The sequence below is a fragment of the Oncorhynchus nerka genome, linkage group LG6 (genome assembly GCF_034236695.1).
Source record: "Oncorhynchus nerka isolate Pitt River linkage group LG6, Oner_Uvic_2.0, whole genome shotgun sequence".
Lineage (NCBI taxonomy): Eukaryota > Metazoa > Chordata > Actinopteri > Salmoniformes > Salmonidae > Oncorhynchus > Oncorhynchus nerka.
In genome coordinates, this window is record NC_088401.1 from 2,118,831 (window position 1) to 2,378,370 (window position 259,540).

General features: G+C 45.9%; 3 protein-coding genes across 5 annotated transcripts; 2 read left to right on the forward strand and 1 right to left on the reverse strand.

Annotated features, from left to right (window-relative positions):
• The first annotated feature begins 34,007 nt into the window (after nt 1-34,007).
• Nucleotides 34,008-143,292, forward strand: LOC115128002 (SH2/SH3 adapter protein Nck1-like). 3 transcript variants are annotated; one of them, XM_065019218.1, is made up of 4 exons: nt 34,008-34,202; nt 79,680-79,920; nt 118,661-119,424; nt 142,792-143,292. In XM_065019218.1, the coding sequence occupies exons 2-4, from the start codon at nt 79,695-79,697 to the stop codon at nt 142,990-142,992; spliced, it is 1,191 nt and encodes a 396-aa protein (XP_064875290.1). In that variant the 5' UTR covers nt 34,008-34,202; nt 79,680-79,694; the 3' UTR covers nt 142,993-143,292. The 3 variants fall into 3 exon arrangements, with proteins under 3 accessions (XP_064875290.1, XP_064875291.1, XP_064875292.1); XM_065019219.1 differs by lacking the exon at nt 34,008-34,202 and adding an exon at nt 55,502-55,571; XM_065019220.1 differs by lacking the exons at nt 34,008-34,202; nt 79,680-79,920 and adding an exon at nt 88,301-88,362.
• A 773-nt stretch (nt 143,293-144,065) lies between these two features.
• Nucleotides 144,066-145,235, forward strand: LOC135572150 (calphotin-like). The gene is made up of 4 exons (XM_065019182.1): nt 144,066-144,200; nt 144,327-144,527; nt 144,615-144,776; nt 144,903-145,235. The coding sequence occupies exons 1-4, from the start codon at nt 144,066-144,068 to the stop codon at nt 145,233-145,235; spliced, it is 831 nt and encodes a 276-aa protein (XP_064875254.1).
• Nucleotides 145,236-208,674: 63,439 nt separating this feature from the next.
• On the reverse strand, nt 208,675-232,005 carry LOC115126489 (glycogenin-1-like). The gene is made up of 7 exons (XM_065019221.1): nt 231,864-232,005; nt 227,785-227,920; nt 226,827-227,001; nt 226,535-226,697; nt 209,890-210,016; nt 209,439-209,667; nt 208,675-209,139 (listed from the first exon to the last, which is right to left on the reverse strand). The coding sequence occupies exons 1-7, from the start codon at nt 231,871-231,873 to the stop codon at nt 209,041-209,043; spliced, it is 939 nt and encodes a 312-aa protein (XP_064875293.1). The 5' UTR covers nt 231,874-232,005; the 3' UTR covers nt 208,675-209,040.
• Nucleotides 232,006-259,540: the final 27,535 nt, after the last annotated feature.

Here is a 259,540-nt window from a genome sequence, read left to right on the forward strand (position 1 = left end):
GTGTCAGTACTGTAGATTAGAGGTTAGAATGGGAGTGGACAGTGTCAGTACTGTAGATTAGAGGTTAGTAGGGGGCTGGTGGACAGTGTCAGTGCTGTAGATTAGAGGTTAGTAGGGGAGTGGACAGTGTCAGTACTGTAGATTAGAGGTTAGAAGGGGGGACAGTGGACAGTGTCAGTGCTGTAGATTAGAGGTTAGTAGGGGAGTGGACAGTGTCAGTACTGTAGATTAGAGGTTAGAAGGGGAGTGGACAGTGTCAGTGCTGTAGATTAGAGGTTAGTAGGGGAGTGGACAGTGTCAGTACTGTAGATTAGAGGTTAGAAGGGGAGTGGACAGTGTCAGTGCTGTAGATTAGAGGTTAGTAGGGGAGTGGACAGTGTCAGTGTTGTAGATTAGAGGTTAGTAGGGGCTGGTGGACAGTGTCAGTGATGTAGATTAGAGGTTAGTAGGGGCTGGTGGACAGTGTCAGTGATGTAGATTAGAGGTTAGAAGGGGAGTGGACCGTGTCAGAGATGTAGATTAGAGGTTAGAAGGGGAGTGGTCAGTGTCAGTGATGTAGATTAGAGGTTAGTAGGGGGCTGGTGGACAGTGTCAGTGCTGTAGATTAGAGGTTAGAAGGGGAGTGGACAGTGTCAGTGCTGTAGATTAGAGGTTAGTAGGGGAGTAGACAGTGTCAGTGCTGTAGATTAGAGGTTAGAAGGTGAGTGGACAGTGTCAGAGATGTAGATTAGAGGTTAGTAGGGGGCTGGTGGACAGTGTCAGTGCTGTAGATTAGAGGTTAGTAGGGGGCTGGTGGACAGTGTCAGTGTTGTAGATTAGAGGTTAGTAGGGGGCTGGTGGACAGTGTCAGTGCTGTAGATTAGAGGTTAGTAGGGGAGTGGACAGTGTCAGTACTGTAGATTAGAGGTTAGTAGGGGGCTGGTGGACAGTGTCAGTGCTGTAGATTAGAGGTTAGTAGGGGAGTAGACAGTGTCAGTGTTGTAGATTAGAGGTTAGAAGGGGAGTGGTCAGTGTCAGAGATGTAGATTAGAGGTTAGTAGGGGGCTGGTGGACAGTGTCAGTGCTGTAGATTAGAGGTTAGTAGGGGGCTGGTGGACAGTGTCAGTGTTGTAGATTAGAGGTTAGTAGGGGGCTGGTGGACAGTGTCAGTGCTGTAGATTAGAGGTTAGAAGGGGAGTGGACAGTGTCAGTACTGTAGATTAGAGGTTAGAAGGGGAGTGGACAGTGTCAGTGCTGTAGATTAGAGGTTAGAAGGGGAGTGGACAGTGTCAGTACTGTAGATTAGAGGTTAGTAGGGGAGTGGACAGTGTCAGTGCTGTAGATTAGAGGTTAGAAGGGGTTTGGACAGTGTCAGTACTGTAGATTAGAGGTTAGTAGGGGGCTGGTGGACAGTGTCAGTGCTGTAGATTAGAGGTTAGTAGGGGAGTGGACAGTGTCAGTACTGTAGATTAGAGGTTAGTAGGGGAGTGGACAGTGTCAGTGCTGTAGATTAGAGGTTAGTAGGGGGCTGGTGGACAGTGTCAGTGCTGTAGATTAGAGGTTAGTAGGGGAGTGGACAGTGTCAGTACTGTAGATTAGAGGTTAGAAGGGGAGTGGACAGTGTCAGTACTGTAGATTAGAGGTTAGAAGGGAGTGGACAGTGTCAGTACTGTAGATTAGAGGTTAGAAGGGGAGTGGACAGTGTCAGTACTGTAGATTAGAGGTTAGTATGGGGCTGGTGGACAGTGTCAGTGCTGTAGATTAGAGGTTAGTAGGGGAGTGGACAGTGTCAGTACTGTAGATTAGAGGTTAGTAGGGGGCTGGTGGACAGTGTCAGTGCTGTAGATTAGAGGTTAGTAGGGGAGTGGACAGTGTCAGTACTGTAGATTAGAGGTTAGTAGGGGAGTGGACAGTGTCAGTGCTGTAGATTAGAGGTTAGTAGGGGAGTGGACAGTGGACAGTGTCAGTACTGTAGATTAGAGGTTAGAAGGGGAGTGGACAGTGTCAGTACTGTAGATTAGAGGTTAGTAGGGGGCTGGTGGACAGTGTCAGTGCTGTAGATTAGAGGTTAGTAGGGGAGTGGAAGTGTCAGTGCTGTAGATTAGAGGTTAGTAGGGGAGTGGACAGTGTCAGTACTGTAGATTAGAGGTTAGAAGGGGAGTGGACAGTGTCAGTACTGTAGATTAGAGGTTAGTAGGGGGCTGGTGGACAGTGTCAGTGCTGTAGATTAGAGGTTAGTAGGGGAGTGGACAGTGTCAGTACTGTAGATTAGAGGTTAGTAGGGACAGTGGACAGTGTCAGTACTGTAGATTAGAGGTTAGTAGGGGAGTGGACAGTGTCAGTACTGTAGATTAGAGGTTAGAAGGGGAGTGGACAGTGTCAGTGCTGTAGATTAGAGGTTAGAAGGTGAGTGGACAGTGTCAGTGATGTAGATTAGAGGTTAGAAGGGGAGTGGACCGTGTCAGAGATGTAGATTAGAGGTTAGAAGGGGAGTGGTCAGTGTCAGTGATGTAGATTAGAGGTTAGTAGGGGGCTGGTGGACAGTGTCAGTGCTGTAGATTAGAGGTTAGAAGGGGAGTGGACAGTGTCAGTGCTGTAGATTATAGGTTAGTAGGGGAGTAGACAGTGTCAGTGCTGTAGATTAGAGGTTAGAAGGTGAGTGGACAGTGTCAGTACTGTAGATTAGAGGTTAGAAGGGGAGTGGACAGTGTCAGTACTGTAGATTAGAGGTTAGAAGGGGAGTGGACAGTGTCAGTGCTGTAGATTAGAGGTTAGTAGGGGAGTGGACAGTGTCAGTACTGTAGATTAGAGGTTAGTAGGGAGTGGACAGTGTCAGAGATGTAGATTAGAGGTTAGTAGGGGCTGGTGGACAGTGTCAGTGCTGTAGATTAGAGGTTAGTAGGGGGCTGGTGGACAGTGTCAGTGTTGTAGATTAGAGGTTAGTAGGGGAGTGGACAGTGTCAGTGCTGTAGATTAGAGGTTAGTAGGGGAGTGGACAGTGTCAGTACTGTAGATTAGAGGTTAGTAGGGGAGAGGACAGTGTCAGTGCTGTAGATTAGAGGTTAGTAGGGGAGTAGACAGTGTCAGTGTTGTAGATTAGAGGTTAGAAGGGGAGTGGTCAGTGTCAGAGATGTAGATTAGAGGTTAGTAGGGGGCTGGTGGACAGTGTCAGTGCTGTAGATTAGAGGTTAGTAGGGGGCTGGTGGACAGTGTCAGTGCTGTAGATTAGAGGTTAGTAGGGGAGTGGACAGTGTCAGTGCTGTAGATTAGAGGTTAGAAGGGGAGTGGACAGTGTCAGTACTGTAGATTAGAGGTTAGAAGGGGAGTGGACAGTGTCAGTGCTGTAGATTAGAGGTTAGAAGGGGAGTGGACAGTGTCAGTACTGTAGATTAGAGGTTAGTAGGGGAGTGGACAGTGTCAGTGCTGTAGATTAGAGGTTAGAAGGGGTTTGGACAGTGTCAGTACTGTAGATTAGAGGTTAGTAGGGGGCTGGTGGACAATGTCAGTGCTGTAGATTAGAGGTTAGTAGGGGAGTGGACAGTGTCAGTACTGTAGATTAGAGGTTAGTAGGGGAGTGGACAGTGTCAGTGCTGTAGATTAGAGGTTAGAAGGGGAGTGGACAGTGTCAGTACTGTAGATTAGAGGTTAGAAGGGAGTGGACAGTGTCAGTACTGTAGATTAGAGGTTAGAAGGGGAGTGGACAGTGTCAGTACTGTAGATTAGAGGTTAGTAGGGGGCTGGTGGACAGTGTCAGTGCTGTAGATTAGAGGTTAGTAGGGGAGTGGACAGTGTCAGTACTGTAGATTAGAGGTTAGTAGGGGGCTGGTGGACAGTGTCAGTGCTGTAGATTAGAGGTTAGTAGGGGAGTGGACAGTGTCAGTACTGTAGATTAGAGGTTAGTAGGGGAGTGGACAGTGTCAGTGCTGTAGATTAGAGGTTAGTAGGGGAGTGGACAGTGGACAGTGTCAGTACTGTAGATTAGAGGTTAGTAGGGGAGTGGACAGTGTCAGTACTGTAGATTAGAGGTTAGAAGGGGAGTGGACAGTGTCAGTACTGTAGATTAGAGGTTAGTAGGGGGCTGGTGGACAGTGTCAGTGCTGTAGATTAGAGGTTAGTAGGGGAGTGGACAGTGTCAGTGCTGTAGATTAGAGGTTAGAAGGGGTGTGGACAGTGTCAGTACTGTAGATTAGAGGTTAGAAGGGGAGTGGACAGTGTCAGTACTGTAGATTAGAGGTTAGTAGGGGGCTGGTGGACAGTGTCAGTACTGTAGATTAGAGGTTAGTAGGGGGCTGGTGGACAGTGTCAGTACTGTAGATTAGAGGTTAGAAGGGGAGTGGACAGTGTCAGTACTGTAGATTAGAGGTTAGTAGGGGGCTGGTGGACAGTGTCAGTGCTGTAGATTAGAGGTTAGTAGGGGAGTGGACAGTGTCAGTACTGTAGATTAGAGGATAGAAGGGGAGTGGACAGTGGACAGTGTCAGTACTGTAGATTAGAGGTTAGTAGGGGAGTGGACAGTGTCAGTACTGTAGATTAGAGGTTAGAAGGGGAGTGGACAGTGTCAGTGCTGTAGATTAGAGGTTAGAAGGTGAGTGGACAGTGTCAGTGATGTAGATTAGAGGTTAGAAGGGGAGTGGACCGTGTCAGAGATGTAGATTAGAGGTTAGAAGGGGAGTGGTCAGTGTCAGTGATGTAGATTAGAGGTTAGTAGGGGGCTGGTGGACAGTGTCAGTGCTGTAGATTAGAGGTTAGAAGGGGGGTGGACAGTGTCAGTGCTGTAGATTAGAGGTTAGTAGGGGAGTAGACAGTGTCAGTGCTGTAGATTAGAGGTTAGAAGGTGAGTGGACAGTGTCAGTACTGTAGATTAGAGTTTAGAAGGGGAGTGGACAGTGTCAGTACTGTAGATTAGAGGTTAGAAGGGGAGTGGACAGTGTCAGTGCTGTAGATTAGAGGTTAGTAGGGGAGTGGACAGTGTCAGTACTGTAGATTAGAAGTTAGTAGGGGAGTGGACAGTGTCAGAGATGTAGATTAGAGGTTAGTAGGGGGCTGGTGGACAGTGTCAGTGCTGTAGATTAGAGGTTAGTAGGGGGCTGGTGGACAGTGTCAGTGTTGTAGATTAGAGGTTAGTAGGGGGCTGGTGGACAGTGTCAGTGCTGTAGATTAGAGGTTAGTAGGGGAGTGGACAGTGTCAGTACTGTAGATTAGAGGTTAGTAGGGGAGAGGACAGTGTCAGTGCTGTAGATTAGAGGTTAGTAGGGGAGTAGACAGTGTCAGTGTTGTAGATTAGAGGTTAGAAGGGGAGTGGTCAGTGTGAGAGATGTAGATTAGAGGTTAGTAGGGGGCTGGTGGACAGTGTCAGTGCTGTAGATTAGAGGTTAGTAGGGGGCTGGTGGACAGTGTCAGTGTTGTAGATTAGAGGTTAGTAGGGGCTGGTGGACAGTGTCAGTGCTGTAGATTAGAGGTTAGTAGGGGAGTGGACAGTGTCAGTACTGTAGATTAGAGGTTAGTAGGGGAGAGGACAGTGTCAGTGCTGTAGATTAGAGGTTAGTAGGGGAGTAGACAGTGTCAGTGCTGTAGATTAGAGGTTAGTAGGGGAGTGGACAGTGTCAGTGATGTAGATTAGAGGTTAGTAGGGGAGTGGACAGTGGACAGTGTCAGTACTGTAGATTAGAGGTTAGTAGGGGGCTGGTGGACAGTGTCAGTGCTGTAGACTAGAGGTTAGTAGGGGAGTGGACAGTGTCAGTACTGTAGATTAGAGGTTAGTAGGGGAGTGGACAGTGTCAGTGTTGTAGATTAGAGGTTAGTAGGGGAGTGGACAGTGGACAGTGTCAGTACTGTAGATTAGAGGTTAGAAGGGGAGTGGACAGTGTCAGTACTGTAGATTAGAGGTTAGTAGGGGGCTGGTGGACAGTGTCAGTGCTGTAGATTAGAGGTTAGTAGGGGAGTGGACAGTGTCAGTGTTGTAGATTAGAGGTTAGTAGGGGAGTGGACAGTGTCAGTGTTGTAGATTAGACGTTAGTAGGGGAGTGGACAGTGTCAGTGTTGTAGATTAGAGGTTAGTAGGGGAGTGGACAGTGTCAGTACTGTAGATTAGAGGTTAGAAGGGGAGTGGACAGTGTCAGTACTGTAGATTAGAGGTTAGTAGGGGGCTGGTGGACAGTGTCAGTGCTGTAGATTAGAGGTTAGTAGGGGAGTGGACAGTGTCAGAGATGTAGATTAGAGGTTAGTAGGGGGCTGGTGGACAGTGTCAGTGCTGTAGATTAGAGGTTAGTAGGGGGCTGGTGGACAGTGTCAGTGTTGTAGATTAGAGGTTAGTAGGGGGCTGGTGGACAGTGTCAGTGCTGGAGATTAGAGGTTAGTAGGGGGCTGGTGGACAGTGTCAGTGTTGTAGATTAGAGGTTAGTAGGGGCTGGTGGACAGTGTCAGTGCTGTAGATTAGAGGTTAGTAGGGGAGTGGACAGTGTCAGTACTGTAGATTAGAGGTTAGTAGGGGAGAGGACAGTGTCAGTGCTGTAGATTAGAGGTTAGTAGGGGAGTAGACAGTGTCAGTGTTGTAGATAAGAGGTTAGTAGGGGAGTAGACAGTGTCAGTGCTGTAGATTAGAGGTTAGTAGGAGAGTGGACAGTGTCAGTGCTGTAGATTAGAGGTTAGTAGGGGGCTGGTGGACAGTGTCAGTGCTGTAGATTAGAGGTTAGTAGGGGAGTGGACAGTGTCAGTGATGTAGATTAGAGGTTAGTAGGGGCTGGTGGACAGTGTCAGTGTTGTAGATTAGAGGTTAGTAGGGGAGTGGACAGTGTCAGTGTTGTAGATTAGAGGTTAGTAGGGGCTGGTGGACAGTGTCAGTGTTGTAGATTAGAGGTTAGTAGGGGCTGGTGGACAGTGTCAGTGTTGTAGATTAGAGGTTAGTAGGGGCTGGTGGACAGTGTCAGTGTTGTAGATTAGAGGTTAGTAGGGGCTGGTGGACAGTGTCAGTGTTGTAGATTAGAGGTTAGTAGGGGCTGGTGGACAGTGTCAGTGTTGTAGATTAGAGGTTAGTAGGGGCTGGTGGACAGTGTCAGTGCTGTAGATTAGAGGTTAGTAGGGGAGTGGACAGTGTCAGTGCTGTAGATTAGAGGTTAGTAGGGAGAGGACAGTGTCAGTGCTGTAGATTAGAGGTTAGTAGGGGAGTGGACAGTGTCAGTGTTGTAGATTAGAGGTTAGAAGGGGAGTGGTCAGTGTGAGAGATGTAGATTAGAGGTTAGTAGGGGGCTGGTGGACAGTGTCAGTGCTGTAGATTAGAGGTTAGTAGGGGCTGGTGGACAGTGTCAGTGTTGTAGATTAGAGGTTAGTAGGGGCTGGTGGACAGTGTCAGTGCTGTAGATTAGAGGTTAGTAGGGGAGTGGACAGTGTCAGTACTGTAGATTAGAGGTTAGTAGGGGAGAGGACAGTGTCAGTGCTGTAGATTAGAGGTTAGTAGGGGAGTAGACAGTGTCAGTGCTGTAGATTAGAGGTTAGTAGGGGAGTGGACAGTGTCAGTGATGTAGATTAGAGGTTAGTAGGGAGTGGACAGTGGACAGTGTCAGTACTGTAGATTAGAGGTTAGTAGGGGCTGGTGGACAGTGTCAGTGCTGTAGATTAGAGGTTAGTAGGGGAGTGGACAGTGTCAGTACTGTAGATTAGAGGTTAGTAGGGAGTGGACAGTGTCAGTGTTGTAGATTAGAGGTTAGTAGGGGAGTGGACAGTGGACAGTGTCAGTACTGTAGATTAGAGGTTAGAAGGGGAGTGGACAGTGTCAGTACTGTAGATTAGAGGTTAGTAGGGGGCTGGTGGACAGTGTCAGTGCTGTAGATTAGAGGTTAGTAGGGGAGTGGACAGTGTCAGTGTTGTAGATTAGAGGTTAGTAGGGGAGTGGACAGTGTCAGTGTTGTAGATTAGACGTTAGTAGGGGAGTGGACAGTGTCAGTGTTGTAGATTAGAGGTTAGTAGGGGAGTGGACAGTGTCAGTACTGTAGATTAGAGGTTAGAAGGGGAGTGGACAGTGTCAGTACTGTAGATTAGAGGTTAGTAGGGGGCTGGTGGACAGTGTCAGTGCTGTAGATTAGAGGTTAGTAGGGGAGTGGACAGTGTCAGAGATGTAGATTAGAGGTTAGTAGGGGGCTGGTGGACAGTGTCAGTGCTGTAGATTAGAGGTTAGTAGGGGGCTGGTGGACAGTGTCAGTGTTGTAGATTAGAGGTTAGTAGGGGGCTGGTGGACAGTGTCAGTGCTGGAGATTAGAGGTTAGTAGGGGCTGGTGGACAGTGTCAGTGTTGTAGATTAGAGGTTAGTAGGGGCTGGTGGACAGTGTCAGTGCTGTAGATTAGAGGTTAGTAGGGGAGTGGACAGTGTCAGTACTGTAGATTAGAGGTTAGTAGGGGGGCTGGTGGACAGTGTCAGTGCTGTAGATTAGAGGTTAGTAGGGGAGTGGACAGTGTCAGTGTTGTAGATTAGAGGTTAGTAGGGGAGTAGACAGTGTCAGTGCTGTAGATTAGAGGTTAGTAGGAGAGTGGACAGTGTCAGTGCTGTAGATTAGAGGTTAGTAGGGGCTGGTGGACAGTGTCAGTGCTGTAGATTAGAGGTTAGTAGGGGAGTGGACAGTGTCAGAGATGTAGATTAGAGGTTAGTAGGGGGCTGGTGGACAGTGTCAGTGTTGTAGATTAGAGGTTAGTAGGGGAGTGGACAGTGTCAGTGTTGTAGATTAGAGGTTAGTAGGGGGCTGGTGGACAGTGTCAGTGTTGTAGATTAGAGGTTAGTAGGGGAGTGGACAGTGTCAGTGTTGTAGATTAGAGGTTAGTAGGGGCTGGTGGACAGTGTCAGTGTTGTAGATTAGAGGTTAGTAGGGGCTGGTGGACAGTGTCAGTGTTGTAGATTAGAGGTTAGTAGGGGCTGGTGGACAGTGTCAGTACTGTAGATTAGAGGTTAGTAGGGGCTGGTGGACAGTGTCAGTGCTGTAGATTAGAGGTTAGTAGGGGAGTGGACAGTGTCAGTACTGTAGATTAGAGGTTAGTAGGGGAGTGGACAGTGTCAGTGCTGTAGATTAGAGGTTAGTAGGGGAGTGGACAGTGTCAGTGTTGTAGATTAGAGGTTAGAAGGGGAGTGGACAGTGTCAGTGATGTAGATTAGAGGTTAGTAGGGGGCTGGTGGACAGTGTCAGTGCTGTAGATTAGAGGTTAGTAGGGGAGTGGACAGTGTCAGTGTTGTAGATTAGAGGTTAGTAGGGGGCTGGTGGACAGTGTCAGTGCTGTAGATTAGAGGTTAGTAGGGGAGTGGACAGTGTCAGTACTGTAGATTAGAGGTTAGTAGGGGAGTGGACAGTGTCAGTGCTGTAGATTAGAGGTTAGTAGGGGAGTGGACAGTGTCAGTGCTGTAGATTAGAGGTTAGTAGGGGAGTGGACAGTGTCAGTGATGTAGATTAGAGGTTAGTAGGGGAGTGGACAGTGGACAGTGTCAGTACTGTAGATTAGAGGTTAGTAGGGGGCTGGTGGACAGTGTCAGTGCTGTAGACTAGAGGTTAGTAGGGGAGTGGACAGTGTCAGTACTGTAGATTAGAGGTTAGTAGGGGAGTGGACAGTGTCAGTGCTGTAGATTAGAGGTTAGTAGGGAGTGGACAGTGGACAGTGTCAGTACTGTAGATTAGAGGTTAGAAGGGGAGTGGACAGTGTCAGTACTGTAGATTAGAGGTTAGTAGGGGCTGGTGGACAGTGTCAGTGCTGTAGATTAGAGGTTAGTAGGGGAGTGGACAGTGTCAGTGTTGTAGATTAGAGGTTAGTAGGGGAGTGGACAGTGTCAGTGTTGTAGATTAGACGTTAGTAGGGAGTGGACAGTGTCAGTGTTGTAGATTAGAGGTTAGTAGGGGAGTGGACAGTGTCAGTACTGTAGATTAGAGGTTAGAAGGGGAGTGGACAGTGTCAGTACTGTAGATTAGAGGTTAGTAGGGGGCTGGTGGACAGTGTCAGTGCTGTAGATTAGAGGTTAGTAGGGGAGTGGACAGTGTCAGAGATGTAGATTAGAGGTTAGTAGGGGCTGGTGGACAGTGTCAGTGCTGTAGATTAGAGGTTAGTAGGGGCTGGTGGACAGTGTCAGTGTTGTAGATTAGAGGTTAGTAGGGGGCTGGTGGACAGTGTCAGTGCTGAGATTAGAGGTTAGTAGGGGCTGGTGGACAGTGTCAGTGTTGTAGATTAGAGGTTAGTAGGGGGCTGGTGGACAGTGTCAGTGCTGTAGATTAGAGGTTAGTAGGGGAGTGGACAGTGTCAGTACTGTAGATTAGAGGTTAGTAGGGGAGGTGGACAGTGTCAGTGCTGTAGATTAGAGGTTAGTAGGGGAGTAGACAGTGTCAGTGTTGTAGATTAAGAGGTTAGTAGGGGAGTGGACAGTGTCAGTGCTGTAGATTAGAGGTTAGTAGGAGAGTGGACAGTGTCAGTGCTGTAGATTAGAGGTTAGTAGGGGCTGGTGGACAGTGTCAGTGCTGTAGATTAGAGGTTAGTAGGGGAGTAGACAGTGTCAGAGATGTAGATTAGAGGTTAGTAGGGGCTGGTGGACAGTGTCAGTGTTGTAGATTAGAGGTTAGTAGGGGAGTGGACAGTGTCAGTGTTGTAGATTAGAGGTTAGTAGGGGCTGGTGGACAGTGTCAGTGTTGTAGATTAGAGGTTAGTAGGGGCTGGTGGACAGTGTCAGTGTTGTAGATTAGAGGTTAGTAGGGGCTGGTGGACAGTGTCAGTGTTGTAGATTAGAGGTTAGTAGGGGCTGGTGGACAGTGTCAGTGTTGTAGATTAGAGGTTAGTAGGGGCTGGTGGACAGTGTCAGTGTTGTAGATTAGAGGTTAGTAGGGGGGGTGGACAGTGTCAGTGTTGTAGATTAGAGGTTAGTAGGGGAGTGGACAGTGTCAGTGTTGTAGATTAGAGGTTAGTGGGGGAGTGGACAGTGTCAGTACTGTAGATTAGAGGTTAGAAGGGGAGTGGACAGTGTCAGTGTTGTAGATTAGAGGTTAGAAGGGGAGTGGACAGTGTCAGTACTGTAGATTAGAGGTTAGTAGGGGGCTGGTGGACAGTGTCAGTGCTGTAGATTAGAGGTTAGTAGGGGAGTGGACAGTGTCAGTGTTGTAGATTAGAGGTTAGTAGGGGGCTGGTGGACAGTGTCAGTGCTGTAGATTAGAGGTTAGTAGGGGGCTGGTGGACAGTGTCAGTGTTGTAGATTAGAGGTTAGTAGGGGGCTGGTGGACAGTGTCAGTGCTGTAGATTAGAGGTTAGTAGGGGAGTGGACAGTGTCAGTACTGTAGATTAGAGGTTAGTAGGGGAGTGGACAGTGTCAGTGCTGTAGATTAGAGGTTAGTAGGGGAGTGGACAGTGTCAGTACTGTAGATTAGAGGTTAGAAGGGGAGTGGACAGTGTCAGTGCTGTAGATTAGAGGTTAGTAGGGGAGTGGACAGTGTCAGTGCTGTAGATTAGAGGTTAGTAGGGGCTGGTGGACAGTGTCAGTGCTGTAGATTAGAGGTTAGTAGGGGAGTGGACAGTGTCAGAGATGTAGATTAGAGGTTAGTAGGGGGCTGGTGGACAGTGTCAGTGTTGTAGATTAGAGGTTAGTAGGGGGCTGGTGGACAGTGTCAGTGTTGTAGATTAGAGGTTAGTAGGGGGCTGGTGGACAGTGTCAGTGTTGTAGATTAGAGGTTAGTAGGGGGCTGGTGGACAGTGTCAGTGTTGTAGATTAGAGGTTAGTAGGGGGCTGGTGGACAGTGTCAGTGTTGTAGATTAGAGGTTAGTAGGGGAGTGGACAGTGTCAGTGTTGTAGATTAGAGGTTAGTAGGGGAGTGGACAGTGTCAGTACTGTAGATTAGAGGTTAGAAGGGGAGTGGACAGTGTCAGTGTTGTAGATTAGAGGTTAGAAGGGGAGTGGACAGTGTCAGTACTGTAGATTAGAGGTTAGTAGGGGGCTGGTGGACAGTGTCAGTGCTGTAGATTAGAGGTTAGTAGGGGAGTGGACAGTGTCAGAGATGTAGATTAGAGGTTAGTAGGGGGCTGGTGGACAGTGTCAGTGCTGTAGATTAGAGGTTAGTAGGGGGCTGGTGGACAGTGTCAGTGTTGTAGATTAGAGGTTAGTAGGGGCTGGTGGACAGTGTCAGTGCTGTAGATTAGAGGTTAGTAGGGGCTGGTGGACAGTGTCAGTGTTGTAGATTAGAGGTTAGTAGGGGCTGGTGGACAGTGTCAGTGCTGTAGATTAGAGGTTAGTAGGGGAGTGGACAGTGTCAGTACTGTAGATTAGAGGTTAGTAGGGGGAGTGGACAGTGTCAGTGCTGTAGATTAGAGGTTAGTAGGGGAGTAGACAGTGTCAGTGTTGTAGATTAGAGGTTAGTAGGGGGAGTAGACAGTGTCAGTGCTGTAGATTAGAGGTTAGTAGGGGAGTGGACAGTGTCAGTGCTGTAGATTAGAGGTTAGTAGGGGCTGGTGGACAGTGTCAGTGCTGTAGATTAGAGGTTAGTAGGGAGTAGACAGTGTCAGAGATGTAGATTAGAGGTTAGTAGGGGAGTGGACAGTGTCAGTGCTGTAGATTAGAGGTTAGTAGGGGGAGTGGACAGTGTCAGTGTTGTAGATTAGAGGTTAGTAGGGGAGTGGACAGTGTCAGTGCTGTAGATTAGAGGTTAGTAGGAGAGTGGACAGTGTCAGTGCTGTAGATTAGAGGTTAGTAGGGGGCTGGTGGACAGTGTCAGTGCTGTAGATTAGAGGTTAGTAGGGGGGAGTGGACAGTGTCAGAGATGTAGATTAGAGGTTAGTAGGGGGCTGGTGGACAGTGTCAGTGTTGTAGATTAGAGGTTAGTAGGGGAGTGGACAGTGTCAGTGTTGTAGATTAGAGGTTAGTAGGGGCTGGTGGACAGTGTCAGTGCTGTAGATTAGAGGTTAGTAGGGGCTGGTGGACAGTGTCAGTGTTGTAGATTAGAGGTTAGTAGGGAGTGGACAGTGTCAGTGTTGTAGATTAGAGGTTAGTAGGGGAGTGGACAGTGTCAGTACTGTAGATTAGAGGTTAGTAGGGGAGTGGACAGTGTCAGTGTTGTAGATTAGAGGTTAGAGGGGAGTGGACAGTGTCAGTACTGTAGATTAGAGGTTAGTAGGGGCTGGTGGACAGTGTCAGTGCTGTAGATTAGAGGTTAGTAGGGAGTGGACAGTGTCAGAGATGTAGATTAGAGGTTAGTAGGGGCTGGTGGACAGTGTCAGTGCTGTAGATTAGAGGTTAGTAGGGGCTGGTGGACAGTGTCAGTGTTGTAGATTAGAGGTTAGTAGGGGCTGGTGGACAGTGTCAGTGCTGTAGATTAGAGGTTAGTAGGGGGCTGGTGGACAGTGTCAGTGTTGTAGATTAGAGGTTAGTAGGGGGCTGGTGGACAGTGTCAGTGCTGTAGATTAGAGGTTAGTAGGGGAGTGGACAGTGTCAGTACTGTAGATTAGAGGTTAGTAGGGGAGAGGACAGTGTCAGTGCTGTAGATTAGAGGTTAGTAGGGGAGTAGACAGTGTCAGTGTTGTAGATTAGAGGTTAGTAGGGGAGTAGACAGTGTCAGTGCTGTAGATTAGAGGTTAGTAGGGGAGTGGACAGTGTCAGTGCTGTAGATTAGAGGTTAGTAGGGGGCTGGTGGACAGTGTCAGTGCTGTAGATTAGAGGTTAGTAGGGGAGTAGACAGTGTCAGAGATGTAGATTAGAGGTTAGTAGGGGGCTGGTGGACAGTGTCAGTGCTGTAGATTAGAGGTTAGTAGGGGAGTAGACAGTGTCAGTGTTGTAGATTAGAGGTTAGTAGGGGAGTAGACAGTGTCAGTGCTGTAGATTAGAGGTTAGTAGGAGAGTGGACAGTGTCAGTGCTGTAGATTAGAGGTTAGTAGGGGGCTGGTGGACAGTGTCAGTGCTGTAGATTAGAGGTTAGTAGGGAGTAGACAGTGTCAGTGATGTAGATTAGAGGTTAGTAGGGGCTGGTGGACAGTGTCAGTGTTGTAGATTAGAGGTTAGTAGGGGAGTGGACAGTGTCAGTGTTGTAGATTAGAGGTTAGTAGGGGGCTGGTGGACAGTGTCAGTGTTGTAGATTAGAGGTTAGTAGGGGGCTGGTGGACAGTGTCAGTGTTGTAGATTAGAGGTTAGTAGGGGAGTGGACAGTGTCAGTGTTGTAGATTAGAGGTTAGTAGGGGAGTGGACAGTGTCAGTACTGTAGATTAGAGGTTAGAAGGGGAGTGGACAGTGTCAGTGTTGTAGATTAGAGGTTAGAAGGGGGGAGTGGACAGTGTCAGTACTGTAGATTAGAGGTTAGTAGGGGCTGGTGGACAGTGTCAGTGCTGTAGATTAGAGGTTAGTAGGGGAGTGGACAGTGTCAGAGATGTAGATTAGAGGTTAGTAGGGGGCTGGTGGACAGTGTCAGTGCTGTAGATTAGAGGTTAGTAGGGGGCTGGTGGACAGTGTCAGTGTTGTAGATTAGAGGTTAGTAGGGGGCTGGTGGACAGTGTCAGTGCTGTAGATTAGAGGTTAGTAGGGGGCTGGTGGACAGTGTCAGTGTTGTAGATTAGAGGTTAGTAGGGGCTGGTGGACAGTGTCAGTGCTGTAGATTAGAGGTTAGTAGGGGAGTGGACAGTGTCAGTACTGTAGATTAGAGGTTAGTAGGGGAGAGGACAGTGTCAGTGCTGTAGATTAGAGGTTAGTAGGGGAGTAGACAGTGTCAGTGTTGTAGATTAGAGGTTAGTAGGGGAGTAGACAGTGTCAGTGCTGTAGATTAGAGGTTAGTAGGGGAGTGGACAGTGTCAGTGCTGTAGATTAGAGGTTAGTAGGGGGCTGGTGGACAGTGTCAGTGCTGTAGATTAGAGGTTAGTAGGGGAGTGGACAGTGTCAGAGACTGTAGATTAGAGGTTAGTAGGGGGCTGGTGGACAGTGTCAGTGTTGTAGATTAGAGGTTAGTAGGGGAGTGGACAGTGTCAGTGTTGTAGATTAGAGGTTAGTAGGGGCTGGTGGACAGTGTCAGTGTTGTAGATTAGAGGTTAGTAGGGGCTGGTGGACAGTGTCAGTGTTGTAGATTAGAGGTTAGTAGGGGCTGGTGGACAGTGTCAGTGTTGTAGATTAGAGGTTAGTAGGGGCTGGTGGACAGTGTCAGTGTTGTAGATTAGAGGTTAGTAGGGGCTGGTGGACAGTGTCAGTACTGTAGATTAGAGGTTAGTAGGGGAGTGGACAGTGTCAGTACTGTAGATTAGAGGTTAGTAGGGGCTGGTGGACAGTGTCAGTGTTGTAGATTAGAGGTTAGTAGGGGCTGGTGGACAGTGTCAGTGTTGTAGATTAGAGGTTAGTAGGGGCTGGTGGACAGTGTCAGTGTTGTAGATTAGAGGTTAGTAGGGGCTGGTGGACAGTGTCAGTGTTGTAGATTAGAGGTTAGTAGGGGAGTGGACAGTGTCAGTACTGTAGATTAGAGGTTAGTAGGGGAGTGGACAGTGTCAGTACTGTAGATTAGAGGTTAGTAGGGGCTGGTGGACAGTGTCAGTGTTGTAGATTAGAGGTTAGTAGGGGCTGGTGGACAGTGTCAGTGTTGTAGATTAGAGGTTAGTAGGGGGCTGGTGGACAGTGTCAGTGTTGTAGATTAGAGGTTAGTAGGGGCTGGTGGACAGTGTCAGTGTTGTAGATTAGAGGTTAGTAGGGGCTGGTGGACAGTGTCAGTACTGTAGATTAGAGGTTAGTAGGGGAGTGGACAGTGTCAGTACTGTAGATTAGAGGTTAGTAGGGAGAGGACAGTGTCAGTGCTGTAGATTAGAGGTTAGTAGGGGAGTAGACAGTGTCAGTGTTGTAGATTAGAGGTTAGTAGGGGAGTAGACAGTGTCAGTGCTGTAGATTAGAGGTTAGTAGGGGAGTGGACAGTGTCAGTGCTGTAGATTAGAGGTTAGTAGGGGCTGGTGGACAGTGTCAGTGCTGTAGATTAGAGGTTAGTAGGGAGTAGACAGTGTCAGAGATGTAGATTAGAGGTTAGTAGGGGCTGGTGGACAGTGTCAGTGTTGTAGATTAGAGGTTAGTAGGGGAGTGGACAGTGTCAGTGTTGTAGATTAGAGGTTAGTAGGGGGCTGGTGGACAGTGTCAGTGTTGTAGATTAGAGGTTAGTAGGGGGCTGGTGGACAGTGTCAGTGTTGTAGATTAGAGGTTAGTAGGGGGCTGGTGGACAGTGTCAGTGTTGTAGATTAGAGGTTAGTAGGGGCTGGTGGACAGTGTCAGTGTTGTAGATTAGAGGTTAGTAGGGGCTGGTGGACAGTGTCAGTGTTGTAGATTAGAGGTTAGTAGGGGGCTGGTGGACAGTGTCAGTGTTGTAGATTAGAGGTTAGTAGGGGAGTGGACAGTGTCAGTACTGTAGATTAGAGGTTAGAAGGGGAGTGGACAGTGTCAGTGTTGTAGATTAGAGGTTAGAAGGGGAGTGGACAGTGTCAGTACTGTAGATTAGAGGTTAGTATGGGGCTGGTGGACAGTGTCAGTGCTGTAGATTAGAGGTTAGTAGGGGAGTGGACAGTGTCAGAGATGTAGATTAGAGGTTAGTAGGGGCTGGTGGACAGTGTCAGTGTTGTAGATTAGAGGTTAGTAGGGGGAGTGGACAGTGTCAGTGTTGTAGATTAGAGGTTAGTAGGGGCTGGTGGACAGTGTCAGTGTTGTAGATTAGAGGTTAGTAGGGGCTGGTGGACAGTGTCAGTGCTGTAGATTAGAGGTTAGTAGGGGCTGGTGGACAGTGTCAGTGTTGTAGATTAGAGGTTAGTAGGGGAGTGGACAGTGTCAGTGTTGTAGATTAGAGGTTAGTAGGGGGCTGGTGGACAGTGTCAGTACTGTAGATTAGAGGTTAGTAGGGGAGTAGACAGTGTCAGAGATGTAGATTAGAGGTTAGTAGGGGCTGGTGGACAGTGTCAGTGTTGTAGATTAGAGGTTAGTAGGGGGCTGGTGGACAGTGTCAGTGTTGTAGATTAGAGGTTAGTAGGGGCTGGTGGACAGTGTCAGTGTTGTAGATTAGAGGTTAGTAGGGGGCTGGTGGACAGTGTCAGTGTTGTAGATTAGAGGTTAGTAGGGGGCTGGTGGACAGTGTCAGTGTTGTAGATTAGAGGTTAGTAGGGGAGTGGACAGTGTCAGTACTGTAGATTAGAGGTTAGTAGGGGAGTGGACAGTGTCAGTACTGTAGATTAGAGGTTAGTAGGGGCTGGTGGACAGTGTCAGTGTTGTAGATTAGAGGTTAGTAGGGGCTGGTGGACAGTGTCAGTGTTGTAGATTAGAGGTTAGTAGGGGGCTGGTGGACAGTGTCAGTGTTGTAGATTAGAGGTTAGTAGGGGGCTGGTGGACAGTGTCAGTGTTGTAGATTAGAGGTTAGTAGGGGGCTGGTGGACAGTGTCAGTGTTGTAGATTAGAGGTTAGTAGGGGAGTGGACAGTGTCAGTACTGTAGATTAGAGGTTAGTAGGGGAGTGGACAGTGTCAGTACTGTAGATTAGAGGTTAGTAGGGGGCTGGTGGACAGTGTCAGTGTTGTAGATTAGAGGTTAGTAGGGGGCTGGTGGACAGTGTCAGTGTTGTAGATTAGAGGTTAGTAGGGGCTGGTGGACAGTGTCAGTGTTGTAGATTAGAGGTTAGTAGGGGGCTGGTGGACAGTGTCAGTGTTGTAGATTAGAGGTTAGTAGGGGAGTGGACAGTGTCAGTACTGTAGATTAGAGGTTAGTAGGGGAGTGGACAGTGTCAGTACTGTAGATTAGAGGTTAGTAGGGGGCTGGTGGACAGTGTCAGTGCTGTAGATTAGAGGTTAGTAGGGGGCTGGTGGACAGTGTCAGTGTTGTAGATTAGAGGTTAGTAGGGGGCTGGTGAACAGTGTCAGTGTTGTAGATTAGAGGTTAGTAGGGGGCTGGTGGACAGTGTCAGTGCTGTAGATTAGAGGTTAGTAGGGGAGTGGACAGTGTCAGTACTGTAGATTAGAGGTTAGTAGGGGGCTGGTGGACAGTGTCAGTGCTGTAGATTAGAGGTTAGTAGGGGGCTGGTGGACAGTGTCAGTGTTGTAGATTAGAGGTTAGTAGGGGGCTGGTGGACAGTGTCAGTGCTGTAGATTAGAGGTTAGTAGGGGAGTGGACAGTGTCAGTACTGTAGATTAGAGGTTAGTAGGGGCTGGTGGACAGTGTCAGTGCTGTAGATTAGAGGTTAGTAGGGGCTGGTGGACAGTGTCAGTGTTGTAGATTAGAGGTTAGTAGGGGGCTGGTGGACAGTGTCAGTGCTGTAGATTAGAGGTTAGTAGGGGGCTGGTGGACAGTGTCAGTGTTGTAGATTAGAGGTTAGTAGGGGGCTGGTGGACAGTGTCAGTGCTGTAGATTAGAGGTTAGTAGGGGAGTGGACAGTGTCAGTACTGTAGATTAGAGGTTAGTAGGGGAGAGGACAGTGTCAGTGCTGTAGATTAGAGGTTAGTAGGGGAGTAGACAGTGTCAGTGTTGTAGATTAGAGGTTAGTAGGGGAGTAGACAGTGTCAGTGCTGTAGATTAGAGGTTAGTAGGGGAGTGGACAGTGTCAGTGCTGTAGATTAGAGGTTAGTAGGGGGCTGGTGGACAGTGTCAGTGCTGTAGATTAGAGGTTAGTAGGGGAGTAGACAGTGTCAGAGATGTAGATTAGAGGTTAGTAGGGGGCTGGTGGACAGTGTCAGTGTTGTAGATTAGAGGTTAGTAGGGGAGTGGACAGTGTCAGTGTTGTAGATTAGAGGTTAGTAGGGGGCTGGTGGACAGTGTCAGTGTTGTAGATTAGAGGTTAGTAGGGGGCTGGTGGACAGTGTCAGTGTTGTAGATTAGAGGTTAGTAGGGGGCTGGTGGACAGTGTCAGTGTTGTAGATTAGAGGTTAGTAGGGGCTGGTGGACAGTGTCAGTGTTGTAGATTAGAGGTTAGTAGGGGCTGGTGGACAGTGTCAGTGTTGTAGATTAGAGGTTAGTAGGGGGAGTGGACAGTGTCAGTACTGTAGATTAGAGGTTAGTAGGGAGTGGACAGTGTCAGTACTGTAGATTAGAGGTTAGTAGGGGGCTGGTGGACAGTGTCAGTGTTGTAGATTAGAGGTTAGTAGGGGCTGGTGGACAGTGTCAGTGTTGTAGATTAGAGGTTAGTAGGGGCTGGTGGACAGTGTCAGTACTGTAGATTAGAGGTTAGTAGGGGGCTGGACAGTGTCAGTACTGTAGATTAGAGGTTAGTAGGGGGCTGGTGGACAGTGTCAGTGTTGTAGATTAGAGGTTAGTAGGGGGCTGGTGGACAGTGTCAGTGTTGTAGATTAGAGGTTAGTAGGGGGCTGGTGGACAGTGTCAGTACTGTAGATTAGAGGTTAGTAGGGGGCTGGACAGTGTCAGTGTTGTAGATTAGAGGTTAGTAGGGGAGTGGACAGTGTCAGTACTGTAGATTAGAGGTTAGTAGGGGGAGTGGACAGTGTCAGTACTGTAGATTAGAGGTTAGTAGGGGCTGGTGGACAGTGTCAGTGTTGTAGATTAGAGGTTAGTAGGGGCTGGTGGACAGTGTCAGTGTTGTAGATTAGAGGTTAGTAGGGGGCTGGTGGACAGTGTCAGTGTTGTAGATTAGAGGTTAGTAGGGGAGTGGACAGTGTCAGTACTGTAGATTAGAGGTTAGTAGGGGAGTGGACAGTGTCAGTACTGTAGATTAGAGGTTAGTAGGGGGCTGGTGGACAGTGTCAGTGTTGTAGATTAGAGGTTAGTAGGGGGCTGGTGGACAGTGTCAGTGTTGTAGATTAGAGGTTAGTAGGGGGCTGGTGGACAGTGTCAGTGTTGTAGATTAGAGGTTAGTAGGGGCTGGTGGACAGTGTCAGTGCTGTAGATTAGAGGTTAGTAGGGGAGTGGACAGTGTCAGTACTGTAGATTAGAGGTTAGTAGGGGAGAGGACAGTGTCAGTGCTGTAGATTAGAGGTTAGTAGGGGAGTAGACAGTGTCAGTGTTGTAGATTAGAGGTTAGTAGGGAGTAGACAGTGTCAGTGCTGTAGATTAGAGGTTAGTAGGGGAGTGGACAGTGTCAGTGCTGTAGATTAGAGGTTAGTAGGGGCTGGTGGACAGTGTCAGTGCTGTAGATTAGAGGTTAGTAGGGGAGTAGACAGTGTCAGAGATGTAGATTAGAGGTTAGTAGGGGCTGGTGGACAGTGTCAGTGTTGTAGATTAGAGGTTAGTAGGGGCTGGTGGACAGTGTCAGTGTTGTAGATTAGAGGTTAGTAGGGGCTGGTGGACAGTGTCAGTGTTGTAGATTAGAGGTTAGTAGGGGCTGGTGGACAGTGTCAGTGTTGTAGATTAGAGGTTAGTAGGGGAGTGGACAGTGTCAGTACTGTAGATTAGAGGTTAGTATGGGGCTGGTGGACAGTGTCAGTGCTGTAGATTAGAGGTTAGTAGGGGAGTAGACAGTGTCAGAGATGTAGATTAGAGGTTAGTAGGGGGCTGGTGGACAGTGTCAGTGTTGTAGATTAGAGGTTAGTAGGGGAGTGGACAGTGTCAGTGTTGTAGATTAGAGGTTAGTAGGGGGCTGGTGGACAGTGTCAGTGTTGTAGATTAGAGGTTAGTATGGGGCTGGTGGACAGTGTCAGTGCTGTAGATTAGAGGTTAGTAGGGGGCTGGTGGACAGTGTCAGTGTTGTAGATTAGAGGTTAGTAGGGGAGTGGACAGTGTCAGTGTTGTAGATTAGAGGTTAGTAGGGGCTGGTGGACAGTGTCAGTGCTGTAGATTAGAGGTTAGTAGGGAGTGGACAGTGTCAGTGCTGTAGATTAGAGGTTAGTAGGGGGCTGGTGGACAGTGTCAGTGCTGTAGATTAGAGGTTAGTAGGGGGTAGACAGTGTCAGAGATGTAGATTAGAGGTTAGTAGGGGCTGGTGGACAGTGTCAGTGTTGTAGATTAGAGGTTAGTAGGGGAGTGGACAGTGTCAGTGTTGTAGATTAGAGGTTAGTAGGGGGCTGGTGGACAGTGTCAGTGTTGTAGATTAGAGGTTAGTAGGGGCTGGTGGACAGTGTCAGTGTTGTAGATTAGAGGTTAGTAGGGGCTGGTGGACAGTGTCAGTGTTGTAGATTAGAGGTTAGTAGGGGCTGGTGGACAGTGTCAGTGTTGTAGATTAGAGGTTAGTAGGGGAGTGGACAGTGTCAGTACTGTAGATTAGAGGTTAGTAGGGGAGTGGACAGTGTCAGTACTGTAGATTAGAGGTTAGTAGGGGGCTGGTGGACAGTGTCAGTGTTGTAGATTAGAGGTTAGTAGGGGGCTGGTGGACAGTGTCAGTGTTGTAGATTAGAGGTTAGTAGGGGGCTGGTGGACAGTGTCAGTGTTGTAGATTAGAGGTTAGTAGGGGCTGGTGGACAGTGTCAGTGTTGTAGATTAGAGGTTAGTAGGGGAGTGGACAGTGTCAGTACTGTAGATTAGAGGTTAGTAGGGGAGTGGACAGTGTCAGTACTGTAGATTAGAGGTTAGTAGGGGCTGGTGGACAGTGTCAGTGCTGTAGATTAGAGGTTAGTAGGGGTGGTGGACAGTGTCAGTGTTGTAGATTAGAGGTTAGTAGGGGCTGGTGGACAGTGTCAGTGTTGTAGATTAGAGGTTAGTAGGGGGCTGGTGGACAGTGTCAGTGTTGTAGATTAGAGGTTAGTAGGGGAGTGGACAGTGTCAGTACTGTAGATTAGAGGTTAGTAGGGGGCTGGTGGACAGTGTCAGTGTTGTAGATTAGAGGTTAGTAGGGGGCTGGTGGACAGTGTCAGTGTTGTAGATTAGAGGTTAGTAGGGGCTGGTGGACAGTGTCAGTGCTGTAGATTAGAGGTTAGTAGGGGAGTGGACAGTGTCAGTACTGTAGATTAGAGGTTAGTAGGGGCTGGTGGACAGTGTCAGTGCTGTAGATTAGAGGTTAGTAGGGGGCTGGTGGACAGTGTCAGTGTTGTAGATTAGAGGTTAGTAGGGGCTGGTGGACAGTGTCAGTGCTGTAGATTAGAGGTTAGTAGGGGGCTGGTGGACAGTGTCAGTGTTGTAGATTAGAGGTTAGTAGGGGCTGGTGGACAGTGTCAGTGCTGTAGATTAGAGGTTAGTAGGGAGTGGACAGTGTCAGTACTGCAGATTAGAGGTTAGTAGGGGAGAGGACAGTGTCAGTGCTGTAGATTAGAGGTTAGTAGGGGAGTAGACAGTGTCAGTGTTGTAGATTAGAGGTTAGTAGGGGAGTAGACAGTGTCAGTGCTGTAGATTAGAGGTTAGTAGGGAGTGGACAGTGTCAGTGCTGTAGATTAGAGGTTAGTAGGGGCTGGTGGACAGTGTCAGTGCTGTAGATTAGAGGTTAGTAGGGGAGTGGACAGTGTCAGTGCTGTAGATTAGAGGTTAGTAGGGGCTGGTGGACAGTGTCAGTGTTGTAGATTAGAGGTTAGTAGGGGAGTAGACAGTGTCAGAGTTGTAGATTAGAGGTTAGTAGGGGGCTGGTGGACAGTGTCAGTGTTGTAGATTAGAGGTTAGTAGGGGAGTGGACAGTGTCAGTGTTGTAGATTAGAGGTTAGTAGGGGCTGGTGGACAGTGTCAGTGTTGTAGATTAGAGGTTAGTAGGGGCTGGTGGACAGTGTCAGTGTTGTAGATTAGAGGTTAGTAGGGGGCTGGTGGACAGTGTCAGTGTTGTAGATTAGAGGTTAGTAGGGGCTGGTGGACAGTGTCAGTGTTGTAGATTAGAGGTTAGTAGGGGCTGGTGGACAGTGTCAGTGTTGTAGATTAGAGGTTAGTAGGGGAGTGGACAGTGTCAGTACTGTAGATTAGAGGTTAGTAGGGGAGTGGACAGTGTCAGTACTGTAGATTAGAGGTTAGTAGGGGGCAGTGGACAGTGTCAGTACTGTAGATTAGAGGTTAGTAGGGGCTGGTGGACAGTGTCAGTGTTGTAGATTAGAGGTTAGTAGGGGCTGGTGGACAGTGTCAGTGTTGTAGATTAGAGGTTAGTAGGGGCTGGTGGACAGTGTCAGTGTTGTAGATTAGAGGTTAGTAGGGGCTGGTGGACAGTGTCAGTGCTGTAGATTAGAGGTTAGTAGGGGAGTGGACAGTGTCAGTACTGTAGATTAGAGGTTAGTAGGGGAGAGGACAGTGTCAGTGCTGTAGATTAGAGGTTAGTAGGGAGTAGACAGTGTCAGTGTTGTAGATTAGAGGTTAGTAGGGGAGTAGACAGTGTCAGTGCTGTAGATTAGAGGTTAGTAGGGAGTGGACAGTGTCAGTGCTGTAGATTAGAGGTTAGTAGGGGCTGGTGGACAGTGTCAGTGTTGTAGATTAGAGGTTAGTAGGGGGTGGACAGTGTCAGTGTTGTAGATTAGAGGTTAGTAGGGGGCTGGTGGACAGTGTCAGTGTTGTAGATTAGAGGTTAGTAGGGGGCTGGTGGACAGTGTCAGTGTTGTAGATTAGAGGTTAGTAGGGGGCTGGTGGACAGTGTCAGTGTTGTAGATTAGAGGTTAGTAGGGGCTGGTGGACAGTGTCAGTGTTGTAGATTAGAGGTTAGTAGGGGCTGGTGAACAGTGTCAGTGTTGTAGATTAGAGGTTAGTAGGGGGCTGGTGGACAGTGTCAGTGTTGTAGATTAGAGGTTAGTAGGGGAGTGGACAGTGTCAGTACTGTAGATTAGAGGTTAGAAGGGGAGTGGACAGTGTCAGTGTTGTAGATTAGAGGTTAGAAGGGGAGTGGACAGTGTCAGTACTGTAGATTAGAGGTTAGTATGGGGCAGGTGGACAGTGTCAGTGCTGTAGATTAGAGGTTAGTAGGGGAGTAGACAGTGTCAGAGATGTAGATTAGAGGTTAGTAGGGGGCTGGTGGACAGTGTCAGTGTTGTAGATTAGAGGTTAGTAGGGGAGTGGACAGTGTCAGTGTTGTAGATTAGAGGTTAGTAGGGGGCTGGTGGACAGTGTCAGTGTTGTAGATTAGAGGTTAGTATGGGGCTGGTGGACAGTGTCAGTGCTGTAGATTAGAGGTTAGTAGGGGCTGGTGGACAGTGTCAGTGTTGTAGATTAGAGGTTAGTAGGGGAGTGGACAGTGTCAGTGTTGTAGATTAGAGGTTAGTAGGGGCTGGTGGACAGTGTCAGTGTTGTAGATTAGAGGTTAGTAGGGAGTGGACAGTGTCAGTGCTGTAGATTAGAGGTTAGTAGGGGCTGGTGGACAGTGTCAGTGTTGTAGATTAGAGGTTAGTAGGGGCTGGTGGACAGTGTCAGTGTTGTAGATTAGAGGTTAGTAGGGGCTGGTGGACAGTGTCAGTGTTGTAGATTAGAGGTTAGTAGGGGGCTGGTGGACAGTGTCAGTGTTGTAGATTAGAGGTTAGTAGGGGGCTGGTGGACAGTGTCAGTGTTGTAGATTAGAGGTTAGTAGGGGGCTGGTGGACAGTGTCAGTGTTGTAGATTAGAGGTTAGTAGGGGAGTGGACAGTGTCAGTACTGTAGATTAGAGGTTAGTAGGAGAGTGGACAGTGTCAGTACTGTAGATTAGAGGTTAGTAGGGGCTGGTGGACAGTGTCAGTGTTGTAGATTAGAGGTTAGTAGGGGGCTGGTGGACAGTGTCAGTGTTGTAGATTAGAGGTTAGTAGGGGCTGGTGGACAGTGTCAGTGTTGTAGATTAGAGGTTAGTAGGGGCTGGTGGACAGTGTCAGTGTTGTAGATTAGAGGTTAGTAGGGGCTGGTGGACAGTGTCAGTGTTGTAGATTAGAGGTTAGTAGGGGCTGGTGGACAGTGTCAGTGTTGTAGATTAGAGGTTAGTAGGGAGTGGACAGTGTCAGTACTGTAGATTAGAGGTTAGAAGGGGAGTGGACAGTGTCAGTGTTGTAGATTAGAGGTTAGAAGGGGAGTGGACAGTGTCAGTACTGTAGATTAGAGGTTAGTATGGGGCTGGTGGACAGTGTCAGTGTTGTAGATTAGAGGTTAGTAGGGGGCTGGTGGACAGTGTCAGTGCTGTAGATTAGAGGTTAGTAGGGAGTGGACAGTGTCAGTACTGTAGATTAGAGGTTAGTAGGGGCTGGTGGACAGTGTCAGTGCTGTAGATTAGAGGTTAGTAGGGGGCTGGTGGACAGTGTCAGTGTTGTAGATTAGAGGTTAGTAGGGGGCTGGTGGACAGTGTCAGTGCTGTAGATTAGAGGTTAGTAGGGGGCTGGTGGACAGTGTCAGTGTTGTAGATTAGAGGTTAGTAGGGGCTGGTGGACAGTGTCAGTGTTGTAGATTAGAGGTTAGTAGGGGGCTGGTGGACAGTGTCAGTGCTGTAGATTAGAGGTTAGTAGGGGGCTGGTGGACAGTGTCAGTGTTGTAGATTAGAGGTTAGTAGGGGAGTGGACAGTGTCAGTACTGTAGATTAGAGGTTAGTAGGGGAGAGGACAGTGTCAGTGTTGTAGATTAGAGGTTAGTAGGGGAGTGGACAGTGTCAGTACTGTAGATTAGAGGTTAGTAGGGGAGTGGACAGTGTCAGAGATGTAGATTAGAGGTTAGTAGGGGAGTGGACAGTGTCAGTACTGTAGATTAGAGGTTAGAAGGGGAGTGGACAGTGTCAGTGCTGTAGATTAGAGGTTAGTAGGGGGCTGGTGGACAGTGTCAGTACTGTAGATTAGAGGTTAGTAGGGGGCTGGTGGACAGTGTCAGTACTGTAGATTAGAGGTTAGTAGGGGGCTGGTGGACAGTGTCAGTGCTGTAGATTAGAGGTTAGTAGGGGGCTGGTGGACAGTGTCAGTGCTGTAGATTAGAGGTTAGTAGGGGAGAGGACAGTGTCAGTACTGTAGATTAGAGGTTAGTAGGGGGCTGGTGGACAGTGTCAGTGCTGTAGATTAGAGGTTAGTAGGGGGCTGGTGGACAGTGTCAGTGTTGTAGATTAGAGGTTAGTAGGGGGCTGGTGGACAGTGGTTTAGCAGATGGTTTACCATAAAGCAAACTGATTAAAAAATGATAAAAAAAAAAAAAGTTTTTAAGGTTTTAATCTTTAATCTTTAATCTTTAACACAGATGGAATCATGTAGAAACCAAAAAAGTGTTAAACAAATCTAAAAAAAATAATATTCAAAGTAGCCATGCTTTCGCTTGATGACAGCTTTGCACACTATTGGCATTCTCTCAACCAGCTTCATGAGGTAGTCACCTGGAATGTGTTTCAATTAACAGGTGTGCCTTGTTGAAAGTGAATTTAAAAGTGAATTTAATGAGTTTAAGCCAATCAGTTGTGTTGTGACAAGGTAGGGGTGGTAAACAGAAGATAGCCCTATTTGGTAAAAGACCAAGTCCATATTATGCAAGAACTGCTCAAATAAGCAAAGAGAAACTACAATCCATCATTACTTTAAGACGTGAAGGTCAGTCAATCCAGAACTTTGAGTGTTTCTTCAAGTACAGTCGCAAAAACCATCAAGCACTATGATGAATCTGGCTCTCACCACAGGAAATGAAGACTCAGAGTAACCTCTGATGCAGAGGATAAGTTCATTAGAGTTACAAGCCTCTGATTGTAGCCCAAGTAACAGACACTTCAAATATCCCTGACACAGCCTGGAGGTGTGTTGGGTCATTGTCCTGTTGAAAAACAAATGATAGTCCCACTAAGTGCAAACCAGATGGGATGGAGTATCGCTGCAGAATGCTGTTGGTTAAGTGTGACTTGAATTCTATATATATATATAGAATTCACACATACATACATACGCACGCACGCACGCACGCACGCACGCACGCACGCACGCACGCACGCACACACACACACACACACGCACGCACGCACACACACACACACACACACACACACACACATACACACACACACACACACACACACACACATACATACATACACACACACATACATACATACATACACACATACATACATACACACACACACATACACACATACACACACACATACATACATACACACACATACACACACACACACACACATACATACATACACACACATACACACATACACACACACACATACATACACACATACATACATACATACATACATACATACATACACAACAAATATGGGGGATTATAAATGATGCAGACAGTTACATTGATGGAGGCTACAATCTATGTGCAGTATATTAAATCTGATCCACCTCATGTATGAATCTATGGGATAATAGCAGTAAGGCCAAATTCAGTATGTCATCAAAAAACCTGTTCATATTTGTTTTACATACCTACAGGGTTCCTAAAATTCACAATCAAATGGCTGAATAAACTTAGGTGTGATGAAGGGAAATCAACATCAACATATTTTTATGGGGTTTAAAAAATACAAATATAATAATAATGATTCATTGTTTTCAGACCGGGAAGGACACATTTGGCAGAGTGTTGTTCCAATCCTCAACATAAAATGTCAAAAAACCCGGAGAAAAAACACACTGTTTTGCATGTACGACACTAATGTAATAAATTATCAAATTACGTCTTTACTATAAAACCCGTCTTTACTATAAAACCCATAAAACAAGTGGATGGGTGGTGGTGGTGGGGGGGGGGGGGGGGGGCTCAGACTGGCCTCTGCCTGGGTCCTCCAAATAACTAAGTCCGCCCCTGGTTGTGTGAGAGAAACCATTTTGTAACCCTAAGGTTTTGATGAAGTGTTTGGGGTGTGGCTAGATGGTATACAGCCTGGGTTGAACAGATGTAAAAATGTATTACCTTTCATGCTCAAATTGAGTCAGTCAGAAGTTTAGCTAACCTTAACCTACTTCTCCTAACCTTAACCTACTTCTCCTAACCTTAACCTACTTCTCCTAACCTTAACCTACTTCTCCTAACCTTAACCTACTTCTCCTACTTCTCCTAACCTTAACCTACTTCTCCTAACCTTAACCTACTTCTCCTAACCTTAACCTACTTCTCCTAACCTTAACCTAAACTTAACCTACTTCTCCTAACCTTAACCTACTTCTCCTAACCTTAAACTACTTCTCCTAACCTTAACCTACTTCTCCTAACCTTAACCTACTTCTCCTAACCTTAACCTACTTCTCCTAACCTTAACCTAACCTTAACCTACTTCTCCTAACCTTAACCTACTTCTCCTAACCTTACCCTACTTCTCCTAACCTTAACCTACTTCTCCTAACCTTAACCTACTTTTCCTAACCTTAACCTACTTCTCCTAACCTTAACCTACTTCTCCTAACCTTAACCTAACCTTAACCTACTTCTCCTAACCTTAACCTACTTCTCCTAACCTTAACCTACTTCTCCTAACCTTAACCTACTCCTCTCCTAAACCTTAACCTACTTCTCCTAACCTTAACCTACTTCTCTCCTAACCTTAACCTACTTCTCCTAAGTTTAACCTACTTCTCCTAACCTTAACCTACTTCTCCTAACCTTAACTCCTACCTGAAGTAAACACCCACTATTAAGTACTGATCCTAACCTTAACCTACTTCTCCTAACCTTAAACTACTTCTCCTAACCTTAACCTACTTCTCCTAACCTTAACCTACTTCTCCTAACCTTAAACTACTTCTCCTAACCTTAACCCAATTATCCTAACCTTAACCTACTTCTCCTAACCTTAACCTACTTCTCCTAACCGGCTATGAAAAGTAAATTCTGTCCGTAGCAGTTTACCATCTAGTCTGTTTGTTCCTGTATGTTTATTTGATTGACAATATTCATAATGTTGTATTATTTTATTAAGTTATGCAATAATGTATTTAGTTTTCAGTTAGTTGTGTTTGGAGTAAAGTATTTACTATGTGCGTATCACTGTCAGACATGCAGTACCTTGATGGGTGAAGTAAACACCCACTATTAAGTACTGATACATGGCTTAGTGAGTTAGCCACTGGGCCCTATAGGCTATGCTAAAGAATGTGTAAGCAGGAAATACTGTTTCTACTTAGAAGAGAATTGGCTGGGTTCTCTGCCTGAGAGAGAATATTAGAGATTGGCCCAGTCAATGGGAGGGGAGGGGGGGGGGGGGGGTGTGGCAGCACACTGCAGGATGCAATCTGTTTCCTGCTAAAACAGATGGACACACTGTACCCAAAGGCGGACATAATGATTTGGAAGCCCCTAGGCAGAAGCCAGTCTGAGGGTTTTATAGTAAAGATATAATTATATTATAGAAATGTTTTTACCTTGTTATTAATGTGCTACGAACACAGCCAGTCATGATGTTTTCATCTGATTGTCAAAACAAATCACTTCAAAAAGTAGCTTACCTTCACACATTCATCCAGAATAATTCCAGCATTCGAACAGTGAACTGTGCACCCGCCAACTTTCCTACAATTCGAGGTGGCTGAAACGATGTCTCCAGAGAAAGCATCCGAGCGAAACAGCGCCCCCTCTGTGTTACTATATAAAGCCCATGTATCTGATGACGTCTGGCCAAAAAGAGTAATGACACGTCAGCATCAGGCTACACATTACATTTACATTTACATTTAAGTCATTTAGCAGACGCTCTTATCCAGAGCGACTTACAAATTGGTGCTTTCACCTTATGACATCCAGTGGAACAGCCACTTTACAATAGTGCATCTAGGAAGGATTACTTTATCCTATCTATTTTTTCTACTGTGTTATTGACTTGTTAATTGCTTACTCCATGTGTAACTCTGTGTTGTCTGTTCACACTGCTATGCTTTATCTTGGCCAGGTCGCAGTTGCAAATGAGAACTTGTTCTCAACTGGTTAAATAAAGCCTACCTGGTAAATAAATAAAGCCTACCTGGTTAAATAAAGGTGTTCTTAAAAAAAAATCCTGGTTAAATAAAGGTATTCCTTAAAGAGGTGGGGTTTCAGGTGTCTCCGGAAGGTGGTGATTGACTCCGCTGTCCTGGCGTCGTGAGGGAGTTTGTTCCACCATTGGGGGGCCAGAGCAGCGAACAGTTTTGACTGGGCTGAGCGGGAACTGTACTTCCTCAGTGGTAGGGAGGCGAGCAGGCCAGAGGTGGATGAACGCAGTGCCCTTGTTTGGGTGTAGGGCCTGATCAGAGCCTGGAGGTACTGAGGTGCCGTTCCCCTCACAGCTCCGTAGGCAAGCACCATGGTCTTGTAGCGGATACACATACATGTCCTCTGCCTCAACGATGATGATGATGATGGTGACAGTAGAATCAGCAGCGCCTGTCTTTTTTTTTTTACTAAAGAAAAGGATATTGGATCCCCCTACGGTCTAAGGGCACTGGGTTTCAACCAAGCTAGCCTTGTGGAGAACCAGGCTTCTCTCCTAAGGATAAGCCTGGGGAGGTTCATGACAGAAAACCGCTAAATGGGGAGGTGACTCTGTAAATCACCTCGCTACATGTCAAACCAATCAAATGCCTTGGCTGAGCTCCATTAGTGCTCACTAGATTAGTGTCGCAGGTGCAACAGAGCATGAGAATGATTTTTTACAGTCTGTGGTGAGGATGGCCCAGGAAACCACTGATTTAAAACCCCATCAAAATGTTGACGTTGATTTTGGATATTGAGCACACTGACAACACAATTACATTTTTCCTCCAGGTTTTTTTTTCTTTCATTTTCTGCAATGATGCAAACATTGGAACAATTCTCTCCAAGATACGTCCTTCCAGGTCTACAATCAGTGACAAACAAAACATGTAGGTTTAGATCTTGAGGTAGTCACCTCATGGCCCTCGCTTCATACTCGTCGCCAAACCTACTGGCTCCTGGTCATCTACAAGACCCTGCTAGGTAAAGTCCCGCCTTATCTCTGCTCGCTGGTCACCAGAGCTGCACCCACCCGTAGTACGCGTTCCTGCAGGTATATCTCACTTGTCACCCCAAAGCCAATTCATCCTTTGGCCGTATCTCCTTCCAGTTCTCTGCTGCCAATGATTGGAACGAACTATAAAAATCTCTGAAACTGGAAACACTTATCTCCCTCACTAGCTTTAAGCACCAGCTGTCAGAGCAGCTCACAGATCACTGCACCTGTACAAAGCCCATCTATAAATAGGCCAAACAACTACCTCTTCCCCTCCAGTATTTATTTATTTCTTACCATTAGGCCATCAGATTTGCCACCAATGCTCCTTATAGGACACATCACTGCAGAGGAGTATAGAGTGGTCATCTCTGTATATCTGTCACAAGACCCACTGGTTGATGCTTATTTATAAAACCCTCTTAGACCTCACTCCCCCCTATCTGAGATATCTACTGCAGCCCTCATCCTCCACATACAACACCCGTTCTACCAGTCATATTCTGTTAAAGGTCCCCAAAGCACACACATCCCTGGGTCCCTCCTCTTTTCAGTTCACTGCAGCTAGCGACTGGAACGAGCTGCAACAAACACTCCAACTGGACAGTTTTAATTCAATCTCTATATTCAGACTCAATCATGGACACTCTTACTGACAGTTGTGGCTGCTTTGTGTGATGTATTGTTGCCTCTACCTTCTTGCCCTTTGTGTTGTTGTCTGTGCCCAATCATGTTCGTACCATGTTTTGTGCTGCTACCATGCTGTGTTCGTCATGCGTTGCTGCCTTGCTATGTTGTTGTCTTAGGTCTCTCTTTATGTAGTGTTGTGTTTTTTTGTCCTATATCTATATATTTTCTTTTTAATCCCAGGCCCCGCAGGAGGCATTTTGGTAGGCCGTCATTGTAAATAAGAATGTGTCCTTAACTGACTTGCCTAGTTAATTTTTATTTATTTAAGTAGCACCAACGAGTGTGGGGGAGGGTTCTTGAAATGTAATATCCAAATCGTGTTGCTGGGAGCCCGCCTCCAAGAGAGGCGTGACAGTGACGTGATAGAAGATGTATGGCAACGGGAGACTAGTAAATTTACATATGGAATTGTTTAAAAATGGAAACTAAGGATAACAACAAGGATAATTTAACTGTTTGATTTTGGAATTGTAGGTATTATTATTTAATCCCAAAAAGTTTGATGAATGTGTCCTGAGTTATCTCTGTTTTCTTTATTGTTTTGGTCAGGTCAGGGTGTGACGAGGGTGGGTATGCTTGTTTTGTATTGTCTAGGGTTTTATGTAAGTCTAGGTATATGTATGTCTATGGTGGCCTGAATTGGTTCCCAATCAGAGGCAGCTGTTTAATGTTGTCTCTGATTGGGGACCATATTTAGATGGATATTTAGGTAGCCATTTTCCCTTGGGTATTTGGTGGGTTCTTGTCTGTGTAGTTGCCTGTTAGCACGTATGTGTAGAGCGTCACGTTTCATTCGGTTATTTTGTTAGTTTGTTTCAGTGTTCATTCATTTAATAAATTAAGAATGTACGCTTACCACGCTGCGTCTTTGTCTCCTCCTTACAACGGAAGTGACAGAATGAATGAATGAGTCCTTACTGCTATTAGCCCATAGAAACACATTGAATAACAGATAGTCCTTACTGCTATTAGCCCATAGAACCACATTGAATAACAGATTCATACATAGATGTTATTTTTTATCCTGAAAACTCCAGTCCTTAACAATTACAAGCATACCCATAACATGATACAGCCACCACTATGCTTGAAAATAGAGAGTGGTACTCAGTAATGTGCTCTACTGGATTTGCCCCAAACAACACTTTGTATTCAGGACAAAAAGTTAATTGCTTTGCCACGTATTTTGTAGCATTCCTTAAGTGACTTGTTGCAAACAGGAAGCATGTTTTGGAATATTTTGTATTTCTATGTATTTATATGGGCATAGGGTTTAGGACGGAGGGCTGTCTACTTTGATTTGAAACTCAGGCTAAGCAGAGGCAGAGACATTGAGGGTATATATACTTTCTACAGGTTCCCCATTAATAAATGTCCCACAAGAAACACTGACCAAAACGTTGATTCCTAACTTGTCACACTTTGCGGTGTCACCACGGCCTCATCAATAGGCACACACTGTCACACAACCTACATAAATAGATCTTAAATAAACATGTAAATATTGATTTGGAAATGTGTTTCTAAATGCCTCAGGAGGTAAAGGGAAGTGCACCAATGCGTTTCCAAATTTCACAGACAAACTTCTCAATCAAATGTGTAGAATAAAAAAAAACATTGCAGTAGATTACCATACTAGTATTGTCTGGGCAAGACAAAACCACAATAGAATGCCATGGTGGTAAATGAATGCCCTCTTCTACAGCACTAACCCACTATCAGACTTCTAGGTGGACAACCTGCCAATTATAGTGATTGATACATTAATCATGTATTAATTTATTTCAGAGAAATAATGCTGCTGATATAAAATACTAGGCTTATATATGCTGGTGATACACTTAGCCTTACCTTACCGTGGTGGGAAAAGTACCCAATTGTCGTACCTAAGTCAAAATAAAGATCTCTTATTAGAAAATGACTCAAGTAAGTGTGAAAGTCACCCAGTAAAATACCACTTGAGTAAAAGTATGTTAATTACTTGATTTTAAATAAACGTAAGTATCAAAAGTAAATGTAATTACTCAAATAAACTTACGTATCAAAATAGAATTATAAATAATTGTAATTCTTATATTAAGCAAACCAGATGGCACGATTTATTTTATTTATGGATAGTCAGGGGCACACTCCAACACAGACAAACTAAGCATTTGTGTTTGGCAAGTCGGCCAGATCAGAGGTAGTAGGCATGACCAGGGATGTTCTCTTAATAAGTGCATGAATTAGACAATTTTTCTGTCCCGATAAGCATTAAACATGTAATGAGTACTTTTGAGTGTCAGGGAAATGTATGGAGTAAAAAGTACTGTAATGAAACAGGCAGGGAGCAGGCCTCGAACCCTCGACCTTCTAGCCCGATGTCCAGCGCGCTAAAAGCATGCGGTACATTATTATAACATTATAAGTTACAGTACATTATTTTCTTTAGGAATGTAGTGCAGTAAAACATAAATAAATAGTAAATACAGATACTTAAAATGTATTTACTTAATTGTACTTCATACCACTTTCTACATGAGAGCACATATGGAAATAGAAAATGTGTCTGATGGAAAAAATAAACATTTCATATCAGTGGGATTGTTGCGGCGGCACCGGTTTGATTGACACTGACATCGTCCAATAACAATACGATGTTTCCCCTGTGACAACCAATAGGAGTGGTGCATCGTGAACATCTCCAAAGAGCTGGCGTCGTGCTGGAAACCAGGAGGCTAGCTAGCTCTTTCCAAAAAGGCATATGATAAACAGCCAGCTAGCTAGCTAGGTTTTGGTCCTATCTAGTCACCATCCATCTATACCGGCGTTTCAAATCCCCTTTTTCAGTATAATATGGTGATTTCATCAAGCAAAAACGGACAGGTACGGCCTATCAGCTAAATTCACAGGTAAGAAGACCAGCGGGGTCTGTGATGTTCATTATGCGTTTTAATTAGCTTCGCCAACTAGCCTGTTTTCGGCTAACACTAGCTAGCTAGGTTGGCTACACTTCTCTGACCTAAAATCTGGAATAGGGGTGGGGGGCACGGCTTGACAATAAAATACAGTCCTATTTTTTTTAACGTTGTAGCTAAATGTTTGATACATAGTATATTGACTAGTTTCACATCAACGCTTACTTCACAAGGCAACTCACTGGCTAACGTTAGATGATCAATGTTAGTGTTAGCCACCTGGCTAGCAGGCTAGCCAGAGTGACAACTAACTTGGCTGGCTTTGATTGTTCTGTCTCATATGGATTCAGTTTTATGCGATACCCGTCAATTAGAAGACATCTAAATTATTATTATTATTATTATTGGTCAGAAACCCGGTCATAATTGGGGCTGTTGTCTTACATTTTGTCAAGGCATTTTAAACTTGGAATGCTTATTAGTTAACTTAGTTAACCAGCCAATTTACTGCATAACTAGTTGGCTAACTAGCCAGGCTACCTTTTTTGGTGTTGTAAGATTTCCATAGCCATTTGCCACTCAGTAACGGTTCACGGGTTCCCCTACCAAGAGCTAGCTGACTGATCTTTAGTGTCCCTTTCAAGAGCTAGCTGACTGATCTTTAGCACCCCTTTCAAGAGCTAGCTGACTGATCTTTAGTGTCCCTTTCAAGAGCTAGCTGACTTATCTTTAGCACCCCTATCAAAGAGCTAGCTGACTGATCTTTAGCACCCCTTTCAAGAGCTAGCTGACTGATCTTTAGCACCCCTCCTAGCTGACTGATCTTCCACTCACGACTGTGGAAAACCATTGATTGTCATCTGGACCTTGCCATATTTTCCTAATGACATAGCTAGTTAACCCAACCAAGTTGGGTTAGCCTTACAGCCTGGCACGTTACCTGTGTTTTAGCTGTTTAAACTCTAGCCAACCATGTTATCAAACTTATCTTTTTGACAGAACGGGTTGGATCAAAGACATGTTTTTTTTATATTTTTTTTAATGCAGAAGTCCTCATTAAAATAGTTCCTCTTTAATCAAAACAACTGACAGAATGAGATGCAGTCTGTTAATTAACATGACTGCCCATCACTGACATACATGGGTTATATGTAGCATGTTTGTCTTGAACTCCTGGACTAAAACATAATGTATTACATGCTCATAGTGAATATGCAGGGTGCCAATGCCAAGCAACTTTTGTCCTTGCCACCGCAAGACAAAATCGGAGCATCTGCGCATGCAATTGAACGTCACCAGCCGAAACCGCTGTCATTTGAGGGGGCTTGATTGATTTCCGCCCAGACCCCTGTATATGCGGGTTTTGTTTCGGTTGAAAGTTGATTGCATTCGATTTGGAAGTGGGCTGCCTTCCGGGACGTGAATTAAGTTCCCCGTTCAAAGCCCACGGCGAAGTCTTGCTCAAAACAAAAGTTTTGTAATTAATCACGTGTAGTAATTAGTAGCATTCGGTGTTCTCTCATGCAAAAAGGAATTGCTTAAAAAAAAAAAAAATGCTTTATCAGAAAATTCAAACAATTTTTATTTGATCGAAAACAGATGATATATGTGTCTGGACGATGCACCATGCTACCTTGTTGACAACATGACCAAACGGCACACATCAGTGTTCTATTTGAGAAGGGCTCGTCTCCTCCGCTTTCGCCCTTTTCAAGTGACGGGCCTATGCCCGGCGACCCACGGTTCAGCATAATCGAATCCGCCCATTGTCCAGTCATGCCACAGCACTGTGAACCGCGGCACATTTAAGCATATGATTGGTCTAGTTATGGAAAGGGCCAAGGAGATTTGATGCGCGTTTTAAAGAAACGCCCCTCAAGATTAGAGTGGAGCTGAATGGAGAGGGAACGTTCTCCGCTGAGTTTATACTGGAACTGTAAAGACTAGACAATATTGTCTACACCATTAGGTTGCTGTAACACTCGTTCCTATTGCAGAATGCAGCATTTTGACAGCATAACGTTAATTTAATTCACACATGTATTAGTCCCCTTGTTTGGTGGTTTGTCATCAGTCTTTGACAATGAAAAGGGGGCAGGCGGACCTGTAGTATGTTTTAGCAGGGAAGTTTTGGTAAGGTGGCCTGATTTTTTTTTTTAATTTATTTTTTAACTATGAAAATAACTTGGTCAAACATTGGGGATCCAGAAGTGGCAATTTTGACATTTTAGTTTTGTGGAGATGGTAGGGGGACTCACAACTCACAAATATATCATTTTTTAAATCTGTAAAGTAAATTGGTGGCAGATACTAATAGGCATAAATGACCCGAGTAATGATATTCATTAGATTTTTCTTTAAAGTTGGGTGATTTTGAGAAATGACTTGTTATAAACAAGAACATTTTTCAGCACTTGGGAAACAGATGAGGGGAGGCCAACCCTCCTGGAGAGCCTGCAGGACTTTCTGTTTTAAAGAGTTCACCCAAAATGCTAAATGTTTGTGACCTTACCTTGAAAGCAATCTAGTTTTGATGATTTGGTTCCTCACAACCATTAATATAAACTTTTCCTGTGCAGAGCCTTGGTGTAGTGGTAACATTTCACAGCACGTGTCTCAGAGAACTTTCCACCTGAGAACCGGGATCAATCCCTGCTTCCGACCTTCCCACTGTTTCCCCCCATTTGCCTATCTCACCGTATAATGTCATTACTGTCTGAATATAATGTCATTACTGTCTGAATAAGGTGTCAAACTACCTAAATAAAGAAACAAAAAGTATTGGCGTACTTAAAATATAATCTGCCAACAATCTCAACAAAGTCATTATCATCTGCTCTTCATAGCTGACTAACCTGGGAAACCAGCTCTGCTCTTCATAGCTGACTAACCTGGGAAACCAGCTCTGCTCTTCATAGTTGACTAACCTGGGAAACCAGCTCTGCTCTTCATAGCTGACTAACCTGGGAAACCAGCTCTGCTCTTCATAGCTGACTAACCTGGGAAACCAGCTCTGATCTTCATAGCTGACTAACCTGAGAAACCAGCTCTGCTGACTAACCTGAGAAACCAGCTCTGCTGACTAACCTGAGAAACCAGCTCTGCTGACTAACCTGGGAAACCAGCTCTGCTCTTCATAGCTGACTAACCTGAGAAACCAGCTCTGCTGACTAACCTGGGAAACCAGCTCTGCTGACTAACCTGGGAAACCAGCTCTGCTGACTAACCTGGGAAACCAGCTCTGCTGACTAACCTGGGAAACCAGCTCTGCTGACTAACCTGGGAAACCAGCTCTGCTGACTAACCTGGGAAACCAGCTCTGCTGACTAACCTGGGAAAAGCCAGCTCTTCATAGCTGACTAACCTGGGAAACCAGCTCTGCTGACTAACCTGGGAAACCAGCTCTGCTGACTAACCTGGGAAACCAGCTCTGCTGACTAACCTGGGAAACCAGCTCTGCTGACTAACCTGGGAAACCAGCTCTGCTCTTCATAGCTGACTAACCTGGGAAACCAGCTCTGCTCTTCATAGCTGACTAACCTGAGAAACCAGCTCTGATCTTCATAGCTGACTAACCTGAGAAACCAGCTCTGCTGACTAACCTGGGAAACCAGCTCTGCTCTTCATAGCTGACTAACCTGGGAAACCAGCTCTGCTGACTAACCTGGGAAACCAGCTCTGCTCTTCATAGCTGACTAACCTGGGAAACCAGCTCTGCTGACTAACCTGGGAAACCAGCTCTGCTGACTAACCTGGGAAACCAGCTCTGCTGACTAACCTGGGAAACCAGCTCTGCTGACTAACCTGGGAAACCAGCTCTGCTGACTAACCTGGGAAACCAGCTCTGCTGACTAACCTGGGAAACCAGCTCTGCTGACTAACCTGAGAAACCAGCTCTGCTGACTAACCTGGGAAACCAGCTCTGCTGACTAATCTGGGAAACCAGCTCTGCTCTTCATAGCTGACTATCCTGAGAAACCAGCTCTGCTCTTCATAGCTGACTAACCTGGGAAACCAGCTCTGCTCTTCATAGCTGACTAACTTGAGAAACCAGCTCTGATCTTCATAGCTGACTAACCTGAGAAACCAGCTCTGCTGACTAACCTGGGAAACCAGCTCTGCTCTTCATAGCTGACTAACCTGAGAAACCAGCTCTGATCTTCATAGCTGACTAACCCGAGAAACCAGCTCTGCTGACTAACCTGGGAAACCAGCTCTGCTCTTCATAGCTGACTAACCTGGGAAACCAGCTCTGCTCTTCATAGCTGACTAACCCGAGAAACCAGCTCTGCTGACTAACCTGGGAAACCAGCTCTGCTGACTAACCCGGGAAACCAGCTCTGCTGACTAACCCGAGAAACCAGCTCTGCTGACTAACCTGGGAAACCAGCTCTGCTGACTAACCTGGGAAACCAGCTCTGCTCTTCATAGCTGACTAACCTGGGAAACCAGCTCTGCTCTTCATAGCTGACTTTGAAAAGGCTTTTGATGAGTGACGCAACATGACATGTTTGGCCAGTACCGATATCCAATATATTTTCCTTGCTATAAAAAAACAATACTGATAAATACTGAACATTTTTAGCGGCCTTTTTAAGAATTCTTGTACAGTTAAATAGTTAAAACACACACATGGACGCGATCTAAGGCACTGCACCTCAGTGAAAGAGGTTGTCACTACAGTCCCTGGTTCGAATCCAGGCTGTATCACATCCGACTGTGATTGGGAGTCCAATAGGGCGGCGCACAATTGGCCCAGCGTCGTCTGGATTTGGCCGGGGTAGGCTGTCATTGTAAATAAGAATGTGTTCTTAACTGACTTGCCTAGTTAAATAAAGGTTACACACACACACCACACTGACCAAAAAGTTATTTTGTTGGCATTTACATATGTCCCCATTAACAGTAAAACATAATCAAAACCTATTTCTTTCACTTACTTGCTGTGCTGTTTCGTTGTTCAGTCGTTTCATTCTCAACCAGGATTTCTATGGAACGCCATTTGGGTCTTCGTGTCAAATAAACTTGTTGACCAATCAGGACCTGAATATGACTGCACGTCCACATAAAATAATGAATACTTAAAAATGATTTTATGTAGTTATTACACATCGATTACACAATCACTTGTCTTTCATATATCACAGCGATTCATTGATTACACTATCACTCGTCTTTCATATATCACAGCGATTCATTGATTACACTATCACTCGTCTTTCATATATCACAGCGATTCATTGATTACACTATCACTCGTCTTTCATATATCACAGCGATTCATTGATTACTATATCACAGCGATTCATTGATTACACTATCACTCGTCTTTCATATATCACAGCGATTCATTGATTACTATATCACAGCGATTCATTGATTACGTATGCTATGATGCTGGTAAAGTTGTCTCACGCACCTACTGTGCTGGTCATAAAAAAAGCTAGCTAGCTGAAGTAAAAACAAAAAAACAAAATAAATAAATAAATAAAAACAAATATGGATGAAGTCCAAAAAAAAACAAAAAAACAAAATAAATAAATAAATAAAAACAAATATGGATGCAAACAATGTTCTTCTCCAAAAACAGCAAAACGACAATCTGTTTCAGTAGCTATCGTTAGCCGGCTAACATCTGTTTCAGTAGCTATCGTTAGCCGGCTAACATCTGTTTCAGTAGCTATCGTTAGCCGGCTAACATCTGTTTCAGTAGCTATCGTTAGCCGGCTAACACCTGTTTCAGTAGCTATCGTTAGCCGGCTAACATCTGTTTCAGTAGCTATCGTTAGCCGGCTAACATCTGTTTCAGTAGCTATCGTTAGCCGGCTAACATCTGTTTCAGTAGCTATCGTTAGCCGGCTAACATCTGTTTCAGTAGCTATCTGTTTCAGTAGCGGCTAACATCTGTTTCAGTAACATCGGCTAACATCTGTTTCAGTAGCAGTAGCTAACATCTGTTTCAGTAGCTATCCGGCTAACATCTGTTTCAGTAGCTATCGTTCGGCTAACATCTGTTTCAGTAGCTATCGTTAGCCGGCTAACATCTGTTTCAGTAGCTATCGTTAGCCGGCTAACATCTGTTTCAGTAGCTATCGTTAGCCGGCTAACATCTGTTTCAGTAGCTATCGTTAGCCGGCTAACATCTGTTTCAGTAGCTATCGTTAACAGCCGGCTAACATCTGTTTCAGTAGCTATCGTTAGCCGGCTAACATCTGTTTTTCAGTAACATCTGTTTCAGTATCGTTAGCCGGCTAACATCTGTTTTCAGTAGCTATCTGTTTCAGTAGCTATCGCTAACATCTGTTTCAGTAGCTATCGTTAGCCGGCTAACATCTGTTTCAGTAGCTGTAGGTAGCCAGGTAACATCTGTTTCAGTAGCTGCAGTTAGCCAGGTAACATCTGTTTCAGTAGAGCTGCAGTTAGCCAGGTAACATCTGTTTCAGTAGAGCTGCAGCTAGCCGGCTAACACCTGTTTCAGTAGCTGCAGTTAGCCGGCTAACACCTGTTTCAGTAGAGCTGCAGCTAGCCGGCTAACACCTGTTTCAGTAGAGCTGCAGTTAGCCGGCTAACACCTGTTTCAGTAGCTGTAGTTAGCCAGGTAACATCTGTTTCAGTAGCTGTAGGTAGCCAGGTAACATCTGTTTCAGTACGCCAGGTAACATCTGTTTCCAGTAGAGCTGCAGCTAGCCGCTAGGTAACACCTGTTTCAGTAACGCCTGTTTCAGTAGAGCAGCTAGCCGGCTAACGCCTGTTTCAGTAGAGCTGCAGCTAGCCGGCTAACGCCTGTTTCAGTAGAGCTGCAGCTAGCCGGCTAACGCCTGTTTCAGTAGAGCTGCAGCTAGCCGGCTAACGCCTGTTTCAGTAGAGCTGCAGCTAGCCGGCTAACGCCTGTTTCAGTAGAGCTGCAGCTAGCCGGCTAACGCCTGAGCTGCAGCTAGCGGCTAACGCCTGTTTCAGTAGAGCTAGCCGGCTAACGCCTGTTTCAGTAGAGCTGCAGCTAGCCGGCTAACGCCTGTTTCAGTAGAGCTGCAGCTAGCCGGCTAACGCCTGTTTCAGTAGAGCTGCAGCTAGCCGGCTAACGCCTGTTTCAGTAGAGCTGCAGCTAGCCGGCTAACGCCTGTTTCAGTAGAGCTGCAGCTAGCCGGCTAACGCCTGTTTCAGTAGAGCTGCAGCTAAGCCAGTAGAGCTGGTTAACGCCTGTTTCAGTAGAGCTGCAGCTAGAGCTTCAGCTAGCCGGGTTAACGCCTGTTTCAGTAGAGCTTCAGCTAGCCGGGCTAACGCCTGTTTCAGTAGAGCTGCAGTTAGCCGGCTAACGCCTGTTTCAGTAGCTGCAGTTAGCCGGCTAACGCCTGTTTCAGTAGAGCTGCAGCTAGCCGGCTACCGCCTGTTTAAGTAGCGCTGCAGCTAGCTGGCTACCGCCTGTTTAAGTAGCGCTGCAGCTAGCTAAAATAACCCTAATTTATAAGACCGTTCTTATTTGATTAATGGTGGTCGGACCCATCTATGTGAAGCTAGCAACAATAAGGATTAGCCACAATAGTGGACTTCGCAGTTAGCCTTCAAAATAAAATTATTTTATTGACAGTGATGCTAATTAATTCATAGTAGAATTATGCCTTAATTGAATAGATCAGGCTAAACGAGGTTGGAATGTTATTTAAAATCAACAAAAGACAATTGTTTATTTGACAAATCTGTTGAAATCACACTGGATGTATTAGACTTTAGAATTGCATTTGGGACATCCTTATTTCACTGTACAGCCTTACCTATGGGTTGTGGATCAATGACATGGGGCATCAGTCTACTCAACCCAATGTCTCCAGTCTGCTCTACTGGCAACCCAATGTCTGCTCTACTGGCAACCCAATGTCTGCTCTACTGGCAACCCAATGTCTGCTCTACTGGCAACCCAATGTCTGCTCTACTGGCAACCCAATGTCTGCTCTACTGGCAACCCAATGTCTGCTCTACTGGCAACCCAATGTCTGCTCTACTGGCAACCCAATGTCTGCTCTACTGGCAACCCAATGTCTGCTCTACTGGCAACCCAATGTCTGCTCTACTGGCAACCCAATGTCTGCTCTACTGGCAACCCAATGTCTCCAGTCTGCTCTACTCAGCATGATATTCTCTTGATTTCAATATTTCCCTTTCTGTCTTCACTGGAAAACATATATGTGAGTGTGTGGGGCAGGGGGCCTGTTGCAGCTGGTGAATATTGTACTTTCCCTCTTCAGTCTGAAATGAAGGTTCCGTGGATTGGAAGAGGGAGACTGTATCCCAGTGTGGGGGGGAGCTATAGCTATAGCTCGCTAGGGGGAGCTATAGCTCGCTAGGGGGGGAGCTATAGCTCGCTAGGGGGGAGGAGCTAGGGGGGAGCTCGCTAGGGGGAGCTATAGCTCGCTAGGGGGGCTATAGCTATAGCTCGCTAGGGGGGGGCTATAGCTCGCTAGGGGGGAGCTATAGCTCGCTAGGGGGAGCTATAGCTCGCTAGGGGGGGAAGCTATAGCTGGGGGGAGCTATAGCTCGCTAGGGGAGGGAGTTGAGTCAAGCTAGGCTATTTATAAAGGGCCGTTTCCTTTAAGGCTAAAAGTCACCCCCAGTCCATTGAGTGAGAGATTTACTGGACTGGCAATAACTGGCCACTGGGAGCCTCTAGCCCTGTGGGGAAGTCCTTTCCCCCTCCCGCTATGTGTCGCTCTCTCCCAGGCCTCATCCCCTCTCCCAGGCCTCATCCCCTTTCCCAGGCCTCATCCCCTTTCCCAGGCCTCATCCCCTTTCCCAGGCCTCAGCCCCTTTCCCAGGCCTCAGCCCCTTTCCCAGGCCTCAGCCCCTTTCCCAGGCCTCAGCCACTTTCCCAGGCCCTTGCCTGCTCCCTGAGGCCTACAGTGTGCAGCAACAGTTATCAAGGGGACCCCTGCTCCACTTCCCCCTCCCGCTATGTGTCGCTCTCTCCCAGGCCTCAGCCCCTTGCCCAGGCCCTTGCCTGCTCCCTGAGGCCTACAGTGTGCAGCAACAGTTATCAAGGGGACCCCTGCTCCACTTCCCCCTCCCGCTATGTGTCGCTCTCTCCCAGGCCTCAGCCCCTTGCCCAGGCCTCAGCCCCTTGCCCAGACCTCAGCCCCAGGCCTCAGCCCCTTGCCCAGGCCTCAGCCCCTTGCCCAGGCCTCAGCCCTTGCCCAGGCCTCAGGCCCTTGCCCAGGCCTCAGCCCCTTCCCCAGCCCCTTGCCCAGGCCTCAGCCCCTTGCCCAGGCCCCAGCCCCTTGCCCAGCCCCTTGCCCAGCCCCTTGCCCAGCCCCTTGCCCAGCCCCTTGCCCAGCCCCTTGCCCAGCCCCCTTGCCCAGGCCTCAGCCCCTTGCCCAGCCCCTTGCCCAGGCCTCAGCCCCTTGCCCAGCCCCTTGCCCAGGCCTCAGCCCCTTGCCCAGCCCCTTGCCCAGGCCTCAGCCCCTTGCCCAGGCCTCAGCCCCTTGCCCAGGCCCTTGCCTGCTCCCTGAGGCCTACAGTGTGCAGCAACAGTTATCAAGGGGACCCCTGCTCCACTTCCCCCTCCCGCTATGTGTCGCTCTCTCCCAGGCCTCAGCCCCTTGCCCAGGCCTCAGCCCCTTGCCCAGACCTCAGCCCCAGGCCTCAGCCCCTTGCCCAGGCCTCAGCCCCTTGCCCAGGCCTCAGCCCCTTGCCCAGGCCTCAGGCCCTTGCCCAGGCCTCAGCCCCTTCCCCAGCCCCTTGCCCAGGCCTCAGCCCCTTGCCCAGGCCTCAGCCCCTTGCCCAGCCCCTTGCCCAGCCCCTTGCCCAGGCCTCAGCCCCTTGCCCAGCCCCTTGCCCAGCCCCTTGCCCAGGCCTCAGCCCCTTGCCCAGCCCCTTGCCCAGGCCTCAGCCCCTTGCCCAGGCCTCAGCCCCTTGCCCAGGCCTCAGCCCCTTGCCCAGGCCCTTGCCCAGGCCTCAGCCCCTTGCCCAGGCCTCAGCCCCTTTCCCAGGCCCTTGCCCAGGCCTCAGCCCCTTGCCCAGGCCCTTGCCCAGGCCTCAGCCCCTTGCCCAGGCCTCAGCCCCTTGCCCAGGCCTCAGCCCCAGGCCTCAGCCCCTTGCCCAGGCCTCAGCCCCTTGCCCAGCCCCTTGCCCAGGCCTCAGCCCCTTGCCCAGGCCTCAGCCCCTTGCCCAGCCCCTTGCCCAGGCCTCAGCCCCTTGCCCAGGCCTCAGCCCCTTGCCCAGCCCCTTGCCCAGGCCCTTGCCCAGGCCCTTGCCCAGGCCCTTGCCCAGGCCTCAGCCCCTTGCCCAGGCCCTTGCCCAGGCCCTTGCCCAGCCCCTTGCCCAGGCCCTTGCCCAGGCCCTTGCCCAGGCCCTTGCCCAGGCCCTTGCCCAGGCCCTTGCCTGCTCCCTGAGGCCTACAGTGTGCAGCAACAGTTATCAACTCATTCACAAGCCCTGCCTGGTGCTGCTCTGCCTAGAGGGCTAGGCCAGCTAGCATTACCCACATTGTACAGACTAGTTTTGAACTGAAACAGTATCAAAAACACACCCTACAAAGTGGTGACTAGCCTAATAGCTGGCAGGTCAAATCAAATGTTATTTGTCACATACACATGGTTAGCAGATGTTAATGCGAGTGTAGCGAAATGCTTGTGCTTCTATTTCCGACAATGCAGTAATAACCAACGAGTAATCTAACCTAACAATTCCAAAACTACTGTCTTATGCACACAAGTGTAAAGGGATAAAGATTATGTACATAAAGATATATGAATGAGTGATGGTACAGAGCAGCATAGGCAAGATGCAGTAGATGGTATCGAGTACAGTATATACGTATACATATGAGATGAATAATGTAGGGTATGTAAACATTATATTAAGTAGCATTGTTTAAAGTGGCTAGTGATATATTTTGCATCAATTCCCATTATTAAAGTGGCTGGAGTTGGGTCAGTGTCAATGACAGTGTGTTGGCAGCAGCCACTCAATGTTAGTGATTGCTGTTTAACAGTCTGATGGCCTTGAGATAGAAGCTGTTTTTCAGTCTCTCGGTCCCAGCTTTGATGCACCTGTACTGACCTCACCTTCTGGATGATAGCGGGGTGAACAGGCAGTGGCTCGGGTGGTTGTTGTCCTTGATGATCTTTATGGCCTTCCTGTGACATCGGGTGGTGTAGGTGTCCTGGAGGGCAGGTAGTTTGCCCCCGGTGATGCGTTGTGCAGACCTCACTACCCTCTGGAGAGCCTTACGGTTGTGGGCGGAGCAGTTGCCGTACCAGGCGGTGATACAGCCTGACAGGATGCTCTCGATTGTGCATCTGTAGAAGTTTGAGTGCTTTTGGTGACAAGCCAAATTTCTTCAGCCTCCTGAGGTTGAAGAGGCGCTGCTGCGCCTTCTTCACTATGCTGTCTGTGTGGGTGGACCAATTCAGTTTGTCCGTGATGTGTACGCCGAGGAACTTAACTTGCTACCCTCTCCACTACTGTTCCATCGATGTGGATAGGGGGGTGTTCCCTCTGCTGTTTCCTGAAGTCCACTGATTTTATAGTTGCGCCATGGTAGTTTCAGAACTCTGTAGATGGTGTTCAAACGATGACGTCATATCTGAATTCCGCCATCTTTATGCACCTTCGTGCTCCTGGGGGCGCTGGACAATGATGCCCCTGGCCTTGACCCCACTGCCTGAGTGTGTTCTTTATGCACCTTCGTGCTCCTGGGGGCGCTGGACAATGATGCCCCTGGCCTTGACCCCACTGCCTGAGTGTGTTCTTTATGCACCTTCGTGCTCCTGGGGGCGCTGGACAATGACGCGTGTGTCTCGGGGAGATGGGATAAACAAGAAACAGATGTGATAATATACCTAATATAAGCCAAATAATAATAATTATTAGTTTGTTAGAGAATAACCGGAAAATATTAAGACCCTTAGATTTTATTTCCACGTTTCGTTACGTTACAGCTACGTTACATTATTCTAAAATGGATCACATTGTTTTTTCCCCTCATCAAATCTACACACAATACCCCAAAACATGTTTTGGGGGCTTTAGTCATGTTTTAGAAATGTTTGTAAATGTATCAAAAATAAAAACTGAAATATCACATTTACATGAAGTATTCAGTCAGCACTTTGTTGAAGGACCTTTGGCAGTGATTACAGCCTCGAGTCTTCTTGGGTATGACGCTACATGCTTGGCACACCTGTATTTGGGGAGTTTCTCCCATTCTTCTTTGCAGATCCTCTCAAGCTCTGTCACGTTGGATGGGAAGCGGAAGCTGTACAGCTATTTTCAGGTCTCTCCAGAGATGTTCGATCAGGTTCAAGTCCGAGCTCTGGCTGGTCTACTCAAGGACTTTCAGAGACTTGTCCTGAAGCCACTCCTGCGTGTTTTGGCTGTGTGCTTAGGGTTGTTTTCCTCAGTCTCCCAGTCCCTTCCCCTGAAAAACATCCCCACAACATGATGCTGCCACCACCATGCTTCAGCGTAGGGATAGTGCCAGGTTTCCTCCAGAGGGGACGCTTTGCTTTCAGACCAAGGAGTTCAATCTTGGTTTTATCAGACCAGCGAATCTTGTTTCTCATGGTTTCAGTTATTTAGGTGCCTTTTGGCAAACTCAAGGCGGGCTGTCATGTAACCTTTTACTGAGCAGTGCCTTCCATCTGGATACTCAGTGCTGCAGAGATGGTTGTCCTTCTGGAAGGTTCTCCCATCTCCACAGAGAAGCTCTGGAGCTCTGTCAGTGACCATTGGGTTCTTGGTCACCTCCCTGACCAAGGCCCTTGGACGGCCAGCTCTAAGAAGACTCTCTAGGTGGTTCCAAACCTCTTCCATTTAAGGATGATGGAGGCCAATGTTCTTAGGGACCTTCAATGCTGCAGACATGTTTGTGCCTCAACACAATCCTGTCTCGGAGCCACATTGGAGAATTCCTTTGACATGGCATGGTTTTTGCTCTGACATTCACTGTCAACTGTGGGACCTTATATAGACAGGTGTGTGCCTTTCCAAATCATGTCCAATCAATTGAATTTGCCACCACAGGTGGATTCCAATCAAGTTGTAGAAACATCTCAAGGATGATCAATGGAAACAGGATGTATCTGAGCTCAGTTTCGAGTCTCATAGCGAAGGGTCTGAATTCTGATGGAAATAAAACTTTAGTTTTTAGATTAGAAAGTTTTTCAAACGTATTGAAGTCCTTTTTTCTCTTTGTCATTATTTGGTATTGTGTGTAGATCATACTACCCAAGATGGCGTAGCAGTCGGACGTGTGTTTTGTCTTGTCCCGTCCTGTATAGTGTAAATATAGTTTTTCCTCGTTTTTTTGTTCTGTATATATTTCGTACATATTTTAATCTCACTTTCCAACTACAGGCTGAATATACTCTCCTGCAACCCGCATCACCCAATGTGGTACGGATCTGCTTTTTCTATACTTTAGAATCGGAACCCTCATCTGAAGCTAGCCGCTAACTAGCTACTAGCTAGCCACTGCTAGCGGTCTTCAACGCTAACTAGGACACCAGCGCGACATCTACCCAAAGCATATCAGACTGCTTTTTCTCTACCACATCTCCGGATTCCTACCGCAAGCTCTGAACCTTTATACCGGATCATCGTAAATAGCTAGCTGCAATCCGAGTGGCTACTCCTGGCTAACGTCTCTGTCCCAGAGCAAGCACCAGTTAGCCTGGAGCTAGCCTCGAGCTAAGCCCATCTCCCGACTAGCCGAAGAGGTCCAAAAATACCTAATTTGCCAATTGGCCTGGACCCTCTACTGACCCTCTACTGCCGACACGGAGCCCCGCCGATCCATCACGACTGGTCCGCCGACATAATCGTCCGAGGGGTTTCAACAGGCTTTTCCGCTGCGACATCGCCAAAGATCCATCTGCTGGCCAAGGCCCGCGAGCTTTCTGAATCGCTGTATCTCCAGCTCACCGCATGAAGAGGAATAAACAGACTCACCCCATCGCGACGTCCCCCAAAGGTTAACTCTCTAGCCCTCGCTATCTCCTGCTTGCTAATTCGGCCTGCTAATGGCTAGCTTGTCAAGCTCCGGTCCGCTAACTGCTACCTTGTCTAGCTCGGGGCCTACGAACTGTTAGCTTGTTAGCACAGGCCTGCTAACCGTCTGAACCACCGCGTCCCAATCACTCTCTGACCCCATTTACTTTCTATCTCTTTTTGATTTTTAATTTGTTTATACCTTCCGGAAACCTGCCTCACCCAATGTGATACGGAATCGCTATTACTTTTACTCTTATTTTTATTTTTATGACACACTCAAGAACCTCCAGACGCTAACCAGCTAACTAGCTACAATCTAGTTAGTCATTGTTAGTTTAAAAAAAAAAACCTGGATAACACTCGCCAGCCCAGCCCCCCTGCTCATCCACCGCTGCCCCCTGGACACTGATCTCTTGGCTACATAGCTGACGCACGCTGGACTGTCCATTATCACGGTACTCCTTTCTGCTTGTTTGTCTTACCTGTCGGCCCCGTTGCCTAGTCAACGCCATTTTACCTGCTGTTTGTTGTGCTAGCGGATTAGCCTCACCTACTGTTTTTAGCTAGCTTTCCAAATTCAACACCTGTGATTACTGTATGCCTCACTGTATGTCTCTCTCAGATGTCAATATGCCTTGTATACTGTTGTTCAGGTTAGTTATAATTGTTTTAGTTCACAATGGAGCCCCTAGACCCACTCTGCATACCCCTGTTACCTCCTTTGTCCCACCTCCCACACATGCGGTGACCTCACCCATTACAACCAGCATGTCCAGAGATACAACCTGTCTCATCATCACCCAGTGCCTGGGCTTACCTCCGCTGTACCCGCACCCCACCATACCCCTGTCTGCGCATTATGCCCTGAATATATTCTACCATGCCCAGAAACCTGCTCCTCTTATCCTCTGCCCCCAACGCTCTAGGCGACCAGTTTTGATAGCCTTTAGCCGCACCCTCATACTACTCCTTCTCTGTTCCGCGGGTGATGTGGAGGTAAACCCAGGCCCTGCATGTCCCCAGGTACCCTCATTTGTTGACTTCTGTGATCGAAAAAGCCTTGGTTTTATGCATGTCAACATCAGAAGCCTCCTCCCTAAGTTTGTTTTACTCACTGCTTTAGCACACTCTGCTAACCCTGATGTCCTTGCCGTGTCTGAATCCTGGCTCAGGAAGGCCACCAAAAATTGCAGTCTACTGCAGAGATAGCCTGCAAAGTAATATCATACTTTCCAGGTCCATACCCAAACAGTTCGAACTACTAATTTTGAAAATTACCCTCTCCAGAAATAAGTCTCTCACTGTTGCCGCCTGCTACCGGCCACCCTCAGCTCCCAGCTGTGCCCTGGACACCATTTGTGAATTGATCGCCCCCCATCTAGCTTCAGAGTTTGTTCTGTTAGGTGACCTAAACTGGGATATGCTTAACACCCCGGCAGTCCTACAATGTATAAGCTAGATGCCCTCAATCTCACTCAAATCATCAAGGAACCCACCAGGTACAACCCTAACTCTGTAAGCAAGGGCACCTCATAGACGTCATCCTGACCAACTGGCCCTCCAAATACACCTCCGCTGTCTTCAACCAGGATCTCAGCGATCACTGCCTCATTGCCTGTATCCGCCACGGAGCCGCAGTCAAACGACCACCCCTCATCACTGTCAAACGCTCCCTAAAACACTTCTGTGAGCAGGCCTTTCTAATCGACCTGGCCGGGTATCCTGGAAGGACATTGACCTCACCCCGTCAGTTGAGGATGCCTGGTCATTCTTTAAAAGTAACTTCCTCACCATTTTAGATAAGCATGCTCCGTTCAAAAATGCAGAACCAAGAACAGATACAGCCCTTGGTTCACTCCAGACCTGACTGCCCTCGACCAGCACAAAAAACATCCTGTGGCGGGCTGCAATAGCATCGAATAGCCCCGTGATATGCAACTGTTCAGGGAAGTCAGGAACCAATACACGCAGTCAGTCAGGAAAGCTAAGGCCAGCTTCTTCAGGCAGAAGTTTGCATCCTGTAGCTCCAACTCCAAAAAGTTCTGGGACACTGTGAAGTCCATGGAGAACAAGAGCACCTCCTCCCACCTGCCCACTGCACTGAGGCTAGGTAACACGGTCTCCACCGATAAATCCACGATTATTGAAAGCTTCAATAAGCACTTCTCAACTGCTGGCCATGCCTTCCGCCTGGCTACTCCAACTCGGCCAACAGCTCCGCCCCGCAGCTCCTCGCCCAAGCCTCTCCAGGTTCTCCTTTACCCAAATCCAGATAGCAGATGTTCTGAAAGAGCTGCAAAACCTAGACCCGTACAAATCAGCTGGGCTTGACAATCTGGACCCTTTATTTCTGAAACTATCTGCCGCCATTGTCGCAACCCCTATTACCAGCCTGTTCAACCTCTCTTTCATATCGTCTGAGATCCCCAAGGATTGGAAAGCTGCCGCAGTCATCCCCTCTTCAAAGGGGGAGACACCCTGGACCCAAACTGCTATAGACCTATATCCATCCTGCCCTGCCTATCTAAGGTCTTCGAAAGCCAAGTCAACAAACAGGTCACTGACCATCTCGAATCCCACCGCACCTTCTCCGCTGTGCAATCTGGTTTCCGAGCCGGTCACAGGTGCACCTCAGCCACGCTCAAGGTACTAAACGATATCATAACCGCCATCGATAAAAGACAGTACTGTGCAGCCGTCTTCATCGACCTCGCTAAGGCTTTCGACTCTGTCAATCACCATATTCTTATCGGCAGACTCAATAGCCTCGGTTTCTCGGATGACTGCCTTGCCTGGTTCACCAATTACTTTGCAGACAGAGTTCAGTGTGTCAAATCGGAGGGCATGCTGTCCGGTCCTCTGGCAGTCTCTATGGGGGTGCCAGGGTTCAGTTTCGGGCCGACTCTTTTCTCTGTATATATCAATGATGTTGCTCTTGCTGCGGGCGATTCCCTGATCCACCTCTACGCAGACGACACCATTCTATATACTTTCGGCCCGTCATTGGACACTGTGCTATCTAACCTCCAAACGAGCTTCAATGCCATACAGCACTCCTTCCGTGGCCTCCAACTGCTCTTAAACGCGAGTAAAACCAAATGCATGCTTTTCAACCGATCGCTGCCTGCACCCGCATGCCAGACTAGCATCACCACCCTGGATGGTTCCGACCTTGAATATGTGGACATCTATAAGTACCTAGGTGTCTGGCTAGACTGCAAACTCTCCTTCCAGACTCACATCAAACATCTCTAATCGAAAATCAAATCAAGAGTCGGCTTTCTATTCCTGCAACAAAGCCTCCTTCACTCACGCCGCCAAGCTTACCCTAGTAAAACTGACTATCCTACCGATCCTCGATTTCGGCGATGTCATCTACAAAATGGCTTCCAACACTCTACTCAGCAAACTGGATGCAGTCTATCATAGTGCCATCCGTTTGTCACCAAAGCACCTTATACCACCCACCACTGCGACTTGTGCTCTAGTCGGCTGGCCCTCGCTACATATTCGTCGCCAGACCCACTGACTCCAGGTCATCTACAAGTCCATGCTAGGTAAAGCTCCGCCTTATCTCAGTTCACTGGTCACGATGGCAACACCCATCCGTAGCACACGCTCCAGCAGGTGTATCTCACTGATCATCCCTAAAGCCAACACCTCATTTGGCCGCCTTTCGTTCCAGTACTCTGCTGCCTGTGACTGGAACGAACTGCAAAAATCGCTGAAGTTGGAGACTTTTATCTCCCTCACCAACTTCAAACATCAGCTATCCGAGCAGCTAACCGATCGCTGCAGCTGTACATAGTCTATTGGTAAATAGCCCACCCATTTTCACCTACCTCATCCCCATACTGTTTTTATACTGTTTTAAAAATTTTTTTTTAAATATTTTTTATTTACTTTTCTGCTCTTTTGCACACCAATATCTCTACCTGTACATGACCATCTGATCATTTATCACTCCAGTGTTAATCTGCAAAATTGTATTATTCGCCTACCTCATGCCTTTTGCACACATTGTATATAGACTGCCCATTTTTTTTTTCTACTGTGTTATCGACTTGTTTATTGTTTACTCCATGTGTAACTCTGTGTTGTCTGTTCACACTGCTATGCTTTATCTTGGCCAGGTCGCAGTTGCAAATGAGAACTTGTTCTCAACTAGCCTACCTGGTTAAATAAAGGTGTTCTCAACGAGCCTACCTGGTTAAATAAAGGTGTTCTCAACTAGCCTACCTGGTTAAATAAAGGTGTTCTCAACTAGCCTACCTGGTTAAATAAAGGTGTTCTCAACTAGCCTACCTGGTTAAATAAAGGTGTTCTCAACTAGCCTACCTGGTTAAATAAAGGTGTTCTCAACTAGCCTACCTGGTTAAATAAAGGTGTTCTCAACTAGCCTACCTGGTTAAATAAAGGTGTTCTCAACTAGCCTACCTGGTTAAATAAAGGTGTTCTCAACTAGCCTAACCTGGTTAAATAAAGGTGTTCTCAACTAGCCTACCTGGTTAAATAAAGGTGTTCTCAACTAGCCTACCTGGTTAAATAAAGGTGTTCTCAACTGGCCTACCTGGTTAAATAAAGGTGTTCTCAACTGGCCTACCTGGTTAAATAAAGGTGTTCTCAACTAGCCTACCTGGTTAAATAAAGGTGTTCTCAACTAGCCTACCTGGTTAAATAAAGGTGTTCTCAACTAGCCTACCTGGTTAAATAAAGGTGTTCTCAACTAGCCTACCTGGTTAAATAAAGGTGTTCTCAACTAGCCTACCTGGTTAAATAAAGGTGTTCTCAACTAGCCTACCTGGTTAAATAAAGGTGTTCTCAACTAGCCTACCTGGTTAAATAAAGGTGTTCTCAACTGGCCTACCTGGTTAAATAAAGGTGTTCTCAACTGGCCTACCTGGTTAAATAAAGGTGTTCTCAACTGGCCTACCTGGTTAAATAAAGGTGTTCTCAACTGGCCTACCTGGTTAAATAAAGGTGTTCTCAACTGGCCTACCTGGTTAAATAAAGGTGAAATAAGAAAAAAAAAGATTGAAAATAAATAATTATAAAATCTTTATTTTTTTGTCTGATTCGGTTGACCCCCACCCCGAATTCAGTTTCCTCTGATTTGGTTTTCCCTTTTTCAGGTTTTCCCTGAAAAATAAAATAGAATGTCCAATTTTGTAGTTTTTCTAATTCCTCAACAATATTTAAACCACATCAGGAGACTACCTTTTTGAGGTCTGGGGAAAAATGTGTAGTTACCCTTTTTTTAAATCCAACTGTGCACCAACCAGAGACCTCTGTTCGGATAGGGATGCTTCTGTAGCGCTCGTGTGATGGCAGATTTCGCAAAACAAAATGGCTACTGGATCGACGCAAATAATCCTGATCTCCTTTCTGCTAGGTAGACAGGCTAATTTGTCGTCTTTTCATCTCTATAAGAAGAAGGTTATCATTGGCATCATCGCCAACGGCTAAACCATGTATACAGGAGGGTGGGAAAATGCCAATTACTGATGCATGTGGTTCATGTCTTATGATTTAACAGGTGTGTGCCTTTCCAAACGGCTAAACCATGTATACAGGAGGGTGGGAAAATGCCAATTACTGATGCATGTGGTTCATGTCTTATGATTTAACTTGGGCAAATCAATTCATTTTTCTAATAAGTTCGATACATTTAATTGATTTCCTAGTTAAGTTCAACATTTTTTAAATATTGTTGAATTCCGTTTTAATGTCTGGATTTCGTCATTGTTCTCCAACACAGAATTTATATATTTAAAAAAAAAATGTATTTATTTTTGTTTCAATCTATTAGTAATTCGTTAGTCTAATTTGTTTCTTCTTTCGCTCCTCATCCTGTAAACTCCTTGTACTCGTCTGTCTAAAGCTCTGGTTAGCTAATGGGCTCCAGTTTCCACAACAACCGACATTAGAGAGAACTGTTCTCTGTCTGCTAATAAGTGTCTGAAAACCCCCTCTAGTCAAATGACAACTCTGCTGTATTAGACAGTTCACATTTTAGGACTAAATTGAGCAATGGAGGAAAAAGAATCTCGCCCACCATCTTACTTCACTTCTCTAATGCGCTCGCCAGTCTCAATATTGCATAAGCTGATCTCCATTTCACTTCCTCATTTCTGGTTCATGATCTCTCTCTCTCTCTGGCTGACTGGTTTTACTATGGCTGCTCATGCATGTGGACACATGTCTGAACGCTCATTAATAACCAGGGGTTGGAACGTTCTGAACAGAGTCCCCAATTTTTTTTATTTTAATTTTCATGCAACTTGTTCGGAGCAGCAAAATAAAGTTCTGAACTGGTTCGAAACCCCCAAAAAAGTACCGCTTTATAGTGTTCCTTTTTTTAAACCTTTTGAAATCCACGTTTTTCACATTTAAGTCATTAAATTACTTCACCAATCAGTGCGGATAGAGCAAGCAAGCTAGTTTAAATGTGTGATGGACAGTGTAGCCTATGGCTCAAGATTTGTCGACTTTTTGCGGGTGGGGAGAGAGCGAGAGAGGGTTGAGGAGGAGGCTTGAAGCTCTGGGGCATCTTGTTATGAAATGAAGTACACAGAATTATATCTAGGTGGAGCGGCTTCTATGGGAAAACTTTGAGCTAGCTAGCTAACAAGCTCGTGTTTCCGGAGAGGCACCAGAATTAAAAACGCATCGTGCCCTTTTTGTAGTTAAGAAATCCAACATCAGACGTTATAACTAGGCCTATAGTAACCTTAATAACAAGCATTGAACAAGTCAACCCGTTCTTCTCAAGAGATTTTTAAAAATGAGCTATCTTCTGAATCAAACTTGTAGCGTCAGTACAGTAGCCTATGATCTGGAGGGGCAGGTAGCCTAAACCCATTCCCCCCAAAAATTCAGCTTGCAAGAAGACACTGGAATACGTTTGAGTGCGGGCTTTGCGTTTTTGTTGTTTTACTAGACGAAGAAAAAGCCTGTAACGTTAAACATTTTATTAACCGGTTCCGCATTTTCTGTTACGGATCATTTTCATTCAGTTTCAGTTTCTTGAAAATGTTCGTTATTTTCTGTTTTCTGAACCGGTTCCAACTCCTGTTAATAACAGAGAGGTACGAGGCCTCGTCAAGGAGAGGTACGAGGCCTCGTCAAGGAGAGGTACGAGGCCTCGTCAAGGAGAGGTACGAGGCCTCGTCAAGGAGAGGTACGAGGCCTCGTCAAGGAGAGGTACGAGGCCTCGTCAAGGAGAGTGCGAGGCCTCGTCAAGGGAGGTACGAGGCCCCGTCAAGGAGAGTACGAGGCCCCGTCAGGAGAGGCGAGGCCCCGTCAGGAGAGGTACGAGGCCCCGTCAAGGAGAGGTACGAGGCCCCGTCAAGGAGAGGTACGAGGCCCCGTCAAGGAGAGGTACGAGGCCCCATCAAGTCAAGGAGGGGTACATGTAGGGAGCTGCGTCTGAAACGGCACCCTGTGGGCTCTGGTCTAAAGCAGGGCACTACCCGTAAAGCTCTGGTCAAAAGCAGGGCACTATATACTGTGTAGGGTGCCATTTCAGACAGCGCCTCTGTGTGCAGCGGAATGTTCTCAACTGTTCGTCTTGACTTATCATGCAGAAGACTGAAACGGCAGCGGTTTAAGTTCCTCTTTCTGTGTGGGGAAGTTGTTGTCCACAGTGTCAATGTTTGGGTTTCATCTGTCTATCTTCCGTGGTTTTGGTCGATTTTTAATGAAGTTCCTCTAAGTAGTGAGAAAGATTGTGGCCTCCGTTCATGACAGTCTTTCTATGAAGAGATTTTTATATTGCCACCGAAATAACTTGTCATATTTCATCGTGTGGTTCTGTAGAGATTGAGGCAGTTTTTGATTTGCTGCAAAGATAACAAGTGATACAACAGAAAGAGATGTTAAACGGTGTGGTTAAGTGATACAACAGAAACAGATGTTAAACGGTGTGGTTAAGTGATACAACAAAACAACTGTTAAACGGTGTGGTTAAGTGATACAACAGAAACAGATGTTAAACGGTGTGGTTAAGTGATACAACAGAAAGATGTTAGACGGTGTGGTTAAGTGATACAACAGAAACAGATGTTAAACGGTGTGGTTAAGTGATACAACAACAGAGATGTTAAACGGTGTGGTTAAGTGATACAACAGAAACAGATGTTAAACGGTGTGGTTAAGTGATACAACAACAGAGATGTTAGACGGTGTGGTTAAGTGATACAACAGAAACCGATGTTAAACGGTGTGGTTAAGTGATACAACAACAGAGATGTTAGACGGTGTGGTTAAGTGATACAACAACAGAGATGTTAGACGGTGTGGTTAAGTGATACAACAACAGAGATGTTAGACGGTGTGGTTAAGTGATACAACAGAAAGAGATGTTAAACGGTGTGGTTGAAAGCCTAAGGGGCTTGTAGAAAAACCACACCACAAAAATAAAGGTGTATTAAAATAACTAATGGAGCCTACTAATTCTAAATGTAATTGATCAGTTATCCCAACATTCGGTTAAAGATCTGGCTACTGACTGTTAGAGAACAAACATTTCCATTGTTTAGTGAAGGCCGAGGTCTTCTAGGTGGTAACGGTTTGAAGGGGGAAGACGAGGCTTCGCCATATGAGGGAGGTGGTTGAACATAACGAGAGTACACTTCGACTGGTTTCACTATTACGCAGTGAAAACGAACCTCAACGGCACACGGCAGGAGATAGGAGTGCTCCCAGAACAGGAAAACATAGGCCTACAGTGTGTGTGTGTGTGTGCACACCTCAACCTGATTTCTGTATGAAAGGAATATTGCCAGGTGTGGTTCTGTGTGAAATTTAAATGTCTGTTTCCTTCTCTCTTTCACCCAGTCTTTCAAACATTTCCCTTGTTTTATTTAACTAGCCTACATCTGGACCATCCCATTTATCACCGTACTCCTTAGTGTCATGGGAAGGAAACAGAACAGGAAGTGGATTTAACCACCGTAGTGTTGGAAACAGACATCATTATGACGTTATCCATCGTCACGCGTGTTTATTTCCCAAGCTACAGCACAATATTTAACACACAGCAGGTCTTTGAAGGGACCAAAGAGATACGTGTTTTCAATGTGATACTGCTTTCGTCCCGGCCAAACATCTGTATGGCATCGTGTTCCAGAATGCCTCCCTCTGCTTCAGAGAGTCGTCCGTCTCAAGTGACTTGTTTAGTCCTGTAGTGACAGCCAGACGGCTTCCCCCCGGGGGCTTGTTTAGTCCTGTAGTGACAGCCAGACGGCTTCCCCCCTGGGGGCTTGTTTAGTCCTGTAGTGACAGCCAGACGGCTTCCCCCCTGGGGGCTTGTTTAGTCCTGTAGTGACAGCCAGACGGCTTCCCCCTGGGGGCTTGTTTAGTCCTGTAGTGACAGCCAGACGGCTTCCCCCTGGGGGCTTGTTTAGTCCTATAGTGACAGCCAGACGGCTTCCCCCTGGGGGCTTGTTTAGTCCTGTAGTGACAGCCAGACGGCTTGTTTAGTCCTGTAGTGACAGCCAGACGGCTTGTTTAGTCCTGTAGTGACAGCCAGACGGCTTGTTTAGTCCTGTAGTGACAGCCAGACGGCTTCCCCCCTGGGGGCTTGTTTAGTCCTGTAGTGACAGCCAGACGGCTTCCCCCCTGGGGGCTTGTTTAGTCCTGTAGTGACAGCCAGACGGCTTCCCCCTGGGGGCTTGTTTAGTCCTGTAGTGACAGCCAGACGGCTTCCCCCCTGGGGGCTTGTTTAGTCCTGTAGTGACAGCCAGACAGCTTCCCCCTGGGGGCTTGTTTAGTCCTGTAGTGACAGCCAGATGGCTTGTTTAGTCCTGTAGTGACAGCCAGACTGCTTGTTTAGTCCTGTAGTGACAGCCAGACAGCTTGTTTAGTTCTGTAGTGAAAGCCAGACGGCTTCCCCCCCGGGGGCTTGTTTAGTCCTGTAGTGACAGCCAGACGGCTTGTTTAGTCCTGTAGTGACAGCCAGACGGCTTGTTTAGTCCTGTAGTGACAGCCAGACGGCTTGTTTAGTCCTGTAGTGACAGCCAGACAGCTTCCCCCCCCGGGGGCTTGTTTAGTCCTGTAGTGACAGCCAGACGGCTTCCCCCCGGGGGCTTGTTTAGTCCTGTAGTGACAGCCAGACGGCTTGTTTAGTCCTGTAGTGACAGCCAGACGGCTTGTTTAGTCCTGTAGTGACAGCCAGACAGCTTGTTTAGTCCTGTAGTGACAGCCAGACGGCTTCCCCCCTGGGGGCTTGTTTAGTCCTGTAGTGACAGCCAGACGGCTTGTTTAGTCCTGTAGTGACAGCCAGACGGCTTGTTTAGTCCTGTAGTGACAGCCAGACAGCTTCCCCCCCGGGGGCTTGTTTAGTCCTGTAGTGACAGCCAGACGGCTTCCCCCCTGGGGGCTTGTTTAGTCCTGTAGTGACAGCCAGACGGCTTGTTTAGTCCTGTAGTGACAGCCAGACAGCTTCCCCCCTGGGGGCTTGTTTAGTCCTGTAGTGACAGCCAGACGGCTTCCCCCCGGGGGCTTGTTTAGTCCTGTAGTGACAGCCAGACGGCTTGTTTAGTCCTGTAGTGACAGCCAGACGGCTTGTTTAGTCCTGTAGTGACAGCCAGACGGCTTGTTTAGTCCTGTAGTGACAGCCAGACAGCTTGTTTAGTCCTGTAGTGACAGCCAGACAGCTTCCCCCCCGGGGGCTTGTTTAGTCCTGTAGTGACAGCCAGACGGCTTCCCCCCCGGGGGCTTGTTTAATAGACAACAGGTGGAAATTATAGGCAATTAGCAAGACACCCCCAATAAAGGAGTGTTTCTGCAGGTGGTGACCACAGACCACTTCTCAGTTCCTATGCTTCCTGGCTGATGTTTGGGTCACTTTTGAATGCTGGCGGTGCTTTCACTCTAGTGGTAGCATGAGACGGAGTCTACAACCCCCACAAGTGGCTCAGGTAGTGCAGCTCATCCAGGATGACACATCAATGCGAGCTGTGGCAAGAAGGTTTGCTGTGCATGTCAGCGGTGTCCAGAGCATGGAGGCATTACCAGGAGACAGGCCAGTACATCAGGAGACGTGGAGGAGGCCGTAAGAGGGCAACAACCCAGCAGCAGGACCGCTACCTCTGCCTTTGTGCAAGGAGGAGCAGGAGGAGCACTGCCAGATTCCTGCAAAATGACCTCCAGCAGGCCACAAATGTGCATGTGTCTGATCAAACGGTCAGAAACCGACTCCATGAGGGTGGTATGAGGGCCCGACGTCCACAAGTGGGGGTTGTGCTTACAGCCCAACACCGTGCAGGACGTTTTGCATTTGCCAGAGAACACCAAGATTGGCAAATTCGCCACTCGCGCCTTGTGCTCTTCACAGATGAAAGCAGGTTCACACTGAGCACATGTGACAGTCTGGAGACGCCGTGGAGAACGTTTTGCTGCCTGCAACATCCTCCAGCATGACCGGTTTGGCGGTGGGTCAGTCATGGTGTGGGGTGGCATTTCTTTGGGGGGCCGCACAGCCCTCCCATGTGCTCGCCAGAGGTAGCCTGACTGCCATTAGGTACCGAGATGAGATCCTCAGACCCCTTGTGAGACCATATGCTGGTGCGGTTGGCCCTGGGTTCCTCCTAATGCAAGACAACGCTAGACCTCATGTGGCTGGAGTGTCAGCAGTTCCTGCAAGAGGAAGGCATTGATGCTATGGATTGGCCCGCCCGTTCCCCAGACCTGAATCCAATTGAGCACATCTGGGACATCATGTCTCGCTCCATTGACCAACGCCACATTGCACCACAGACTGTCCAGGAGTTGGCAGATGCTTTAGTCTAGGTCTGGGAGGAGATCCCTCAGGAGACCATCCGCCACCTCTTCAGGCGCATGCCCAGGCGTTGTAGGGAGGTCATACAGGCATGTGGAGGCCACACACACTACTGAGCCTCATTTTGACTTGTTTTAAGGACATTACATCAAAGTTGGATCAGCCTGTAGTGTGTTTTTCCACTTTAATTTTGAGTGTGACTCCAAATCCAGACCTCCATGGGTTGATAAATTTGATTTCCATTGATAATTGTTGCGTGATTTTTGTTGTCAGCACATTAACTATGTAAAGAAAAAATGATTTAATAAGAAAATGTAATTCATTCAGATCTAGGTGTTATTTTAGTGTTCCCTTTATTTGTTTGAGCAGTGTGTATGTATATATGTATGTGTGTGTATATATATATATATATATATATAGTCTACGTGAGAAGAAGGTGATAGAGTGGGTAAGAGGTGACTTCAGAGATATATTGTGGTATATCAGTGTGTTCAGACCCATTGCCTTCCACATTTTGTTACGCTAAAGCCTTATTCTAAGATGGATAAAAAATAAATAAATACAATTTCTCAGCAATCTACACACAATATCCCATAATGCCAAATATAACAGGTTTTTAGAATATGTGTGTTAGAGCAAAAACCATGACGTCGAAAGGAATTGTCCGTAGAACTCCGAGACAAGATTGTGTCGAGGCACAGATCTGGGGGAAGGCTACAAAAACATTTATGCAGCATTGAAGGTCCCCAAGAACACAGTGGCCTCCATCATGTTTAAATGGATGAAGTTTGGAACCACCAAGACTCTTCCTAGAGCTGGCCGCCCAGCCAAACTGAGCAATCGGGGCAGAAGGGCCCAGTGGTCACTCTGACAGAGCTCCAGAGTTCCTCTGTGGAGATGGGAGAACCTTCCAGAAGGACAACCATCCCTACAGCACTCCACCAATCAGGCCTTTATGGTAGAGTGGCCAGATCAAAGCCACTCCTCAGTAAAAGGCACATGACCGCCTGCTTGCAGTTGGTCAAAAGGCACCTAAAGACTCTCAGACCATGAGAAACAAGATTCTCTGGTCTGATGAAACCAAGATTAAACTCTTTGGCCTGAATGCCAATTGCAGTGCTGGATGAAACCTGGCACCATCCCTACGGTGAAGCATGGTGGTGGCAGCATCATGCTGTGGGGATGTTTTTCAGCTGCAGGGACTGGGAGACTAGTCAGGATCGAGGGAAAGATGAACAGAGCAAAGTACAGAGAGATCCTTGATGAAAACCTACTCCAGAGCGCTCGGGACCTCCGACTGGGGCGGAGGTTCACCTTCCAACAGGACAACAACCCTAAGCACACAGCCAAGACAATGCAGGAGTGGCTTCGGGACAAGTCTCTGAATGTCCTTGAATGGCCCAGCCAGAGCCTGGACTTGAACCCGATCAAACATCTCTGGAGAGACCTGAAAATAGCTGTGCAGCGACGCTCCCAATCCAACCTGACAGAGCTTGAGAGGATCTGCAGAGAAGATTGAGAGAGAACACAGGTGTGCCAGGCTTGTAGCGTCACACCCAAGAAGACTCGAGTCTGTAAACGCTGCCAAGGTGCATCAACAAAGTACTGAGTAAAGGGTCTGAATACTTATGTAAATGTGATAATTCAGTTTTATTAAACCTGTTTTTGCCTGGTCATAATGGGGTATTTTGTGTAGATTGAAAATAAAATATTTTAGAATAAGGATGTAACGTAACCAAATGTGGAAAAAGTAAACTGGTCTGAATTCTTTCCGTATGCAGCCTTTGTCTTCTGAGGTGGAACCTAATCGTGCATTTCCTCTCTAAGACAGGAAATTACGTCGAAATAGTGGGGACAACTTCGTGTGTGTGGGGGGGGTCCTTTTAAACATTTAAACATTTATGAAGGTTTGGGGCGGCAGGGTAGCCTAGTGGTTAGAGCGTTGGACTAGTAACCGCAAGGTTGCAAGTTCAAACCCCCGAGCTGTCGTTCTGCCCCTGAACAGGCAGTTAACCCACTGTTCCTAGGCCGTCATTGAAAATAAGAATTTGTTCTTAACTGACTTGCCTAGTTAAATAAAGGTCAAATTAAAAATGAAATGTTTTTAATTTTCATGACGGGTTTCATGCATAACCGTTGATTACGTGGTTATACGATAATTGTGAAAGCCTAACAGTGAGAGTCAGTGGACCTCTGTCTATTCTGTTGGTCTAATACAGATGTTGTGTCTATTTCTGGCATTCCCAACTCTGCAAATGGTTATCCCAGGTAACCAACTGATTTCACAGTGTTAGCCATGTTTTCTCTCTGTTTTCTCTCTGTTTTCTCTCTACTCCCTCTGTTCTGTCTGTTTTCTCTCTACTCCCTCTGTTCTGTCTGTTTTCTCTCTACTCCCTCTGTTCTGTCTGTTTTCTCTCTACTCCCTCTGTTCTGTCTGTTTTCTCTCTCCTCTCTGTTTTCTCTCTACTCCCTCTGTTCTGTCTGTTTTCTCTCTACTCTCTGTTTTCTCTCTACTCTCTGTTTTCTCTCTACTCCCTCTGTTCTGTCTGTTTTCTCTCTACTCTCTGTTTTCTCTCTACTCCCTCTGTTCTGTCTGTTTTCTCTCTACTCCCTCTGTTCTGTCTGTTTTCTCTCTACTCTCTGTTTTCTCTCTACTCCCTCTGTTCTGTCTGTTTTCTCTCCTCTCTGTTTTCTCTCTACTCTCTGTTTTCTCTCTACTCCCTCTGTTCTGTCTGTTTTCTCTCTACTCTCTGTTTTCTCTCTCCTCTCTGTTTTCTCTCTACTCCCTCTGTTCTGTCTGTTTTCTCTCTACTCCCTCTGTTCTGTCTGTTTTCTCTCTACTCCCTCTGTTCTGTCTGTTTTCTCTCTACTCTCTGTTTTCTCTCTACTCCCTCTGTTCTGTCTGTTTTCTCTCTACTCCCTCTGTTCTGTCTGTTTTCTCTCTACTCTCTGTTTTCTCTCTACTCCCTCTGTTCTGTCTGTTTTCTCTCTACTCCCTCTGTTCTGTCTGTTTTCTCTCTACTCCCTCTGTTCTGTCTGTTTTCTCTACTCCCTCTGTTCTGTCTGTTTCTCTCTACTCTCTGTTTTCTCTCTCCTCTCTGTTTTCTCTCTACTCCTCTGTTCTGTCTGTTTTCTCTCTACTCTCTGTTTTCTCTTTCTCCCTCTGTTCTGTCTGTTTTCTCTCTCTGTTTTCTCTCTACTCCCTCTGTTCTGTCTGTTTTCTCTCTACTCTCTGTTTTCTCTCTACTCCCTCTGTTCTGTTTTCTCTCTACTCCCTCTGTTCTGTCTGTTTTTTTTCTCTTCTCCCTCTGTTCTGTCTGTTTTCTCTCTACTCCCTCTGTTCTGTCTGTTTTCTTTTCTCTCTACTCCCTCTGTTCTGTCTGTTTTCTCTCTACTCCTCTGTTCTGTCTGTTTTCTCTCTACTCCCTCTGTTCTGTCTGTTTTCTCTACTCCCTCTGTTCTGTCTGTTTTCTCTCTACTCCCTCTGTTCTGTCTTTTTCTCTCTACTCTCTGTTTTCTCTCTACTCCCTCTGTTCTGTCTGTTTTTTCTCTCTACTCCCTCTGTTCTGTCACTCCTGTTTCTGTTCTTCTGTTTTCTCTCTACTCTCTGTTTTCTCTCTCTCTCTGTTTTCTCTCTACTCCCTCTGTTCTGTCTGTTTCTCTCTCTCTCCTCTGTTCTGTCTGTTTTCTCTCTACTCTCTGTTTTCTCTCTACTCTCTGTTTTCTCTCTACTCTCTGTTTTCTCTCTACTCTCTGTTTTCTCCTCTGTTCTGTCTGTTTTCTCTGTTTTCTCTACTCTCTGTTTTCTCTCTACTCTGTTTTCTCTCTACTCCCTCTGTTCTGTCTGTTTTCTCTCTATTCTGTCTGTTTCTCTCTTTTCTCTCTACTCCCTCTGTTTTCTCTCTCCTCTGTTCTCTGTTTTCTCTCTACTCTCTGTTTTCTCTCTACTCTCTGTTTCTCTCTACTCTGTTCTGTCTGTTTTTTTCTCCCTCTGTTCTGTCTGTTTTCTCTCTACTCTCTGTTTTTCTCTCTACTCCCTCTGTTCTGTCTGTTTTCTCTCTACTCCCTCTGTTTTCTCTCTACTCTCTGTTTTCTCTCTACTCTCTGTTTTCTCTCTACTCTGTTCTGTCTGTTTCTCTCTACTCTCTGTTTTCTTCTCTCTGTTTTCTCTCTACTCTCTGTTTTCTCTCCTCTGTTCTGTCTGTTTTCTCTCTACTCTCTGTTTTCTCTCTACTCTCTGTTTTTCTCTACTCCCTCTGTTCTCTGTTCTGTCTGTTTCTCTCTACTCTCTCTGTTTTCTCTCTACTCTCTGTTTTCTCTCTCTCCCTCTGTTCTGTCTGTTTTTCTCTACTCTCTGTTTTCTCTCTACTCTCTGTTTTCTCTCTTCTCTTCTGTCTGTTTTTCTCTCTACTCCCTCTGTTTTCTGTTTTCTCTCTCTCCTCTGTTCTGTCTGTTTTCTCTCTACTCTCTGTTTTCTCTCTCTCTCTGTTTTCTCTCTACTCTGTTCTGTTCTGTTTTCTCTCTACTCTCTTTTTTCTCTCTTCTCTCTGTTTTCTCTCTACTCTCTGTTTTCTCTCTACTTCTGTTTCTCTCTACTCCCTCTGTTCTGTCTGTTTTCTCTCTACTCTGTTTCTCTCTGTCTCTGTTTTCTCTCTACTCCCTCTGTTCTGTCTGTTTTCTCTCTCCCTCTCTGTTTTCTCTACTCTCTGTTTCTCTCTATTTCTCTGTTTTCTCTCTACTCCCTCTGTTCTGTCTGTTTTCTCTACTCCCTCTGTTCTGTCTGTTTTTTCTCTCTACTCTCTGTTTTCTCTCTACTCTCTGTTTTCTCTCTACTCCCTCTGTTCTGTCTGTTTTCTCTCTACTCTCCCTCTGTTCTGTCTGTTTTTCTCTCTACTCTCTGTTTTCTCTCTACTCCCTCTGTTCTGTCTGTTTCTCTCTACTCCCTCTGTTCTGTCTGTTTTCTCTCTACTCCCTCTGTTTTCTGTTTTCTCTCTACTCTCTGTTTTCTCTCTACTCCCTCTGTTCTGTCTGTTTTCTCTCTACTCCCTCTGTTCTGTCTGTTTTCTCTCTACTCCTCTCTCTGTTTTCTCTCTACTCCCTCTGTTCTGTCTGTTTCTCTCTACTCTGTTTTCCTCTGTTCTGTCTGTTTTCTCTCTACTCCCTCTGTTCTGTCTGTTTTCTCTCTACTCTCTGTTTTTCTCTCTCTCTCTGTTTTCTCTCTACTCCCTCTGTTCTGTCTGTTTTCTCTCTACTCCCTCTGTTCTGTCTGTTTCTCTCTACTCTCTGTTTTCTCTCTACTCCCTCTGTTCTGTCTGTTTTCTCTCTACTCCCTCTGTTCTGTCTGTTTTTCTCTCTACTCTCTGTTTTCTCTTCTCTCTGTTTTCTCTCTACTCCCTCTGTTCTGTCTGTTTTCTCTCTACTCCCTCTGTTCTCTGTTTTCTCTCTACTCTCTGTTTTCTCTCTACTCTCTGTTTTCTCTCTACTCCCTCCCTCTGTTCTGTCTGTTTTCTCTCTACTCTGTTCTGTCTTTCTCTCTACTCCTCTGTTCTGTCTGTTTTCTCTCTACTCCCTCTGTTCTGTCTGTTTTCTCTCTCTACTGTTTTCCTCTGTTCTGTCTCTGTTTTCTCTCTACTCCCTCTGTTCTGTCTGTTTTCTCTTTTCTCTCTACTCCCCTCTGTTCTGTCTGTTTTCTCTCTACTCTCTGTTCTTCTCTGTTTCTCTCTACTCCTCTGTTCTGTCTGTTTCTCTCTACTCCCTCTGTTCTGTCTGTTTTCTCTCTACTCTCTGTTTTCTGTTTCTCTACTCCCTCTGTTCTCTCCTCCCTCTGTTCTGTCTGTTTTCTCTCTACTCCCTCTGTTCTGTCTGTTTTTTTCTCTCTACTCCCTCTGTTCTGTCTGTTTTCTCTCTACTCCCTCTGTTCTGTCTGTTTTCTCTCTACTCCTCTGTTCTGTCTGTTTTCTCTCTCCCTCTGTTCTGTCTGTTTTCTCTCTACTCCTCTGTTCTGTCTGTTTTCTCTCTACTCCCTCTGTTCTGTCTGTTTTCTCTCTACTCTCTGTTTTCTCTCTCTCCCTCTGTTCTGTCTGTTTTCTCTCTCTCCCTCTGTTCTGTCTGTTTTCTCTCTACTCCCTCTGTTCTGTCTGTTTTCTCTCTACTCCCTGTTTTCTGTTCTGTCTGTTTTTCTCTCTCCCTCTCTTCTCTCTGTTTTCTCTCTACTGTTCTGTCTTTTCTCTCTACTCCTCTGTTCTGTCTGTTTTCTCTCTACCCTCTGTTTTCTCTCTCTCTCTGTTTTCTCTGTTCTCTCTGTTTTCTCTCTACTCCCTCTGTTCTGTCTGTTTTCTCTCTACTCCCTCTGTTCTGTCTGTTTTCTCTCTACTCTCTGTTTCTCTCTACTCCCTCTGTTCTGTCTGTTTTCTCTCTACTCCCTCTGTTCTGTCTTTTCTCTCCCTCTGTTCTGTCTGTTTTCTCTCTACTCCCTCTGTTCTGTCTGTTTCTCTCTACTCTCTGTTCTTCTGTTTACTCTCTCTGTTTTCTCTCTGTTTTCTCTCTACTCCCTCTGTTCTGTCTGTTTTCTCTCTACTCCTCTGTTCTGTCTCTCTCTCTCTGTTTTCTCTCTACTCCTCTGTTCTGTCTGTTTTCTCTCTACTCCCTCTGTTCTGTCTGTTTTCTCTCTACTCCCTCTGTTCTGTCTGTTTTCTCTCTACTCTCTGTTTTCTCTCTACTCCCTCTGTTCTGTCTGTTTTCTCTCTACTCTACCTCTGTTTTCTGTTTTCTCTCTACTCTCTGTTTCTCTCTACTCTCTGTTTTCTCTCTACTCCCTCTGTTCTGTCTGTTTTCTCTCTACTCCCTCTGTTCTGTCTGTTTTTCTCTCTACTCCCTCTGTTCTGTCTGTTTCTCTCTACTCCCTCTGTTCTGTTTTCTCTCTACTCTCTGTTTTCTCTCTACTCCCTCTGTTCTGTCTGTTTTCTCTCTACTCTCCTCTCTTCTGTCTGTTTTCTCTCTACTCCCTCTGTTCTGTCTGTTTTCTCTCTACTCCTGTTCTGTCTGTTTTCTCTCTACTCCCTCTGTTCTCTGTTTTCTCTCTCTGTTTTCTCTCTACTCCCCTCTGTTCTGTCTGTTTTCTCTCTACTCCCTCTGTTCTGTTCTGTCTGTTTTCTCTCTACTCTCTGTTTTCTCTCTACTCCCTCTGTTCTGTCTGTTTTTCTCTCTACTCTCTGTTCTGTCTGTTTTCTCTCTACTTTGTTTTCTCTCTACTCCCTCTGTTCTGTCTGTTTTCTCTACTCCCTCTGTTCTTTGTTTCTCTCTCTCTCTGTTTTCTCTCTACTCCCTCTGTTCTCTCTGTTTCTCTCTACTCCCTCTGTTCTGTCTGTTTTTCTCTCTCTCCCTCTGTTCTGTCTGTTTCTCTCTACTCTCTGTTTGTCTCTCTACTCCTCTGTTCTGTCTGTTTCTCTCTACTCTCTGTTTCTCTCTCTCCCTTCTTTTCTCTCTACTCCCTCTGTTCTGTCTGTTTTCTCTCTACTCTCTGTTTTCTCTCTACTCTCTGTTTTCTCTCTACTCCCTCTGTTCTGTCTGTTTTCTCTCTACTCCTCTGTTCTGTCTGTTTTCTCTCTCTGTTCTGTCTGTTTTCTCTCTACTCTCTGTTTTCTCTCTACTCCCTCTGTTCTGTCTGTTTTCTCTCTACTCCCTCTGTTCTGTCTGTTTCTCTCTACTCTCTGTTTTCTCTCCTCTCTGTTTTCTCTCTACTCCCTCTGTTCTTCTGTTTCTCTCTGCTCTCTGTTTTCTCTCTACTCCCTCTGTTCTGTCTGTTTTCTCTCTACTCCCTCTGTTCTGTCTGTTTTCTCTCTACTCCCTCTGTTCTGTCTGTTTCTCTCTACTCTCTCTGTTTTCTCTCTCCCTCTCTCTGTTTTCTCTCTACTCCCTCTGTTTTCTCTCTCTGTTCTGTTTTCTCTCTACTCCCTCTGTTCTGTCTGTTTTCTCTCTACTCCCTCTGTTCTGTCTGTTTTCTCTCTACTCTCTGTTTTCTCTCTACTCCCTCTGTTCTGTCTGTTTTCTCTCTACTCTCTTTTCTCTCTACTCCCTCTGTTCTGTCTGTTTTCTCTCTACTCCCTCTGTTCTGTCTGTTTTTCTCTCTACTCCCTCTGTTCTGTTTTCTCTCTACTCCTCTGTTCTGTCTGTTTTCTCTCTACTCTCTGTTTTCTCTCTACTCTCTGTTTTCTCTGTTTCTGTCTGTTTTCTCTCTACTCCCTCTGTTTCTGTCTGTTTTCTCTCTACTCCCTCTGTTCTGTCTGTTTTCTCTCTACTCTCTGTTTTTTCTCTTTTCTGTTTCTCTCTACTCCTCTGTCTGTTTTCTCTGTCTCTTTTCTCTCTACTCTCTTTTTCTCTCTCCTCTGTTCTGTCTGTTTTCTCTCTACTCCTCTGTTCTGTCTGTTTCTCTCTCTGTTCTGTACTCTCTGTTTTTCTCTCTACTCCCTCTGTTCTGTCTGTTTCTCTCTACTCCCTCTGTTCTGTCAGTTTTCTCTTCTCTCTGTTTTCTCTCTCCTCTCTGTTTTCTCTCTACTCCCTCTGTTCTGTCTGTTTTCTCTCTACTCCCTCTCTGTTCTACTCTCTGTTTCTCTCTACTCCTCTGTTCTGTCTGTTTTCTCTCTACTCCTCTCTTCTCTGTTTTCTCTCTCTCCCTCTGTTCTGTCTGTTTTCTCTCTACTCTCTGTTCTGTCTGTTTTCTCTCTACTCCCTCTGTTCTGTCTGTTTTCTCTCTACTCTCTGTTTTCTCTCTCTGTTTTCTCTCTACTCCTCTGTTCTGTCTGTTTTCTCTCTACTCCCTCTGTTCTGTCTGTTTTCTCTCTACTCTCTGTTTTCTCTCTCCTCTCTGTTCTTCTCTCTACTCCCTCTGTTCTCTGTTTTCTTCTCCCCTCTCTGTTTTCTCTCTACTCCTCTGTTTTCTCTCTACTCCCTCTGTTCTGTCTGTTTTCTCTCTACTCTCTGTCTCTGTTTTCTCCCTCTCTCTACTCTCTGTTTTCTCTCTCCCTCTGTTCTGTCTGTTTTTCTCTACTCCCTCTGTTCTGTCTGTTTTCTCTCTACTCTCTGTTTTCTGTTTTCTCTCTCCTCTCTGTTTTCTCTCTCTCCCTCTGTTTTCTCTCTACTCCCTCTGTTCTGTCTGTTTTCTCTCTACTCCCTCTGTTCTGTCTGTTTTTCTCTCTTCTCTCTCTACTCCCTCTCTTTTTCTCTCTGTTCTGTCTGTTTTCTCTCTACTCTCTGTTTTCTCTCTACTCCCTCTGTTCTGTCTGTTTTCTCTCTACTCCCTCTGTTCTGTCTGTTTTCTCTCCTCTCTGTTTTCTCTCTCTGTCTGTTTTCTCTCTACTCCCTCTGTTCTGTCTGTTTTCTCTCTACTCTCTGTTTCTCTCTCTCCCTCTGTTCTGTCTGTTTTCTCTTCCCTCTGTTCTGTCTGTTTTCTCTCTACTCCCTCTGTTCTGTTGTTTTCTCTCTACTCCCTCTGTCTCTTTCTCTCTCTCTTTCTTTTCTCTCTGTTTTCTCTCTACTCCCTCTGTTCTGTCTGTTTTCTCTCTACTCCCTCTGTTCTGTCTGTTTTCTCTCTGTTTTCTCTCTACTCTCTGTTCTGTCTGTTTTCTCTCTGTTCTGTCTGTTTCTCTCTGTTTTCTCTCTACTCTGTCTGTTTCTGTTACTCCCTCTGTTCTGTCTGTTTTCTCTCTACTCTCTGTTTTCTCTCTCCCTCTGTTCTGTCTGTTTTCTCTCTACTCCCTCTGTTCTTCTGTTTCTCTCTACTCCCTCTGTTCTGTCTTTTCTCTACTCTCTGTTTCTCTCTACTCCCTCTGTTCTGTCTGTTTTCTCTCTACTCCTCTGTTCTGTCTGTTTTCTCTCTACTCTCTGTTTTCTCTCTACTCTCTGTTTTCTCTCTGTTTTCTCCTCCCTCTGTTCTGTCTGTTTTCTCTCTACTCTCTGTTTTCTCTCTACTCCCTCTGTTTTCTCTCTACTCCCTCTGTTCTGTCTGTTTTCTCTCTACTCCCTCTGTTCTGTCTGTTTCTCTCTACTCCCTCTTTCTCTCTGTTTTCTCTCTACTCCCTCTGTTCTGTCTGTTTTCTCTCTACTCTCTGTTTTCTCTCTACTCCCTCTGTTCTGTCTGTTTTCTCTCTACTCCCTCTGTTCTGTCTGTTTTCTCTCTACTCTCTGTTTCTCTCTACTCTCTGTTTTCTCTACTCCCTCTGTTCTGTCTTTTCTCTCTACTCCCTCTGTTTTCTCTCTACTCTCTGTTTCTCTCTACTCCCTCTGTTCTGTCTGTTTCTCTCTACTCCTGTTCTCTGTTTTCTCTCTACTCCCTCTGTTCTGTTTTTCTCTCTACTCCCTCTGTTCTTCTGTCTGTTCTGTCTGTTTTCTTTGTTTTCTCTCTACTCCCTCTGTTCTGTCTGTTTCTCTCTTCCTCTGTTCTGTCTGTTTTCTCTCTACTCCTCTGTTCTGTCTGTTTTTCTGCTCTCTGTTTTCTCTCTACTCCCTCTGTTCTGTCTGTTTTTCTCTCTACTCCCTCTGTTCTGTCTGTTTCTCTCTACTCCTCTGTTTTCTGTTTCTCTCTACTCTCTGTTTTCTCTCTACTCCCTCTGTTCTGTCTGTTTTCTCTCTACTCTCTGTTTTCTCTCTACTGTCTGTTTCTCTCTACTCCCTCTGTTCTGTCTGTTTTCTCTCTACTTCTGTCTGTTTTCTCTCTACTCCCTCTGTTCTGTCTGTTTTCTCTCTACTCCCTCTGTTCTGTCTGTTTCTGTTCTCTGTTTACTCTCTTTTCTGTTTTCTCTCTACTCCCTCTGTTCTGTCTGTTTCTCTCTCTCTCTCCTCTGTTCTGTCTGTTTTCTCTCTACTCTGTTCTGTCTTTTCTCTCTACTCCCTCTGTTCTTTTCTGTCTGTTTTCTCTCTACTCTGTTTTCTCTCTCTGTTTTCTCTCTCTCTGTTTTCTGTTTCTCTCTACTCCCTCTGTTCTGTCTGTTTTCTCTCTACTCCCTCTGTTCTGTCTGTTTTTTCTCTCTCCCTCTGTTCTGTCTGTTTTCTCTCCTCTCTGTTTCTGTTTTCTCTCTCTCTCTGTTTTCTCTCTACTCTCTGTTTTCTCTCTACTCCCTCTGTTTTTCTGTCTGTTTTCTCTCTACTCCCTCTGTTCTGTCTGTTTTCTCTCTACTCCTCTGTTTTCTCTTACTCTCTGTTTTCTCTCTACTCTGTTTTCTCTGTTCTGTCTGTTTTTCTCTCTACTCTCTGTTTTCTCTCTCTACTCTCTGTTTTCTCTCTACTCTCTGTTTCTCTCTACTCCTCTGTTCTGTCTGTTTTCTCTCTACTACCTCTGTTCTCTGTTCTGTCTGTTCTGTCTTTTTTCTTCTCTCTGTTTTCTCTCTCTCCCTCTGTTCTCTGTTTTCTCTCTACTCCCTCTGTTTTCTCTCTACTCTCTGTTTCTGTCTGTTTTCTCTCTGTTCTCTGTTTCTCTCTACTCCCTCTGTTCTGTCTGTTTTCTCTCCTCTCTGTTTTCTCTCTACTCCCTCTGTTCTGTCTGTTTTCTCTCTACTCTGTTTTCTCTCTACTCCCTCTGTTCTGTCTGTTTTTTCTCTCTCTATCTCTCTTCTCTCTCTGTTCTGTCTGTTTTCTCTCTACTCTCTGTTTTCTCCTCCCTCTGTTCTGTCTGTTTTCTCTCTACTCCCTCTGTTCTGTCTGTTTCTCTCTACTCTCTGTTTCTCTCTCCTCTGTTTTCTCTCTGTTTCTCTACTCCCTCTGTTCTGTCTGTTTTCTCTCTACTCCCTCTGTTCTGTCTGTTTTTCTCTCTACTCCCTCTGTTCTGTTTTCTCTCTATTCTCTCTCTCATTAATGATATGCATGTCTCTGAACTCTGACCTCTTGATCTCATGGTTCTCTAGTTCTCTGTCAGAGGGTGTTGTGTCACTCTTCCATCCCCATTCTCTACGGTGTCCCCACTTCCTGTCTCACAGCAGACCCGGTCGCCAAGTCTCCCACGACTACTTGCTGTTTCAATGCCGTTTTGTTTTGAGAGGATTTGGGAGGAGATGCAGAGCTGAAGAAATACTGGCTTTGGTGTCATATGTTCTCTTGGGTTAGGTGGGGCGGCAGGGTAGCCTAGTGGTTAGAGCGTTGGACTAGTAACCGAAAGGTTGCAAGTTCGAATCCCGAGCTGACAAGGTACAAATCTGTCCTTCTGCCCCCTGAACAGGCAGTTAACCCACTCTTCCTAGGCCGTCATTGAAAATAAGAATTTGTTCTTAACTGACTTGCCTAGTAAAAATAAAGGTTGGGATTGGGAGACCCATAGGACGGCCCAGCATTGTCTGGGTTAGGCTGTCCATTGTAAATAAGAATTTGTTCATAACTGACCTGCCTAGTTAAATTAAAAACATATCAAATCAGGTTTAATAGCCTACAACATGTTGAAGCTTCTTAGAATATCCTACTTCAAAACCAAATGGTACATAGTCACTAAAAAACAACTGAACACTGAACAAAAATATAAACGCAACATGTAAAGTTCATGAGCTGAAATAAAAGATCCCAGAAATTTCTCTCAATTGCAGATTTTTTTGTTGTTGTTGTTTACATATCTGTTAGTCAACATTTCTCTTTTTCTCCTCGGTCTGCTGATCGAAAACCCGAGTTCGGGGTTTTGTATTCGGAAGGGCCGAGAGAGGGCTGTTCCCCTGTTCAGGGGCGGTCCTCTGATTTAGTTCAAATCAAAAGGAATTGTATTTTTCTTCATTAAACAGTCCAAAATCATATTATACAAACGGTATCATACTCACTCATTTATCTTATACAACAATTAGATGTAAACCTCATATCTGAGGCTATTATATAAACAGCGTTATGGTAATGTGGCCACACCGTCTCCCATGAGCTTCCCCAAGTTGTGACAAACGGACCAGTTCGTAGCTGGATTCTTCACCCATCTTTTATACTTTTCTCCCGGAACTTGAAATTTGTTCGTACCTCAAGTTCTGTGAGGTGGAAGTTCTCCATGAAAATCTACTCTCTCTACAATGTGTGTCCATGAGGAGATTCTCAGCAGTTTACCACGTCTCTTTGACCACAGCGGAAGGCAGAGAGAGGGGGATGGGCTTTCTGTACCCAAAGAGGCCAACGTCATGACAGTGTGCTTTGGGGACCTTTAACAGAATGTGACTGGCAGAATGGGTGTTGTATGTGGAGAATGAGGGCTGCAGTAGATATCTCAGATAGGGGGGAGTGAGGCCTAAGAGGGTTTTATAAATAAGCATCAACCAGTGGGTCTTGTGACGGGTATACAGAGATGACCAGTTTACAGAGTTTATGTGCAGTGATGTGTCCTATAAGGAGCACTGGTGCCAAATCTAATGGCCGAATGGTAAAGAACATCTAGCCGCTCGAGAGCACCCTTACCTGCCGATCTATAAATTATGTCTCCGTAATCTAGCATGTGTAGGATGGTCATCTGAATCAGGGTCAGTTTGGTGGCTGGTATACGGCCGCTGGGTTATGGGTAGGATGGTCATCTGAATCAGGGTCAGTTTGGTAGCTGGTATACGGCGGCTGGGTTAGCATGGGTAGGATGGTCATCTGAATCAGGGTCAGTTTGGTAGCTGGTATACGGCCGCTGGGTTAGCATGGGTAGGATGGTCATCTGAATCAGGGTCAGTTTGGTAGCTGGTATACGGCCGCTGGGTTAGCATGGGTAGGATGGTCATCTGATTCAGGGTCAGTTTGGGAGGTGGTATACGGCCGCTGGGTTAAACGTTCTCTATTCTATTGATGATCAGATATCTCGGTTGGTTCTGTTCACATTTTACAGTTGATAGACAACTGTAGCACTGTTACAAACTTAGACAAATTTACCGGGTGTCCACCCATGGTGCTCAGAGTGACAGAAATCACATTTTAGATAATGGTAAATCATATTTTAAAAAACATGCAAGTCGAGAATGCAACGATGTGTGGTCTTTTTTTTTTTTTACCGAATTCACTTTGATCCCTCCAAGATCGCTATCTCGTACCCTCCAAGATCTCTATCTCGTACCCTCCAAGATCTCTATCTCGTACCCTCCAAGATCGCTATCTCGTACCCTCCAAGATCGCTATCTCGTACCCTCCAAGATCTCTATCTCGTACCCTCCAAGATCTCTATCTCGTACCCTCCAAGATCTCTATCTCGTACCCTCCAAGATCTCTATCTCGTACCCTCCAAGATCTCTATCTCGTACCCTCCAAGATCTCTATCTCGTACCCTCCAAGATCTCTATCTCGTACCCTCCATCAAGATCGCTATCTCGTACCCTCCATCAAGATCGCTAGCTCGTACCCTCCAAGATCTCCTATCTTACTGACTTTATTTTCCCTATGGGGAAATTTTGTTGCTATTTAAAAAAAAAAAATTATTGAACCTTTATTTAACTAGGCAAGTCAGTTAAGAACAAATTCTTATTTACAATGACAGCCTACCGGGGAACAGTGAGAACTGCCTTGTTTATGGGCAGAACGACAGATTTTTACCGTGTCAGCTTGTGGATTCGATCTTTCGGTTACTAGTCCAATGCTCTAAACAGTAAGCTACCTGCTGGTTGCTAGTCCAATGCTCTAACCACTAGGCTACCTGCTGGTTACTAGTCCAACGCTCTTACCTCTAGGCTACCTGCTCTAACCACTAGGCTACCTGCTGGTTACTAGTCCAACGCTCTAACCACTAGGCTACCTGCCGCCTCTACACTCTAACCACTAGGCTACCTGCCGCCTCTACACTCTAACCACTAGGCTACCTGCCGCTCTACACTCTAACCACTAGGCTGCCGCCTCTACACTCTAACCACCAGGCTACCTGCCGCCTCTACACTCTAACCACCAGGCTACCTGCCGCCTCACACTCTAACCACTAGGCTACCTGCCGCTCTACACTCTAACCACTAGGCTACCTGCCGCCTCTACACTCTAACCACTAGGCTACCTGCCGCCTACACTCTAACCACTAGGCTACCTGTCGCCTCTACACTCTAACCACTAGGCTACCTGCCGCCTCTACACTCTAACCACTAACCAGGCTACCTGCCGCCTCTACACTCTAACCACTAGGCTACCTGCCGCCTCTACACTCTAACCACTAGGCTACCTGCCGCCTCTACACTCTAACCACTAGGCTACCTGCCGCCTCCTACACTCTAACCACTAGGCTACCTGCCGCCTACACTCTAACCACTAGGCTACCTGTGTTTATGGTTGAGTGGGGACACAACACATCCCTGAGGAGAGACTGTGTTGGTGGTGGAGTGGAGACACAACACATCCCTGAGGAGAGACTGTGTTGGTGGTGGAGTGGAGACAACACATCCCTGAGGAGAGACTGTGTTGGTGGTGGGTGGGGACACAACACATCCCTGAGGAGAGACTGTGTTGGTATTGCATATGTTCGACACTTGGGGACCTATTATGACTCGCTGTGAGCGTTGTCTCAGGATGTCCAACAGCCACAAAACAAGCCCCCATCTAAGGAGAAGTCTGAATGAGTCTCTGTGCCAGAATGTTGGGCTGGATTGTGTTGACGGCTGAAGAAAAATCAATAAACAGAACCCTAACATGGGATTTGGAACCCTCTAGATGTCTATAGACAATGTTAATACCCCCTCGAGATGTCTATAGGCTGATAGGCAAACTGAAATGGGTTGAGGAGCTTCTGGGTGACACTGAGAATATGACTTTTCACAAGTTTCTCAAGGCATTTCATTACCAAGGATGTCAAGGCAACAGGGCGGTAGTCATTGGGGCGGCAGGGTAGCCTAGTGGTTAGAGCGTTGGACTAGTAACCGGAAGGTTGCAAGTTCAAACCCCGAGCTGACAAGGTACAAATCTGTCGTTCTGCCCCTGAACAGGCAGTTAACCCACTGTTCCCAGGTCGTCATTGAAAATAAGAATTTGTTCTTAACTGACTTGCCTGGTTAAATAAAGTAAATTTTTTTTATTTTTTATTTTTCATTAAATGCTTTAGAAATGGGTATAATTATTGAGTTCTTCCACAATACTGGCACGTGTTGCTGGTTGAGTGAGGATTGGAAAATGTAACAAACACCAGCCAGTTGTTCAGCACAGTGCTTTAACACGTTCTCTTATATTGCCTGGGCTTTTTGTATGTGTTACATCCCCTGAACAACTTTTAACACATCAGACTGTTGAACAACAACTAGTATTGTTCCTGTTCCCAAGAAAGCTAAGGTAACTGAGCTAAACGACTACCGCCCCGTAGCACTCACTTCCGTCATCATAAAGTGCTTTGAGAGACTAGTCAAGGACCATATCACCTCCACCCTACCTGACACCCTAGACCCACTCCAATTTGCTTACCGCCCAAATAGGTCCACAGACGACGCAATCGCAACCACACTGCACACTGCCCTAACCCATCTGGACAAGAGGAATACCTATGTGAGAATGCTGTTCATTGACTACAGCTCAGCATTTAACACCATAGTACCCTCCAAACTCATCATCAAGCTCCAGACCCTGGGTCTCGACCCCGCCCTGTGCAACTGGGTACTGGACTTCCTGACGGGCCGCCCACAGGTGGTGAGGGTAGGCAACAACATCTCCTCCCGCTGATCCTCAACACGGGGGGCCCCACAGGGTGCGTTCTGAGCCTCTCCTGTACTCCCTGTTCCCACGACTGCGTGGCCACGCACGCCTCCAACTCAATCATCAAGTTTGCGGACGACACAACAGTGGTAGGCTTGATTACCAACAACGACTTAGACGGCCTACAGGGGAGGAGGTGAGGGCCTCGGAGTGTGGTGTCAGGAAAATAACCTCACACTCAACGTCAACAAAACTAAGGAGATGATTGTGGACTTCAGGAAACAGCAGAGGAACACCCCCTATCACATCGATGGATCAGTAGTGGAGAGGGTAGCAAGTTTTAAGTTCCTCGGCATACCGGGGCACATCACAGACAAACTGAATTGGTCCACTCACACTGACAGCGTCGTGAAGAAGGCGCAGCAGCGCTTTATCCCTCTTCAACCTCAGGAGGCTGAAGAAATCCGCTGTCGGCTTGTCACCAAAAAGCACTCACAAACTTCTACAGATGCACAATCGAGAGCATCCTGGCGGGCTGTATCACCGCCTGGTACGGCAACTGCTCCGCCTCAACCGTAAGGGCTCTCCAGAGGGTAGTGAGGTCTGCACAACGCATCACCGGGGCAAAACTACCTGCCCTCCAGGACACCTACACCACCCGATGTTACAGGAAGGCCATAAAGATCATCAAGGACATCAACCACCCGAACCACTGCCTGTTCACCCCGCTATCATCCAGAAGGCGAGGTCAGTACAGGTGCATCAAAGCTGGGACCGAGAGACTGAAACAGCTTCTATCTCAAGGCCATCAGACTGTTAAACAGCAATCACTAACATTGAGTGGCTGCTGCCAACACACTGTCATTGACACTGACCCAACTCCAGCCACTTTAATAATGGGAATTGATGGGAAATGATGTAAATATATCACTAGCCACTTTAAACAATGCTACCTTATATAATGTTACTTACCCTACATTATTCATCTCATATGCATATGTATATACTGTACTCTAGATCATCTACTGCATTCTTTATGTCACTAGCCACTTTAACTATGCCACTTTGTTTACATACTCATCTCATATGTATATACTGTACTCTATATCATCTACTGTATCTTGCCTATGCTGCTCTGTACCATCACTCATTCATATATCTTTATGTACATATTCCTTATCCCCTTACACTGTGTATAAGACAGTAGTTTTGGAATTGTTAGTTAGATTACTTGTTGGTTATCACTGCATTGTCGGAACTAGAAGCACAAGCATTTCGCTACACTCGCATTAACATCTGCTAACCATGTGTATGTGACAAATAACATTTGATTTGATTTGATTTAGTATCCTCCACAGCTTTTCAAGAAATAGCCTATTCCTGAACAGACTCTGTGACAGTTGTGGGACAATTGATCCCAAATTAATACAAACATTAGGCCTAGGCTACTTAAAAAGACCAACGTTAAGTCTGATGCAACAGATCAGAATTTGAGCTTAAATTGTTGATTATTTGACCACTGAAGTACAGCAGTGAACACGAGGCTAGTAGGCTACGGCTACGTGCAGATGTTCCTTCCGTAGTACAATTAGCGGAAAACACGGTTGACAAAAGCGCACTGCATGTGACAGAGATGAAAACATCCGTTAGACATTTAGGAAGAGGGGGAGATCTGAAGATGCAATAACTAGCACGGCTTGCTAATATGACTAGGATTATCATCAACTAGCATGGGATGCTAATATGACTAGGATTATCAACAACTAGCATGGGATGCTAATATGACTAGGATTATCAACAATTTGCATGGGATGCTAATATGACTAGGATTATCAACAACTAGCATGGGATGCTAATATGACTAGGATTATCAACAATTAGCATGGGATGCTAATATGACTAGGATTATCAACAATTAGCATGGGATGCTAATATGACTAGGATTATCAACAACTAGCATGGGATGCTAATATGACTAGGATTATCAACAATTAGCATGGGATGCTAATATGACTAGGATTATCAACAACTAGCATGGGATGCTAATATGACTAGGATTATCAACAATTAGCATGGGATGCTAATATGACTAGGATTATCAACAACTAGCATGGGATGCTAATATGACTAGGATTGTCAACAACTAGCATGGGATGCTAATATGACTACGTTAGTGCCTTTGGCAACTGGACAATGAAAGAAAGTATATTCTAAAATAATTGCCTCCACGGATATGGTCTGATTTTTGGCTAGGCTATTTGGAAGCAAGGTAAGGCGTGCCTCGTAGTAAAACCTTCATGTTTCCAACTATTTAAGAATATGTTTTCAAAATGCATACTGCCTCCAGCTCATTGCAGAGTGGTGTGTGAGGCGCTGGGGAAGCCTGCCTTCCGTTGACAATTAATGTCATGTCTGAGATGCTGTAGCACCAGCTCTTGTGCTTTTGTGACAGCTCGTCCACTCAGACTGTATATATCTGTATGCTGGATGCATGTGATAGGATGCATAATGAATATACTGTTCACACCCAATTTAATTCCACTAAATGTTGCTAATAAACCCATTAACCATCCATCAATGAGGTTCGAAAACATTTTCTCAATGGGATTTTTTCTTCTCCCTGACAATTGGCCACAAATACATTTCTTGATCTGCTTTTCAAATGTGTTTTATTGGGCCAAAGGCTGGCTGTCACTGTCTAACAGACACCCTGTGTCCTTTATGACATGACCCAAATACAATTACCAAAACCAATGGTGAACCTGAACAGTCTTAAATACAACTACCAAAACCAATGATGAACCTGAACAATCCTAAACAAATCTGAACGATTTGAAAACCCTACTCAGTAGTTGGGTAAAACACCATTTTATACCGCGGGTTTAGTAACAATGACCAACTACGTTAGTTGTCACTCCACTAATAAAGCCTATGATTTAACATTGCGAAAGCCATTTTTAGAAGCATCTGAATGCTGAAGGAGCTGTGCAGATATAGCTTATTAGAACAGGGATAGGCCTACCTCTCGTTGGTGCACTGTCCCAAACTGTCCACACGGTTATCTGCCAGTCACACAGGTCCCCAGGTCCAAGATGACAAAACTAAACCGTATATCTCCTCTCTCTCCCCAGGTCCAGAGGTCCAAGATGACTGAAGAGGTGATTGTCATCGCCAAGTTTGACTACCTGGCTCAGCAAGACCAGGAGTTGGACATTAAGAAGAACGAGCGGCTGTGGCTGCTGGACGACAGTAAGTCCTGGTGGAGGGTCCGCAACGCCACCAACAAGACCGGCTTCGTACCCTCCAACTACGTAGAGAGGAAGAACAGCGCCAGGAAGGCATCCATCGTCAAGAACCTCAAAGACACACTAGGTCAGAACTGTCCTAACCTTAACCTCAGACACACTAGGTCAGAAACTGTCCTAACCTTAACCTCAGACACACTAGGTCAGAAACTGTCCTAACCTTAACCTCAGACACACTAGGTCAGAAACTGTCCTAACCTTAACCTCAGACACACTAGGTCAGAAACTGTCCTAACCTTAACCTCAGACACACTAGGTCAGAAACTGTCCTAACCTTAACCTCAGACACACTAGGTCAGAAACTGTCCTAACCTTAACCTCAGACACACTAGGTCAGAAACTGTCCTAACCTTAACCTCAGACACACTAGGTCAGAAACTGTCCTAACCTTAACCTCAGACACACTAGGTCAGAAACTGTCCTAACCTTAACCTCAGTCACACTAGGTCAGAAACTGTCCTAACCTTAACCTCGGTCAGAAACTGTCCTGACCTTAACCTCGGTCAGAAACTGTCCTGACCTTAACCTCGGTCAGAAACTGTCCTGACCTTAACCTCGGTCAGAAACTGTCCTGACCTTAACCTCGGTCAGAAACTGTCCTGACCTTAACCTCAGTTACACTAGGTCAGAAACTGTCCTGACCTTAACCTCGGTCAGAAACTGTCCTGTGTGACAGTTATTATCACATGTAAACCCCTTAAACAGCGTTATAAAAAAGTGTTATTCGATGTGCAATGAAAGCACATGTTTACTCCAGTACCAGCTTTTTGAGGAGCTGCTCTCTGACAGGTGATGGGCCATTCTGCTCATCAAACTGGGTTATGTGTGGTTGTGATGAAGACTAGACAAAAAAATAGACACTTGTTAATTTCATTCCACAAAATTATGCAAAATAACCTATAGGCCGATAAGCTTCATTGGTGAAAATGTTCTGTGACTAACCAGTTCACCATTAACATCCCTAGTGGAACTCAAAACACTTGGCTCGATTGTTATCTCTAAATATAATATTGTTGCTATAATAGCCATGTAGGCTAATTTATCTGCCAGGGAAATCTGACCATACCTATATTCTCCGGATTCCTGCTTACAAGCAAAAACTACTCATTGGCGGCAGCTCTGGCTTTTAGCTCAGTGCAGATGTTGCCTGTAATACATGGCTTCTGGTTGGGAAATGTACGTACGGTCCCTGTGGGGACGACGTCGTCGATGCTCTTGTTGATGAAGCCGATGACTGATGTGGTATACTCCTCAATGCCATTGGATGAATCCCAGAACATATTCCAGTCTGTGTTAGCAAATCAGTAGCATCCGTGTCATCTGACCACTACCATATTGAGCAAGTTACTGGTACTTCCTGCTTTAGTTTTTGCTTGTAAGCAGGAATCAGGAGGATATAATTCTGGTCAGATTTGCCAAATGGAAGGTGGGGGAGATGTTTGTCTTTGTGTGTGGAGTAAAGGTGGTCTTGATTATTATTATTTTTTTCTCCAGTTGCACATGCGTTTGTGTTGGGGGGGGTGTGTAATTATGTTGTGTGTGTGTGTTGTGTGTGGGGGGTGTAATTATATTGTGTTGTGTGTGGGGGGTGTAATTATATTGTGTTGTGTGGGGGGGTGTAATTATATTGTGTATCGGGGGTGTAATTATATTGTGTGTCGGGGGTGTAATTATATTGTGTGTCGGGGTGTGATTATATTGTGTGTTGGGGGGGGTGTAATTATATTGTGTGTCGGGGGGGTGTAATTATATTGTGTCGGGGGTGTAATTATATTGTGTGGGGGGTGTGATTATATTGTGTGTCGGGGGGTGTGATTATATTGTGTCGGGGGGGGTGTAATTATATTGTGTGGGGGGTGTAATTATATTGTGTCGGGGGGTGTAATTATATTGTGTCGGGGGGTGTAAGTATATTGTGTTATATTGTGTCGGGGGGGTGTAATTATATTGTGTCGGGGGTGGGGGTGTAATTATGTTGTGTGTCGGGGGGTGTAATTATATTGTGTCGGGGGGGTGTAATTATATTGTGTCGGGGGTGTAATTATATTGTGTGTCGGGGTGTAATTATATTGTGTCGGGGGGTGTGTGATTATATTGTGTGTCGGGGGGTGTGATTATATTGTGTGTCACTGACTTCCGGCGCCGACTGATATGGCCGCCTCGCTTCGCGTTCCTAGGAAGCTATGCAGTTTTTTGTTTTTTTACGTGTTATTTCTTACATTAGTACCCCAGGTCATCTTAGGTTTCATTACATACAGTCGAGAAGAACTACTGAATATAAGATCAGCGCCAACTCACCATCAGTACGACCAAGAATATGTTTTCCGCGACGCGGATCCGGTGTTCTGCCTTACAAACAGGACAACGGAATGGATCGCATGCAGCGACCCAAGGAAACGACTCCGAAAAAGAGGGAAACGAGGCGGTGTTCTGGTCAGACTCCGAAAAAGGGCACATCGCGCACCACTCCCCAGCATTCTTCTTGCCAATGTCCAGTCTCTTGACAACAAGGTTGACGAAATCCGAGCAAGGGTAGCATTCCAGAGGGACATCAGAGACTGCAACGTTCTCTGCTTCACAGAAACATGGCTTACTGGGAAGACGCTATCCGAGGCGGTGCAGCCAACGGGTTTCTCCACGCATCGCGCCGACAGAAACAAACATCTTTCTGGTAAGAAGAGTGGCGGGGGCGTATGCCTCATGACTAACGAGACATGGTGTGATGAAGGAAACATACAGGAACTCAAATCCTTCTGTTCACCTGATTTAGAATTCCTCACAATCAAATGTAGACCGCATTATCTTCCAAGAGAATTCTCCTCGATTATAATCACGGCCGTATATATCCCCCCCCAAGCAGACACATCGATGGCTCTGCCTACGGAGCTGTGAGGGGAACGGCACCTCACTACCTCCAGGCTCTGATCAGGCCCTACACCCAAACAAGGGCACTGCGTTCATCCACCTCTGGCCTGCTCGCCTCCCTACCACTGAGGAAGTACAGTTCCCGCTCAGCCCAGTCAAAACTGTTCGCTGCTCTGGCCCCCCAATGGTGGAACAAACTCCCTCACGACGCCAGGACAGCGGAGTCAATCACCACCTTCCGGAGACACCTGAAACCCCACCTCTTTAAGGAATACCTAGGATAGGATAAAGTAATCCTTCTCCCCCCCCCCTTAAAAGACCTAGATGCACTATTGTAAAGTGGCTGTTCCACTGGATGTCATAAGGTGAAAGCACCAATTTGTAAGTCGCTCTGGATAAGAGCGTCTGCTAAATGACTTAAATGTAATGTAAATGTTTGCAAACTGGAAACCATTTATCCGGAGGCTGCATTCATTGTAGCTGGGGATTTTAACAAAGCTAATCTGAAAACAAGACTCCCTAAATTTTACCAGCATATCGATTGCGCAACCAGGGGTGGTAAAACCTTGGATCATTGTTACTCTAACTTCCGCGACGCATATAAGGCCCTGCCCCGCCCCCCTTTCGGAAAAGCTGACCACGACTCCATTTTGCTGATCCCTGCCTACAGGCAGAAACTAAAACAAGAGGCTCCCACGCTGAGGTCTGTCCAACGCTGGTCAGACCAAGCTGACTCCACACTCCAAGACTGCTTCCATCACGTGGACTGGGACATGTTTCGTATTGCGTCAGATGGAAATATTGACGAATACGCTGATTCGGTGTGCGAGTTCATTAGAACGTGCGTCGAAGATGTCGTTCCCATAGCAACGATAAAAACATTCCCAAACCAGAAACCGTGGATTGATGGCAGCATTCGCGTGAAACTGAAAGCCAGAACCACTGCTTTTAATCAGGGCAAGGTGTCTGGTAATATGTCCGAATATAAACAATGCAGCTATTCCCTCCGCAAGGCTATTAAACAAGCTAAGCGTCAGTACAGAGACAAAGTGGAATCTCAATTCAATGGCTCAGACACAAGAGGCATGTGGCAGGGTCTACAGTCAATCACGGACTACAAGAAGAAACCCAGCCCAGTCACGGACCAGGATGTCTTGCTCCCAGGCAGACTAAATCACTTTTTTGCCCGCTTTGAGGACAATACAGTGCCACTGACACGGCCTGCAACGAAAACATGCGGTCTCTCCTTCACTGCAGCCGAGGTGAGTAAGACATTTAAACGTGTTAACCCTCGCAAGGCTGCAGGCCCAGACGGCATCCCCAGCCGCGCCCTCAGAGCATGCGCAGACCAGCTGGCCGGTGTGTTTACGGACATATTCAATCAATCCCTATACCAGTCTGCTGTTCCCACATGCTTCAAGAGGGCCACCATTGTTCCTGTTCCCAAGAAAGCTAAGGTAACTGAGCTAAACGACTACCGCCCCGTAGCACTCATTTCCGTCATCATGAAGTGCTTTGAGAGACTAGTCAAGGACCATATCACCTCCACCCTACCTGACACCCTAGACCCACTCCAATTTGCTTACCGCCCAAATAGGTCCACAGACGATGCAATCTCAACCACACTGCACACTGCCCTAACCCACCTGGACAAGAGGAATACCTATGTGAGAATGCTGTTCATCGACTACAGCTCGGCATTCAATACCATAGTACCCTCCAAGCTCGTCATCAAGCTCGAGACCCTGGGTCTCGACCCCGCCCTGTGCAACTGGGTACTGGACTTCCTGACGGGCCGCCCACAGGTGGTGAGGGTAAGCAACAACATCTCCTCCCCGCTGATCCTCAACACGGGGGCCCCACAAGGGTGCGTTCTGAGCCCTCTCCTGTACTCCCTGTTCACCCACGACTGCGTGGCCATGCACGCCTCCAACTCAATCATCAAGTTTGCGGACGACACAACAGTGGTAGGCTTGATTACCAACAACGACGAGACGGCCTACAGGGAGGAGGTGAGGGCCCTCGGAGTGTGGTGTCAGGAAAATAACCTCACACTCAACGTCAACAAAACTAAGGAGATGATTGTGGACTTCAGGAAACAGCAGAGGGAACACCCCCTATCCACATCGATGGATCAGTAGTGGAGAGGGTAGCAAGTTTTAAGTTCCTCGGCATACACATCACAGACAAACTGAATTGGTCCACTCACACTGACAGCGTCGTGAAGAAGGCGCAGCAGCGCCTCTTCAACCTCAGGAGGCTGAAGAAATTCGGCTTGTCACCAAAAGCACTCACAAACTTCTACAGATGCACAATCGAGAGCATCCTGGCGGGCTGTATCACCGCCTGGTACGGCAACTGCTCCGCCCTCAACCGTAAGGCTCTCCAGAGGGTAGTGAGGTCTGCACAACGCATCACCGGGGGCAAACTACCTGCCCTCCAGGACACCTACACCACCCGATGTTACAGGAAGGCCATAAAGATCATCAAGGACATCAACCACCCGAACCACTGCCTGTTCACCCCGCTATCATCCAGAAGGCGAGGTCAGTACAGGTGCATCAAAGCTGGGACCGAGAGACTGAAAAACAGCTTCTATCTCAAGGCCATCAGACTGTTAAACAGCAATCACTAACATTGAGTGGCTGCTGCCAACACACTGTCATTGACACTGACCCAACTCCAGCCACTTTAATAATGGGAATTGATGGGAAATTATGTAAATATATCACTAGCCACTTTAAACAATGCTACCTTATATAATGTTACTTACCCTACATTATTCATCTCATATGCATATGTATATACTGTACTCTAGATCATCGACTGCATTCTTATGTCACTAGCCACTTTAACTATGCCACTTTGTTTACTTTGTCTACATACTCATCTCATATGTATATACTGTACTCGATACCATCTACTGTATGCTGCTCTGTACCATCACTCATTCATATATCCTTATGTACATATTCCTTATCCCCTTACACTGTGTATAAGACAGTATTTTTGGAATTGTTAGTTAGATTACTTGTTGGTTATCACTGCATTGTCGGAACTAGAAGCACAAGCATTTCGCTACACTCGCATTAACATCTGCTAACCATGTGTATGTGACAAATAAAATTTGATTTGATTTGATTTGGCGGGTGGTGTAATTATATTGTGTGTCGGGGGGTGTAATTATATTGTGTGTCGGGGGGTGTGATTATATTGTGTGTCGGGGGGTGTGATTATATTGTGTCGGGGGGTGTGATTATATTGTGTCGGGGGGTGTGATTATATTGTGTCGGGGGGGTGTGATTATATTGTGTGTCGGGGGTGTGATTATATTGTGTGTCGGGGGTGTAATTATATTGTGTGTCGGGGGTGTGATTATATTGTGTGTCGGGGTGTGATTATATTGTGTGTCGGGGGGTGTGATTATATTGTGTGTCGGGGGGGGTGTGATTATATTGTGTGTCGGGGGGTGTGATTATATTGTGTGTCGGGGTGTGATTATATTGTGTGTCGGGGGGGTGTAATTATATTGTGTGTCGGGGGGTGTAATTATATTGTGTGTCGGGGGGTGTAATTATATGGTGCGTGGGATGTAATTATATTGGGTGCGGGGGGGTGTAATTATATGGTGCGGGGGAGGGGTGTAATTATATGGTGTGCGGGGGGGGTTGTAATTATATGGTGCGGGGGTGTAATTATATGGTGTGCGGGGGGTGTAATTATATGGTGTGCGGGGGTGTAATTATATGGTGCGGGGGTGTAATTATATGGTGCGGGGGGTGTAATTATATGGTGCGGGGGGTGTAATTATATGGTGTGCGGGGGTGTAATTATATGGTGCGGGGGATGTAATTATATGGTGCGGGGGTGTAATTATATGGTGCGGGGGTGTGATTATATGGTGTGCGGGGTGTGTGATTATATGGTGCGGCGGGGTGTAATTATATGGTGCGGGGTGTAATTATATGGTGCGGGGGGTGTAATTATATGGTACGAGGGGGAGGGTGTAAATATATTGTGTGCGGGGGGTGTAATTATATGGTGCGGGGGGTGTAATTATATGGTGCGGGGGGTGTAATTATATTGTGTGCGGGGGGGTGTAATTATATTGTGTGTCGGGGGGTGTAATTATATTGTGTGTCGGGGGGTGTAATTATATTGTGTGCGGGGGTGTAATTATATGGTGCGGGGGAGGGTGTAATTATATGGTGCGGGGGGGGGGTGTAATTATATGGTGCGGGGTGTAATTATATGGTGCGGGGGGGTGTAATTGTGTTTTGTGTGTGTGTGTGGGAGGGGAGGTAATTGTGTTGTGTGTGTGTGTGGGGGGGTGTAATTGTTTTGTTGTGTCGGGGGGTGTAATTGTTTTGTTGTGTCGGGGGGTGTTGATTTTTGTGTGTTTTTCTTCCTATGCCACCGGGAACAGAGGTCTTACCTGGACTTGAAGAACGCACTGCCACCTTTACAGGTTACAACTATAGCCTAGAGATTCAACCATGTTGTCCCACCCAGAGTCTCTCCACCACATTACAACTATAGCCTAGAGATTCAACCATGTTGTCCCCTCTCTCTCCCCCTCTCTCCCCCTCTCTCCCTCCCCCTCTCTCCCCCCCTCTCCCTCCCCCTCTCTCCCCCTCTCTCTCTCCCCCTCTCTCCCCCCTCTCTCTCTCCCCCTCTCTCTCTCCCCCTCTCTCTCCCCCCTCTCCCCCCCTCTCTCCCCCTCTCTCCCCCCTCTCTCCCCCTCTCTCCCCCTCTCTCTCCCCCTCTCTCTCCCCCTCCCCCTCTCTCTCCCCTCTCTCTCTCCCCTCCCCTCTCTCTCTCCCCTCTCTCTCCCCCTCTCTCTCTCCCCCTCTCTCCCCCTCTCTCCCCCTCTCTCCCCCTCTCTCCCCCCTCTCTCCCCCTCTCTCTCTCCCCCTCTCTCCCCCCTCTCTCTCCCCCTCTCTCCCCCCCCCTCCTCTCTCTCCCCCTCTCTCTCTCCCCCTCTCTCTCCCCCTCTCTCTCTCCCCCTCTCTCTCTCCCCCTCTCTCTCCCCCTCTCTCTCTCCCCCTCTCTCTCTCCCCCTCTCTCTCTCCCCCTCTCTCTCTCCCCCTCTCTCTCCCCCCTCTCTCTCCCCCTCTCTCCCCCCCTCTCTCTCCCCCTCTCTCCCCCCCTCTCTCTCTCCCCCTCTCTCTCCCCTCTCTCTCTCCCCCTCTCTCTCTCTCTCCCTCTCTCTCTCTCTCCCCTCTCTCTCTCTCTCCCTCTCTCTCTCTCTCCCCTCTCTCTCTCTCTCCCTCTCTCTCTCTCTCTCTCTCTCTCTCCCCCTCTCTCTCTCCCCCTCTCTCTCTCCCCCTCTCTCCCTCTCTCTCTCTCCTCCTCCTCTCTCGCTCCCCTCTCTCTCTCGCTCTGTGTGTCCTCCTTCTGAGAAGGCTGTACTGGGCTCAGCAGGCAGTTAGCTGAAGCCTCTCTCCTTGCTCTCTATTGGCTGTGTCATGTCACATGTCCATGGAGTGGGCTGCCTGCCCTGTTCCTGTCTCTGGTTGTTCACATAGAATAAGCTGCAGCTGTAGTGGGAAGTGGAGAGAGAGAGGCCGGAGAGAGGGCGGGGAGAGAGAGAGAAAGGGAGCGCCCAAAATGAACATGGCTAACCTCTTCAAGCACTTTTTCCGTGAGTTTTACCATTTCTGGTCTTACCCAGATTCTCTGGCTTTCTGGAAAAATGTTTCTGGTGCGATTTTACTTAGAAAAAGCTTTTTTTTGAGAGAGTTTTCAAAGTTCAGTCTTTGTTTTCCCTCCCAGAGTTTGGAGGGTTTCTCAAGTTATTTCCTTCTTCCTCTCTCTGATTTCTGTCTGCTTTCGGGAGTTTTACACAGTGTAAGAACATCGGTGTTGTGTGTTAGTTAGTTGGTGCTGTCTGTGTGTTTTTAAACCCAGCTGGTGAAATGGATGTGATGCTGAAGCCCGATGCTAAAGCCCGATGCTGAAGCCCGATGCTGAAGCCCGATGCTGAAGCCCGATGCTGAAGCCCGATGCTGAAGCCCGATGCTAAAGCCCGATGCTGAAGCCCGATGCTAAAGCCCGATGCTGAAGCCCGATGCTGAAGCCCGATGCTGAAGCCCGATGCTGAAGCCCGATGCCCGATGCTGAAGCCCGATGCTAAAGCCCGATGCTGAAGCCCGATGCTAAAGCCCGATGCTGAAGCCCGATGCTGAAGCCCGATGCTGAAGCCCGATGCTAAAGCCCGATGCTGAAGCCCGATGCTGAAGCCCGGGATTCCTGCCTAACACTAACTGTGGTCTATAGTGGGCTGTGGGCTGTAGTCTATAGTGGGCTGTAGTCTTGTGGTCAATAGTGGGCTGTGGTCTATAGTGGGCTGTAGTCTATAGTGGGCTGTGGTCTATAGTGGGCTGTGGTCTATAGTGGGCTGTAGTCTATAGTGGGCTGTAGTCTATAGTGGGCTGTGGTCTATAGTGGGCTGTGGTCTATAGTGGGCTGTAGTCTATAGTGGGCTGTAGTCTATAGTGGGCTGTAGTCTATAGTGGGCTGTGGTCTATAGTGGGCTGTGGTCTATAGTGGGCTGTGGTCTATAGTGGGCTGTGGTCTATAGTGGGCTGTGGTCTATAGTGGGCTGTGGTCTATAGTGGGCTGGTCTATAGTGGGCTGGTCTATAGTGGGCTGTGGTCTATAGTGGGCTGTAGTCTATAGTGGGCTGTAGTCTATCTATAGTGGGCTGTAGTCTATAGTGGGCTGTGGTCTATAGTGGGCTGTAGTCTATAGTGGGCTGTGATCTATAGTGGGCTGTGATCTATAGTGGGCTGTGGTCTATAGTGGGCTGTAGTCTATAGTGGGCTGTAGTCTATAGTGGGCTGTGGTCTATAGTGGGCTGTAGTCTATAGTGGGCTGTAGTCTATAGTGGGCTGTAGTCTATAGTGGGCTGTAGTCTTGTGGTCAATAGTGGGCTGTGGTCTATAGTGGGCTGTAGTCTATAGTGGGCTGTGGTCTATAGTGGGCTGTAGTCTATAGTGGGCTGTGGTCTATAGTGGGCTGTAGTCTATAGTGGGCTGTGGTCTATAGTGGGCTGTGGTCTATAGTGGGCTGTAGTCTATAGTGGGCTGTAGTCTATAGTGGGCTGTAGTCTATAGTGGGCTGTGGTCTATAGTGGGCTGTGGTCTATAGTGGGCTGTGGTCTATAGTGGGCTGTGGTCTATAGTGGGCTGTAGTCTATAGTGGGCTGTAGTCTATAGTGGGCTGTAGTCTATAGTGGGCTGTGGTCTATAGTGGGCTGTAGTCTATAGTGGGCTGTGGTCTATAGTGGGCTGTGGTCTATAGTGGGCTGTAGTCTATAGTGGGCTGTAGTCTATAGTGGGCTGTAGTCTATAGTGGGCTGTGGTCTATAGTGGGCTGTAGTCTATAGTGGGCTGTGATCTATAGTGGGCTGTAGTCTATAGTGGGCTGTAGTCTTGTGATCTATAGTGGGCTGTAGTCTATAGTGGGCTGTAGTCTTGTGATCTATAGTGGGCTGTAGTCTATAGTGGGCTGTAGTCTTGTGATCTATAGTGGGCTGTAGTCTATAGTGGGCTGTAGTCTTGTGATCTATAGTGGGCTGTAGTCTATAGTGGGCTCTATTTTTGTGATCTATAGTGGGCTGTGGTCTATAGTGGGCTGTAGTCTTGTGGTCTATAGTGGGCTGTGGTCTTGTGGTCTATAGTGGGCTGTAGTCTTGTGGGCTGTGGTCTATAGTGGGCTGTAGTCTTGTGGTCTATAGTGGGCTGTAGTCTTGCGCTCTATAGTGGGCTGTAGTCTTGTGGGCTGTAGTCTTGTGGTCTATAGTGGGCTGTGATCTATAGTGGGCTGTGGTCTATAGTGGGCTGTAGTCTTGTGGTCTATAGTGGGCTGTGGTCTATAGTGGGCTGTGGTCTATAGTGGGCTGTGGTCTATAGTGGGCTGTAGTCTTGTGATCTATAGTGGGCTGTAGTCTTGTGGTCTATAGTGGGCTGTGGTCTATAGTGGGCTGTGGTCTATAGTGGGCTGTGGTCTATAGTGGGCTGTAGTCTATAGTGGGCTGTAGTCTATAGTGGGCTGTGGGCTGTAGTCTTGTGGTCTATAGTGGGCTGTAGTCTTGTGATCTATAGTGGGCTGTAGTCTATAGTGGGCTGTAGTCTATAGTGGTCTGTAGTCTATAGTGGGCTGTAGTCTATAGTGGGCTGTAGTCTATAGTGGGCTGTAGTCTTGTGATCTATAGTGGGCTGTAGTCTATAGTGGGCTGTAGTTTGTAGTCTATAGCGGGCTGTAGTCTATAGTGGGCCGTAGTTTGTAGTCTATAGTGGGCTCTATTCTTGTGATCTATAGTGGTATTGTAGTCTTTGGGCTGTATTCGTGTGGTCTATAGTGGGCTGTGGTCTATAGTGGGCTGTAGTCTTGTGGTCTATAGTGGGCTGTGGTCTTGTGGTCTATAGTGGGCTGTAGTCTTGCGCTCTATAGTGGGCTGTAGTCTTGCGCTCTATAGTGGGCTGTAGTCTTGCGCTCTATAGTGGGCTGTAGTCTTGTGGGCTGTAGTCTTGTGGTCTATAGTGGGCTGTGATCTATAGTGGGCTGTGGTCTATAGTGGGCTGTAGTCTTGTGGTCTATAGTGGGCTGTGGTCTATAGTGGGCTGTGGTCTATAGTTGGCTGTGGTCTATAGTGGGCTGTGGTCTATAGTGGGCTGTGGTCTTGTGATCTATAGTAGGCTGTGGTCTATAGTGGGCTGTGGTCTTGTGGTCTATAGTGGGCTGTGGTCTATAGTGGGCTGTAGTCTTGTGGTCTATAGTGGGCTGTGGTCTATAGTGGGCTGTGGTCTTGTGATCTATAGTGGGCTGTGATCTATAGTGGGCTGTGGTCTATAGTGGGCTGTAGTATTGTGATCTATAGTGGGCTGTGGTCTATAGTGGGCTGTAGTCTTGTGGTCTATAGTGGGCTGTGGTCTATAGTGGGCTGTGGTCTATAGTGGGCTGTGGTCTATAGTGGGCTGTGGGCTGTAGTCTTGTGGGCTGTAGTCTTGTGGGCTGTAGTCTTGTGGTCTATAGTGGGCTGTAGTCTTGTGATCTATAGTGGGCTGTGGTCTATAGTGGGCTGTGGTCTATAGTGGGCTGTGGTCTATAGTGGGCTGTGGTCTATAGTGGGCTGTGGTCTATAGTGGGCTGTGGTCTATAGTGGGCTGTAGTCTATAGTGGGCTGTTGTCTTGTGGATCTGTAGTCTTGTGGTCTATAGTGGATCTGTAGTCTTGTGGTCTATAGTGGATCTGTAGTCTTGTGGTCTATAGTGGATCTGTAGTCTTGTGGTCTATAGTGGATCTGTAGTCTTGTGGTCTATAGTGGATCTGTAGTCTTGTGGTCTATAGTGGATCTGTAGTCTTGTGGTCTATAGTGGATCTGTAGTCTTGTGGTCTATAGTGGATCTGTAGTCTTGTGGTCTATAGTGCTGCAGTTTTACTGGATAATAATCCATTCTAGGTTCTTATCCATGTTTTGGAACTGAAGAGTATTTGGAAAGATGACTAAGCAGTAAACAAGTCTAGCTGGTTTCAGTCTGTAGAGGACATGTCATTTAAGGGGGGCTAGTCGTCTGACTCCCCTGTAGCCCAGGGAGGGTCCCTGCTTGGAGGGGCTCTGGTTAGTGGGTCAGCCCTCCCGCTGTGTCGATTGATGATTCAAGGGCATCTCCTCCTCAGCCAGTTATCAGGAACAAGAAGGTGATTACAGAGATACTTCTTTACCCTCCTCTCTTTACCCCTCCTCTCTTTACCCTCCCTCTCTTTACCCTCTCCTCTCTTTACCCTCCCCTCTCTTTACCCTCCCCCCCTCTCTTTACCCTCCCCTCTCTTTACCCTCCCCTCTTTACCCTCTCCTCTCTTTACCCTCCCCTCCTCCCCCCCTCCCTCTCTTTACCCTCTCCTCTCTTTACCCTCCCCTCTCCTCCCCTCTCTTTACCCTCCCTCTTTACCCTCCCTCTCTTTACCCTCCCTCTCCCTCCTCTCTTTACCCTCTCCTCTCTTTACCCTCCCTCTCTTTACCCTCTCCTCTCTTTACCCTCTCTCTCTTTCTCTTTACCCTCCCCTCTCTTTACCCTCCCCTCTCTTTACCCTCCCTCTCTTTACCCTCCCCTCTCTTTACCCTCCCCTCTCTTTACCCTCCCCTCTCTTTACCCTCTCCTCTCTTTACCCTCCCTCTCTTTACCCTCCCTCTCCTCCCCTCTCTTTACCCTCCCCTCTCTTTACCCTCCCTCTCTTTACCCTCCCTCTCTTTACCCCCTCTCTTTACCCTCCCTCTCTTTACCCTCCCTCTCTTCTTTACCCTCCTCCTCTCTTTACCCTCTCCTCTCTTTACCCTCCCTCTCTTTACCCTCCCCTCTCTTTACCCTCCCTCTCTTTACCCTCCCCTTTCCCCTCCCCTCTCTTTCTCCTCTCCTCTCTCTCCCCCCTCTCTTTACCCTCTCCCCTCCCTCTCTCTTTACCCTCCCCTCTTTACCCTCTCCCTCTTTACCCTTCCTACCCTCCCCTCTCTTTACCCTCCCCTCTCTTTACCCTCCCTCTCTTTACCCTCCCCTCTCCCCTCTCTTTACCCTCTCCTCTACCCTTCCTCTCTTTACCCTCTCCTCTCTTTACCCTCCCCCTCTACCCTCCTCTCTTTACCCTCCCCTCTCTTTACCCTCTCCTCTCTTTCCTCTCCTCTCTTTACCCCTCCCCTCCTCCTCCTCTCTTTACCCTCCCTCTCCCCCTCTCTTTACCCTCCCCTCTTTACCCTCCCTCTCTTTACCCTCCCCTCTCTTTACCCTCCCTCTCTTTACCCTCTCCTCTCTTTACCCTCCTCCTCCTCTCTTTACCCTCTCCTCTCTTTACCCTCCCTCTCTTTACCCTCCCTCTCTTTACCCTCCCCTCTTCCCCCTCTACCCCCTCTCTTTACCCTCTCCTCTCTTTACCCTCCCTCTCTTTACCCTCCCCTCTCTTTACCCTCCCCTCTCTTTACCCTCCCCTCTCTTTACCCTCCCTCTCTTTACCCTCTCCCTCTCTTTACCCTCCCTCTCTTTACCCTCCCCTCTCTTTACCCTCCTCCTTTACCCTCTCCCTCTCTTTACCCTCTCCTCCCTCTTTACCCTCTCCTCTCTTTACCCTCCCCTCTCTCTCCTCTCTCTTTACCCTCCCTCTCTTTACCCTCCCCTCTCTTTACCCTCTCCTCTCTTTACCCTCTCCTCTCTTTACCCTCTCCTCTCTTTACCCTCTCCTCTCTTTACCCTCCCCTCCTCACTGCTACGATTCTTCTTCAAAAGGCTTGGCGGTTTAGTATTCACACACTTTACTGTAGAGTAATGCCTGCTCTGCCTCCTCTCTCTGTGGTGTGAGAGAGAGGTGGTTACTAGTTGTGGTAAAGATGCTCTTTAGGAGCCTTCTCTACTTTACCCTCCCCTAACTAAACTATCTCCCCCTCCCCTCTTGGTTAACCCTCTCCCTTACAATCATTAGGAGCCTGGTACTCTCTCTCTATTTTCCTCTCCTCCACCCTTTCTCCCTTTCTGTTTCCTGTACTCACCCCCTTTCTCCCTTTCTGTTTCCTGTACTCACCCCTTTTCCCTTTCTGTTTCCTTACTCACCCCCTTTCCCTTTCTGTTTCCTGTACTCTTCTCCCTTTACCCTGTTTCCTACCCTCCCCCTCTTTACCCTCTCCCTCTCCTCCTCCCTTTCTCCTTCTCTTTACCCTGCACTCACCCCTTTCTCTCCTTTCTGTTTCCTGCACTCCTACCCCTTTCCCCTCTCCCTTTCTGTTTCCCACTCCCCCTTTCTCCCTTTCTGTTTCCTCACTCACCCCCTTTCTCCCTTTCTGTTTCCTTACTCACCCCTTTCTCCCTTTCCCCTTTCTGTTTCCTGTACTCACCCCCTTTCTCCCTTTCTGTTTCCTGTACTCACCCCCTTTCTCCCTTTCTGTTTCCTGCACTCACCCCCTTTCTCCCTTTCTGTTTCCTGCACTCCCCTCCTTTCTCCTTTCTGTTTCCCCTCACCCCCTTTCTCCCTTTCTGTTTCCTCTCCTTGTCCCTGTCTGTTTCCTTACTCACCCCCTTTCTTTACCCTCTCCCTCTCCTTGTCCCTTTCTCTTTACCCTTTTCCCTCTCACTGCTACGATTCTTGTTTCTTTCTGAAAAGAACATTGGCTGCAGTTTAGGTAATGTTGATTCTTTACTGTAGAGTATTACTTCATTGGCAAAGTGGTCTAAACTCTCTGTGGTCTGGACAGAGTGAGGTGGTTGGGCCTAGTTGTGGTAAAGATGCAGATGTTGATGAAGATGGGCAGTGTTAAAACCTTACATACCTGCTAACTAAACTATCTGAAGGTGGGTCTGGACGTGGTTAAACTTTACAATCATTAGGAGTCTGGACTCTGATGTAGTTTTCCTCTCCTCCAGGTGGGTCTCCCTGATCTAGTTTGGGGTGTACTCAGGTGGGTCTCAGAGTGATGTAGTTTCCTGTACTCACCCCTTTCTGGACCCTTTCTGTGGGGTGTAACCCCTTTCTCCCTGATCTAGTTGATCCTGTGGGTCTGGACAGGGTGATCTAGTTGATGGGGTGTAACCCCCTTTCTCCCTTTCTGTTGATGGGGGTGTAACACCCCCTGGGTCTCAGGGTGATGTTTGATGGGGTGTAACCCTGGTGGGTCTGGACAGGGTGATGTAGTTGATGGGGTGTAACAGGTGGGTCTGGACCCTGATCTGTTTGAAGATGGGGGTGTCACAGGTGGGTTCTCAGGGTGATGTAGTTGATGGGGTGTAACAGGTGGGTCTTCTCAGGGTGATGTAGTTCCTGGGGGTGTCAGGTGGGTCTCAGAGTGATGTTTGATGGGGTGTAACCCCTTTCTCCCTTGATGTTTGATGTACTCACCCCCTTTCTCCCTTTCTGTTTCTGCACTCACCCCCTTTCTCCCTTTCTGTAGTTCCTGCACTGACCCCCTTTCTCCTTTCTGTTAAGTCCTGCAGGCTCAGTTTTATCTTATCTTGATTATGCACTCGGTCGTAAGTTTCTCCTAGTGAAGCTTCAGTTGGCCCTGCACTCACCCCCTTTCTCCCGTTCTGTTTCTTTGTAATCAGAGGGCTTTCTTAACACTGCTGCCAGTCTCTCTTGGCTCAGAGTTGTTGACCCGGTCTTTTCAGAGGGCCTCTCCTGCTGTTCTCTCTTTCAGAGTTGAGGGTCTGATCAGAGGAACATTCAGACGCTGCAGTCTCTTGGTCCAGATGTTGATTCTTCGGACTATTGAATATGAATGATTACTTCATGCTGCCAGTCTCTTGGCTCAAGTTGAGAGAGACTGACTGTAATCAGAGGGCTGGGTCTGCCAGTCTCTCTTGGCTCAGAGTTGATGTAGTTGATGAAGATGCTGGAGTCTCTCTTGTAACAGGTGGACTGTCTGGACAGAGTGATGTAGTTGATGGTAATCAGAGGGGACTGTGTAACAGGTGGGTCTGGACTCTTGGCTGATGAGGAGAGACTGACTGTAATCAGAGGGGGGGTGTCTCAGGTGGGTCAGAGTTGAGGAGAGACTGACTGTAATCAGAGGGCTGGTGTGAGCAGCTGGGTCTTGGCTCAGAGTTGATGAGAGACTGACTGTAATCAGGGGCTGTGTAACAGCTGGTCTCTCTTGGCTCAGAGTTGATGGAGAGATGGGTGTAATCAGGTGGGTCTGCCAGTCTCTCTTGGTAGTTGAGGGGACTGACTGTAACAGTGGGCTGCCCAGTCTCTCTTGGCTCAGAGTTGATGGGGGACTGTAATCAGGGGGTGCCCAGGTCTTGGCTCAGGGTGATGGAGTTGATGGGACTGTAATCAGAGGCTGCCCAGGTCTGGCTCAGAGCTGAGAGACTGACTGTTGATCAGAGGGCTAACAGGTGGGTCTTGGCTCAGAGCTGAGTGATGTAGTTGATGGACTGTAATCAGAGGGCTGGACAGGGTCTCTTGGCTCAGTTGATGGGCTGGTGTAACACTGCTGCCAGTGGGTCTTGGCTCAGAGTTGAGTGATGAGACTGACTGTAATCAGGGGCTGATATTAACACTGGTGGGTCTTGGACAGGGTGATGTAGTTGATGGGGAGAGCAGGTGGGTCTGTAATTCAGAGGGCTCCTTAACAGGCTCTAGTTTTATCTTATCTTGGCTCAGAGTTGAGGAGAGACTGACTGTAATCAGAGGGCTGATATTAACACTGCTGCCAGTCTCTCTTGGCTCAGAGTTGAGGAGAGACTGACTGTAATCAGAGGGCTGCCCAGTCTCTCTTGGCTCAGAGTTGAGGAGAGACTGACTGTAATCAGAGGGCTGATATTAACACTGCTGCCAGTCTCTCTTGGCTCAGAGTTGAGGAGAGACTGACTGTAATCAGAGGGCTGATATTAACACTGCTGCCAGTCTCTCTTGGCTCAGAGTTGAGGAGAGACTGACTGTAATCAGAGGGCTGATATTAACACTGCTGCCAGTCTCTCTTGGCTCAGAGTTGAGGAGAGACTGACTGTAATCAGGGGGCTGCCCAGTCTCTCTTGGCTGAGAGTTGAGGAGAGACTGACTGTAATCAGAGGGCTGCCCAGTCTCTCTTGGCTCAGAGTTGAGGAGAGACTGACTGTAATCAGAGGGCTGATATTAACACTGCTGCCAGTCTCTCTTGGCTCAGAGTTGAGGAGAGACTGACTGTAATCAGAGGGCTGATATTAACACTGCTGCCAGTCTCTCTTGGCTCAGAGTTGAGGAGAGACTGACTGTAATCAGAGGGCTGATATTAACACTGCTGCCAGTCTCTCTTGGCTCAGAGTTGAGGAGAGACTGACTGTAATCAGAGGGCTGCCAGTCTCTCTTGGCTCAGAGTTGAGGAGAGACTGACTGTAATCAGAGGGCTGCCCAGTCTCTCTTGGCTCAGAGTTGAGGAGAGACTGACTGTAATCAGAGGGCTGCCCAGTCTCTCTTGGCTCAGAGTTGAGGAGAGACTGACTGTAATCAGAGGGCTGCCCAGTCTCTCTTGGCTCAGAGCTGAGGAGAGACTGACTGTAATCAGAGGGCTGCCCAGTCTCTCTTGGCTCAGAGCTGAGGAGAGACTGACTGTAATCAGAGGGCTGCCCAGTCTCTCTTGGCTCAGAGTTGAGGAGAGACTGACTGTAATCAGAGGGCTGATATTAACACTGCTGCCAGTCTCTCTTGGCTCAGAGTTGAGGAGAGACTGACTGTAATCAGAGGGCTGATATTAACACTGCTGCCAGTCTCTCTTGGCTCAGAGTTGAGGAGAGACTGACTGTAATCAGAGGGCTGATATTAACACTGCTGCCAGTCTCTCTTGGCTCAGAGTTGAGGAGAGACTGACTGTAATCAGAGGGCTGATATTAACACTGCTGCCAGTCTCTCTTGGCTCAGAGTTGAGGAGAGACTGACTGTAATCAGAGGGCTGCCCAGTCTCTCTTGGCTCAGAGTTGAGGAGAGACTGACTGTAATCAGAGGGCTGCCAGTCTCTCTTGGCTCAGAGTTGAGGAGAGACTGACTGTAATCAGAGGGCTGCCCAGTCTCTCTTGGCTCAGAGTTGAGGAGAGACTGACTGTAATCAGAGGGCTGCCCAGTCTCTCTTGGCTCAGAGTTGAGGAGAGACTGACTGTAATCAGAGGGCTGCCCAGTCTCTCTTGGCTCAGAGCTGAGGAGAGACTGACTGTAATCAGAGGGCTGATATTAACACTGCTGCCAGTCTCTCTTGGCTCAGAGTTGAGGAGAGACTGACTGTAATCAGAGGGCTGATATTAACACTGCTGCCAGTCTCTCTTGGCTCAGAGTTGAGGAGAGACTGACTGTAATCAGAGGGCTGCCCAGTCTCTCTTGGCTCAGAGTTGAGGAGAGACTGACTGTAATCAGAGGGCTGATATTAACACTGCTGCCAGTCTCTCTTGGCTCAGAGTTGAGGAGAGACTGACTGTAATCAGAGGGCACAGTCTCTCTTGGCTCAGAGTTGAGGAGAGACTGACTGTAATCAGAGGGCTGATATTAACACTGCTGCCAGTCTCTCTTGGCTCAGAGTTGAGGAGAGACTGACTGTAATCAGAGTGCTGCCCAGTCTCTCTTGGCTCAGAGTTGAGGAGAGACTGACTGTAATCAGAGGGCTGCCAGTCTCTCTTGGCTCAGAGTTGAGGAGAGACTGACTGTAATCAGAGGGCTGCCCAGTCTCTCTTGGCTCAGAGTTGAGGAGAGACTGACTGTAATCAGAGGGCTGCCAGTCTCTCTTGGCAAAGAGCTGAGGAGAGACTGACTGTAATCAGAGGGCTGCCAGTCTCTCTTGGCTCAGAGTTGAGGAGAGACTGACTGTAATCAGAGGGCTGCCAGTCTCTCTTGGCAAAGAGCTGAGGAGAGACTGACTGTAATCAGAGGGCTGCCAGTCTCTCTTGGCAAAGAGCTGAGGAGAGACTGACTGTAATCAGAGGGCTGCCAGTCTCTCTTGGCAAAGAGCTGAGGAGAGACTGACTGTAATCAGAGGGCTGCCAGTCTCTCTTGGCTCAGAGTTGAGGAGAGACTGACTGTAATCAGAGGGCTGCCCAGTCTCTCTTGGCTCAGAGTTGAGGAGAGACTGACTGTAATCAGAGGGCTGCCCAGTCTCTCTTGGCTCAGAGTTGAGGAGAGACTGACTGTAATCAGAGGGCTGCCCAGTCTCTCTTGGCTCAGAGTTGAGGAGAGACTGACTGTAATCAGAGGGCTGCCCAGTCTCTCTTGGCTCAGAGTTGAGGAGAGACTGACTGTAATCAGAGGGCTGCCCAGTCTCTCTTGGCTCAGAGTTGAGGAGAGACTGACTGTAATCAGAGGGCTGCCCAGTCTCTCTTGGCTCAGAGTTGAGGAGAGACTGACTGTAATCAGAGGGCTGCCAGTCTCTCTTGGCTCAGAGCTGAGGAGAGACTGACTGTAATCAGAGGGCTGATATTAACACTGCTGCCAGTCTCTCTTGGCTCAGAGCTGAGGAGAGACTGACTGTAATCAGAGGGCTGATATTAACACTGCTGCCAGTCTCTCTTGGCTCAGAGTTGAGGAGAGACTGACTGTAATCAGAGGGCTGATATAAATACTATGCTGCCAGTCTCTCTTGGCTCAGAGCTGAGGAGAGACTGACTGTAATCAGAGGGCTGCCAGTCTCTCTTGGCTCAGAGTTGAGGAGAGACTGACTGTAATCAGAGGGCTGATATTAACACTGCTGCCAGTCTCTCTTGGCTCAGAGCTGAGGAGAGACTGACTGTAATCAGAGGGCTGATATTAACACTGCTGCCAGTCTCTCTTGGCTCAGAGCTGAGGAGAGACTGACTGTAATCAGAGGGCTGATATTAACACTGCTGCCAGTCTCTCTTGGCTCAGAGCTGAGGAGAGACTGACTGTAATCAGAGGGCTGATATTAACACTGCTGCCAGTCTCTCTTGGCTCAGAGCTGAGGAGAGACTGACTGTAATCAGAGGGCTGATATTAACACTGCTGCCAGTCTCTCTTGGCTCAGAGTTGAGGAGAGACTGACTGTAATCAGAGGGCTGATATTAACACTGCTGCCAGTCTCTCTTGGCTCAGAGCTGAGGAGAGACTGACTGTAATCACTTATTCTTTTTATAAGAAACATTGTTCACATAGTCAATTTACACACATCTCTGACACACACACTTACCCCACCAGACATCTCTGACACACACACTTACCCCACCAGACATCTCTGACACACACACTTACCCCACCAGATATCTCTGACACACACACTTACCCCACCAGACATCTCTGACACACACACTTACCCCACCAGACATCTCTGACACACACACTTACCCCACCAGACAGCTCTGACACACACACTTACCCCACCAGACATCTCTGACACACACACTTACCCCAGCAGACAGCTCTGACACACACACTTACCCCAGCAGACAGCTCTGACACACACACTTACCCCACCAGACAGGTCTGACACACACACTTACCCCACCAGACAGCTCTGACACACACACTTACCCCACCAGACAGCTCTGACACACACACTTACCCCACCAGACAGCTCTGACACACACACTTACCCCACCAGACAGCTCTGACACACACACTTACCCCAACAGACATGCCCCCAGGGGTCTTTTCACAGTCCCCAAACCCAGAACAAATTCCAGAAAGAGTACAGTATTATATAGAGCCCTTATTGCATGGAACTTCCTTCCATCACATATCGCTCAAATAAACAGCATCTCACAGCACAATGACTCTCCTCTATTTGACCCAGATAGTGTGTGTGTATGTAGTGATGTGTAGGCTATTTGACCCAGATAGTGTGTGTGTATGTATTGATGTGTAGGCTATTTGACCCAGATAGTGTGTGTATGTATTGATGTGTAGGCTATTTGACCCAGATAGTGTGTGTGTATGTAGGCTATTTGACCCAGATAGTGTGTGTGTATGTAGTGATATGTAGGCTATTTGACCCAGATAGTGTGTATGTATTGATGTGTAGGCTATTTTACCCAGATAGTGTGTGTGGGTATGTAGGCTATTTGACCCAGATAGTGTGTGTATGTATTGATGTGTAGGCTATTTGACCCAGATAGTGTGTGTATGTAGTGATGTGTAGGCTATTTGACCCAGATAGTGTGTGTGTATGTATTGATGTGTAGGCTATTTGACCCAGATAGTGTGTGTGTATGTATTGATGTGTAGGCTATTTGACCCAGATAGTATGTGTATGTAGTGATGTGTAGGCTATTTGACCCAGATAGTGTGTGTGTGTGTGTGTGTATGTATTGATGTGTAGGCTATTTGACCCAGATAGTGTATGTATTGATGTGTAGGCTATTTGACCCAGATAGTGTATGTAGTGATGTGTAGGCTATTTGACCCAGATAGTGTGTGTGTATGTATTGATGTGTAGGCTATTTGACCCAGATAGTGTGTGTGTATGTATTGATGTGTAGGCTATTTGACCCAGATAGTGTGTGTATGTATTGATGTGTAGGCTATTTGACCCAGATAGTGTGTGTGTATGTAGTGATGTGTAGGCTATTTGACCCAGATAGTGTGTGTGTATGTAGTGATGTGTAGGCTATTTGACCCAGATAGTGTGTGTGTATGTATTGATGTGTAGGCTATTTGACCCAGATAGTGTGTGTGTGTATGTATAGATGTGTAGGCTATTTGACCCAGATAGTGTGTGTATGTATTGATGTGTAGGCTATTTGACCCAGATAGTGTGTGTGTATGTAGTGATGTGTAGGCTATTTGACCCAGATAGTGTGTGTGTATGTAGTGATGTGTAGGCTATTTGACCCAGATAGTGTGTGTGTATGTAGTGATGTGTAGGCTATTTGACCCAGATAGTGTGTGTGTATGTATTGATGTGTAGGCTATTTGACCCAGATAGTGTGTGTGTGTATGTATTGATGTGTAGGCTATTTGACCCAGATAGTGTGTGTGTGTGTATTGATGTGTAGGCTATTTGACCCAGATAGTGTGTGTGTGTATGTATTGATGTGTAGGCTATTTGACCCAGATAGTGTGTGTGTGTATGTATTGATGTGTAGGCTATTTGACCCAGATAGTGTGTGTGTGTATGTATTGATGTGTAGGCTATTTGACCCAGATAGTGTGTGTGTATGTATTGATGTGTAGGCTATTTGACCCAGATAGTGTGTGTATTGATGCGTAGGCTATTTGACCCAGATAGTGTGTGTGTGTATGTATTGATGTGTAGACTATTTGACCCAGATAGTGTGTGTATGTATTGATGTGTAGGCTATTTGACCCAGATAGTGTGTGTGTGTGTAGTGATGTGTAGACTATTTGACCCAGATAGTGTGTGTGTATGTATTGATGTGTAGGCTATTTGACCCAGATAGTGTGTGTGTGTAGTGATGTGTAGACTATTTGACCCAGATAGTGTGTGTGTGTGTATTGATGTGTAGACTATTTGACCCAGATAGTGTGTGTGTGTGTATTGATGTGTAGGCTATTTGACCCAGATAGTGTGTGTGTATGTATTGATGTGTAGGCTATTTGACCCAGATAGTGTGTGTGTATGTAGGCTATTTGACCCAGATAGTGTGTGTATGTGTATGTATTGATGTGTAGGCTATTTGACCCAGATAGTGTGTATGTAATGATGTGTAGGATATGTGCCTTTAATTGTTTTTGTTTAGTTCTGTCCTTGAGCTGTTCTGTGTGGACCCCAGGAAGAGTAGCTTCTGCTTTTTGCAACAGCTAATGGGATCCTAGTAAAATACCAAATAACCCTCCCTCATTCCCTCCCCTCATTCCCTCCCTCCCTCCCCTCATTCCCTCCCTCCCTCCCCTCATTCCCTCCCCTCATTCCCTCCCCTCATTCCCTCCCCTCATTCCCTCCCCTCATTCCCTCCCCTCATTCCCTCCCCTCATTCCCTCCCTCCCTTTCTGTTTCCTGCCTTGGCCTCCTCAGCGAGGGAGCGGAAGCTCTAATTTGAGACACATTTCTCCCGAGGAGCAGCAACAGGAAGTGAGGGGGAGGCAGATGGCTGGGTCTGTTGAAGAACAGCTAGCTCCGTAAACCTGATAGACAGACAGAGGAAATATCCACACCACCATTTGGGGCGGCAGGTAGCCTAGTGGTTAGGGCGTTGGGCCAGTAACCAGCAGGTAGCCCAGTGGTTAGAGGCGTTGGGCCAGTAACCAGCAGGTGGCCTAGTGGTTAGAGGCGTTGGGCCAGTAACCAGCAGGTGGCCTAGTGGTTAGAGGCGTTGGGCCAGTAACCAGCAGGTAGCCTAGTGGTTAGAGGCGTTGGGCCAGTAACCAGCAGGTAGCCTAGTGGTTAGAGCGTTGGGCCAGTAACCAGCAGGTAGCCTAGTGGTTAGAGACAGGTAGCCTAGTGGTTAGAGCAGGTAGCCTAGTGGTTAGAGGCGTTTGGCCAGTAACCTGCATGTAGCCTAGTGGTTAGAGGCGTTGGGACAGTAACCAGCAGGTATCCTAGTAGTTAGGGCGTTGGGACAGTAACCAGCAGGTAGCCTAGTGGTTAGAGGCGTTGGGCCAGTAACCAGCAGGTAGCCTAGTGGTTAGAGGCGTTGGGCCAGTAACCAGCAGGTAGCCTAGTGGTTAGAGGCGTTGGGCCAGTAACCAGCAGGTAGCCCAGTGGTTAGAGGCGTTGGGACAGTAACCAGCAGGTATCCTAGTAGTTAGGGCGTTGGGACAGTAACCAGCAGGTAGCCTAGTGGTTAGAGGCGTTGGGCCAGTAACCAGCAGGTAGCCTAGTGGTTAGAGGCGTTGGGCCAGTAACCAGCAGGTATCCTAGTAGTTAGGGCGTTGGGCCAGTAACCAGCAGGTAGCCTAGTGGTTAGAGGCGTTGGGCCAGTAACCAGCAGGTAGCCTAGTGGTTAGAGTGTTGGGACAGTTCCCGAAAGGTTGCTGGATTGAATCCCTGAGCTGACAAGGTACAAATCTGTCGTTCTGCCCCTGAACAAGGCAGTTAACACACTGTTCCCTGGTAGGCCATCATTGTAAATAAGAATTTGTTCTTAACTGACTTTCCTAGTTAAATAAAAAATATATATAAAAATGGTCTGCTGGATAGATCACAACTACTGCATTAGTCTATAACCCTAGGAGAAGTCTCTCTGGGCTAACCCATAGACAAGTTGATATAACCCTAGGAGAAGTCTCTCTGGGATCACCCTTAGACAAGTTGATATAACCCTAGGAGAAGTCTCTCTGGGATCACCCTTAGACAAGTTGATATAACCCTAGGAGAAGTCTCCTATAGGATAACCCTTAGACAAGTTGATATAACCCTAGGAGAAGTCTCTCTGGGATAACCCTTAGACAAGTTGATATAACCCTAGGAGAAGTCTCTCTGGGATAACCCTAGGAGAAGTCTCTCTATAGGATAACCCTTAGACAAGTTGATATAACCCTAGGAGAAGTCTCTCTCTGGGATCACCCTTAGACAAGTTGATATAACCCTAGGAGAAGTCTCTCTCTGGGATCACCCTTAGACAAGTTGATATAACCCTAGGAGAAGTCTCTCTCTGGGATCACCCTTAGACAAGTTGATATAACCCTAGGAGAAGTCTCCTATAGGATAACCCTTAGACAAGTTGATATAACCCTAGGAGAAGTCTCTCTGGGATAACCCTTAGACAAGTTGATATAACCCTAGGAGAAGTCTCTCTCTGGGATCACCCTTAGACAAGTTGATATAACCCTAGGAGAAGTCTCTCTCTGGGATCACCCTTAGACAAGTTGATATAACCCTAGGAGAAGTCTCCTATAGGATAACCCTTAGACAAGTTGATATAACCCTAGGAGAAGTCTCTCTCTGGGATCACCCTTAGACAAGTTGATATAACCCTAGGAGAAGTCTCTCTCTGGGATCACCCTTAGACAAGTTGATATAACCCTAGGAGAAGTCTCCTATAGGATAACCCTTAGACAAGTTGATATAACCCTAGGAGAAGTCTCTCTGGGATAACCCTTAGACAAGTTGATATAACCCTAGGAGAAGTCTCTCTGGGATAACCCTTAGACAAGTTGATATAACCCTAGGAGAAGTCTCCTATAGGATAACCCTTAGACAAGTTGATATAACCCTAGGAGAAGTCTCTCTGGGCTAACCCATAGACAAGTTGATATATTCAAAAATGGATTACATTCAAATCAAATCAAATCAAATTTATTTATATAGCCCTTCGTACATCAGCTGATATCTCAAAGTGCTGTACAGAAACCCAGCCTAAAACCCCAAACAGCAAACAATGCAGGTGTAAAAACAATGTAAAAACATTAATTTGTTTCCTCGTCAATCTACTCACAATACCCCAATGACAAAGCGAAAAAAAGGTTTTTAGAAATGTTTGCTAATTTCTTGTTTGTCATGGTCTGAGAGTCCTTTAGATGCCTTTTGGCAAACTCCAAGAAGGCTGTCATGTGCCTTTTACTGAGGAGTGGCTTCCGTCTGGTCACTCTACCATAAAGGCCTGATTGGTGGAGTGCTGCAGGGATGGTTGTCCTTCTGGAAGGTTCTCCCATCTCCACAGAGGAACTCTAGAGCTCTGTCAGACTGACCATCGGGTTCTTGGTCACCTCCCTGACCAAGGCCCTTCTCCCTCGATTGGTCAGTTTGGCGGCCAGCTATAGGAGGAGTCCTGGTGGTTCCAAACATTTTCATTTTAAACATGATGGAGGCCACTGTGTTCTTGGGGGACCTTCAATGCTGCAGAATGATGGAGGCCACTGTGTTCTTGGGGGACCTTCAATGCTGCAGAAATGTTTTGGTGCCGTTCCCCAGATCTGTGCCTCGACACAATCCTGTCTCAGAGCTCTACGAACAATTCCTTCGACCTCACGGTTTGGTTTTTGCTCTGACATGCAATGGGAACTGTGGGACCTTTTATATAGACAGGTGTGTACCTTTCCAAATCATGTCCAATCAATTGAATTTTCCACAGGTGGATTCCAATCAAGTTGTAGAAACATCTCAAGGATGATCAATGGAAACAGGATGCACCTGAGCTCAATTTCAAGTCTCATAGCGAAGGGTCTGAATACTTATGTAAACAAAGATATTTTTATAAGTTTGTAAATAATAATTCTGAACCTGTTTTCTCTTTATGGGGTATTGTGTGTAGATTGAGGATTTTTTTTATTTTTTTTTTTTTTTAAATGTAATCCATTTTATAATACGGCTCTAACATAACAAAATGTGGAAAAAGTCAAGAGGTATAAATATTTTACGAATGCACTGTATGTACAGCAATAGTTGAATAGGATAGCCTTGACTAGAATACACTATATACGTATGAAGTGGGTAAAACTATGTATGTAAACATGATTAAAGTGACCAGTGTTCGATGTCTATGTACATAGGTCAACAGTAACTAAGGTTCAGGGTAGAGTACCGGGTAGCAGGGTAGTAACAGTAACTAAGGTTCAGGGTAGACTACCGGGTAGTAACAGTAACTAAGGTTCAGGGTAGACTACCGGGTAGTAACAGTAACTAAGGTTCAGGGTAGACTACCGGGTAGTAACAGTAACTACGGTTCAGGGTAGACTACCGGGTAGTAACAGTAACTAAGGTTCAGGGTAGACTACCGGGTAGCAGGGTAGTAACAGTAACTAAGGTTCAGGGTAGACTACCGGGTAGCAGGGTAGTAACAGTAACTAAGGTTTAGGGTAGACTACCGGGTAGCAGGGTAGTAACAGTAACTAAGGTTCAGGGTAGACTACCGGGTAGACTACCGGGTAGTAACAGTAACTAAGGTTCAGGGTAGACTACCGGGTAGTAACAGTAACTAAGGTTCAGGGTAGACTACCGGGTAGTAACAGTAACTAAGGTTCAGGGTAGACTACCGGGTAGCAGGGTAGTAACAGTAACTAAGGTTCAGGGTAGACTACCGGGTAGCAGGGTAGTAACAGTAACTAAGGTTCAGGGTAGACTACCGGGTAGTAACAGTAACTAAGGTTCAGGGTAGACTACCGGGTAGCAGGGTAGTAACAGTGACTAAGGTTCGGGGTAGACTACCGGGTAGCAGGGTAGTAACAGTAACTAAGGTTCAGGGTAGACTACCGGGTAGTAACAGTAACTAAGTTTCAGGGTAGAGTACTGGGTGGAGGCTGGCTAGTGGGACTATTTAATGTCGGATTACCTTGAGACAGAATGTGTTTTTTAGTCTCTCTGTCCCACCTTTGATGCACCTGTACTGACTTGGCCTTCTGAATGGTAGTGGGGTGAACAGGACACGGCTTGGGTGTCTGAGGTCCTTGATGATCTTCTTCCTGTGACATCGGGTGCTGTAGGTGTCCTGGAGGGCAGGTAGTTTGGCCCCGGTGATGTGTTGTGCAGACCTCACTACCCTCTGGAGAGTCCTGTGGTTGTGGACGGTGCAGTTGCCCTACCAGGCGGTGATACAGCCCAACAGGAAGCTCTCAATGGTGCGTCTGTAAAAGTTTGAGGAACTTAGGGGCCAAGCCGAATTTCTAAAGCCTCCTGAGGTTGAAAAGGCACTGATGCGCGTTCCCCACACTTTCTGTGTGGGTGGACCATTTTAGATTGTCAGTGACGTGTACGATGAGGAACTTGAAGCAGGCCTACCACTGTTGTCGTCTGTAAACTTGATGATTGAGTTGGAGACGTTCGTGGCCACGCAGTCATGGGTGAATAGGGAGTCCAGGAGGGGGCTGAGCACCCTTGTGGGGCCCCGGTGTTCAGGATCAGTGAAGTAGAGGTGGTGTTACCTACCCTCACCACCTGGGGGCAGCCCGTCAGGAAGTCCAGGACCCAGTTGCATAGGGAGGGGTTCAGACCCAGGGCCCCAAGCTTAATGATGAGCTTGGAGAATACTATGCTGTTGAAGGCTTAACTGTTGGGATATTAAGTATCATTTTTTATTTAGTTGTATTCATATATAGTTTTGTATTTTTCCTCGCCCTGATCTCGTCGACTTTATTGTCCATGGACTGAACAGAAGCAAGTAATATACTTGGACGCGGTGGATGTCATGCCTCCTGAGTCGCAGCCGAGGAGCAGTCTGGGATAAGTGGAAATGTTTTCTGAGGTACAAACAAAGGATCCAATTGAGGAAAGTCATATTTCTGGGTATCGATTGGTAGATGGGTAAAATATGTATTTTTAAAAAGCTGACACTGAATATACCTTTTTGAGGATGGTGACGTTTTTAATTAGGCTTTGGATGGTGTGTCAATACACCCAGAAACTAAGAAGATACAGGAATCCTTCCTAACTCAGTTGCCAGAGAGGAAGGAAACTGCTCAGGGATTTCACCATGAAACTAATGGTGATTTTAATACCGTTTTAATGGCTGTGATAGGAGAGAACCGAGAATGTATCAACAACGCTGTAGCTACTCCGTAATACTAACCTAAATTAGAGTGGTGCAAATCTAACACATCACTGAGTACGGCTTTCCATATTTTCAAGCATTGTGGTGGCTGTATCATGTCATAGGTATACTTGTCTTCAGCAAGGCATGGTGAGTTTTTCAGGATAAAAGGAAACAAGTAGAGCTAAGCACAGGCAATATCTGAGAGGAAAACCTGGTTGTCTGCTTTCCAACAGACACTGGGAGACAAATTCACTTTTCAGCAGAACATTGACCTACAACACAAGGCCAAATATATACTGGAGTATCTTACCAAGAAAACCGTGAATGTTCCTGAGTGGCAGAGTTACAGTATTAACTGAAATCTGGTTAAATCTATTGCAAATGGCTTTCTAGAAAATATAAACAACAAACCAGACAGAGCAAGAATAATGAGCAAATGTTTCACAATCCACGTGTGGAAATCTCTTGGAGATGTTCCCAAAAAGACTCACAGCTGTAATCTCTGTCAAATGTATTTCTAGCACTTATTGACCATTAGAGGAAGGGGAAGAGGAGGGACAAGAGGAGGAGGGGGGACAGGCGGAGGAGGAGGAGTGGGGACAGGCGGAGGGACACGAGAAGGTTGGGCGACAGGAGGAAGAGGCATTGGCTTCCTTCCTCAATGACCACCGCTCAGTGTTTCCTCTCTCCTCACTTTTCTTAGACAATAAGGCTGTTTCCTCATCTCCTCCCTCTGCTGCTGCCTCGGCCACATTGTTCTCAACACCAATATGCTGGTTACTTATGCTATTATGCACATAGCAACACGGTCTAGGAAAAGACGCCAATTCAACAGCGCACTGATGTTTCAGAACTGTGGACAGGGATATCCAACGTCGGAGAAAACACATTTTATATATTATTACAGTTGAAGTCTGAAGTTTACATACACCTTAGCCAAATACATTTAAACTTTGTTTTTCACAATTCCTGACATTTAATCCTAGTAAATATTCCCTGTTTTAGGTCAGTTAGGATCACCACTTTATTTTAAGAATGTGAAATGTCAGAATAATAGTAGTGATTTATTTCTGCTTTTATTTCTTTCATCACATTCCAAGTCGGTCAGAAGTTTACATACACTCAATTAGTATTTGGTAGCATTGCCTTTAAATTGTTTAACTTGGGTCAAACGTTTCACGTAGCCTTCCACAAGCCTCCCACAATAAGTTGGGTGAATTTTGGCCCATTCCTCCTGACAGAGCTGGTGTAACTGAGTCAGGTTTTGTAGGCCTCCTGGCTCGCAAACGCTTTTTCAGTTCTGCCCACAAATGTTCTATGTTATTGAGGTCAGGGCTTTGTGATGGCCATTCCAATACCTTGACTTTGTTGTCCTTAAGCCATTTAGCCACAACTTTGGAAGTATGCTTGGAGTCATTGTCCATTTGGAAGACCCATTTGCGACCAAGGTTTAACTTCCTGACTGATGTCTTGCTTCAATATATCAAATCAAATCAAATCAAATTTATTTATATAGCCCTTCATACATCAGCTGATATCTCAAAGTGCTGTACAGAAACCCAGCCTAAAACCCCAAACAGCAAACAATGCAGGTGTAAAAGCACGGTGGCTAGGAAAAACTCCCTAGAAAGGCCAAAACCTAGGAAGAAACCTAGAGAGGAACCAGGCTATGTGGGGTGGCCAGTCCTCTTCTGGCTGTGCCGGGTAGAGATTATAACAGAACATGACCAAGATGTTCAAATGTTCATAAATGACCAGCATGGTCGAATAATAATAAGGCAGAACAGTTGAAACTGGAGCAGCAGCACAGTCAGGTGGACTGGGGACAGCAAGGAGTCATCATGTCAGGTAGTCCTGGGGCACGGTCCTAGGGCTCAGGTCCTCCGAGAGAGAGAAAGAAAGAGAGAATTAGAGAGAGCATATGTGGGGTGGCCAGTCCTCTTCTGGCTGTGCCGGGTGGAGATTATAACAGAACGTGGCCAAGATGTTCAAATGTTCAAGATGTTCAAATGTTCATAAATGACCAGCATGGTTGAATAATAGTAAGGCAGAACAGTTGAAACTGGAGCAGCAGCACAGCAGCCAGGAGCAGCAGCACAGTCAGGTGGAAGTTGAAACTGGAACAGCAGCATGGCCAGGTGGACTGGGGACAGCAAGGAGTCATCATGTCAGGTAGTCCTGGGACATGGTCCTAGGGCCCAGGCCAGTTGAAACTGGAGCAGCAGCATGGCCAGGTGGACTGGGGACAGCAAGGAGTCATCATGTCAGGTAGTCCTGGGGCATGGTCCTAGGGCTCAGGTCCTCCGAGAGAGAGAAAGAAAGAGAGAAGGAGAGAATTAGAGAACGCACACTTAGATTCACACAGGACACCGAATAGGACAGGAGAAGTACTCCAGATATAACAAACTGACCCTAGCCCCCCGACACATAAACTAATGCAGCATAAATACTGGAGGCTGAGACAGGAGGGGTCAGGAGACACTGTGGCCCCATCCGAGGACACCCCCGGACAGGGCCAAACAGGAAGGATATAACCCCACCCACTTTGCCAAAGCACAGCCCCCACACCACTAGAGGGATATCTTCAACCACCAACTTACCATCCTGAGACAAGGCCGAGTATAGCCCACAAAGATCTCCGCCACGGCACAACCCAAGGGGGGGGCGCCAACCCAGACAGGCCGACCACAACAGTGAATCACCCCACCCAGGTGACGCACCCCCCCCCCAGGGACGGCATGAGAGAGCCCCAGTAAGCCAGTGACTCAGCCCCCGTAACAGGGTAGAGGCAGAGAATCCCAGTGGAAAGAGGGGAATCGGCCAGGCAGAGTCAGCAAGGGCGGTTCGTTGCTCCAGAGCCTTTCCGTTCACCTTCCCACTCCTGGGCCAGACTACACTCAATCATATGACCCACTGAAGAGATGAGTCTTCAGTAAAGACTTAAAGGTTGAGACCGAGTTTGCGTCTCTGACATGGGTAGGCAGACCGTTCCATAAAAATGGAGCTCTATAGGAGAAAGCCCTGCCTCCAGCTGTTTGCTTAGAAATTCTAGGGACAATTAGGAGGCCTGCGTCTTGTGACCGTAGCGTACGTGTAGGTATGTACGGCAGGACCAAATCAGAGAGATAGGTAGGAGCAAGCCCATGTAATGCTTTGTAGGTTAGCAGTAAAACCTTGAAATCAGCCCTTGCTTTGACAGGAAGCCAGTGTAGAGAGGCTAGCACTGGAGTAATATGATCAAATTTGTTGGTTCTAGTCAGGATTCTAGCAGCCGTATTTAGCACTAACTGAAGTTTATTTAGTGCTTTATCCGGGTAGCCGGAAAATAGAGCATTGCAGTAGTCTAACCTAGAAGTGACAAAAGCATGGATTAATTTTTCTGCATCATTTTTGGACAGAAAGTTTCTGATTTTTGCAATGTTACGTAGATGGAAAAAAGCTGTCCTCGAAATGGTCTTGATATGTTCTTCAAAAGAGAGATCAGGGTCCAGAGTAACGCCGAGGTCCTTCACAGTTTTATTTGAGACGACTGTACAACCATTAAGATTAATTGTCAGATTCAACAGAAGATCTCTTTGTTTCTTGGGACCTAGAACAAGCATCTCTGTTTTGTCCGAGTTTAATAGTAGAAAGTTTGCAGCCATCCACTTCCTTATGTCTGAAACACATGCTTCTAGCGAGGGCAATTTTGGGGCTTCACCATGTTTCATTGAAATGTACAGCTGTGTGTCATCCGCATAGCAGTGAAAGTTTACATTATGTTTTCGAATAACATCCCCAAGAGGTAAAATATATAGTGAAAACAATAGTGGTCCTAAAACAGAACCTTGAGGAACACCGAAATTTACAGTTGATTTGTCAGAGGACAAACCATTCACAGAGACAAACTGATATCTTTCCGACAGATAAGATCTAAACCAGGCCAGAACATGTCCGTGTAGACCAATTTGGGTTTCCAATCTCTCCAAAAGAATGTGGTGATCGATGGTATCAAAAGCAGCACTAAGGTCTAGGAGCACGAGGACAGATGCAGAGCCTCGGTCCGTTGCCATTAAAATGTAATTTACCACCTTCACAAGTGCCGTCTCAGTGCTATGATGGGGTCTAAAACCAGACTGAAGCATTTCGTATACATTGTTTGTCTTCAGGAAGGCAGTATATCCACCTATTTCCCTCCCTCATGATGCCATCTATTTTGTGAAGTGCACCAGTCCCTCCTGCAGCAAAGCACCCCCACAACATGATGCTGCCACCCCCGTGCTTCACGGTTGGGATGGTGTTCTCCGGCTTGCAAACCTCCCCCTTTATCCTCCAGACAATAACGCTGGTCATTATGGCCAAACATCTATTTTTGGTTCATCAGACCAGAGGACATTTTATGACGGTTGGGTGGTCCCATGGTGTTTATACTTCGTACTGTTGTTTGTACAGTTGAATGTGGTACCTTCAGGCATTTGGAAATTGCTCCCAAGGATGAACCAGACTTGTCGGTCTACAATTATTTTTTCTGAGGTCTTGGCTGATTTCTTTTGATTTTCCCATGATGTCAAGCAAAGAGGCACTGAGTTTGAAGGTAGGCCTTGAAATACATCCACAGGTACACCTCCAATTGACTCAAATGATGTCAATTAGCCTATCAGAAGCCATGACATCATTTTCTGGAATTTTCCAAGCGGTTTAAAGGCACAGTCAACTTCTGACCCACTGGAATTGTGATACAGTGAAATAATCTGTAAACAATTGTTGGAAAAATGACTTGTTGTCATGCACAAAGTAGATGTCCTAACCGACTTGCCAAAACTATAGTTTGTCAACAAGAAATTTGTGGAGTGGTTGAAAAACGAGTTTTAATGACTCCAACCTAAGTGGATGTAAACTAGTTTTAATGACTCCAACCTAAGTGGATGTAAACTAGTTTTAATGACTCCAACCTAAGTGGATGTAAACTAGTTTTAATGACTCCAACCTAAGTGGATGTAAACTTCTGTCTTCAACTCTATCTATCTATATTCTGTAGATCTGATCTATAGCTTCAACTGTATGTTTTAGTGCTGCACCATTGTTCTTACATAGTACAACTAATTACAGTAGGACATGTCTTAGTGATGACCATCCCCACGGCCTTCACAATAGACAGGCGCCAATCAGACCGGTGTCTTGTACACCAGGAAATATAGATATTATTTTTTGCTACTACTGCTCGACTAAAGACATCTCGGTCGACCAACAGCCTATTGACCATTCTGCAAAATGGGGTCAGCCCTAGTGACTGTAGAAGGTTTTAAGGTGTATGTGTTGGAGTGGTTTAGAGAGCTCAGCTCTGACGAAGGACGTGAGGCCGATACGTTAGCTAAATTAAGTGCTACTGGCAAGTACAATGTGCAAGTTTTTCTTGATCTATCGCACAGTCCCATACAGTGGTGTTATTGTTGCTTCCTGAGATGAGTAGAGTACTTTGATGAATGAATGTATACCATTTTAGATCACGTTAGGACAGGCGTTATACACAACCAGGCTTATACATGACTATTAGGACTGGAACAATACAGCACAGCCCTGACATCACGACAGACACGTTGACATCACGACAGACACGTTGACATCACGACAGACACGTTGACATCACGACAGACACGTTGACATCACGACAGACACGTTGACATCACGACAGACACGTTGACATCACGACAGACACGTTGACATCACGACAGACACCCCAGATACCCTAGAATACCACCTCTTAGTCCAGTGTCATCCTCCTATCACTCCAGAGGATACCGACTACCATAGACCACCATAACTAGCTGGTATTAGCGGGGGGTAGCGGGCGGGTGGTGGGGGATGCCAGCCAGGCAAACAAAGTGATCAGTCTCGGGCCTCATGCTATTTTAATGCAAAGTGGTTGTTTTGAATAGTGGAGGAAAAACATCAATTCCCATGATGTCCAGTGTGATAACACTACTGTCTCCTCTCTAGTTCTACTGTCTCCTCTCTAGTTCTACTGTCTCTTCTCTAGTTCTACTGTCTCCTCTCTAGTTCTATACAGTTGAAGTCTGAAGTTTACATACACCTTAGCCAAATACATTTAAATTCAGTTTTTCACAATTCCTGACATTTAATCCTAGTAAATATTCCCTGTTTTAGGTCAGTTTGGATCACCACTTTATTTTAAGAATGTGAAATGTCATAATAATAGAAGAGAGAATTATTTATTTCAGCTTTTATTTCTTTCATCACATTCCCAGTGAGTCAGAAGTTTACATACAGTCAATTAGTATTTGCTTTGTCCATCAGCTTCTCCATGTGGTCTCCCTAAAGACTGGTTATCAGTTTAAAGACTGGTAGCTTTTTGTCTAGGAGTCTAGTACGGCCTTATAGAGGGTAGCTTTTTGTCTAGGAGTCTAGTACGGCCTTATAGAGGGTAGCTTTCTGTCTAGTACGGCCTTATAGAGGGTAGCTTTTTGTCTAGTACGGCCTTATAGAGGGTAGCTTTTTGTCTAGGAGTCTAGTACGGCCTTATAAGGGTAGCTTTTTGTCTAGTACGGCCTTATAGGGGGTAGCTTTTTGTCTAGGAGTCTAGTACGGCCTTATAGGGGGTAGCTTTTTGTCTAGGAGTCTAGTACGGCCTTATAGAGGGTAGCTTTTTGTCTAGGAGTCTAGTACGGCCTTATAGAGGGTAGCTTTTTGTCTAGTACGGCCTTATAGAGGGTAGCTTTTTGTCTAGGAGTCTAGTACGGCCTTATAGAGGGTAGCTTTTTGTCTAGTACGGCCTTATAGGGGGTAGCTTTTTGTCTAGTACGGCCTTATAGAGGGTAGCTTTTTGTCTAGTACGGCCTTATAGAGGGTAGATTTCTGTCTAGGAGTCTAGTACGGCCTTATAGAGGATAGCTTTTTGTCTAGGAGTCTAGTACGGCCTTATAGAAGGTAGCTTTTTGTCTAGTACGGCCTTATGGGCCTTATGACTTTACTTTTGACCTTTTAGTTTTGAGTTAACAGGGTCTGTTCTCAGGGCCTGTACTGACCTGTTGTGTGTTGTGGCTCTCTCCATGTGGAGTCTAATGATGGGGTCTACCTGCCTGGCCTTAGTTCTGCTGGCTCATCAAACTACCATGGGACTGGCTGTCTGTCAGCTGGCTCTGTCTGCCGACTGTCTGTCTGTCAGCTGTCTCACTGTGTTGTGGCTCTCTCCATGTGGAGTCTAATGATGGGGTCTACCTGCCTGGCCTTAGTTCTGCTGGCTCATCAAACTACCATGGGACTGGCTGTCTGTCAGCTGGCTCTGTCTGTCGGTTGTCTCTCTGTCTGTCGGCTTGCTGTCTGTCTGGCTGGATCTGGCTGTCTGTCAGCTGGCTGTCTGTCTGTCAGCTGTCTCTGTCTGTCGGCTGTCTCTCTGTCTGTCGGCTTGCTGTCTGTCTGGCTGGATCTGGCTGTCTGTCTGTCAGCTGTCTCTGTCTGTCGGCTGTCTCTCTGTCTGTTGGCTTGCTGTCTGTCTGGCTGGGTCTGGCTGTCTGTCAGCTGGCTGTCTGTCTGTCAGCTGGCTGTCTGTCTGTCAGCTGGCTGTCTGTCTGTCAGCTGTCTCTGTCTGTCTGTCAGCTGTCTCTGTCTGTCGGTTGTCTCTCTGTCTGTCAGCTGTCTCTCTGTCTGTTGGCTTGCTGTCTGTCTGGCTGGATCTGGCTGTCTGTCAGCTGTCTCTGTCTGTTGTCTGTCTGGCTGGATCTGGCTGTCTGTCTGTCAGCTGGCTGGGTTGCTCAACAACAGCCTGAATGGGTAATATAGACTAGCCGGCTCAGTGTGGCCTAAATAGCACCCTATTACCTATGGGCCCTTGTAAACAGTAGTGCACTATGTAGAGAATAGGGTGCTATTTGAGACGTAACCACAGACCTCCTCACTCCTTCACAGACCAGACGGTCTCTGGTTCACCCTGTTACCAAGGAGACCTCCTCACTCCTTCACAGACCAAACGGTCTCTGATTCACCCTGTTACCAAGGAGACCTCCTCACTCCTTCACAGACCAGACGGTCTCTGATTCACCCTGTTACCAAGGAGACCTCCTCACTCCTTCACAGACCAGACGGTCTCTGGTTCACCCTGTTACCAAGGAGACCTCCTCACTCCTTCACAGACCAGACGGTCTCTGATTCACCCTGTTACCAAGGAGACCTCCTCACTCCTTCACAGACCAGACGGTCTCTGATTCACCCTGTTACCAAGGAGACCTCCTCACTCCTTCACAGACCAGACGGTCTCTGATTCACCCTGTTACCAAGGAGACCTCCTCACTCCTTCACAGACCAGACGGTCTCTGATTCACCCTGTTACCGAGGAGACCTCCTCACTCCTTCACAGACCAGACGGTCTCTGATTCACCCTGTTACCAAGGAGACCTCCTCACTCCTTCACAGACCAGACGGTCTCTGATTCACCCTGTTACCGAGGAGACCTCCTCACTCCTTCACAGACCAGGAACTGGCATTCTGCCAGACCAGTGACTCATTCCCCTCCCATCCGGTCCCACATCACACTAGAGGCTTCATTCCACGTTCTACTGAATGTTGACATCTAGTGGAAGGCGTAGGAAGTGCAAACAGATCCATATCTTATTTGGATGTGAATAGGCGATGAGTTGAAAATCAACCAGCCCCAGAGTGTCCATTTCCTGTTTACAAGTTTGCCTGCCCTATGACTTCTGTTATACTCACAGACATCATTCAAACAGTTTTAGAAACAGAGTGTTTTCTATCCAATAGTAATAATAATATGCACATATTAACATCTGGGACAGAGTAGGAGGCGGTTCACTCTGGGCACACAGTTCATCCAAAGTGAAAATGCTGCCCCCTATCCCAAAAATATTAAGTTTGCTGATGACACAACAGTGGTAGGCCTGATCACCGACAAAGATGAGACCGCCTATAGGGAAGAGGTATGAGACCTGACCGTGTGGTGCCAGGACATCAACCTCTCCCTCAATGTTAGCAAGACAAAGGAGCTGATTGTGGACTACAGGGCCGAACACAACCCATTCACATCGACAAGGCTGTAGTGGAGTGGGTCGAGAACTTCAAGTCCCTCGCTGTCCACATCGCTAAGGATCTATCATGGTCCACAACCACCAACATATAGTCGAGAAGAGGGCACAACAATGACTCTTCCCCTGCAGAAGGCTTAAAAGATTTGTCATGGGCTCTCAGATCCTCAAAGTCTACAGCTGCATCATCTCTATACCAGGCGGTGTCAAAGGAAGGCCCTAGAAAATGTCTACAGCTGCATCATCTCTATACCAGGCGGTGTCAAAGGAAGGCCCTAGAAAATGTCTACAGCTGCATCATCTCTATACCAGGCGGTGTCAAAGGAAGGCCCTATAAAATGTCTACAGCTGCATCACCTCTATACCAGGCGGTGTCAAAGGAAGGCACTAGAAAATGTCTACAGCTGCATCATCTCTATACCAGGCGGTGTCAAAGGAAGGCCCTAGAAAATGTCTACAGCTGCATCACCTCTATACCAGGCGGTGTCAAAGGAAGGCACTAGAAAATGACTCTTAGACTGAAAAAAATATAAGAAATTTGAAATCAATCAACTTTCACTTTTGATTCTTAAGTATATTTGGGCAATTACATTTATTTTTGATACTTATGTATATTTAAAACCAAATACTTTTGGACTTTTATTCAAGTATTTTTTTACTAGGTGACTTTCACTTTTACTTCAGTCGTTTTCTATTAAGGTATCTTCACGTTTACTCAAGTATGACAATTGGGTAGTTTTTCCTCCATTGCTGGTGACGATGGTAGTATATATTTACTAATGTGTTCATGTGTGGCTCACATGGTGCATCGCTCCCTGTCCTAACAGACCATAATATAACTGTCTGAATACCCTCTCAGTGGCTCACATGGTGCATCGCTCCCTGTCCTAACAGACCATAATATAACTGTCTGAATACCCTCTCAGTGACTCACATGGTGCATCGCTCCCTGTCCTAACAGACCATAATATAACTGTCTGAATACCCTCTGTGGCTCACATGGTGCATCGCTCCCTGTCCTAACAGACCATAATATAACTGTCTGAATACCCTGTCGGTAACTATGACAACCTCTCCTGGTGTTTCCCAACAGGCATCGGGAAGGTGAAGCGGAAAACGGGGATGCGTGACACGGCCTCGAACGCCGACGCCGACACGTGCTCCGACAACGGCGAGCGCCTTTACGACCTCAACCTGCCGGCGCTCGTCAAGTTCAGCTACGCCGCCGAGCGTGAGGACGAGCTCTCGTTGGTTAAGGGTACACGCGTCATCGTCATGGAGAAGTGTAGCGATGGCTGGTGGCGTGGGGGGTACCAGGGGTGTTCCGGATGGTTCCCTTCCAACTACGTGACGGAGGACGCAGATGGGACAGCGGGGGGAGGAGGGGGCGACAGTTTGGGGGACCCAATAGGGTCGCTGACTGAGAAGCTAGCAGCGGTGGTTCACAGTGTGTCTAACGGGAACCGGGTACTCCACACGGTGCAGGCGCTGTACCCTTTCAGCTCGGGGAACGACGAGGAGCTCAACTTTGAGAAGGGAGAGGTGATGGAGGTGGTAGAGAAACCAGACAACGACCCTGAGTGGTGGAAGTGCCGTAAAGCAGATGGACAGCTGGGACTAGTGCCTAAGAACTACGTCAATGTGCTGCCTCCCCAGCAGGACTCTACTACCCAGAATGCCTCACCGGACCCCGCGGGGCCGCCCACGCCCGACTGTGACTACATCTCTCCGGCCACGGTGGGGCGGTTTGCTGGGAAGCCATGGTACTATGGCAAGGTGACGCGTCATCAGGCAGAGATGGCTCTCAACCAGAGAGGAGTGGAGGGAGACTTCCTCATCAGAGACTCTGAGTCATCGGTGAGTCCTGACTGCTATCTATAACTCCATCTATACAGCCATCTATAGATCTATACAGCCATCTATAGATCTATACAGCCATCTATAGATCTATACAGCCTTCTGTAGAGAGCTATACAGCCTTCTATAGAGAGCTATACAGCCTTCTATAGAGAGCTATACAGCCTTCTATAGAGAACTATACAGCCATCTATAGAGAGCTATACAGCCATCTATAGAGAACTATACAGCCATCTGTAGAGAACTATACAGCCATCTGTAGAGAACTATACAGCCATCTGTAGAGAACTATACAGCCATCTGTAGAGAATTATACAGCCATCTATAGAGAGCTATACAGCCATCTGTAGAGAACTATACAGCCATCTGTAGAGAACTATACAGCCTTCTGTAGAGAACTATACAGCCATCGGTAGAGAACTATACAGCCATCTGTAGAGAACTATACAGCCATCTGTAGAGAACTATACAGCCATCTGTAGAGAACTATACAGCCATCTGTAGAGAACTATACAGCCATCTGTAGAGAACTAAACAGCCATCTGTAGAGAACTATACAGCCATCTGTAGAGAACTATACAGCCATCTGTAGAGAACTATACAGCCATCTGTAGAGAACTATACAGCCATCTGTAGAGAACTATACAGCCATCTGTAGAGAGTTATACAGCCATCTGTAGAGACCTATACAGCCTTCTGTAGAGAACTATACAGCCATCTGTAGAGAACTATACAGCCATCTGTAGAGAACTATACAGCCATCTGTAGAGAGTTATACAGCCATCTGTAGAGAACTATACAGCCATCTGTAGAGAACTATACAGCCATCTGTAGAGAACTATACAGCCATCTGTAGAGAACTATACAGCCATCTGTAGAGAACTATACAGCCATCTGTAGAGAACTATACAGCCATCTGTAGAGAGCTATACAGCCATCTGTAGAGAACTATACAGCCATCTGTAGAGAACTATACAGCCTTCTGTAGAGAACTATACAGCCATCGGTAGAGAACTATACAGCCATCTGTAGAGAACTATACAGCCATCTGTAGAGAACTATACAGCCATCTGTAGAGAACTATACAGCCATCTGTAGAGAACTATACAGCCATCTGTAGAGAACTATACAGCCATCTGTAGAGAACTATACAGCCATCTGTAGAGAACTATACAGCCATCTGTAGAGAACTATACAGCCATCTGTAGAGAACTATACAGCCATCTGTAGAGAACTATACAGCCATCTGTAGAGAACTATACAGCCATCTGTAGAGAGTTATACAGCCATCTGTAGAGAACTATACAGCCTTCTATAGAGAACTATACAGCCTTCTATAGAGAACTATACAGCCATCTGTAGAGAACTATACAGCCATCTGTAGAGAACTATACAGCCATCTGTAGAGAGTTATACAGCCATCTGTAGAGAACTATACAGCCATCTGTAGAGAACTATACAGCCATCTGTAGAGAACTATACAGCCATCTGTAGAGAACTATACAGCCATCTGTAGAGAACTATACAGCCTTCTGTAGAGCGTTATACAGCCTTCTGTAGAGAGCTATACAGCCTTCTATAGAGAACTATACAGCCTTCTATAGAGAACTATACAGCCATCTATAGAGAACTATACAGCCATCTGTAGAGAACTATACAGCCTTCTGTAGAGCGCTATACAGCCATCTGTAGAGAACTATACAGCCTTCTGTAGAGAGTTATACAGCCTTCTATAGAGAACTATACAGCCTTCTATAGAGCCGTGAACTATACAGCCATCTATAGAGAACTATACAGCCTTCTATAGAGAACTATACAGCCATCTATAGAGAACTATACAGCCATCTATAGAGAACTATACAGCCATCTGTAGAGAGTTATACAGCCTTCTATAGAGAACTATACAGCCATGTATAGAGAACTATACAGCCATGTATAGAGAACTATACAGCCATCTATAGAGAACTATACAGCCTTCTGTAGAGCGCTATACAGCCATATATAGAGAACTATACAGCCTTCTGTAGAGAGTTATACAGCCATATATAGAGAACTATACAGCCATCTGTAGAGAGTTATACAGCCATCTATAGAGAACTATACAGCCATCTATAGAGAACTATACAGCCTTCTACATTTACATTACATTTAAGTCATTTAGCAGACGCTCTTATCCAGAGCGACTTACAAATTGGTGCTTTCACCTTATGACATCCAGTGGAACAGCCACTTTACAATAGTGCATCTAGGTCTTTTAAGGGGGGTGAGAAGGATTACTTTATCCTATCCTAGGTATTCCTTAAAGAGGTGGGGTTTCAGGTGTCTCCGGAAGGTGGTGATTGACTCCGCTGTCCTGGCGTCGTGAGGGAGTTTGTTCCACCATTGGGGGGCCAGAGCAGCGAACAGTTTTGACTGGGCTGAGCGGGAACTGTACTTCCTCAGGGGTAGGGAGGCGAGCAGGCCAGAGGTGGATGAACGCAGTGCCCTTGTTTGGGTGTAGGGCCTGATCAGAGCCTGGAGGTACTGAGGTGCCGTTCCCCTCACAGCTCCGTAGGCAAGCACCATGGTCTTGTAGCGGATGCGAGCTTCAACTGGAAGCCAGTGGAGAGAGCGGAGGAGCGGGGTGACGTGAGAGAACTTGGGAAGGTTGAACACCAGACGGGCTGCGGCGTTCTGGATGAGTTGTAGGGGTTTAATGGCACAGGCAGGGAGCCCAGCCAACAGCGAGTTGCAGTAATCCAGATGGGAGATGACAAGTGCCTGGATTAGGACCTGCGCCGCTTCCTGTGTGAGGCAGGGTCGTACTCTGCGGATGTTGTAGAGCATGAACCTACAGGCCTTGATGTTATTTGAGAACGACAGGGTGTTGTCCAGGATCACGCCAAGGTTCTTAGCGCTCTGGGACGAGGACACAATGGAGTTGTCAACCGTGATGGCGAGATCATGGAACGGGCAGTCCTTCCCCGGGAGGAAGAGCAGCTCCGTCTTGCCGAGGTTCAGCTTGAGGTGATGATCCGTCATCCACACTGATATGTCTGCCAGACATGCAGAGATGCGATTCGCCACCTGGTCGTCAGAAGGGGGAAAGGAGAAGATTAATTGTGTGTCGTCTGCATAGCAATGATAGGAGAGACCATGTGAGGTTATGACAGAGCCAAGTGACTTGGTGTATAGCGAGAATAGGAGAGGGCCTAGAACAGAGCCCTGGGGGACACCAGTGGTGAGAGCACGTGGTGAGGAGACGGATTCTCGCCACGCCACCTGGTAGGAGCGACCTGTCAGGTAGGACGCAATCCAAGCGTGGGCCGCGCCGGAGATGCCCAACTCGGAGAGGGTGGAGAGGAGGATCTGATGGTTCACAGTATCGAAGGCAGCCGATAGGTCTAGAAGGATGAGAGCAGAGGAGAGAGAGTTAGCTTTAGCAGTGCGGAGCGCCTCCGTGATACAGAGAAGAGCAGTCTCAGTTGAATGACTAGTCTTGAAACCTGACTGATTTGGATCAAGAAGGTCATTCTGAGAGAGATAGCGGGAGAGCTGGCCAAGGACGGCACGTTCAAGAGTTTTGGAGAGAAAAGAAAGAAGGGATACTGGTCTGTAGTTGTTGACATCGGAGGGATCGAGTGTAGGTTTTTTCAGAAGGGGTGCAACTCTCGCTCTCTTGAAGACGGGAGGGACGTAGCCAGCGGTCAGGGATGAGTTGATGAGCGAGGTGAGGTAAGGGAGAAGGTCACCGGAGATGGTCTGGAGAAGAGAGGAGGGGATAGGGTCAAGCGGGCAGGTTGTTGGGCGGCCGGCCGTCACAAGACGCGAGATGTCATCTGGAGAGAGAGGGGAGAAAGAGGTCAGAGCACAGGGTAGGGCAGTGTGAGCAGAACCAGCGGTGTCGTTTGACTTAGCAAACGAGGATCGGATGTCGTCGACCTTCTTTTCAAAATGGTTGACGAAGTCATCTGCAGAGAGGGAGGGGGGGGGAGGAGGATTCAAGAGGGAGGAGAAGGTGGCAAAGAGCTTCCTAGGGTTAGAGGCAGATGCTTGGAATTTAGCGTGGTAGAAAGTGGCTTTAGCAGCAGAGACAGAGGAGGAAAATGTAGAGAGGAGGGAGTGAAAGGATGCCAGGTCCGCAGGGAGGCGAGTTTTCCTCCATTTCCGCTCGGCTGCCCGGAGCCCTGTTCTGTGAGCTCGCAATGAGTCGTCGAGCCACGGAGCGGGAGGGGAGGACCGAGCCGGCCTGGAGGATAGGGGACATAGAGAGTCAAAGGATGCAGAAAGGGAGGAGAGGAGGGTTGAGGAGGCAGAATCAGGAGATAGGTTGGAGAAGGTTTGAGCAGAGGGAAGAGATGATAGGATGGAAGAGGAGAGAGTAGCGGGGGAGAGAGAGCGAAGGTTGGGACGGCGCGATACCATCCGAGTAGGGGCAGTGTGGGAAGTGTTGGATGAGAGCGAGAGGGAAAAGGATACAAGGTAGTGGTCGGAGACTTGGAGGGGAGTTGCAATGAGGTTAGTGGAGGAACAGCATCTAGTAAAGATGAGGTCGAGCGTATTGCCTGCCTTGTGAGTAGGGGGAAGGTGAGAGGGTGAGGTCAAAAGAGGAGAGGAGTGGAAAGAAGGAGGCAGAGAGGAATGAGTCAAAGGTAGACGTGGGGGAGGTTAAAGTCGCCCAGAACTGTGAGAGGTGAGCCGTCCTCAGGAAAGGAGCTTATCAAGGCATCAAGCTCATTGATGAACTCTCCGAGGGAACCTGGAGGGCGATAAATGATAAGGATGTTAAGCTTGAAAGGGCTGGTAACTGTGACAGCATGGAATTCAAAGGAGGCGATAGACAGATGGGTAAGGGGAGAAAGAGAGAATGACCACTTGGGAGAGATGAGGATCCCGGTGCCACCACCCCGCTGACCAGAAGCTCTCGGGGTGTGCGAGAGCACGTGGGCGGACGAAGAGAGAGCAGTAGGAGTAGCGGTGTTGTCTGTGGTGATCCATGTTTCCGTCAGAGCCAAGAAGTCGAGGGACTGGAGGGAGGCATAGGCTGAGATGAACTCTGCCTTGTTGGCCGCAGATCGGCAGTTCCAGAGGCTACCGGAGACCTGGAACTCCACGTGGGTCGTGCGCGCTGGGACCACCAGATTAGGGTGGCCGCGGCCATGCGGTGTGGAGCGTTTGTATGGTCTGTGCAGAGAGGAGAGAACAGGGATAGACAGACACATATTTGACAGGCTAGAGAAGAGGCTACGCTAATGCAGAGGAGATTGGAATGACAAGTGGACTACACGTCTCGAATGTTCAGAAAGTTAAGCTTACGTAGCAAGAATCTAATTGACTAAAATGATTAAAATGATACAGTACTGCTGAGGTAGGCTAGCTGCGTTGTTGACACTACCCTAATCAAGTCGTTCCGTTGAGTGTGAAGTTTCTACAATGCTGCTTTTCGGGGGCAAGCTGGCTAGCTAGCAGTGTTGGTTACGTTACGTTGCGTTAGGAGAAAGACAATAGCTGGCTAGCTAACCTAGAAAATCGCTCTAGACTACACAATTATCTTTGAAACAAAGACGGCTATGTAGCTAGCTATGTAGCTAGCTACGATCAAACAAATCACACCGTTGGGACTGTAATGAAATGAAATGAAAATATGATACTACCTGTGGAGCGAAGCGGAATGCGACCGGATTCTATAGAGAACTATACAGCCTTCTATAGAGAACTATACAGCCTTCTGTAGAGAACTATACAGCCTTCTATAGAGAACTATACAGCCTTCTATAGAGAACTATACAGCCTTCTGTAGAGAACTATACAGCCATCTGTAGAGAGTTATACAGCCTTCTATAGAGAACTATACAGCCATCTATAGAGAACTATACAGCCTTCTATAGAGAACTATACAGCCTTCTATAGAGAACTATACAGCCTTCTATAGAGAACTATACAGCCATCTGTAGAGAGTTATACAGCCTTCTATAGAGAACTATACAGCCATCTATAGAGAACTATACAGCCTTCTATAGAGAACTATACAGCCTTCTATAGAGAACTATACAGCCATCTGTAGAGAGTTATACAGCCTTCTATAGAGAACTATACAGCCATCTATAGAGAACTATACAGCCATCTGTAGAGAGTTATACAGCCTTCTATAGAGCCGTGAGCTATACAGCCATCTATAGAGAACTATACAGCCTTCTATAGAGAACTATACAGCCATCTGTAGATAGTTATACAGCCTTCTATAGAGAACTATACAGCCATCTGTAGAGAGATATACAGCCATCTGTAGAGAGATATACAGCCATCTGTAGAGAGTTATACAGCCTTCTATAGAGAACTATACAGCCTTCTATAGATCTATACAGCCATCTATAGTGGACTATACAGCCATCTATAGAGAGCTATACAGCCTTCTGTAGAGCGCTATACAGCCTTCTATAGAGAACTATACAGCCTTCTATAGAGAACTATACAGCCATCTATAGAGAACTATACAGCCTTCTGTAGAGCGCTATACAGCCATCTATAGAGAACTATACAGCCATCTATAGAGAACTATACAGCCATCTATAGAGAACTATACAGCCATCTATAGAGAACTATACAGCCATCTATAGAGAACTATACAGCCATCTATAGAGAACTATACAGCCTTCTATAGAGAACTATACAGCCTTCTATAGAGAACTATACAGCCTTCTATAGAGAACTATACAGCCTTCTATAGAGAACTATACAGCCATCTATAGAGAACTATACAGCCTTCTGTAGAGCGCTATACAGCCATCTATAGAGAACTATACAGCCTTCTGTAGAGAACTATACAGCCATCTATAGAGAACTATACAGCCTTCTGTAGAGAACTATTCTATAGAGAACTATACAGCCATCTATAGAGAACTATACAGCCTTCTGTAGAGAACTATACAGCCATCTATAGAGAACTATACAGCCTTCTGTAGAGCGCTATACAGCCATCTATAGAGAACTATACAGCCTTCTGTAGAGAACTATACAGCCTTCTATAGAGAACTATACAGCCATCTATAGAGAACTATACAGCCATCTGTAGAGTTATACAGCCTTCTATAGAGCTATACAACCATCTGTAGAGTTATACAGCCATCTATAGAGAACTATACAACCATCTGTAGAGTTATACAGCCATCTATAGAGAGCTATACAGCCATCTGTAGAGAGCTATACAGCCATCTGTAGAGTTATACAGCCTTCTATAGAGCTATACAACCATCTGTAGAGTTATACAGCCATCTATAGAGAACTATACAACCATCTGTAGAGTTATACAGCCATCTGTAGAGAGCTATACAGCCATCTGTAGAGAGCTATACAGCCATCTGTAGAGTTATACAGCCTTCTATAGAGCTATACAACCATCTGTAGAGAGCTATACAGCCTTCTATAGAGAGCTATACAGCCATCTGTAGAGAGTTATACAGCCTTCTATAGAGAGCTATACAGCCTTCTATAGAGAGCTATACAGCCATCTGTAGAGAGTTATACAGCCTTCTATAGAGAACTATACAGCCATCTGTAGAGTTATACAGCCATCTATAGAGAGTTATACAGCCTTCTATAGAGCTATACAACCATCTGTAGAGTTATACAGCCTTCTATAGAGCTATACAGCCATCTGTAGAGAGTTATACAGCCTTCTATAGAGCTATACAACCATATGTAGAGAGCTATACAGCCATTTATAGAGTTATACAGCCTTCTATAGAGAACTATACAGCCATCTGTAGCTCAGTGTAGACCTCCTCATCTCGAAGGTCTAGAGCAAACGATAGGTCATCTCTTCCATCTGTTTATCTCAACGTTTGAGTTGCCGTCTGTCTTTACGTCTACAGCTCTACTCTGTCATGATCCTGACAGTTCAGCCTGTCTGCTGCCATCATTCCTGCATTGTGTTGACCTGAGGTGGTTAGTGTAATGTTGCCGTAGAGCTGTCAGCGGTTAGAGAGGGTGGAGGTATTAGTGATAAGGACTGCAGGAACAATGTCTCAGAGCTGGGGATTTATTTCATATCGCAGGATGATTAACAACATCCCAGCTGAGCCCTGTGTTTTAACTGTCTGCTCAGTTTACAGCTTTTATTGACCCGCTCTCTCCCTCTCTTCTCTCTCTCATCGGTGAGTCCTGACTGCTATCTATAACTCCATCTATACAGCCGTCTGTGGAGAGCTGTACACCAGGGTTTTAGACGTTTATAAGTTAGGGAGACTTCCTCATCAGAGACTAGGTCATCGGTGAGTCCTGACCTTCATATATAGCCCAGGGTTTTAGACGTTTATAAGTTAGGGAGACTTCCTCATCAGAGACTAGGTCATCGGTGTGTCCTGACCTTCATATATAGCCCAGGGTTTTAGACGTTTATAAGTTAGGGAGACTTCCTCATCAGAGACTAGGTCATCGGTGAGTCCTGACGTTTATAAGTTAGGGAGACTTCCTCATCAGAGTCTAGGTCATCAGTGAGTCGTGACCTTCATATATAGCCCAGGGTTTTAGACGTTTATAAGTTAGGGAGACTTCCTCATCAGAGACTAGGTCATCGGTGAGTCCTGACCTTCATATATAGCCCATGGTTTTAGACGTTTATAAGTTAGGGAGACTTCCTCATCAGAGACTAGGTCATCGGTGTGTCCTGACCTTCATAGCCCAGGGTTTTAGACGTTTATAAGTTAGGGAGACTTCCTCATCAGAGACTAGGTCATCGGTGTGTCCTGACCTTCATATATAGCCCAGGGTTTTAGACGTTTATAAGTTAGGGAGACTTCCTCATCAGAGACTAGGTCATCGGTGAGTCCTGACGTTTATAAGTTAGGGAGACTTCCTCATCAAAGACTAGGTCATCGGTGAGTCCTGACCTTCATATATAGCCCAGGGTTTTAGACGTTTATAAGTTAGGGAGACTTCCTCATCAGAGACTAGGTCATCGGTGAGTCGTGACCTTCATATATAGCCCAGGGTTTTAGACGTTTATAAGTTAGGGAGACTTCCTCATCAGAGACTAGGTCATCGGTGAGTCCTGACCTTCATATATAGCCCATGGTTTTAGACGTTTATAAGTTAGGGAGACTTCCTCATCAGAGACTAGGTCATCGGTGTGTCCTGACCTTCATATATAGCCCAGGGTTTTAGACGTTTATAAGTTAGGGAGACTTCCTCATCAGAGACTAGGTCATCGGTGTGTCCTGACCTTCATATATAGCCCAGGGTTTTAGACGTTTATAAGTTAGGGAGACTTCCTCATCAGAGACTAGGTCATCGGTGAGTCCTGACCTTCATATATAGCCCAGGGTTTTAGACGTTTATAAGTTAGGGAGACTTCCTCATCAGAGACTAGGTCATCGGTGAGTCCTGACGTTTATAAGTTAGGGAGACTTCCTCATCAGAGACTAGGTCATCGGTGAGTCCTGACCTTCATATATAGCCCAGGGTTTTAGACGTTTATAAGTTAGGGAGACTTCCTCATCAGAGACTAGGTCATCGGTGAGTCCTGACGTTTATAAGTTAGGGAGACTTCCTCATCAGAGTCTAGGTCATCGGTGAGTCCTGACCTTCATATATAGCCCAGGGTTTTAGACGTTTATAAGTTAGGGAGACTTCCTCATCAGAGTCTAGGTCATCGGTGAGTCGTGACCTTCATATATAGCCCAGGGTTTTAGACGTTTATAAGTTAGGGAGACTTCCTCATCAGAGACTAGGTCATCGGTGAGTCCTGACGTTTATAAGTTAGGGAGACTTCCTCATCAGAGTCTAGGTCATCGGTGAGTCCTGACGTTTATAAGTTAGGGAGACTTCCTCATCAGAGTCTAGGTCATCGGTGAGTCCTGACTTTTATAAGTTAGGGAGACTTCCTCATCAGAGACTAGGTCATCGGTGAGTCCTGACCTTCATATATAGCCCATGGTTTTAGACGTTTATAAGTTAGGGAGACTTCCTCATCAGAGACTAGGTCATCGGTGAGTCCTGACGTTTATAAGTTAGGGAGACTTCCTCATCAGAGTCTAGGTCATCGGTGAGTCCTGACCTTCATATATAGCCCAGGGTTTTAGACGTTTATAAGTTAGGGAGACTTCCTCATCAGAGACTAGGTCATCGGTGTGTCCTGACCTTCATATATAGCCCAGGGTTTTAGACGTTTATAAGTTAGGGAGACTTCCTCATCAGAGACTAGGTCATCGGTGTGTCCTGACCTTCATATATAGCCCAGGGTTTTAGACGTTTATAAGTTAGGGAGACTTCCTCATCAGAGACTAGGTCATCGGTGAGTCCTGACGTTTATAAGTTAGGGAGACTTCCTCATCAGAGACTAGGTCATCGGTGAGTCCTGACCTTCATATATAGCCCAGGGTTTTAGACGTTTATAAGTTAGGGAGACTTCCTCATCAGAGACTAGGTCATCGGTGAGTCCTGACGTTTATAAGTTAGGGAGACTTCCTCATCAGAGTCTAGGTCATCGGTGAGTCCTGACCTTCATGTATAGCCCAGGGTTTTAGACGTTTATAAGTTAGGGAGACTTCCTCATCAGAGTCTAGGTCATCGGTGAGTCGTGACCTTCATATATAGCCCAGGGTTTTAGACGTTTATAAGTTAGGGAGACTTCCTCATCAGAGACTAGGTCATCGGTGAGTCCTGACGTTTATAAGTTAGGGAGACTTCCTCATCAGAGTCTAGGTCATCGGTGAGTCCTGACGTTTATAAGTTAGGGAGACTTCCTCATCAGAGTCTAGGTCATCGGTGAGTCCTGACGTTTATAAGTTAGGGAGACTTCCTCATCAGAGACTAGGTCATCGGTGAGTCGTGACCTTCATATATAGCCCAGGGTTTTAGACGTTTATAAGTTAGGGAGACTTCCTCATCAGAGACTAGGTCATCGGTGAGTCCTGACCTTCATATATAGCCCATGGTTTTAGACGTTTATAAGTTAGGGAGACTTCCTCATCAGAGACTAAGTCATCGGTGAGTCGTGACCTTCATATATAGCCCAGGGTTTTAGACGTTTATAAGTTAGGGAGACTTCCTCATCAGAGTCTAGGTCATCGGTGAGTCCTGACGTTTATAAGTTAGGGAGACTTCCTCATCAGAGTCTAGGTCATCGGTGAGTCCTGACCTTCATATATAGCCCATGGTTTTAGACATTTATAAGTTAGGGAGACTTCCTCATCAGAGTCTAGGTCATCGGTGAGTCCTGACCTTCATATATAGCCCAGGGTTTTAGACATTTATAAGTTAGGGAGACCTCCTCATCAGAGTCTAGGTCATCGGTGTGTACCAACATCCCGAACTCTGACATGGATTTCCGCCAAGTCATAGAGACATCTTTAGCTGTGACTATTAGCCTAGCCTGGGTGCCAGTCTGTTTTCTCATTATAGAACTGGTGTTGGCTTGACCATGGCGTAGTGTCTCTATTTAGACAGGGAGTCAATGCTGAGACCAAGGTGTCTTTATTTAGACAGGGAGTCAATGCTGAGACCAAGGTGTCTTTATTTAGACAGAGAGTCAATGCTGAGACCAAGGTGTCTTTATTTAGAAAGGGAGTCAATGCTGAGACCAAGGTGTCTTTATTTAGACAGGGAGTCAATGCTGAGACCAAGGTGTCTTTATTTAGACAGGGAGTCAATGCTGAGACCAAGGTGTCTTTATTTAGACAGAGAGTCAATGCTGAGACCAAGGTGTCTTTATTTAGAAAGGGAGTCAATGCTGAGACCAAGGTGTCTTTATTTAGACAGGGAGTCAATGCTGAGACCAAGGTGTCTTTATTTAGACAGGGAGTCAATGCTGAGACCAAGGTGTCTTTATTTAGACAGGGAGTCAATGCTGAGACCAAGGTGTCTTTATTTAGACAGGGAGTCAATGCTGAGACCAAGGTGTCTTTATTTAGACAGGGAGTCAATGCTGAGACCAAGGTGTCTTTATTTAGACAGGGAGTCAATGCTGAGACCAAGGTGTCTTTATTTAGACAGAGAGTCAATGCTGAGACCAAGGTGTGTTTATTTAGACAGTGAGAATCTGAGATCAATAAAAACGATCTAGTCTTGAATCCATCAATAGCCAAGGCCCAGGGTGTGTGGAGGAGACATATTGTACAATATATGAGGAGAAATTATAGTCCTAAAGAAGCATTCCAGTTTCACTGACTCAACCACTGATATGCATCTCGCCTCACTGACTGGTGATGGTCAATGCCCTCGTGCCAAAAGCCTGTCTCTTGTTTTACTTAGTGAAACAATGCTGTTCTCTCAATAGGCCCATTTGGAAGTTGATGACATGGCAGCCTGCAGTCAAACTAGGCTTTTCTTTTCAGCAGGAACCATTTGCTTTCCAACCTGTGATTGTATTTGAAATCTTGCTAAAAGCCTGCCTTGTCTGCATGCTGTTCACTGACACATTTGGCGCCCTTCCCGACTGTAGGCATGGGGGGCAGCAGGTAGCCTAGTGGTTAGAGTGTAGAGGAGGTAGGTAGCCTAGTGGTTAGAGGGGGGCAGCAGGTAGCCTAGTGGTTAGAGTGTAGAGGAGGTAGGTAGCCTAGTGGTTAGAGGGGGGCAGCAGGTAGCCTAGTGGTTAGAGTGTAGAGGAGGTAGGTAGCCTAGTGGTTAGAGTGTAGAGGAAGCAGGTAGCCTAGTGGTTAGAGTGTAGAGGAGGCAGGTAGCCTAGTGGTTAGAGTGTAGAGGAGGCAGGTAGCCTAGTGGTTAGAGGGGGGCAGCAGGTAGCCTAGTGGTTAGAGTGTAGAGGAGGTAGGTAGCCTAGTGGTTAGAGTGTAGAGGCGGCAGGTAGCCTAGTGGTTAGAGTGTAGAGGAGGTAGGTAGCCTAGTGGTTAGAGTGTAGAGGAGGCAGGTAGCCTAGTGGTTAGAGGGGGGCAGCAGGTAGCCTAGTGGTTAGAGTGTAGAGGAGGCAGGTAGCCTAGTGGTTGGAGTGTAGAGGAGGCAGGTAGCCTAGTGGTTGGAGTGTAGAGGAGGCAGGTAGCCTAGTGGTTAGAGTGTAGAGGAGGCAGGTAGCCTAGTGGTTAGAGTGTAGAGGAGGTAGGTAGACTAGTGGTTAGAGGCAGGTAGCCTAGTGGTTGGAGGCAGCGTAGCCTAGTGGTTAGAGTGTAGGGTGGCAGGTAGCCTAGTGGTTAGAGTGTAGGGTGGCAGGTAGCCTAGTGGTTAGAGTGTAGAGGAGGCAGGTAGCCTAGTGGTTAGAGTGTAGAGGTGGCAGGTAGCCTAGTGGTTAGAGGCAGGTAGCCTAGTGGTTAGAGTGTAGAGGAGGCAGGTAGCCTAGTGGTTAGAGTGTAGAGGAGGTAGGTAGCCTAGTGGTTAGAGGGGGGCAGCAGGTAGCCTAGTGGTTAGAGTGTAGAGGAGGTAGGTAGCCTAGTGGTTAGAGTGTAGAGGAGGCAGGTAGCCTAGTGGTTAGAGGGGGGCAGCAGGTAGCCTAGTGGTTAGAGTGTAGAGGAGGCAGGTAGCCTAGTGGTTAGAGGGGGGCAGCAGGTAGCCTAGTGGTTAGAGGGGGGCAGCAGGTAGCCTAGTGGTTAGAGTGTAGAGGCGGCAGGTAGCCTAGTGGTTAGAGTGTAGAGGCGGCAGGTAGCCTAGTGGTTAGAGTGTAGAGGCGGCAGGTAGCCTAGTGGTTAGAGTGTAGAGGCGGCAGGTAGCCTAGTGGTTAGAGTGTAGAGGCGGCAGGTAGCCTAGTGGTTAGAGTGTAGAGGAGGCAGGTAGCCTAGTGGTTAGAGTGTAGAGGCGGCAGGTAGCCTAGTGGTTAGAGTGTAGAGGGGGCAGGTAGCCTAGTGGTTGGAGTGTAGAGGCGGCAGGTAGCCTAGTGGTTGGAGTGTAGAGGAGGCAGGTAGCCTAGTGGTTAGAGTGTAGAGGAGGCAGGTAGCCTAGTGGTTAGAGTGTAGAGGAGGCAGGTAGACTAGTGGTTAGAGTGTAGAGGGGACAGGTAGCCTAGTGGTTAGAGTGTAGAGGCGGCAGGTAGCCTAGTGGTTAGAGTGTAGAGGCGGCAGGTAGCCTAGTGGTTAGAGTGTAGAGGAGGCAGGTAGCCTAGTGGTTGGAGTGTAGAGGAGGTAGGTAGCCTAGTGGTTAGAGTGTAGAGGCGGCAGGTAGCCTAGTGGTTAGAGTGTAGAGGCGGCAGGTAGCCTAGTGGTTAGAGTGTAGAGACGGCAGGTAGCCTAGTGGTTAGAGTGTAGAGGCGGCAGGTAGCCTAGTGGTTAGAGTGTAGAGGCGGCAGGTAGCCTAGTGGTTAGAGTGTAGAGGCGGCAGGTAGCCTAGTGGTTAGAGTGTAGAGGAGGCAGGTAGCCTAGTGGTTAGAGTGTAGAGGCGGCAGGTAGCCTAGTGGTTAGAGTGTAGAGGAGGCAGGTAGCCTAGTGGTTAGAGTGTAGAGGAGGCAGGTAGCCTAGTGGTTAGAGTGTAGAGGAGGCAGGTAGCCTAGTGGTTAGAGTGTAGAGGAGGCAGGTAGCCTAGTGGTTAGAGTGTAGAGGAGGCAGGTAGCCTAGTGGTTAGAGTGTAGAGGTGGCAGGTAGCCTAGTGGTTAGAGTGTAGAGGAGGCAGGTAGCCTAGTGGTTAGAGTGTAGAGGAGGCAGGTAGCCTAGTGGTTAGAGTGTAGAGGAGGCAGGTAGCCTAGTGGTTAGAGTGTAGAGGAGGCAGGTAGCCTAGTGGTTAGAGTGTAGAGGTGGCAGGTAGCCTAGTGGTTAGAGTGTAGAGGTGGCAGCGTAGCCAAGTGGTTAGAGTGTAGAGGAGGCAGGTAGGTTAGTGGTTAGAGTGTAGAGGAGGCAGGTAGCCTAGTGGTTGGAGTGTAGAGGCGGCAGCGTAGCCTAGTGGTTAGAGGGGGGCAGCAGGTAGCCTAGTGGTTAGAGTGTAGAGGAGGCAGGTAGCCTAGTGGTTAGAGTGTAGAGGCGGCAGGTAGCCTAGTGGTTAGAGTGTAGAGGAGGCAGGTAGCCTAGTGGTTGGAGTGTAGAGGGGGCAGGGGCACAGGGGTGGTCTGTACAGGGGGTGGTCCTACAGGGTGGTTAGAGGGTTGGCAGCAGGTAGCCTAGGGGGTGGTTAGGGGGTGGTCTGTAGAGGAGGTCTATACAGGTAGCCTAGTGGTTGGTGTACAGGGGTTGGCGGGGGTAGCCTACAGGGGTTGGTTACAGGGGTTGGTCTGTACAGGGGTTGGTCTATACAGGGGTTGGTCTATACAGGGGTTGGTCTATACAGGGGTTGGTCTATACAGGGGTTGGTGTAGTTGGTCTGACAGGGGTTGGTCTGTACAGGGGTTGGTCTGTACAGGGGTGGTCACAGGGGGTGGTCTATACAGGGGGTGGTCTGTACAGGGGTGGTCTATACAGGGGTTGGTCTACAGGGGTTGGTCTAGGGGTTGGTCTATACAGGGGGTGGTCTATACAGGGGTTGGTCTATACAGGGGGTTGGTCTATACAGGGGTTGGTCTGTACAGGGGTGGTCTATACAGTCTATACAGGCGGTGGTCTATACAGGGGTGGTTGGTCTATACAGGGGGGTCTTACAGTCTGTACAGGGGTTGGTCTATACAGGGGTGGTTACAGTCTATACAGGCGGTGGTCTATACAGGGGTGGTCTGTACAGGGGTTGGTCTGTATAGGGGTTGGTCTGTACAGGGGTTGGTCTATACAGGGGTGGTCTATACAGGGGTTGGTCTATACAGGGGTTGGTCTATACAGGGGTTGGTCTGTACAGGGGTTGGTCTGTACAGGGGTTGGTCTGTACAGGGGGTGGTCTGTACAGGGGGTGGTCTATACAGGGGGTGGTCTATACAGGCGGTGGTCTGTACAGGGGTTGGTCTGTACAGGGGTTGGTCTATACAGGGGTTGGTCTATACAGGGGGTGGTCTATACAGGGGTTGGTCTATACAGGGGTTGGTCTATACAGGGGTTGGTCTATACAGGGGTGGTCTGTACAGTCTATACAGGTGGTAGTCTATACAGGGGTGGTCTATACGGTCTATACAGGGGTGGTCTATACAGTCTGTACAGGGGTGGTCTATACAGGGGGTGGTCTGTACAGTCTATACAGGCGGTAGTCTATACAGGCGGTAGTCTATACAGGGGTGGTCTATACAGGGGTGGTCTGTACAGTCTATACAGGGGTGGTCTATACAGGGGTGGTCTATACAGTGGGTGGTCTATACAGGGGGTGGTCTGTACAGTCTATACAGGGGGTAGTCTATACAGGGGTGGTCTGTACAGTCTATACAGGCAGTAGTCTATACAGGGGGTGGTCTGTACAGGGGTTGGTCTATACAGGGGTTGGTCTATACAGGGGTTTGTCTATACAGGGGTTGGTCTATACAGGGGGTGGTCTATACAGGGGGTGGTCTATACAGTCTATACAGGCGGTGGTCTATACAGGGGTGGTCTGTACAGGGGTTGGTCTGTATAGGGGTTGGTCTGTACAGGGGTTGGTCTATACAGGGGTGGTCTATACAGGGGTTGGTCTATACAGGGGTTGGTCTGTACAGGGGTTGGTCTGTACAGGGGTTGGTCTATACAGGGGTTGGTCTATACAGGGGTTGGTTGGTCTATACAGGTGGTAGTCTATACAGGGGTGGTCTATACAGGGGGGTGGTCTATACAGGGGTGGTCTATACAGGGGTGGTCTATACAGGGGGTGGTCTATACAGTCTATACAGGGGGTGGTCTATACAGGGGTGGTCTATACAGTCTATACAGGGGTGGTCTATACAGGGGTGGTCTATACAGGGGTGGTCTGTACAGTCTATACAGGGGTGGTCTATACAGGGGTGGTCTGTACAGAGGGTGGTCTATACAGGGGGTGGTCTATACAGGGGTGGTCTGTACAGTCTATACAGGGGTGGTCTATACAGTCTATACAGGGGTGGTCTGTACAGGGGTGGTCTATACAGGGGGTGGTCTATACAGTCTATACAGGGGGTGGTCTGTACAGGGGTGGTCTGTACAGGGGGTGGTCTATACAGTCTATACAGGGGTGGTCTATACAGTCTATACAGGGGGTGGTCTATACAGTCTATACAGGGGGTGGTCTATACAGGGGTGGTCTATACAGTCTATACAGGGGGTGGTCTATACAGGGGTGGTCTATACAGGGGTGGTCTATACAGGGGTGGTCTATACAGGGGGTGGTCTATACAGTCTATACAGGGGTGGTCTATACAGGGGTGGTCTATACAGGGGGTGGTCTATACAGTCTATACAGGGGTGGTCTATACAGTCTATACAGGGGGTGGTCTATACAGTCTATACAGGGGGTGGTCTATACAGTCTATACAGGGGTGGTCTGTACAGTCTATACAGGCGGTAGTCTATACAGGGGGTAGTCTATACAGGGGTGGTCTATACAGGGGTGGTCTGTACAGTCTATACAGGGGGTGGTCTATACAGGGGTGGTCTATACAGTGGGTGGTCTATACAGGGGTGGTCTGTACAGTCTATACAGGGGGTAGTCTATACAGGGGGTGGTCTGTACAGTCTATACAGGCAGTAGTCTATACAGGGGTGGTCTGTACAGGGGTTGGTCTATACAGGGGTTGGTCTATACAGGGGTTTGTCTATACAGGGGTTGGTCTATACAGGGGTGGTCTATACAGGGGTGGTCTATACAGTCTATACAGGCGGTGGTCTATACAGGGGTGGTCTGTACAGGGGTTGGTCTGTATAGGGGTTGGTCTGTACAGGGGTTGGTCTATACAGGGGGTGGTCTATACAGGGGTTGGTCTATACAGGGGTTGGTCTGTACAGGGGTTGGTCTGTACAGGGGTTGGTCTATACAGGGGTTGGTCTATACAGGGGTTGGTTGGTCTATACAGGTGGTAGTCTATACAGGGGGTGGTCTATACAGTCTATACAGGGGTGGTCTATACAGGGGTGGTCTATACAGGGGTGGTCTATACAGGGGTGGTCTATACAGTCTATACAGGGGGTGGTCTATACAGGGGGTGGTCTATACAGTCTATACAGGGGTGGTCTATACAGGGGTGGTCTATACAGGGGGTGGTCTGTACAGTCTATACAGGGGGTGGTCTATACAGGGGGTGGTCTGTACAGAGGGTGGTCTATACAGGGGTGGTCTATACAGGGGGTGGTCTGTACAGTCTATACAGGGGTGGTCTATACAGTCTATACAGGGGGTGGTCTGTACAGGGGTGGTCTATACAGGGGGTGGTCTATACAGTCTATACAGGGGTGGTCTGGGGGTGGTCAGGGGGTGGTCTATACAGTCTATACAGGGGTGGTCTATACAGTCTATACAGGGGGTGGTCTATACAGTCTATACAGGGGTGGTCTATACAGGGGTGGTCTATACAGTCTATACAGGGGTGGTCTATACAGGGGTGGTCTATACAGGGGGTGGTCTATACAGGGGTGGTCTATACAGGGGGTGGTCTATACAGTCTATACAGGGGGTGGTCTATACAGGGGGTGGTCTATACAGGGGTGGTCTATACAGTCTATACAGGGGTGGTCTATACAGTCTATACAGGGGTGGTCTATACAGTCTATACAGGGGTGGTCTAACAGTCTATACAGGGGGTGGTCTGTACAGTCTATACAGGCGGTAGTCTAGACAGGCAGTCTATACAGGGGTGGTCTATACAGGGGTGGTCTGTACAGTCTATACAGGGGTGGTCTATACAGGGGGTGGTCTATACAGTGGGTGGTCTATACAGGGGTGGTCTGTACAGTCTATACAGGGGTAGTCCATTACAGGGGGTGGTCTGTACAGTCTATACAGGCAGTAGTCTATACAGGGGTGGTCTGTACAGGGGTTGGTCTATACAGGGGTTGGTCTATACAGGGGTTTGTCTATACAGGGGTTGGTCTATACAGGGGGTGGTCTATACAGGGGTGGTCTATACAGTCTATACAGGCGGTGGTCTATACAGGGGGTGGTCTGTACAGGGGTTGGTCTGTATAGGGGTTGGTCTGTACAGGGGTTGGTCTATACAGGGGGTGGTCTATACAGGGGTTGGTCTATACAGGGGTTGGTCTGTACAGGGGTTGGTCTGTACAGGGGGTTGGTCTATACAGGGTTGGTCTATACAGGGGTTGGTTGGTCTATACAGGTGGTAGTCTATACAGGGGTGGTCTATACAGTCTATACAGGGGGTGGTCTATACAGGGGTGGTCTATACAGGGGTGGTCTATACAGGGGTGGTCTATACAGTCTATACAGGGGGTGGTCTATACAGGGGTGGTCTATACAGTCTATACAGGGGGTGGTCTATACAGGGGTGGTCTATACAGGGGGTGGTCTGTACAGTCTATACAGGGGTGGTCTATACAGGGGTGGTCTGTACAGAGGGTGGTCTATACAGGGGTGGTCTATACAGGGGTGGTCTGTACAGTCTATACAGGGGTGGTCTACAGTCTATACAGGGGTGGTCTGCAGGGGGTGGTCTATACAGGGGGTGGTCTATACAGTCTATACAGGGGGTGGTCTGTACAGGGGGTGGTCTATACAGGGGTGGTCTATACAGTCTATACAGGGGGTGGTCTTACAGTCTATACAGGGGGTGGTCTATACAGTCTATACAGGGGGTGGTCTATACAGGGGTGGTCTATACAGTCTATACAGGGGTGGTCTATACAGGGGTGGTCTATACAGTCTATACAGGGGGTGGTCTATACAGTCTATACAGGGGTGGTCTATACAGTCTATACAGGGGGTGGTCTATACAGGGGGTGGTCTGTACAGTCTATACAGGGGTGGTCTGTACAGGGGGTGGTCTGTACAGGGGGTGGTCTGTACAGGGGTTCTGTACAGGGGGTGGTCTGTACAGTCTATACAGGGGGTGGTCTGTACAGGGGTGGTCTGTACAGGGGGTGGTCTGGCCAGGGGGTGGTCTGTACAGGGGTGGTCTGTACAGTCTATTGGGGGTGGTCTGTACAGGGGGTGGTCTGTACAGGGGGTGGTCTATACAGGGGTTGGTCTGTACAGGGGTTGGTCTATACAGGGGGTGGTCTATACAGGGGTTGGTCTATACAGGGGTTGGTCTGTACAGGGGTTGGTCTGTACAGGGGTTGGTCTATACAGGGGTTGGTCTATACAGGGGTTGGACATACAGGTGGTAGTCTATACAGGGGGTGGTCTATACAGTCTATACAGGGGTGGTCTATACAGGGGTGGTCTATACAGGGGTGGTCTATACAGGGGGTGGTCTATACAGTCTATACAGGGGTGGTCTATACAGGGGTGGTCTATACAGTCTATACAGGGGTGGTCTATACAGGGGGTGGTCTATACAGGGGGTGGTCTGTACAGTCTATACAGGGGGTGGTCTATCCAGGGGGGTGGTCTGTACAGAGGGTGGTCTATACAGGGGTGGTCTATCAGGGGGTGGTCTGTACAGTCTATACAGGGGGTGGTCTACAGTCTATACAGGGGGTGGTCTGTAGGGGGTGGTTATACAGGGGGTGGTCTATACAGTCTATACAGGGGTGGTCTGTACAGGGGTGGTCTATACAGGGGTTCTATCAGTCTATACAGGGGTGGTCTATACAGTCTTACAGGGGGTGGTCTACAGTCTGTACAGGGGTGGTCTATACAGGGGGTGGTCTATACAGTCTATACAGGGGTGGTCTATACAGGGGTGGTCTATACAGTCTATACAGGGGTGGTCTATACAGTCTATACAGGGGTGGTCTATACAGTCTATACAGGGGTGGTCTATACAGGGGGTGGTCTGTACAGTCTATACAGGGGTGGTCTGTACAGGGGGTGGTCTGTACAGGGGTGGTCTGTACAGGGGTGGTCTGTACAGGGGGTGGTCTGTACAGTCTATACAGGGGTGGTCTGTACAGGGGGTGGTCTGTACAGGGGGTGGTCTATACAGGGGGTGGTCTGTACAGGGGGTGGTCTGTACAGGGGTGGTATACAGGGGGTGGTCATTGTATGCTGTAGCGTTGATTTTCCTTCACTGGGACTAAAAGACCTTGTCCAAACCATGAAAAACAGCCCCAGACCATTATTCCTCCTCCACCAAACTTTACAGTTGGCACTCGGGTAGAGTTCTCCTGGCATCGGCCAAACCCAGATTAGTCTGTCAGACTGCCAGATGGTGAAGTGTGATTCGTCACTCCAGAGTCCAATGGCGGCGATCTGTACACCCAACGCTTGACATTGGTGATCTTAGGCTTGTTTGCGGCTGCGTGGCCATGGAAACCCATTTCACGAAGAGGCAGTTTGGAAGTGAGTAGTGAGTGTTGCTACGGAGGACATATTATTTTTTACTTCAGCACTCGGCAATCCTGTTCTGTGAGCTTGTTTAGCCTACTCTTTTGCTGTTGATCCGTTGTTGCTTCTAGAAGTTTCCGGAGCAGCTCTAGCAGGGCAGAAATTTTACAAACTTACGTGTTGGAAAGGTGGTATCCTGGAAAGAGATTTGTCTTTTTCTTTGCAACTTTGCCTAGACACCTCAAACTTACATTCGTCTGTCCATAACACTTTTTTCTAATCTTTTTCTGTCCAGTGTCTGTGTTCTTTTGCCCATCTTAATATTTTATTTTTATTGGCCAGTCTGAGATTTGGCTTTTTCTTTGCAACTCTGCCTAGAAGGTCAGCATTCTGGAGTCGCCTCTTCACTGTTGACGTTGAGACTGGTGTTTTGCGGGTACTACTTAATGACGCTGCCAGTTGAGGACATGTGAGGTGTCTGTTTCTCAAACTAGACACTCTAATGTACTTGTCCTCTTGCTCAGTTGTGCACCGGGGCCTCCCACTCCTCTTTCTATTCTGGTTAGAGACCGTATCCCCGTGTTTCCTGTCTCTCTGTACCAGTGTATTTATCCCTGTGTTTCCTGTCTCCCTGTACCAGTGTATTTATCCCTGTGTTTCCTGTCTCTCTGTACCAGTGTATTTATCCCTGTGTTTCCTGTCTCTCTGTAATGTACTTCCTCTTGCTCAGTTGTGCACCGGGGCCTCCCACTCCTCTTTCTATTCTGGTTAGAGACCGTATCCCTGTGTTTCCTGTCTCTCTGTACCAGTGTATTTATCCCTGTGTTTCCTGTCTCCCTGTACCAGTGTATTTATCCCTGTGTTTCCTGTCTCTCTGTACCAGTGTATTTATCCCTGTGTTTCCTGTCTCTCTGTAATGTACTTCCTCTTGCTCAGTTGTGCACCGGGGCCTCCCACTCCTCTTTCTATATTGGTTAGAGCCAGTTTGTGCTGTTCTGTGAAGGGAGTAGTACACAGCGTTGTACGAGATCTTCAGTTTCTTGGTAATTTCTCGCATGGAATAGCCTTCATTTCTCAGAACAAGAATAGACTGACGAGTTTCAGAAGAAAGGTCTTTGTTTCTGGCCATTTTGAGCCTGTAATCAAACCCACAAATGCTGATGCTCCAGATACTCAACTAGTCTAAAGAAGGACAGTTGTATTACTTATTTAATCAGGACAACAGATGTCAGCTGTGCTAACATCATTACAAAAGGGTTTTCTAATGATCAATTAGCCTTTAAAATGATAAACTTGGATTAGCTAAAACAACGTGCCATAGGAACACAGGAGTGATGGTTGCTGATAATGGGCCTCTGTACTCCTATGTAGATATTCCATTGGAACACAGGAGTGATGGTGGCTGATAATGGGCCTCTGTACTCCTATGTAGATATTCCATTGGAACACAGGAGTGATGGTGGCTGATAATGGGCCTCTGTACTCCTATGTAGATATTCCATTGGAACACAGGAGTGATGGTGGCTGATAATGGGCCTCTGTACTCCTATGTAGATATTCCATTGGAACACAGGAGTGATGGTGGCTGATAATGGGCCTCTGTACGCCTATGTAGATATTCCATTAAAAATCTGCCGTTTCCAGCTACAATAGTCATTTACAACATTAACAATGTCTACACTGTATTTCTGATCAATTTGATGTTATTTTAATGGACCAAAAAATTTGCTTTTCTTTCAAAAACAAGGACATTTCTAAGTGACCCCAAACTTTTGAACAGTAGTATATATATATATATGCATTTGGTTACAAACTAATATATATATATATTAGTTTGTAACCAATGAGCTTTATCTTGACATCTAGCCACTTGGCTAGCAAGTTAACAAACCAAATGCACTGCTGGAGCCCTGGGCTGGACATCATTGATTTCTTATATTATACTTCTAGTTATAAACGGTGGCGTAGCTCTCAGCCTTGTCTCAGCCCTGCCTTGCCGAGGCATTTCATTGGACAATACGACTAATTCAACTTGAAACTGTCGGTGCTCATTGGTCCTTTTCTAGATGAAAATGCCCTGCAGTCACAAGTAGTAGAATCTGTCATGAGATTAATAGTGTTTACTGTCTGCTCAGTTTACAGCTTGTATTGACCTTTCTCTGTCTCGGTCTCCCTCTCTCTCTCTCTCTCTCTCTCTCTCTCTCTCTCTCTCTCTCTCTCCAGCCCAATGATTTCTCCATCTCTCTGAAGGCCCAGGGGAAGAACAAGCATTTCAAGGTTCAGTTGAAGGATGGTTTGTACTGCATTGGCCAGAGGAAGTTCAGTTCTCTGGAGGACTTGGTGGATCACTACAAGAAGGCTCCCATCTTCACCAGCGAACAGGGAGACAAGCTCTACCTGGTTAAGGCCCTGGCTGCCTCTTGATCACACACTCTTAAACACACTCACACACAGAGGGAAACAAACAGTACACACACTCACAGAGACTTCACATCGCTAGGACTACTTATGTGCCAGGAGCCGTGTGCAAGAAGGAAGGGGAGAGAGAAGAAGGAGTGGAGAGAGGAGGGAAAAGAACATTCTGGATTCTGTCAGACCTGTAGGTGGATCATGTGTTTAGGTCTTCTAGGTCATTATGCCATCTACTAAATCTATACTGAACAAAAATATAAACGTAACATGTAAAGTGTTGATGAGCTGCAATAAAAGATCCCCCTAAAAATATTCCGTTCGCACAAAATGCTTATTTCTCTCAATTTTGGTGCACATCCCTGTTAGTGAGCATTTCGTTGCCAAGATAATCTATCCACCTGATGGGGTGGCATATCAAGAAGCATGGCCTTACACAGGTGCACCTTGTGCTGGGGGCAATAGAAGGTCACTCTAAAATGTGCAGTTTTGTCCAACAACACAATGCCACAGATGTCTGAAGTTTTAAGGGAGCGTGGCATGTTGACTGCAGGAATATATGTTGTAAGATCGTTGCTACCAAATCCACCTCCAATGTAGTTTTAGAGTGTAACCACACTAGTAGCCCACATCCGGTGTCTCCTCCCATGGCTGCCGGCCCGTAGCCCACATCTGGTGTCTCCTCCCATGGCTGTGCTCCGGCCCGTAGCCCACATCCGGTATCTCCTCCCTGTGCTCCGGCCCGTAGCCCACATCCGGTGTCTCCTCCCTGTGCTCCGGCCCGTAGCCCACATCCGGTGTCTCCTCCCTGTGCTCCGGCCCGTAGCCCACATCCGGTGTCTCCTCCCATGGCTGTGCTCCGGCCCGTAGCCCACATCCGGTGTCTCCTCCCTGTGCTCCGGCCCGTAGCCCACATCCGGTGTCTCCTCCCTGTGCTCCGGCCCGTAGCCCACATCCGGTGTCTCCTCCCATGGCTGCCGGCCCGTAGCCCACATCTGGTGTCCCCTCCCTGTGCTCCGGCCCGTAGCCCACATCCGGTGTCTCCTCCCTGTGCTCCGGCCCGTAGCCCACATCTGGTGTCTCCTCCCATGGCTGTGCTCCGGCCCGTAGCCCACATCCGGTATCTCCTCCCTGTGCTCCGGCCCGTAGCCCACATCCGGTGTCTCCTCCCTGTGCTCCGGCCCGTAGCCCACATCCGGTGTCTCCTCCCTGTGCTCCGGCCCGTAGCCCACATCCGGTGTCTCCTCCCATGGCTGTGCTCCGGCCCGTAGCCCACATCCGGTGTCTCCTCCCTGTGCTCCGGCCCGTAGCCCACATCCGGTGTCTCCTCCCTGTGCTCCGGCCCGTAGCCCACATCCGGTGTCCCCTCCCATGGCTGTGCTCCGGCCAGTAGCCCACATCCGGTGTCTCCTCCCTGTGCTCCGGCCCGTAGCCCACATCCGGTGTCTCCTCCCTGTGCTCCGGCCCGTAGCCCACATCCGGTGTCTCCTCCCATGGCTGTGCTCCGGCCCGTAGCCCACATCCGGTGTCTCCTCCCTGTGCTCCGGACCGTAGCCCACATCTGGTGTCTCCTCCCTGTGCTCCGGCCCGTAGCCCACATCCGGTGTCCCCTCCCATGGCTGTGCTCCGGCCCGTAGCCCACATCCGGTGTCTCCTCCCATGGCTGTGCTCCGGCCCGTAGCCCACATCCGGTGTCTCCTCCCTGTGCTCCGGCCCGTAGCCCACATCCGGTGTCTCCTCCCATGGCTGTGCTCCGGCCCGTAGCCCACATCCGGTGTCTCCTCCCTGTGCTCCGGCCCGTAGTCCACATCCGGTGTCTCCTCCCTGTGCTCCGGCCCGTAGCCCACATCCGGTGTCTCCTCCCTGTGCTCCGGCCCGTAGCCCACATCCGGTGTCTCCTCCCATGGCTGTGCTCCGGCCCGTAGCCCACATCCGGTGTCTCCTCCCATGGCTGTGCTCCGGCCCGTAGCCCACATCCGGTGTCTCCTCCCTGTGCTCCGGCCCGTAGCCCACATCCGGTGTCTCCTCCCTGTGCTCCGGCCCGTAGCCCACATCCGGTGTCTCCTCCCTGTGCTCCGGCCCGTAGCCCACATCCGGTGTCTCCTCCCTGTGCTCCGGCCCGTAGCCCACATCTGGTGTCTCCTCCCATGGCTGTGCTCCGGCCCGTAGCCCACATCCGGTGTCTCCTCCCTGTGCTCCGGCCCGTAGCCCACACCCGGTCTCTCCTCCCATGGCTGTGCTCCGGCCAAATCATGTGAAATCCATAGATTAGGGCCTCATTCATATTTTTCCAATTGACTTGATTTTCTCATAAACTATAAACTCAGTAAAATCTTTGAAATTGTTGCATGTTGCGTTTTAATATTTTTTCCAGTATACGTTTAGTTGTGAATAATATATATATAGTTTTATTTTTTAAAATGTGATGTTTTTTTATTCAACCCAAACATACCCAATAACGACCAGTCACCAGCGAGCAATGTTTTGTATTGGGGGGGGTGCAGTCGACAGGGGGGCTGCCAAGTGATTAAAAATAAAGACCTAGTTAAATAAGTATACATATTTTGTAGATGTATCAGGGGATGCTGCAGTCCCTTCCTCCTCCCCCTGCAGTCCCTTCCTCCCCCTGCAGTCCCTTCCTCCCCCTGCAGTCCCTTCCTCCCTCTGCAGTCCCTTCCTCCCCCTGCAGTCCCTTCCTCCCTCTGCAGTCCCTTCCTCCCCCTGCAGTCCCTTCCTCCTCCCTCTGCAGTCCCTTCCTCCTCCCTCTGCAGTCCCTTCCTCCCTCTGCAGTCCCTTCCTCCCTCTGCAGTCCCTTCCTCCTCCCCCTGCAGTCCCTTCCTCCTCCCTCTGCAGTCCCTTCCTCCTCCCTCTGCAGTCCCTTCCTCTTCCCCCTGCAGTCCCTTCCTCCTCCCCCTGCAGTCCCTTCCTCCTCCCCCTGCAGTCCCTTCCTCCTCCCCCTGCAGTCCCTTCCTCTTCCCCCTGCAGTCCCTTCCTCCTCCCCCTGCAGTCCCTTCCTCCTCCCTCTGCAGTCCCTTCCTCCTCCCTCTGCAGTCCCTTCCTCCTCCCTCTGCAGTCCCTTCCTCTTCCCCCTGCAGTCCCTTCCTCTTCCCCTGCAGTCCCTTCCTCCTCCCCTGCAGTCCCTTCCTCCTCCCCTGCAGTCCCTTCCTCCTCCCCTGCAGTCCCTTCCTCCTCCCCCTGCAGTCCCTTCCTCTTCCCCCTGCAGTCCCTTCCTCCTCCCCCTGCAGTCCCTTCCTCCTCCCTCTGCAGTCCCTTCCTCCTCCCTCTGCAGTCCCTTCCTCCTCCCTCTGCAGTCCCTTCCTCTTCCCCCTGCAGTCCCTTCCCTTTCCCCTGCAGTCCCTTCCTCCTCCCCCTGCAGTCCCTTCCTCCTCCCCCTGCAGTCCCTTCCTCTTCCCCCTGCAGTCCCTTCCTCCTCCCCCTGCAGTCCCTTCCTCTTCCCCCTGCAGTCCCTTCCTCCTCCCCCTGCAGTCCCTTCCTCCCCCTGCAGTCCCTTCCTCCTCCCCCTGCAGTCCCTTCCTCCCGCGGCTATAAGGCCTTTTGTTGGGGATCCAGAATCTAGCCTAGCTAAACATTTCAAAGCTACACTTTGTATTTTTTGTCTTTTTTTTTTACTCTCTCAACGTTTTACAACATATGTTGTGGACCACAGTCCTTTACTGCTCAACCTGAATAAAACATGTTTAAATGACCAGGCTTTCATTTCATCCTAGGTCATTTCATGTATTTAGGATATTGTACTGTATAAAATGTTACCAATGACTTGAGGTCAGGAGAGATACTGTGTCGGCTCATATAAAATGTTACCAATGACTGAGGTCAGGAGAGATACTGTATCAGCTCATATAAAATGTAACCAATGACTGAGGTCAGGAGAGATACTGTGTCGGCTCATATAAAATGTTACCAATGACTGAGGTCAGGAGAGATACTGTGTCGGCTCATATAAAATGTTACCAATGACTGAGGTCAGGAGAGATACTGTATCAGCTCATATAAAATGTAACCAATGACAGGAGAGATACTGTATCAGCTCATATAAAATGTAACCAATGACTGAGGTCAGGAGAGATACTGTGTCGGCTCATATAAAATGTAACCAATGACTGAGGTCAGGAGAGATACTGTATCAGCTCATATAAAATGTAACCAATGACAGGAGAGATACTGTGTCAGCTCATATAAAATGTAACCAATGACTGAGGTCAGGAGAGATACTGTATCAGCTCATATAAAATGTAACCAATGACTTGAGGTCAGGAGAGATACTGTATCAGCTCATATAAAATGTAACCAATGACAGGAGAGATACTGTATCAGCTCATATAAAATGTAACCAATGACTGAGGTCAGGAGAGATACTGTATCAGCTCATATAAAATGTAACCAATGTCTTGAGGACAGGAGAGATACTGTATCAGCTCATATAAAATGTAACCAATGACTGAGGTCAGGAGAGATACTGTATCAGCTCATATAAAATGTAACCAATGACTGAGGTCAGGAGAGATACTGTATCAGCTCATATAAAATGTAACCAATGACTGAGGTCAGGAGAGATACTGTGTCGGCTCATATAAAATGTAACCAATGACTGAGGTCAGGAGAGATACTGTATCAGCTCATATAAAATGTAACCAATGACTGAGGTCAGGAGAGATACTGTATCAGCTCATATAAAATGTAACCAATGACTGAGGTCAGGAGAGATACTGTGTCAGCTCATATAAAATGTTACCAATGACTGAGGTCAGGAGAGATACTGTATCAGCTCATATAAAATGTTACCAATGACTGAGGTCAGGAGAGATACTGTATCAGCTCATATAAAATGTAACCAATGACAGGAGAGATACTGTGTCAGCTCATATAAAATGTAACCAATGACTGAGGTCAGGAGAGATACTGTATCAGCTCATATAAAATGTAACCAATGACTGAGGTCAGGAGAGATACTGTATCAGCTCATATAAAATGTAACCAATGACTGAGGTCAGGAGAGATACTGTGTCGGCTCATATAAAATGTAACCAATGACTGAGGTCAGGAGAGATACTGTGTCGGCTCATATAAAATGTAACCAATGACAGGAGAGATACTGTGTCGGCTCATATAAAATGTAACCAATGACTGAGGTCAGGAGAGATACTGTGTCGGCTCATATAAAATGTAACCAATGACTGAGGTCAGGAGAGATACTGTGTGGATCTGCTCTCCCATCTGTCTGTAGTTGAGATGACGGGTCAGAAGACAGGTTCTGTTCTGAACCAACAGTATAGAGTCGGTGGATGGTGTTACCTGAATATGTTTTACCACCTAGCAGTGATGTCACTGGATTAAGCACAAGTACATGATGTGGTGTCTCCTCTCCTAGACATCTCCTCCCTAGACATCTCCCCTAGACATCTCCTCTCCTAGACATCTCCTAGACATCTCCTTTCCTAGACATCTCCTCTCCTAGACATCTCCCCTAGACATATCTTAGACATCTCCTCTCCTAGACATCTCCTCTCCTAGACATCTCCTCCCCTAGACATCTCCTCCCCTAGACATCTCCTCTCCTAGACATCTCCTCTCCTAGACATCTCCTCCCCTAGACACCTCCTCTCCTAGACATCTCCTCCCCTAGACATCTCCTCCCCTAGACATCATCTCCTCCCCTAGACATCTCCTCTCCTAGACATCTCCTCTCCTAGACATCTCCTCTCCTAGACATCTCCTCTCCTAGACATCTCCTCCCCTAGACATCTCCTCTCCTAGACATCTCCTCCTAGACATCTCCTCTCCTAGACATCTCCTCCTAGACATCTCCTCTCCTAGACATCTCCTCTCCTAGACATCTCCTCTCCTAGACATCTCCTCCTAGACATCTCCTCCTAGACATCTCCTCTCCTAGACATCTCCTCTCCTAGACATCTCCTCTCCTAGACATCTCCTCTCCTAGACATCTCCTCCCCTAGACATCTCCTCCCCTAGACATCTCCTATCCTAGACATCTCCTCTCCTAGACATCTCCTCTCCTAGACATCTCCTCCCCTAGACATCTCCTCTCCTAGACATCTCCTCTCCTAGACATCTCCTCCCCTAGACACCTCCTCCCCTAGACATCTCCTCTCCTAGACATCTCCTCCTAGACATCTCCCCTAGACATCTCCTCCCCTAGACATCTCCTCTCCTAGACATCTCCTCTCCTAGACATCTCCTCTCCTAGACATCTCCTCCCCTAGACATCTCCTCCCCTAGACATCTCCTCCCCTAGACATCTCCTAGACATCTCCTCTCCTAGACATCTCCTCTCCTAGACATCTCCTCTCCTAGACATCTCCTCCCCTAGACATCTCCTCCCCTAGACATCTCCTCCCCTAGACATCTCCTCTCCTAGACATCTCCTCTCCTAGACATCTCCTCCTAGACATCTCCTCTCCTAGACATCTCCTCCCCTAGACATCTCCTCTCCTAGACATCTCCTCTCCTAGACATCTCCTCTGCTAGACATCTCCTCCCCTAGACACCTCCTCCCCTAGACACCTCCTCTCCTAGACATCTCCTCCCCTAGACATCTCCACCCCTAGACATCTCCTCCCCTAGACATCTCCTCTCCTAGACATCTCCTCTCCTAGACATCTCCTCTCCTAGACATCTCCTCCCCTAGACATCTCCCCTAGACATCTCCTCCCCTAGACATCTCCTCCCCTAGACATCTCCTCCCCTAGACATCTCCTCTCCTAGACATCTCCTCTCCTAGACATCTCCTCTCCTAGACATCTCCTCTCCTAGACATCTCCTCCCCTAGACATCTCCTCTCCTAGACATCTCCTCCTAGACATCTCCTCTCCTAGACATCTCCTCTCCTAGACACATCTCATCTCTCCTAGACATCTCCTCCCTAGACATCTCCTCTCCTAGACATCTCCTCCCTAGACATCTCCTCTCCTAGACATCTCCTCTCCTAGACATCTCCTCTCCTAGACATCTCCTCTCCTAGACATCTCCTCTCCTAGACATCTCCTCCCCTAGACATCTCCTCCTAGACATCTCCTCTCCTAGACATCTCTCCCTCCTAGACATCTCCTCTCCTAGACATCTCCTCCCCTAGACATCTCCTCCCCTAGACATCTCTCTCCTAGACATCTCCTCCCCTAGACATCTCCTCCCCTAGACATCTCCTAGACATCCCTAGACATCTCCTCTCCTAGACATCTCCTCCCTAGACATCTCCCCTAGACATCTCCTCTCCTAGACATCTCCTCTCCTAGACATCTCCTCCTAGACATCTCCTCTCCTAGACATCTCCTCTCCTAGACATCTCCTCCCCTAGACATCTCCTCCCCTAGACATCTCCTCCCCTAGACATCTCCTCTCCTAGACATCTCCTCTCCTAGACATCTCCTCTCCTAGACATCTCCTCTCCTAGACATCTCCTCTCCTAAACATCTCCTCTCCTAGACATCTCCTCCCCTAGACATCTCCTAGACATCTCCTCTCCTAGACATCTCCTCTCCTAGACATCTCCTCTCCTAGACATCTCCTCCCCTAGACATCTCCTCTCCTAGACATCTCCTCTCCTAGACATCTCCTCCCCTAGACATCTCCTCTCCTAGACATCTCCTCTCCTAGACATCTCCTCTCTCCTAGACATCTCCTCTCCTAGACATCTCCTAGACATCTCCTAGACTCCTAGACATCTCCTCTCCTAGACATCTCCTCCCTAGACATCTCCTCTCCTAGACATCTCCTCTCCTAGACATCTCCTCTCCTAGACATCTCCTCCCCTAGACATCTCCTCCCCTAGACATCTCCTCTCCTAGACATCTCCTCCTAGACATCTAGACATCTCTCCTAGACATCTCCTCTCCTAGACATCTCCTCTCCTAGACATCTCCTCTCCTAGACATCTCCTTTCCTAGACATCTCCTCTCCTAGACATCTCCCTAGACATCTCCTCCTAGACATCTCCTCTCCTAGACATCTCCTCTCCTAGACATCTCCTCCCCTAGACATATCCTAGACATCTCCTCTCCTAGACATCTCCTCTCCTAGACATCTCCTCTCCTAGACATCTCCTCCCCTAGACATCTCCTCTCCTAGACATCTCCCTCCTAGACATCTCCTCTCCTAGACATCTCTCTCCTAGACATCTCCTCTCCTAGACATCTCCTCTCCTAGACATCTCTCTCCTAGACATCTCCTCCTAGACATCTCCTCCTAGACATCTCCTCTCCTAGACATCTCCTCTCCTAGACATCTCCTCTCCTAGACATCTCCTCCTAGACATCTCCTCTCCTAGACATCTCCTCTCCTAGACATCTCCTCCCCTAGACATCTCCTCCCCTAGACATCTCCTCTCCTAGACATCTCCTCTCCTAGACATCTCCTAGACATCTCCTCTCCTAGACATCTCCTCTCCTAGACATCTCCTCCCCTAGACATTTCCTCTCCTAGACATCTCCTCTCCTAGACATCTCCTCTCCTAGACATCTCCTCCCCTAGACATCTCCTCCCCTAGACATCTCCTCTCCTAGACATCTCCTCCTAGACATCTCCTCTCCTAGACATCTCCTCTAGACATCTCCTCTCCTAGACATCTCCTCTCCTAGACATCTCCTTTCCTAGACATCTCCTCTCCTAGACATCTCCCCTAGACATCTCCTAGACATCTCCTCTCCTAGACATCTCCTCTCCTAGACATCTCCTCCCCTAGACATATCCTAGACATCTCCTCTCCTAGACATCTCCTCTCCTAGACATCTCCTCCCCTAGACATCTCCTCTCCTAGACATCTCCTCCTAGACATCTCCTCTCCTAGACATCTCCTCCTAGACATCTCCTCTCCTAGACATCTCCTCTCCTAGACATCTTCTCTCCTAGACATCTCCTCCTAGACATCTCCTCCTAGACATCTCCTCTCCTAGACATCTCCTCTCCTAGACATCTCCTCTCCTAGACATCTCCTCCTAGACATCTCCTCTCCTAGACATCTCCTCTCCTAGACATCTCCTCCCCTAGACATCTCCTCCCCTAGACATCTCCTCTCCTAGACATCTCCTCTCCTAGACATCTCCTATCCTAGACATCTCCTCTCCTAGACATCTCCTCTCCTAGACATCTCCTCCCCTAGACATCTCCTCTCCTAGACATCTCCTCTCCTAGACATCTCCTCCCCTAGACACCTCCTCCCCTAGACATCTCCTCTCCTAGACATCTCCTCCTAGACATCTCCTCCCCTAGACATCTCCTCTCCTAGACATCTCCTCTCCTAGACATCTCCTCTCCTAGACATCTCCTCTCCTAGACATCTCCTCCCCTAGACATCTCCTCCCCTAGACATCTCCTCCCCTAGACATCTCCTAGACATCTCCTCCCCTAGACATCTCCTCCCCTAGACATCTCCTAGACATCTCCTCTCCTAGACATCTCCTCTCCTAGACATCTCCTCTCCTAAACATCTCCTCCCCTAGACATCTCCTCCCCTAGACATCTCCTCCCCTAGACATCTCCTCTCCTAGACATCTCCTCTCCTAGACATCTCCTCCTAGACATCTCCTCTCCTAGACATCTCCTCTCCTAGACATCTCCTCTCCTAGACATCTCCTCTCCTAGACATCTCCTCTCCTAGACATCTCCTCCCCTAGACATCTCCTCTCCTAGACATCTCCTCCTAGACATCTCCTCTCCTAGACATCTCCTCCTAGACATCTCCTCTCCTAGACATCTCCTCTCCTAGACATCTCCTCCTAGACATCTCCTCCTAGACATCTCCTCTCCTAGACATCTCCTCTCCTAGACATCTCCTCTCCTAGACATCTCCTCCTAGACATCTCCTCTCCTAGACATCTCCTCTCCTAGACATCTCCTCCCCTAGACATCTCCTCCCCTAGACATCTCCTCTCCTAGACATCTAGACATCTCTCCCCTAGACATCTCCTATCCTAGACATCTCCCTCTCCTAGACATCTCCTCTCCTAGACATCTCCTCTCCTAGACATCTCTCTAGACTCTTCTAGACATCTCATCTCTCCTAGACATCTCCTCCCCTAGACACCTCCTCCCTCCTAGACATCTCCTCTCCTAGACATCTCCTCCTAGACATCTCCTCCCCTAGACATCTCCTCCCCTAGACATCTCCTCTCCTAGACATCTCCTCTCCTAGACATCTCCTCTCCTAGACATCTCCTCCCCTAGACATCTCCTCCCCTAGACATCTCCTCCCCTAGACATCTCCTAGACATCTCCTCTCCTAGACATCTCCTATCCTAGACATCTCCTCTCCTAGACATCTCCTCCTAGACATCTCCTCTCCTAGACATCTCCTCTCCTAGACATCTTCTCTCCTAGACATCTCCTCCTAGACATCTCCTCCTAGACATCTCCTCTCCTAGACATCTCCTCTCCTAGACATCTCCTCTCCTAGACATCTCCTCCTAGACATCTCCTCTCCTAGACATCTCCTCTCCTAGACATCTCCTCCCCTAGACACCTCCTCCCCTAGACATCTCCTCTCCTAGACATCTCCTCCTAGACATCTCCTCCCCTAGACATCTCCTCCCCTAGACATCTCCTCTCCTAGACATCTCCTCTCCTAGACATCTCCTCTCCTAGACATCTCCTCTCCTAGACATCTCCTCCCCTAGACATCTCCTCCCCTAGACATCTCCTAGACCTCCCCTAGACATCTCCTAGACATCTCTCCTAGACATCTCCTCTCCTAGACATCTCCTCCTAGACATCTCTCCCTAGACATCTCCTCCCCTAGACATCTCCTCTCCTAGACATCTCCTCTCCTAGACATCTCCTCTCCTAGACATCTCCTCTCTCTCTCCTCCTAGACATCTCCTCCCCTAGACATCTCCTCTCCTAGACATCTCCTCTCCTAGACATCTCCTCTCCTAGACATCTCCTCCTAGACATCTCCTCTCCTAGACATCTCCTCTCCTAGACATCTCCTCTCCTAGACATCTCCTCTCCTAGACATCTCCTCTCCTAGACATCTCCCTCTCCTAGACATCTCCTCTCCTAGACATCTCTCTCCTAGACATCTCTCTCCTAGACATCTCCTCCCTAGACATCTCCTCTCCTAGACATCTCTCTCCTAGACATCTCCTCCTAGACATCTCCTCTCCTAGACATCTCCTCTCCTAGACATCTCCTCTCCTAGACATCTCCTATCCTAGACATCTCCTCTCCTAGACATCTCCTCCCTAGACATCTCCTCCCCTAGACATCTCCTCTTCTAGACATCTCCTCTCCTAGACATCTCCTCCCCTAGACACCTCCTCCCCTAGACATCTCTAGACTCTCCTAGACATCTCCTCCTAGACATCTCCTCCCCTAGACATCTCCTCTCCTAGACATCTCCTCTCCTAGACATCTCCTCTCCTAGACATCTCCTCTCCTAGACATCTCCTCCCCTAGACATCTCCCTAGACATCTCCCCTAGACATCCTCCTAGACATCTCCCCTAGACATCTCCTCCCTAGACATCTCCTCTCCTAGACATCTCCTCTCCTAGACATCTCCTCTCCTAGACATCTCCTCCCCTAGACATCTCCTCTCCTAGACATCTCCTCTCCTAGACATCTCCTCTCCTAGACATCTCCTCTCCTAGACATCTCCTCTCCTAGACATCTCCTCTCCTAGACATCTCCTCTCCTAGACATCTCCTCCCCTAGACATCTCCTCCCCTAGACATCTCCCCTAGACATCTCCTCCTAGACATCTCCTCTCCTAGACATCTCCTCTCCTAGACATCTCCTCTCCTAGACATCTCCTCTCCTAGACATCTCTCCTCCTAGACATCTCCTCTCCTAGACATCTCCTCCCCTAGACATCTCCTCTCCTCTCCTAGACATCTCCTCTCCTAGACATCTCCTCCTCCTAGACATCTCTAGACATCTCTCCTAGACATCTCCTCTCCTAGACATCTCCTCCTCCTAGACATCTCCTCCCCTAGACATCTCCTCTCCTAGACATCTCCTCTCCTAGACATCTCCTCTCCTAGACATCTCCTCTCCTAGACATCTCCTCTCCTAGACATCTCCCCTCTCCTAGACATCTCCTCCCCTAGACATCTCCTCTCCTAGACATCTCCTCTCCTAGACATCTCCTCTCCTAGACATCTCCTCTCCTAGACATCTCCTCTCCTAGACATCTCCTCTCCTAGACATCTCCTCTCCTAGACATCTCCTCCCTAGACATCTCCTCTCCTAGACATCTCCTCTCCTAGACATCTCCTCTCCTAGACATCTCCTCTCCTAGACATCTCCTCTCCTAGACATCTCCTCCCCTAGACATCTCCTCTCCTAGACATCTCCTCTCCTAGACATCTCCTCTCCTAGACATCTCCTCTCCTAGACATCTAGACATCTCTCCTAGACATCTCTCTCCTAGACATCTCTCCTAGACATCTCCTCTCCTAGACATCTCCTCCCTAGACATCTCCTCTCCTAGACATCCTCCCTAGACATCTCCTAGACATCTCCTCTCCTAGACATCTCCTCTCCTAGACATCTCCTCTCCTAGACATCTCTCCCTAGACATCTCCTCCTAGACATCTCCTCTCCTAGACATCTCCTCCCCTAGACATCTCCTCTCCTAGACATCTCCTCCCTAGACATCTCCTCTCCTAGACATCTCCTCCCTAGACATCTCCTCTCCTAGACATCTCCTCTCCTAGACATCTCCTCCCTAGACATCTCCTCCCTAGACATCTCCTCCCTAGACATCTCCTCTCCTAGACATCTCCTCTCCTAGACATCTCCTCTCCTAGACATCTCCTCTCCTAGACATCTCCTCTCCTAGACATCTCCTCTCCTAGACATCTCCTCTCCTAGACATCTCTCCTAGACATCTCTCCCCTAGACATCTCCTCCTCCTAGACATCTCCTCTCCTAGACATCTAGACCTCTCCCTAGACATCTCCTCTCCTAGACATCTCCTCTCCTAGACATCTCCTCTCCTAGACATCTCCTCCCTAGACATCTCATCCTCCCCTAGACATCTCCTCCCCTAGACATCTCCTCTCCTAGACATCTCCTCTCCCTAGACATCTCCTCTCCTAGACATCTCCTCCCCTAGACATCTCCTCTCCTAGACATCTCCTCCCCTAGACATCTCTCCTAGACATCTCCTCTCCTAGACATCTCCTCTCCTAGACATCTCCCTCTCTCCTAGACATCTCCTCTCCCTAGACATCTCCTCCCTAGACATCTCCTCCCCTAGACATCTCCTAGACCTCCTAGACTCCTCCTAGACATCTCCTCCCCTAGACATCTCCTCTCCTAGACATCTCCTCCCTAGACATCTCCTCTCCTAGACATCTCCTCTCCTAGACTCCTCTCCTAGACATCTCCTCTCCTAGACATCTCCTCCCTAGACATCTCCTCTCCTAGACATCTCCTCTCCCTAGACATCTCCTCCCCTAGACATCTCCTCCCCTAGACATCTCCTAGACATCTCCTCTCCTAGACATCTCCTCCCCTAGACATCTCCTCTCCTAGACACATCTAGACATCTCCTAGACATCTCCTCTCCTAGACATCTCCTCTCCTAGACATCTCCTCCCTAGACATCTCCTCCCTAGACATCTCCTCTCCTAGACATCTCTCCCTAGACATCTCCTCCCTAGACATCTCCTCTCCTAGACATCTCTCTCCTAGACATCTCTCTCCTAGACATCTCCTCTCCTAGACATCTCCTAGACATCTCCTCCCCTAGACATCTCCTCTCCTAGACATCTCTCCCTAGACATCTCTCCTAGACATCTCCTCTCCTAGACATCTCCTCTCCTAGACATCTCCTCTCCTAGACATCTCCTCTCCTAGACATCTCCTCTCCTAGACATCTCCTCCCTAGACATCTCCCTCCCCTAGACATCTCCTCCTCCTAGACATCTCCCTAGACATCTCCTCTCCTAGACATCTCCTCTCCTAGACATCTCATCTCCTAGACATCTCCTCCCTAGACATCTCCTCCTAGACATCTCCCCTAGACATCTCCTCTCCTAGACATCTCCTCTCCTAGACATCTCCTCTCTAGACATCTCCTCCTAGACATCTCCTCTCCTAGACATCTCCTCTCCTAGACATCTCCCTAGACATCTCCTCCTAGACATCTCCTCTCCTAGACATCTCCTCCCTAGACATCTCCTCCCCTAGACATCTCCTCCCCTAGACATCTCCTAGACATCTCCTCCCCTAGACATCTCCTCCCCTAGACATCTCCTCCTAGACATCTCCTCTCCTAGACATCTCTCTCCTAGACATCTCCTCTCCTAGACATCTCCTCCCTAGACATCTCCTCCCCTAGACATCTCCTCCCTAGACATCTCCTCTCCTAGACATCTCCTCTCCTAGACATCTCCTCCTAGACATCTCCTCTCCTAGACATCTCCTCTCCTAGACATCTCCTCTCCTAGACATCTCCTCTCCTAGACATCTCCTCTCCTAGACATCTCCTCCCTAGACATCTCCTCTCCTAGACATCTCCTCTCCTAGACATCTCCTCCCTAGACATCTCCTCCCTAGACATCTCCTCTCCTAGACATCTCCTCCTAGACATCTCCTCCTAGACATCTCCTCTCCTAGACATCTCCTCTCCTAGACATCTCCTCTCCTAGACATCTCCTCTCCTAGACATCTCTAGACATCTCCTAGACATCTCCTCTCTCCTAGACATCTCCTCTCCTAGACATCTCCTCCCCTAGACATCTCCTCCCTAGACATCTCCTCCTAGACATCTCCTCTCCTAGACATCTCCTCTCCTAGACATCTCCTATCCTAGACATCTCCTCTCCTAGACATCTCCTCTCCTAGACATCCTAGACCTCCCCTAGACATCTAGACATCTCCTCCTAGACATCTCCTCTCCTAGACATCTCCTCCCCTAGACATCTCCTCCCTAGACATCTCCTCTCCTAGACATCTCCTCCTAGACATCTCCTCCCTAGACATCTCCTCCCCTAGACATCTCCTCCTCCTAGACATCCTAGACATCTCCTCCTAGACATCTCCTCTCCTAGACACCTCCTCCCCTAGACATCTCCCCTAGACATCTCCTCCCTAGACATCTCCACCCCTCTCTCCCCCTAGACATCTCCTAGACATCTCCTCTCCTAGACATCTCCTCTCCTAGACATCTCCCTCTCCTAGACATCTCCTCCTAGACATCTCCTCTCCTAGACATCTCCTCTCCTAGACATCTCCTCTCCTAGACATCTCCTCTCCTAGACATCTCCTCTCCTAGACATCTCCTCTCCTAGACATCTCCTCCTAGACATCTCCCTCCTAGACATCTCCTCTCCTAGACATCTCCCTCTCCTAGACATCTCCTCTCCTAGACATCTCCTCTCCTAGACATCTCCCTCATCTCTCCTAGACATCTCCTCCCCTAGACATCTCCTCTCCTAGACATCTCCTCTCCTAGACATCTCCTCCTAGACATCTCCTCTCCTAGACATCTCCTCCTAGACATCTCTCTCCTAGACATCTCCTCTCCTAGACATCTCCTCTCCTAGACATCTCCTCTCCTAGACATCTCCTATCCTAGACATCTCCTCCCTAGACATCTCCTCCCCTAGACATCTCCTAGACATCTCCTCCCCTAGACATCTCCTCCCTAGACATCTCCTAGACATCTCCTCCCTAGACATCTCCTCCTAGACATCTCCTCCTAGACATCTCCTCTCCTAGACATCTCCTCCCCTAGACATCTCCTCTCCTAGACATCTCCTCTCCTAGACATCTCCTCTCCTAGACATCTCCTCCTAGACATCTCCTCTCCTAGACATCTCTCCTCCTAGACATCTCCTCTCCTAGACATCTCCTCTCCTAGACATCTCTCCTCTCCTAGACATCTCCCCCCTAGACATCTCCTCTCCTAGACATCTCCTCTCCTAGACATCTCCTAGACCTCCTCTCCTAGACATCTCCTCCTAGACATCTCCTCTCCTAGACATCTCCTCTCCTAGACATCTCCTCTCCTAGACATCTCCTCTCCTAGACATCTCCTCTCCTAGACATCTCCTCTCCTAGACATCTCCTATCCTAGACATCTAGACACCTCCTCTCCTAGACATCTCCTCTCCTAGACATCTCCTCCCCTAGACATCTCCTCCCTAGACATCTCCTCTCCTAGACATCTCCTCTCCTAGACATCTCCTCTCCTAGACATCTCCTCTCCTAGACATCTCCTCTCCTCCCTAGACATCTCCTCCCTAGACATCTCCTCCCCTAGACATCTCCTCCCTAGACATCTCCTCTCCTAGACATCTCTCCTAGACTCTCCTAGACATCTCCTCTCCTAGACATCTCCTCTCCTAGACATCTCCTCCCCTAGACATCTCCTCCCTAGACATCTCCTCTCCTAGACATCTCCTCCCTAGACATCTCCTCCTAGACATCTCCTCTCCTAGACATCTCCTCTCCTAGACATCTCCTCCTAGACATCTCCTCCCCTAGACATCTCCTCCCCTAGACATCTCCTCTCCTAGACATCTCCTCTCCTAGACATCTCCTCCTAGACATCTCCTCTCCTAGACATCTCCTCTCCTAGACATCTCCTCTCCTAGACATCTCCTCTCCTAGACATCTCCTCTCCTAGACATCTCCCTCTCCTAGACATCTCCTCCCCTAGACATCTCCTCTCCTAGACATCTCTCTCCTAGACATCTCCTCTCCTAGACATCTCCTCCCCTAGACATCTCCTCCCCTAGACATCTCCTCTCCTAGACATCTCCTCTCCTAGACATCTCCTCTCCTAGACATCTCTCCCTAGACATCTCCTCCTAGACATCTCCTCTCCTAGACATCTCCTCCCCTAGACATCTCCTCTCCTAGACATCTCCTCTCCTAGACATCTCCTAGACATCTCCTCTCCTAGACATCTCCTCTCCTAGACATCTCCTCTCCTAGACATCTCAGACTCTCCCCTAGACATCTCCTAGACATCTCTCTCCTAGACATCTCCTCTCCTAGACATCTCCTCTCCTAGACATCTCCTCCCTAGACATCTCCTCCCTAGACATCTCCTCTCCTAGACATCTCCTCTCCTAGACATCTCCTCTCCTAGACATCTCCTCCTAGACATCTCCTCTCCTAGACATCTCCCTCCTAGACATCTCCTCCCTAGACATCTCCTCTCCTAGACATCTCCTCTCCTAGACATCTCCTCTCCTAGACATCTCCTCTCCTAGACATCTCCTCTCCTAGACATCTCCTCTCCTAGACATCTCCTCTCCTAGACATCTCCTCCCCTAGACATCTCCTCTCCTAGACATCTCCTCCTAGACATCTCCTCTCCTAGACATCTCCTCTCCTAGACATCTCCTCCCCTAGACATCTCCTCCCCTAGACATCTCCCCTAGACATCTCCTCCTAGACATCTCCTCTCCTAGACATCTCCTCTCCTAGACATCTCCTCTCCTAGACATCTCCTCTCCTAGACATCTCTCCTCCTAGACATCTCCTCTCCTAGACATCTCCTCATCTCCCCTAGACATCTCCTAGACATCTCCTCTCCTAGACATCTCTAGACATCTCCCTCCTAGACATCTCCTCTCCTAGACATCTCCTCTCCTAGACATCTCCCTCCCCTAGACATCTCTCTCCTAGACATCTCATCTCCCCTAGACATCTCCTCCCTAGACATCTCCTCCCTAGACATCTCCTCTCCTAGACATCTCCTCTCCTAGACATCTCCTCTCCTAGACATCTCCTCTCCTAGACATCCTAGACATCTCTCCTAGACATCTCCTCTCCTAGACATCTCCTCTCCTAGACATCTCCTTCCTAGACATCTCTAGACTCTCCTAGACATCTCCTCTCCTAGACATCTCCTCCTCCTAGACATCTCCTCCCCTAGACATCTCCTAGACATCTCCTCCCCTAGACATCTCCTCCCTAGACATCTCCTCCTAGACATCTCTCCCCTAGACATCTCCTCTCCTAGACATCTCCTCTCCTAGACATCTCCTCTCCTAGACATCTCCTCTCCTAGACATCTCCTCTCCTAGACATCTCCTCTCCTAGACATCTCCCTCCTAGACATCTCCTCCTAGACATCTCTCTCCTAGACATCTCCTCTCCTAGACATCTCCTCTCCTAGACATCTCCTCTCCTAGACATCTAGACATCTCTCCTAGACATCTCCTCTCCTAGACATCTCCTCCTAGACATCTCCTCTCCTAGACATCTCCTCCTCCCTAGACATCTCCTCCTAGACATCTCCTCTCCTAGACATCTAGACATCTCCCTAGACATCTCCTCTCCTAGACATCTCCTCCCCTAGACATCCTAGACATCTCCTCCTAGACATCTCCTCTCCTAGACATCTCCTCTCCTAGACATCTCCTCCCCTAGACATCTCCTCTCCTAGACATCTCCTCTCCTAGACATCTCCTCTCCTAGACATCTCCTCTCCTAGACATCTCCTCTCCTAGACATCTCCTCTCCTAGACATCTCCTCCCTAGACATCTCCTCTCCTAGACATCTCCTCTCCTAGACATCTCCTCCCCTAGACATCTCCTCTCCTAGACATCTCCTCTCCTAGACATCTCCCCTAGACATCTCCTCTCCTAGACATCTCCTCTCCTAGACATCTCCTCTCCTAGACATCTCCTCCTAGACATCTCCTCTCCTAGACATCTCCTCTCCTAGACATCTCCTCTCCTAGACATCTCCTCCCCTAGACATCTCCTCCCCTAGACATCTCCTCTCCTAGACATCTCCTCTCCTAGACATCTCCTCTCCTAGACATCTCTCTCCTAGACATCTCTCCCTAGACATCCTCTCCCTCTTCCTAGACATCTCCTCTCCTAGACATCTCCTCCTAGACATCTCCTCTCCTAGACATCTCCTCTCCTAGACATCTCCTCCTAGACATCTCCTCCTAGACATCTCCTCCCTAGACATCTCCCCTAGACTCTCCTAGACATCTCCTCCTAGACATCTCCTCTCCTAGACATCTCCTCTCCTAGACATCTCCTCCTAGACATCTCTCCTCCTAGACATCTCCTCCCTAGACATCTCCTCCTAGACATCTCCTCTCCTAGACATCTCCTCTCCTAGACATCTCCTCTCCTAGACATCTCCTCTCCTAGACATCTCCTCTCCTAGACATCTCCTCCTAGACATCTCTCCTAGACATCTCCTCCCCTAGACATCTCCTCTCCTAGACATCTCCTCCCTAGACATCTCCTCTCCTAGACATCCTCCTAGACTCCCCTAGACATCTCCTCTCCTAGACATCTCCCTCTCCTAGACATCTCCTCCCTAGACATCTCCTCTCCTAGACATCTCTCTCCTAGACATCTCCTCCTAGACATCTCCTCTCCTAGACATCTCCTAGACATCCCCTAGACATCTCCTCTCCTAGACATCTCCTCTCCTAGACATCTCCTCTCCTAGACATCTCCTCTCCTAGACATCTCCTCTCCTAGACATCTCCTCCTAGACATCTCTCCTAGACATCTCCTCCTAGACATCTCCTCTCCTAGACATCTCCTCTCCTAGACATCTCTCCTAGACATCTCCTAGACATCTCCCTCCTAGACATCTCCTCTCCTAGACATCTCCTCCTAGACATCTCCTAGACATCTCTCTCCTAGACATCTCCTCTCCTAGACATCTCCTCCCCTAGACATCTCCTCTCCTAGACATCTCCTCTCCTAGACATCTCCTCCCCTAGACATCTCCTCTCCTAGACATCTCCTCTCCTAGACATCTCCTCCTAGACATCTCCTCCCCTAGACATCTCCTCCCCTAGACATCTCCTAGACTCTCCTAGACATCTCCTCTCCTAGACATCTCCTCTCCTAGACATCTCCTCCCCTAGACATCTCCTCCCCTAGACATCTCCTCTCCTAGACATCTCCTCTCCTAGACATCTCCTAGACATCTCCTCTCCTAGACATCTCCTCTCCTAGACATCTCCTCCCCTAGACATCTCCCTCCTAGACATCTCCTCCCCTAGACATCTCCTCTCCTAGACATCTCCTCTCCTAGACATCTCCTCTCCTAGACATCTCCTCTCCTAGACATCTCCTCCCCTAGACATCTCCTCTCCTAGACATCTCTCCAGACATCTCTCTCCTAGACATCTCCCTCCTAGACATCTCCTCCTAGACATCTCCTCCCCTAGACATCTCCTCCCTAGACATCTCCCTCCCTAGACATCTCCTCTCCTAGACATCTCCTCTCCTAGACATCTCCTCTCCTAGACATCTCTCTCCTAGACATCTCCTCCCCTAGACATCTCCTAGACATCTCCTCTTCTAGACATCTCTCCTAGACATCTCCTCCCCTAGACATCTCCTCCCCTAGACATCTCCTCTCCTAGACATCTCCTTCCTAGACATCTCCTCTCCTAGACATCTCCTCTCCTAGACATCTCCTCTCCTAGACATCTCCTCTCCAGACATCTCCTCTCCTAGACATCTCCCCAGACACCCCTCCCCTAGACATCTCCTCCCCTAGACATCTCCTCCCCTAGACATCTCCCTAGACATCTCCCTCTCCTAGACATCTCCTCTCCTAGACATCTCCTCTCCTAGACATCTCCTCCCCTAGACATCTCCTCCCCTAGACATCTCCCCCTAGACATCTCCTCTCCTAGACATCTCTCCTCCTCCTAGACATCTCCTCTCAGACTCTCCTAGACATCTCCTCTCCTAGACATTCTCCATCTCCTCTCCTAGACATCTCTCTCTCCTAGACATCTCCTCTCCTAGACATCTCCTCTCCTAGACATCTCCTCTCCTAGACACCTCCTAGACTCCTCCTAGACACCTCCTCTCCTAGACATCTCTCCCTCCCTAGACATCTCCTCTCCTAGACATCTCCTCTCCTAGACATCTCCTCTCCTAGACATCTCCTCTCCTAGACATCTCCTCTCCTAGACATCTCCTCCCCTAGACATCTCCTCCCCTAGACATCTCCTCTCCTAGACATCTCCTCTCCTAGACATCTCCTCTCCTAGACATCTCCCTCTCCTAGACATCTCCTCTCCTAGACATCTCTCCTAGACATCTCCTCTCCTAGACATCTCCTCCTAGACATCTCCCTAGACATCTCCCCTAGACATTTCCTCTCCTAGACATCTCCTCTCCTAGACATCTCCTCTCCTAGACATCTCCTCTCCTAGACATCTCCTCTCCTAGACATCTCCCTCCTAGACATCTCCTCTAGACATCTCTCCTAGACATCTCCCTCTCCTAGACATTCCTCTCCTAGACATCTCCTCCCCTAGACATCTCCTCTCCTAGACATCTCTCTCCTAGACATCTCCTCCTAGACATCTCTCTCCTAGACATCTCCTCTCCTAGACATCTCTCTCCCAGACATCTCCTCCTAGACATCTCCTCTCCTAGACATCTCCTCTCCTAGACATCTCCTCTCCTAGACATCTCCTCTCCTAGACATCTCCCTCTCCTAGACATCTCCTCTCCTAGACATCTCCTCCTCCTAGACATCTCCTCTCCTAGACATCTCCTCCCTAGACATCTCCTCTCCTAGACATCTCCTCCCCTAGACATCTCCTCTCCTAGACATCTCCTCCCTAGACATCTCCTCCTAGACATCTCCTCTCCTAGACATCTCTCTCCTAGACTCCTCCTAGACATCTCCTCCCCTAGACATCTCCTCTCCTAGACATCTCTCCTCCTAGACATCTCCTCCCTAGACATCTCCTCCCCTAGACATCCTAGACATCTCTCCTCCTAGACATCTCCTCTCCTAGACATCTCCCCAGACATCTCCTCTCCCCAGATCTCCTCCTCTCCTAGACATCTCCTTCCTAGACATCTCCTCTCCTAGACATCTCCTCTCCTAGACATCTCCTCTCCTAGACATCTCCTCTCCTAGACATCTCCTCCCCTAGACATCTCCTCCCCTAGACATCTCCTCTCCTAGACATCTCCTCCCCTAGACATCTCCTCTCCTAGACATCTCCTCTCCTAGACATCTCCTCTCCTAGACATCTCCTCTCCTAGACATCTCCTCTCCTAGACATCTCTCTCCTAGACATCTCCTCTCCTAGACATCTCCTCTCCTAGACATCTCTCTCCTAGACATCTCCTCTCCTAGACATCTCTCTCCTAGACATCTCCTCTCCTAGACATCTCCTCTCCTAGACATCTCCTCCCCTAGACATCTCCTCCCCTAGACATCTCCTAGACATCTCCTAGACATCTCCTCTCCTAGACATCTCCTCCATCCTCCTAGACATCTCCTCTCCTAGACATCTCCTCTCCTAGACATCTCCTCCCTAGACATCTCCTCTCCTAGACATCTCTCTCCTAGACATCTCTCTCCTAGACATCTCCTCCCTAGACATCTCCTCCCTAGACATCTCCTCTCCTAGACATCTCCTCTCCTAGACATCTCCTCTCCTAGACATCTCCTCTCCTAGACATCTCCTCTCCTAGACATCTCCTCCCCTAGACATCTCCTCCCTAGACATCTCCTCTCCTAGACATCTCCCTAGACTCCCCTAGACATCTCCTCTCCTAGACATCTCCTCTCCTAGACATCTCCTCTCCAGACATCTCCTCTCCTAGACATCTCCTCTCCTAGACATCTCCTCTCCTAGACATCTCCTCCCTAGACATCCTAGACATTCTCCTAGACATCTCTCTAGACATCTCCTCCTAGACATCTCCTCCCCTAGACATCTCCTCCCTAGACATCTCCTCTCCTAGACATCTCCTCTCCTAGACATCTCCTCCCCTAGACATCTCCTCTCCTAGACATCTCCTCTCCTAGACATCTCTCCCTAGACATCTCCTCTCCTAGACATCTCCCTCCCCTAGACATCTCCCCTCCCCTAGACATCTCCTCTCCTAGACATCTCCTCTCCTAGACATCTCCTCCCCTAGACCTCCCTAGACATCTCTCCCAGCACTAATAGATCTGGTAGACAGGCTCTCCAACATCTCCCTCCCTGTCAGACAGCACTAACATATCTGGTACCAGGCTATTCAACACCTACTGTCTTAGTACCACCCTGTCAGACAGTACTAATAGATCTGGTACCAGGCTATTCAACACCTACTGTCTTAGTACCACCCTGTCAGACAGCACTAATAGATCTGGTACCAGGCTATTCAACACCTACTGTCTTAGTACCACCCTGTCAGACAGCACTAATAGATCTGGTACCAGGCTATTCAACACCTACTGTCTTAGTACCACCCTGTCAGACAGCACTAATAGATCTGGTACCAGGCTATTCAACACCTACTGTCTTAGTACCACCCTGTCAGACAGTACTAATAGATCTGGTACCAGGCTATTTATTCTACTGTCTTAGTACCACCCTGTCCAGACAGTACTAACAGATCTTAGGCATTCAACACCCTGTCTTAGTACCACCCTGTCAGACAGTACTAATAGATCTGGTACCAGGCTATTCAACACCTACTGTCTTAGTACCACCCTGTCAGACAGTACTAATAGATCTGGTACCAGGCTATTCAACACCTACTGTCTTAGTACCACCCCGTCTGTCCCCGTGCTTCCCTCTAGCCTGTCATAGCAGTGTGTTATCTGATTATAGCTTTGCATGTACGTACTGATCTGGTAGAGATGTTGAACTGATTTCTGTTCCAACCCATCTCTTCTCAAAACTTCCTCTTCCATCCAACCAGATCACTTTTCCTATTGAGACTTGACTAACATTTTGATCTATATCTCTGTCAATTGAAAATATTTAATGCTAAATAATCAAGTGACCTTAAACTCGAGCTCAAATCAAATCAAATTTTATTGGTCACATGTAGCTTAGTGTTTATAGAGTTGGACTTGTAACCGAAAGGTTGCTGGTTTGAATCCCCGAGCTGACACGGTAAACATCTGTCGTTCTGCCGCTGAACAAGGACGTTAACCCACTGTTCCTAGACCAGTTAACCTACTGTTCCTAGACCAGTTAACCTACTGTTCCTAGACCATTTAACCCACTGTTCCTAGACCAGTTAACCCACTGTTCCTAGACCAGTTAACCCACTGTTCCTAGACCAGTTAAACCACTGTTCCTAGACCAGTTAACCCACTGTTCCTAGACCAGTTAACCTACTGTTCCTAGACCAGTTAACCTACTGTTCCTAGACCAGTTAACCCACTGTTCCTAGACCAGTTAACCCACTGTTCCTAGACCAGTTAACCCACTGTTCCTAGACCAGTTAACCCACTGTTACTAGACCAGTTAACCCACTGTTCCTAGACCAGTTAACCCACTGTTCCTAGACCAGTTAACCCACTGTTACTAGACCAGTTAACCCACTGTTCCTAGACCAGTTAACCCACTGTTCCTAGACCAGTTAACCCACTGTCCCTAGACTGTCATTGACAATAAGAATTTGTTCTTAACTGACATGCCTAGTTAAACATATGGATGACTACTCATCTCATATGTGTATACTGTATCTTAATGGAAATATGCAAACATTATTAAAGTGGCATTAATAAATGGAACACTAGCCACTTTAATAAAGTGGCCAATGATCTCAAGTCTATAAACAGTCATTGCCTAAAATATTGGCACACTTTTTTTTTTAAATAATGCAACATTTCTCCTGGATTAAAAAAAAAATTAAAACATTTTCTGGTATCCAGATATGTATGTCTTCGGTGTGCAGTTGTACCCCCCCCCCCCCCCAAAAAAACAGAATAATTTACTAAATCTGAGCTAATTCCACAAAGAAATCTTTAAAGTGCCCGGACAATATTATTGGCACCTAGAAGTAGTTAGAAATCATTTGATTTCAAGCAGGTGATTTCTCATTTATTCTCTCAGTATATCCTGAGAGAGCCATGTTTCCGTGAGAAACAGAGTATGTTACAATCCCTGATGTCTCTCTGGAAAGAAACCCTCTACTTTATTATCCGGGTACTAAACATTAGCGAGTAATATACTGAGTGGTGGGTGGTGTGCGCGCCTCCTAAGTCGGACTTCAAGACCACTCCGAGTACCTCCGCTCCGCCAGTGTTTTGGGTCGGAATCAGTTCAATTGCCCTTGGGGGGTGCAAACAAAGGATCTGCTTCGGGAAAGTCGTGTTCCTGGTCGTAATGGTTCTAGTGCTGATGAGTTACCGCCGCTCTGATATCCAATAGTTCTTCCCGGTTGTATGTGATGATTCTGGGCTAACATTCTAAGAACATTTGTAAGAAATAACACATAAAAAAACAAAATACTGCAAAGTTTTCTAAGAGCAAGAAGTGGGACAGCCCCATCTTTCGGCATTATGAGACCTGTGTTCATTTTCTATTATTCCTGCTCGAGATGTTTGTCATTATTAGTGGACGTGCATTGTTCTAGTTCAATTTGTAACAATTTAATTTTGAAAGCCAGAATAGTGATTATAGCAAAAAAGAGGTTTTGATAAAATGGTGTAATTATTAGTGGGTCTTATAGTTGTGGAAGGCTTATATTTAGCCCCATCTTTCGGCACCATTTTCAAAAAATTGCGTTATGAGACCGGTGTTCATTTTTGTATGTAAAAACACAAAACATTTTCTGAGCTAACAATGTAAGAAATAATACATTTAGAAAAATATATAAAGTTTCCTAAGAGCTAGAAGCAAGGCAGCCCTCTCCGTCGGCTCCATTTTGAATCAAACTGATGAGAAATCTGCGTCCCAAATTGCACCATATTCCTTATATAGCGCAGTACGTTTGACCGGGGCCCATAGGGGTGCGATTAATCTAAACTCAAAACAGTGCTTTACAGTGAATGTAAACTCAACAAATAAAGAAACGTCCTCTCACTGTCAACTGTGTGTTTATTTTCAACAAACTTAACATGTAAATATTTGTATGAACATAAGATTCAACAATTGAGACAAACTGAACCAGTTCCACAGGTGACTAACAGAGATGGAATAACATGGACATCACCAGATTTGCGAGTTCTTGCTGTGAGATGTTACCCCATTCTTCCACCAAGGCACCTGCAAGTTCCCAGACATTTCTGGGTGGACCATGGCAGAACATTGACATTCCTGTCTTGCAGGAAATCACTCACAGAACGAGCAGTATGGCTGGTGGCGTTGTCATGCTGGAGTGTCATGTCAGGATGAGCCTGCAGGAAGGGAACCACATGAGGGAGGAGGATGTCTTCCCTGTAACGCACAGCGTTGAGATTGCCTGCAATGACAACAAGCTCAGTCCGATGATGCTGTGACACACCATGACGGACTCTCCACCTCCAAATCGATCCCGCTCCAGAGTAAAGGCCTCGGTGTAACGCTCATTCCTTCGACGATTAACACGAATCTGACCATCACCCCCGGAGAGACAAAACCGCGACTCGTCAGTGATGAGCACTTTTTGTCAGTCCTGTCTGGTCCAGCAACGGTGGGTTTGTGTCCATATGCAACATTGTTGCCGGTGATGTCTGGTGAGGACCTGCCTTACAACAGGCCTACAAGCCCTCAGTCCAGCCTCTATCAGCCTATTGTGGACAGTCTGAGCACTGATGGAGAGATTGTGTGTTCCTGGTGTAACTCGGGCAGTTGTTGTTGCCATCCTGTACCTGTCCCGCAGATGTGATGTTTGGATGTACCGATCCTGTGCAGGTGTTGTTACACGTGGTCTGCCACTGCGAGGACGATCAGCTGTCCGTCTTGTCTCCCTGTAGCGCTGTCTTAGGCGTCCCACAGTACGGACAGTGCAATTTATTGCCCTGGCCACATCTGCAGTCCTCATGCCTCCTTGCAGCCTAAGGCACATTCATGCAGATGAGCAGAGACCCTGGGCATCTTTCTTTTGGTGTTTTTCAGAGTCAGTAGAAAGGCATCTTTAGTGTCCTAAATTTTCATAACTGTGATCTTAATTGCCTACCGTCTGTAAGCTGTTAGTGTCTTAACGACCGTTCCACAGATGCATGTTTATTAATTGTTTTTGGTTCATTGAACAAGCAGGGAAACAGTGTTTAAACCCTTTACAATGAAGATCTGTGATGTTATTTGGATTTTTATGAATTATCTTCGAAAGACAGTCCTGATAAAGGGCTGTTACTATGTTTTTTTTGTTGCTGAGTTGATGTTATGTCCAGGCCTCCTGCTATGGTGCACAGCTAGGGACAAACTTCTAGACCTGTCTGTGTTGAACAGCTTGGCAGTGCTAGAACACGTCATTCACTTTTACTATATATATATATATATATATATATATATATATATATATATATATATATATATATATATATATATATATATATATATATATATAGTATATAGTATATATATATAGTATATAGTATATATATATATATAGTATATAGTATATATAGTATATATATATAGTATATATATATATATATAGTATATGTATATATATATATATATATATATTGTATATATAGTATATGTATATATATATATATATATTGTATATATAGTATTTGTATATATAGTATATGTATATATAGTATATATATATATTGTATATATAGTATATGTATATATATTGTATATATAGTATATATATATATATAGTATATGTATATATAGTATATATATATATTGTATATATAGTATATGTATATATAGTATATATATATATTGTATATATAGTATATATATATATAGTATATAGTATATGTATATATAGTATATGTATATATATATATAGTATATATATATATAGTATATATATATATAGTATATAGTATATATATATATAGTATATTATATAATATAAACTGATCCCAGATCAACACTGCCACCTTGAGACGCTTTGTAGAATCCGTTTAGTTTAGTGTTTAGTTACGACATGATTCCGTGGGTTATTTCATAGTTTTGATGTATTCACTATTATTCTGCAATGTAGAAAATAGTATAAATGAAGAATATCTAAAAAGAAATGATCGGTAGTGTGTTTTTTGACTATTTTTACTTTTACTTCACTACATTCCGAAAGAAAATAATGTAGTTTTTACTGCATATATTTTCCCTGACATGCAAAAGTACCCGTTACATTTTGAATGCTTAGCAGGACAGCAAAATGGTCCAATTCACACACTTACCCCTTGTCATCCTGACTGCCTCTGATCTGGCAGACTCACTAAACACACATGTTTCATGTTTAAATTAGGTCTGAGTGTGCCTCTGGCTATCTTTAATAGAAAATGGTGCCGTCTTTACACATAATTCAATCATTTCGTCCAAACTTCTGGTTCCATTTTAGATGGTTGACTCGCTACAAGTTCCGTCTCTCCCGTCTCCTCATTGGTTTTTAGGAGCATAGACCCACGTGCAGTCTCCTCTCCATGTGGGTGATTGAAAGATGAATGAGGTCCACACTCCAGTCCAGTTGGTGGTGGTAATGCACCTTAAAGTTGGTTGCCAAACACCAAATAAAGTCCAAAAGAAGATGAATGATGAGAGATTAATCAAAGAAAACTAACACTAAAGAACAAAAATATAAACGCAACATGGTGGTGGTGTTGGTCCCATGTTTCATGAAATAAAAGATTCTAGAAATGTTCCATGTGCAAAAAAGCTTTATTTCTCTAATGTTGTGCACATCCTGTTAGTGAGCATTTCTCCTTTGTCAAGATAATCCATCCACCTGACGGGTGTGGCATATCAAGAAGCTGATTAAACGGCATGATCATTACACAGGTGCACCTTGTGCCGGGGACAATAAAAAGCCACTCTAAAATGTGCAGCTTTGTCACACAACACAATGCCACAGATGTGTTGAGGGAGTGTGAAATAGGCATACTGACTGCAGGAATGCCCACCAAAGCTGTTGCAAGATAATATAATGTTCATTTCTCTACCATAAGCCGCCTCCAACCAAAGAATTTCTGCACAAACTGTCAGAAACCGTTTCAGGGAAGCTCACCTGCTCGTCGTCCTCACCATTGTGACCATAGTTACTGCTGTATTTAGGGTTGGTCGTCATGTTACTGCTGTATTTATGGTTGGTCGTCATGTTACTGCTGTATTTAGGGCTGGTCGTCATGTTACTGCTGTATTTAGGGTTGGTCGTCATGTTACTGCTGTATTTAGGGTTGGTCGTCATGTTACTGCTGTATTTAGGGCTGGTCGTCATGTTACTGCTGGTCGTCATGTTACTGCTGTATTTAGGGCTGGTCGTCATGTTACTGCTGGTCGTCATGTTACTGCTGTATTTAGGGCTGGTCGTCATGTTACTGCTGTATTTAGGGTTGGTCGTCATGTTACTGCTGGTCGTCATGTTACTGCTGTATTTAGGGCTGGTCGTCATGTTACTGCTGTATTTAGGGCTGGTCGTCATGTTACTGCTGTATTTAGGGCTGGTCGTCATGTTACTGCTGTATTTAGGGTTGGTCGTCATGTTACTGCTGTATTTAGGGTTGGTCGTCATGATACTGCTGTATTTAGGGCTGGTCGTCATGTTACTGCTGTATTTAGGGTTGGTCGTCATGTTACTGCTGGTCGTCATGTTACTGCTGTATTTAGGGTTGGTTGTCATGTTACTGCTGTATTTAGGGCTGGTCGTCATGTTACTGTTGTATTTAGGGCTGGTCGTCATGTTACTGCTGTATTTAGGGTTGATCGTCATGTTACTGCTGGTCGTCATGTTACTGCTGTATTTAGGGCTGGTCGTCATGTTACTGCTGTATTTAGGGTTGGTCGTCATGTTACTGCTGGTCGTCATGTTACTGCTGTATTTAGGGTTGGTCGTCATGTTACTGCTGTATTTAGGGCTGGTCGTCATGTTACTGCTGTATTTAGGGCTGGTCGTCATGTTACTGCTGTATTTAGGGTTGGTCGTCATGTTACTGCTGTATTTAGGGTTGGTCGTCATGTTACTGCTGGTCGTCATGTTACTGCTGGTCGTCATGTTACTGCTGTATTTAGGGTTGGTCGTCATGTTACTGCTGTATTTAGGGCTGGTCGTCATGTTACTGCTGGTCGTCATGTTACTGCTGTATTTAGGGTTGGTCGTCATGTTACTGCTGTATTTAGGGCTGGTCGTCATGTTACTGCTGGTCGTCATGTTACTGCTGGTCGTCATGTTACTGCTGTATTTAGGGTTGGTCGTCATGTTACTGCTGTATTTAGGGTTGGTCGTCATGTTACTGCTGTATTTAGGGCTGGTCGTCATGTTACTGCTGTATTTAGGGTTGGTCGTCATGTTACTGCTGTATTTAGGGCTGGTCGTCATGTTACTGCTGGTCGTCATGTTACTGCTGTATTTAGGGCTGGTCGTCATGTTACTGCTGGTCGTCATGTTACTGCTGTATTTAGGGTTGGTCGTCATGTTACTGCTGTATTTAGGGCTGGTCGTCATGTTACTGCTGGTCGTCATGTTACTGCTGTATTTAGGGTTGGTCGTCATGTTACTGCTGTATTTAGGGCTGGTCGTCATGTTACTGCTGTATTTAGGGTTGGTCGTCATGTTACTGCTGGTCGTCATGTTACTGCTGTATTTAGGGTTGGTCGTCATGTTACTGCTGTATTTATCATGTTACTGCTGGCTGGTCGTCATGTTACTGCTGTATTTAGGGTTGGTCGTCATGTTACTGTTACTGCTGTATTTAGGGTTGGTCGTCATGTTACTGCTGTATTTAGGGCTGGTCGTCATGTTACTGCTGTCATGTTACTGCTGTATTTAGGGCTGGTCGTCATGTTATTTAGGGCTGGTCGTCATGTTACTGCTGTATTTAGGGCTGGTCGTCATGTTACTGCTGTCATGTTATTTATTTAGGGTTGGTCGTCATGTTACTGCTGTATTTATGGGTTGGTCGTCATGTTACTGCTGTATTTAGGGTTGGTCGTCATGTTACTGCTGTATTTAGGTCATGTTACTGGTCGTCATGTTACTGCTGTATTTTGCTGTATTTAGGGCTGGTCGTCATGTTACTGCTGGTCGTCATGTTACTGCTGTATTTAGGGCTGGTCGTCATGTTACTGCTGTATTTAGGGTTGGTCGTCATGTTACTGCTGGTCGTCATGTTACTGCTGTATTTAGGGCTGGTCGTCATGTTACTGCTGTATTTAGGGCTGGTCGTCATGTTACTGCTGTATTTAGGGCTGGTCGTCATGTTACTGCTGTATTTAGGGTTGGTCGTCATGTTACTGCTGTATTTAGGGCTGGTCGTCATGTTACTGCTGTATTTAGGGCTGGTCGTCATGTTACTGGTGCATGTTACTGCTGTATTTAGGGCTGGTCGTCATGTTACTGCTGTATTTGTTGGTGTCATGTTACTGCTGTATTTAGGGCTGGTCGTCATGTTACTGCTGTATTTAGGGTTGGTCGTCATGTTACTGCTGGTCGTCATGTTACTGCTGTATTTAGGGCTGGTGTCATGTTACTGCTGTATTTAGGGCTGGGTCATGTTATTGCTGTATTTAGGGTTGGTCGTCATGTTACTGCTGTATTTAGGGTTGGTCGTCATGTTACTGCTGTATTTAGGGCTGGTCGTCATGTTACTGCTGTATTTAGGGTTGGTCGTCATGTTACTGCTAGGGGTCGTCATGTTACTGCTGTATTTAGGGTTGGTCATGTCATGTTACTGCTGTATTTAGGGCTGGTCGTCATGTTACTGCTGTATTTAGGGTTGGTCGTCATGTTACTGCTGTATTTAGGGTTACTCGTCATGTTACTGCTGGTATTTATGTTACTGCTGTATTTAGGGCTGGTCGTCATGTTACTGCTGTATTTAGGGTTGGTCGTCATGTTATGTTATTTAGGGCTGGTCGTCATGTTACTGCTGTATTTAGGGTTGGTCGTCATGTTACTGCTGTATTTAGGGCTGGTCGTCATGTTACTGCTGTATTTAGGGCTGGTCGTCATGTTACTGCTGTATTTAGGGTTGGTCGTCATGTTACTGCTGTATTTGGTCTGGTCGTCATGTTACTGCTGGTCGTCATGTTACTGCTGTATTTAGGGTTGGTCGTCATGTTATGTTACTGCTGTATTTAGGGCTGGTCGTCATGTTACTGCTGGGTTGTCATGTTACTGCTGGTCGTCATGTTACTGCTGTATTTAGGGTGGTGTCATGTTACTGCTGTATTTAGGGCTGGGGTTACTGCTGTATTTAGGGTCGTCATGTTACTGCTGTATTTAGGGGTCGTCATGTTACTGCTGTATTTAGGGCTGGTCGTCATGTTACTGCTGTATTTAGGGTTGGTCGTCATGTTACTGCTGTATTTAGGGCTGGTCGTCATGTTACTGCTGTATTTAGGGTTGGTCGTCATGTTACTGCTGTATTTAGGGCTGGTCGTCATGTTACTGCTGGTCGTCATGTTACTGCTGTATTTAGGGTTGGTCGTCATGTTACTGCTGTATTTAGGGCTGGTCGTCATGTTACTGCTGGTCGTCATGTTACTGCTGGTCGTCATGTTACTGCTGGTCGTCATGTTACTGCTGTATTTAGGGTTGGTCGTCATGTTACTGCTGTATTTAGGGTTGGTCGTCATGTTACTGCTGTATTTAGGGTTGGTCGTCATGTTACTGCTGTATTTAGGGCTGGTCGTCATGTTACTGCTGTATTTAGGGTTGGTCGTCATGTTACTGCTGTATTTAGGGTTGGTCGTCATGTTACTGCTGTATTTAGGGCTGGGTCATGTTACTGGTATTTGCTGGTCGTCATGTTACTGCTGTATTTAGGGTTGGTCGTCATGTTACTGCTGGTCGTCATGTTACTGCTGTATTTAGGGCTGGTCGTCATGTTACTGCTGTATTTAGGGTTGATCGTCATGTTACTGCTGGTCGTCATGTTACTGCTGTATTTAGGGCTGGTCGTCATGTTACTGCTGTATTTAGGGTTGGTCGTCATGTTACTGCTGGTAGGTTGGTCATGTTACTGCTGTATTTAGGGCTGGTCGTCATGTTACTGCTGTATTTACATGTTACTGCTGGTCGTCATGTTACTGCTGTATTTAGGGCTGGTCGTCATGTTACTGGCTGGTCGTCATGTTACTGCTGTATTTAGGGCTGGTCGTCATGTTACTGCTGTATTTAGGGTTGTCATGTTACTGCTGTATTTAGGGCTGGTCGTCATGTTACTGCTGTACTGCTGTATTTAGGCTGGTCGTCATGTTACTGCTGTATTTAGGGTTGGTCGTCATGTTACTGCTGGTCGTCATTTAGGGCTGGTCGTCATGTTACTGCTGTATTTAGGGTTTTCATGTTACTGCTGTATTTAGGGTTGGTCGTCATGTTACTGCTGTATTTATGGGTTGGTCGTCATGTTACTGCTGTATTTAGGGTTGGTGTCATGTTACTGCTGTATTTAGGGTTGGTCGTCATGTTACTGCTGTATTTAGGGTTGGTCGTCATGTTACTGCTGTATTTAGGGCTGGTCGTCATGTTACTGCTGTATTTAGGGCTGGTCGTCATGTTACTGCTGGTCGTCATGTTACTGCTGTATTTAGGGTTGGTCGTCATGTTACTGCTGTATTTAGGGTTGGTCGTCATGTTACTGCTGTATTTAGGGTTGGTCGTCATGTTACTGCTGTATTTAGGGCTGGTCGTCATGTTACTGCTGTATTTAGGGCTGGTCGTCATGTTACTGCTGTATTTAGGGTTGGTCGTCATGTTACTGCTGTATTTAGGGTTGGTCGTCATGTTACTGCTGTATTTAGGGTTGGTCGTCATGTTACTGCTGTATTTAGGGTTGGTCGTCATGTTACTGCTGTATTTAGGGTTGGTCGTCATGTTACTGCTGGTCGTCATGTTACTGCTGTATTTAGGGCTGGTCGTCATGTTACTGCTGTATTTAGGGCTGGTCGTCATGTTACTGCTGTATTTAGGGTTGGTCGTCATGTTACTGCTGTATTTAGGGTTGGTCGTCATGTTACTGCTGTATTTAGGGCTGGTCGTCATGTTACTGCTGGTCGTCATGTTACTGCTGTATTTAGGGTTGGTCGTCATGTTACTGCTGTATTTAGGGCTGGTCGTCATGTTACTGCTGTATTTAGGGCTGGTCGTCATGTTACTGCTGTATTTAGGGTTGGTCGTCATGTTACTGCTGGTCGTCATGTTACTGCTGTATTTAGGGTTGGTCGTCATGTTACTGCTGTATTTAGGGCTGGTCGTCATGTTACTGCTGTATTTAGGGTTGGTCGTCATGTTACTGCTGGTCGTCATGTTACTGCTGGTCGTCATGTTACTGCTGTATTTAGGGCTGGTCGTCATGTTACTGCTGTATTTAGGGCTGGTCGTCATGTTACTGCTGTATTTAGGGTTGGTCGTCATGTTACTGCTGTATTTAGGGCTGGTCGTCATGTTACTGCTGTATTTAGGGTTGGTCGTCATGTTACTGCTGGTCGTCATGTTACTGCTGTATTTAGGGCTGGTCGTCATGTTACTGCTGTATTTAGGGCTGGTTGTCATGTTACTGCTGTATTTAGGGTTGGTCGTCATGTTACTGCTGGTCGTCATGTTACTGCTGGTCGTCATGTTACTGCTGTATTTAGGGCTGGTCGTCATGTTACTGCTGTATTTAGGGCTGGTCGTCATGTTACTGCTGTATTTAGGGTTGGTCGTCATGTTACTGCTGGTCGTCATGTTACTGCTGTATTTAGGGTTGGTCGTCATGTTACTGCTGTATTTAGGGTTGGTCGTCATGTTACTGCTGTATTTAGGGTTGGTCGTCATGTTACTGCTGTATTTAGGGCTGGTCGTCATGTTACTGCTGGTCGTCATGTTACTGCTGTATTTAGGGCTGGTCGTCATGTTACTGCTGTATTTAGGGCTGGTCGTCATGTTACTGCTGTATTTAGGGTTGGTCGTCATGTTACTGCTGTATTTAGGGTTGGTCGTCATGTTACTGCTGTATTTAGGGTTGGTCGTCATGTTACTGCTGTATTTAGGGTTGGTCGTCATGTTACTGCTGTATTTAGGGTTGGTCGTCATGTTACTGCTGTATTTAGGGTTGGTCGTCATGTTACTGCTGTATTTAGGGTTGGTCGTCATGTTACTGCTGTATTTAGGGTTGGTCGTCATGTTACTGCTGGTGTCATGTTTACTCGTCATGTTACTGCTGTATTTGGTGGTCATGTTACTGCTGTATTTAGGGCTGGTCGTCATGTTACTGCTGTATTTAGGGTTGGTCGTCATGTTACTGCTGTATTTAGGGTTGGTCGTCATGTTACTGCTGTATTTAGGGTTGGTCGTCATGTTACTGCTGTATTTAGGGCTGGTCGTCATGTTACTGCTGTATTTAGGGCTGGTGTCATGTTACTGCTGGTGTTATTTATTTAGGGCTGGTCGTCATGTTACTGCTGTATTTAGGGCTGGTCGTCATGTTACTGCTGTATTTAGGGCTGGTCGTCATGTTACTGCTGTATTTAGGGCTGGTCGTCATGTTACTGCTGTATTTAGGGCTGGTCGTCATGTTACTGCTGTATTTAGGGCTGGTCGTCATGTTACTGCTGGTCGTCATGTTACTGCTGTATTTAGGGCTGGTCGTCATGTTACTGCTGTATTTAGGGTTGGTCGTCATGTTACTGCTGGTCGTCATGTTACTGCTGGTCGTCATGTTACTGCTGTATTTAGGGTTGGTCGTCATGTTACTGCTGTATTTAGGGCTGGTCGTCATGTTACTGCTGTATTTAGGGTTGGTCGTCATGTTACTGCTGGTCGTCATGTTACTGCTGTATTTAGGGCTGGTCGTCATGTTACTGCTGGTCGTCATGTTACTGCTGTATTTAGGGTTGGTCGTCATGTTACTGCTGTATTTAGGGCTGGTCGTCATGTTACTGCTGTATTTAGGGTTGGTCGTCATGTTACTGCTGGTCGTCATGTTACTGCTGGTCGTCATGTTACTGCTGTATTTAGGGCTGGTCGTCATGTTACTGCTATATTTAGGGCTGGTCGTCATGTTACTGCTGTTTTTAGGGTTGGTCGTCATGTTACTGCTGTATTTAGGGTTGGTCGTCATGTTACTGCTGTATTTAGGGTTGGTCGTCATGTTACTGCTGTATTTAGGGTTGGTCGTCATGTTACTGCTGTATTTAGGGTTGGTCGTCATGTTACTGCTGTATTTAGGGTTGGTCGTCATGTTACTGCTGTATTTAGGGCTGGTCGTCATGTTACTGCTGAATTTAGGGCTGGTCGTCATGTTACTGCTATATTTAGGGTTGGTCGTCATGTTACTGCTGGTCGTCATGTTACTGCTATATTTAGGGCTGGTCGTCATGTTACTGCTGTATGTAGGGTTGGTCGTCATGTTACTGCTGTATTTAGGGCTGGTTACTCTGTATTTAGGGCTGGTCGTCATGTTACTGCTGTATTTAGGGCTGGTCGTCATGTTACTGCTGTATTTAGGGCTGGTCGTCATGTTACTGCTGTATTTAGGGTTGGTCGTCATGTTACTGCTGGTCGTCATGTTACTGCTGGTCGTCATGTTACTGCTGTATTTAGGGCTGGTCGTCATGTTACTGCTGTATTTAGGGCTGGTCGTCATGTTACTGCTGTATTTAGGGTTGGTCGTCATGTTACTGCTGTATTTAGGGTTGGTCGTCATGTTACTGCTGTATTTAGGGTTGGTCGTCATGTTACTGCTGTATTTAGGGCTGGTCGTCATGTTACTGCTGTATTTAGGGTTGGTCGTCATGTTACTGCTGTATTTAGGGTTGGTCGTCATGTTACTGCTGTATTTAGGGCTGGTCGTCATGTTACTGCTGTATTTAGGGTTGGTCATGTTACTGCTGGTCGTCATGTTACTGTATTTGGTGTCATGTTACTGCTGTATTTAGGGCTGGTCGTCATGTTACTGCTGTATTTAGGGCTGGTCGTCATGTTACTGCTGGTCGTCATGTTACTGCTGGTCGTCATGTTACTGCTGTATTTAGGGTTGGTCGTCATGTTACTGCTGTATTTAGGGCTGGTCGTCATGTTACTGCTGTATTTAGGGTTGTTACTCGTCATGTTACTGCTGGTGTCATTTAGGGCTGGTCGTCATGTTACTGCATGTTACTGCTGTATTTAGGGCTGGTCGTCATGTTACTGCTGTATTTAGGGCTGGTCGTCATGTTACTGCTGTATTTAGGGCTGGTCGTCATGTTACTGCTGTATTTAGGGCTGGTCGTCATGTTACTGCTGTATTTAGGGTTGGTCGTCATGTTACTGCTGGTCGTCATGTTACTGCTGTATTTAGGGCTGGTCGTCATGTTACTGCTGTATTTAGGGCTGGTCGTCATGTTACTGCTGTATTTAGGGTTGGTCGTCATGTTACTGCTGTATTTAGGGCTGGTCGTCATGTTACTGCTGTATTTAGGGCTGGTCGTCATGTTACTGCTGTATTTAGGGTTGGTCGTCATGTTACTGCTGTATTTAGGGTTGGTCGTCATGTTACTGCTGGTCGTCATGTTACTGCTGTATTTAGGGTTGGTCGTCATGTTACTGCTGTATTTAGGGCTGGTCGTCATGTTACTGCTGTATTTAGGGTTGGTCGTCATGTTACTGCTGGTCGTCATGTTACTGCTGGTCGTCATGTTACTGCTGTATTTATTTAGGGCTGGTCGTCATGTTACTGCTGTATTTAGGGCTGGTCGTCATGTTACTGCTGTTTTTAGGGGCTGGTCGTCATGTTACTGCTGTATTTACTGGGTTGGTCGTCATGTTACTGCTGTATTTAGGGTTGGTCGTCATGTTACTGCTGTATTTAGGGTTGGTCGTCATGTTACTGCTGTATTTAGGGTTGGTCGTCATGTTACTGCTGTATTTAGGGTTGGTCGTCATGTTACTGCTGTATTTAGGGTTGGTCGTCATGTTACTGCTGAATTTAGGGCTGGTCGTCATGTTACTGCTGTATTTAGGGTTGGTCGTCATGTTACTGCTGGTCGTCATGTTACTGCTGTATTTAGGGCTGGTCGTCATGTTACTGCTGTATTTAGGGTTGGTCGTCATGTTACTGCTGTATTTAGGGCTGGTCGTCATGTTACTGCTGGTCGTCATGTTACTGCTGTATTTAGGGCTGGTCGTCATGTTACTGCTGGTCGTCATGTTACTGCTGGTCGTCATGTTACTGCTGTATTTAGGGTTGGTCGTCATGTTACTGCTGTATTTAGGGTTGGTCGTCATGTTACTGCTGTATTTAGGGTTGGTCGTCATGTTACTGCTGTATTTAGGGTTGGTCGTCATGTTACTGCTGTATTTAGGGTTGGTCGTCATGTTACTGCTGTATTTAGGGTTGGTCGTCATGTTACATGTTACTGCTGTATTTATGTTACTGCTGTATTTAGGGCTGGTCGTCATGTTACTGCTGTATTTAGGGTTGGTCGTCATGTTACTGCTGTATTTAGGGTTGGTCGTCATGTTACTGCTGTATTTAGGGGGTTGGTTACTGCGTCATGTTACTGCTGTATTTAGGGCTGGTCGTCATGTTACTGCTGTATTTATTTAGTTACTGGTATTTAGGGCTGGTCGTCATGTTACTGTATTTAGGTGTATGTTATGTTACTGGGTCGTCATGTTACTGCTGTATTTAGGGTCATGTTACTGCTGTATTTACTGCTGTATTTGGTCGTCATGTTACTGCTGGTCGTCATGTTACTGCTGTATTTAGGGTTGGTCGTCATGTTACTGCTGTATTTAGGGTTGGTCGTCATGTTACTGCTGGTCATCATGTTACTGCTGTATTTAGGGCTGGTCGTCATGTTACTGCTGGTCGTCATGTTACTGCTGTATTTAGGGTTGGTCGTCATGTTACTGCTGTATTTAGGGCTGGTCGTCATGTTACTGCTGGTCGTTATGTTACTGCTGTATTTAGGGTTGGTCGTCATGTTACTGCTGTATTTAGGGCTGGTCGTCATGTTACTGCTGGTCGTCATGTTACTGCTGGTCGTCATGTTACTGCTGTATTTAGGGTTGGTCGTCATGTTACTGCTGTATTTAGGGTTGGTCGTCATGTTACTGCTGTATTTAGGGTTGGTCGTCATGTTACTGCTGTATTTAGGGCTGGTCGTCATGTTACTGCTGTATTTAGGGTTGGTCGTCATGTTACTGCTGTATTTAGGGTTGGTCGTCATGTTACTGCTGTATTTAGGGCTGGTCGTCATGTTACTGCTGGTCGTCATGTTACTGCTGTATTTAGGGCTGGTCGTCATGTTACTGCTGTATTTAGGGCTGGTCGTCATGTTACTGCTGTATTTAGGGTTGGTCGTCATGTTACTGCTGGTCGTCATGTTACTGCTGTATTTAGGGTTGGTCGTCATGTTACTGCTGTATTTAGGGTTGGTCGTCATGTTACTGCTGTATTTAGGGCTGTTGCTGTATGTTACTGCTGGTCGTCATGTTACTGCTGTATTTAGGGCTGGTCGTCATGTTACTGCTGTATTTAGGGCTGGTCGTCATGTTACTGCTGTATTTAGGGCTGGTCGTCATGTTACTGCTGTATTTAGGGTTGGTCGTCATGTTACTGCTGGTCGTCATGTTACTGCTGTATTTAGGGCTGGTCGTCATGTTACTGCTGTATTTAGGGTTGGTCGTCATGTTACTGCTGTATTTAGGGTTGGTCGTCATGTTACTGCTGTATTTAGGGCTGGTCGTCATGTTACTGCTGTATTTAGGGTTGGTCGTCATGTTACTGCTGGTCGTCATGTTACTGCTGTATTTAGGGTTGGTTGTCATGTTACTGCTGTATTTAGGGCTGGTCGTCATGTTACTGCTGTATTTAGGGCTGGTCGTCATGTTACTGCTGTATTTACTGCTGGTTGGTCGTCATGTTACTGCTGTATTTAGGGCTGGTCGTCATGTTACTGCTGTATTTAGGGTTGGTTACTGCATTTGTTACTGCTGTATTTAGGGTTGGTGGTCATGTTACTGCTGTATTTGGTCGTCATGTTACTGCTGTATTTAGGGTTGGTCGTCATGTTACTGCTGTATTTAGGGTTGGTCGTCATGTTACTGCTGTATTTAGGGTTGGTCGTCATGTTACTGCTGTATTTACTGCTGGTCGTCATGTTACTGCTGTATTTAGGGTTGGTCGTCATGTTACTGCTGTATTTAGGGCTGGTCGCTGTATTTCATGTTACTGCTGGTCATGTTACTGCTGTATTTAGGGTTGGTCGTCATGTTACTGCTGTATTTAGGGTTGGTCGTCATGTTACTGCTGTATTTAGGGTTGGTCGTCATGTTACTGCTGTATTTAGGGCTGGTCGTCATGTTACTGCTGTATTTAGGGTTGGTCGTCATGTTACTGCTGTATTTAGGGCTGGTCGTCATGTTACTGCTGTATTTAGGGTTTTCATGTTACTGCTGGTCGTCATGTTACTGCTGTATTTAGGGCTGGTCGTCATGTTACTGCTGTATTTAGGGTTGGTCGTCATGTTACTGCTGTATTTAGGGTTGGTCGTCATGTTACTGCTGTATTTAGGGCTGGTCGTCATGTTACTGCTGTATTTAGGGTTGGTCGTCATGTTACTGCTGGTCGTCATGTTACTGCTGTATTTAGGGTTGGTTGTCATGTTACTGCTGTATTTAGGGCTGGTCGTCATGTTACTGTATTTGTATTTAGGGCTGGTCATGTTACTGCTGTATTTAGGGTTGGTCGTCATGTTACTGCTGTATTTAGGGTTGGTCGTCATGTTACTGCTGTATTTAGGGCTGGTCGTCATGTTACTGCTGTATTTAGGGTTGGTCGTCATGTTACTGCTGGCTGGTCGTCATTTACTGTATTTGGTCGTCATGTTACTGCTGTATTTAGGGTTGGTCGTCATGTTACTGCTGTATTTAGGGCTGGTCGTCATGTTACTGCTGTATTTAGGGCTGGTCGTCATGTTACTGCTGTATTTAGGGTTGTTACTGCTGTATTTAGGCTGGTCATGTTACTGCTGTATTTAGGGCTGGTCGTCATGTTACTGCTGTATTTAGCTGGTTGGTCGTCATGTTACTGCTGTATTTACTGGTATTTGGTGTTACTGCTGTATTTATGTTACTGCTGGTCGTCATGTTACTGCTGTATTTAGGGTTGGTCGTCATGTTACTGCTGTATTTAGGGTTGGTCGTCATGTTACTGCTGTATTTAGGGTTGGTCGTCATGTTACTGCTGTATTTAGGTATTTGGTTGGTCATGTTACTGCTGTATTTAGGGTTGGTCATGTTACTGCTTATTTAGGCTGTATTTAGGGCTGGTCGTCATGTTACTGCTGGTTCATGTTACTGCTGTATTTAGGGTTGGTCGTCATGTTACTGCTGTATTTAGGGTTGGTCGTCATGTTACTGCTGTATTTAGGGCTGGTCGTCATGTTACTGCTGGTCGTCATGTTACTGCTGTATTTAGGGCTGGTCGTCATGTTACTGCTGGTCGTCATGTTACTGCTGTATTTAGGGCTGGTCGTCATGTTACTGCTGTATTTAGGGCTGGTCGTCATGTTACTGCTGTATTTAGGGCTGGTCGTCATGTTACTGCTGTATTTAGGGCTGGTCCAGAATTTCTGGGTAATTTTGGGAAACTTGCTGGAACTTCGCAACCCTAATCAATTTAGGACGTACAGACCGATCCTGAAACACACAAGATCAATATCACCTCCAACGTTCTATTTGTTCTTCAGAGTTAAAATATTTGTCAAAGCTGCCTCTGAATATATATTACTCTGTGTCTGCTAGGAAGATTTACCAGAACTGCAAATGAATTGTACATAGATAGTGTATAAAGTGCACGAGGTGGACTAGGACTGATTCGTCTGGGCTGAAGCCAGATGTAACAACTATTCTGATGTTGATAGTAGATGTGATACCTTGGTGCTGCCTCCATGTCGGTTTGCTCTGCTCTAACCTCATCGCCAGGCACAATGCATCCTGGGTTAACAACCATTCAACATTGGCCTTAGTGGGAGTGACCTAATGAGTCAAACATTTGCCATTTTAATTTTAGCGAATCACATGACTGTTATACGTGGGGAAGGAGATGATTGGTTGGTAGATTAAGCTGATTAAGCCGAAAGTATTTGAGCAGGGAGATTTTCCGGATCTTTCTGTATTGGCTAACGGAGGCCACGTTATCCATTGTGATATGTCAGTTCCCATGGGGGGGTTTCGGGGCTGACATCTGCAGAGCTGTGTGTGACTCCTCTGTTATGACTCAGACAGATAATGCATCACCATTCCAACATAGAGAGTATGTTCCTCAGAAGACTAGGCCTGTATATAGTATGCAGTCAGTGGAGGATTACATTTGTGATTATGAGGCAATTCATTTAGTTGTTTTTGTGTCAAAACAAGAAGGTCTATATGCTGTATATGGGATAGAAATATCATGATAACTGACCTGAAACACTGTAGTTGATACAGAACATTATTATATCTGACCTGAAACACTGTAGTTGATACAGAACATCATGATAACTGACCTTAAAAGACTTAGATGCACTATTGTAAAGTGGCTGTTCCACTGGATGTCTTAAGGTGAACGCACCAATTTGTAAGTCGCTCTGGATAAGAGCGTCTGCTAAATGACTTAAATGTAAATGTAAATGATATCTGACCTGCTGATACAGAACATGACCATTTGTCTGTCTTAACATGTTAAGCTGTGCAATTGCACCATCTGGTGGTCAGCTATAATAGTGCACCTTTCCTCTGGTGGTTTGGCAACAAGTCAAGGAGATGAACCCCCACCAAATGGGAATGAAGGAAATGGAGAATTGTTGTTGTTGTTGTTGAGTTGTTTATTCCAGGTCATCTTTGAAAGGAAATCTGATTGCAACATTATTTTGTTATCTTTAAATCCACAAATATTTCAATCCACAGATTCCAAACAAAAAGTTTTCATCAATTAAAAAATCGTTACTGTTTAAATACAAAATGCTTGTTTACATACGTTTGCAAGGCCAAAGTCCTCCGATTTATTAAAACCAACCGTGCGGATGATTATAATCTCAGAGAGGAGCCAGCAACACAAAGCTAGTCTGTTGTCATTTCATAGCCTGGAATGAGTCTAGCCAAGTCTCCCAGGGGTCGTACAGTAAGGCAGACTGGCCTGTTCCGGACTGGGCAACAACAGAACAGCAGGAACCCTATAGTTCTTCATCTCTAGCTCTCTATCCAGAAAGCATCTCAGAGTAGGAGAGCTGATCTAGGATCAGCTTAGCCTTTTAGTTCATAATGAATAAGACAGTACGGACAGATCCTAGACCAGTACTTCTACTCTAAGACGGTTTGTGGGTACGGGCCCTAGTCCCTAAGCCAAGCTGACAGCCCAGAAGGGGCCAACAGTTAAAACTAAAAGTCTCTTTTTGTGGTTAAATGAATGGATATGATTGGATATGAAGGATATGAATGGATATGATGGATATGATGAATATGAATGCCAAAGGGACTGCAGTGCATCATGGGTATGATGGATATGAATGGATATGAATGGATATGAAGGATATGATGGATATGAATGCCAAAGGGACTGCAGAGCATCATGGGTATGATGGATATTAATGGATATGATGGCTATGAATGTCAAAGGGACTGCAGTGCATCATGGGTATGATGGCTATGAATGTCAAAGGGACTGCAGTGCATCATGGGTATGATGGGTATGAATGGATATGAAGGATATGATGGATATGATGGGTATGATGGTTATGAATGTCAAAGGGACTGCAGTGCATCATGGGTATGATGGATATGAATGTCAAAGGGACTGCAGTGCATCATGGGTATGATGGCTATGAATGTCAAAGGGACTGCAGTGCATCATGGGTATGATGGCTATGAATGTCAAAGGGACTGCAGTACATCATGGGTATGATGGGTATGATGGATATGAATGTCAAAGGGACTGCAGTGCATCACTTATAACCCATAAGACAGTAATGGTACAGCCAGCAGGTCATTAAGACAGTAACAGTACACCCAGCAGGTCATTAAGACAGTAACAATACACCCAGCAGGTCATTAAGACAGTAACAGTACACCCAGCAGGTCAATAAGACAGTAACAATACACCCAGCAGGTCATTAAGACAGTAACAATATTAAGACAGTAACAGTACACCCAGCAGGTCATTAAGACAGTAACAATACACCCAGCAGGTCATTAAGACAGTAACAATACACCCAGCAGGTCATTAAGACAGTAACAGTACACCCAGCAGGTCAATAAGACAGTAACAATACACCCAGCAGGTCATTAAGACAGTAACAATACACCCAGCAGGTCATTAAGACAGTAACAATACACCCAGCAGGTCATTAAGACAGTAACAATACACCCAGCAGGTCATTAAGACAGTAACAGTACACCCAGCAGGTCATTAAGACAGTAACAATATTAAGACAGTAACAATACACCCAGCAGGTCATTAAGACAGTAACAATACACCCAGCAGGTCATTATGACAGTAACAATACACCCAGCAGGTCAATAAGACAGTAACAGTACACCCATCAGGTCATTAAGACAGTAACAATACACCCAGCAGGTCAATAAGACAGTAACAATATTAAGACAGTAACAATACACCCAGCAGGTCATTAAGACAGTAACAATACACCCAGCAGGTCATTAAGACAGTAACAGTACACCCAGCAGGTCATTAAGACAGTAACAGTAGACCCAGCAGGTCATTAAGACAGTAACAATACACCCAGCAGGTCATTAAGACAGTAACAATACACCCAGCAGCTCATTAAGACAGTAACAATACACCCAGCAGGTCATTAAGACAGTAACAATATTAAGACAGTAACAATACACCCAGCAGGTCATTAAGACAGTAACAATACACCCAGCAGGTCATTAAGACAGTAACAGTACACCCAGCAGGTCAATAAGACAGTAACAATACACCCAGCAGGTCATTAAGACAGTAACAATACACCCAGCAGGTCATTATGACAGTAACAATACACCCGGCAGGTCATTAAGACAGTAACAATACACCCAGCAGGTCATTAAGACAGTAACAATACACCCAGCAGGTCATTAAGACAGTAACAATACACCCAGCAGGTCATTAAGACAGTAACAATACACCCAGCAGGTCAATAAGACAGTAACAATATTAAGACAGTAACAATACACCCATCAGGTCATTAAGACAGTAACAATACACCCAGCAGGTCAATAAGACAGTAACAATATTAAGACAGTAACAATACACCCATCAGGTCATTAAGACAGTAACAATACACCCAGCAGGTCATTAAGACAGTAACAATACACCCAGCAGGTCATTAAGACAGTAACAGTACACCCAGCAGGTCATTAAGACAGTAACAATACACCCAGCAGGTCATTAAGACAGTAACAATATTAAGACAGTAACAATACACCCAGCAGGTCATTAAGACAGTAACAATACACCCAGCAGGTCAATAAGACAGTAACAATATTAAGACAGTAACAGTACACCCAGCAGGTCATTAAGACAGTAACAGTACACCCAGCAGGTCAATAAGACAGTAACAGTACACCCATCAGGTCATTAAGACAGTAACAATACACCCAGCAGGTCAATAAGACAGTAACAATATTAAGACAGTAACAATACACCCAGCAGGTCATTAAGACAGTAACAATACACCCAGCAGGTCATTAAGACAGTAACAGTACACCCAGCAGGTCATTAAGACAGTAACAGTACACCCAGCAGGTCATTAAGACAGTAACAATACACCCAGCAGGTCATTAAGACAGTAACAATACACCCAGCAGGTCATTAAGACAGTAACAATACACCCAGCAGGTCATTAAGACAGTAACAATATTAAGACAGTAACAGTACACCCAGCAGGTCATTAAGACAGTAACAATACACCCAGCAGGTCATTAAGACAGTAACAGTACACCCAGCAGGTCAATAAGACAGTAACAATACACCCAGCAGGTCATTAAGACAGTAACAATATTAAGACAGTAACAGTACACCCAGCAGGTCATTAAGACAGTAACAATATTAAGACAGTAACAGTACACCCAGCAGGTCATTAAGACAGTAACAGTACACCCAGCAGGTCATTAAGACAGTAACAATACACCCAGCAGGTCATTAAGACAGTAAGAGTACACCCAGCAGGTCATTAAGACAGTAACAATACACCCAGCAGGTCATTAAGACAGTAACAGTACACCCAGCAGGTCATTAAGACAGTAACAATACACCCAGCAGGTCATTAAGACAGTAACAATACACCCAGCAGGTCATTAAGACAGTAACAATATTAAGACAGTAACAATACACCCAGCAGGTCATTAAGACAGTAACAATACACCCAGCAGGTCATTAAGACAGTAACAGTACACCCAGCAGGTCATTAAGACAGTAACAGTACACCCAGCAGGTCATTAAGACAGTAACAATACACCCAGCAGGTCATTAAGACAGTAACAATACACCCAGCAGGTCATTAAGACAGTAACAATACACCCAGCAGGTCATTAAGACAGTAACAATATTAAGACAGTAACAGTACACCCAGCAGGTCATTAAGACAGTAACAGTACACCCAGCAGGTCAATAAGACAGTAACAATACACCCAGCAGGTCATTAAGACAGTAACAATACACCCAGCAGGTCATTAAGACAGTAACAATATTAAGACAGTAACAATACACCCAGCAGGTCAATAAGACAGTAACAATATTAAGACAGTAACAATACACCCAGCAGGTCATTAAGACAGTAACAATACACCCAGCAGGTCATTAAGACAGTAACAATACACCCAGCAGGTCATTAAGACAGTAACAGTACACCCAGCAGGTCAATAAGACAGTAACAATATTAAGACAGTAACAATACACCCATCAGGTCATTAAGACAGTAACAATACACCCAGCAGGTCATTATGACAGTAACAATACACCAGCAGGTCATTAAGACAGTAACAATATTAAGACAGTAACAATACACCCAGCAGGTCATTAAGACAGTAACAATACACCCAGCAGCTCAATAAGACAGTAACAATACACCCAGCAGGTCATTAAGACAGTAACAATACACCCAGCAGGTCATTAAGACAGTAACAGTACACCCAGCAGGTCAATAAGACAGTAACAATACACCCAGCAGGTCATTATGACAGTAACAATACACCCAGCAGGTCATTAAGACAGTAACAATATTAAGACAGTAACAATACACCCAGCAGGTCATTAAGACAGTAACAATACACCCAGCAGGTCATTAAGACAGTAACAATATTAAGACAGTAACAATACACCCAGCAGGTCATTAAGACAGTAACAATACACCCAGCAGGTCATTAAGACAGTAACAGTACACCCAGCAGGTCAATAAGACAGTAACAGTACACCCATCAGGTCATTAAGACAGTAACAATACACCCAGCAGGTCAATAAGACAGTAACAATATTAAGACAGTAACAATACACCCAGCAGGTCATTAAGACAGTAACAGTACACCCAGCAGGTCATTAAGACAGTAACAGTACACCCAGCAGGTCATTAAGACAGTAACAATACACCCAGCAGGTCATTAAGACAGTAACAATACACCCAGCAGGTCATTAAGACAGTAACAATATTAAGACAGTAACAATACACCCAGCAGGTCATTAAGACAGTAACAATACACCCAGCAGGTCATTAAGACAGTAACAATACACCCAGCAGGTCATTAAGACAGTAACAATACACCCAGCAGGTCAATAAGACAGTAACAATACACCCAGCAGGTCATTAAGACAGTAACAATACACCCAGCAGGTCATTAAGACAGTAACAATATTAAGACAGTAACAATACACCCAGCAGGTCATTAAGACAGTAACAATACACCCAGCAGGTCATTAAGACAGTAACAATACACCCAGCAGGTCAATAAGACAGTAACAATAACCCAGCAGGTCATTAAGACAGTAACAGTACACCCAGCAGGTCATTAAGACAGTAACAATACACCCAGCAGGTCATTAAGACAGTAACAGTACACCCAGCAGGTCATTAAGACAGTAACAATACACCCAGCAGGTCATTAAGACAGTAACAGTACACCCAGCAGGTCATTAAGACAGTAACAATACACCCAGCAGGTCATTAAGACAGTAACAATACACCCAGCAGGTCAATAAGACAGTAACAGTACACCCAGCAGGTCATTAAGACAGTAACAATACACCCAGCAGGTCATTAAGACAGTAACAATACACCCAGCAGGTCATTAAGACAGTAACAGTACACCCAGCAGGTCATTAAGACAGTAACAATACACCCAGCAGGTCATTAAGACAGTAACAATACACCCAGCAGGTCATTAAGACAGTAACAATACACCCAGCAGGTCATTAAGACAGTAACAACATTAAGACAGTAACAATACACCCAGCAGGTCATTAAGACAGTAACAATACACCCAGCAGGTCATTAAGACAGTAACAGTACACCCAGCAGGTCATTAAGACAGTAACAATACACCCAGCAGGTCATTAAGACAGTAACAATACACCCAGCAGGTCATTAAGACAGTAACAATACACCCAGCAGGTCATTAAGACAGTAACAATACACCCAGCAGGTCATTAAGACAGTAACAATACACCCAGCAGGTCATTAAGACAGTAACAATACACCCATCAGGTCATTAAGACAGTAACAATACACCCAGCAGGTCATTAAGACAGTAACAATACACCCAGCAGGTCATTAAGACAGTAACAGTACACCCAGCAGGTCAATAAGACAGTAACAATACACCCAGCAGGTCATTAAGACAGTAACAATACACCCAGCAGGTCATTAAGACAGTAACAGTACACCCAGCAGGTCAATAAGACAGTAACAATATTAAGACAGTAACAATATTAAGACAGTAACAATATTAAGACAGTAACAATATTAAGACAGTAACAATATTAAGACAGTAACAATACACCCAGCAGGTCATTAAGACAGTAACAATACACCCATCAGGTCATTAAGACAGTAACAATACACCCAGCAGGTCATTAAGACAGTAACAATACACCCAGCAGGTCATTAAGACAGTAACAGTACACCCAGCAGGTCATTAAGACAGTAACAATACACCCAGCAGGTCATTAAGACAGTAACAGTACACCCAGCAGGTCAATAAGACAGTAACAATATTAAGACAGTAACAATACACCCAGCAGGTCATTAAGACAGTAACAATACACCCAGCAGGTCATTAAGACAGTAACAGTACACCCAGCAGGTCATTAAGACAGTAACAGTACACCCAGCAGGTCATTAAGACAGTAACAATACACCCAGCAGGTCATTAAGACAGTAACAATACACCCAGCAGGTCATTAAGACAGTAACAATACACCCAGCAGGTCATTAAGACAGTAACAATATTAAGACAGTAACAGTACACCCAGCAGGTCATTAAGACAGTAACAATACACCCAGCAGGTCATTAAGACAGTAACAGTACACCCAGCAGGTCAATAAGACAGTAACAATACACCCAGCAGGTCATTAAGACAGTAACAATATTAAGACAGTAACAGTACACCCAGCAGGTCATTAAGACAGTAACAATATTAAGACAGTAACAGTACACCCAGCAGGTCATTAAGACAGTAACAGTACACCCAGCAGGTCATTAAGACAGTAACAATACACCCAGCAGGTCATTAAGACAGTAACAGTACACCCAGCAGGTCATTAAGACAGTAACAATACACCCAGCAGGTCATTAAGACAGTAACAGTACACCCAGCAGGTCATTAAGACAGTAACAATACACCCAGCAGGTCATTAAGACAGTAACAATACACCCAGCAGGTCATTAAGACAGTAACAATATTAAGACAGTAACAATACACCCAGCAGGTCATTAAGACAGTAACAATACACCCAGCAGGTCATTAAGACAGTAACAGTACACCCAGCAGGTCATTAAGACAGTAACAGTACACCCAGCAGGTCATTAAGACAGTAACAATACACCCAGCAGGTCATTAAGACAGTAACAATACACCCAGCAGGTCATTAAGACAGTAACAATACACCCAGCAGGTCATTAAGACAGTAACAATATTAAGACAGTAACAGTACACCCAGCAGGTCATTAAGACAGTAACAGTACACCCAGCAGGTCAATAAGACAGTAACAATACACCCAGCAGGTCATTAAGACAGTAACAATACACCCAGCAGGTCATTAAGACAGTAACAATATTAAGACAGTAACAATACACCCAGCAGGTCAATAAGACAGTAACAATATTAAGACAGTAACAATACACCCAGCAGGTCATTAAGACAGTAACAATACACCCAGCAGGTCATTAAGACAGTAACAATACACCCAGCAGGTCATTAAGACAGTAACAGTACACCCAGCAGGTCAATAAGACAGTAACAATATTAAGACAGTAACAATACACCCATCAGGTCATTAAGACAGTAACAATACACCCAGCAGGTCATTATGACAGTAACAATACACCCAGCAGGTCATTAAGACAGTAACAATATTAAGACAGTAACAATACACCCAGCAGGTCATTAAGACAGTAACAATACACCCAGCAGCTCAATAAGACAGTAACAATACACCCAGCAGGTCATTAAGACAGTAACAATACACCCAGCAGGTCATTAAGACAGTAACAGTACACCCAGCAGGTCAATAAGACAGTAACAATACACCCAGCAGGTCATTATGACAGTAACAATACACCCAGCAGGTCATTAAGACAGTAACAATATTAAGACAGTAACAATACACCCAGCAGGTCATTAAGACAGTAACAATACACCCAGCAGGTCATTAAGACAGTAACAATATTAAGACAGTAACAATACACCCAGCAGGTCATTAAGACAGTAACAATACACCCAGCAGGTCATTAAGACAGTAACAGTACACCCAGCAGGTCAATAAGACAGTAACAGTACACCCATCAGGTCATTAAGACAGTAACAATACACCCAGCAGGTCAATAAGACAGTAACAATATTAAGACAGTAACAATACACCCAGCAGGTCATTAAGACAGTAACAGTACACCCAGCAGGTCATTAAGACAGTAACAGTACACCCAGCAGGTCATTAAGACAGTAACAATACACCCAGCAGGTCATTAAGACAGTAACAATACACCCAGCAGGTCATTAAGACAGTAACAATATTAAGACAGTAACAATACACCCAGCAGGTCATTAAGACAGTAACAATACACCCAGCAGGTCATTAAGACAGTAACAATACACCCAGCAGGTCATTAAGACAGTAACAATACACCCAGCAGGTCAATAAGACAGTAACAATACACCCAGCAGGTCATTAAGACAGTAACAATACACCCAGCAGGTCATTAAGACAGTAACAATATTAAGACAGTAACAATACACCCAGCAGGTCATTAAGACAGTAACAATACACCCAGCAGGTCATTAAGACAGTAACAATACACCCAGCAGGTCAATAAGACAGTAACAATAACCCAGCAGGTCATTAAGACAGTAACAGTACACCCAGCAGGTCATTAAGACAGTAACAATACACCCAGCAGGTCATTAAGACAGTAACAGTACACCCAGCAGGTCATTAAGACAGTAACAATACACCCAGCAGGTCATTAAGACAGTAACAGTACACCCAGCAGGTCATTAAGACAGTAACAATACACCCAGCAGGTCATTAAGACAGTAACAATACACCCAGCAGGTCAATAAGACAGTAGCAGTACACCCAGCAGGTCATTAAGACAGTAACAATACACCCAGCAGGTCATTAAGACAGTAACAATACACCCAGCAGGTCATTAAGACAGTAACAGTACACCCAGCAGGTCATTAAGACAGTAAACAATACACCCAGCAGGTCATTAAGACAGTAACAATACACCCAGCAGGTCATTAAGACAGTAACAATACACCCAGCAGGTCATTAAGACAGTAACAACATTAAGACAGTAACAATACACCCAGCAGGTCATTAAGACAGTAACAATACACCCAGCAGGTCATTAAGACAGTAACAGTACACCCAGCAGGTCATTAAGACAGTAACAATACACCCAGCAGGTCATTAAGACAGTAACAATACACCCAGCAGGTCATTAAGACAGTAACAATACACCCAGCAGGTCATTAAGACAGTAACAATACACCCAGCAGGTCATTAAGACAGTAACAATACACCCAGCAGGTCATTAAGACAGTAACAATACACCCATCAGGTCATTAAGACAGTAACAATACACAGGTCATTAAGACAGTAACAGTACACCCAGCAGGTCAGGTCATTAAGACAGTAACAATACACCCAGCAGGTCATTAAGACAGTAACAGTACACCCAGCAGGTCAATAAGACAGTAACAATACACCCAGCAGGTCATTAAGACAGTAACAATACACCCAGCAGGTCATTAAGACAGTAACAGTACACCCAGCAGGTCAATAAGACAGTAACAATATTAAGACAGTAACAATATTAAGACAGTAACAATATTAAGACAGTAACAATATTAAGACAGTAACAATATTAAGACAGTAACAATACACCCAGCAGGTCATTAAGACAGTAACAATACACCCATCAGGTCATTAAGACAGTAACAATACACCCAGCAGGTCATTAAGACAGTAACAATACACCCAGCAGGTCATTAAGACAGTAACAGTACACCCAGTCAGGTCATTAAGACAGTAACAATACACCCAGCAGGTCATTAAGAAGACAGGTCATTAAGAACAGTACACCCAGCAGGTCAATAAGACAGTAACAATATTAAGACAGTAACAATATTAAGACAGTAACAATATTAAGACAGTAACAATATTAAGACAGTAACAATATTAAGACAGTAACAATATTAAGACAGTAACAATACACCCAGCAGGTCATTAAGACAGTAACAATACACCCAGCAGGTCATTAAGACAGTAACAATACACCCAGCAGGTCATTAAGACAGTAACAGTACACCCAGCAGGTCATTAAGACAGTAACAATATTAAGACAGTAACAGTACACCCAGCAGGTCATTAAGACAGTAACAATACACCCAGCAGCTCAATAAGACAGTAACAATACACCCAGCAGGTCATTAAGACAGTAACAATACACCCAGCAGGTCATTAAGACAGTAACAGTACACCCAGCAGGTCAATAAGACAGTAACAATACACCCAGCAGGTCATTAAGACAGTAACAATACACCCAGCAGGTCATTAAGACAGTAACCCAGCAGGTCATTAAGACAGTAACAATACACCCAGCAGGTCATTAAGACAGTACACCCAAGGTCATTAAGACAGTAACAATACACCCAGCAGGTCATTAAGACAGTAACAATATTAAGACAGTAACAATACACCCAGCAGGTCATTAAGACAGTAACAATACACCCAGCAGGTCATTAAGACAGTAACAGTACACCCATCAGGTCATTAAGACAGTAACAATACACCCAGCAGGTCAATAAGACAGTAACAATATTAAGACAGTAACAATACACCCAGCAGGTCATTAAGACAGTAACAGTACACCCAGCAGGTCATTAAGACAGTAACAGTACACCCAGCAGGTCATTAAGACAGTAACAATACACCCAGCAGGTCATTAAGACAGTAACAATACACCCAGCAGGTCATTAAGACAGTAACAATACACCCAGCAGGTCATTAAGACAGTAACAATACACCCAGCAGGTCATTAAGACAGTAACAATATTAAGACAGTAACAATACACCCAGCAGGTCATTAAGACAGTAACAATACACCCAGCAGGTCATTAAGACAGTAACAATACACCCAGCAGGTCATTAAGAGCAGGTAACAATACACCCAGCAGGTCATTAAGACAGTAACAATACACCCAGCAGGTCATTAAGACAGTAACAATACACCCAGCAGGTCATTAAGACAGTAACAAGGTATTAAGACAGTAACAATACACCCAGCAGGTCATTAAGACAGTAACAATACACCCAGCAGGTCATTAAGACAGTAACAATACACCCAGCAGGTCATTAAGACAGACAGTCATTAAACAATACACCCAGCAGGTCATTAAGACAGTAAGCAGGTCATTAAGACAGTAACAGTACACCCAGCAGGTCATTAAGACAGTAACAATACACCCAGCAGGTCATTACAGTAACATACACCCAGCAGGTCATTAAGACAGTACACCCAGCAGGTCATTAAGACAGTAACAATACACCCAGCAGGTCATTAAGACAGTAACAGTACACCCAGCAGGTCATTAAGACAGTAACAATACACCCAGCAGGTCATTAAGTCAATATTAAGACAGTAACATATACCCAGCAGGTCATTAAGACAGTAACAATACACCCAGCAGGTCATTAAGACAGTAACATATTAAGACAGGTCAGCAGGTCATTAAGACAGTAACAATACACCCAGCAGGTCATTAAGACAGTAACAGTACACCCAGCAGGTCATTAAGACAGTAACAATACACCCAGCAGGTCATTAAGACAGTAACAATACACCCAGCAGGTCATTAAGACAGAGCAGGTCATTAAGACAGTAACAATACACCCAGCAGGTCATTAAGACAGTAACAATACACCCAGCAGGTCATTAAGACAGTAACAATACACCCAGCAGGTCATTAAGACAGTAACAATACACCCAGCAGGTCATTAAGACAGTAACAAATTAAGACAGTAACATACACCCAGCAGGTCATTAAGACAGTAACAATACACCCCAGCAGGTCATTAAGACAGTAACAATACACCCAGCAGGTCATTAAGACAGTAACAATATTACCCAGCATCATTAAGACAGTAACAGTACACCCAGCAGGTCATTAAGACAGTAACAATACACCCAGCAGGTCATTAAGACAGTAACAATATTAAGACAGTAACACACCCAGCAGGTCATTAAGACAGTAACAATACACCCAGCAGGTCATTAAGACAGTAACAATACACCCAGCAGGTCATTAAGACAGTAACAATACACCCAGCAGGTCATTACAGTAACAATACACCCAGCAGGTCATTAACAATACACCCAGGTCAGGTCATTAAGACAGTAACAATACACCCAGCAGGTCATTAAGACAGTAACAATACACCCAGCAGGTCATTAAGACAGTAACAATACACCCAGTAGTCATTAAGGTCATTAAGACAGTAACAATACACCCAGCAGGTCATTAAGACAGTAACAATACACCCAGCAGGTCATTAAGACAGTACAGAGCAGTAACAGTAACAATACACCCAGCAGGTCATTAAGACAGTAACAGTACACCCAGCAGGTCATTAAGACAGTAACAATATTACACCAGCAGGTCATTAAGACAGTAACAGCAGGTCATTAAGACAGTACACCCAGCAGGTCATTAAGTACACCCAGCAGGTCATTAAGACAGTAACAATACACCCAGCAGGTCATTAAATACACCCAGCAGTAAACAGTACACCCAGCAGGTCATTAAGACAGTAACAATATTAAGACAGTAACAGTACACCCAGCAGGTCATTAAGACAGTAACAATACACCCAGCAGGTCATTAAGACAGTAACAATACACCCAGCAGGTCATTAAGACAGTAACAATACACCCAGCAGGTCATTAAGACAGTAACAATACACCCAGCAGGTCATTAAGACAGTAACAGTACACCCAGCAGGTCATTAAGACAGTAACAATACACCCAGCAGGTCATTAAGACAGTAACAATACACCCAGCAGGTCATTAAGACAGTAACAATACACCCAGCAGGTATTAAGACAGTACACCCAGCAGGTCATTAAGACAGTACACCCAGCAGGTCATTAAGACAGTAACAGTACACCCAGCAGGTCATTAAGACAGTAACAATACACCCAGCAGGTCATTAAGACAGTAACAGTACACCCAGCAGCAGGTCATTAAGACAGTAACAATACACCCAGCAGGTCATTAAGACAGGTCATTAAGACAGTAACAGTACACCCAGCAGGTCATTAAGACAGTAACAATACACCCAGCAGGTCATTAAGACAGTAACAGGTCATTAAGACAGTAACAATACACCCAGCAGGTCATTAAGACAGTAACAATACACAGGTCATTAAGCAGTAACAATACACCCAGCAGGTTAAGACAGTAACAATACACCCAGCAGGTCATTAAGACAGTAACAATACACCCAGCAGGTCATTAAGACAGTAACACAACCCAGCAGGTCATTAAGACAGTAACAATACACCCAGCAGGTCATTAAGACAGTAACAATACACCCAGCAGGTCATTAAGACAGTAACAATACACCCAGCAGGTCATTAAGACAGTAACAGTACACCCAGCAGGTCATTATAAGACAGTAACAATATTAAGACAGTAACAGTACACCCAGCAGGTCATTAAGACAGTAACAATACACCCAGCAGGTCATTAAGACAGTAACAGGTCATTAAGACAGTAACCCAGCAGGTCATTAAGACAGTAACAATACACCCAGCAGGTCATTAAGACAGTAACAGTACACCCAGCAGGTCATTAAGACAGTAACAATATTAAGACAGTAACAATACACCCAGCAGGTCATTAAGACAGTAACAATACACCCAGCAGGTCATTAAGACAGTAACAGTACACCCAGCAGGTCATTAAGACAGTAACAATACACCCAGCAGGTCATTAAGTAACAATACACCAGCAGGTCATTAACAGTAACAATATTACACCCAGCAGGTCATTAAGACAGTAACAATAGCAGGTCATTAAGACAGTAACAGTACCCAGCAGGTCATTAAGACAGTAACAGTACACCCAGCAGGTCATTAAGACAGTAACAATACACCCAGCAGGTCATTAAGACAGTAACAGTACACAGCAGGTCATTAAGACAGTAACAATACACCCAGCAGGTCATTAAGACAGTAACAATACACCCAGCAGGTCATTAAGACAGTAACAATACACCCAGCAGGTCATTAAGACAGTAACAGTACACCCAGCAGGTCATTAAGACAGTAACAATACACCCAGCAGGTCATTAAGACAGTAACAATACACCCAGCAGGTCATTAAGACAGTAACAGTACACCCAGCAGGTCATTAAGACAGTAACAATACACCCAGCAGGTCATTAAGACAGTAACAATACACCCAGCAGGTCATTAAGACAGTAACAATACACCCAGCAGGTCATTAAGACAGTAACAATACACCCAGCAGGTCATTAAGACAGTAACAGTACACCCAGCAGGTCATTAAGACAGTAACAATACACCCAGCAGGTCATTAAGACAGTAACAGTACACCCAGCAGGTCATTAAGACAGTAACAATATTAAGACAGTAACAGTACACCCAGCAGGTCATTAAGACAGTAACAATACACCCAGCAGGTCATTAAGACAGTAACAATACACCCAGCAGGTCATTAAGACAGTAACAATACACCCAGCAGGTCATTAAGACAGTAACAATACACCCAGCAGGTCATTAAGACAGTAACAGTACACCCAGCAGGTCAATAAGACAGTAACAATACACCCAGCAGGTCATTAAGACAGTAACAATACACCCAGCAGGTCATTAAGACAGTAACAATATTAAGACAGTAACAATACACCCAGCAGGTCATTAAGACAGTAACAGTACACCCAGCAGGTCAATAAGACAGTAACAGTACACCCAGCAGGTCATTAAGACAGTAACAATACACCCAGCAGGTCATTAAGACAGTAACAGTACACCCAGCAGGTCATTAAGACAGTAACAATACACCCAGCAGGTCATTAAGACAGTAACAGTACACCCAGCAGGTCATTAAGACAGTAACAATACACCCAGCAGGTCATTAAGACAGTAACAATACACCCAGCAGGTCATTAAGACAGTAACAATATTAAGACAGTAACAATACACCCAGCAGGTCATTAAGACAGTAACAATACACCCAGCAGGTCATTAAGACAGTAACAGTACACCCAGCAGGTCAATAAGACAGTAACAATATTAAGACAGTAACAATACACCCAACAGGTCATTAAGACAGTAACAATACACCCAGCAGGTCATTAAGACAGTAACAGTACACCCAGCAGGTCATTAAGACAGTAACAATACACCCAGCAGGTCATTAAGACAGTAACAATACACCCAGCAGGTCATTAAGACAGTAACAATATTAAGACAGTAACAATACACCCAGCAGGTCATTAAGACAGTCAGGTCATTAAGACAGTAACAATACACCCAGCAGGTCATTAAGACAGTAGTACACCCAGCAGGTCATTAAGACAGTAACAATACACCCAGCAGGTCATTAAGACAGTAACAATACACCCAGCAGGTCATAAGACAGTAACATTAAGACAGACAGTAACAGTACACCCAGCAGGTCATTAAGACAGTAACAATACACCCAGCAGGTCATTAAGACAGTAACAATACACCCAGCAGGTCATTAAGACAGTAAGTAAAGTACACCCAGCAGGTCATTAAGACAGTAACAATACACCCAGCAGGTCATTAAGACAGTAACAATACACCCAGCAGGTCATTAAGACAGTAACAATACACCCAGCAGGTCATTAAGACAGTAACAATACACCCAGCAGGTCATTAAGACAGTAACAATACACCCAGCAGGTCATTAAGACAGTAACAATACACCCAGCAGGTCATTAAGACAGTAACAATACACCCAGCAGGTCATTAAGACAGTAACAATACACCCAGCAGGTCATTAAGACAGTAACAATACACCCAGCAGGTCATTAAGACAGTAACAATACACCCAGCAGGTCATTAAGACAGTAACAATACACCCAGCAGGTCATTAAGACAGTAACAGTACACAGGTCCAGACAGGTCATTAAGACAGTAACAATACACCCAGCAGGTCATTAAGACAGTAACAGGTCATTAAGACAGTAACAATACACCCAGCAGGTCATTAAGACAGTAACAATACACCCAGCAGGTCATTAAGACAGTAACAATACACCCAGCAGGTCATTAAGACAGTAACAATACACCCAGCAGGTAACAACAATACACCCAGCAGGTCATTAAGACAGTAACAATACACCCAGCAGGTCATTAAGACATTAAGACAGTAACAATACACCCAGCAGGTCATTAAGACAGTAACAGTACACCCAGCAGGTCATTAAGACAGTATACACCCAGCAGGTCATTAAGACAGTAACAATACACCCAGCAGGTCATTAAGACAGTAACAGTACACCCAGCAGGTCATTAAGACAGTAACAATACACCCAGCAGGTCATTAAGACAGTAACAATACACCCAGCAGGTCATTAAGACAGTAACAATACACCCAGCAGGTCATTAAGACAGTAACAATACACCCAGCAGGTCATTAAGACAGTAACAATATTAAGACAGTAACAATACACCCAGCAGGTCATTAAGACAGTAACAATACACCCAGCAGGTCATTAAGACAGTAACAGTACACCCAGCAGGTCATTAAGACAGTAACAATACACCCAGCAGGTCATTAAGACAGTAACAATACACCCAGCAGGTCATTAAGACAGTAACAATACACCCAGCAGGTCATTAAGACAGTAACAATACACCCAGCAGGTCATTAAGACAGTCATTAGCAGGTCATTAAGACAGTAACAATACACCCAGCAGGTCATTAAGACAGTAACAATACACCCAGCAGGTCATTAAGACAGTAACAATACACCCAGCAGGTCATTAAGACAGTAACAATACACCCAGCAGGTCATTAAGACAGTAACAATACACCCAGCAGGTCATTAAGACAGTAACAGTACACCCAGCAGGTCATTAAGACAGTAACAATACACCCAGCAGGTCATTAAGACAGTAACAATACACCCAGCAGGTCATTAAGACAGTAACAATACACCCAGCAGGTCATTAAGACAGTAACAATACACCCAGCAGGTCAATTAAGACAGGTCAGCAGGTCATTAAGACAGTAACAATACACCCAGCAGGTCATTAAGACAGTAACAATACACCCAGCAGGTCATTAAGACAGTAACAATATTAAACAATACACCCAGCAGGTCATTAAGACAGTAACAATACACCCAGCAGGTCATTAAGACAGTAACAATACACCCAGCAGGTCATTAAGACAGTAACAATACACCCAGCAGGTCATTAAGACAGTAATTAATACACCCAGACAGGTCATTAAGACAGTAACAATACACCCAGCAGGTCATTAAGACAGTAACAATACACCCAGCAGGTCATTAAGACAGTAACAATACACCCAGCAGGTCATTAAGACAGTAACAATACACCCAGCAGGTCAATAAGACAGTAACAATATTAAGACAGTAACAATACACCCAGCAGGTCATTAAGACAGTAACAATACACCCAGCAGGTCATTAAGACAGTAACAATACACCCAGCAGGTCATTAAGACAGTAACAATACACCCAGCAGGTCATTAAGACAGTAACAATACACCCAGCAGGTCATTAAGACAGTAACAGTACACCCAGCAGGTGATACTCTGTCCTACACTATACTATATAACTGATACTCTGCCCTACACAATACTACATAACTATGATACTCTGCCCTACACAATACTATATACAGTGGGGCAAAAAAGTATTTAGTCAGCCACCAATTGTGCAAGTTCTCCCACTTCAAAAGATGAGAGAGGCCTGTAATTTTCATCATAGGTACACTTCAACTATGACAGACAAAATGAGAAGAAAAAAATCCAGAAAATCACATTGTAGGATTTATAATGAATTTATTTGCAAATTATGGTGGAAAATAAGTATTTGGTCAATAACAAAAGTTTATCTCAATACTTTGTTAGCAATGACAGAGGTCAAATGTTTTCTGTAAGTCTTCACAAGGTTTTCACACACTGTTGCTGGTATTTTGGCCCATTCCTCCATGTAGATCTCTTCTAGAGCAGTGATGTTTTGGGGCTGTTGCTGGGCAACACGGACTTTCAACTCCCTCCAAAGATTTTCTATGGGGTTGAGATCTGGAGACTGGCTAGGCCACTCCAGGACTTTGAAATGCTTCTTACGAAGCCACGTTTCATCTTCAATGCCCTTGCTGATGGTAGGCTTTGTTACTTTGGTCCCAGCTCTCTGCAGGTCATTCACTAGGTCCTCCCGTGTGGTTCTGGGATTTTTGCTCACCGTTCTTGTGATCATTTTGAGATCTTGCATGGAGCCCCAGATCGAGGGAGATTATCAGTGGTTTTGCATGTCTTCCATTTCCTAATAATTGCTCCCACAGTTGATTTCTTCAAACCAAGCTGCTTACCTATTGCAGATTCAGTCTTCCCAGCCTGGTGCAGGTCTACAATTTTGTTTCTGGTGTCCTTTGACAGCTCTTTGGTCTTGGCCATAGTGGAGTTTGGAGTGTGACTGTTTGAGGTTGTGGACAGGTGTATTTTATACTGACAACAAGTTCAAACAGGTGCCATTAATACAGGTAACGAGTGGAGGACAGAGGAGCCTCTTAAAGAAGAAGTTACAGGTCTGTGAGAGCCAGAAATCTTGTTTGTTTGTAGGTGACCAAATACTTATTTTCCACCATAATTTGCAAATAAATTCATTATAAATCCTACAATGTGATTTTCTGGATTTTTTTTTCTCATCTTGTCTGTCATAGTTGAAGTGTACCTATGATGAAAATTACAGGCCTCTCATCTTTTTAAGTGGGAGAACTTGCACAATTGGTGGCTGACTAAATACTTTTTTGCCCCACTGTAACTATGATACTCTGCCCTACACTATACTACATAACTGATACTCTGCCCTACACAATACTATATAACTGATACTCTGCCCTACACAATCCTACATAAACTACATAACTGATACTCTGCCCTACACAATACTTCATAACTGATACTCTGCCCTACACAATACTACATAACTATGATACTCTGCCCTACACAATCCTACATAACTGATACTCTGCCCTACACAATACTACATAACTATGATACTCTGCCCTACACTATACTACATAACTGATACTCTGCCCTACACAATACTACATAACTATGATACTCTGCCCTACACAATACTTCATAGCTATGATACTCTGCCCTACACAATACTACATAACTATGATACTCTGCCCTACACAATACTTCATAACTATGACACTCTGCCCTACACAATACTTCATAACTATGATACTCTGCCCTACACAAAACTTCATAACTATGATACTCTGCCCTACACAATACTACATAACTATGATACTCTGCCCTACACAATTCTACACAAGTATGTGCTCACCTTATTTCCTTTGAACCCAATCCAACCCTCAAGATAATATAGTGGGAAAGAACAAATACATCAGGATACGAGTACATAACAGATCAGAGATATGGGGTGTAATGACATATAGTAATGTAATGTATTTTTCATCCTGTACCATTGAACCCTGCCTGTCTGTTTTATGGTTAGATGTGCCAAATAAAGACCCAGCACAACTCACTATTTATTCTACAAGTACTTTATTTAGCATGTGACAGCGTCTGGTGGTACAGGCACCATTTGGGTGGTAAAACAGCAGTAGGCTAAAAACTAAGAGGTTCAACACGTACCGGCATTGGAGCCAGTACCTAGACAAGAGGTTCAACACGTACCGGCATTGGAGCCAGTACCTAGACAAGAGTACAGATGATCAAACACTAGCAGGAGGTGTGAGGGTAACAGGTACTCAAAAGGTCCAACTGTGAGGGTTAAGGCCAACTGGAAACGTACCCTGGGTTAAGGCCAACAAAAAAAAAACTACCCTAGGTTAAGGCCAACTGGAAACCTACCCTGGTTTAAGGCCACAAAAAAAAAACTACCCTAGGTTAAGGCCAACTGGAAACCTACCCTGGGTTAAGGCCACACAAAAAAACCTACCCTAGGTTAAGGCCAACTGGAAACCTACCCTGGGTAAAACAAACCGGAGAGATCATCCCTCACAGCAGCTGAAGAAGTGAAGATGAAAACTAAGGGAGCAGAACAGTATCTTTCCACAAGAACACAAGCAGTACAGTCTGTTCAGAAAGTGGTCACTTGACTTATTCCACATGAAAAATTAAACAAATATACAGCATCTTGATTAGGTAAGTATTTAACCCCGAGTCAATACACATTAGAATCACATTTGGCAGTGATTACATCTGTCTTTCTGGGGAAAGTCTAAAAGATTTGCACACCTGGATTGTACATTTGCCCATTATTCTGTAAAAAAAAAAAACATTCAAGCTCTCAAGTTGGTTGCTGATCATTGCTAAACTTTTTCAAGCTGCATTAAGTCAAACTAGGCCACTCAGGAACATTCATCATCTTGGTAAGCAACTCGTGTATAGTTGGCCATGTTTTAGGTTATTGTCCTGCTGGAAGGTGAAATTGTCTCCCAGTGTCTGTTGGAAAGCAGACAACCAGGGTTTCCTCTAGGATTTTGCCTGTGCTTATAGCTCAGTTTCCTAAAAAACGTGTCCTTGCCAATGACAAGCATACCCAGAACCTGAAGCCACCGCCATGCTTGAAAATATGGCGAGTGGTACTCCGTAATGTGTTGGATTTGTCCCAAACATAACGCTTCATTCAGGACAAAGTACAGACAGTTCTTTACATTTTTTTGTAGTTTTACTTTAGCGCCTTATTGCAAACAGGATGCTTATTCTGTACAGGGTTCATTCTTTTCACAGTCAATTAGGTTTGTATTGTGGAGTAGCAGATGGCCCCACAACATTGTATTATCCAATCACAGCCACTAAACGCTGTTTTAAAGTCACCATTGGCCGCATGGTGAAATCCCTGAGCGGTTTCCTTCCTCTCCGGCAACTGAGTTAGGAAGGATGCCTGTTTCTTTGTAGTGTCTGGATGTATTGATTCACCATGCTCAAATGGTTCTTCAATGTCTGCTTTTTCTAAAATGTTTAGCCCTCTACCAATAGGTGGCCTTCTTTGCGAGGCATTGGAAAACCTCCGATCTTTGTGGTTGAATCTGCTACATTCACATTTAAATGTATGGGGAGGTACAGCGATGAGTCATTCAAAAATCATGTTCAACACTATTCAGGCAACTTAAGCACTTATTTAGGCCATACGGGGGTTGAATACTTGACGAGACATTTTAGTTCATTTAAATGTGTCTAAAATAACTCTGCTGACAAAATGGGATATTGTGTGACAAAATCTCAGTTAAAAAAAAAAAAAAAAAATCAAGCTGTAACAACTAAATGTGGATCGAGTCAAGAGTTCTGAACACTTTCTGAAGGCCCAGACTACAGACATGGCAGGACATCAGCTCAGTTATACAGCCACGCCGACATCTATGAAACTACAAGACCTACTGTATAGATCATCTTTCATTTGTCAAAGTGTCCACACGTGGAAAAAAGGCTCATGTCCATATACCAAGGCCATATTTATTTATTATATTTTATTGCGGTTTTAATTCTCTAAACATTTTCTTCACAAATAGAAAAAACTAGATAGGACTTGTAAAAGCTTGTCAATAAATCGGTGCTTCAGTGTCGTAATCTTCACAGTACATATATAACAGGATAAACATAGTATACAAGTGTTGCTCAGTTGGATGCCCTCTGCCAACAATGTCAGAATGTTTCCCATCGTAACAGAGTTGTGTTGTAGTCTTCGGAGCTGGGTAATGGCTCACTAATATGGAGAACCAACTATTGGTAAGATGGAGTTGGGTGGGTAATGGCTCACTAATATGGAGAACCAACTATTGGTAAGATGGAGAGTTGGGTGGGTGGGGGTAATGGCTCACTAATATGGAGAACCAACTATTGGTAAGATGGAGAGTTGGGTGGGTGGGGGTAATGGCTCACTAATATGGAGAACCAACTATTGGTAAGATGGAGAGTTGGGGGGTGGGGGGTAATGGCTCACTAATATGGAGAACCAACTATTGGTAAGATGGAGTTGGGTGGGTAATGGCTCACTAATATGGAGAACCAACTATTGGTAAGATGGAGAGTTGGGTGGGTGGGGGGTAATGGCTCACTAATATGGAGAACCAACTATTGGTAAGATGGAGAGTTGGGTGGGTGGGGGGTAATGGCTCACTAATATGGAGAACCAACTATTGGTAAGATGGAGAATGGCTCACTAATATGGAGAACCAACTATTGGTAAGATGGAGTTGGGTGGGTAATGGCTCACTAATATGGAGAACCAACTATTGGTAAGATGGAGAGTTGGGTGGGGGTGGGGGGTAATGGCTCACTAATATGGAGAACCAACTATTGGTAAGATGGAGAGAACCAACTATTGGGTGGGTGGGGGTAATGGCTCACTAATATGGAGAACCAACTATTGGTAAGATGGAGAGTTGGGGGGTGGGGGTAATGGCTCACTAATATGGAGAACCAACTATTGGTAAGATGGAGTTGGGTGGGGGTAATGGCTCACTAATATGGAGAACCAACTATTGGTAAGATGGAGAGTTGGGTGGGTGGGGGGTAATGGCTCACTAATATGGAGAACCAACTATTGGTAAGATGGAGAGTTGGGTGGGTGGGGGGTAATGGCTCACTAATATGGAGAACCAACTATTGGTAAGATGGGGAGTTGGGTGGGTAATGGCTCACTAATATGGAGAACCAACTATTGGTAAGATGGGGAGTTGGGTGGGTGGGGGGTGGCTCACTAATATGGAAACCAACTAAACTGATGCAGTCAAACCAGTTTAAGATGGGGAGTTATTTGAAACTAAAACTGATGCAGTCAAACTCAGTTTCCCTTTTTCTGGATATTGTCAAACGAGTCCATTCCCATGTAGTCCGCCTGGCCCTGCTCCCATTTCTGCTTGCGTTCCTCGGATGTCTCTGGTGACATGTATGGCTCAGTGTGACGGGAGTCGTGTGACAAGCTGCTTCCCTGGAGGAGGAGGAGGGAGAACAAAAAGAATATTAGAAGGGAGCGATTTGATCAATTACGGAACAAGCCACAAGACTAAGAGCTCTGGTTCCTTTGCAGTCAGTGCAGTAACAGAACAGGACAGTAGAACAGTGATCTAAAAACCTGGCATTTATATCAAGATACTTCCACTACTGCAAACCACCCATCTACTCGATCATCAGTGAACACACGGCTATGGTATTAGCAAAGCCAGGTTGTTGTTGTACAAACAGATTGTCCACAAGAAGCAGTGACAGTTAGTGACCAGGTGTTGGTTGTGATGCTGGGCTTAACATACAACTAGTCTTCATCATACCTTCCAACCACCTTCCTTGTGACTATTGATCAGTGACCATGACCCAGGCCAGTGACCATGGTGGTCACCATTTTCTTTGACAGGGGACTGGAACTTTAGACGGACGAATGAGAGGGTTAAACATCAATATCCTTCAAGGCTGAAGTATCACTACATTTTAGAAAGACGAATCATATATATCATATATGTGTGATGACTTGGATGCTTATTGTTAGTAAAAGTAATGTTGGACCCACCTCCTGAATGAATATATAAATATATATGTAAATATTCATTCAGGTGGGTCCAACATTACTTTTTACTAACAATAAGCATCCAAGTCATCACTAATTCAAACTGTTATAAACTGTTTTGCTAACAGTTTCTGTAGAGGAAGGACAAGAGGTTAATACTTCTAGATGGACTTCCACACAGCCAGAGTGGAAAGGCTGGTCTCCGTATCCCTCCACCATCATGGGCACCACAGAGGAAGAGTAGAGGAACCACCAGTCCAGGAGGAAGCTGGTGTGTGTGGAGGTCTCCTGCATGTCCCCGCTGACCCTCTTGGTCTTGGGGTCGTACGTGTAGCTCCAGGGCTTCGTCTGACCCAGGAAGTGGACCACCTTGGCGTTGCCACCGTATCTGGAACAGAATACATGTTGATTTACTTAGCTCTGGTTGTGAATGTAACTCATATCTGGCAGTTAAAGACTGTTGTAAATGCTTTGGTTTGACAAGTTCGAACAGGGAGAGAGAGAGAGAGCCCGACAGGGAGAGAGAGAGCCCGACAGGGAGAGGAAGGTAAGTGTAGATTGAGTACTGACTGTTTGAATGCAGGAAGGTAAGTGTAGATTGAGTACTGACTGTTTGAATGCAGGAAGGTAAGTGTAGATTGCTATGCTGCTGAGGTTGTAGATGAAGGGGAGGTGTTTCGATATATCTGCTGTTGCCCAGTTACTGAAGAAGCCATTCAAGATCCCCTGGTCTCCTCCTAGAGAAAAGAAGAACAGCAGTTAGCAACAAGAGGTGTAAATAGGGAGCGCAATATATTTAGCCCCAACCGATATCAATGCACAGGGGTGGTTCAGAACACAATATATTTAGCCCCAACCCATATCAATGCACAGGGGTGGTTCAGAACACAATATATTTAGCCCCAACCGATATCAATGCACAGGGGTGGTTCAGAACACAATATATTTAGCCCCAACCCATATCAATGCACAGGGGTGGTTCAGAACACAATATATTTAGCCCCAACCCATATCAATGCACAGGGGTGGTTCAGAACACAATATATTTAGCCCCAACCCATATCAATGCACAGGGGTGGTTCAGAACACAATATATTTAGCCCCAACCCATATCAATGCACAGGGGTGGTTCAGAACACAATATATTTAGCCCCAACCGATATCAATGCACAGGGGTGGGTCAGAACAATATATTTAGCCCCAACCCATATCAATGCACAGGGGTGGTTCAGAACACAAGGAAGCAGAGTCTTAGATCGAGACTTAATCCATTTACCAGTAACGCATTGATCTGTAAAACATATATAATATGATCAGCTTGGCATGTTCAGTAATATGAATAGACCAGACCGTGAGGCAGACGCCAAGCCCACCAGTGAGACAAGGGTTACACAGTAAGACCAAAGTTATTTCAAACGGGCGGAAATTCATCTGGATAATATTCTCTTCACTACAGTTGCAAAAAGGGAGGTGTGTATATATATATATATATATAGCTCAGCAAAGAAAGAAACGTCCGCTCACAGCCAACAGTGTTCATTTTCAGCAAACTTAACATGTGTAAATATTTGTATGAACATAATAAGATTCAACTACTGAGACATAAACTGAACAAGTTCCACGGACATGTGACTAACATAAATGGAATAATGTGTCCTTGAAAAAAGCCGGAGTCAAAATCAAAAGTGGCCACCAGCTGCATTAAGTACTGCAGTGCATCTCTTCCTCATGAACTGCACCAGATTTGCATGTTATTGCTGTGAGATGTTACCCCATTCTTCCACCAAGGCACCTGCAAGTTCCCAGACATTTCTGGGGGACGGCCCTAGAACGAGCAGTATGGCTGGTGGCATTGTCATGCTGGAGTGTCATGTCAGGATGAGCCTGCAGGAAGGGAACCACATGAGGGAGGAGGATGTCTTCCCTGTAACGCACAGCGTTGTCATGCTGGAGGGTCATGTCAGGATGAGGCTGCAGGAAGGGTACCACATGAGGAAGGAGGATGTCTTCCCTGTAAAGCACAGTGTTGAGATTGCCTGCAATGACAACAAGCTCAGTCCGATGATGCTGTGACACACCATGACAGGCCCTCCACCTACAAAATCGATCCCGCGCCAGAGTACAGGCCTCGGTGTAACGCTCATTCCTCTGACGATCAACATAAATCCGACCATCACCCCTGGTGAGACAAAACCACGACTTGTCAGTGAAGAGAACTTTGTCAGTCCTGTCTGGTCCAGCGACGGTGGGTTTGTGCCCATAGGCGACGTTGTTGCCGGTGATGTCTGGTGAGGACCTGCCTTACAACAGGCCTACAAGCCCTCAGCCCAGCCTCTCTCAGCCTATTGCGGACAGTCTGAGCACTGATGGAGGGATTGTGCGTTCCTGGTGTAAACCCTTTCCAATGAAGCTCTGTGAAGTTATTTGAATTTTTACAAATGATCTTTGAAAAGACCTGAAAAAGGCACATTAATTTTTTGCTGAGATTAGATCTATATCAAAAACTTGTGTCTTTGACCAGTAAACTACCATAATCTTAAATAAAATAAAGAATCTTTCAAGGACAATTCTCTTGGGCCATATGGTCTATCTACTACAAACTCAATGAGTCTCCCTAACACTATATATATATTAATGAATAATTATTTACCAAGTTATTCAAGTATAAATTACAATAGAATAACAGAAAATGTATGGCAATTCCAAAAATTGCTGAAGATTCCAGTAACTGGTGTAAATTAGCTACTCTTCACCCAAGCCCCAACTTCAGAGACGAGCGATAGTCACTATACAACAGGTTGGCATACAGACAGACTAGCACAGCCATTGCAGATAGCTGTAGTCAGGAAAAATGTACTTCCTATGAACGACATGTGGTTGTCTCACCTAGCTAAGAGGTTAAAATGGCTGCTGAGTCACTCTGAGGTGTCTGCTAAAATGAATAAAATGTAATCTAACGAGCGGAAAGATTTATGGTTGTCTGAATAGATCTACTTCAAAAAGGGATGACGCCTAATTGCTGTAGATTGAACCGGTAACAGGTGCGTATGGTTCAGCTGGCTGTCAGTCTCATTCAGCAGTCTATCCAACTGATCATAAACCTGTAACTCCTAAAGCCATGAGGCTTTCTGCAAACACAACCTCTAAAACCTAGTTCACACAGCAGGCCTTGGACGCACAAATCAGTTTAGCTTTTTTCAAAATCAGTTTGGGAATACCCGACTGTCCAAACAGCAAGACAAACAAAAAGTGACCAAATCGGATGCGTTGTCATAGTAACACCAGGTGTGCGCGCAGCGGTTTAGAGGCTGATTGGAGCACGAGCGCCACCACCCATCATTCAGAAAGTACGTAGCTGAAGGTGACGAAGTCCCCCATGGACATTTCAAAGTCATAGTGGATAGCGTGATCCAACTTTCAAAAACGAGTCCTTTTTTGGCGTCAGTTAAACTGGCTAGCTTTAACAAGTCAATGAGCTACCACACGTTCCTTCTCAAACGGTCAGAGTAGCTAGCAAGCAGATATGCCAAATAAAGCCTAGAAACCACTGGAGGGAAAATAAAATCAGATTTGACCGTTCAGACATGTCACATGGGCAGGAATCACCTACGAGGGTAGTGTAAAGTGTGGCTTGAACCATCAGATTCCATGTGCTTTTTGCCTGTTCAGACTGCAGGAAAAACAGATAAGAGAAGCAAAAATGAAAAGGGTTTGAAACTGCCAACAATGTGAACAAAGCTTTAGTCAGACTGTTCAGTACCGACACGATAAAAACAGGATGTTACCAATCACTGCCCACAATGTCTATATAGAGTGGATTCAGAAAGTATTCCAATCACTGCCCACAATGTCTACATAGAGTGGATTCAGAGTGGATTCCAATCACTGCCCACAATGTCTACATAGAGTGGATTCAGAGTGGATTCAGAAAGTATTCCAATCACTGCCCACAATGTCTACATAGAGTGGATTCAGAAAGTATTCAATCACTGCCCACAATGTCTACATAGAGTGGATTCAGAAAGTATTCAATCACTGCCCACAATGTCTACATAGAGTGGATTCAGAAAGTATTCCAATCACTGCCCACAATGTCTACATAGAGTGGATTCAGAAAGTATTCAATCACTGCCCACAATGTCTACATAGAGTGGATTCGGAAAGTATTCAATCACTGCCCACAATGTCTACATAGAGTGGATTCGGAAAGTATTCAGACCCCTCAACTTTTTCCACTTTGTTACATTACAGCCTAATTCTAAATTAAATTGTATGCGTCTCAATCTAGACACAATACCCTATAATAATGACAAACTATAAACATATTTAGAAATGTTTGCAAAAGTATAAATACAAAACAGAAATGTCACAATTACATAAGTAGTCATACCCATTACTTTCTGTTGAAACACCTTTGGCAGCAATTACAGCCTTGAGTCTTTTTTGGTATGACGCTACAAGCTTGGCACACCTGTATTTGGGGAGTTTCTCCCATTCTTCTCGGCAGATCCTCAAGCTCTGTCAGGTTGGATGGGGAGTGTCGCTGCACATCTATTTTCAGGTCTCTCCAGAAGTGTTGGCTCAGGTTCAAGTCCGGGCTACTCAAGGACATTCATAGACTTGTCCCGAAGCCACTCCTGCGTTGTCTTGTCTGTGTGCTTAGGGTTGTTGTCCTGTTGGAAGGTGAACCTTCACCCCAGTCGGAGGTCCTGAGTGCTCTGGATCGCTGCACTTTGCGTAGTTCAAATTTCCCTCAAATCCTGACTAGTATCTCAGTCCCTGCCACTTAAAAACATCCCCACCGCATGCTGCCGCCACCACCGCCATGCTTCACTGTAGGGATGATACCAGGTTTACTCCAGACGACACGCTTGGCATTCAGGCCAAAGAATCTTGTTTCTCATGGTCAGAATCCTTCTTGGCAAACTCCAAGCAGGCTGTCATGTACTGTTTACTGAAGAGTGACTTCCGTCTGGCCACTCTACCATAAAGGCCTTATTGGTGGAGTGCTGCAGAGATGGGAGAATCTTCCAGAAGGACAACCATCTCCACAGAGGAACTATGTAGCTTTGCCAGAGTGACCATCGGCTTCTTGGTCACCTCCCTGACCAAGGCCCTTCTCCCCCAGATTGCTCAGTTTGGCCGGGCGGCCAGCTCTAGGAAGAGTCTTGGTGGTTCCAAACGTCTTCCATTTCAGAAAGATGGAGGCCGCTGTTCTTGCAGACCTTTAAATGCTGCAAAAAGTTTATGGTACCCTTCTCCAGATCTGTGCTTCGACAAAATCCTGTCGTCTCTGAGCTCTATGGACAATTCCTTCGACCTTATAGCTTGGTTTTTGCTCTGACATGCACTGTCCACTGTGGGATCTTATATAGACAGTTGTGTGCCTTTCCAAATCATGTCCAATCAATTGAAATTACCACAGGGGGACTCCATCCAACAAGTTGTAGAAAAATCTCAAGTATGATCAATGGAAACAGGGTGCACCTGAGCTCAATTTCAATTCTCATAGCAAAGGGTCTAATAAATTGGCAAAAATCGGTCACTGTCATTACAGGATAATGTTGAGATTAAAAAAGGTACATTTCTATTTAATACATTTTAGAATAAGGCTGTAACGTAACAAAATGTGGATGAAGTCAAGGGGTCTAAATACTTTCCGAATGCACTGTACACTGAATAGACCGACTAAAAAGTGCCCTGTGTGTACACGTACTGACTGCTGTCTGGATATTGATGGGGTCGTCTGTCAGTAAACACAGCACTCTGCAAAACAGCACAGCCTTGCATTTGTTTACTTCCCAAAACAGCACGTCGGCCATCAAAGTTGCGTTCTTGTAGGTCTGTCCGTTTAATTTTAAAAGACACCATCAGCTACTTTGTGTAGGTCTCCCTCCGAGACCTGGCCAGTGACCACTCCACATTACTGGATATCGACTAGCCGTAAGTATCAGACACATGGCCATGGCTCTGACATGTGAAAGACAAGGAGGAAATATCTAGAGTCAGGTGGATTTAAACCCCACCGACAGATTAGCACGAGCCTGAAACTTCAACTGTAACTACTATCCCAACAGGAAATACAGCCAGCCACTACACATGAACTTGTTGGGTTCAGCTAGGCGCCAGCTGAAGCATGCGGAAGCGTTGCACCATCCAGAGATATAAATAGGAAAAGGAGTGTGGCTGTCACTATAGGACTAAGTCACTATGCATATAGCTGTACATGCAGTCACCATCCAGTGATTTATTTCTAGGTCTGGGCAGTGTGGCTGGTAGTATGTAGCGTGCAAAAGATCACGTACAGAACATGGAGACCAGCCTTCCAGAGAGACCCCTGCATTCGTCTGGTAAGTGACAGGGGGGGAACACAATTAACGATTTTACTGAGTTGCAGTTCATAAGGAAATCCGTCAATTAGAACTAAATTAATTAGGCCCTAATCTATGGATGTCACATGACTGGGCAGTGGCGCAGCCATGGGTGGGTCAATCAGAGTGAGTTTTTCCCCCACAGAAATACTCTTCAGTTTCATCAGCTGTCTGGGTGGTCTCGGATAATCCCGCAGGTGAAGAAGCAGGATGTGGAGGTCCTGGGCTGGCGTGGTTAAACGTGTTCTGCAGTTGTGAGGCCGGTTGGACGCACTGCCAAATACTCTGAAACGAAGCTGGAGGCGGCTTATGGTAGAGAAATGACAAGAAATATATAACCAGGAAGAACTTTAGGATATCAGGGCGGCGGTAACTCATCAGCATTACGATTTTCCCAAACCGAATCCTTCGTTCATACTGATCCCAGAGGCTGTTCCAAAACAAAGAAGTCAGACTTTTAGCTCAGGACCACCCACCGCTTCGAGTGTTCAGGTCTCTGGATAATGAAAAAAAAAGCTCAGGGCTTCCTTCCAGAGAAACATTAGGACTTGTAACGTACTATTTTACCTTTATTTAACTAGGCAAGTCAGTTAAGAACAAATTCTTATTTTCAATGACAGCCTGGGAACAGTGGGTTAACTGCCTTGTTCAGGGGCAGAATGACAGATTTTTGCCTCGTCAGCTAGGGGATTTGAACCAGCAACCTCTCGGTTACTGGCCCAACACTATCAACAAGGTTACCTGCCGCCCCAAATGATTCACGGAAATGTGTCTCTCGGGATATACTGTCTGAGTCTGTTCAGCCAGTTGGCTTCATCGCGCAGACAGGAATAAATATATCCCGGGAAGAAGGGCGGGGGTTTCATGATACCACACCATGAGTAGTTAAACATACATGAACTCAAGCCCTTTTGTTAACCAGACCTAGAATTATTCACAAGCAAATGCCGACCTCCCAAAATAATATTCTTTGGTTATAGTCACGGCTATGTATATTCCCCCCCAAGCCGATAACTTCACTGGGCTTTATGCAAACTGGAAACCACATTCTGAGGCCGCAATTTATTGTAGCTGGGGATTTTACAGTAAATTTGAGAAAAACTTTACCAAAGTTCTGTCAACACATTGACTAACACTCACGCTGCTAAACACTCGACCACTGCTACGCCAACAAGGCCCTCCCCCACCCTCCCTTTGGCAAATCTGATCACGACTCCATTTTGCTCCTCCCTTCCTATAGGCAGAAACTCAAACAGGAAGTACCCGTGCTGAGGACTATTCAATACTGGTCTGACCAATCGGAATCCAAGCGTCATAATTGTTTTGATCATGCGGACTGTTCCGGGTTGATAAACTGATACGGTGACTTATATTATCAGGAAGTGTATAGGAGATGTTGTACCCACTATTAAAACCTATCCTAACCAGAAGCATTCAGATAGATGGAAGACAAAGTGCGAACCACCACATTTAACCGTGGCAAGGTGACTGGGAATATGGCTGAATACAAACAGTGTAGTTATTCCCGCCGTAAGGCAATCAAACAGGCAAATGGTCAGTAGAGAGACAAAGTGGAGTCACAATTCAACGGCTCAGACACGACCTATGTGGCCTACAGACAATCACGGACTACAAAGAGAAAACCACCCACGTCGCGGACAACCATGTCTTGCTTCCGGACTAAACAGTCACCGCTTTGAGGATAATACAGTGCCACCGACACGCTACCAAGGACTGTGGGTTCTCCTCCGTGGCCGACATGAGCAAGCCATTTAAACGTGTTAACCCTCGCAAGGCCGCAGCCCAGATGGCATCCCTAGCCGCATCCTCAGAGCATTCGTATTTATAAGTCGTTCCTGTACCCAAGAAGGCAAAAGGTAACTGAACTAAATGACTACCGCCCCGTAGCACTCACTTCTGTCATCATGAAGTGCTTTGTGAGACTAGTCAAGGATCCTATCACCTCCACCCTACCTGACACCCTAGACCCACTTCAATTTGCTTAACGCCCCAATAGATCCACAGACGATGCTATCGCCATCACACTGCCCTATCCAATCTGTACAAGAGGAATACCTAGGTTAGAACGCTGGTCATTGACTACAGCTCAGCATTCAACACCATATTACCCTCCAAGCACATCATTAAGCTCAGGGCCCTGGACTTCCTGACGGGTGGTGAAGGTAGGAAACATCTCCACTTCGCTGATCCGCATCACTGGGGCCCCACAAGGATGCGTTCTGAACCCTCTCCTGTACTCCTGTTCACCCATGACTGCATGGCCACGCATGTCTCTAACTCAAGCATCTAGTTTGTAGACGACACTACAGTAGTGGGCCTGATTTACCAACGATGACGAGACAACCTACAGGGAGGAGGTGAGGGCCCTCGGAGTGTGGTGCCAGGAAAACAACCTCTCACTCAACGTCAACAAAAACAAAGGAGATGATTGTGGACTTCAGGAAACAGCAGAGGGAACACCCCCCTATCCACATCGACGGGACAGTAGTGAAGAAGGTAGTAAGTTAAGTTCCTCGGCGTACACATCACGGACAAACTGAAATAGTTCACCCACACAGACAGCGCCTCTTCAACCTCAGGAGGCTGAAGAAATTTGGCTTGTCACCAAAACCCACAAACTTTTACAGATTCACAATTGAGAGCATCAGCGCCTGGTACGGCAACTGCAGCACCTGATGTCACAGGATGTACAACAACCACCCGAGCCACTGCCTGTTCACCCCGCTATCATCCAGAAGGCGAGGTCTGCATCAAAGCTGGGACCAAGAGACTGAAAAACAGCTTCTATCTCAAGACCATCAGACTGTTAAACAGCCACCACTAACACAGAAAGGTGGCTGCCTACATAGACTTGAAATCACTGGTCACTTTAATAATGTTTACATATCTTGCATCACTCATCTCATACTGTATTCTATACTATTTCTTAGTCAAATGCTGCTCTGACAAGTATTTTTATCTTAATTTCATTCCTTTATATTGTGTGAATTGTTAGATATTACTGCACTGTTGGTGCTAGAAACACAAGCATTTCGCTACACCCACAATAACATCTACCTAAACACATCTATGTGACAAACACAATTTGATTTGACTAAGCCCTGCTGTCCACCAAGTCACACCACAACATGAGAAAGTCCTTCAAAATGGCAAACCAACAGCTGAGCTTTTCTCAGAAGAGGCTCCACACACAAACGCAGTGGAAAAATCTACACTTGAGGTGTCACCAGTCGAACCACGACACAAGGAGTGAATGTATTCATTGGGCACTAGGTGGAGGAGATGGACCTGTAACATGTGGTTAGTCCATTTATTGTACATGGTACAGAACGGGAACAAGAGGACCTTTGTGTTCGACAGACACTAGTTTCTCCTGTGTGATACCAGCCCAGACACTAGTTTCTCCGTGTGATACCAGCCCAGACACTAGTTTCTCCCGTGTGATACCAGCCCAGACACTAGTTTCTCCCGTGTGATACCAGCCCAGACACTAGTTTCTCCCGTGTGATACCAGCCCAGACACTAGTTTCTCCCGTGTGATACCAGCCCAGACACTAGTTTCTCCCGTGTGATACCAGCCCAGACACTAGTTTCTCCCGTGTGATACCAGCCCAGACACTAGTTTCTCCGTGTGATACCAGCCCAGACACTAGTTTCTCCCGTGTGATACCAGCCCAGACACTAGTTTCTCCTGTGTGATACCAGCCCAGACACTAGTTTCTCCTGTGTGATACCAGCCCAGACACTAGTTTCTCCGTGTGATACCAGCCCAGACACTAGTTTCTCCCGTGTGATACCAGCCCAGACACTAGTTTCTCCCGTGTGATACCAGCCCAGACACTAGTTTCTCCCGTGTGATACCAGCCCAGACACTAGTTTCTCCCGTGTGATACCAGCCCAGACACTAGTTTCTCCCGTGTGATACCAGCCCAGACACTAGTTTCTCCCGTGTGATACCAGCCCAGACACTAGTTTCTCCTGTGTGATACCAGCCCAGACACTAGTTTCTCCTGTGTGATACCAGCCCAGACACTAGTTTTCTGTGTGATACCAGCCCAGACACTAGATTTTCCTGTGTGATACCAGCCCAGACACTAGTTTCTCCTGTGTGATACCAGCCCAGACACTAGTTTCTCCTGTGTGATACCAGCCCAGACACTAGTTTATCCTGTGTGATACCAGCCCAGACACTAGATTTTCCTGTGTGATACCAGCCCAGACACTAGTTTCTCCTGTGTGATACCAGCCCAGACACTAGTTTCTCCTGTGTGATACCAGCCCAGACACTAGTTTCTCCTGTGTGATACCAGCCCAGACACTTGTTTTAGTTTCTCCTGTGTGATACCAGCCCAGACACTAGTTTCTCCTGTGTGATACCAGCCCAGACACTAGTTTCTCCTGTGTGATACCAAGCATGTTGTTTTCCAGTCGTAGAGGACTGGAGCACTAAAAAAAAAGGTCAGAGGAACTGCAAGTCACGGCTACAGCGCAACATGAAAAGACCGTTGCTGGCTAAAAATACTGCAGTCTTAGTGGGCCAGTCTATAGTGGGCTGTAGTCTACAACCTGCTAGCATAGTCTGTAGTCTATAGTGGGCCATTAATGTGGCTGTAGTCTATAGTGGGCAGTCTATAGTGGGCTGAGTCCATAGGGGTTTAGAAAACAGTCTATAGTGGGCAAGAGTCTATAGTGGGCTGTGGTCTACAGCTGTGGTCTATAGTGGGCTGTGATCTAAGTGGGCAACAGAGCCTGACATTAGAGCTAGTGTAGTCTATAGTGGGCTGTAGTCTATAGTGGGCTGTAGTCTATAGTGGGCTGTAGTCTATAGTGGGCTGTAGTCTATAGTGGGCTGTAGTCTATAGTGGGCTGTAGTCTATAGTGGGCTGTGGTCTATAGTGGGCTGTGGTCTATAGTGGGCTGTGATCTATAGTGGGCTGTAGTCTATAGTGGGCTGTAGTCTATAGTGGGCTGGTCTATAGTCTATAGTGGGCTGTGGTCTATAGTGGGCTGTGGTCTATAGTGGGCTGTGATCTATAGTGGGCTGTAGTGGGTCTATAGTGGGCTGTAGTCTATAGTGGGCTGTAGTCTATAGTGGGCTGTGGTCTATAGTGGGCTGTAGTCTATAGTGGGCTGTAGTCTATAGTGGGCTGTAGTCTATAGTGGGCTGTAGTCTATAGTGGGCTGTAGTCTATAGTGGGCTGTGGTCTATAGTGGGCTGTAGTCTATAGTGGGCTGTAGTCTATAGTGGGCTGTGGTCTATAGTGGGCTGTGGTCTATAGTGGGCTGTAGTCTATAGTGGGCTGTAGTCTATAGTGGGCTGTAGTCTATAGTGGGCTGTAGTCTATAGTGGGCTGTAGTCTATAGTGGGCTGTAGTCTATAGTGGGCTGTAGTCTATAGTGGGCTGTAGTCTATAGTGGGCTGTAGTCTATAGTGGGCTGTAGTCTATAGTGGGCTGTAGTCTATAGTGGGCTGTAGTCTATAGTGGGCTGTGGTCTATAGTGGGCTGTGGTCTATAGTGGGCTGTAGTCTATAGTGGGCTGTGGTCTATAGTGGGCTGTAGTCTATAGTGGGCTGTAGTCTATAGTGGGCTGTGGTCTATAGTGGGCTGTGGTCTATAGTGGGCTGTGGTCTATAGTGGGCTGTAGTCTATAGTGGGCTGTAGTCTATAGTGGGCTGTAGTCTATAGTGGGCTGTAGTCTATAGTGGGCTGTAGTCTATAGTGGGCTGTAGTCTATAGTGGGCTGTAGTCTATAGTGGGCTGTAGTCTATAGTGGGCTGTGGTCTATAGTGGGCTGTAGTCTATAGTGGGCTGTAGTCTATAGTGGGCTGTGGTCTATAGTGGGCTGTAGTCTATAGTGGGCTGTAGGGAGAGACTGCATTCTTGGGAGACATAAAAATTTAAATGGGTAGTTGGTTTCTCCAGTGATACCAGCCCAGATACTAGATTCTCCTGTGTGATACCAGCCCAGACAGAGACACTAGATTCCTGCCAACAGTCACTTCAGTCCGCCAGAACGAGTCTGCTCTTGAAAGCACGTGGCACTATTAAGCAAACTAATTGGTGTCCCGAACCATAGATGGAATATTTGAGCCATATTAGACAGAGCAGCTTCACGGATTCACTTTTCTGATGAGGGTGGACTGCTGCTAGCTTTATTGAGCTAGCCAGACGAACTGCAATATGTTCCTGTTTAAAAGGTGTTATTAATGTCTTATTGCAGAGCACATACACAAAGCAGTGCGTTTTGTTTGCAATAGGCCCAAAAGTCTATTTTTCAAAGGTTAAAACTGTAGCATATTCAAACAAGCGTTAAAATATCCAGTTTAAGTTCTCCTATTGTGGATGAGGACACGTTAGTACCAACAGGCTTGGTAAAATACACTATTCAATTACTACGTGTCCCCCGATGACTAAACAGTACAAACCAGAACTACTTTTCAAGCCTGCCCTTCCTCAAATAGTTCCATTTAGTTCCATTCCAACCAAGTGACTTCCCAAACTGGGTCTCAACGCTTAGAAAACGCTATAAAAACAAGTCTGCCATGAAAGAGCGCGTTGTTCTCAGTCTACACCTGCTAAATTCACCATGATGTTTTCTGAATGCTCTGAAGTGCCATGAGAGAGAGAGAAAACGAGATGCTTCTAGGATGTCGGCTCCATTTATATAAATGGCCTGCCAACAGGTTGCCTGAAGACCTACATTGAATTTTACTTCAAGTAAAAATCAAAATGGTATTTGTCACACGCGCTGACTACAACAGGTGTAGTAAGACCTCACCGTGACATGCTGACTACAACAGGTGTAGTAAGACCTCACCGTGACATGCTGACTACAACAGGTGTAGTAAGACCTCACCGTGACATGCTGACTACAACAGGTGTAGTAAGACCTCACCGTGACATGCTGACTACAACAGGTGTAGTAAGACCTCACCGTGACATGCTGACTACAACAGGTGTAGTAAGACCTCACCGTGACATGCTGACTACAACAGGTGTAGTAAGACCTCACCGTGACATGCTGACTACAACAGGTGTAGTAAGACCTCACCGTGACATGCTGACTACAACAGGTGTAGTAAGACCTCACCGTGACATGCTGACTACAACAGGTGTAGTAAGACCTCACCGTGACATGCTGACTACAACAGGTGTAGTAAGACCTCACCGTGACATGCTGACTACAACAGGTGTAGTAGACCTCACCGTGACATGCTGAATACAACAGGTGTAGTAGACCTCACAGTGAAATGCTGAAACCAACAGGTGTAGTAGACCTCACAGTGAAATGCTGAAACCAACAGGTGTAGTAGACCTCACAGTGAAATGCTGAATACAACAGGTGTAGTAGACCTCACAGTGAAATGCTGAATACAACAGGTGTAGTAGACCTCACAGTGAAATGCTGAATACAACAGGTGTAGTAGACCTCACAGTGAAATGCTGAATACAACAGGTGTAGTAGACCTCACAGTGAAATGCTGAATACAACAGGTGTAGTAGACCTCACAGTGAAATGCTGAATACAACAGGTGTAGTAGACCTTACAGTGAAACGTTTACTTACAAGCCCCTAACCAACAATGTAGTTCCAGAAATATTTACTAAATAAACTCAAATTAAAAAAAAGTTGTGACAAGAAAATGACATAACAAGAAGACTATATACAGGGGATGTATCGGTACTGAGTCAATGTGCGGGGATACAGGGTAGTCGAGGTCATTCGTGGAGTGAGTATGGATAGTAAACAGAGTAGTAGCAGTGTCAAAACAAAGGGGGGGGAGGCGCGTTTGGAAAGTTCTGAAAACCGCTACAAACCAGAGAGCTGAATAAAATGATACATTGGTCCTTCTGCAGGTAGGAAGGGGAGAGAAGATCCACGACTAGTGTAGTCAACTCCACCTTCAGTATACTGGTCTGTATAGTTTGGATTTTTGGTTTCAAGCCTACCCAAACACTCCCGCGTTATGGCCGAGCCTACCCAAACACTCCCGCGTTATGGCCGAGCCTACCCAAACACTCCCGCGTTATGGCCGAGCCTACCCAAACACTCCCGCGTTATGGCCGAGCCTACCCAAACACTCCCGCGTTATGGCCGAGCCTACCCAAACACTCCCGCGTTATGGCCGAGCCTACCCAAACACTCCCGCGTTATGGCGAGCCTACCCAAACACTCCAGCGTTATGGCCGAGCCTACCCAAACACTCCCGCGTTATGGCCGAGCCTACCCAAACACTCCCGCGTTATGGCCGAGCCTACCCAAACACTCCCGCGTTATGGCCGAGCCTACCCAAACGGCAAACACTTCCAGCTGATTGCAAGGAAACCTGCAATCGGTCGACAATTTTTTTACACATTTTTATTTAGCTAGGCAAGTCAGTTAAGAACAAATTCGTATTTACAATGGCGGCCTGGGCCAATTATACATGGCCCTATGGGACTCCCAATAACAGCCGGTTGTGATACAGCCTGGAATCGAACCAGGGTCTGTAATGATGCCTCTTGCACTGAGATGCAGTGCCTTAGACCGCTGCGCCACTCGGGAGTCAGAGTGCATCACTTGCAATGAGTCAGATTGGATTTTCAATCAACAGCCTACCTGCGCCACAGAAGGTCACCGCTTTCCTGTGGATCCCATCTCCATCAGAACAGCAACCAGTAACGTGTCAATAGAAATTGTACTCGACAATCTGCCCTGTAGAGACGGTTTAAAGTTGTTTACAGCGACTTCTTTAAGACTGATCTCCATGGTAACAGTGATGTTTAGGCAAGCCGACGGACAGTGAGCAGACTACTGACCTACGTGCATAGCAGCCATTTCCAGTAGTAGTAAGGCAGAGTCTTAAAATGGGCCTGGACATAAGTAGTGGCCTGTGAGGAACAGGGTAACATTTCAGCCTGGGGCTGTAGCCAAGACAGAGGTCACTATTCACCAGGGGTCTCACGGGATGTGCAGGGTTGATGTCAGCCAGTGCCCATCTCAAATTCAACCCCACCCTGTAGAGCCCCTCAGAATAACTCCCAGAGTTAGAGGCAGTGTCATGACAGGACCCTGTGTTCAGACTTTAAGCTTGATAAAGACCTTACTTAGAGGAAAAGTCACACACACACACCCCCCCCCCCCTCCTGTACCCCGTAAAACACCTCAGAATAACTCACAGGGTTAGAGAGGCGGTATCTTGACAGGACCCTGTGTTGACAAAGACCCGTTTGACATATGTAGATTGAGCTATTTAAAAATGGTTAAACCACAAACACTACAAATGGACAGCAGACTGCTAGCATCCAACCTACAGTACAGCAGACTGCTAGCATCCAACCTACAGGACAGCAGACTGCTAGCATCCAACCTACAGGACAGCAGACTGCTAGCATCCAACCTACAGGACAGCAGACTGCTAGCATCCAACCTACAGAACAGCAGACTGCTAGCATTCCAACCTACAGGACAGCAGACTGCTAGCATTCCAACCTACAGAACAGCAGACTGCTAGCATTCCAACCTACAGGACAGCAGACTGCTAGCATTCCAACCTACAGGACAGCAGACTGCTAGCATTCCAACCTACAGGACAGCAGACTGCTAGCATCCAACCTACAGAACAGCAGACTGCTAGCATTCCAACCTACAGAACAGCAGACTGCTAGCATTCCAACCTACAGAACAGCAGACTGCTAGCATCCAACCTACAGAACAGCAGACTGCTAGCATTCCAACCTACAGAACAGCAGACTGCTAGCATTCAACCTACAGGACAGCAGACTGCTAGCATCCAACCTACAGGACAGCAGACTGCTAGCATCCAACCTACAGGACAGCAGACTGCTAGCATCCAACCTACAGAACAGCAGACTGCTAGCATCCAACCTACAGGACAGCAGACTGCTAGCATCCAACCTACAGGACAGCAGACTGCTAGCATCCAACCTACAGGACAGCAGACTGCTAGCATCCAACCTACAGAACAGCAGACTGCTAGCATCCAACCTACAGAACAGCAGTCTGCTAGCATCCAACCTACAGAACAGCAGTCTGCTAGCATCCAACCTACAGAACAGCAGTCTGCTAGCATCCAACCTACAGAACAGCAGACTGCTAGCATCCAACCTACAGAACAGCAGACTGATAGCATCCAACCTACAGAACAGCAGTCTGCTAGCATCCAACCTACAGAACAGCAGACTGCTAGCATCCAATACAGAACCAGACTGAAATAGCACAGATATTTGAACAGCAGCTGCACATTGCCTCAGAACAGCAGTCTGCTAGCATCCAACCTACAGAACAGCAGACTGCTAGAGGCCAGCCACGACCCAATAGGAAATACCACAGATATTTGGAACGCTGCACATATTGCCTCGACATAGTTGGAAAAGCAGCACATTTAATACCAGCAGACCATGGAAACACTAGTTCAATATGCTGCATGACCTACCAGCAGACCATGGGAACACTACAATATGCTGCATGACCTACCAGCAGACCATGGAAACACTGCAATATGCTGCATGACCTACCAGCAGACCATGGAAACAAATAAGTTCAGATGAACTTCACAGGGTGAAAGGTCACGATGAGCTTGATGCTCCTTTCCAATAAATATCAAGGGTCTTATTTTGGTGACATGGTGATCAATGGTTGGCTGCCGTTTGACCAATAAAAATAAACCATGTACCAGCGGTTGGCTAGAGTACACGTGCCACATGACCACTTCAGTAAATAGACCACCAATTTGGTTTTCCAGGAAATTCTACCCCCTGACATCCATTTTGTTTCCAGTATGAGGGTGAAGAAAATCCCCTTTGATCACAGACATAACATTCTCAAACGAAAGGAAATCACTAAAAGCTCTGACACATACCATCGAAGCTGCCATGTTCTGCGCAGTACTGGAGCAGTTTGCTGTACGTCTCGTTGGAGGGTCGGAACACGAACACGCCAGAGTTGAAACAGTCTGGCCAGCCGGGATCCGGGGCCGCAGACAGCTCCTCTCTGTCAAACAACTCATCTATGTTCTGTACCACCTGCAACAAACACATACAGGTGAACTCTACTGTAGCTACCTGGAGGACATACAGGTGACCCCCCCCTCCCCCCCTCCTCATACCAGTGTGTGTGGGTCCTTGAAGGTCAGAGTATCGTGTGTATCTCACCAGTGTGTCTGCATCCATGAAGACACATTTGGAGTATTGTGTAAGGGTCCAGCAGTGCAGCTTGGTGAAGGTGACTCCCAGGTCAGGTCTCTTCATCAGGGCCAGGTTAGCTGAGTCTCCGCTGTCCAACACATCTACCAACAGTACCTCGTCAAAGATCTTCAGAAGCACTCCTCTGGTGGTAAGAGAAGGAGCGAGGAGTGAGGAGGAGGGCGGGAAGGAGAGAGAGAAGGAGCGAGGAGCGAGAGAAGGAGCGAGGAGCGAGAGGAGTGCGGGAAGGAGAGAGAGAAGGAGGAGCGAGGAGGGCGGGAAGGAGAGAGAGAAGGAGCGAGGAGCGAGAGGAGAAGGGCGGGAAGGAGAGAGAAGGATCGAGGAGCGAGAGGGCGGGAAGGAGAGAGAAGGAGCGAGAGGGCGGGAAGGAGAGAGAAGGATCGAGGAGTGAGAGGAGGAGGGCGGGAAGGAGAGGGAGAAGGAGCGAGGAGGGCGGGAAGGAGAGGGAGAAGGAGCGAGGAGTGAGAGGAGGAGGAGGGCGGGAAGGAGCAAGGAGTGAGAGGAGGAGGAGGAGGGCGGGAAGGAGAGAGAGAAGGAGCGAGTAGTAGGAGGAGGGCGGGAAGGAGAGAGAAGTGAGAGGAGGAGGAGGGCGGGAAGGAGCAAGGAGTGAGAGGAGGAGGAGGGCAAGAAAGAGAGAGAGAAGGCGGCACAGGACAGTTTGGGGGAAACCCCTGGATTAGAAGATGTTGGCGAGAGGGCTTCGCGAGATCATGCCAACAATCCTGCATGTGGGAGATGAAGATCATGTTTGATCAAGCCCCAGTTCATCATCACCAACAAGGTCTAGGATCAGATCTTTGACTCCCAATGTTAGAAAGGTCATAGGTTACACTAACCAGTTGATGCTCCAGCGTCACTCTAGGACATAATAAACAGTCGTCCCTGGGAAGTGGAAAAGGGTTCTTACTTGCAGGGGTCAGAGACGTGGGGGCCGATCATCACCACCAGCTTCCTGGTTGTCTGGTGGTTCCTCAGGGACTTGCCCAGGACCATGGCTCCCCTGGCATAGTTGTCATTGGTCGCCAAAGTCACAAAAGCCTGGTCTGGGTGGGGACATAACTTAATAATAAAAACCTGGAAATAACATTTTGTTCAGTTAAAAACCGTGTGAAGCCATCAGAGTTAAACGACTTCATTGCTATAACCAACTCCATGGGTAGGCAACCATGTCCCTGGAGTGCCGTGGGTACAGGTGTGGTGCCTAGTTCCAACTAGGTACCACACCTGACCAACTGAGCCAATTGATGAGTTCAGTGACTGACTAAAGTCAACACACCTGGTCCTCCAGGTTGATTAAATCAAAACCATTAGGTGCACTCCAGGACCAGCGTTGTCTAAACCTGCCCTACTCAAACACAACCCCCCCCACAACTTTCTAAAGCCTGACTCAATGGTCCATCTCATAACTGGTGTGTCAAAACAAAGGCCTTAGTGTTCGTATGTATGAAGACTGTAACATACTACTTCAGTGAGGGACAGTCTGTGGTTGTTTTACCAATGTCAGCACGTCACACAGAATGGCCAAGGGTTCCACGGCAACTGTGGCAAATAGGAAAGTCTATAAATTGCCCATAAACTCAAGTATCAACAATGGACTGATTGTAAGATGGCAAAGGACAAAATAGAATCCTGTTATTATGACAAAATCTAAACCCTGGAAGTTAATATCAGCAGCCTTGACAAGCCAGTAAATCAACAGTAGTCACTGCAGTTGGTCCTGAACAATCCCCTGGGTGCAGTAGTCACTACAGTTGGTCCTGAGCAATACCCTGGGTGCAGTAGTCACTACAGTTGGTCCTGAACAATACCCTGGGTGCAGTAGTCACTACAGTTGGTCCTGAACAATACCCTGGGTGCAGTAGTCACTACAGTTGGTCCTGAACAATAGTCACCTGGTCCTGTGCAGTAGTCACTACAGTTGGTCCTGAACAATACCCTGGGTGCAGTAGTCACTACAGTTGGTCCTGAACAATACCCTGGGTGCAGTAGTCACTACAGTTGGTCCTGAGCAATACCCTGGGTGCAGTAGTCACTACAGTTGGTCCTGAACAATACCCTGGGTGCAGTAGTCACTACAGTTGGTCCTGAACAATCCCCTGGGTGCAGTAGTCACTACAGTTGGTAGTCACTACAGTTGGTCCTGAGCAATACCCTGGGTGCTGTCACTACAGAACAATACCCTGGGTGCAGTAGTCACTACAGTTGGTCCTGAGCAATACCCTGGGTGCAGTAGTCACTACAGTTGGTCCTGAGCAATACCCTGGGTGCAGTAGTCACTACAGTTGGTAGTGACTACAGAAAAGTAATCAACTGTACCTCGCTCCCAAGAAAATCTGATAAATAAGCAAATAAAACGTGGCCATTAAAAGTAGTCAGACTCCTGTTCCTCCGAGTCACTGTTAATCGCCACATTTAATTCACACTTGAAAAAAATGCCATTTGATAAGCGACATGACACATTGTACATGGTCCCCTTCTATACAAGTCATCAGCTATAGAAAGACTAGTTCAGTAATGGACTAGAGCCTAATGTTATTCCTTATATAGTCCAAGGTCCGTATGTTCAGAGGGAAATTGGCTCTGGCAGCCAGAAAACACCATCTAAAACATGAATCAATTCTCAATTGTGGTATCGTTCTTTTAAAAAAAAAAAAAAAAAAAAAAAGCACCCTACTTTCAAATCACATGAAAATAATTCCACTAAATATAGCGCGTTGTCACCAGTTTTAACGGCTGCAGCCAACAGTATTTGTCAATGACGTGGAATCTGTCTTCCGTATATTCACACAGGTAGGTGATGGGACACGGCGTTGGGACACGGCGTTGGGACATGCAGCTCTCAGTCTTCTGTTAGTTATCCTAACAAGCGATATAACATGGAGACGTGGCTGTGAACCCCAACCCTGGAAGAGGTGCCTAGTAAGTCAACTTTTTGTTTTTAGAAAACCATTTCTCGCCGATACGAAAAGATACCGTCGGTAAGGTTTGGAAACAACAAGGTGATGCGTTTAAATGTTCATAAGGAGCATCGAGGGAACTTAGAACGCCGCTGGCCAGAAGATATTATTGTCAAGAGGCACTAAAGTCAGCTTCTATGAATGTTTCACATAAAGATATCCTGCTGGCCTTTAGGCCTCAACCCACAGAAACTGAACAGAAATATGAAGACGCAACACCTGGTGTTGGTCCAATTTTCCATGAGCTGAAATTGATAAAAATCACCACAAAATGCATGCTTCTCTATACTTTTGGGCATAAATTTGTGAACATTCCTGTTAGTAAGCATTTATCATTTGTCAACATAATCCATCCACCTGACAGGTGTAGCATATCAAGAAGCTGATTAAACGGCATGATCAATACAGAGGTGCACCTTGTGCTGGGGACAATAAAAGGTCACTCAAAATCTAGTTGCCGCAAATTTTTCAAGTTGAGGGAGTGTGCAATTGTCATGCTGACTGCAGGAATGCCCACCAGAGCGGTTGCCAAAGAATTGATTTTTCATGTCTAACATAAGCCGCCCCCCCCATGTCCTTTACAAGAATTTGGCAGTACGTCCAAATGGCCTCAATCGCAGACCAAGTGTATGGCGTAGTGTGAGCGAGCAGTTTGCAGATGTCAAATGTTGTGAACCAAGTGTCCCATGGTGGCGGTGGGACTATGGTATTGGCATGTTTGGGATGCTCTGGATTGACGTGTACCACAGCGTGTTCCAGTTCCTGACAACATCCAGCAACTTCACACATCCATTGAAGAGGAGTGGGACATCATTCCACAGGACACAATCAACAGCCAGATCAACTCTATGAGAAGGAGATGTGTCGTACTGCGTGACGTAAATGGTGGTCACACCATACTGACTGGTTCTGATCCACGCCCACTCAAATTATTATTAAAAGGTTTGTGACCAATGCCTATCATTTGTATTCGCAGTCATGTGAAATCCATAGATTGGGGCCTAAATGAATGAATTTCAATTGACGGTTTTCCTTATTTGAACAGTAAAACTCAGTAAAATCTTTGACATTGTTCGCGTTCGTATTTGTGTTCAGTACAAATGAAGATTTAATAATCGCCACCACTCTTAGAAAGGCAGATGACCAAGGGATGACTTGCAACTTTCGGAAATCATAGGGGACAGACTGGACATCGGGTTTCACTATTGACATTTTGCCAGATACATTTATAACTGTCACATTGGCGGGAGGCACTGTGCCTTTAGGAATATAATATCACAAAACACTGGAGGTACTTCAAGTTCAGAGAGTCACCAAGTTAGGACATTGAGTTTAACATGGAACACTAATTCAATTAATAAAATGACACTTCTAGTAGTCTACAGAGACGTGTCCACTAGGAACAGTGCGCAGCCTACGAGCGAACATGGTTCTACTAAGGACGAGACTGATGGTGCTGTCAACACAACAGGGAACTCGGATAAATATTCATGACCGAAGATCTTCAGGTTGGAAAGTGGGAACTAGTAAGAGGCCAGAGTTCACGACTTGGGCTTCAGAGTGGGATCACCTTTCAAAAATCAGAGTTGTTTTCTTTCGAGTTCCCAGTGGTTTTGAACGCGGCATTATCAACAGCAAAAAGGCAACGACCCGACAATTACTCCGTGATCCACACAATTACACCCGCAAAACGTGAATTGATAAGATTGTATTAGAAAACATGCGCTGATGGTAGGTGGAAAAGAGACTCCATTTTAAAAAATGTCAGCATTGCCACTTGCTTGTTCTTGAGTCAACGATTACACTTCCTTGATATGATACAACAAACCAAGCTGTAAGTTTGTCAAAGTGCCCGTCATCCCCAATCAGGTAGGCATACATACCAATTGTTGTAGTTGGGATACTTAGTAACACACTGACTGACAGTCCGAACAATCATGAATAGTTACTTTGTTTCCCCCGTTTCGTGCGAAACTTCAACCAAATCCAGATCGTCCACTGATAAGATTGTTACAAAATGTCAACGTACCTTCTGCCATGATTCTATTACAAGTCGCAGCTACTCTGTTGATGGACTCGGCGTCTTACTTGGGAAAGGAACAACTTCATATAAGAAGGAGAATTTATAGACGCATGAACCAGAACTAGACAGTTGCCCACGTGACCGGTGCTAGGCACACACCCACTTCTGAACTGCATGCGCCATTGAGCACAACTCTCTCTCTCTCTCTCTCTCTCTCTCTCTCTCTCTTTCTCTCTCTCTCTCTTTCTTTCTCTCTCTCTCTTTCTCTCTCTCTTTCTCTCTCTCTTTCTCTCTCTCTCTTTCTCTCTCTCTCTCTCTCTCTCTCTCTCTCTCTCTCTCTCTCTCTCTCTCTCTCTCTCTCTCTCTCTCTCTCTCTCCCTCCCCGTCTCTCTCAATTCAATTCAAGGGGCTTTATTGGCATGGGAAGCATGTGTTAACATTGCCAAAGCAAGTGAGATAGATAATATACAAAGTGAATATATAAAGTGAAAAACAACAAAAATTAACAGTAACCATTACACATACAGATGTTTTAAAACAGTAAAGACATTACAAATGTCATATTATATATATACAGTGTTTTAACAATGTACAAATGGTTGAAGGACACAAGATCAAATAAATAAGCATAAATATGGGTTGTATTTACAATGGTGTTTGTTCTTCACTGGTTGCCCTTTTCTCGTGGCAACAGGTCACAAATCTTGCTGCTGTGATGGCAGACGGTGGAATTTCACCCAGTAGATATGGGAGTTTATCAAAATTGGATTTATTTTCGAATTCTTTGTGGATCTGTGTAATCTGAGGGAAATATGTCTCTCTAATATGGTCATACATTGGGCAGGAGGTTAGGAAGTGCAGCTCAGTTTCCACCTCATTTTGTGGGCAGTGAGCACATAGCCTGTCTTCTCTTGAGAGCCATGTCTGCCTACGGCGGCCTTTCTCAATAGCAAGGCTATGCTCACTGAGTCTGTACATAGTCAAAGCTTTCCTTAATTTTGGGTCAGTCACAGTGGTCAGGTATTCTGCCGCTGTGTACTCTCTGTGTAGGGCCAAATAGCATTCTAGTTTGCTCTGTTTTTTTGTTAATTCTTTCCAATGTGTAAAGTAATTATCTTTTTGTTTTCTCATGATTTGGTTGGGTCTAATTGTGCTGTTGTCCTGGGGCTCTGTAGGGTGTGTTTGTGTTTGTGAACAGAGCCCCAGGACCAGCTTGCTTAGGGGACTCTTCTCCAGGTTCATCTCTCTGTAGGTGATGGCTTTGTTATGGAAGGTTTGTGAATCGCTTCCTTTTAGGTGGTTGTAGAATTTAACGACTCTTTTCTGGATTTTGATAATTAGTGGGTATCGGCCTAATTCTGCTCTGCATGCATTATTTGGTGTTCTACGTTGTACGCGGAGGATATTTTTGCAGAATTCTGCGTGCAGAGTCTCAATTTGGTGTTTGTCCCATTTTATGATTTCTTGCTTGGTGAGCGGACCCCAGACCTCACAACCATAAAGGGCAATGGGCTCTATGACTGATTCAAGTATTTTTAGCCAAATCCTAATTGGTATGTTGAAATTTATGTTCCTTTTGATGGCATAGAATGCCCTTCTTGCCTTGTCTCTCAGATCGTTCACAGCTTTGTGGAAGTTACCTGTGGCACTGATGTTTAGGCCAAGGTATGTATAGTTTTTTGTGTGCTCTAGGGCAACAGTGTCTAGATGGAATTTGTATTTGTGGTCCTGGTGACTGGACCTTTTTTGGAACACCATTATTTTGGTCTTACTGAGATTTACTGTCAGGGCCCAGGTCTGACAGAATCTGTGCATAAGATCTAGGTGCTGCTGTAGGCCCTCTCTCTCTCTCTCTCTCTCTCCCTCCCTCTCTCTCTCTCTCTCTGTGTGTCTCTCTCTCTCTCTCTCTCTCTCTCTCTCTCTGTCTCTCTCTCTCTCTGTCTCTCTCTCTCTCTCTCTCTCTCTCCCTCCCTCTCTCTCTCTCTCTCTCTCCCTCCCTCTCTCTCTCTCTCTCTCCCTCCCTCTCTCTCTCTCTCTCTCTCTGTGTCTCTCTGTGTCTCTCCCTCTCTCTCTCGCTCTCTGTTTCTCTCTCTCTGTGTCTCTCTGTGTCTCTCTCTGTCTGTCTCTCTCTCTCTCTCTCTCTCTCTCTCTCTCTCTCTCTCTCTCTCTCTCTCTCTGTCTCTCTGTGTCTCTCTCTCTCTCTCTCTCTGTCTCTCTCTGTGTCTCTCTGTGTCTCTCTCTCTCTCTCTCTATGTCTGTCTCTCTCTCTCTCTCTCTCTCTCTCCCTCCATCTCTCTCCCTCCCTCTCTCTCTCTCTCTGTCTCTCTGTGTCTCTCTCTCTCTCTCTCTGTGTCTCTCTCTCTCTCTCTCTCTCTCTCTCTCTCTCTCTCTCTCTCTCTCTCTCTCTCTGTGTCTCTCTGTGTCTCTCTCTCTCTCTCTCTCTCTCTCTCTGTGTGTCTCTCTCTCTCTCTCTCTCTCTCTCTCTCTCTCACACACCCCTAAAGTAAACGGATTCTACTGGTTATGCGTCACTAAGAAGGTTGGTTCCTCCTCTAATCTACCCAGCAGACTACTGTACTCATGTTTATCAAATAAAATTGAATGTTATTGGTTGTGTATTATACATATTTTGCAGATGTTGTCGCAAGTGCAATGAAATGTTTATGTTTTTAGACAGTGCGTTGATACCTAACAAAACAATACACACACAAACACATCTAAATAAGAAAGATCAGAACGATATATATATATGTAAAATCAAATCAATGCAACAGGTTTTACCGTGAAATACTTACTGACAAGCGTTAACCAAGAGTGCAGTTTTAAGAAAAATAAGAGTTAAGAAAACAAGAGCAACAGTAAAATAAAGAATGTGGAGGCTATATACAGGGTATTACGGTACAGAGTCAATGTGGAGGCTATATACAGGGTATTACGGTACAGAGTCAATGTGGAGGCTATATACAGGGTATTACGGTACAGAGTCAATGTGGAGGCTATATACAGGGGGTATTACGGTACAGAGTCAATGTGGAGGCTATATACAGGGTATTACGGTACAGAGTCAATGTGGAGGCTATATACAGGGTATTACGGTACAGAGTCAATGTGGAGGCTATATACAGGGTATTACGGTACAGAGTCAATGTGGAGGCTATATACAGGGTATTACGGTACAGAGTCAATGTGGAGGCTATATACAGGGTATTACGGTACAGAGTCAATGTGGAGGCTATATACAGGGTATTACGGTACAGAGTCAATGTGGAGGCTATATACAGGGTATTACGGTACAGAGTCAATGTGGAGGCTATATACAGGGTATTACGGTATAGAGTCAATGTGGAGGCTATATACAGGGTATTACGGTATAGAGTCAATGTGGAGGCTATATACAGGGTATTACGGTACAGAGTCCATGTGGAGGCTATATACAGGGTGTTACGGTACAGAGTCAATGTGGAGGCTATATACAGGGTGTTACGGTACAGAGTCAATGTGGAGGCTACATACAGGGGGTACCGGTACAGAGTCAATGTGGAGGCTATATACAGAGTCAGAGGTTATATACATTACGGTACAGAGTCAATGTGGAGGCTATATACAGGGGTTACCGGTACAGAGTCAATGTGGAGGCTATATAGTCAATGTGGAGGCTATATACAGGGTGTTACGGTACAGAGTCAATGTGGAGGCTATATACAGGGTGTTACGGTACAGAGTCAATGTGGAGGCTATATACAGGGTATTACGGTACAGAGTCAATGTGGAGGCTATATACAGGCTGTTACGGTACAGAGTCAATGTGGAGGCTATATACAGGGTATTACGGTACAGAGTCAATGTGGAGGCTATATACAGGCTGTTACGGTACAGAGTCAATGTGGAGGCTATATACAGGGTATTACGGTACAGAGTCAATATGGAGGCTATATACAGGGTATTACGGTACAGAGTCAATGTGGAGGCTATATACAGGGTATTACGGTACAGAGTCAATATGGAGGCTATATACAGGGTGTTACGGTACAGAGTCAATGTGGAGGCTATATACAGGCTGTTACGGTACAGAGTCAATGTGGAGGCTATATACAGGGTGTTACGGTACAGAGTCAAAGTGGAGACTATATACAGGGGGTACCGGTACAGAGTCAATGTGGAGGCTATATACAGGGGGTACCGGTACAGAGTCAATGTGGAGGCTATATACAGGCTGTTACGGTACAGAGTCAATGTGGAGGCTATATACAGGGTGTTACGGTACAGAGTCAATGTGGAGGCTATATACAGGGGGTACCAGTACAGAGTCAATGTGGAGGCTATATACAGGGGGTACCAGTACAGAGTCAATGTGGAGGCTATATACAGGCTGTTACGGTACAGAGTCAATGTGGAGGCTACATACAGGGTATTACGGTACAGAGTCAATGTGGAGGCTATATACAGGGTGTTACGATACAGAGTCAAAGTGGAGACTATATACATGGTGTTACGGTACAGAGTCAATGTGGAGACTATATACAGGGGGTACCGGTACAGAGTCAATGTGGAGGCTATATACAGGGTGTTACGGTACAGAGTCAATGTGGAGGCTATATACAGGGTGTTACGGTACAGAGTCAATGTGGAGGCTATATACAGGGTATTACGGTACAGAGTCTATGTGGAGACTATATACAGGGGGTACCGGTACAGAGTCAATGTGGAGGCTATATACAGGGGGTACCGGTACAGAGTCAATGTGGAGGCTATATACAGGCTGTTACGGTACAGAGTCAATGTGGAGGCTATATACAGGGTGTTACGGTACAGAGTCAATGTGGAGGCTATATACAGGGGGTACCAGTACAGAGTCAATGTGGAGGCTATATACAGGGGGTACCAGTACAGAGTCAATGTGGAGGCTATATACAGGCTGTTACGGTACAGAGTCAATGTGGAGGCTACATACAGGGTATTACGGTACAGAGTCAATGTGGAGGCTATATACAGGGTGTTACGATACAGAGTCAAAGTGGAGACTATATACATGGTGTTACGGTACAGAGTCAATGTGGAGACTATATACAGGGGGTACCGGTACAGAGTCAATGTGGAGGCTATATACAGGGTGTTACGGTACAGAGTCAATGTGGAGGCTATATACAGGGTGTTACGGTACAGAGTCAATGTGGAGGCTATATACAGGGTATTACGGTACAGAGTCTATGTGGAGGCTATATACAGGGGGTACCAGTACAGAGTCAATGTGGAGGCTATATACAGGGTATTACGGTACAGAGTCTATGTGGAGGCTATATCCAGGGGGTACCAGTACAGAGTCAATGTGGAGGCTGTATACAAGGGGTGCCGGTAAAGAGTCAATGTGTAGACTATATACAGGGGGTGCCGGTACAGAGTCAATGTGGAGACTATATACAGGGTATTACGGTACAGAGTCAATGTGGAGACTATATACAGGGGGTACCAGTACAGAGTTAATGTGGAGGCTATATACAGGGGGTGCCGGTACAGAGTCAATGTGGAGGCTATATACAGGGTGTTACTGTACAAAGTCAATGTGGAGGCTATATACAGGGGGTTCCAGTACAGAGTCAATGTGGAGGCTATATACAGGGGGTACATTTAACATTTAACATTTAAGTCATTTAGCAGACGCTCTTATCCAGAGCGACTTACAAATTGGTGCATTCACCTTATGACATCCAGTGGAACAGTAGTGCATCTAAATCTTTTAAGGGGGGTGAGAGGGATTACTTTATCCTATCCTAGGTATTCCTTAAAGAGGTGGGGTTTCAGGTGTCTCCGGAAGGTGGTGATTGACTCCGCTGTCCTGGCGTCGTGAGGGAGTTTGTTCCACCATTGGGGGGCCAGAGCAGCGAACAGTTTTGACTGGGCTGAGCGGGAACTGTACTTCCTCAGTGGTAGGGAGGCGAGCAGGCCAGAGGTGGATGAACGCAGTGCCCTTGTTTGGGTGTAGGGCCTGATCAGAGCCTGGAGGTACTGAGGTGCCGTTCCCCTCACAGCTCCGTAGGCAAGCACCATGGTCTTGTAGCGGATGCGAGCTTCAACTGGAAGCCAGTGGAGAGAGCGGAGGAGCGGGGTGACGTGAGAGAACTTGGGAAGGTTGAACACCAGACGGGCTGCGGCGTTCTGGATGAGTTGTAGGGGTTTAATGGCACAGGCAGGGAGCCCAGCCAACAGCGAGTTGCAGTAATCCAGACGGGAGATGACGAGTGCCTGGATTAGGACCTGCGCCACTTCCTGTGTGAGGCAGGGTCGTACTCTGCGGATGTTGTAGAGCATGAACCTACAGGAACGGGCCACCGCCTTGATGTTAGTTGAGAACGACAGGGTGTTGTCCAGGATCACGCCAAGGTTCTTAGCGCTCTGGGAGGAGGACACAATGGAGTTGTCAACCGTGATGGCGAGATCATGGAACGGGCAGTCCTTCCCGGGAGGAAGAGCAGCTCCGTCTTGCCGAGGTTCAGCTTGAGGTGGTGATCCGTCATCCACACTGATATGTCTGCCAGACATGCAGAGATGCGATTCGCCACCTGGTCATCAGAAGGGGGAAAGGAGAAGATTAATTGTGTGTCGTCTGCATAGCAATGATAGGAGAGACCATGTGAGGTTATGACAGAGCCAAGTGACTTGGTGTATAGCGAGAATAGGAGAGGGCCTAGAACAGAGCCCTGGGGGACACCAGTGGTGAGAGCACGTGGTGTGGAGACGGATTCTCGCCACGCCACCTGGTAGGAGCGACCTGTCAGGTAGGACGCAATCCAAGCGTGGGCCGCGCCGGAGATGCCCAACTCGGAGAGGGTGGAGAGGAGGATCTGATGGTTCACAGTATCGAAGGCAGCCGATAGGTCTAGAAGGATGAGAGCAGAGGAGAGAGAGTTAGCTTTAGCAGTGCGGAGCGCCTCCGTGATACAGAGAAGAGCAGTCTCAGTTGAATGACTAGTCTTGAAACCTGACTGATTTGGATCAAGAAGGTCATTCTGAGAGAGATAGCGGGAGAGCTGGCCAAGGACGGCACGTTCAAGAGTTTTGGAGAGAAAAGAAAGAAGGGATACTGGTCTGTAGTTGTTGACATCGGAGGGATCGAGTGTAGGTTTTTTCAGAAGGGGTGCAACTCTCGCTCTCTTGAAGACGGAAGGGACGTAGCCAGCGGTCAGGGATGAGTTGATGAGCGAGGTGAGGTAAGGGAGAAGGTCTCCGGAAATGGTCTGGAGAAGAGAGGAGGGGATAGGGTCAAGCGGGCAGGTTGTTGGGCGGCCAGCCGTCACAAGACGCGAGATTTCATCTGGAGAGAGGGGAGAAAGAGGTCAGAGCACAGGGTAGGGCAGTGTGAGCAGAACCAGCGGTGTCGTTTGACTTAGCAAACGAGGATCGGATGTCGTCGACCTTCTTTTCAAAATGGTTGACGAAGTCATCTGCAGAGAGGGAGGAGGGGGGGGGAGTGGGAGGAGGATTCAGGAGGGAGGAGAAGGTTGCAAAGAGCTTCCTAGGGTTAGAGGCAGATGCTTGGAATTTAGAGTGGTAGAAAGTGGCTTTAGCAGCAGAGAGAGAAGAGGAAAATGTAGAGAGGAGGGAGTGAAAGGATGTCAGGTCCGCAGGGAGGCGAGTTTTCCTCCATTTCCGCTCGGCTGCCCGGAGTTCTGTTCTGTGAGCTCGCAATGAGTCGTCGAGCCACGGAGCGGGAGGGGAGGAACGAGCCGGCCTGGAGGATAGGGGACATAGAGAGTCAAAGGATGCAGAAAGGGAGGAGAGGAGGGTTGAGGAGGCAGAATCAGGAGATAGGTTGGAGAAGGTTTGAGCAGAGGGAAGAGATGATAGGATGGAAGAGGAGAGAGTAGCGGGGGGAGAGAGCGAAGGTTGGGACGGCGCGATACCATCCAGTAGGGGCAGTGTGGGAAGTGTTGGATGAGAGCGAGAGGGAAAAGGATACAAGGTAGTGGTCGGAGACTTGGAGGGGAGTTGCAATGAGGTTAGTGGAAGAACAGCATCTAGTAAAGATGAGGTCGGCGTATTTCCTGCCTTGTGAGTAGGGGGAAGGTGAGAGGGTGAGGTCAAAAGAGGAGAGGAGTGGAAAGAAGCAGGCAGAGAGGAATGAGTCAAAGGTAGACGTGGGGAGGTTAAAGTCGCCCAGAACTGTGAGAGGTGAGCCGTCCTCAGGAAAGGAGCTTATCAAGGCATCAAGCTCATTGATGAACTCTCAGAGGGAACCTGGAGGGCGATAAATGATAAGGATGTTAAGCTTGAAAGGGCTGGTAACTGTGACAGCATGGAATTCAAAGGAGGCGATAGACAGATGGGTAAGGGGAGAAAGAGAGAATGACCACTTGGGAGAGATGAGGATCCCGGTGCCACCACCCCGCTGACCAGAAGCTCTCTGGGTGTGCGAGAACACGTGGGCAGACGAAGAGAGAGCAGTAGGAGTAGCAGTGTTGTCTGTGGTGATCCATGTTTCCGTCAGTGCCAAGAAGTCGAGGGACTGGAGGGAGGCATAGGCTGAGATGAACTCTGCCTTGTTGGCCGCAGATCGGCAGTTCCAGAGGCTACCGGAGACCTGGAACTCCACGTGGGTCGTGCGCGCTGGGACCACCAGATTAGGGTGGCGCGGCCACGCGGTGTGGAGCGTTTGTATGGTCTGTGCAGAGAGGAGAGAACAGGGATAGACAGACACATAGTTGACAGGCTACACAAGAGGCTACGCTAATGCAAAGGAGATTGGAATGACAAGTGGACTACACGTCTCGAGTGTTCAGAAAGTTAAGCTTACGTAGCAAGAATCTTATTGACTAAAATGATTAAAATGATACAGTACTGCTGAAGTAGGCTAGCTGGCAGAGGCTGCGTTGTTGACTATGTAGGCTAGCTGGCAGTGTCTGCGTTGTTGACACTACACTAATCAAGTCGTTCCGTTGAGTGTAATAGTTTCTACTGTGCTACTGTGCTGCTATTCGGGGCTAGCTGGCTAGCTAGCAGTGTTGATTACGTTACGTTGCGTTAAAAGAACGACAATAGCTGGCTAGCTAACCTAGGAAATCGCTCAAGACTACACAATTATCTTTGATACAAAGACGGCTATGTAGCTAGCTATGTAGCTAGCTACGATCAAACAAATCAAGCCGTTGTACTGTAATGAAATGAAATGAAAAATGTGATACTACCTGTGGAGCGAAGCGAAATGCGACCGGATTGTTGAGTGCGGAAGTTCTGTTCGGAAGACGTTGGCTAGCTGTTGGCTAGCTAGCAGTGTCTCCTACGTTAAGGACGACAAATAGCTGGCTAGCTAACCTCGGTAAATTAAGATAATCACTCTAAAACTACACACTCTAAACTACACAATTATCTTGGATACGAAGACAGCAAAGACAACTATGTAGCTAGCTAACACTACACTAATCACTACCGGTACAGAGTAGTGTGGAGGCTATATACAGGGGGTACCGGTACAGAGTCAATGTGGAGGCTATATACAGGGAGTACCAGTACAGAGTCAATGTGGAGGCTATATACAGGGGGTACCGGTACAGAGTCAATGTGGAGGCTATATACAGGGAGTACCAGTACAGAGTCAATGTGGAGGCTATATACAGGGTGTTACGGTACAGTGTCAATGTGGAGGCTATATACAGGGTGTTACGGTACAGAGTCAATGTGGAGGCTATATACAGGGTATTACGGTACAGAGTCAATGTGGAGGCTATATACAGGGTGTTACGGTACAGAGTCAATGAGGAGGCTATATACAGTGTATTACGGCACAGAGTCAATGTGGAGGCTATATACAGGTTGTTACGGTACAGAGTCAATGTGGAGGCTATATACAGGGGGTACCGGTTCAGAGTCAATGTGGAGGCTATATACAGGGTGTTATGGTACAGAGTCAATGTGGAGGCTATATACAGGGGGCACCGGTTCAGAGTCAATGTGGAGGCTATATACAGGGTGTTACGGTTCAGAGTCAATGTGGAGGCTATATACAGGGTACTACGGTACAGATTCAATGTGGAGGCTATATACAGGGTGTTACAGTACAGAGTCAATGTGGAGGCTAAATACAGGGTACAGTTGAAAACCCCTTGGTTAACATAGAGATTCTGGGAACATCAGAAGGTCGGGGGAAATCTGACCAATTGAACATATGCGGTGGTACTTAATGAATATGATGTCAGTTCAGTTGTCATCTGAGACATTCTCATCAATGATGAGATGACATAAACTCTACAGTGGAAAGTCTACACATCAGAGTTATCGGTTTCATTTGGAATTGTCCAATTCAAATGTTTGAATATGAAATTATTCGTGATGGGATGAAATGTGATTTTAGCTTCTAAAATGTGAGATTTGGGTTTTCATAAGGTTAGGGCTCTGCTCAATCAGTGGCCCGCCCCTGTGAAGGGACATGGGTTAGGGTTTTTGTCCTCCTCTTCATCTGAAGAGGAGAGGCGAGAAGGATCGGAGGACCAATATGCGGCGTGGTAAAAACATTGTTGTTATTAAACACATAAACTGAACACTCCATACAAAGCAATAAACGTAACGTGAATAACGAAAACTGAAAACAGTACCATGTGGTATAAAACACAGACACGGAAACAATCACCCACAAAACAACAGTGAATCCCAGGCTACCTAAATATAATTCTCAATCAGAGACAACTAACGACACCTGTCTCTGATTGAGAACCATACTAGGCCAAACACAGAAAAACAACCTAGACACACAAAACATAGAATGCCCACCCAAGTCACGTCCTGACCAACTAAAACAAACAATTAACACAATAACTAGGGTCAGAACGTGACAGTACCCCCCTCCCAAGGTGCGGACTCCGGCCGCAAAACCTGAACCTATTGGGGAGGGTCTGGGTGGGCATCAATCCGCGGTGGCGGCTCTTGCGCTGGATGTGGACCCCACTCCACCATAGTCTTAGTCCCCCACCTTGTCCGCTTCCGTGGCCTCCTAGCCACGGCGACCCTACTTAATGACCCCACTGGACTGAGGGGCAGCTCGGGATAGAGGGGCGGCAGCTCGGGACAGAGGGGCGGCAGCTCGGGACAGAGGGGCGGCAGCTCGGGACAGAGGGGCGGCAGCTCGGGACAGAGGGGCGGAAGCTCGGGACAGAGGGGCGGAAGCTCGGGACAGAGGGGCGGAAGCACGGGACAGAGGGGCGGAAGCTCGGGACAGAGGGGCGGAAGCTCTGGCGCCTCTGGGCTGAGGGGCTCTGGCGACTCAGACTCCGGCAGCAGCGCCGGACAGGCGGGAGACTCCGGCAGCAGCGCCGGACAGGCGGGAGACTCCGGCAGCAGCGCCGGACAGGCGGGAGACTCCGGCAGCAGCGCCGGACAGGCGGGAGACTCCGGCAGCAGCACCGGACAGGCGGGAGACTCCGGCGGAAGCGCCGGACAGGCGGGAGGCTCCGGCGGCAGCGCTGGAGAGGAGGAAGGCTCCGGCAGCGCTGGACAGGCGGGAGCCCCTGTAAGGATGAGCCGGACAGACAGCCTGGTGCGGGGGCCTGCCACCGGAGGGCTGGTGCGTGGAGGTGGTGACGGATAGACCGGACCGTGCAGGCGCATTGGAGCTCTTGAGCACCGAGCCTGCCCAACCTTACCCGGTTGAATGGTCCCGGTCGCCCTGCCAGTGCGGCGAGGTGGAATAGCCCGCACTGGGCTCCCGGTAAGCACAGGAAGTTGGCGCAGGTCTCCTACCTGGCTTCGCCACACTTCCAAGACATTTTTGGGTCTGACTCTCGGGCTTCCATCCACGCCGCCGTGCTGCCTCCTCATACCAGCGCCTCTCCGCCTTTGCCGCCTCCAGCTCTTCTTTGGGGCGGCGATATTCTCCAGGCTGTGCCCAGGGTCCTTTTCCTTCCAATTCCTCCTCCCATGTCCAAAAGTCTTTCTCGCGCTGCTCCTGCTGCTGCCCGTTACCACGCCGCTTGGTCCTGTTGTGGTGGGTGATTCTGTAACGGTTTTCTTTAGGTGAAGTAGAGGCGGACCAAAATGCAGTATGGTTTCTTTGATTCATGTTTAATAACAAAAAGATAAACACGAACACTACAAAACAATAAACGTTGAAAACCAAAAAACAGCCCTATCTGGTGCAAAACACAGAGACAGGAACAATCACCCACAAACACACAGTGAAACCCAGGCTACCTAAATATGGTTCCCAATCAGAGACAATGACTAACACCTGCCTCTGATTGAGAACCATATCAGGCCAGACATAGAAATAGACAAACAAGACATCCAACATAGAATGCCCACTCAGATCACACCCTGACCAACCAAAACATAGAAACATACAAAGCAAACTATGGTCAGGGTGTGACAACCGTAGATCAGGCATGTCTGTCATAATATAATAGAGACAGTAGATCTAGCTGGTCTGTCATAATATAATAGAGACAGTAGATCTAGCTGGTCTGTCATAATATAATAGAGACACAGAGACAGTAGATCAAGCTGGTCTGTCATAATAGAATAGAGACAGTAGATCTAGCTGGTCTGTCAAATTATAATAGAGACAGTAGATCTAGCTGGTCTGTGATAATACAATAGAGACAGTAGATCTAGCTGGTCTGTCATAATATAATAGAGACAGTAGATCTAGCTGGTCTGTCATAATATAATAGAGACAGTAGATCTAGCTGGTCTGTCATATTTTAATAGAGACAGTAGATCAGGCTGGTCTGTCATAATATAATATAGACAGTAGATCTAGCTGGTCTGTCATAATATAATAGAGACAGTAGATCTAGCTGGTCTGTCATAATACAATAGAGAGAGTAGATCTAGCTGGTCTGTCATAATATAATGGAGACAGTAGATCTAGCTGGTCTGTCATAATATAATAGAGATAGTAGAACAAGCTGGTCTGTCAAAATACAATAAAGACAGTAGATCTAGCTGGTCTGTCATATTATAATAGAGACAGTAGATCTAGGTGGTCTGTCATATTATAATAGAGACAGTAGATCTAGCTGGTCTGTCATAATATAATAGAGACAGTAGATCTAGCTGGTCTGTCAAAATATAATAGAGACAGTAGATCTATCTGGTCTGTCATAATATAATAGAGACAGTAGATCTACCTGGTCTGTCAAAGTATAATAGAGACAGTAGATCTAGCTGGTTTGTCAAAATATAATAGAGACGGTAGATCTAGCTGGTCTGTCATAATACAATAGAGACAGTAGATCTAGCTGGTCTGTCATAATATAATAGAGACAGTAGTTCTAGCTGGTCTGTCAAATTATAATAGAGACAGTAGATCTAGCTGATCTGTCATAATACAATAGAGACAGTAGATCTAGCTGGTCTGTTATAATATAATAGAGGAGGTAGATCTAGCTGGTCTGTCATAATAGAATAGAGACATAGAGACAGTAGATCTAGCTGATATTTCATAATACAATAGAGACAGTAGATCTAGCTGGTCTGTCATAGTACAATAGAGACAGTAGATCTAGCTGGTCTGTCATAATATAATAGAGACAGTAGATCTAGCTGGTCTGTCATAATAGAATAGAGACATAGAGACAGTAGATCTAGCTGGTCTGTCATAATATAATAGCGACAATAGATCTAGCTGGTCTGTCATAATACAATAGAGACAGTAGATCTAGCTGGTCTGTCATAATATAATAGAGACATTATATTGAGCCTCTCTGTCATAATATAATAGAGACAGTATATCTAGCTGGCCTGTCATAATATAATAGAGACAGTAGATCTAGCTGGTCTGTCAAAATATAATAGAAACAGTAGATCTAGCTGGTCTGTCATAATATAATAGAGACATAGTGACAGTAGATCTAGCTGGTCTGTCATAATATAATAGAGACATATTGGCAGTAGATCTAGCTGGTCTGTCATAATATAATAGAGACTGTAGATCTAGCTGGTCTGTCATAACACAATAGAGACAGTTTATCTACATGGTCTGTCATAATATAATAGAGACAGTAGATCTAGCAGGTCTGTTATAATATAATAGAGACATAGAGACCATAGATCTAGCTGGTCTGTCATAACACAATAGAGACAGTAGATCTAGCTGGTCTGTCAAATTATAATAGAGACAGTAGATCTAGCTGATCTGTCATAATACAATATAGACAGTAGATCTAGCTGGTCTGTCATAATATAATAGAGACAGTAGATCTAGCTGGTCTGTCAAATTATAATAGATACAGTATATCTAGCTGGTCTATCATAATATAATAGAGACAGTAGATCTAGCTGTTCTGTCATAATATAATAGAGACAGTAGATATAGCTGGTCTGTCATATTATAATAGAGACAGTAGATCTAGCTGGTCTGTCATAATATAATAGAGACAGTAGATCTAGCTGGTCTGTCAAAATATAATAGAGACAGTAGATCTAGCTGGTCTCTCATAATATAATAGAGACAGTAGATCTAGCTGGTCTGTCATAAAAAATAGAGACAGCAGATCTAGCTGGTCTGTCATAATTTAATAGAGACAGTAGACCTAGCTGGTTTGTCATAATATAATAGAGACAATAGATCTAGCTGGTCTGTCATAATACAATAGAGACAGTAGATCTAGCTGGTCTGTCATAATATAATAGAGACAGTAGATCTAGCTGGTCTGTCATAATATAATAGAGACAGTAGATCTAGCTGGTCTGTCATAATATAATAGAGACAGTAGATCTAGCTGGCCTGTCATAATATAATAGAGACAGTAGATCCAGCTGGTCTGTCATAGTTTAATAGAGACAGAAGATATATATGTTCTGTCATAATATAATAGAGATAGTAGATCTAGCTGGTCTGTCATAATATAATAGAGACAGTAGATCTAGCTGGTCTGTCATAATATAATAGAGACATTAAATTGAGCTTCTCTGTCATAATATAATAGAGACAGTAGATCTAGCTGGTTTGTCATAATATAATAGAGACAGTAGATCTAGCTGGTCTGTCATAATATAATAGAGACAGTAGATCTAGCTGGTCTGTCATAATATAATAGAGACATTAGATCTAGCTGGTCTGTCATAATATAATAGAGACAGTAGATCTAGCTGGTCTGTCATAATATAATAGAGACAGTAGATCTTGCTGGTCTCTAATAATATAATATAGACAGTAGATCTAGCTGGCCTGTCATAATATAATAGAGACAATAGATCTAGCTGGTCTGTTATAAAAAATAGAGACAGCAGATCTAGTTGGTCTGTCATATTATAATAAAGACAGCAGATCTAGCTGGACTGTCATATTATAATAGAGACAGTAGATATAGCTGATCTGTCATAATATAATAGAGACAGTAGATCTAGCTGGTCTCTCATAATATAATAGAGACAGTAGATCTAGCTGGTCTGTCATAATACAATAGAGACAGTAGATCTATCGTGTCTGTCATAATATAATAGAGACAGTAGATCTAGCTGGTCTGTCATAATATAATATAGACAGTAGATCTAGCTGGCCTGTCATAATATAATATAGACAGTAGATCTAGCTGGCCTGTCATAATATAATAGAGACAATAGATCTAGCTGGTTTGTTATAAAAAATAGAGACAGCAGATCTAGCTGGTCTGTCATAATTTAATAGAGACAATAGATCTAGCTGGTCTGTCATAATACAATAGAGACAGTAGATCTAGCTGGTCTGTCATAACACAATAGAGACAGTAGATCAATCTGTTCTGTCATAATATAATGGAGATAGTAGATCTAGCTGGTCTGTCATTTACATTTACATTTAAGTCAGAGACAGTAGATCTAGCTTATGTCAGAGCGACTTACAAATTGTGCATTCACCTTATGACCTCCAGTGGAACAGTAGTGCATCTAAATCTTTTCAGGGGAGGGGGTGAGAGGGATTACTTTATCCTATCCTAGGTATTCTGTCATAATACAATGGGGTTTCAGGTGTCTCCGGAGGTCTGATTGACTGCTGTCCTCGTCATAGGGATTTGTTCCACCATTGGGGGCCAGAGCAGTAGAACAGTTTTGACTGGGCTGAGCAGGGATCTAGCTGGTCTTCCTCAGTGGTAGGGAGATCTAGCAGGCCAGAGGTGGATGAGACAGTAGATCTAGCTGGTCTGTCATAGGGCCTGATCAGAGCCTGGAGGTAGCTGGTCTGTCATCCCCTAACAGAGACAGTAGATCAAGCACCATGGTCTGTCGGATAGCTGGTCTTCATACTGGAGAGCCAGTAGATCTAGCTGGTCTGTCATAATATGAAGAACTTGGGAGACAGTAGATCTAGCTGGTCTGTCATAATGGATGAGTTGTAGGGGTTTAATGGCACAGGCAGTAGCTGGTCCAGACAGTAGATCTAGCTGGTCTGTCATAATCCAATAGAGACAAGTGCCTGGATCTAGCTGGTCTGTCATAATACAATAGAGACAGTAGATCTAGCTGGTCTGTCGGATATAATAGAGACATAGAAGACAGGAATAGAGAGCAGTAGATCTAGCTGGTCTGTCATAATATAATATAGACAGTAGATCTAGCTGGTCTGTCATAATATAAAAGAGACATTATATTGAGCCTCTCTGTCATAATATAATAGAGAAAGTAGATCTAGCTGGTCTGTCATAATATAATAGTGACAGTAGATCTAGCTGGTATGTCATAATATAATAGAGACATTATATTGAGCCTCTCTGTCATAATATAATAGAGAAAGTAGATCTAGCTGGTCTGTCATAATATAATAGAGACAGTAGATCTAGCTGGTCTGTCATAATATAATAGAGACAGTAGATCTAGCTGGTCTGTCATAATATAATATAGACAGTAGATCTAGCTGGCCTGTCATAATATAATAGAGACAGTAGATCCAGCTGGTCTGTCATAATATAATAGAGACATTAAATTGAGCTTCTCTGTCATAATATAATAGAGACAGTAGATCTAGCTGGTCTGTCATAATATAATAGAGATAGTAGATCTAGCTGGTCTGTCATAATATAATAGAGACAGTAGATCTAGCTGGTCTGTCATAATATAATAGAGACAGTAGATCTAGCTGGTCTGTCATAATATAATAGAGACAGTAGATCTAGCTGGTCTGTCATACTATAGAGACAGTAGATCTAGCTGGTCTGTCATAATATAATAGAGACAGTAGAGATCTAGCTGGTCTGTCATAATATAATAGAGACAGTAGATCTAGCTGGTCTGTCATAATATAATAGAGACAGTAGATCTAGCTGGTCTGTCATAATATAATAGAGACAGTAGATCTAGCTGGTCTGTCATAATATAATAGAGACAGTAGATCTAGCTGGTCTGTCATAATATAATAGAGACAGTAGATCTAGCTGGTCTGTCATAATACAATAGAGACAGTAGATCTAGCTGGTCTGTCATAATATAATAGAGACAGTAGATCTAGCTGGTCTGTCATAATACAATAGAGACAGTAGATCTAGCTGGTCTGTCATAATATAATAGAGACAGTAGATCTATCTGGTCTGTCATAATATAATAGAGACAGTAGATCTAGCTGGTCTGTCATAATATAATAGAGACAGTAGATCTAGCTGGTCTGTCATAATATAATAGAGACAATAGATCTAGCTGGTCTGTCATAATATAATAGAGACAGTAGATCTAGCTGGTCTGTCATAATATAATAGAGACAGTAGATCTAGCTGGTCTGTCATAATATAATAGAGACAGTAGATCTAGCTGGTCTGTCATAATATAATAGAGACAGTAGATCTAGCTGGTCTGTCATAATATAATAGAGACAGTAGATCTAGCTGGTTGGTCTGGCATAATACAATAGAGACAGTAGATCTAGCTGGTCTGTCATAATATAATAGAGACAGTAGATCTAGCTGGTCTGTCATAATATAATAGAGATAGTAGATCTAGCTGGTCTGTCATAATATAATAGAGACAGTAGATCTAGCTGGTCTGTCATAATATAATAGAGACAGTAGATCTAGCTGGTCTGTCATAATATAATAGAGACAGTAGATCTAGCTGGTCTGTCATAATATAATAGAGACAGTAGATCTAGCTGGTCTGTCATAATATAATAGAGACAGTAGATCTAGCTGGTCTGTCATAATATAATAGAGACAGTAGATCTAGCTGGTCTGTCATAATATAATAGAGATAGTAGATCTAGCTGGTCTGTCATAATATAATAGAGACAGTAGATCTAGCTGGTCTGTCATAATATAATAGAGACAGTAGATCTAGCTGGTCTGTCATAATATAATAGAGACAGTAGATCTAGCTGGTCTGTCATAATATAATAGAGATAGTAGATCTAGCTGGTCTGTCATAATATAATAGAGACAGTAGATCTAGCTGGTCTGTCATAATATAATAGAGACAGTAGATCTAGCTGGTCTGTCATAATATAATAGAGACAGTAGATCTAGCTGGTCTGTCATAATATAATAGAGACAGTAGATCTAGCTAGATCTAGCTGGTCTGTCATAATATAATAGAGACAGTAGATCTAGCTGGTCTGTCATAATATAATAGAGACAGTAGATCTAGCTGGTCTGTCATAATATAATAGAGACAGTAGATCTAGCTGGTCTGTCATAAATATAATAGAGACAGTAGATCTAGCTGGTCTGTCATAATATAATAGAGACAGTAGATCTAGCTGGTCTGTCATAATATAATAGAGACAGTAGATCTAGCTGGTCTGTCATAATATAATAGAGACAGTAGATCTAGCTGGTCTGTCATAATATAATAGAGACAGTAGATCTAGCTGGTCTGTCATAATATAATAGAGACAGTAGATCTAGCTGGTCTGTCATAATATAATAGAGACAGTAGATCTAGCTGGTCTGTCATAATATAATAGAGAGACAGTAGATCTAGCTGGTCTGTCATAATATAATAGAGACAGTAGATCTAGCTGGTCTGTCATAATATAATAGAGACAGTAGATCTAGCTGGTCTGTCATAATAGATCTATAGCTGGTCTGTCATAATATAACAGTAGATCTAGCTGGTCTGTCATAATATAATAGAGACAGTAGATCTAGCTGGTCTGTCATAATATAATAGAGACAGTAGATCTAGCTGGTCTGTCATAATATAATAGAGACAATAGATCTAGCTGGTCTGTCATAATATAATAGAGACAGTAGATCTAGCTGGTCTGTCATAATATAATAGAGACAGTAGATCTAGCTGGTCTGTCATAATATAATAGAGACAGTAGATCTAGCTGGTCTGTCATAATATAATAGAGACAGTAGATCTAGCTGGTCTGTCATAATATAATAGAGACAGTAGATCTAGCTGGTCTGTCATAATATAATAGAGACAGTAGATCTAGCTGGTCTGTCATAATATAATAGAGACAGTAGATCTAGCTGGTCTGTCATAATATAATAGAGACAGTAGATCTAGCTGGTCTGTCATAATATAATAGAGACAGTAGATCTAGCTGGTCTGTCATAATACAATAGAGACAGTAGATCTAGCTGGTCTGTCATAATATAATAGAGACAGTAGATCTAGCTGGTCTGTCATAATATAATAGAGACAGTAGATCTAGCTGGTCTGTCATATATAATAGAGACAGTAGATCTAGCTGGTCTGTCATAATATAATAGAGACAGTAGATCTAGCTGGTCTGTCATAATATAATAGAGACAGTAGATCTAGCTGGTCTGTCATAATATAATAGAGACAGTAGATCTAGCTGGTCTGTCATAATATAATAGAGACAGTAGATCTAGCTGGTCTGTCATAATATAATAGAGACAGTAGATCTAGCTGGTCTGTCATAATACAATAGAGACAGTAGATCTAGCTGGTCTGTCATAATATAATAGAGACAGTAGATCTAGCTGGTCTGTCATAATATAATAGAGACAGTAGATCTAGCTGGTCTGTCATAATATAATAGAGACAGTAGATCTAGCTGGTCTGATCTAGATCTAGCTGGTCTGTCATAATATAATAGAGACAGTAGATCTAGCTGGTCTGTCATAATATAATAGAGACAGTAGATCTAGCTGGTCTGTCATAATATAATAGAGACAGTAGATCTAGCTAGCTGGTCTGTCATAATATAATAATAGAGACAGTAGATCTAGCTGGTCTGTCATAATATAATAGAGACAGTAGATCTAGCTGGTCTGTCATAATATAATAGAGACAGTAGATCTAGCTGGTCTGTCATAATATAATAGAGACAGTAGATCTAGCTGGTCTGTCATAATATAATAGAGACAGTAGATCTAGCTGGTCTGTCATAATATAATAGAGACAGTAGATCTAGCTGGTCTGTCATAATATAATAGAGACAGTAGATCTAGCTGGTCTGTCATAATATAATAGAGACAGTAGATCTAGCTGGTCTGTCATAATATAATAGAGACAGTAGATCTAGCTGGTCTGTCATAATATAATAGAGACAGTAGATCTAGCTGGTCTGTCATAATATAATAGAGACAGTAGATCTAGCTGGTCTGTCATAATATAATAGAGACAGTAGATCTAGCTGGTCTGTCATAATATAATAGAGACAGTAGATCTAGCTGGTCTGTCATAATATAATAGAGACAGTAGATCTAGCTGGTCTGTCATAATATAATAGAGACAGTAGATCTAGCTGGTCTGTCATAATATAATAGAAACATAGAGACAGTAGATCTAGCTGGTCTGTCATAATATAATAGAGACAGTAGATCTAGCTGGTCTGTCATAATATAATAGAGACAGTAGATCTAGCTGGTCTGTCATAATATAATAGAGACAGTAGATCTAGCTGGTCTGTCATAATATAATAGAGACAGTAGATCTAGCTGGTCTGTCATAATATAATAGAGACAGTAGATCTAGCTGGTCTGTCATATTATAATAGAGACAGTAGATCTAGCTGGTCTGTCATAATATAATAGAGACAGTAGATATAGCTGGTCTGTCATAATATAAAAGAGACAGTAGATCTAGCTGGTCTGTCATAATATAATATAAACATAGAGACAGTATATTTAGCTGGTCTGCCATATTATAATAGAGACAGTAGATCTAGCTGGTCTGTCATAATATAATAGAGATAGTAGATCTAGCTGGTCTGTCATAATATAATAGAGACAGTAGATCTAGCTGGTCTGTCATAATATAATAGAGACAGTAGATCTAGCTGGTCTGTCATAATATAATAGAGACAGTAGATCTAGCTGGTCTGTCATAATATAATAGAGACAGTAGATCTAGCTGGTCTGTCATAATATAATAGAGACAGTAGATCTAGCTGGTCTGTCATAATATAATAGAGACAGTAGATCTAGCTGGTCTGTCATAATATAATAGAGATCTAGCTGGTCTGTCATAATAGAGACAGTAGATCTAGCTGGTCTGTCATAATATAATAGAGACAGTAGATCTAGCTGGTCTGTCATAATATAATAGAGACAGTAGATCTAGCTGGTCTGTCATAATATAATAGAGACAGTAGATCTAGCTGGTCTGTCATAATACAATAGAGACAGTAGATCTAGCTGGTCTGTCATAATATAATAGAGACAGTAGATCTAGCTGGTCTGTCATAATATAATAGAGACAATAGATCTACCTGGTCTGTCATAATATAATAGAGACAGTAGATCTAGCTGGTCTGTCATAATATAATAGAGACAGTAGATCTAGCTGGTCTGTCATAATATAATAGAGACAGTAGATCTAGCTGGTCTGTCATAATATAATAGAGACAGTAGATCTAGCTGGTCTGTCATAATATAATAGAGACAGTAGATCTAGCTGGTCTGTCATAATATAATAGAGACAGTAGATCTAGCTGGTCTGTCATAATCATAGAGATAGTAGATCTAGCTGGTCTGTCATAATATAATAGAGACAGTAGATCTAGCTGGTCTGTCATAATATAATAGAGACAATGGTCTGTCTAATAGAGACAGTAGATCTAGCTGGTCTGTCATAATATAATAGAGACAGTAGATCTAGCTGGTCTGTCATAATATAATAGAGACAGTAGATCTAGCTGGTCTGTCATAATATAATAGAGACAGTAGATCTAGCTGGTCTGTCATAATATAATAGAGACAGTAGATCTAGCTGGTCTGTCATAATATAATAGAGACAGTAGATCTAGCTGGTCTGTCATAATATAATAGAGACAGTAGATCTAGCTGGTCTAGTCATAATATAATAGAGACAGTAGATCTAGCTGGTCTGTCATAATATAATAGAGACAGTAGATCTAGCTGGTCTGTCATAATATAATAGAGACAGTAGATCTAGCTGGTCTGTCATAATATAATAGAGACAGTAGATCTAGCTGGTCTGTCATAATATAATAGAGACAGTAGATCTAGCTGGTCTGTCATAATATAATAGAGACAGTAGATCTAGCTGGTCTGTCATAATATAATAGAGACAGTAGATCTAGCTGGTCTGTCATAATATAATAGAGACAGTAGATCTAGCTGGTCTGTCATAATATAATAGAGACAGTAGATCTAGCTGGTCTGTCATAATATAATAGAGACAGTAGATCTAGCTGGTCTGTCATAATATAATAGAGACAGTAGATCTAGATCTAGCTGGTCTGTCATAATACAATAGAGACAGTAGATCTAGCTGGTCTGTCATAATATAATAGAGAAAGTAGATCTAGCTGGTCTGTCATAATACAATAGAGACAGTAGATCTAGCTGGTCTGTCATAATATAATAGAGACAGTAGATCTAGCTGGTCTGTCATAATATAATAGAGACAGTAGATCTAGCTGGTCTGTCATAATATAATAGAGACAGTAGATCTAGCTGGTCTGTCATAATATAATAGAGACAGTAGATCTAGCTGGTCTGTCATAATATAATAGAGACAGTAGATCTAGCTGGTCTGTCATAATATAATAGAGACAGTAGATCTAGCTGGTCTGTCATAATACAATAGAGACAGTAGATCTAGCTGGTCTGTCATAATATAATAGAGACAGTAGATCTAGCTGGTCTGTCATAATATAATAGAGACAGTAGATCTAGCTGGTCTGTCAAATTATAATAGAGACAATAGATCTAGCTGGTCTGTCATGATACAATAGAGACAGTAGATCTAGCTGGTCTGTCATATTATAATAGAGGCATTAGATCTAGCTGGACTGTCATAATATAATAGAGATAGTAGATCTAGCTGGTCTGTCATAATATAATAGAGACAGTAGATCTAGCTGGTCTGTCATAATATAATAGAGACAGTAGATCTAGCTGGTCTGTCATAATATAATAGAGACAGTAGATCTAGCTGGTCTGTCATAATATAATAGAGACAGTAGATCTAGCTGGTCTGTCATAATATAATAGAGAGAGTAGATGTAGCTGGTCTGTCATTATATAATAGTAGATCTAGCTGGTCTGACAAAATATAATAGAGACATTAGATCTAGCTGGTCTGACAAAATATAATAGAGACAGTAGATCTAGCTGGTCTGTCATAATATAATAGAGACAGTAGATCTAGCTGGTCTGTCATAATATAATAGAGACAGTAGATCTAGCTGGTCTTTCATAATATAATAGAGACAGCAGATCTAGCTGGTCTGTCATAATATAATATAAACATAGAGACAGTAGATCTAGCTGGTCTGTCATAATGTAATAGAGACAGTAGATCTAGCTGGTCTGTCATAATATAATAGAGACAGTAGATCTATCTGGTCTGTCATAATATAATAGAGATAGTAGATCTAGCTGGTCTGTCATAATATAATAGAGACAGTAGATCTAGCTGGTCTGTCATAATATAATAGAGACAGTAGATCTAGCTGGTCTGTCATAATATAATAGAGACAGTAGATCTAGCTGGTCTGTCATAATATAATAGAGACAGTAGATCTAGCTGGTCTGTCATAATATAATAGAGACAGTAGATCTAGCTGGTCTGTCATAATATAATATAAACATAGAGACAGTAGATCTAGCTGGTCTGTAGTAATATAATAGAGACAATAGATCTAGCTGGTCTGTCATAATATAATAGAGATAGTAGATCTAGATGGTCTGTCATAATATAATAGAGACAGTAGATATAGCTCGTCTGTCATAATATAATAGAGACAGTAGATCTAGCTGGTCTGTCATAATATAATATAGACAGTAGATCTAGCTGGCCTGTCATAATATAATAGAGACAGTAAATCTAGCTTGCCTGTCATACTATAGAAGAGACAGTAGATCAATCTGTTCTGTCATAATATAATAGAGACAGTAGATCTAGCTGGTCTGTCATAATATAATAGAGACACTATATCTAGCTGGTCTGTCTCAATATAATAGAGACAGTAGATCTAGCTGGTCTGTCATATTATAATAGAGACATTAGATCTAGCTGGACTGTCTTATTATAATAGAGAAAGTAGATCTAGCTGGTCTGTCATAATACAATAGAGACAGTAGATCTAGCTGGTTTGTCATAATATAATAGAAACAGTAGTTATATCTGGTCAGTCATATTACAATAGAGAGAGTAGATCTAGCTGGTCTTTCATAATATAATAGAGACAGCAGATATAGCTGGTCTGTCTTATTATAATAGAGATAGTAGATCTAGCTGGTCTGTCATAATATAATAGAGACAGTAGATCTAGCTGGTCTGTCATAATGTAATAGAGACAGTCAATCTAGCTGGTCTGTCATAATATAATATAGACAATAGATTTAGCTGGTCTGTCATAATATAATAGAGACAATAGATCTATCTGGTCTGTCCTGATGTCATAGAGATAGTAGATCGATATGCTCTGTCATAATAGAGACAGTAGATCTAGCTGGTCTGTCATAATATAATATAGACAATAGGTCTTGCTGGTCTGTCTCAATATAATAGAGACAGTAGATCTAGCTGGTCTGTCATAATATAATAGAGACAGTAGATCTAGCTGGTCTGTCATAATATAATAGAGACAGTAGATCTATCTGGTCTGTCATAATATAATAGAGACAGTAGATCTAGCTGGTCTGTCATAATATAATAGAGACAGTAGATCTAGCTGGTCTGTCATAATATAATAGAGACAGTAGATCTAGCTGGTCTGTCATAATATAATAGAGACAGTAGATCTAGCTGGTCTGTCATAATATAATAGAGACAGTAGATCTAGCTGGTCTGTCATAATATAATAGAGACAGTAGATCTAGCTGGTCTGTCATAATATAATAGAGACAGTAGATCTAGCTGGTCTGTCATAATATAATAGAGACAGTAGATCTAGCTGGTCTGTCATAATATAATAGAGACACTAGATCTAGCTGGTCTGTCATAATATAATAGAGACAGTAGATCTAGCTGGTCTGTCATAATATAATAGAGACATTAGAGATCTAGCTGGACTGTCTGTATAATATAATAGAGACAGTAGATCTAGCTGGTCTGTCATAATATAATAGAGACAGTAGATCTAGCTGGTTTGTCATAATATAATAGAAACAGTAGTTAGCTGGTCTGTCATAATATAATAGAGACAGTAGATCTAGCTGGTCTGTCATAATATAATAGAGACAGCAGATCTAGCTGGTCTGTCATATTATAATAGAGATAGTAGATCTAGCTGGTCTGTCATAATATAATAGAGACAGTAGATCTAGCTGGTCTGTCATAATGTAATAGAGACAGTCAGATCTAGCTGGTCTGTCATAATGTAATAGAGACAGTAGATCTAGCTGGTCTGTCATAATATAATAGAGACAGTAGATCTATCTGGTCTGTCCTATGGTCATAGAGATAGTAGATCGATATGCTCTGTCATAATATAATAGAGACAGTAGATCTAGCTGGTCTGTCATAATATAATAGAGACAATAGATCTAGCTGGTCTGTCATAATATAATAGAGACAGTAGATCTAGCTGGTCTGTCATAATATAATAGAGACAGTAGATCTAGCTGGTCTGTCATAATATAATAGAGACAGTCGATCTATCTCGTCTGTCATACTATAATAGACAGTAGATCTAGCTGGTCTGTCATAATATAATAGAGACAGTAGATCTAGCTGGTCTGTCATAATATAATAGAGAGTAGATCTATCTGGTCTGTCATAATGTAATAGAGACAGTAGATCTAGCTGGTCTGTCATAATGTAATAGAGACAGTAGATCTAGCTGGTCTGTCATAATATAATAGAGAGAGTAGATCTATCTGGTCTGTCATAATATAATAGAGACAGTAGATCTAGCTGGTCTGTCATAATATAATAGAGACAGTAGATCTAGCTGGTCTTTCATAATATAATAGAGACAGCAGATCTAGCTGGTCTGTCATAATATAATATAAACATAGAGACAGTAGATCTAGCTGGTCTGTCGTAATATAATAGAGACAGTAGATCTAGCTGGTCTTTCATAATATAATAGAGACAGCAGATCTAGCTGGTCTGTCATAATATAATATAAACATAGAGACAGTAGATCTAGCTGGTCTGTCGTAATATAATAGAGACAATAGATCTAGCTGGTCTGTCATAATATAATAGAGATAGTAGATATAGCTGATCTGTCATAATATAATATAGACAGTAGATCTAGCTGGCCTGTCATAATATAATAGAGACAGTACATCTACCCTTCACATCGATCAAGACATCTAAAGGAGTTGTCCTCCACATCTAGAGACAACTAAAGGTGATGCCCCTTCACATGTATCAAGACATCTAAAGGAGTTGTCCTCCACATCTAGAGACAACTAAAGGTGATGACCCTCCACATCTATCAAGACAACTACAGGAGTTGTCCTCCACATCTAGAGACAACTAAAGGAGTTGTCCTCCACATCTAGAGACAACTAAAGGAGATGTCCTCCACATCTAGAGACAACTAAAGGAGATGTCCTCCACATCTAGAGACAACTAAAGGTGATGACCCTTCACATCTATCAAGACAACTAAAGGAGTTGACCCTCCACATCTATCAAGACAACTAAAGGAGTTGTCCTCCACATCTAGAGACAACTACAGGAGTTGTACTCCACATCTATCAAGACAACTAAAGGAGTTGACCCTCCACATCTATCAAGACAACTAAAGGAGTTGTCCTGCACATCTAGAGACAACTAAAATAGTTGTCCTCCACATCTAGAGACAACTAAAGGTGATGACCCTCCACATCTAGAGATAACTAAAGGTGATGACCCTTCACATCTATCAAGACAACTACAGGACGTTACTTCCAGAGGCAGTTTAGAACTCGGTAGTGAGTGTTGCAACTAAGGTCAGATGATTTTTACGCGCTACGCACTTCAGCCCTCGGCGGTCCCGTTCTGTGTACTTGTTTGGCTTACCACTTCACGGCTGAGCCATTGTTGCTCTCTACATGATGTTAAAAGCATTTGTTACATACTTTGGTTTTTCCGTTTATGTTCTGAGGGTGGACTTTAGCACGTAGGACACACCGATTGGTCAGTATGTGTTACATCTGTGCTGGTTGACATCTTGTTATTGAGAAGGTGTTTCATCTGTGCTGGTACAGGTGCTACACTATATATACAAAAGTGTGTGGACACCCCTTCAAACACAGGGGGTTGGTAACACCTTAATTGGGGAGAATGGGCTCGTGGTAACGGCTGTAAGTGCTGTTATGTGTTTTGTCCTATAATTTTTGTTTTTTATCCCAGCCCCCTGTCCCTGCAGTAGGCCATCATTGTAAATAAGAATTTGTTCTTAAC

What these genes read in the sequence shown, in the direction of transcription:
- LOC135572150 (XM_065019182.1), top strand. Translation starts at nt 144,066, where the DNA reads ATGGCTGTGCTCCGGCCCGTAGCCCACATCCGGTATCTCCTCCCTGTG. An exon ending in TCCTCCCTGTGCTCCGGCCC is followed by an intron (nt 144,201 to 144,326) that starts GTAGCCCACATC and finishes TCCGGCCCGTAG; the next exon opens with CCCACATCCGGTGTCCCCTC. An exon ending in TCCTCCCTGTGCTCCGGCCC is followed by an intron (nt 144,777 to 144,902) that starts GTAGTCCACATC and finishes TCCGGCCCGTAG; the next exon opens with CCCACATCCGGTGTCTCCTC.
- LOC115128002 (XM_065019218.1), top strand. Translation starts at nt 79,695, where the DNA reads ATGACTGAAGAGGTGATTGTCATCGCCAAGTTTGACTACCTGGCTCAG. An exon ending in GAACCTCAAAGACACACTAG is followed by an intron (nt 79,921 to 118,660) that starts GTCAGAACTGTC and finishes GTTTCCCAACAG; the next exon opens with GCATCGGGAAGGTGAAGCGG. An exon ending in TCAGAGACTCTGAGTCATCG is followed by an intron (nt 119,425 to 142,791) that starts GTGAGTCCTGAC and finishes CTCTCTCTCCAG; the next exon opens with CCCAATGATTTCTCCATCTC.
- LOC115126489 (XM_065019221.1), bottom strand. An exon ending in AGAACATGGCAGCTTCGATG is followed by an intron (nt 210,017 to 226,534) that starts GTATGTGTCAGA and finishes TCTTTTCTCTAG; the next exon opens with GAGGAGACCAGGGGATCTTG. An exon ending in TACCTTCCTGCATTCAAACA is followed by an intron (nt 209,668 to 209,889) that starts GTCAGTACTCAA and finishes ATTCTGTTCCAG; the next exon opens with ATACGGTGGCAACGCCAAGG.